At 50.5% G+C, this 264764-nt stretch overlaps 3 protein-coding genes and 2 long non-coding RNA genes across 60 annotated transcripts, besides 71 other annotated features; 2 read left to right on the top strand and 3 right to left on the bottom strand.

Annotated features, from left to right (window-relative positions):
* Positions 14240 to 14339: an enhancer, noted in NCBI's record as "active region_3288". NCBI's record gives its function as "activates an Ori minimal core promoter by ATAC-STARR-seq in GM12878 lymphoblastoid cells {active_cell/tissue: GM12878}" and the evidence as "EXISTENCE:reporter gene assay evidence [ECO:0000049][PMID:35858748]".
* Positions 14370 to 14419: an enhancer, noted in NCBI's record as "active region_3287". NCBI's record gives its function as "activates an Ori minimal core promoter by ATAC-STARR-seq in GM12878 lymphoblastoid cells {active_cell/tissue: GM12878}" and the evidence as "EXISTENCE:reporter gene assay evidence [ECO:0000049][PMID:35858748]".
* Positions 19360 to 19859: an enhancer, noted in NCBI's record as "H3K4me1 hESC enhancer chr10:43789647-43790146 (GRCh37/hg19 assembly coordinates)". NCBI's record gives its function as "activates a minimal SCP1, AML or CMV promoter by ChIP-STARR-seq in primed H9 embryonic stem cells {active_cell/tissue: H9 hESC(primed)}" and the evidence as "EXISTENCE:reporter gene assay evidence [ECO:0000049][PMID:30033119]".
* Positions 19860 to 20361: an enhancer, noted in NCBI's record as "H3K4me1 hESC enhancer chr10:43789145-43789646 (GRCh37/hg19 assembly coordinates)". NCBI's record gives its function as "activates a minimal SCP1, AML or CMV promoter by ChIP-STARR-seq in naive H9 embryonic stem cells {active_cell/tissue: H9 hESC(naive)}" and the evidence as "EXISTENCE:reporter gene assay evidence [ECO:0000049][PMID:30033119]".
* Positions 27716 to 28224: an enhancer, noted in NCBI's record as "H3K4me1 hESC enhancer chr10:43781282-43781790 (GRCh37/hg19 assembly coordinates)". NCBI's record gives its function as "activates a minimal SCP1, AML or CMV promoter by ChIP-STARR-seq in naive H9 embryonic stem cells {active_cell/tissue: H9 hESC(naive)}" and the evidence as "EXISTENCE:reporter gene assay evidence [ECO:0000049][PMID:30033119]".
* Positions 30758 to 31282: an enhancer, noted in NCBI's record as "H3K4me1 hESC enhancer chr10:43778224-43778748 (GRCh37/hg19 assembly coordinates)". NCBI's record gives its function as "activates a minimal SCP1, AML or CMV promoter by ChIP-STARR-seq in naive H9 embryonic stem cells {active_cell/tissue: H9 hESC(naive)}" and the evidence as "EXISTENCE:reporter gene assay evidence [ECO:0000049][PMID:30033119]".
* RASGEF1A (RasGEF domain family member 1A) lies at positions 46993 to 119523 on the top strand. 4 transcript variants are annotated; one of them, NM_145313.4, is made up of 13 exons: positions 46993 to 47213; positions 107936 to 108139; positions 110638 to 110760; positions 112113 to 112250; positions 113170 to 113391; positions 113802 to 113876; positions 114290 to 114382; positions 114864 to 114966; positions 115046 to 115125; positions 115863 to 116054; positions 116959 to 117082; positions 117510 to 117582; positions 117790 to 119523. In NM_145313.4, the coding sequence occupies exons 2-13, from the start codon at positions 107942 to 107944 to the stop codon at positions 117812 to 117814; spliced, it is 1446 nt and encodes a 481-aa protein (NP_660356.2). In that variant the 5' UTR covers positions 46993 to 47213; positions 107936 to 107941; the 3' UTR covers positions 117815 to 119523. The 4 variants fall into 4 exon arrangements, with proteins under 4 accessions (NP_660356.2, NP_001269791.1, XP_005271866.1 ...); NM_001282862.2 differs by lacking the exon at positions 46993 to 47213 and adding an exon at positions 84319 to 84421; XM_005271809.4 differs by lacking the exons at positions 46993 to 47213; positions 107936 to 108139 and adding an exon at positions 110191 to 110336.
* Positions 47488 to 48363: an enhancer, noted in NCBI's record as "H3K4me1 hESC enhancer chr10:43761143-43762018 (GRCh37/hg19 assembly coordinates)". NCBI's record gives its function as "activates a minimal SCP1, AML or CMV promoter by ChIP-STARR-seq in naive H9 embryonic stem cells {active_cell/tissue: H9 hESC(naive)}" and the evidence as "EXISTENCE:reporter gene assay evidence [ECO:0000049][PMID:30033119]".
* Positions 53908 to 54691: an enhancer, noted in NCBI's record as "H3K4me1 hESC enhancer chr10:43754815-43755598 (GRCh37/hg19 assembly coordinates)". NCBI's record gives its function as "activates a minimal SCP1, AML or CMV promoter by ChIP-STARR-seq in naive H9 embryonic stem cells {active_cell/tissue: H9 hESC(naive)}" and the evidence as "EXISTENCE:reporter gene assay evidence [ECO:0000049][PMID:30033119]".
* Positions 57921 to 58110: a silencer, noted in NCBI's record as "silent region_2324". NCBI's record gives its function as "represses an Ori minimal core promoter by ATAC-STARR-seq in GM12878 lymphoblastoid cells {active_cell/tissue: GM12878}" and the evidence as "EXISTENCE:reporter gene assay evidence [ECO:0000049][PMID:35858748]".
* Positions 63130 to 63921: an enhancer, noted in NCBI's record as "H3K4me1 hESC enhancer chr10:43745585-43746376 (GRCh37/hg19 assembly coordinates)". NCBI's record gives its function as "activates a minimal SCP1, AML or CMV promoter by ChIP-STARR-seq in naive H9 embryonic stem cells {active_cell/tissue: H9 hESC(naive)}" and the evidence as "EXISTENCE:reporter gene assay evidence [ECO:0000049][PMID:30033119]".
* Positions 63922 to 64714: an enhancer, noted in NCBI's record as "H3K4me1 hESC enhancer chr10:43744792-43745584 (GRCh37/hg19 assembly coordinates)". NCBI's record gives its function as "activates a minimal SCP1, AML or CMV promoter by ChIP-STARR-seq in naive H9 embryonic stem cells {active_cell/tissue: H9 hESC(naive)}" and the evidence as "EXISTENCE:reporter gene assay evidence [ECO:0000049][PMID:30033119]".
* Positions 64801 to 64970: an enhancer, noted in NCBI's record as "experimental_12309 CRE fragment used in MPRA reporter constructs". NCBI's record gives its function as "activates a minimal promoter by MPRAs in K562 erythroleukemia cells, with activity observed for both the introgressed and non-introgressed 10:43744621 variant alleles {active_cell/tissue: K562}" and the evidence as "EXISTENCE:reporter gene assay evidence [ECO:0000049][PMID:34662402]".
* On the bottom strand, positions 81586 to 83968 carry LOC107984225 (uncharacterized). 2 transcript variants are annotated; one of them, XR_007062127.1, is made up of 3 exons: positions 83508 to 83968; positions 82765 to 82884; positions 81586 to 82368 (listed from the first exon to the last, which is right to left on the bottom strand). It is a non-coding gene; the product is annotated as an uncharacterized LOC107984225 (long non-coding RNA). The 2 variants fall into 2 exon arrangements; XR_001747438.2 differs by lacking the exon at positions 83508 to 83968 and adding an exon at positions 83071 to 83194.
* Positions 82822 to 83376: an enhancer, noted in NCBI's record as "H3K4me1 hESC enhancer chr10:43726130-43726684 (GRCh37/hg19 assembly coordinates)". NCBI's record gives its function as "activates a minimal SCP1, AML or CMV promoter by ChIP-STARR-seq in naive H9 embryonic stem cells {active_cell/tissue: H9 hESC(naive)}" and the evidence as "EXISTENCE:reporter gene assay evidence [ECO:0000049][PMID:30033119]".
* Positions 85208 to 86018: an enhancer, noted in NCBI's record as "H3K4me1 hESC enhancer chr10:43723488-43724298 (GRCh37/hg19 assembly coordinates)". NCBI's record gives its function as "activates a minimal SCP1, AML or CMV promoter by ChIP-STARR-seq in naive H9 embryonic stem cells {active_cell/tissue: H9 hESC(naive)}" and the evidence as "EXISTENCE:reporter gene assay evidence [ECO:0000049][PMID:30033119]".
* Positions 96236 to 96991: an enhancer, noted in NCBI's record as "H3K4me1 hESC enhancer chr10:43712515-43713270 (GRCh37/hg19 assembly coordinates)". NCBI's record gives its function as "activates a minimal SCP1, AML or CMV promoter by ChIP-STARR-seq in naive H9 embryonic stem cells {active_cell/tissue: H9 hESC(naive)}" and the evidence as "EXISTENCE:reporter gene assay evidence [ECO:0000049][PMID:30033119]".
* Positions 96992 to 97747: an enhancer, noted in NCBI's record as "H3K4me1 hESC enhancer chr10:43711759-43712514 (GRCh37/hg19 assembly coordinates)". NCBI's record gives its function as "activates a minimal SCP1, AML or CMV promoter by ChIP-STARR-seq in naive H9 embryonic stem cells {active_cell/tissue: H9 hESC(naive)}" and the evidence as "EXISTENCE:reporter gene assay evidence [ECO:0000049][PMID:30033119]".
* Positions 101891 to 102493: an enhancer, noted in NCBI's record as "H3K4me1 hESC enhancer chr10:43707013-43707615 (GRCh37/hg19 assembly coordinates)". NCBI's record gives its function as "activates a minimal SCP1, AML or CMV promoter by ChIP-STARR-seq in primed H9 embryonic stem cells {active_cell/tissue: H9 hESC(primed)}" and the evidence as "EXISTENCE:reporter gene assay evidence [ECO:0000049][PMID:30033119]".
* Positions 108622 to 109455: an enhancer, noted in NCBI's record as "H3K4me1 hESC enhancer chr10:43700051-43700884 (GRCh37/hg19 assembly coordinates)". NCBI's record gives its function as "activates a minimal SCP1, AML or CMV promoter by ChIP-STARR-seq in naive H9 embryonic stem cells {active_cell/tissue: H9 hESC(naive)}" and the evidence as "EXISTENCE:reporter gene assay evidence [ECO:0000049][PMID:30033119]".
* Positions 110077 to 110246: a silencer, noted in NCBI's record as "silent region_2323". NCBI's record gives its function as "represses an Ori minimal core promoter by ATAC-STARR-seq in GM12878 lymphoblastoid cells {active_cell/tissue: GM12878}" and the evidence as "EXISTENCE:reporter gene assay evidence [ECO:0000049][PMID:35858748]".
* Positions 110797 to 110856: a silencer, noted in NCBI's record as "silent region_2322". NCBI's record gives its function as "represses an Ori minimal core promoter by ATAC-STARR-seq in GM12878 lymphoblastoid cells {active_cell/tissue: GM12878}" and the evidence as "EXISTENCE:reporter gene assay evidence [ECO:0000049][PMID:35858748]".
* Positions 110897 to 111136: a silencer, noted in NCBI's record as "silent region_2321". NCBI's record gives its function as "represses an Ori minimal core promoter by ATAC-STARR-seq in GM12878 lymphoblastoid cells {active_cell/tissue: GM12878}" and the evidence as "EXISTENCE:reporter gene assay evidence [ECO:0000049][PMID:35858748]".
* Positions 111267 to 111316: a silencer, noted in NCBI's record as "silent region_2320". NCBI's record gives its function as "represses an Ori minimal core promoter by ATAC-STARR-seq in GM12878 lymphoblastoid cells {active_cell/tissue: GM12878}" and the evidence as "EXISTENCE:reporter gene assay evidence [ECO:0000049][PMID:35858748]".
* Positions 111657 to 111846: a silencer, noted in NCBI's record as "silent region_2319". NCBI's record gives its function as "represses an Ori minimal core promoter by ATAC-STARR-seq in GM12878 lymphoblastoid cells {active_cell/tissue: GM12878}" and the evidence as "EXISTENCE:reporter gene assay evidence [ECO:0000049][PMID:35858748]".
* Positions 112110 to 112611: an enhancer, noted in NCBI's record as "H3K4me1 hESC enhancer chr10:43696895-43697396 (GRCh37/hg19 assembly coordinates)". NCBI's record gives its function as "activates a minimal SCP1, AML or CMV promoter by ChIP-STARR-seq in naive H9 embryonic stem cells {active_cell/tissue: H9 hESC(naive)}" and the evidence as "EXISTENCE:reporter gene assay evidence [ECO:0000049][PMID:30033119]".
* Positions 122614 to 122843: a silencer, noted in NCBI's record as "fragment chr10:43686663-43686892 (GRCh37/hg19 assembly coordinates)". NCBI's record gives its function as "represses an EF-1alpha promoter that drives an FKBP-Casp9 reporter gene in an ReSE screen in K562 erythroleukemia cells {active_cell/tissue: K562}" and the evidence as "EXISTENCE:reporter gene assay evidence [ECO:0000049][PMID:32094911]".
* Positions 128750 to 175613, bottom strand: CSGALNACT2 (chondroitin sulfate N-acetylgalactosaminyltransferase 2). 11 transcript variants are annotated; one of them, NR_135077.2, is made up of 9 exons: positions 175491 to 175613; positions 158248 to 159161; positions 155127 to 155343; positions 153463 to 153564; positions 151698 to 151858; positions 150014 to 150192; positions 146960 to 147054; positions 138026 to 138107; positions 128756 to 130808 (listed from the first exon to the last, which is right to left on the bottom strand). NR_135077.2 is itself a non-coding variant. In XM_047425439.1 (8 exons), the coding sequence occupies exons 2-8, from the start codon at positions 158906 to 158908 to the stop codon at positions 130516 to 130518; spliced, it is 1629 nt and encodes a 542-aa protein (XP_047281395.1). In that variant the 5' UTR covers positions 158909 to 159161; positions 174812 to 175485; the 3' UTR covers positions 128750 to 130515. The 11 variants fall into 11 exon arrangements, 10 of the variants coding, with proteins under 10 accessions (XP_047281395.1, XP_047281394.1, XP_016871877.1 ...); XM_047425439.1 differs by lacking the exons at positions 151698 to 151858; positions 175491 to 175613 and adding an exon at positions 174812 to 175485 and having other exon boundaries at positions 128750 to 130808; XM_047425438.1 differs by lacking the exons at positions 151698 to 151858; positions 175491 to 175613 and adding an exon at positions 163915 to 164271 and having other exon boundaries at positions 128750 to 130808.
* Positions 141024 to 141193: an enhancer, noted in NCBI's record as "experimental_12290 CRE fragment used in MPRA reporter constructs". NCBI's record gives its function as "activates a minimal promoter by MPRAs in K562 erythroleukemia cells, with activity observed for both the introgressed and non-introgressed 10:43668398 variant alleles {active_cell/tissue: K562}" and the evidence as "EXISTENCE:reporter gene assay evidence [ECO:0000049][PMID:34662402]".
* Positions 153078 to 154277: an enhancer, noted in NCBI's record as "P300/CBP strongly-dependent group 1 enhancer chr10:43655229-43656428 (GRCh37/hg19 assembly coordinates)". NCBI's record gives its function as "activates an origin of replication core promoter dependent on BRD2, BRD4, P300/CBP, MED14 and CDK7 cofactors, with strong dependence on P300/CBP, by STARR-seq in HCT116 cells {active_cell/tissue: HCT116}" and the evidence as "EXISTENCE:reporter gene assay evidence [ECO:0000049][PMID:35650434]".
* Positions 175077 to 175146: a silencer, noted in NCBI's record as "silent region_2318". NCBI's record gives its function as "represses an Ori minimal core promoter by ATAC-STARR-seq in GM12878 lymphoblastoid cells {active_cell/tissue: GM12878}" and the evidence as "EXISTENCE:reporter gene assay evidence [ECO:0000049][PMID:35858748]".
* Positions 175257 to 175756: a silencer, noted in NCBI's record as "silent region_2317". NCBI's record gives its function as "represses an Ori minimal core promoter by ATAC-STARR-seq in GM12878 lymphoblastoid cells {active_cell/tissue: GM12878}" and the evidence as "EXISTENCE:reporter gene assay evidence [ECO:0000049][PMID:35858748]".
* On the top strand, positions 175665 to 177234 carry CSGALNACT2-DT (CSGALNACT2 divergent transcript). 2 transcript variants are annotated; one of them, NR_186457.1, is made up of 2 exons: positions 175665 to 176549; positions 176634 to 177234. It is a non-coding gene; the product is annotated as a CSGALNACT2 divergent transcript (long non-coding RNA). The 2 variants fall into 2 exon arrangements; NR_186456.1 differs by having other exon boundaries at positions 175665 to 177234.
* Positions 175927 to 175986: a silencer, noted in NCBI's record as "silent region_2316". NCBI's record gives its function as "represses an Ori minimal core promoter by ATAC-STARR-seq in GM12878 lymphoblastoid cells {active_cell/tissue: GM12878}" and the evidence as "EXISTENCE:reporter gene assay evidence [ECO:0000049][PMID:35858748]".
* Positions 176117 to 176316: a silencer, noted in NCBI's record as "silent region_2315". NCBI's record gives its function as "represses an Ori minimal core promoter by ATAC-STARR-seq in GM12878 lymphoblastoid cells {active_cell/tissue: GM12878}" and the evidence as "EXISTENCE:reporter gene assay evidence [ECO:0000049][PMID:35858748]".
* Positions 179319 to 179388: a silencer, noted in NCBI's record as "silent region_2314". NCBI's record gives its function as "represses an Ori minimal core promoter by ATAC-STARR-seq in GM12878 lymphoblastoid cells {active_cell/tissue: GM12878}" and the evidence as "EXISTENCE:reporter gene assay evidence [ECO:0000049][PMID:35858748]".
* Positions 182523 to 183123: an enhancer, noted in NCBI's record as "H3K4me1 hESC enhancer chr10:43626383-43626983 (GRCh37/hg19 assembly coordinates)". NCBI's record gives its function as "activates a minimal SCP1, AML or CMV promoter by ChIP-STARR-seq in primed H9 embryonic stem cells {active_cell/tissue: H9 hESC(primed)}" and the evidence as "EXISTENCE:reporter gene assay evidence [ECO:0000049][PMID:30033119]".
* Positions 183124 to 183724: an enhancer, noted in NCBI's record as "NANOG-H3K4me1 hESC enhancer chr10:43625782-43626382 (GRCh37/hg19 assembly coordinates)". NCBI's record gives its function as "activates a minimal SCP1, AML or CMV promoter by ChIP-STARR-seq in naive H9 embryonic stem cells {active_cell/tissue: H9 hESC(naive)}" and the evidence as "EXISTENCE:reporter gene assay evidence [ECO:0000049][PMID:30033119]".
* On the bottom strand, positions 183707 to 236989 carry RET (ret proto-oncogene). Of its 41 annotated transcripts, none has more exons than NM_001406743.1 (21): positions 236727 to 236989; positions 213336 to 213599; positions 211429 to 211716; positions 208865 to 209106; positions 207487 to 207682; positions 204828 to 205027; positions 202593 to 202851; positions 201834 to 201959; positions 201095 to 201205; positions 200383 to 200502; positions 199322 to 199578; positions 197327 to 197474; positions 195578 to 195685; positions 194313 to 194527; positions 193855 to 193977; positions 192042 to 192112; positions 190250 to 190387; positions 189076 to 189175; positions 187336 to 187483; positions 185773 to 185946; positions 183707 to 184540 (listed from the first exon to the last, which is right to left on the bottom strand). In NM_001406743.1, exons 1-20 carry the CDS (start codon positions 236797 to 236799, stop codon positions 185789 to 185791), a joined length of 3345 nt encoding a protein of 1114 aa, NP_001393672.1. In that variant the 5' UTR covers positions 236800 to 236989; the 3' UTR covers positions 183707 to 184540; positions 185773 to 185788. The 41 variants fall into 41 exon arrangements, with proteins under 41 accessions (NP_001393672.1, NP_001393689.1, NP_001393690.1 ...); NM_001406760.1 differs by having other exon boundaries at positions 187396 to 187483; NM_001406761.1 differs by having other exon boundaries at positions 211429 to 211587.
* Positions 192003 to 192052: an enhancer, noted in NCBI's record as "active region_3286". NCBI's record gives its function as "activates an Ori minimal core promoter by ATAC-STARR-seq in GM12878 lymphoblastoid cells {active_cell/tissue: GM12878}" and the evidence as "EXISTENCE:reporter gene assay evidence [ECO:0000049][PMID:35858748]".
* Positions 192803 to 192922: an enhancer, noted in NCBI's record as "active region_3285". NCBI's record gives its function as "activates an Ori minimal core promoter by ATAC-STARR-seq in GM12878 lymphoblastoid cells {active_cell/tissue: GM12878}" and the evidence as "EXISTENCE:reporter gene assay evidence [ECO:0000049][PMID:35858748]".
* Positions 193033 to 193092: an enhancer, noted in NCBI's record as "active region_3284". NCBI's record gives its function as "activates an Ori minimal core promoter by ATAC-STARR-seq in GM12878 lymphoblastoid cells {active_cell/tissue: GM12878}" and the evidence as "EXISTENCE:reporter gene assay evidence [ECO:0000049][PMID:35858748]".
* Positions 193103 to 193362: an enhancer, noted in NCBI's record as "active region_3283". NCBI's record gives its function as "activates an Ori minimal core promoter by ATAC-STARR-seq in GM12878 lymphoblastoid cells {active_cell/tissue: GM12878}" and the evidence as "EXISTENCE:reporter gene assay evidence [ECO:0000049][PMID:35858748]".
* Positions 204833 to 204996: a silencer, noted in NCBI's record as "fragment chr10:43604510-43604673 (GRCh37/hg19 assembly coordinates)". NCBI's record gives its function as "represses an EF-1alpha promoter that drives an FKBP-Casp9 reporter gene in an ReSE screen in HepG2 liver carcinoma cells {active_cell/tissue: HepG2}" and the evidence as "EXISTENCE:reporter gene assay evidence [ECO:0000049][PMID:32094911]".
* Positions 207947 to 208046: an enhancer, noted in NCBI's record as "active region_3282". NCBI's record gives its function as "activates an Ori minimal core promoter by ATAC-STARR-seq in GM12878 lymphoblastoid cells {active_cell/tissue: GM12878}" and the evidence as "EXISTENCE:reporter gene assay evidence [ECO:0000049][PMID:35858748]".
* Positions 208307 to 208536: a silencer, noted in NCBI's record as "silent region_2313". NCBI's record gives its function as "represses an Ori minimal core promoter by ATAC-STARR-seq in GM12878 lymphoblastoid cells {active_cell/tissue: GM12878}" and the evidence as "EXISTENCE:reporter gene assay evidence [ECO:0000049][PMID:35858748]".
* Positions 208536 to 209287: an enhancer, noted in NCBI's record as "H3K4me1 hESC enhancer chr10:43600219-43600970 (GRCh37/hg19 assembly coordinates)". NCBI's record gives its function as "activates a minimal SCP1, AML or CMV promoter by ChIP-STARR-seq in naive H9 embryonic stem cells {active_cell/tissue: H9 hESC(naive)}" and the evidence as "EXISTENCE:reporter gene assay evidence [ECO:0000049][PMID:30033119]".
* Positions 212134 to 212633: an enhancer, noted in NCBI's record as "H3K4me1 hESC enhancer chr10:43596873-43597372 (GRCh37/hg19 assembly coordinates)". NCBI's record gives its function as "activates a minimal SCP1, AML or CMV promoter by ChIP-STARR-seq in naive H9 embryonic stem cells {active_cell/tissue: H9 hESC(naive)}" and the evidence as "EXISTENCE:reporter gene assay evidence [ECO:0000049][PMID:30033119]".
* Positions 226618 to 227694: an enhancer, noted in NCBI's record as "VISTA enhancer hs2326". NCBI's record gives its function as "enhancer in: midbrain (mesencephalon)[3/4] | dorsal root ganglion[3/4] | other[3/4]" and the evidence as "EXISTENCE:transgenic organism evidence [ECO:0001131][PMID:17130149]".
* Positions 226795 to 227694: an enhancer, noted in NCBI's record as "MCS+9.7 enhancer construct". NCBI's record gives its function as "enhancer in excretory system and central and peripheral nervous systems" and the evidence as "EXISTENCE:reporter gene assay evidence [ECO:0000049][PMID:15829955, PMID:16269442]" and "EXISTENCE:transgenic organism evidence [ECO:0001131][PMID:16269442, PMID:16556802]".
* Positions 226866 to 227335: an enhancer, noted in NCBI's record as "Enh2 amplicon". NCBI's record gives the evidence for it as "EXISTENCE:reporter gene assay evidence [ECO:0000049][PMID:20977903]".
* Positions 227218 to 227247: a protein binding site. NCBI's record gives its function as "promotes enhancer activity" and the evidence as "EXISTENCE:protein binding evidence [ECO:0000024][PMID:20977903]".
* Positions 227222 to 227472: a conserved region, noted in NCBI's record as "conserved region; MCS+9.7, 250 bp reported range in Supplemental Table 1, PMID:15829955". NCBI's record gives the evidence for it as "COORDINATES:sequence alignment evidence [ECO:0000200][PMID:15829955]".
* Positions 227308 to 227425: an enhancer, noted in NCBI's record as "IB3 construct". NCBI's record gives the evidence for it as "EXISTENCE:reporter gene assay evidence [ECO:0000049][PMID:24794774]".
* Positions 227340 to 227640: an enhancer, noted in NCBI's record as "Enh1 amplicon". NCBI's record gives the evidence for it as "EXISTENCE:reporter gene assay evidence [ECO:0000049][PMID:20977903]".
* Positions 227346 to 227399: a protein binding site, noted in NCBI's record as "IB3-1 probe". NCBI's record gives the evidence for it as "EXISTENCE:protein binding evidence [ECO:0000024][PMID:24794774]".
* Positions 227448 to 227453: a protein binding site, noted in NCBI's record as "SOX10-BS2; assayed by deletion in functional assay, binding inferred from ChIP analysis". NCBI's record gives its function as "promotes enhancer activity" and the evidence as "EXISTENCE:chromatin immunoprecipitation evidence [ECO:0000226][PMID:20598273]".
* Positions 228850 to 229350: an enhancer, noted in NCBI's record as "H3K4me1 hESC enhancer chr10:43580156-43580656 (GRCh37/hg19 assembly coordinates)". NCBI's record gives its function as "activates a minimal SCP1, AML or CMV promoter by ChIP-STARR-seq in naive H9 embryonic stem cells {active_cell/tissue: H9 hESC(naive)}" and the evidence as "EXISTENCE:reporter gene assay evidence [ECO:0000049][PMID:30033119]".
* Positions 235644 to 236634: an enhancer, noted in NCBI's record as "H3K27ac-H3K4me1 hESC enhancer chr10:43572872-43573862 (GRCh37/hg19 assembly coordinates)". NCBI's record gives its function as "activates a minimal SCP1, AML or CMV promoter by ChIP-STARR-seq in naive H9 embryonic stem cells {active_cell/tissue: H9 hESC(naive)}" and the evidence as "EXISTENCE:reporter gene assay evidence [ECO:0000049][PMID:30033119]".
* Positions 236767 to 237065: a promoter, noted in NCBI's record as "D8 fragment (-70 to +227)". NCBI's record gives its function as "core promoter" and the evidence as "EXISTENCE:reporter gene assay evidence [ECO:0000049][PMID:11054558]".
* Positions 236767 to 237450: a promoter, noted in NCBI's record as "D1 fragment (-453 to +227)". NCBI's record gives the evidence for it as "EXISTENCE:reporter gene assay evidence [ECO:0000049][PMID:11054558]".
* Positions 236767 to 241144: a biological region, named in NCBI's record as "RET 5' regulatory region". NCBI's record gives its function as "regulatory_interactions: MCS+9.7 | RET".
* Positions 236943 to 237800: an enhancer, noted in NCBI's record as "H3K4me1 hESC enhancer chr10:43571706-43572563 (GRCh37/hg19 assembly coordinates)". NCBI's record gives its function as "activates a minimal SCP1, AML or CMV promoter by ChIP-STARR-seq in primed H9 embryonic stem cells {active_cell/tissue: H9 hESC(primed)}" and the evidence as "EXISTENCE:reporter gene assay evidence [ECO:0000049][PMID:30033119]".
* Positions 236980 to 237007: a protein binding site. NCBI's record gives its function as "positively regulates promoter activity" and the evidence as "EXISTENCE:protein binding evidence [ECO:0000024][PMID:15548547]".
* Positions 237026 to 237054: a protein binding site, noted in NCBI's record as "-59 to -31". NCBI's record gives the evidence for it as "EXISTENCE:nuclease protection assay evidence [ECO:0001106][PMID:11054558]" and "EXISTENCE:protein binding evidence [ECO:0000024][PMID:11054558, PMID:12406571]".
* Positions 237028 to 237065: a protein binding site. NCBI's record gives its function as "blocks association of Sp1/Sp3 and represses promoter activity" and the evidence as "EXISTENCE:protein binding evidence [ECO:0000024][PMID:12406571]".
* Positions 237666 to 237932: an enhancer, noted in NCBI's record as "D2 fragment (-932 to -666)". NCBI's record gives the evidence for it as "EXISTENCE:reporter gene assay evidence [ECO:0000049][PMID:21677782]".
* Positions 237838 to 237892: a protein binding site, noted in NCBI's record as "D2A probe". NCBI's record gives its function as "promotes enhancer activity; synergizes with Nkx2-1" and the evidence as "EXISTENCE:protein binding evidence [ECO:0000024][PMID:21677782]".
* Positions 240015 to 240176: an enhancer, noted in NCBI's record as "RARE (retinoic acid response element)". NCBI's record gives the evidence for it as "EXISTENCE:reporter gene assay evidence [ECO:0000049][PMID:20952403]".
* Positions 240015 to 240176: a protein binding site, noted in NCBI's record as "RARE (retinoic acid response element); contains two GGGTCA half sites". NCBI's record gives its function as "regulates histone modifications" and the evidence as "EXISTENCE:chromatin immunoprecipitation evidence [ECO:0000226][PMID:20952403]".
* Positions 240387 to 240678: an enhancer, noted in NCBI's record as "280 bp fragment". NCBI's record gives the evidence for it as "EXISTENCE:reporter gene assay evidence [ECO:0000049][PMID:12668617]".
* Positions 240387 to 241144: an enhancer, noted in NCBI's record as "D15 750 bp fragment". NCBI's record gives the evidence for it as "EXISTENCE:reporter gene assay evidence [ECO:0000049][PMID:11032856]".
* Positions 240388 to 240427: a protein binding site, noted in NCBI's record as "Site A". NCBI's record gives its function as "promote enhancer activity" and the evidence as "EXISTENCE:protein binding evidence [ECO:0000024][PMID:11032856]".
* Positions 250886 to 251385: an enhancer, noted in NCBI's record as "H3K4me1 hESC enhancer chr10:43558121-43558620 (GRCh37/hg19 assembly coordinates)". NCBI's record gives its function as "activates a minimal SCP1, AML or CMV promoter by ChIP-STARR-seq in naive H9 embryonic stem cells {active_cell/tissue: H9 hESC(naive)}" and the evidence as "EXISTENCE:reporter gene assay evidence [ECO:0000049][PMID:30033119]".
* Positions 251386 to 251887: an enhancer, noted in NCBI's record as "H3K4me1 hESC enhancer chr10:43557619-43558120 (GRCh37/hg19 assembly coordinates)". NCBI's record gives its function as "activates a minimal SCP1, AML or CMV promoter by ChIP-STARR-seq in naive H9 embryonic stem cells {active_cell/tissue: H9 hESC(naive)}" and the evidence as "EXISTENCE:reporter gene assay evidence [ECO:0000049][PMID:30033119]".
* Positions 255617 to 257616: an enhancer, noted in NCBI's record as "VISTA enhancer hs2498". NCBI's record gives its function as "enhancer in: dorsal root ganglion[6/5] | other[5/5]" and the evidence as "EXISTENCE:transgenic organism evidence [ECO:0001131][PMID:17130149]".

Below are 264764 nucleotides of genomic sequence, written 5' to 3'. Positions count from 1 at the left end.
AACCACAACAGGCCAGGCATCTGAAATGGAAGCCTTTCTGTCTTGATGTTCCTAACAGTGCCGGGGCTCTGGCAGGAGCTGCTCTTTGCACTGGGCTGTCACTGAGCTAGAGCCTAGAAGGTGGCAGGGAGCTGGTGGAGCCCAGGTGCAGGCAGCCTCACTCTCACAGGCCTTACAGGACCCTATCGCTTTCTTTTGCTTTAGACCTACCTGATGACTGGGATGCTGCAGATGAGCTGGGGTGGTGGCATCCCTGTAGTCCAAGCTACTCAGGAGGCTGAGGTGGGAGGGTCACTTGAATCCAGGAGTTTGAGGTTGCAGTGAGCTAGAGTTGTGCATAAGTTTTTTGAAGAGACAGGTTCTTGCTGTGTTGCCCAGGCTGGTCTGGAACTTCTGGCCTCCAGCTCAGCCTCCCAAAGCACTGGGATTATAGGCGTGAGACACCATGCCCAGCCCAGTGTTTGATTTTTTTTTTTTTTTTTTTGAGAGAGAGTCTCGCTCTGTCATCCAGGCTGGAGTGCTGTGACTCAATCTCGGCTCACTGCAACCTCCACCTCCCAGGTTCAAGTGATTTTCATCTCGTGCCTCAGCCTCCTGAATAGCTGGGAGTATAGGTGTGCGTCACCATGCCTGGCTAATGTTTGTATTTTAGTAGAGGTGGACTTTCACCATGTTGGCCAGGCTGGTCTCGAACTCCTGACCTCAAGTGATCTGCCTGCCTCGACCTCCCAAAGTTCTGGGATTACAGGCGTAAGCCACCGCGCCTGGCTCAGTGTTTGAGTCAAAATGCTGCTGTGCAGGTGCTGCCCTGCAAATGATCCCAAAATGATCATCCAGCAAGGGAAGCAGGGGAACTGCACGGGGGCTGAAACACCCATCCTGGATGGCACTCAGCTGTGGGGAACTGCATGGATCGTCCCCTCACTGGCGGTGTCCTCTGACCACGGGGGGCGCCAAGGCCGAGCCCACGGCTTAGCATCCGCACCAGTGGCCATAGCTTTGGGGCTGCCTTCCCAGAACAGTCCTGCTTTCTAGGAGACAACTTCATCATTCATTCCAGCAACTTCCAGAAAGGCCCATCAACTCTTCGGTAGAAAGCAGAAACAAGTTTACTCCTAGGGCTCTCTGAACCCTCACCTTGCTGTGTTTGCCACTTCTAAATTGCTGTGTTGTGACCCTTACCCTAATCCTAACCAGCCCCACATTGAAAGACCCTAAACCAGACTTCATAGTCTCCCAGACATCTCGGCCCTGCCCTTCTGCCACCATGCGGCGGAGGAGCGTCTGCCCTCTCGGGTCCATCCTACAGAGAAAGAAGGAGAACAGGGGAGAGAGGGAGGGGCAATGAGAAAGAAAGAAGAAAAAGGGAATAAAAGGAAGAGAAAGAAGGAAACAAAAATAAACAGCAGTAGATCTTTCTTTCTTTCTTTCTTTTTTTGAGACAGTCTCGCTCTATCATCCAGGTTGGAGTGCAGTGGCACAATCTTGGCTCCCTGCAACCTCTGCCTCCCAGGTTCAAGCAATTCTTCTGCCTCAGCCTCCCCAGTAGCTGGGATTACAGGTGCCCACCACCATGCCCAGCTCATTTTTTTTTTTTTTTGAGACGTAGTCTTGCTTTGTCTCCCAGGCTGGAGTGCAGTGGCGCGATCTTGGCTCGCTGCAAGCTCCGCCTCCCGGGTTCACGCCTTTCTCCTGCCTCAGCCTCCCGAGTAGCTGGGACTACAGGCGCCCACAACCACGTCCGGCTAATTTTTTTTTGTATTTTTGGTAGAGACAGGGTTTCACTGTGTTAGCCAGGATGGTCTCAATCTCCTGACCTCATGATCCACACGCCTCGGCCTCCCAGAGTGCTGGGATTACAGGCGTGAGCCACTGCGCCAGGCCCATGCCCAGCCAAATTTTGTATTTAGAAACTTGGTTTCACAATGTTGGCCAGGCTGGTCTTGAACTCCTGAACTCAGGTGATTCTCCCACCTCAGCCTCCCAAAGTGCTGGGATTACAGGCTTGAGCCACCGCGCCCAGCCAATAGTGATATTTCTTTTTCCATTTTAGAGACAGAGTTTTGCTGTGTCACTCAGGCAGAAGTGCAGTGGCGGGATCATAGCTCACTGCAGCCTCGAACTCAAGTGATTCTCCCACCTCAGCTCCCAAGCAGGAGTAGCTGGGACCACAGGTGCAAGCCACCACACCTGGCAAATTTTTGTATTTTTTGTAGAGACCAGGTCTCACTATGTTGTCCAGGCTGGTCTCAAACCCCTGGCCTCAAGTGATCCTCCCACCTCTGCCTCCCAAAGTGCTGGGATTACAGGTATGAGCCACTGCGCCCCGTTGACAGTAGGTATTTCAGATGAGTTCTATGATTGTTTTTCTATGTATGATGTAAGCAAATTAAAGAAGTAAAAAATAATTGCCTAATATAAAACCGTTTGGAGGAATTAAAATTTATTTTTTCTTATCCTTTCCGGTGTCTGTTAACACAACAAATAATTTTAAATAATCTAAGAGCTCATAAGCAAATCTTTATGCTTCTCAAATATTAAAAAGAAATAAAGATGGGAAAATCCTGAAACTACATCCAGCAGAGGAGAATGGACTGTAGTCGTGTCTGTGCTGGTTTGGAAGGGATCATGTCATCCCTAAGGGTAATTTGAGAACAAAATCAAGATTTCAATGAAAGCTGTTCCTCTACTCTGAATGTCTCTTTCCATGTCAACATTGGAGCACTGGGGTTTATGTAAGGAGCATTTCCTAAAGTTAATACCTGAAGGAAATTTATGAGGTCATCTCAATGTCTGAACATGTAGCATCACCATTTACAGTGTGGCAATTTCCACATCAGGTCTATGTGGTGAACATCTGAGAGAAACCTGAAACGCCACAGAGTGAAACATGTAATGTGGCTCTATGTTGGGAATTTAGGCGACTGACACTTTTTTCTACCTTTTAGTTTCTTTGTTTTTTCTAATTTCTACAATCAACAAGTATTACGTAACAGACACTAAAAAGGAAAATGAGAAGGAATTGGCAAAGGCCATCAACAGACAGCTCAGAGCTAGAAATGTGCATTTAGGCCTGGCGAGGGCTCAGCCTGTGATCCCAGCACCTTGGGAGGCTGAGGCGAGAGGATTGCCTGAGCCCAGGAGTTCAAGATCAGCCTGGGCAATATAGTGAGACCCCATCTCTACAAAAATATTGAAAAATTAGCCAAGCATGGTGGTGCATGCCTCTGGTCCCGGCTACTTGGGAGGCTGAGGGACCTCAGCCTTGAGCCCCTCCTGGGCACTTGAGCCCAGGAGGGAGAGGTTACAGCGAGTTGAGATCGCACCACTGGACTCCAGCCTGGGCATCAGAGCGAGACCCATTCTCAAAAAAAAAGGCCAGGGGCGGTGGCAGGTGCCTATAATTCCAGCTACTCAGGAGGCTGAGGCAGGAGAATTGCTTGAACTTGGGAGATGGAGGTTGCAGTGAGCCAAGATCACGCCACTGCACTCCAGCGTGTGTGACAGAGTGAGACTCTGTCTCAAAAAAAAAAAGAAAAGAAAAAACCAAAATACTGAAATTCTCTTTCTTCATTCTCAGAGGAATGGGTGTCTCTTTACATAATACCCAGGCTAAGAGACAGCACTGTGAGCCTGCTCATCGTAAGTATACATGAAACCTTCCCAGTGAGGCAGAGCACATACAGGGGTGAGAGACAAAGGGAGGGGCTTGAGAATTTGTAAAATTCTTTTTGTGGCAGAAAAGAAATAGACAACTGTTAAATTTATGAAACAAATACAAGTAAATAAATGTAAGTGTGGATCTTAAGGACAACCGCCATAAAAATAAACATAGTGCATTGCTGCTGGGCGCAGTGGCTCACACCTGTAATCCCAGCACTTTGGGAGGCTGAGGCAGGCGGATCACTTGAGGTCAAGAGTTCGAGACCAGCCCGGCCAACATGGCAAAACCCTGTCTCTACTGAAAATATAAAAATTAGTGGGGTATGATGGCTCATGCCTGTAATCCCAGCTACTCAGGTGGCTGAGGCACGAGAATCGCTTGAACCCAGGAGGTGGAGGTGGCAGTGAGCCAAGATCGTGCCACTGCACTCCAGCCTGGGTGACAGAGCAAGGCTCTGTCTCAAAAAAACCTACAAAAAAACCCAAAAAACCAGAGTACAGTGCTTTTAAAGTACCACAAAAAAGCCCTCAAAGCATGATCTATCTGGTGGATGCATGAAAGAAAAACAAAGAGACAAAACCTCTTTGCAAACTACATTTATAAGGGAACTTCCTTTTCTTGTTAAAGGTTATCTACCAAGACCTGCAACTGCCACATTTAAGACTTTAGGAGCATTCCGTTTAAAATCAAGCACGGGATCAGATGTGCACATCACTGTGCCATAGTTAGCCGCAGTTTGCAGGTGTTGTAATCATGTATGGAGAACACCTACCAAATGAAACAGCTGTCTCCTGCGTTTTGCTCTGGCATACCATGAGGCTCCCCCTTCATCGGGGACCCCTGCCCCTGTGGGCATGCCCAGGCTGGCTTTAGGAAAGGAGGTGGGACAGACTCAACACCGTGGTTGTTCCCACAGCAGGAAAGTGTTTGTTTCCACCTCCGTACCCTAGGGGATTCCTAGAGGCAGCATGAGAGGCAGAAAGATGAGCTCCAAACATCAGCTTTTCTATAGTTAATATGTGTTTAATACCCTTGGTGTCAGTACCTAAATAGCATACGTGTGTGTATCACACATTCTCCCTCTTTCTATGCATGCGCAAACACACTCCTTGACCAAAACAGGGCAAAACAGAATTGGAAAAGTGTCCACTCAGGACACTGCATGTTGTGGGCCGTTCCCTCTCTCAGGTTTTGCGTCACAGAGATTACTGGGAAACCACGTGCGCTGCTTGGGTCGGGAGGATGGGACCTTTGGATTCCATCCCATCCATGCAGTGAGCACACAGCCATGTGAAAGAAGCCTATTGTCAGTGAGCATATTGCTAAGAAAGAAGTGTTAACAGGCTAATTTATCATCCAAGCACAATTATTTGAGTAAACAAAATGTTAATCCATCAGGCCAATTGTGAGACTGAGATGTACAATTGCCAAAGAATTATTAAATAAGCCACATGTGACACATAAATACGAAAAAAAGATTGGAGTAGAACTTGGGAATGTCATAATTTCTAAATCAAAGATTAGTTCTCAATTGAAAAAATAAGAGGGAATGTAAGAGTTAAGCAGAAAGCAGAGTTTCCATTGTCAACTCTGTCCACCATGGGCATTTTAAACACGCAGATGCCCAGGGCCACACCTGGAGATGTCAGTGCAGGACAAGGGACTGGGCTGGGGAGCAGATGTCTCATGGTCTTTCCATTGAAAATAGTGACACAGAGCTGATATTTCCTTTCCTCTCCAGAATCAGATCTGAAGAGTATGACGATCTCCAGGTGCACAAGGGGAGGTGTGCTGACCAGGGCAGGGGAGGGCAGGTTCAGAATGGGCTGCAGGAAGAGGGGCATTCTGCCCCCCAAATTAAAACACCTCTTTTGCAAGTTCAGGAATGGGTGCAGCTGCCTTCTCTGAGAGGAAGAAATCAGTTGCAATTAAAAAAATATGCCACAGCATGGACACCCCTTTAAAAGGTCATGCTAAGTGAGAGAAGCCAAACGCAAAAGGCCACATATGATCTGATTCCATTTGCCTCAAGTGCTGAGAGAAGGACATCCACAGAGACGGAAAGTGGTGTCGCGATGGGGTCAGGGGCTGATGGAAGTGTCTGAAAACTGGATTGTGGTGAGCGTTGCTCAACTGCATGCATTAGCTAAAAATTATTGATTTACACCTAAAATGGATGAATTTTTTTTTTTTGAGACAGAGTTTCACTCTTGTTGCCCAGGCTGGAGTGCAATGGTGCTATCTCGGCTCACTACAACCTCCGCCTCCTGGGTTCAAGTGATTCTCCTGCCTCAGCCTCCCGAGTAGCTGGGATTACAGGCATGTGTCACCACGCCCGGCTAATTTTGTATTTTTAGTAGAGATGAGGTTTCTCCATGTTGGACAGGCTGGTCTTGAACTCCCAACCTCAGGTGATCCACCCGCCTTGGCTTCCCAAAGTGCTGGGATTACAGGCATGAGCCACTGTGCCCGGCCCAGTTTCTTTTCTTTTCTTTTTGAGATGGAGTTTCACTCTCATTGCCCAGGCTGGAGTGCAATGGCATGATTATTTGCTCACTGCAACCTCCACCTCCCAGGTTCAAGCGATTCTCCTGCCTCAGTCTCCCAAGTGGCTGGGATTACAGGCATGTGCCACCACACCCAGCTAATTTTGTATTTTCAGTAGAGATGGGGTTTCACCATATTGGCCAGGCTGGTCTCGAACTCCTAACCTCAGGTAATCCACCCGCCTCGGCCTCCCAAAGTACTGGGATTACAGGCGTGAGCCACCATGCCTGGCCAAAACTGGCGGAATTTTATGCGGGAGGGAGGTGAAGAAGCCCCCTCCCAGGAGCAGGTCAGGCGCAGGTGAGAAGTCCCAGCATGGCTGGCAGGGCCAGTGGGGAGGCTCCGTGGCCCAGCAGCTGGGTCTGCGGGGGGTTCTGCTGCCCCTTGACAGACCTTTCAGGAGGCTCAGCCTCGTCATCACCATAAGCTAGGGTGATGGCACTGCAGGCTGGCAGGCTACACTAGAGATGCAGCCCTCCTGGTGAGGAATGGGGTGACACCCTGCCCTCAACCAGGAGCAGAGGGCCCTGTCTGGGGGCTCCTAGTGTGGCCCCAGAGTGCCTAGGGGCCACAGAGTCCAGCAGCGTGTGGAGCCCATATGCACACTCAGCTTTCCTAGTGACAGGTGAAGCCAGCTGGACTTTCTGGGTCCAGCAGGTACTTGGATAACTTTTCTGTCTAGCTAGGAGGATTGCAAACGCACCAATGAGCACTCTGTAAAAACGCACCAATCAGCGCTCTGTGTCTAGCTAAAAGATTGTAAATGCACTAATCAGCACTCTGTAAAATGGACCAATCAGCACTCTGTAAAATGGACCATCAGCAGGATGTGGGCGGGGACAAATAAGGGAATACAAGCTGGCCACCCCTCCCAAACCTCTGCCTCAGCCTCCAGAGTAGCTGGGATCACAGGCATGTGCCACCATACCTGGCTAATATTTTTGTTGCTGTTGTAGAAATGGACTCTCCCTTTGTTGCCCAGACTGGTCTCAAACCCCTGGTCTCAAGTGATCCTCCCACCTCAGCCTCCCAAAGTGCTGAGATTACAGGTGTGAGCCACTGCGCTCAGCCATATAACAGTTATTAACCAGAAATTTCACATCCTTTTTTTTCTTACAAAGCATTCAAAATGCAGTGTGTATTTTACCCTCCAGCACATTTCCATTTGGGCCAGCCACGTTTCAAATGTCCATCAGCTGCCTGTGTCTCTTGGTCATGGTAGTGGACAGTTGTGGTGGTTCAGTCAGGCTGGTGGGAAAAATTTTAGTTATAATAGCTACAAACCTTCTTGGAAGGCCTCAGAGTTCGCATAACTTCAGTAATAAATCTGACTGAAGGCAGCCTAGTCCCCTTACCTTTAGTTAAATAAATTAGGGTAGAAACAAAGGAGTGTAGGGAGTTTATCTAACAAACTTGTTTAATCATGTGGTCTTAAGACTAACCTTTGTTATACTGAGGGTGCTTAATTGCTTTCTACTTGGGAGGTCCGCAATGTCAATTACCCTCTAGTGGTGTTGACTCAAGCCTTTGTCAATTAATCTTTACTGAATAAATGCGAGTCTCACTAGCTGTTCTGGCCGCAGTGGCAACTGTTTGCGGCACTTTGCATGTAGTCTGTAAGCTGCCCAGACGCTCAGCTGGACTGGCAAAGCAGAGTATCTGTGTATCAGTGTACTTTATTCATCCATCCTTGGGTCAGGGTCTGCGGGACAGACCCCCACAGCCGGTGCCCCCACGTGATGAACACTGGGAAGGAAGCAGAACGGACCCGAGAAAGGAAGGTGAAAAAGGAAACACGTGGTCAGTGAGTAATCAGTAAGTCATTGGTGCCCACTTGGGATTTCCAAGTTCGGGGGAGATTGTTCATGCTGAGATTTCATCATGGGACAACAGTTATCAGCTCAACAGAAACAGTATATAAAAGTGTTGAAACAGTTGCTAAAGGCTAGCAGACCATCAGTTTTGCAGGCTCAATTAAAGGACTTAATGCAAACTGTTGAATCCCAAAGCCCATGGTTCCCTGAAAAAGGCACACTAAACATGAAGCTGTGGGAACAAGTGGGGAGAAATATTTATTTATTTATTTATTTATTTATTTGAGATGGAGTTTCACTCTTGTTGCCCAGGCTGAAGTGCAATGGCACAATCTCGGCTCACCACAACCTCCGCCTCCCACGTTCAAGCGATTCTCCTGCGTCAGCCTCCCGAGTAGCTGGGATTACAGGCATGTGCCACCACGCCCAGCTAATTTTGTATTTTTAGCAGAGACGGGGTTGCTCCACATTGGTCAGGCTGGTCTCGAACTCCCGACCTCAGGTGATCCGCCCACCTCAGCCTCCCAAGGTGCTGGGATTATAGGAGTGAGCCACCGCGCCCGGCCTGTGGGGAGAAATCTTAAACAACATTATGCACAAGGGAAACAGGTCCCAGTAACAGCTTTAACGCTATGGGCTTTAATTAGAGCAGCCCTGCTTCCATTATACATGCAAGAGCCTAAAAAGGGGAAAGAGGAGGAACTGTCACCCACCTTATCGCCTTGTGTTCCCTCAGCCCCAGTATCACCGGGGCAAAATAACAAAGAGGAAAGGGAGGTTTCACCTGAGCCCCCTCCTCCAATAAGTAGGAAAAAAGACAAGAAACATGCTCCAGCTATGGGACCTTGTCTTAGGCAAGCGGCATTAAGAGGGCCCTTAGTCTGCCCGTAATGCAAGATCGGCAAGGCAATCAGCTACATAAGGTGTTAAGAAAAGGCATTAGAGGCCCGATCCCGGGGGCGGGGGCGGGGGCGGGGGCGGGGGGCGGGGAGCGGTGCGGCCGAGCTAGCAAGCATTAAGTAGAAGGGAAAGCTCCGCGGCCAGGAAGTTCGCGAAACCGAAGCCAGCAAGTGCTCCCGGGAACTCTGCACCGAGGGCGGCAGCTGCAGCAAAGAGCCAGGCCCGGCGCGGAAAAGTTAGCCTGTTAGGGCGGGGCAGGAGGCACGCGGGAAAGTCTGACTAGCCAGCGGCGCCCGTGGGAGGAAGTCTCACAGGCGAAAATCAGCACAGAAAAAAGGGGCGCCTTTGCAAGCGGTAACGCTGCCGCTGCCCCAGGACCCGCCTCCTCAGCTCTCCAGCTCCGCAGGCGGCCCACGGCAAAATTTCGAGTGCTCCTTGTAGAGGAGCGACATCCCAAAGTATAATTCTATGCTAAGATTTAAGTAAAATTTAAGATTTGAAAAACCTCTTTCTGATAATGGCCACTGTTCTCTTTCTCTTACCCCTAGCGTGACTCTCCAAATCCAATTTAAGCAAAACTAACCTCTAAAGGGGGAGAAATTACAAAAGTCCCATGAGTTAGTTAAGGAGCAATTAAAATCAAGCTCTGCTCCCTAGTGAAAAAAAATTTCCTGATTGCAAGATTATTCATTTTATGGATAATATTCTAACAGCCCTTAAAATTCACCCATTTTCGTCATTCCCAAAAAGTCTAGTAAATATTTTACCTACAAAAATAGTTCATTCCCCCCTACCTGATGCTTTAACACTGTTTACTGATGGGTCTAGTAAACAGAAAAGTGGCAGTCTAGTACAGACCAAATTCAATCACTCAATCTGTTTGCTAGCAGAGAGCTGAGATTAGGGCTCTGATACTGGCCTTAGAAACTTTTTCAACTCAGCCCATCAATATAGTTAGTAATTCTGCTTACTCTGTGTATTTACTACAGAACCTTGAGACAGCACTAATTAAGTCTACTCTGGAGCCAGCCCTGTGTGCTCTTTTTCTTTGACTTCAGCAATTGCTAGATCAACATATACATACTATTTTTATTACACACATTCAAGCCCACAGCTCACTGCCTGGCCCATTGGCTTATGGCAATGAACAAGCAGACCTTCAGGTTATGACATCACTGCTTGACCAAGCCACCCAATCACATCAATTTTTCCACCAAAATTGGACAAACTTATCTAAACAATTTCAACTTACACAGAGACTGGCTAAACAAATTATCCTACAATGCCCAGATGGCCAGCTCACAGGCATGTCCCCTCCTTCAACAGGTGTTAACCCTAGAGAACTAGAACCTAATCAGTTATAGCAAACAGATGTTACCTACATCCCTAAATTTAAAAAACTAAGATATGTGCGTGTATCCATTGATACCAACACTCATTTAATTAGTGCACATGCTCTGCTTAGAGAGTCCACTCGATACGTCATTAAACATCTTTTAACTGTTACATTTATAAGACAACCCGCAAAAATTAAGACTGATAATGGTCCGGCTTATGCCACCTCACAATTTCAACAATTTTGTCACACGTGGAATATCCAACATTCCACAGGCATCCCATATAATCCCCAAAGACAAGCAATAGTAGAATGTGCCCACTCCACTGTTAAAAATATGCTCAAAAAACAAAAAAGGAGGAGTATGGGTAAAGACCCTGCAACACTATTGGCACAAGCCTTATTTACCCTTAATTTTAAAAATTTAGATGACAAATTTCATTCAATCAGCTGTAGAAAAGCACTTTGATAAAACCTCTCAAGGCATAAAACCAGCAGTTTTATGGAAAGATGTGAACTGTAATGAATGGTGTGGTCCAAATGAATTATTAACGTGGGGAAGAGGGTATGCTTGTGTCCACACCCCCTCAGGTCCTCTTTGGATTCCAGCATGATGCATCAAACCATACCATGGTGTAGCTAGGACCGAATCCGGTACCAGAAATAAAGGAGTTAACCCTGCAAGACCCACAGCCCTGGACAATGTGGCTTCCGCGGATGACGTGAGTCCTGGATGTTACCTGGGGGATGCTGAAGAGGACAATTCAGGAGGCTGAATGAATCCTGCTCCAGACACAAACACCATTTACTCCAGATAATTTATTTCTTGCTATGCTTTCTGTTGTACATTGCATCTCATATAGGGTATTAATCCTTTTTATGCTCTCACTTTGTCTGCAACCTGTACCTGCTACTACACTGTATTGGACTCATATCTTAGACCCACCTTTCTTTTGCCCTGTCACCTGGGCAGACGCTCCCTTCCCAGCCTATAATAACGTGACTGCTTAGTTAGGAGGAATAGATTTACCGCCAGTGAGGTCCCGCAATAATGGCACACATTGGACTAAGATGCCAGATAACATTACATATCACTCCACTATCCTCCCACTGTGTGTAAGTTATAAAGGCTCTAACCCTTACTGTGTACCTGCCCCAAAACAAGTATGGCTACATCACTGTGAAGGAAATGCCTTAGCATTCTTAGCTGCAGGAAGCCTCAAACTGGGCAATGCAATCAACACCGCTTTCCCAAACATTCCTTCCTGTGCTAAAGAACAAAGCCAGGAAAGTAATGGATTCCACTTTAGCTGGGAGGTCTGTCACAGGAGACAAGCCCATAGCCTCCAGTTAGGCAATTATAACATCTTAGACTGGTGCCCCCATGGCCGATTGTAGGGCAGCCTTACTAATGTCTTCATCCATCACAGCATCAATCACAGTTTCAAAGCCACGTCTCGTTCCCCTATAATTTGGGCTGATGGGGGGATGAGATATCCCAGACCCTAAGTAAAGTCCATGCCACCCCAGTGAAACTTATGGCACCTGGGACATCTTAGCACCTCCCTTAACACCTGGCATGGGACATGTCATAAATCCAGTCGCAACTATACCATAACCTTTATTCATAATCACACTGATCAGTGCCTGATTTGCTCTACCCATCCATATGTTTTCCTTATGGGAACTAACATTTCCATTACACCTCAAAACTCCACGTTTGTGACCCGGGTGCAGGGACAGGCTTGGTTTGCCTCATGTATCACCACAATATATCTAATTTAAAAATTACTAGTGTCGTGATATTAAGGAGACAATCTGAGGCATTCCTACCAGTCAATCTGACTCATGATTGGCAAGGTTCCTCTGTCCTTGTCACCTTAGAATGTAGAACGTACCCTATCCCACGTCAGACACAAAAGATTCATAGTTACACTTATGGCTTTTATAGTCTCAGCCATAGTCATCCTGGCAACTGCTCGCGTTGCTCTCGCATCTATTACTGAGTCAGTACAAACAGCTGCCTTTGTAGATAATCTGGCCAAAAATGTGTCTAATGAAGTCTTACAGCAAGGTATAGATCAAAAAATTCTTGCACGTCTGCAAGCCCACAAGGCAGCTTTAGAATACGTGGGGGAGCGACAAGATGCACTGGCATTCCGACAGCAATTAAACTGTGACTGGGAGCATAAACATATCTGTGTCACTTCTCTACCATAGAATCAATCTATACATAGTTGAGATGAGGTGAAACAACACCTCTGGGGAACCTTTCATGACAATTTAACAGCAGACATAAAGCAACTTAAAACAAAAATTTTAGAATCCCCTCACACCATAGATCTACACACCCAACAAACAGCCATATGGAAAGGTGTGCAAAATCATCTCTCCTGGTTAGACCCCCACTCCTGGAGGTCACTCTGACTGGAACTGAATGTTGCAAATTGTACTCATGATTGTTTTATGTTATTTGCTAATTCTAGGATGCAAAGCTGGAATAAGAGCAATGACTGCCATGCCCGACAAACCTGTTGCTGCACACATCTGCAGTCTCCAATGCAAAAGACCTGATGCAGAAAACAAAAAAGGGAGAGATGTGGGGGTTCAGTCAAGCTGGTGGGAAAAATTTTAGTTATAATAGCCACAAACCCTCTTGGAAGGCCTGAGAGTTTGCATAACTTCGGTAATAAATCTGGCTGAAGGCAGCCTAGTCCCTTTACCTTTAGTTAAATAAATTAGGGTAGAAACAAAGGAGTGTAGGGAGTTTATCTAACTAACTTGCTTAATCACGTGGTCTTAAGACTAACCTGTGTTCTACCGCTGGTGCTTAATTGCTTTCTACTTGGGAGGTCCACAATGTCAATTACACAATGTCAAGTGTAGAAAAATTGGATGTTTCAAAAAAGAACACCGCCAGACCTCTGGGCAGAAGGGATCTTAAAACACGGTTCCCCTCTCCACAGAAAAAACATGAGGACTTTGCCCTCGTTGCAATAAAGGAAATCATTGGGCTAATCAATGCCACTCAAAATTTCATCAAAATGGCACGGGAAGCGAAAAGGGGACCTGGACCCAGGCACTTCAAACTATGAGGGCATTCCCCGTCCAGGCCACAACTCCGTTTCAGGGGTGGGTTTCCAGAGGCACATTGATTCCCTCTCCTCAGGAACACCTGGAAATGCAGGATTAGCTCTCCTAGAGAAAAAATTATGTTAATTGAAAGAAACAAACTCACTAAGATTCCCGTTGGTATTTGGGGACCTTTGCCAACAATATACATGGGACTGATTTTGGTAAAAGCTATCTTAACTTAGAGGTCCAGGAGTTGTTGATTTTGATTGTGAAGGAGAAATTCAGGTAGTGGTAATGTCACAAGATCTTTGGGTTTTTGAACCAGGAGAGCGTATTGCTCAGTTGTTGCTTATTTCCTGTAAATTGTACCCTTCTCTAAGTAAGAAGTAAGGAGATCAGGGATTGGGGAGGTATAATTAGGAGATAAATTTATCTATCACAACCCATAGCATCTCATAGACCCAATTGTGCAGTGTACATTGAAGAAAATAAGTTTTGTGGGCTTATGGATACAGGAGCAAGAGACTGGTCTCTTGTGGTAATAGATCTTGAGGATTGTTTATGAGAAGGATAAGCCTCGATTTGCTTTTTCCGTGTCTTCTGTTAATCAGAAAGAGCCTGTCTTTCATTATCAGTGGAAAGTTTTACCCCATGGCAATTGACTAAAGAGGCAGAAGCTGAGTTACAATTGCTTCAGCAGTGGCATGCCTCCTGGCTACAGCCACAAAAACCTTTGCTTTTACAGATTTACTAATGTGGGGTCGAGGGTATGCTTGTGTTTTTGCAGGAGATGAACAAACCATGTGGGTGCCGTCAAGATGTGTGCAACCATGGAAAGGGAGACTGGAGGGACCCATGGATTCCAACTACAGGCCTGGTTCCCCCAGTATGAGCAATGAGCCAGTTGAATCTGAATGCGAAAACAGAACGAGGACCAACCAGAGTCACGCTGACACCAACCCCCGTGACATGGGGACAGATCAAGAAAACCACACAGGAAGCTGAGAAACTGCTGGAGTGCCAGGGTTTTACCTTGTGCTGGAACTCAGAGGTACAATCCATCGATTGTACCTTAATGGACCAATGCTTTCTGACTGAGCTCCTCTCTACCCTGAATACAAGAGAACCTAATAGGCAAGAATATTTTCGCCCCTGTTCAGCATGAAGAAGTTGCAGAAGAGAGACCTTCATCTTTCTGCAACCCTTAGGATTAAGGGTCCTCTTGTTAAAGGGAAGGGGGAAATATGTAAGAAGCATTCAAACCAGAGCAACTCCATTTTGAATAAGGGCTAAGAAAAATGAAGCTGGATCACCAACTCGCAATTAAGGGCTGCACAGCCTGCAATTGCCTTGCTCAATTAATTTAAAAACAAAAAGGAGGAGATGTTGGAAGCTGCACAAATGTTTCTTATGATTAGACATAATTGAAGCTTGTTAGTAACAATATGAACCTGTGATCAATTAAGCATCTGACCAATCATTACCTCCTCCTCCTTGCTGTTGTTACCCAATAAATACGAAGGGCTGTAGAAGCTCAGACGGCTGCCTTTGCTTAATACAAGCAGAGAGCCCTTTTCTTCTCTTCTCTCTTCTTCTTCCCCATGCTAGCCTTTCCTTAAAATAGTTACTTTTGTCTTTTATCATTTCTACGTTCGTCTTGTAATGACAGTCTCAAGCAGTAACAGTAGTAACTACTGTAATGACAGTCTTAGGCAGTAACAGTAGTAATTGTTGTAGTGACAGTCTCAAGTAGTAGCAGTGGCAGTCGGCCACAGATCATCACCCAAAGGTGGCTGGGATTCTGGTTCCAGCCAGCGAGGCCCAGGTTGGACGTATGAGTCTGGACCTGATAGCACCCACACTGTGTCTGCAGTGCCAGAGAGGGACAGATCACAGAGTAGGTAGATGCAGAGGGAGGCACGGAGCCGAGGACTGAGTCTTGGGCACGCCAGTGGGAGGTGGGGGAACCAGGAAAGGGGGTTGAGGGGAGGGAACAGGGCAGGGGTGTCCTGGGACAGGTTAGGAGGCCGAGGAGGGGCTGTGGAGGAGGAGGACATAGGGGAAGGAGGGGCTTAGGAAGGCAGGGGTGAGCCCATACAGATAGGTCATGATAGGCTACGTCATCATAGAAAACTAAGGATTAGTTTCTAGAATTGGCTGCTGTGGGCTGGGTAATCCCACAGGCTGTGGGATCACGCCTGTAATCCCAGCACTTTGGGAGGCCAAGGTGGGTGGATCACCTGAGGTCAGAAGTTCGAGACCAGCCTGGCCAACGTGGTGAATCCCTGTCTCTACTAAAAATACAAAAATTAGCCAGGTGTAGTGGCGCATGCCTGTAGCCCCAGCTACTCGGGAGGCTGAGGCAAGAGAATCACTCGAATATGGGAGGCAGAGGTTTCAGTGAGGCAAGATTGCAACACTGCACTCCAGCCTAGGTGAAAACAGCGAAACTCCGTCTCAAAAAAAAAAAAAAAAGAATTGGCTGTCATGGAGGCCACTGAAGCCTTACAAGACCAGTTTTGGTTGAGGAAATGATTTGGAATAGATTCAAGAGTGATGGGATGGGAGTGAGTATAGACCATGAAAGTAGATGAATTTTTGAGCATATTTTCCTGGAAATGGGAGCAAAAAGAGGCACAAGAAAAATAGAGTCGAGAGAGTATTTTAAAGGATTTTTTTGTTTGTTTTTAGAGACAGGGTCTTGATCACGGCGCACTGCAGCCTCCGTCTCTCAGGCTCAAGCGATCCTCCCATCTCAGCCTCCCCAGTAGCTGAGACTACAGGCGCATACCACCATGCCCAACTAATTTATTATTAGCAGAGATGAGGTTTCTCTATGTTACCCAGGCTGGTCTTGAACTTCTGGGTTCAAGTGATCCTCCCGCCTCAGAGGGTGTTTGCATCACTATCTCTGGCAGAGTCTCCATGTGGCCTCCCCAGCATGGTGGCCTCAGGGCAGCCAGGCTTCACACCTGCAGTTGATCCCAAGGCGCCTGCCCCAAGAGAGGCCCACGACAAAGCTGTGTGGCCTTGTGTCTCAGAAGCCATACGCTATGAGTTAAGGCAGTTATTGAGGGCCACCCAGGTCAAGGGGTGGGGACTTGGACTCCACCTCTCGATGGAGGTGTATCCAGGTCATACCGTGGAAAGAGCATACGTGACCACCTTTGGAAATGCAATCAAGAGCTCCTAGATCAATGTGCAGCCTAAATCACAGTCTATTCAAAACCATGTAGCCCATCCTGCTGACAAGTTCTTACTTATGTCCTCCCCAAATGCCTCTTTCCCTAACTCCCATCTTCAGTCCAATGTGGCTGTTGAGGAGGGGTGGAATTATTCCCACCTGCAAAGGCAGATTTCAACTTTTGGGGTCTGAGGGATCTGAATTCCCACTCCTGTTCTGCCACCTATGCACTGAATGGCCTTGGGCAAACATCCTACTCTCCCAAGCCTCAATTTCATCATTCTAAAAGTGTGGATGATCATGATATTCCTTTTTAAAACATAAACGTTTATTGAGCACCTACTATTATAGGTTTTTTTTGTTTGTTTGTTTGTTTTTGAGACAGGATTGCATTCTGTCGCCCAGGCTGGAGTGCAGTGGCGTGATCACAGCTCACTGTATGTAGCCTCAACCTCCTTGGCTCAAGTAATCCTCCTGCCTCAGTCTTCCGAGTGGCTGGGATTACAGGTGCGTGCCACCCACTCAACTAATTTTTTGTATTTTTTGCAGAAATAGGGTTTCACCATGTTGCCCAGGCTGGTCTTCTCCTGGGCCCAACCCATCTACCCACCTCAGCCTCCCAAAGTGCTGGAATTACAGGTGTGAGCCACCACACCCAGCCAGGAGAGGCAAAATAAACATGTTCCCACAATGATGCCCATGAATCTCTAAGACAGGGAACTTGAGTCAAAAGCAAGAGTTCAAATCTTTGGGACAAAGAAAGAGAAGGTTTGGCTGGGGAAGAAGAGTAAGAAGTGTTTCCAGTGCACTGTCACCAGTGCCACAATCACGTAAGGACGGTTAAGTCAAGCATGAAATTAACAGGAGCAGAAATCTGTGTTCCTTCCACTCAAATCTCTGTGGCTGGGCTTCACGTTTGTTGAGATAATTGTCCCCCATGAGATTACCCTGTGCCTCCAAGGAGACACTATTCTCATTAACGCTAGGTGGAGTGCAGGCTTCCCCAGCAGTACCAGCACAACAGTCTCTCACCAGCTGGTGGTCTCTCTCCTCCAGGGTAAGGCCACGAAGATGTCTCTACCTCTCCTCGTAAAAAGCCCAGCCTGACTCTTACCAACCTGCCCATTGCTGGGACACCTGTGGAGGAGCCTGGGGCAGGAGTGGGGACACAGGACTTCTCTATGTGGCTGCGCCCTCCCCCCCATAGGCTCTACCTACTTCACCCACTCCTGACCAGTGCACCCAGTCTATGATCCCTCGGCCATGCCGTCTACCTCTACATGCCTTAGGCTTGTACTAGCTGGCATGGCCTCTGCCTGCATATCTAAGATGGGATCCTTGACCTCATCAAATGAGGCACCTGCAAAAGTTCATCATTCTGGAGAGATTTGAAAGATATGTAATGATATTATTTTGCACTGAAACACAGGCCTGGCGTGGTGGCTCACACCTATAATCTTAGCACTTCGGGAGGCTGAGGTGGGAGGATTGTTTGACACCAGGAGATCTAGACCAGCCTGGGCAACACAGTGAGACCCAGCTGTACACAAAATACTAGTTAGCTGGGTGTATTGATGTGCTCCTGTAGTCCTAGCTATTTGAGAGGCTGAGGGCAAGAGGATTGCTTGAGGCCAGGGTTCAAGGCTGCAGTGAGCCATGTTCATATCACTGCACTCCAGCCTGGGTAACAGAGCAAGATCCTGTCTCAAAAAAACTCCAAAAACAAAATCCCCAAAACAGAAAATAAAAAAGAAACACAGCCAGGAATGCAATGTTACTTGGTTTCTCTGGGTCTCCGGATGTATGGATTAACACCTTCCTGTGAGGGGTGAGAGGAGGCGGAGGGGTGCGGCCTGCTGGACACTGGCACAGCTCCCAGCCTCATGACCGCCCCCTCCACTGCCCGCCCCTTTCCATTCGGTGGCTCCCAGCCACTGCCCTCGGCCCGGCCATCCCTTGCCCTTCCCTGCTCTCCTCTTGAGGGACTGCTCTTTCTTACTCACTTTGCTGGCACAAGGCCCTCTTCATCCCTGAAGGGGAGATGGTGAGGGGCCCACACTTACCGCCACTCGCTGTGTCTGACACCAGCCCACTCAGGCTAAGACGTGCTGCTGTAATGAAGGGGCCCAGATCTCAGAGACTGTGACCCAGAGGACTATTTCTTACCCACATGGACCGTCTACTGCGAGTCCCCTCAGCCGGGGCCTTAGGATGCAGAAGCCACAAATGGGACCTGCAAGGCTTGTGGGAGGTGAGGAGTGAAGGGAGCCCAAAATCCGGCCCCTCAGCTCTTCCTGGGGGTGCCCAGGCCATGGCCACTCAGACCTCCTTGCCAAAGCTCATCCCATCCCCAGCCTGCTGTCAACAGGGGAGGCAGGCCCCCAATAGCCGGGAGGGATGGCAGGGACTCCCAGCAAGTGGCACCCTCCATGGCTGGCTGTCCACTCGCCTTTTAGGTCCCTCCTCAGAGCCCTGTGAGGAGGAGAGGAGCGGCTCCACAGAGCTGTGGGGCCAGGCAAGCAGCAACTCAGGGTTGCTGCAGTCCTCCGGGGGGATCTCAGGGCTGAGCCCAGCAGGGGATGAAGCCAGAGTGCCCTGGAGTCCAGCTCTACCTATAGGTACAGGGATTCGGGGTGCTCAGGGGACCACACAGAGGCTGCGGGCTTGAGAGGTCAGTGAAAGTGGCAAGGAGGGCCAAAGGAGGGGGTGGGTGACCCCAGGAGGGGGTGAGGTGTTCAGAGGAGATGAGATGTTCCCAGGAGGGGGTGGGTGACCACAGGGGGGTGAAATGTTTCCAGGAGGGGGTGAGATGACCCTAGGAGGGGGTGGGGAGACCGTGACCCCAGGAGGGGGTGGGTGACCACAGGGGGTGAGATGTCCCCAGGAGGGGGTGAGATGACCCCAGGAGGGGGTGAGAGGATCCCAGGAGGGGGTAAGGTGTCCCCAGGAGCGGATGAGATGTCCCCAGGAGGATGTGGTGTGTCCACAGGAGGAGCTGGGTGGATGCAGGAAGGGGTGGAGTCACCACAGGAGGTAGGGGGACCACAGGTCGGGTGGGTGGGGTAACCACAGGACCTCAGGTGATCTATCCATTCTCACCTCACCGGAAGCAGTTTCTCGACCCTGGGAAGTCCCCTCTGTGCTCACCCCCTGAGCCTGTCTCCAGGATCAAGAAGGAGGTGCCTATCCTGGTTGCTGGACAGACCCAGACCTCCCCATTTCTGTCTCTCCCTCTAGGATCGGGGACTTTGGGGGAGTGGGCCAGCCGTCCACATGAGGGGCAGGATCGGCTGTCCAAGCCCAGAGGCTGTTGCTCACAGGTGTTCCCTGGATCCAGAGGACTGTAGGGCATGTCCCCGAATTGGGCAGTGTTATTTCAGGAAACCTCAGTGGCACAGCCTTTTGCCAGGCATGAAGTCCAGGGTCCTCAGGCTGGACGAGGCGCATCCTGAGTCCAGATGCAGAGAAGTGAAGCCGCACTTCACAGTTTTTTTCTGGAGTTTCTTAGTCATGGAGCCGTGGTGCTCGGGGGCTCTCAGATACCCTAGAGTACAGCATGATCTTTTCATAGATGGGGCTGCTCTGGTCCAGGGAGGGGAAGGCCCAGAGCAAGACCCTGGGGGGTCTCAGCTGTGGCAAGCCTTTTGCTCCTGGTCACCCTGCGATTCACAGGGGTTGACACACGCAACCTCAAGCCCTCCAGAAATGCCCTCTTGGTCATGTAGTGTAGACAGGGCACTATTCAGAACCACAGTCTCGACTTCAAGTCCTGTCTTTGCCGTTTATGGCTGTGTGCCCTGGGGAATTGATTTAACCTCTCGGAGCATCTAAAATTGGGTTGCAGCTGCCCCATCACATCGAAGGGTGACTAGAAGACTGGACTGCCCTTTTCTGTTATCACTGGGTGTGTGGAGTTGATGGGAGAGAAGCAGTGCCTTTCATCTGTTCTGAAGCTGTGTTCACTCTCAGCACTTCAGAGTCAGGAGCTGGGCGGGCGGCAGGTGATTCTGCACACTTTCACCTGGAACCTGACTGGACGACCCCAGCCCTCAGTGTTTCCAACAAACCACTGAAGGACCACGAGGAAGAAGCCAGCGTCTGGGATGGTGTCCAGAACATTCTGCTGACACCTGCTGGTATGATCAAGGAAGCACCAGCTTCGACCTCGCAGAAGGGCACAGAATGGAATCTGGAGAAAGACAGCAGACGTTCTATCAGAAGTGCCATGCCACCCAGTCCTGCTGGCAAAGTGGACAGCATGGTGTGCAAAACCTGGGCATTACTGTCTCAGAATCAGAAAGGGACTCCGGCGCCTCCCTCTTGCTCAGTCTCTCTCTCCCTGCTCCCCCCCACCCCGTGATATTATTAAGGAAGAGAAACATGTTTTTAGGGACAGAAGAGGGCAGCTCTTTCTTCTGCCCTAGGGACAAGTTACTCCCAATGATTGGCAGAGCATTTGAGTCCTCGCCTCTTCCTTATGTCTCCCTGGGATTCTGTGACCTGAGAAGACAGCACAGGAATCCGTTGTATGCACAATACACACACCTGTTCTGTCAATTAAAGCAGGGAGATCATTCAAATGCAGTAGCAGTCCTCGTGAGGCCACCTGCTCTCCGCTACCAAGCCTGGGGCCCTCCCTGGAGATGACAGGGCAACCCTCCAGTGTACGTCCCTCCTGAGGGCTTCTGCTTAATTCACTTTTGTGTAATTTGAGCTTCATCTGTGAGTTAACACAAATGGATGACATGAAAAGTGTCCCATGGATTCAAGCTTCTGTGACATGCTTTTTCCACTTAGCAATGTAATCCATATTAATGCATATAGGACGACCTCATTTCTAAACTGCCGAATAGGGATCATTTATTTACACTTTTCCATGTTGCTAGACACTGGGGACATTAGTAGCTATGGACGAATTGCCCTCCAGAAATGCTGCACCTATTTACACCCCACCAATCCTAAACATTTTCATAATTCACAGTTTTTGCCAAACTGACGAGTGAAAAATGTGTCTTGTGTCTTGAGATTACGCATGTTTTCATGGATCCCAGTTGCCTGTGCTTCCTCTTCTTTGATTTGCTTGTTTATGTCCTCTCCCTACTTAGTTGTTGAATTTTCCTTAATCGTGTATCAGGGATTGTTTTTCCTGGTATAGCTGTGGCCAATGTTTCCTCTACACTGTAACTTGCCTTTTAGGTTTGCAATTAGTGTCTTTGTATGTTTGTTTTTGAGACAGGGACTCTCTCTGTCATCCAGGCTGGAGTGCAGTGGTGCCATCATAGTTCGCTGCTGCCTCAACCTCCTGGGCTCAATCTATCTTCTCACCTTAGCCTCCTGAGTAGCTGGGACTATAGTCACATGCCACTATGCCCAGCTATTTTTTGCTAGTTTTTGTAGAGATGGTATATTGCCCAGGCTGATCTTGAACTCCTGGACTCAAACAATCTGCCTGCCTCAACTTCCCTAAATGCTGGGATTACAGGTGTGAGCTATCCTGCTTTGCCTAGTGTCTTTTATTCTATAGAACATTTTTGTTTTAAATTTGATGTGGTCAAATGTATTAATCTTTCATTTGTAGCTTTTATAATTCATGTCTTAAGAATGACTTTTCTGCTGGCCAGGTGTGGTGGTTCACGCCTGTAATTCCAGCAGTTTGGGAAACCAAGGTGGGTGGATCACTTGAGGTCAGGAGTTCGAGACCAGCCTGGCCAACGTAGTGAAACCCTGTCTCTACTAAAAATGCAAAAATTAGCCGGGGGTGGTGGCATACACCTGTAGTCCCAGCTACTCGAGAGGCTGAGGCAGGAGAATCGCTTGCACCCGGGAGCGGGAGGTTTCAGTGAGCTGAGATTGCGCCACTGGACTCCAGCTTGGGCGACAGAGCAAGACTCCATCTCAAAAAAGAAATGACTTTTCTACCTCAATATATATCCTTTTATATTTTCTTCACTTATATTTTTGCATATTTTCTTTAAGTTTTATAATTTTCTTTTTTTATGAGTTGAAGGTTTTATAATTTTCTTACAATGGTTTAGATTAATACATCATCTGGATTGTTTGAGTGTTGTGAGATAGCTCTCTATCTTATGTTACAAATATAGTGAGTCAACCCAGAACCATTTTTTGAATAGCCTATATTTTCACATTCTTTTAGTTTATAGGAAGTTACTAAATGCATGGGCCTATTTCAGGACACTGTTCTTTTTTAAAGTGAGTATTTTATATATTTATTCTTTTTTAAAATGTTATTTATTATTATTTTTTTAAATTTTTTTAGAGGTGGTCTCACTCTGTTGCCCAGGCTGGAGTGTGGTGGCGTGATCATAGCTTACTGTAGCCTCAAAATCCTGGGCTCAAACGATCCACCTGTCTCAGCCTCCTGAGTAGCTCAGACTACAGGTGTGCACACCACCACACCTAGATGATTTCTATTATTGTTATTATTTTAGGCTGAGATGGGGTCTTCCAATGTTGTCCAGGCTGGCTATATGTTTATTTTTATATATTGTTTCAATTAAAATCATTTATTGCATATTTTGTGTATCACAGAGAATCTCTGCTGCATTCTTCTCTTTTTCACACTTGTCTTTTTTTGTACATTTTCTATTTCTAATTGGCTTGTCAGTTTTATAGCGGAAATCCTGTTTGATTGTAATTGATGCCAAATTTAAATTCTACACTAATTTAGGGGAAAACTGACATTTGTACCATGTTCAATCTTCCATTGAGGAACACAGTATATCTCTATTCGTGCAATACATGCTACACTTTATAGTCTTCTCCACATTGGTACTGCTCATTTTTTGTTGGGCTTCCCCTCTATGTGCTGTAACAGTGTTGCTATCATGAATGACATTTTTCTTTTCTATGTTATAATTCATCATTGCTGATAGCTAGGAGGGCTTTGTGTAGATCTTGCCACATAGTTGAATTTGTCCTAATTATTCTTATAGTTTGTTAGTTCAATTTTCTAGACAGTGTAGAAAGTCACATTGCCTGAAAAAATGACACTGCATTTTACGATAAACCTTGTGTTCTCTTGTTCATTTCCTTCCCTGTAGTTCTTAAGTCTACTGGGGTTTTCTCACTCATTTTGATAATTTGTATTTTTTCCATACATTTTTCCATGATGCCTATGATTTCAAAGCTTTCCTCATACATATTGGGCCACGAAGACTAATTTCCTTCACCCACTTCATCTTTCCCCACATCATCTGTCTGTGTTTTCTCTCTTCTCCTGACCGTCTGCCCAAGTTGCACTACCCAGGTTGGGAACGCTCATGCAAACCCCTGAGCCTCACCTGCTTCCATCGAAACTCACAGCATCACTCCATTCTGAGGGTGAGTTTTTTTCCTATTGAATTTCTAATTTTCCCATTTATTTCTATTTCATGACTTTCTACTTTTTTCTCTGTTTTTTCATTTTTGTTTTTTTGTTTGTTTGTTTGTTTGTTTGTTTGTTTTTTGAGGTAGGGTCTTGGTCTGTTGCCCAAGCTGAAGTGCGGTGGCACGATCTTGGCTCACTGCAGCTTCTGCTTCCTAGGTTCAAGCCATTCTCCCACCTCAGCCTCCCAAATAGCGGGTATTAGAGGCGCCCGCCACCACGACTGGCTAATTTTTGTATTTTAGTAGAGACAGGGCTTCACTATGTTGTCCAGGTTGGTCTCAAACTCCTGGGCTCAAGTGATCCATCCACCTCCTCACAGGTGAGGGGTAGGGGGATTCCAGGCATAAGCCACCGCACTCAGCCTTGCTTTTTTCTCTATCAATCACTTTATTCAACTTTATTGGGTTATTTTAATGTTAGTGTTCCTGTTTTTGAACTAAGATAGTAGTTCATTTATTTTTAATCTTCCTTTTCTCTAATAAACGTATTAAGGCTTCTACATTTTCTGTGGATATTGCTTTGAAACATTTCACAAGTTTAAAAAGTGGAATATTCTGTTCTGTCACCCATTTCTAAGTGGTTGGTAATTTCTATTTGGGTTTTGTTTGTTTGTTTGTTTTAGACAAGGTCTCTCTGTGTTGTCTAGGCTGGAGTGCAGTGGCTATTGTCACACGTGTGATCATTGCATACGACTCCTCCAACTCCTGGGCTCAAGTGATCTTCCTGCCTCAGCCTGCTGTGTAGTTGGGACTATGGTCATGTACTACCAAGCCTGGCTTGTTTTGGTGTTCTTTTAAAAGTTATTTTATTTTATTTTATTTATTTTTTTGAGACAGGGTCTTGCTCTGTCACTCAGGCTGGAGTGCAGTGGCACTGGATTACAGCTCACTGCAGCTTCGACCTCCCTGGCTGAGGCGATCCTCCTTCTTCAGCCTACCAAGTGGCTGGGACCACAGGTGCACACCACCACACTTGGCTACTTTTTAAATTAGTTTTAGTGACAGGGTCTCCCTATGTTGACCAGGCTGGTCTTGAACTCCTGGACTCAAGTGATCCTCCTGCCTCGGCCTCCCAAAGTGCTGGGATTGTAGCTGTGAGCCACTACACCTGGTGATTATTGTAGCTTTGTAGTAAGTTTTCAAATCAGGAATTGTGAGTCATCCAACTTTGTTCTTCTTTTTGAAGATTTTTTTAACTATCCTGGGTTCCTTGAATTTTCATATGAATTTTCAGAACAGCTTGTAACTTTCTGCAGAGAATTCACCTGGGATTCTGATATGGATTCTGTGAACCCAGAGATCTTTAAGAAGTATTGCCGTCTTAACCATATTAAGTCTCCCAATCCATGAATGTGGATGTCTTTCCATTTATTTAAGTGTTCTTTAATTTCTCCCAACTGTGTTTATAGTTTTCAGTGTACAAGTTTTGCACTTCTTTTGTTAAATTTATTCATAAATTTTCAGTCTTTTAATTTTTTTGAGACAGGGTCTTTCTGTGTTGCCCAGGCTGGAGTGCAGTGGTGCCAACACGGATCACTGCAGCCTTAACCTCCTGGGCTTAAGTGAGCCTCCTGCTTCAGCCTCCTGAGAAGCTAATTATGTATATATTTTTTGTAGAGATAGAGTCTTGCTATATTGCCCAGGCTGGTCTCAAACTCCTGGCCTCAAGCCATCCTCCTGCCTTGGCCTCCCAAAGTGCTGGGAGTCACAGTGCCCGGTCAATATTTTATTCTTTCTGATGCCCTTGTGAACAGAATTTGTTATGGGTTGAACTATATCTCCCCAAAATTCATATGCTGAAGTCTCACTTCCTAGTACTTTAGAATGTGACCCTATTCGGAAATAGGGTAACTACAGATGCAAATAATTGACTTAGAATGAGGTCACCCTGGAACAAGGTGGGCCCTAATCCAATGTAACTGGTGTCCTTATTAAAAGGGAAATTTGGACACAGACACAGGCTCAGGCACACAGGGAGAACTGCATGTGGAGCCTGGGGTTTTGCTGCCGCAAGCCAAGGAGCTATCAGAAATAAGGATAGAGGCTTGGGACAGAGCTTTCCCCTACGGCCTTCTGTGAGGGAACCAACCCTGCATCACCTTGGTTTTGGACCTCTGGCCTCCAGAGCTATGAGACAATATATTTGTAAGCTACCCATAAGCTACCCAATTGGTGGCATTTTGTTATGGTGTCCCTCCAAATTATATTGTTTTCTTAATTTGATTTTCAGTTTGTTCATTGCTAGTGTATAGAATATGACCGATTTTTGCATATTCACCTTGCACCTTACAGCCTTGCTGAACTTGCTATTAGCTGTGAGTGTGTGTGTGTGTGTGTGTTCCTTAGTACTTTTTATATTCAAGATTTCATCATCTGCAAACAGAGAGTTTTACCTCTTCCTTTCCAATCTGGATGCTGTCAAGATTTGCAGTGGAATATGTTCTGGCTTCCTATTTACGCACATCTCTCTGTGGATATTAATTATACTTATTCTAAAGTCTTATTCTGTTTGTTGTATTAGCTCTGGGTCCCTGAATGTGTTTTCCATGAGATGTGTTGGTTTCCTCTTTTGTGCTACTTGTCTGCCTTGGGTGTTTAAATTACAGTGACTCACGACTGGGCTCCTCCTCGCCCTTCCACTTCCTGTTTACCGGTGTGACTGTTCTGTTTCTTCTGCCCAAGGCACATGGGGGCAGGGCAAGCCTTGTGGTCAGTTGTGGGCTCACCTGGAGGAGTTTCCTGGAGTGGGGCCACTCTGCTGCCTGGGGTTGCTCCAGACTCCGCCTGGCCTCTGAAGCCCAAATGCCTACACTTCCACCCTGTCCTGGAGCAAGTGAAGGAGGAGGACAGGTGTTGACTCCCAGGTCCTCTCCAGGGTCTCAAAGCCCTCGGAGCCCAGGCCCCTCTGCTGCTTCCTCCCAGAGCCTGCAGCACAGCCCAGGAGTCTCTTTTCGTTGTTACTGTTTTTGTTTGGAGACAGGGTCTCGCTCTGTCACCCAGGCTGAAGTGCAGTGGTGTGAACACAGCTCACTACAGCCTCGACTCCCCGAGCTCAAGTGATCCTCCTGTCTCAGTTTCCTGTGTAGCTGGGACTACAGGTATGCACCATCACACCAGGCTACTTTTTAATTTTTTGTAGAGACAGAGTCTCCCTATGTTGCCCAGGCTGGTTTCGAACCTCTGGGCTCAAGGGATCCTCCTGGCTCAGCCTCCCATTTGTGGCAATACGGGACTAGAAAACTGATCTCACTGGTCTCCCCCTGTCCTCTGTAAAATGGGTAGAACATTCCTCTCTGAAAGGCCAACATGGGAATGAACACAGGGCATGCTTGGGAGGCACCTGTGCACTGAGGTGCATTCAGGTGTCACAGGGTCTCATCAACTCCCTGTGGCCTGGTTGGTCAGTGCCTGTGCCACAGGCCTGTAGGGTCTGTGGGGACTCACCGGAGCAAAGAAGGCCAAGCACCTCCCCGCTCTGGGTTCCAGAGATTCCAACAAGCTCTGCTGTCTTGCAGGGGGTGCCCGAGTGCGCCTGAGTATGCCACCTTTGCACTCTGGGTACACACGCCAGACACCGACAGGTGCCCTCGCAGACACGTGCACAGACATGCACCCTGTGGAGCAGCCCATAGCACCCCACAGTCCTCGGTGGGGCGGGATTATTCTTTCTCCACATCCGCTTCTGTTTCCTCTTTCCCTGTCCCGCTCCCACTCCCTCTGAAAGAATCCTTTTCTGTCTCCTGTGCCCTCTCCCCAGCTTGACCAGGCCTCAGTTTGCGCTCTTGGCTTCATCACGCGGTGTCAGCTATGCTGCAAGTAGAGTTGGGAGTTCGCTTCAGCATCCACAGCCCCTTGGTGTGGTCCCCTCCACCAAACCAGCCCCAGAGCATGGGGGAGAGGCTCAGCTGCCCCACTGCCCTCAAGGAGGGCTGGCGAGGGTGGGGTCACACAAGGCGTGAAAATTAGGAGCAGTAGCCCAGCTGCAGGATGCTCCCTGAGCAAAGCCACCCTCTGCCCTGGGATGAGGCAGAAGCTTACTCTCCCATCCCTTAGCCCAGGCAGGGGTTTAGGGGCCACCCCCAGGGCCAGCTGTGGCTCCTTTCCTGGGGTCACCATAGGAAGCCTCCCCCAACCCCAGTTCTCTTGGCAGAATGGCTGGGGGCCTGACAATGACCCATCCAAGCCCAGGCAGAAGGCTGGGCTCTGGCCTGTCCCTGCCATGGGCTGCAGCCAGCCTCCCAACCCCTCAGGCTGTCTCTTCTGCGAAATGGCTGCCTGTCCTCCCCAGTGAGGAGCGTGTTCTGGGACCTGAGGGTCATCTTGCCTGGCTAAACTAATGTGAGTCTTCTCTGCATTTCCCATGTCCGCTCCTGCTTCCTCCCTCCATTCATTAATTCACCCCCCTCATTTGTTCAGCAAGTGTGTGCTGAGAGCCTGCCCTGTGCTGCACACCGCATGTGCATGGGGTATGGTAACACGGTCTGACCTGGCCCTGGAAACCCTCTTGCGGCTTCTCTAGGGGCCTTTGCTTTAAGCCTCCCCCGCAACCTGGCATCCACTGGCTGCTTCCGGGAAGCACTGGAAGTGTGGAGAACCCTTCCTGATCAGTTATGATCCGTTTAGTTGAAAAACAATGCCATTCACAGTGGCACCCATGCAGGAGCTTTCCATCCCAATTAGAAATGAGTGATTTAATCTGTGAGCAGGGACAGAAGTTGGATTCTGACAAACGCATCAACCTCTAGAAAGAAGAGAGTGCCCAAGCCTCCCCCTCCATTAGCAGGAAGGCAGTGCATCCTCTTCCCTCTGTCTTCTTTCTAGAAGAGAGAGGAGGAGGGAAAGAGGGGAGATGAGAAGGGAGTCCCCACAGACTCTCCTGACCAGTGCCAGTTTGGGCCCAGGAGATGAGGGAAGCAGATGGCAGGGTCCACAGGGCCCCATGTTCCTCTTCAGGGACTCACCATCCGCACTGTCTTAAGGAGGCTCAATGTGCCCCATACGAGAGGGACACAGACTGTACCTCCTGAGGAATGCCGTTAGCCTCCAGGGGCTCACCACTCTCAGACCACTATTTTTACCATTCAAAACCCAGTCTGTGAGGGCTCGCACTGCTGGGCTAATTAAGAGTATTTTTTTTGGGGGGGGGGGCTGTGCATGCACGTGTGTGCATGTGTTCGTGTGCTCTGTTGCCATTGCCAGGCACTTCCCTGGTGTTCCCTCCTCCTTTATCCAAAGAGGTGCCCTCAGTTTACTCCCCTGTTACTGACATGGAAACTGCTTCTGAGGTGCACAAGGGACTTGGCCCAGTTCACACAGACAGTTAAGTGGCAGTGCTAGGACTGAAGTTAGCTCACAGCACCCCCATCTCTCTCTGCCTCTGGTTCATGTGCCCCTGGACCCCCTCACCTTTTAGTTTGGGATGCCAGCCCCATGTGGCCAGGGAGGCCCCCATGCTCAACCTTCACAGCCCCTGGCTGGAGACCTGCTGGTGACTCAGTGTCCAAAAAACCAGGCTGAGTTCCTGGGTCTCCAACATGTAGCCAGAAAGGAGGTCATGTTTCTGAAGTATGTACCTTGGACCAGATACTTCTCAGTGGGATCCTTGCTCAGTACCCTGGACAGGGCTATGGGAGAGGCACGACTGTCAGTCATGCCCTTCACAGACCAGGTGAGACACTGGAGGCTAGGAGGGGCTGGCCTTGTGTGAGTATGTGAGCATTAATACGGGCCTTCCTCCAGGGACTCTCAGCTTCAGGGCACAGGAACCTTGTAAGCCTAGCACCGAGCATGGCCATTTGGGTCTGACCTCCAAATCTATTTTTTGTTTTGTTTTGTTTTGTTTTTGAGATGGAGTCTCACTCTGTCACCCAGGCTGGAGTGCAGTGGCGTGATCTTGGCTCACTGCAACCTCCACCTCCTGGGTTCAAGTGATTGTCCTGCCTCAGCCTCCCAAGTAGCTGGGACTACAGTCGCGCACCACCATGCCCGACTAATTTTTGTATTTTCTGTAGAGACGGGGTTTCACCATATTGGCCAGGCTGGTCTCAAACTCCTGACCTCAGGTGATCCACCCGCCTCGGCCTCCCAAAGTGCTGGGATTACAGGCGTGAGCCACTGTGCCCAGCTCCAAATCTAAATGGCCTCTGGCTACCTAGAAAGGAAGGCCCTGGAGCTCAGCTGTGGTGTGAACCTTACCACAGAACCCTTGGAGCCATGCAGCACAACACAAGGATGCTAGCAGCAAACAGAGCTGGGTTAGAGTCCCAGCTCCACCACTCACTGTCGCTTGTCCTCTCTGTCTTTCCTGCCTGCAAAATGGGAACAACAGTAGCACCCACCCCACAGGGTGCTGTGAGGATCAGAGAGGATGCAGGGAAAGGATTAGTGGGTGGGGGACAGGAAGTGGTCAGCAGAGGGCAGCCCTTCGAGGGGCAAAGAGGGAACAGTGTCCCACCACTCGATAACGCTGGGAACAGAGAGCTTCGCTTTGAATGGAGCTCTACCCCAGTGCAGCAGCCGTGCTGGCACCTGCGGCAGGACTGGGCAGCCTCATCCCAGTGGGGCCTTCTCTCTCTTGCATTGGCCCCTGCTGCTCTCACGATTTCTCCACTAAAGGTGGATGAGTAAAGGCATTTCCATTCCACACCAAGGGCCCTTGGAAAGCACAGCACCCCAAGGTCAAGAGTGTGAGCAGGCAGGCCAGAGAGAGAAGGTGTGTCCTGGGCCGGGAGGTAGAGCCACAGAGCTGGTCTGTGCTGGTTGGGCAGGGCTTGCCATTCTGGGGAACATATAGCATCTCTCTGTCCAGGGAGGTCATCTGGCCCCCCAACCCTCCCTTGGCTTCCACTCATGTCTTTGGCCTCTTAGCCCCTAGGGTGCAGTTAGATAATCCTAACCCTGGCTGATGACGAGAAGGGGCTCGTCAGCTGCCTATGACATTTGCAGGGTACCTGGGCACACTACTACCCGGGCACACTACTACCCTCAGCCTGATCCTTCCTGCTGTCGGGAAGAAGGTCCTTCTGTCCTGGTATTCGTCACCCAGGAATTCCCCGGAGCACCGCCCCCAAGTGCTGTCCTCGGTGCTGACCAACAGCGCACGTCTTTGTGGCCGGCAGCCAAGGACCCTCAGACAGAGAGAGGTTCCAACTTTCGCAGAAAGCTGGATTAGGCTGCAGAGTTGCAGGATCCTGAGCCTTAACGACAGCAGATGTCTGACACTGCCTGGCTGTCCTCAGCCTCAGAAGCGGGTGCTGAGAGCCCTATGTGGACTCGTTCCTTGCAGAGCTGCTGCTGGGGCGCATTCCGCACTTCAGAGGCGGAAGCTCTCCAGGGTGGAGAGACATCAGTCTTGCCCATAGCCCTAAATAAGTGTTGCTTTGATGTTGCTGTCTTTCACTTTCCATGTAATAGAAACATCCCCATTTCTTCTGTGAAATGAGAGACATTGGATCTCCTTAAGGAGGCAAAGTGTACCTTACCCTCAGGTACAGAGAGGACAGGACTCCCCACCACCTCTTGTGACAGGGTCCTTCCAGGTCTGATAGGACTTCCTGGCTCCTGGCTCAGGAATTCCTGACTTAGGTCGAGGACTGAAACCCAGGAGCCCCTGCTCCCTTCCCACTCTGGAATGGTGCCCCTGGCTCGGTCCTGCTTACATCATCTGTAAATGTCCAACCAGGATTTGGACCATGTTCCTAGCATAGATCTTCTCACGAAGCTGCTTGGGTGAAGTGGAAAAAATGGGGGATGCTGGAGTCTCATACTCAGTCTCTTCCCACTCCTCAGGGGCTCACAGAGCTCACACTGAAAACCTTAACCCTAGAAAGAGCCTTGTAAACAGCAGCCTTTGAATAGGTCCGGGTGGGGTGAACTGAAAAGTGCATCCTGGGAACATTTGAAGATCCTGCCTTCCTCTACCTTCCAGCTCCTCCTGCCTCCACTAATTTGACAGAAATACACTCTAGACAATAGTTTCAGGTACAAGCCATTAGCCCAGATGAGACAAATAATGCCTCAGTTCAGAAAATTTGCCCATGATCACATTCTAGAGGCAAAAAGAACATTTAGCTTTTGTACTTGATGCAAGAGACTTCCAGATAAAATGGCTACATTTGCATGCACCTCTAAGTTATTTCCAAATTTCCATTGAAATAGCCAAGAACAGAACACAGAAATAGAAAAAGCGTGCATCGATGCCAGAAATTGGAGGGGTGTGACATTGACAAATCAGAAACTTGGATATTCAAGATATTCTTCCAGAAAAGGATGGGACAACACCAAATAGAAAGAAATCCTGACCCAACTACTGGCAGAGCCCCATGACCATCGCTTATTGTGAAGATCCAAGAACTAGAGGCAAGACGGCTGGGGCATCTCTGGATTTTACCCTCCCTCTGAGAAGGGACTGGAGCCTTGGGTCACTGAGAAGGTGGGGCATAAGGTCGCACTTGATTTATGTCCAATAAGAAGAGTGACTGCACTAAGCAAAGAACGGGGATGCTGCCCCAGCTATGGCTGCCATGATATCTATATCTGCATATATCTATATATATATATATTTTTGAGATGGAGTCTTGCTCTGTTACCTAGGCTGGAGTGCAGTTGTGTAATCTCTGCTCACTGCAACCTGCACCTCCTCGGTTCAAGTGATTTCTTGCCTCAGCCTCCCGAGTAGCTGTGATTACAGGCTCCCGCTACCATGCCTGTGTTGTATTTTTAGTAGAGAGAGGGTTTCACCACGTTGGCCAGGTTGGTCTTGAACTCCTGACCTCAGTGATCTGCTCGCCTCGGCCTCCCAAAGTGCTGGGATTACAGGTATGACCCACCGCGCCCAGCCACCAGTTTCATTCATAAATGGGTGGTATCTTAGAATCCACTTCATATAGTTGTGATAATTAAATAAAGTAATTCATGTTACAAACTCAGCACTGGGCTGGTATTTGGTGACTATTTGTTCCCAAATATAGCAGCGGTTTCCAGTGTTGGGTAAGCAGGATGATCCATTTATATCTATTTATTTAAAATACAGAAATTCAGCTTTACTAATAACTAATTTGCAGACTGACCCCGGCACCTGCCTTGATCCAATGTCAGGTGGATTCTGTTTTTTTCTGGTAAAGGCCACCCACTGGATCAGAGCAGGAGACCCCACTGCAGAGAGAGAGCAGTGGTCCCCCACATGTTTCTTGCTTTCAGAATTTTGCACTTATTGTAGTTTCCATGAACCCAGCTAAGGGTATGTATAGATTATATTTTCTTAAATAGTTGAATCTTTTTTTTGTAATGTCTTTGTCTGATTTTGGTATTAGGGTAACTCTGGCCTCATAGAATGAGCTAGGAAATGTTCCTTCTGCTTCTATCTTGTGAAAGAGACTATATAATTTCTTGCTTAAATGTTTGGTAGAATTCACCAGGAAACCCATCTAAACCTGGTACTTTCTGATTTGGATGGTCGTTAATTACAGATTCAATTTCTGTAGTAAATATAGGCCTATTCAGATTGTTTATTTCTTCTTGTGTGGTTTTTGTTAAATTGCGTCTTTCAAGAAATTGGTCCATTTTGGCCGGGCAAGGTGGCTTGCGCCTGTAATCCCAGCACTTTGGGAGGCTGAGGCAGGTGGATCACGAGGCCAAGAGATCAAGACCATCATGGCCAACATAGTGAAACCCCATCTCTACTAAAAATACAAAAATTAGCGTGGTGTGGTGGCATGCGCCTGTAGTCCCAGCTACTTGGGAGGCTGATGCAGGAGAATTGCTTGAACCAGGGAGGCGGAGGTTGTAGTGAGCCAAGATCACGCCACTGCACTCCAGCCTGGCAACAGAGTGAGACTCTGTCTCAAAAAAAAAAATTAATTAATTTAGCGACTCCTTCTTTCTTTTGATGAGTGCCAGCATGGTATGTCTTTCTCCATCTCTTTTAATCTATATGTGTTTTTATATTTGAAGTAAATTTTTTATAGACAACATATAGTTGAGTATTGTTTTTTGATTTACTCCGACAGTCTCTTTTAGTTAGTATTTAGACCATTGACATTTCAAGTAACTATTGATATAGTTGGATTAATATCTACCATACTTGCTGCTGTTTTCTATACATTGTCCTTGTCCTTTTTTCCTACTTTTGCCTACTACACTTTTTCTGCCTTTTGTGGTTTTAATTGAGCAATGTATTTTCTCTCTTTTCTTAGTATATCAGTTATGCTGATAAGTATACTTAGTATATCAGTTATACTTCTTTTTTTAAACATTTTTTTAGTGGTTGCCCTAGAGTTTGCACTAAATATTTACAGCTAGTCCAAGACCACTTTCAAATAATACTGTATTAGCCAGGTGCAGTGGCTCATGCCTGTAATCCCAGCACTTTGGGAGGCCAAGGCAGGAGGATTTTTGAGCCCAGAAGTTTGAGACCAGTCTGGGCAACATAGTGAGATCTCATCTCTACAAAAAATAAAAAATTAGCCAGCTGGGCATGGTGGCTGAAGTGAGCCATGATTGTGCCACTGCCCTCCAGCCTGGGCAGCAGAGTGAGACCCTATCTCAAACAAAACAGAACAAAACAAAACAAAACAAAAATGCTACATCATTTCATGGGGAGTTCAAGTACCTTATAAAAATAAAATAGTCCTGGCTGGGCGCGGTGGCTTACGCCTGTAATCCCAGCACTTTGGGAGGCCGAGGTGGGCAGATCACGAGGTCAGGAGATCGAGACCATCCTGGCTAACACGGTGAAACCCTGTCTCTACTAAAAATACAAAAAATTAGTGGGACTTGGTGGCGGGCGCCTGTAGTCCCAGCTACTCGGGAGGCTGAGGCAGGAGAATGGTGTGAACCCGGGTGGCAGAGCTTGCAGTGAGCCGAGATCGTGCCACTGCACTCCAGCCTGGGCGACAGAGCGAGACTCCATCTCAAAATAAATAAAATAAAATAAAATAAAATAGTCCTAATTTTTCCCCCATCCCTTGTATCATTGCTGTCATTCGTTTCACTTTTTTTTTTTTTTTAACATTTTTTCATCCTTTTATTTTATGGATAAACACAAGCATGGAAACAGAAGTGGTAATTGAAGTTGCTACAAACACATACACAAAATAATAACACACATCGTTTCACTTTTTATTTTACCTTCATTTACCTCCAGTTTTTATTTTACCTTCATTTATTCATTTTCTGATGCTCTTCTTTTCTTTCTTTCTTCCTTTTTTTTTTTTTTTTTTTTTTTTGAGACAGGGTCTCACTCTGTCACCCAGGCTGGAATGCAGTGGTATGATCTCAGCTCACTGCAGCCTCCGCCTCTTGGGTTCAAGCGAGTCTCGTGCCTCAGCCTCCCAAGTAGCTGGGATTACAGTCACATGTCACCACAGCTGGTTAATTTTTGTATTTTTAGTAGAGATGGGGGTTTCACCATGTTGGCCAGGCTGGTCTCGAACTCCTGACCTCAGGTGATCCACCTGCCTCAGCCTCCAAAGTGTTGGGATTACAGGCATGAGCCACCATTCCTGGCTCTAAAGGGGTACTTTATATTCTGCTTTTAGAGCTTCTCTTGAGCTTGCTGTTTCTCAAGGTAATGAGCTCAAAGAAATCCTCATGCCAAAGAAGCATATTTTGGGGTGTGTGAAGTAAAATAATTCAAACTTAAAGCTGTTGGAACTTTAAATTATTCTGAGCCTTGAGAGGAATGTGGCTATGCAGCCTGAGTCACATAGCCTGCAGCTGCAACTTCTGCTTCTTCTTGTAAGTGATTAGGAAAGGCTTTGCTGCGCCAGAGATGAGACCCCTGCAGATCATCACCCCTCCTCACAGAATATTCAAGCAATCTTCCTTGGCATGCAGCAAGCTGTAACCAGTCAAATTGCTGTATGTATATATTGGCCTTTATGGAAAATGTCACAATCCTGGCCAGGTGTGGTGGATTACTCCTGTAATCTGAGCTACTCCGGAGGCTGAGATGGGAGAATCACTTGAACAGGGGAAGCAGAGGTTGCAGTGAACTGAGATCATGCCACTGAACTCCAGCCTGGGCAATAGAGCCAGACCATATCTCAATAAATAAATAAATAATAAAATAATTACCCCTTTATAAGGGACATTTATTTTTAAAAAGTGTCAATTTGTAAGGGTGTCTCTCTCTATACCAGTAAGAAAAGGATGGCTCTAAATCATAAGAGACTCTTATCAATGGAGGAGGCACTGAATTAAATTTGCATACCAAACCTTACGCTTGCTACTGTGCTTTTACTGGTCACATCCCTATAACTAGCCTCCCTGACACCCTTCTTCCTTTGTTTTAGCTGAAGATGGTATTTAAGCCCAAGTTCTAGCCACCTCTGTGAGTTTACTCATCCCTGAGTTTCTCCAATGTATATAAGTGTGTGTGTGTGTGTGTGTGTATATATATATACACAAACACACAATAAGTGTATATATCTATACAATGCATATATGTATATATATATCTCCAATGTATATATGAGATGTACATGTTAATCGGCCTCTGTCTGTTTTTCTCTTGTCAATCTGCCTTTTGTAATAGGGGCCCCAGCTGAGAACCTAAAAGGGTAGAGGAAAAATAGTTTTCCCTCTCCTAGAAAGATATATTTAATGGCACAATATTAAAGAGGATGGGGTGGTGGGGATGGTACCCAGGGCAGAGGGAGAGAGGGTGACCTATAGAGAAAAAAAGAGACCATGTGCAACTTTATGATGGGAAGGAAGAAGGGAGGTATGCAGGTAAGTGTATAAACTTGGGGGTAAGAGTTGAGACGGTTCCTAACAGTGGTTTCAAATTTCCCTAGGATGTAAAAGAGGGAGAGTCATTCTTTGACAGGCAGGGGAATAGAGAGAAGGCTGGGAGAAGGCTGGAGGATTTGAAATTGTTGGGAATGTTTTGAGAATTTAGAGAAGAGGAGGCTGACAAGCTCATGCCATAAAGGAAGAGAGTCGCACGGGGGACTTTATTACACAAGTTAAGACATTCTTGCATCGAAAGACAGCACAAAGAGAGTAAAACATAAGCTACAAAGGGGGAGAAGATATTTTTAACACATTTAACTCTCATTGTACTAGCACCTAGAATATATAGAAATCTTTCAAATCAATGAGAAGAATAAACAATAGAAAACTGAGCAAAGATCCAGCAATCCCACTACCTTGTATATATCCAAAGGGAATGAAATCAGTGTGCTGAGGAGGTGTCTGCACCCATGTTATTTTCAGCACTATTTACAGAGCCAAGATGTGGAAGCAAACTAAGTGTCCATCAACAGATGAATTGATAAAGAAAATGTGGCACCTATACACAACAGAATACTATTCAGCCTTAGAAAAGAAGGAAATCCTTCATTTGGACAATATGGATGAAAGTGGAAGACTTATAGTAAGTAAACTAAGCCAGTGACAGGCGGATGAAGCTGCATGATCTCACTCATATGTGGAATCTAAAAAGGTTGATCTCATAGGAGCAGGGAGTAGAACAGTGGTCGCCAGGGTCTGGGGGTGGGTGGGGCTGGGGAGATGTTGGTCAAAGGATGCAAAATTTCAGTTCGACAGGAGGAATAAGTTCAGGAGATCTATTGTATAACATGATGACTATAGTTGATAACCATGTATTGATTCTTGAAAGTTGCTAAGAGACTACTGGGGAGGCTGAGGGAGGAGGATCACTTGAACTCAGTCATTAGAGACCAGCCTTGGGCAACATAATAAGAAGGTGTCTGTAAAAATAAATAAATAGGCCAGGCGCAGTGGCTCATGCCTGTAATCCCAGCACTTTGGGAGGCCAAGGCGGGCGGATCACAAGGTCAGGAGATTGAGACCATCCTGGCTAAGACAGTGAAGCCCCGTCTCTACTAAAAATAAAAAAAAATTAGCCAGGCTTGGTGGTGGGTGCCTGTAATCCCAGCTACTCGGGAGGCTGAGGCAGGAGAATGGCGTGAACCCGGGAGGCCGAGTTTGCAGTGAGCCGAGATCGTGCCACTGCACTTCAGCCGGGGTAACAGAGCAAGACTCCATCTCAAAAAAAAATAAAAATAAAAATAAAAAATAAATATTAAACAAACAAAAAAGAAAATTGCTAAGACAGTAGATTTTAAGTGTTCTCATTACACAAAAATGACATGTATGTGAGGTAGTGCCTGTCAATTAGTTTCATTTAGCCATTCCACAATACACATATACTGCAAAACAATATGTTGTACACAATACATGTATACAACTTAAATTTGTCAGTTTAAAAACAGTGAAAATCATCATTATACAAGATGAAAGAAGCCAGACACAAAAGGCCACATGTTATATGGTTCTTATTTACATGAGCTGTCTAGAATAGGCAAATCTATAAAGACAAAGTAGATCAATGGTTGCAAAGGACTGGGAGGGGGTGGAAGGGTGGGAAAAGCAGCTAGATGGTTTGGGGTTTCCTCTTGGGGTGATAGAATTGTTCTAAAATTGACTGTTGTGATGGCTACACAATTCTGTATACATGCTAAAAACCATGGGGGAAAAAACCTGAGCAAAAATCTTGAGCAGGCACTTTGCTAAAGCGTAAACCCAAACGATTAATAGATATCTGCAAAGATGCTTAATATCATTCATCATCAGGAAAGTAAAAATGAAATCCACAATGAGACAACACAATTTAATCAACAGGCTGGCCAAAGTAGGGAAGTCATCACTTAGAGGGGTGGGCAAAGATTGTGTATTAGTTTCCTACCGCTGTAACGAATTACCACGATCTTGTGGCTTAAACAACAAAAACCCACAATCTTATGCTTCTAGAGGTCAGAAGTCCAAAATCAGTCTCACTGGGACAAAACCAAGGTGTCAGCAGGGCTGGTTGCTTCTGGAGGCTGGAGGGGAAGCTGTCTCTGTGGCTCTTCTACCTTCCACAGGCTGCAGGCATTCCTTGGCTTTAGTCCTTTCCTCCATCCTCAAAGCCAGCAGTGGAGCATCTTCAAACTTTTTCTCTCTTTCTTCTTTTATTTTTTGAGACAGGGTCTTGCTCTGTCACCCAGGCTGGAGTACAGTGATGCAATCATGGCTCACTAAAGCCTCAACCTCCCCAGCTCTAGTGATCCTCCCACCTCAGCCTCTGGAGTAGCTGGGACCACAGGGGCACACCACCAAGCCCAGCTAAGTTTTGTATTTTTTTGTAGAGACAGGGTCTCACTATGTTGCCCAGGCTGGTCTTGAACTTCCACAAGCGATATGCCCACCTTGGCCTCCCAAAGTGCTGGGATTACAGGTGTGAGCCACTGTGCCCAGTCTCACTCTTTCTGGCCTCTGCTTCTGTCATCACGTCTCCTTCCATGACTCAAACCCCTTTGTATCCCTCTCGTAAGGACCCTTGAGATGAGATGACCCATCTGAATAATCTCAAGATCCTCCACTAATCACATCTATAATGTCCCTGCTATCATGTAAAGAAACATACTCATAGATTCCAGGGATTCAGACACAGACATTTGGGGGGTCGTTATTCTATAGAAAACAATGGGACATTTCCCAAGAGTTGAACATGTGTATTGCGTACAACCCAGGAGTTGCAAATTCCAGCCTACGTTTGGGGAACTCTTGCACCTGGGCACCAGGAGACAGGTACCCAGTACTCCCTGGGTCTATTCCTCATAACCCTCTGATCTTGCCTCCTTTTATTCTTGGCCACACTTACTCTTCTCCAGCCACACAGGCTGCTCTGGAATGAGGAATTGGGACAGCTTTTGTCCTGGTTTCTGGAAGGGAGCCTCTAAATCCTTGGAATTTCCCCAGTGACAGGAATGTCTTTGTTATTCCTGGTGGGCACCTCAGACCACATCTGAATTTATGCCAAGATGGCTCAGAGTGGGGCTGGTCAGGCCTGAAAGACCAACCCCGTGATTAGAGGGTGGGCCTTGGAGCCACATGCTATCATCCCAACTTCTGGGAAGAGGAGCTGCAGCGCAAAGCACGTGGTGCTGGTGGCTCAGTCATGCCTGTGCAATGAAGCCCTGGACGCAGAAACCCAACTCTAGACACACAAGCTGAGGTGAACCTCTCTCATCGGCAATGCCTTTTGCATGTTTTTACCCACGGATGTGTCAGGATGGTGATGTCCTTGACTCCCTGGGAGAGGCCATGGAAGCTTTGCATCTGGGACCCTCCCAGACCTCGTCCTTCAAGACTTCTTCATTTTTTTGAGACTCTTCTTGTGGCTGGTCCTGACTCGGCCCTTTCTGCTATGGTGAAGCTGTCGTCATGAGCAGAGCGCTGCCTGAGTTCCGAGCGTGTTCCAGTGAATTCCACTTGAGGGGGACCCGCTAAATTTGTACCCAGTTGGTCAAAAGTGCAGGTGGCCTGGGGCCTCCAAATTTGTGGTGTGTCTTTCAGTGAGGGCACTCTTAACCTGTGAGGTCTGGCCTCGGCCTGGGGAGTCAGGCTGCCCTGCATTGCCCAGGCCCTTCTCCACTGGTCTCAGTGTGGACCCACCCACCGCCCCCTTGCACAGGCCCCTCCCTCTGCTGGAGCTATCACTGGACAGCTGCACAGCACTGTCCTCACCCCAAGTCTCCACCTACATATCAACTCAGGGCTGTGTAGCCTCTACCCTGGTACTTTTCACCTTCTCTGTTTTTCATTCCCAGTGAGTGCTTACCACCCTCTAACATAAAACACAATTTCCCTGTTTTTTCCTGCTCATTGTAGTCAGCCACCTCTAGAATACCCCTGTGGGAAGGAATTTTCGTCTGTCTTGATCACTGCTGTATCCCCATGCCTAAAATAGTGGCCAGTTCACAGTAGGTACTCAAGAAACATTTGTTCAGTGAATGGATGAATATTCATAACAGCTTTGTTCATAATAGCAAAAATATGTCAATGCCCCAAATGTCTATTAGCAGTAGATTGGATAAATGTATTACAGTGTGCCTTTAAAAGTTAATTAGTTGTTTAAATGGACAAATAAGCGTTGTATGTATTTATAGTGTACAATGTGTTATATTAAAATATGTATACATTGTGAAATGGTGAAATCAAGGTGGTTAACATATGCATTACCTCATATACAACTTTTTTGATGGTGGGATACTACAGAATACAGTAGTCTCTCCTTAGCTGTCCCCTCCAAGACCCCCAGCAGATGCATGAAATTGCAAATAGTACCAAAGCCTATATATACTATTTTTTCCTATACATATACATCTATGATAAATTTTAATTTATAAATGAGACATAGTAAGAGATTAACAACAATCACCAATAATAAACAGAACAATTATAACAATATACCATAATAGAAATTACGTGAATGTGGTCTCCCTCTCTCAAAATATCTTAACTGTATTATACTCACCTATCTTTAGGCTCCAGTTGACTGCCAGTGACTAAAACACGGAAAGTGAAACCCTGCATGTAGGGGCAGGGGGAGGTGCTGTATTTCCATTGAGTACCAAACAATAGTTGGCATAAATGAACAAGAGCTACACCCATCAACATGGGTGGATTTCACAAACATAATATTGATGACACAAACAAGTGACAGTAGAAAGAGTTTGAAACCATTCCCAAAAGTTCAAAACCCGGCATACCTATCTAGGGGTGGAAGTTTAAGGGGTTAGGGAAATAAACATCGGGATAGTGGTTACCTCTGGGAGGAGGTGGTGGGGAGGGCTTGTGCCCCACTGCTTCACCCCAGTCATGGGTTTGCTCCTGAGACTGCACATCTACATTTCACAGTTCTTCAGTATGTAGGACATATTTCACAATTAAAAAAAAAAAGAGAGAGACAGGAACATAGCAGGATGACAGAGTAGTGTTGAGTTCTCTGTTCCACAGAAGAATTTATCGTGAATTTGGCATAATAGCAGGACCCTATGATATCCTCTACAGCAGGAGTCCCCCCACCCCAAGGCCACAGACTGGCACTGGTCTGTGGTCTCTTAGGAATGGGGTCGCACAGTGGGAGGTGAGCGGGCAGGCAAGGGAGCATTCCCGCCTGAGCTCTGCCCCCTGGCAGATCAGTGGGGACATTAGATTCTCATAGGAGTGTAAGCCCTATTGTGAGTTTCACATGTGAGTGATCAAGGTTGTGTGCTTCTTATGAGAATCTCATGCCTGATGATCTGAGTTGGAAAGATTTCATCCTGAAACCACCCCCCAAACCAACTCCCCTGCCACACACTGCCCTGTCTGGAAAAATTGCCTTCCATGAAACTGGTCCTTGGTGCCAAAAAGTTGGGGACCACTGCTCTACAGTGCTGAAAACCTAATGGGAGACCTGGAGAAGGCAGAGTTGGATTCCTCTGTCACAGGAATTCTGCCAGGTGGGAGACATGAAGGTAAAAGGAACAGGGAAATGTAGGGTATTGGTATGGAATAACTGAAAATCCATTCTGTGGAAACAAAGCTGAATGAACTGGCATGTGGAATCAGGAGGGGGAAAGCTGAAATCCTGGGAAGAGCTGGTCTGTGGGGGCTCAGCGATCTAGAGGACCTGGTACAGTCAATGATCCATGCTGCCAACCAGTGCCATGTGGTGATGGGTCTACCTTGGAGAGATCTTGAAGGGGGAGCACATTTTGGGCAGGACAATATCTGTGTCACAGTAAACAGTGGGTGTCTGAAGTGTCATTGATGTACAGGTTTTAGCTTCCATAGCCAGCAGAAGTTCCTCTACCTCAAAGCCCCAAAGGAAGCAACACTCAAAGTACTGCTGCGTCCTGCTATGCAGATATCCTTGGAGATGTGCCTCCCATCCCCCCTTTCCCTGAATCTGGTGGCCAGAACACCATCCTGCAGAAGAGTGCCTGCCAGGTAAAAACAGAGGTGGTAAAAGGAGGTTGAAAACCAAAAACTCATAGGCAACACCTGAATGAAAAGCGATGAGAAAGTATTCACAAAAGCCCCCTAATTATATTGGAGGTTAAAAATTATTTTTTGGCTGGGCATGGTGGCTCACGCCTGTAATCCCAGCATTTTGGGAGGCCAAGGTGGGTGGATCACTTGAGGTCAGGAGTTTGAGACCAGCCTGGGCAACATGGTGAAACCCCATCTCTACTAAAAATACAAAAAATTAGCTGGGTGTGGTGGCTCGCACCTGTAATCCCAGCTGCTAGGGAGGTTGAGGCATGAGAATCACTTGAACCCAGGAGGCGGAGGTTGCAGTGAGCCGAGATTGCACCACTGCACCCCAGCCTGGGCAATAGAGCGAGACTCCATCTCAAAAAAAAAATTAGTTTTCAATTTACATACAGTAAAATTCACTCTTGTTGCTGTGCAGCTACTTTAAGTCTTGACAAATGCATAGTCATGTGACTGCCACTACAAATCAAGATACAGGGACACTCTTCATGGTGCCTAAACATTTCCCAAGGCTCTAGCCAACACTTTCCCCTACTACTTGTTCCTCGCAGCCACTGAGCTGTTCTCTATCTCCACAGTTTTGCCTTTCTAGAATGTCATATAAAAGTTCAGTGGGCTGGGGGTCGTGGCTCATGCCTGTAATCCCAGCACTTTGGGAGGCTGAGGCAGGTGAATCACGAGGTCAGGAGTTCAAGACCAGCCTGGTCAAGATAGTGAAACCCCATCTCTACTAGATATACAAAAAATTAGCCAGGTGTCGTGGCAGGAGCCTGCAATCCCAGCTACTCGGGAGGCTGAGGCAGGAGAATCACTTAAACCCGGGAGGTGGAGGTTGCAGTGAGCTAAGATTGCACCACTGTCCTCCAGCCTGGGAGACAGTGCAAGACTCTGTCTCAAAAAAAAAAAAAAAAAAAGTCCAATGGATCATTTGAAGTCTGACTTATTTCACTTAACGCATCTGAGAGTTATTCAAGTTGTTGTATTGAATAATGGCTTGCTCCTTTTTACTGCTGAGTAGTTGTCCATTGTATGGATACACCACACACAGTTAGTTTATCCAGTCAGCCACTTTTGGGTTGTTTCCAGTTTGGGACCATACTGGAGATTTTCAGACACCTCTCTCAGGAACTGATAGAATATGAGATCCAATTAATTAACAATATAGAAGATTTGGCTTTGATTAACCAACCTGACTTAACTGAAATATACAGAATATTCACTCTTTTTCAAGGGCATATGGGGCATTTATCAAAACAGAACATATTTTGGGCCATAAAGAATGTATCAACAGATTTCAGAAAATCTCTGCCTGATGTGTGATTAAATTGGAACTCAGCAGCAGGAGGGTAGCTAGAAAATCCCCTAATATTTGGAACTAAGCAATGTCCTTCCAAATAAGTCATGGGCCAAAAGAGAAGTCAAAATGGAAATTTAAAAGTCTCTTGAGCAAAATGATAGTGAGAAAAAAACACCAATTGTGAGAGAGAGAGTAAAGCAGTGCTTAACAAGCAGATATATAGCTTTAAGTCCATAGAGTAGGAACGAAAGCTGAAAACCAATGAACCTACCCTCCAACTTCAGAAACTAAAAAGGAAGAAGGAAGGAATGAGAGAAAGACAGTTAATACTCCCCCAAAGGAGAGCTACAAACACAATGAAACTAAGAGCAGAGATTCATGAAATAGAAAGTACAACAGAGAAAGCTGAACAAAGTCAAAAGTTGTTTCTTTAAAAAAAATTATAAAACTGACAAAACCCTAACAAGACTGATCAAAAAAAGAGAGTGAAAAACACAGAGGTCCCCAATATCAGAATCCAAGTGGGACATAGCTACAGATTCTACAAACATCTGCGGGATAATATAAAAGATGTTATAAACAACAATATGAGGATGTCAGAAAATCTGAAAATTTAGAGAAAATGGGCAAAATCCATAAAAAACACAATTTGCAAAAGTTACATAGGAAGAAGCAAATAATCTACATGGTCCTATATATTAAAGAAAATGAACCTGTCATTAAAAACCTTTCTACAGTGAAAATCCAGGTGCAGAGAGCTATTAATATTCTCACTGAATGGGTGTATTCTTATTGAAAATTCATGGAGCACAACTTTATGATTTTTGTCTATGCATGTTATACTTACAAAAAATTATCCTTGGGAGGCTGAGGCGGGAGGATTGCTTGAGCCCAGGAGTTCGAGGCTACAATGAGCTATGATTGTGCCACTGCACTCTAGCCTGGGGGACAGAATGAGACCCTGTCTCAAAAAAAAAAAAAAGCTATAAAAGTTTACTTAAAATGAGTAAACAAATAAATAATATGGGGAGTGGTAGGTGGGCATACAGATGAAACAGAATTGGCCATGTATTGATAATTGTTGAAGTTGGGCCATTGAGTTTATTGTATATACCTTTTTAGCCGTTACTATTATAAGCGTTTAAAATCTTACATAATAAAATATTGTTTGTAAAAAATAGTAAGATCATATTACTTTGTGCAAAACCCTCCACCTCCCTCTGAGTCAAAGCCACAGAGGGCTGATGGCTGGCCAGGCTCTTCGCGATATGGTCCACCTGGCAGCTCCTGCAGGCTCCTCTCTACCACACTCACTCATCTCCACTTGGCCTCCTTCTAAGGCATCCTCCACCTCAGGGCCTTTGCATGTACTGTTCTCTTTGCTGAAAATGTTCATTCCTCGGATTCAGCATAGCTTGCCTCAGTTAGGTCTTAGCTCAGATATGATCCTTTCAGCCAAGATTTCCCTGATCACCCAAAATAAAATCCCCAACCCAGCAGGGAAGGGTGGTGGTGAGAAACTACAGTTCTAGCTACTCAGGAGGCTGAGGCAGGAGGCTCACTAGAGTCAGGAAGTTCCAGGCTGTAGAGCATAGTGATTGCACCTGTGAATAGCCACTGCACTCCAGCCTGGGCCACACAGTGACACCTCCCCTTAAAAAATAAAAAAGAATCCCCCACCCTACAAGCTCCCCTCCCCCTCCCTTCGCTGGCTCCCTCTCCCTGCTGGGCCTCTCTGTGGGATCTGCAGCATCTGACACATGAACTATTTATGTGTATTTTTATTCACTGCCTACTTCCCACAAGAATGCAAACTCCAACCAGACAGAGACATTCACAGCCGAATCCCAGTGCCCCATCTTACACCTGGCATACAGGTGTTCAAGACACAAGGACTAAGTGAGTAAGCAAGGTCCTCAGCCTCTTCAAGGGGTGCTGTGGGGCTCCTCCCCATTTTTTCACACAGACCCCTCCACCTGGGGACATCGTCGCCCCAGACCTGTTTCTCACTGGCCCTCGTCTGACTGCCTGCAAGAGTCACTCTGGGCCACCCTGGGGTCAGGCCACAGGGTGTCCGTTCAAGAGAAGGTGACCCTTCAGAGCGACAGGAAGTTCCAGTGGACGCCAGAAGACCTGTGTCCTGCTTTAGTGGTTCTGAAATCTTTCAAGGTGGCTTTGGAGCCTTGCTCTGCCACTTATAGGCTCTGAGACCCTGCAGGGTAACCGCACTCCCTGTGCATCAGTTTACTAACCTGTCCAATGGGAACAAATCCACCACCGACCTTACAGGGCGATTAAGATGGTTAAGGGGAGTGACCCAAGGGGCCAGGACTTGCCCACAGAAGGGCTTTCACCGTCTGATTCCACTGACAAAAATTTTGCCAGCTCTGCGGGAGTCCCCAGAGGGCCTTTTAAATGCGGTGGCCGCATCGCCTCCTAGCTTGTCTGCTGCCTGATCCTTTTTTTTTTTTTTTTTTTTTTTTTTTTGAGACGGAGTCTCACTCTGTTACCCAGGCTGGAGTGCAGTGGCGCGATCTCGGCTCACTGCAAGCTCCACCTCCCGAGTTTACACCATTCTCCTCCCTCAGCCTCCCGAGTAGCTGGGACTACAGGCGCCCGCCACCACGCCCGGCTAATTTTTTTTTTTGTATTTTTAGTAGAGATGGGGTTTCACCGTGTTAGCCGGGATGGTCTCGATCTCCTGACCTCGTGATCCGCCCGTCTCGGCCTCCCAAAGTGCTGGGATTACAGGCGTGATGCCTTATCCTTTTTAAATGAAAGCCTGGCCGCCCTCTCCCGGCGCCCGCCCTGTCCCAGTGCCCTCTGCTCGAGCCCCGTCCCGCGCCCTACCTCCCCCTGCACCTTTGCCCCGCACCCTCCTCCCTCCGCGTCCCGCGCCCGCCCGCTCCCCCGCTCCCCGCGCTCTCGCGCCCGCTCCGTGCCCGCTCGGCGCTCGCTCCGCGCTCGCTCGTTCGCTCGCTCGCTCGCGCTCCCCGGCGCCGGCTGCGGAGGGAGCTGCTCTGCCCGCAGCTGGCGCAGCGCGGGGGCGGCCGCGGGTGGGCGGGTGCCGCGGGCCCGGGCGCCGAGCATGAGCCGCCGCCGGCGCCGGCCGCGCGCTGCTCGGGGCCCGACTGCGGCGCGAGGGCGGCGCGGGAGCGACGCTGGCCCGGACCGAGGTAGGCAGCGGCCGCGGACCCTCAGTGCCTCGGGGCCCCCGCCCGCGCCTGGGGCCGTGCCCTCCGGTCGCCGGCGCGGGCAGGGCGCGGCGTGCGCGGGCCCGGGGTCCCTCCCGGCGCGGCCGTCGTGGGGCCGGGGCGCGGGCTCCGGGCGCGGGGCGGGGGACGCGCGCGGGGAGGGCGGCCGGGATCCCGGCGCGCGGAGTTGCTGAGAACTCCGCCCCGGGCTGGACGGCGCCAGGACCCCCTGCACCCTCCGCCCCTTCAGGGCACCTGGCGGGCCGGGCCGGGCCGGGCCGGGCGTGGCAGGAGCGCACGCGGCGGGCGGGCGTGGGCACTGCGGGCAGGTTCGCTGCCCGGGGCCTGGCGTGGGGGTGGGGGCTGGGGAATCGGAGGAGCTCAGGGCTGCGCAGTTGGAAGTTTCCATTTGCTCTTCTGCATTCTGGGCCCCGCCGTGGTATCTCACGCCCTTGCTGTTTGGCGAGGAATTGGGGCTTGAGCTCTGCATTTGGGGGAGAGGTCCAGGGCCATGCCAGGTGTCTCCCTCTCCCTGCTGGGCAAGGGTCATTTGAAGGACCACGCTCTCTTTGCCCCAGGCCTTGCCGGCCCCAGGAACGGGGCAGGTGCAGCTGGTTCTGGTCCGAGGGTCGGTGAGTGAGAGGTGGGGGCGGGAGTCCCCTGCTGTGTGTGGAGGGACGCGCTGGCAGGTTCCTGTGCCCTGCATTTCTGGCTGCCTCTGGGTGCTGGACCTGGTGGATATTTACAGAGAGGCCGCTGCCTGCCTCTTGGGAGCCACCTGGGGGCAGAGACCTGGTGGTGGCCGGGGCTCCCTCCCTCCCTGCTCAGAGCAGTGAGCTTCTCCCTGGTTCACCCTCCCCACCACTGCCACTCTTCTCCCACTGTCCTGCGCAGGAAGGGCCCCGATGGCCGTCGGCCGCAGGATCCTGAAACACAGGAGTCAGGCTGGGTGCAGGGGAGCCTCCCAGAGGCCTTGGTTCCCTCTGTCCCCCCAGGGTTCTCCCGCCCCCTCCGGATGCAGTCTTGCCAGCCCAGCCTGTCCACCTCGGTGCCCTGGACTCTAAGCGGCTCTAGGGGGCCTCCAGCCGAAAGGCTACAGGTCTTGATTCGTGAACCACGGGCAGGCTGCAGGCTTCTGAGACTCAGTTTCCCCATCTGTAGACTGACACGGTTTTGATGACCTCTGAGGACATTTCCACCCTGATGTCCAGTGACACTTTGCTTTGGAACCTCAGGACCCCAGCCCAGGAAGGGGAGATCCGGAGCAGGGGGACATGGAGGACCTTGGCTGGATGGCCAGGGACACGTGGGTGGGTTCTCTGCCCCTCCAGCCAGTGTGTGTCCTTAGGGCTGTGGGTGGTAGTGACCCAGCGAGGCGGGTGCAGCAGGCCCACACTCCCTGCTCCTGAGAAGGGCATGAGCTGTGTGGATCCCCCAGGCTCTCTAGTGAAGTAGAGAAGCTGTGTCCTCCTGCACATGCCCCTGGGTTTGTGAACCAAGCAGGTATCCCAGGTGTGCCTTGGCCTGAAGGCCAGCCAGTGAGTTTGTTTTTCTCTGGGAGGCATCTTCGAGCTGCCAGCCGGATGGCTCCCTTCCACCTGGCAAATCGTGGAAATGGAACAGTTCACACAGAGCAGAGGGGTTTTTTGGTGTAACTTAGCAACTGCAGGCAGGGGAGGAGGAGGAGGAGGGAGAAATGGCATTTGTGCTGGACAGTGGCTGCGGTGGGGAGAGCCACGCACACAGTGGCCCCCAGCGGTGGGAGGGGCCAGCCAGGGAGGAGAGCGAGTGGGCACTGGGACACAGTGTGGCCAGGAGCCCCTGAGCACGCCGGTCCCCACCTGTAGAATGATGCCAGGGGCAGGATGGGACAGCTTTGGTTGGCCTTTGGTTTTTGGCAATAGAACCGTGGGTTTCACAGAAGCCCTATTTGTCAAATAGGTCAAGTGAAGGTGCTGTGCCAAGGCAGGGATGGGGGCAGGGGGTTTGGCCCCCCCACTGTCCTCAGGAGAGGGGCTGGTGGAGGGATGCTCTTCTCTGCATGGCCCACCCCAGGGGAGGGGCGCTGGGCTGCTGGGGGTAGGTGCCAGGGGCATAGCAGATAGCAGATGGGGAGGAGACTCAAGGCATTCTCCCCCACCCCTCCCTGCTGCCCCTTGACGGACCCTCCCTCCCCTTCCCCCTTTTTCTCCTGAGGCCATCTGCTTGGGTCCGGCACTCTGGCTGCTTTTCTGTTGGAGCTTCCAATCTGCCTCCTGTAACTCCCACCCACTCCAGCCTGCCTCCCGGCTCCTCTGCCCTCCCCTGCCCACTCCCTGCTGGGGAGGATGAGTGTTTACCTAGCAAGGGTGTGATGTGCGGAGGGAGGGGACTGAAGTGGCACTGGTGGGCTGACAGCCATAGAGGAGGGCCTCTGATACCCACTGGTGGATTGCTGGGGGTGTCAGAGGCCCTCCCCTATGGCTGTCAGCCTGACCTGCGGGGGTCCAGAGAGGGCTCACTGCCCACTTTTTGGGTGTATCCCTGTCGCCACTTTTTGGGCACAGAGCCTGGGGCTGTGGGTATGTGAGAGTGGGCTCTGGGCCGGCCCAGAGTGGCGAGCTGCCAGGAACCCATGCAGAATGTCCCTGCGCGCTGGGACACCAGGAATTCCCCAGCTAGCAGCCCGGGAGCAGGGTTTGGGAAGGTCAGCTGGTATGGCCAGCAGTGGCTTGGCGGGCACTGTGTGAAGGGAAGCCCGAAAGCCCCTCGGGGTCCTGGCCTGCTCAGAGTGGGAGAGGGGCTCTGGCCTCAGGGCTCACCACCTGGGACAGGCTGGTAGAGGCTGCTCCAGGCACCATGACAGAGGGCTGTGAGGGGTGACCGGCCAGGAGTGGACAGGTGTGAGGACTCAAGCGGGGCCTGTGCTGTGATGGACGGGGTGGGGGTGTGACTGCTGCTGTGGCCACCCCTGCCCGGTGGACCATGGAGAGGGAAGCCAGGCAGGGAGAGTAGTCCGGTTGTCCCGGCTCTGCTGCAGCACCTCCCAGGAAGCACATGGGTGCCTTTGGGCACAACTCAGGACGACACCCAGTGATCCTGTTCTGGGAAGCTTCTCCCCACCTGTGGTTGCCCGCCCTGCCCTGGGCACTGCCCGGGCTGGGGTAGGGGCTGAGCTGCCGGCCTGTGCTGCCCAGGGCAGCCAGCAGGGGCTCCGAGACCTGCTTGTCTCTTGTGAGCTGGCTGTGGGGTTCTTTGTGAATTCAGGGAGCAGAGGCCAGCACCAGCTTGAAGAAGAGAGGCCTGGGCTGGGACTCTAGACAGAACAGCCCAGGGTGGGCACTTCATACGTGGGATGCAAAGATGTGGCTGTCCGGTTGACAGGTGCTTTTCCTTTTTTAAAAACAACGAAACTTGCTCAGCCGTCCGCACCCTGGTCGCCTGTGCGGGCTGACTTTGAAGACATGTTCTCTGCTCACTCTGAATCCTCACTTCCCACTCACTCCCACCCACGCCAATCTGCACACACCTCCTTCAGTCCAGGGATGTCTTCTTGAGAGGCCGTGGATGTCCACTGCCTTGTTCCCAGACACCCATTTCCTGGGCTTGGCCGGCCCCTGGTTCTCCTCCTCCCATCCTGGGACACTCAAAGTCCCTGTTCCTCAAGACCTGGGCTCAAACCCTCTACCCAGCCACAGCATCTGTTCCCTCCTCCGTGCTGATCCGGTTCCAGCTCTCATCAGCCCCCACCTGTCCTCTGGGTTCTGTCAGTGTGTGAGCCTGCTGGACGCCTCCCGGGTGACGATGCACATCATCACGCCCCTGAACCTTGCCTGCCCCAGGTTCCCCATCTGAGCAGGTAGGCAGCTGGCTCTCCCTCACCCCCTCTGCCAGCTTCCCTTTGCCTGGAGTTGTCAGCCAGTCTAGCACACCCCACTCTAGACCTCTCTTCTGCCCCTTCTGCCTCTCCCTGCTCACTGCCACCTCTGTGGGCCGGGCCACCATCCCCTGGCCAGGACATTTGCAGTGGCCTCCTTACCCAGCAGTCTGTTCCCCTACTCAGGGCATGGCTTCTGCTGGGTCTCCCTCCTGCCAGGAGGCTCCCAGCCTTCCTTGGGTGCCTTCCTGAACTTTCCTGCTGTGCAGGGGGCCCGGGGCTGCTCTGCAGCAGCCGCCTTGGGTGTACTTGTCTATGATCCCCTGGGGTCTAGTCTGCACCAGGCCTGTTGGAGCCCAGCCACGAGACAGTGGCTATGCTGGCAGATTCAGCGAACATCCGTGGGAGGTGCATGGAAGTGCCTGAGCCACCGTGCATGGTGTGGCAGAGGTGCCTGGCCTGGGCCACGTTGCTGCACCCACGCCAGGGAGAGGAGAGGAGAGGGAAGCAGACCTGAGAGCTCTGGGACAGTCTGGGGGGCTGGTGTCTGGGGTCCTGGACCAGGAAGGAATCCTGGGGGGTGGGGCTGGGAGGCCAGCACCCTGTTTGTTGTCACCACCACTTCTGTTTCTCCAAGTGTCACCCTCAGACTCTACCTTGAAGAGAGAGTTCTCCCTGGATCTGGTTGCCATGGCAACGCTGTTAACAAAGAGTAGCTTCCGTGGAGGAGGCTGGCGGGAGCTGGGAGAGGAGAGGGGGCGCGTTCTGATGGTTTATCAGCAGGGCTTGTTTCCCCACCCCCACCAAGGCTGCCCAAATCTGGTGGACCCTCCCCCACTCTCTCTGCCCATGGGGCTCTCCAGGTCTCTGGTACCCAGACCCGCCAAATGTGAATGTCAGGCAGCCTTGAGTGCATCCGGGTGTGTCCTGGACCCCAGCCACAGCTGGGGCACTGGGGCAGGCCTCCTCCTTGGGGCCTGGGGAGACATGCCCAGCCACAGCACCAGGTACTTCCCAGGATGAGGATCTGCACTTTGTCCCTGTACAGACGCAGACTCCAAGGTCCAGATTTCTCCTGCCTGGACTTCTCTGTAGGCTAGTTCTGTGCCCAGCTTTTTCTGGCCGGTGCTCTGAGCATGCCCTGTGAGCCCTGCTTCTCCCAGGGCTGTGGTCTGGATGAAGGTAATGTGCAGCCCCGAGCCAGGCTCTGGGTGAGAGCTGGGCAGCCCCGGCTTTGCTGGCTGAGGAGAGGAGGGTTGGCCCCAGTTGCTAGGACCCAAGCCTCTGCCCTCAGAGCTGGGGGAGGAAGGGTGGGCTGGAGGCAGGGTGAGTGGACCAGCTGGGAGGATGGGGCTTGGATGAGGTTGGGAGTTCTGGGGGTGCCCTGATGCTTTCATGAGTTAATTACTCAGAGCAGGCAGGGGGCTGCATCAATTATTCATTTTATTATTGCTGTTAGCAGTGGGTGGCTGGATGAGGAGTGGAGTCCCCCACTGGCGAGGCCAGGCCAGGTGAGCATTGGTGGCACCTGGGAGAGCCCAAGTCCTGCCCACACTGTCCATTGCAGGCAGGGCCCTTCCTGCTCAGCCCCGCTACGGGGACAGGGCCTTCTATGCCCCGTGCCCCTTCCTCCTCTGGCCTAGGTGTTTCTGGGAGCTGGGCTTACCTTGACCAAGCTGGAGTGAGTTAGACCTGCTGTGAGGTGACCTGCAGGTACCTGGGCCAGATCAACTGCCCTGCGGGGAGTGGTGGTGGTGGAGAGGGCTGATAGTAAACTGTGCTGGCAAGTATGGCCAGGGGTCCCAGCTGTTCTTCATGGAAAGGCCACGGCAGCCAGAACCACTTCCCAGAGGGGGCGGGGCCGAGGGGGAGGGCGCTCCCACATGGGTGGGGCCTGGAGGGGAGACCCACAGCTGCGGTCACCAGGCACCCACCAAGCCTGGTGGGTGCGCACAGGCTGAGCAGTCAGTGCTGGCTCGGAGATGCCCGCACAAATGTCAAAGAAGCTGCTATTCGGGCCAAGTGTTCCGACTACAGTGCAATTAAGAGAGAAAGTGATAACAAAATAGATAACTCTAAAAGAGTTGTATATTTAGAAAATTTGAAACACATGTTTGAATGATGGGTCAAAGAAACAATGGAATAGAAAGTTTGGGGTTAAATGATAAAAATAGAATGCTGAGCGCTGTGGATCACGGCCGTCGAGGGCTACATGCCCTGCTGCCTGCTGACGTCTGGAGAGCCCAGTTGTACAGGAGAAGTCCACACCCAGGTGCCTTCCTTGGCTCCCGCAGTGGGAAAGGTGGGAGGGGGCGGGACAGTGGCCAGGCCTCCTATGGGCACGGGAGTCTGCCTGCTGGGGTCCTGAGAGGGGGGCGGACCCTAGCTTCTCCGTGGGGTCTGGGTCTGGGGAGCCACTTGGCCCTGCCCGTGGGGACCAGGGTTCCACAGTGGCTCTCTGGCCTGCCATAGCACCCAGGGTTGGACTCCAGGGCAGCACAGTGTTCTCAGCCCTGGGCAGGACGCCAGATGCATCCGGTGGTGCACCGAGTGCAGAGCTGTCTTATGTGAGGCAACCGGGGACGCTGTCAGGGGAAGACACAGGAGGGGATCTCCAGGACAGCACCAGTGCCAGGCAGGGCCCAGGTTGCAGAGTGGAGAGGAAGGAGCAGCAGGTGTGGGGAGGCTGGTGCCCTCGGTCCACCCTGCCGGTGCCCAGGCCTGGGTGTGGTGTACAGTCATGTGCCTGGGGGCTCTGGGTGTACACATTCATTCTGGGTGTGTGCATTTATACCCAGATGCTGGGAGGGCCCCTGACCAGCCTACTGTCCAAGGGCTCTGCTGGGCGTTTCACTGACATGTGACTTAATGTGCCTCTTTTTGATGCCAGCATCATTACACTGATTTTGCCAGTGAGCCTCTGGGGTCTGCAGAGAGGGGCAGAGGCAGAGGTTGAGGCCAGGTCGCTCCCGTGCTCTAGGGAGCATGTTAGCAGGTGGTGTGGTTCTCTGGTGCCTCCCTTCATCTCTCCGAGCCTTCCTGCCGTCCCCGCCCTGCCCCTCCGTCCAGCTCCTGAGCTGGCCATCCCCCTTCCTGCCTTTGTGAGTGGTTTCCCCTGCCTGTGTGCCTCCTGAATGCACACTCCCACCTTGGGGCTCAGCTGGATGGCCCCAGTGGGGAGCACCTCCACCTCCTGGAGGTGAGGACGCCCCCCTCCTCTGGCCTATTGAGCCCCTGAACGTGCAGCGGTGGCACCTGGCTTCTGAGTGCTTGTTCTGTGCCCTCTCATCTCGTTCCTGCCTGTGAGGGCTATGACTCAGTGCATGGGCTGGGGATTCTGATAGAAGGGGTTTAGAGAGGGTATGCTCTCAGGAGACATCTGTGTGGGAAGGACAAGCACCATGCAGGGAGAGGAGGAGGCTGGACAGAAGTGCAGTTGTAGCGGAAGTCTAGCCTGATTCCATGGGGACTCCGGAGTGTCAACTGACCCCACAGCTAGCCTCCCTCTGAGGCAGGGGAGTTGGAGTCAGGCCCCTGCACTGCTCGGCCCTTGGATGCTGGCACTCCAGTCTTCTGCAGAAGGCTGCAAGTGTGGATGACTGCTGCACAGCCCTGGGGGAGTCTGGGTAGGGCCCAGCTGCAAGTCCCAGGGGCCACTGCTACTACCCCCAGAAAAGAGGCTACCCGCTGTGCTTGCAGGCCCTCAGCTGGTCCCTGGGGTGCTCAGAATGCAACCTCAGGTCCAGCCTGCTCCTGCATCCCACAGCACTGCCACACTGCATGGATATCTGTCTTCCTGGGGTCACTGTGAGTGTCTGTGGGTTCTTCTCTGTGCTCCTGGCTGCCAGCCCTGGGACCAAGTGTTGTGCTGGCATGAGGAGCTTTGTCTGTTTGTCCAGGGAAGGACTGACTGATGGTCATGTTGTCAACTCTGGGCTCAGGCTGCATGGGCCAGAGATGGGGGAACCAGAGACCAGGGCCAGCCCCAGGCCAGTGAAGGCAGTGCAGGGTGGGGAGCACTGGCCGGGGAGTCTGGGGCCTGCACATCAGCCCCTGCTGCAGCCTTCTCTCCACTCTGGCCCCCAGCTGTCCTTCCCGGGCCTGGTGGTCAGGAGGCCCATGTGCCCAGTGAGCTCTTCCAGCTTGCCAGGAGGGCCAGCCCAGGTGGCAGCACATGAGCTGCCCTGAGAGCCCACCAGGCATGAAGAGGCTGTGCTGAGTGGGTGGATGGTGGGTGTGGGTGGCACAAAGAGGAGACAGAGGCAGTCCTGCTCCTAGGGGCTGGCCTGTGGGGCATCCATCCAGCAAGCCTGCAGCTCAGTAGCTCACCCAAGCCTGCTAGGCTCTCTGAGGCTCCCTGCTGGTGGTGCCCCTCGGCCCACCAAAACTGAGCTGCTCTCCTCGTCCCAAGGGGCCAGCCGCCTGCTGTGGCCTGCAGCTTTGCCCCAAGGAAATGCACTTGTCCTCTGGTGTCAAGCGCAGAGTGGCAGATGGCCCTGAGGTAGGTGGGGCACTGGGTTGGCCATGAAAGAGGAGGGCAGGTGGCATGGGGCAGGGGAAGTGGTGACCGAGGCTAGACTTCACCCTCCTGCTGCCATATTAGGAGGGGCGACTTCACCTTCCACAGCCCCCTCACCTCAGCCTCCTGAGAGGCCAGGCCAGCCATGGGGTCCTCCCGCTCACAGAATCCCTCACCTCAAGATGAGACACTCCATACCCACCCACTCAGATGATGGAGGCTGCAAAATTGAGTTAAACGAAACTGCGCCTCCCTATCTTTCAATGAAGAGTTGACTGGCGCAGGGTTCTGGGGGCTCCAGCAGGCAGACCTCCATGAGGGTACCCCTCCCCGAAGCTGTGAGCCACCTAGTATAGAGGCAGCTTTCGCCTGAGATCCTGAATGGGGAAGGAGTTCACCCCAGATGCCCACTGGAAACCTGCCCAGCCTAGTTGTTTTCTGAGCCTCCTGTAAATGTAACACTGGAGGCCCTCATGTCCTGGCCCAGGCAGCTGCCTTCCCCTGCCTCGCCCTGTCTGTCCTCTCCAGGCTGCAGCTGTCTGCCTCGGCCAGAGCACTGGCTGCCTGGATGGTGGGAGGAGTGTCTGTCAGTCCTAGGGGACACACCTTTCCCTGGCTAGTGGGGACAGCCATGCAGCCCTGTGGGAGCCCAGGGGAGAACCCCTGGCCTCAACCAGACATTATACAGCACATGTGAAAATGGTCAGTGCAGCATAATGCAGGGCCAGGGCTGGCTCTGGAGAATGTGAGTCCCAGGCCTGCTTTAGAATGGGGAGGGCACCGCTGACGGGACCCTGGACCCTGTTGTTGCCCATCGCTGTGTGCAGTCACTACCCCCTGGGGAGGCCCGGGGGAAGCGCAGGGCACTACGGGGTCTGAGAACATCCCCACCCTCCTAGGAAGGAGAATGTAGCTTGCTGGAACCTGCCTGCAGGCCAGATGGGACTGAGGTGTGGAGGAGAGGCCCCCAGGCGGCAGAGGCAGGCCCAGTCCCAGAATCCTGCCTCCTGGGCGGGACCTGTGCTCCTCCTTCCCCACCAAACACTGCATGGGTGGGACTCGCTGGGCAAGGCCCCATGTGGCTGATGAGCTGCCCACCTGGTGAGGGGTGTCTAGACACAAGTGGGCCCAGGGTGGGCATGCAAATCATCACCAGTGTGTCAGCGAGGCTTGGAGGGGTCAAGAGTCCTGCTGGTGCTGATAACGAGAAGTGGCCAGTCCAGGGTGTGAACCCAGGCCTCATGGCTCCTCCCTCTTGCTGTGACCTCTGGAGCCATGTGAGGGATTCTGCAAGGTGCTGCTCACCCTCACCCCCACCTGAGAGATGGACTCAGGCAGAACCATTGGAGAGTGGAAAGTTGACCTGGGGAGAGATGTCGGATCACAACCTCACCCACTGCAGGCCATGCACGCCAGGCATGGCCCAGACTCTGGGAGTGCAGACACAACCTAAAAATAGACAGAAATGAGCCTAATGATTCTGGAAGGAGGGAGAGGTGCCAGGAGGGAGCGATGAAGGCAGCCACCCTGGGAAGGCCAGGTTTGGGCAAAACCATGAAGGGAGGAAGGGGGTTTCCGGTTGTAGAGGAAACAGCTGGGCCCCAAGATGGACTCCTGCCGGCAACCAGGGAATGGCAAGAAAGTCGGGGAACAGAGGCCCGGGGTTTCATGCCACCTTCACGGCTCATCTGTGTCTGTGTGCAGATGGCGCGAGTGGGGGCACTGCTCTGTGGCTGTGGTGTGCGCTGGTCCACACCAGACACATCCTCAGCCCCAACGTGGAGAGAACCAGGGACGGGAGACTGTGTGGGGGAAGCGGCTGAGGTCCAGAGTCGCACTGAGTGTGCAGTGCCCTGGAAGCCGAGAGAGGTAGCCCATGCATTACAATGTGGGCAGGGATCCTGGAGAGGCCACTCTGGTCTGCGTATTTGACCTGCTGCACCTCACTTTCTTCACCCACCTCCCTTGGCTATTGATTCACCACCCCCTCCACCCCCAACCAGCCCTTTCTTTCCCTGAGGTTCCTGTTCCTGTTCTTCTTTCTGCCTGTGACAAGCCGCTCAGCCCTTGTCCCATCTCTGAGCACATGGTCCAGGGAGGACACAGCCAGTCACAGCCGGATCAAGAACCAAGCTCCGCACTGGCTGCCTGGATGCAGGCTGCTGTGTGTTCTGGGTAGGGGTTGGGGGACTCCAGCAGCACCTGCCGCACCTGCCCCCGCCTGGCTTGCCTTGTCCTGGCTCCAGGCCCCCTCAGCATCCTCACTCCACCTGTGGCTTGTGGGGCACAGTGTGGCCAGGACAGTCATTAGCATGGGCTCCCTAAAGTCAGTTCACTCTGGGTCCCCTGGGGGCCTCCTCCTGCACAGTGCTCCCCCTAGGCTGGGGATGGCCTCTGTCTAAACACTATGGTAGCTCTAGGGGGCAGGAGAGAGCAGTCAAGCTGAGAGGGCCTCCCTGATCACAGGCGTGCAGCTTTAGCATTGTTGGCAACCAGGGGAGGAAGGAGGGCATCGGAGAAGCCCAGACCACACTGCACCCCCACTCTAGACTGGTGCTCCTCTGGGGGAGTGGGGTGCCAGTGGGCAGACAGCGCCAGGAGCCAGCCCAGAGAAGCCAAGGGTGACAGGTGCCCAGGAATGGCCACACACCCACCACCTGGTGGTCCTGAGCCAACACTTGTGCCTACTCCCACCCCAGCACCCCCAGCCCTGGCTCCAGGGTTCCCCTGACATGGGAGTCTGGGTTTTGGTTTTAACTCTGGCCCTGACCAGTGTCCTGTGTCCTTGGACAGACACTTCCGGTTTCTGGCCTCAGTCTGTGCTGCTATGAAATGCCAGTGACACTCCTCACCTCCTCAGAGTGGTGGCTGCAGAGGGTACATGGCAGAGCTGTGATGTTCCTGTCCTGCTCCAGGTGCAGGCTCTGGGCAGGGCTGTGAGACAAGGAGTGAGGAGTGTGCCTGCCCCCAGAGCTTGCAGCCTAAGAGGAGGTGGGGGCAGCTGTCCCCAGCCTTTGGATGAGGGTGCAGCCCTGGGGCTGGGTCAGGACAGTGGTCAGCTCTCTCACCTCAGCCTGCCCCACTGTCCAGGATATCCTGGAGCCGTCCAGGCCCAGATGGCAGTGGGTGGGGCAGGAAGGAGCGATGCTGAGTGGGCAGCCTAGGCGGGCAGGGCTGGGCGGCTTGGCCTAGGTGGTGTGAGGGGCCTGGAGGGCGCTGGGGCCTGGGTGGGGCCGTGCAGCATAGTGACTTTGGGAGATTTCCTGGATCCTGCTGTCCTTCCTGCTGGGCATTCCCACTGCAGCCAAGCCCGACACCGGCTGGAGGGGCTGGGCTGGTGGGGCTGGACTCTGCCAGGCAGAGACCAGGTGGTGGCTGGGGCTTCCCGGAGGTGCTGGAAACCCCACACTTCCCGGTTTCCTCTCCAGATGCCTGGGAATGGGGAGCCTCTGCCCAGGAGGAAAGTCCCCAGTGTTCCCAGCCGAGTGTGTCAGGAGTGCGGGGATAGAGGGGCCTCCAGTGGGCCCTGGGGCTACCAGCTACACAAGGAGGTCCCAATGTCAGACCCAATGGAGTCACTGGTGTCATTGCTTGTGTGCCATAAAGGGACTGTCTCCTTTGTTCCCTCCCTTTAGTCAGGGATTATTCTGGGGACCCTAGGAGGAGCCCCTGCTTGGACCCCTGCTTGGAGCTCATCCCACAGAGACCCGTTTTACCTCTGAGCTACAGCAGCGGTTTCCATCCTTGCCTGTGACCACAGAGACTTGCTCAGGGAGCACAGCCTTATGGACTCCCAGCCCCCACCTAGCCCCCACCCAGCCTTCTGCCAGCAGCTGAGGCCCAGAGGCCGGGTGTCACTGCGCTGTGACCTGAGTGTGAAGGTGTCAGTTCCGGGCCCTGCAACAGTAGACCAGGTCCGGGGGCGGGGGTTAGCGGTGCAGCCGTGAGGCCCGAGGTGGAGAGGGCAGGCAGGACCAGCAGGAAGAGCACAGCCCACAGGGCTGGAAGGTCTGGGCCAGGCCCAAGGAGCTTGAAGGATAGGTGCCTGTTAGGAAACCCGTGCCCTCAGCAGGAGGGCCAGTGCCCCACCACACAGATCTAAGGGGGCAACAAGTGGAGGCCGCCAGCACTGGGGGGGTCTACCTACATGGCCCCTTGCAGCCCTCCATGGCCCCACAGCTGTCCTGGTGCCACTGGCACATTGCAGTTCCCAAGAGGACCCTGAAGGCCCCCTCTGTTTGTCTCCCGCCCTCCCTGAAGTGTCCTGGCTCCAGGGTTTCCTGCAGGGGATATTTTCCTGCAGCCCACTTCCTTGCACAGCTGGGGTCACAGAGCACAGCCCTGGTGGGAGGCCATCCACCGAGCACTGGGCCTGGCATGTGAGTCTCCGTCTGCCCTCTGTGGGCCTGAGGGTGGGGAGGATGGTGCCAGACCCCATGGGGAGGCAGGCCTGCCCCAGGCCCAGCTTAGGGGCACTGCCGGGTGAGCCCTAGAGGGGTCCTGCCCCTGTGGTCTGTGCCTGTGGCCAGCCGGCTGGTGCTCAAAGCAGGGTGGGCTGCCCCTGCCTCTTATTGCTGCTGCAAAAAAGTCCCACAGATGGAGCTGCTTCCGCACCACATGCTTCTTATCTCGGCCAGTAGGTCAGAGGCTGGGTCGGGTCTTAGGGGCTGAGGTCAAGGCGCTGGCCGGCCTGCCTCTTCGGAGGCTCCAGGCAGAATCGTGGTCACGCAGGTGTCTGTTGGTAGAATCTCATTCCTTGAGGTCCCCGTCCCCTGTGGGATGTTGGCCCCTGAGGGCCCCTAGAGCCCCCTCTGGGCCTTGTGTGAGGCTCCCTACAGCTCCGAGCCAGCCACAGGTGTTGGGTCCCCTGACGCCACCATCTCCCTGACCCTGTCTTGTCCTCACACTTTCTCTGACTGCAGCGGGGAAAGATTCTTCAACTTTAAGGACTTGTGAATACAATGGGCCCACCCAGGAGAATCTCCCAGCAGCCTTAAGAGCCTCTGCCTAATTACACCTACAGAGTCCCTTTTGCCGAATACGGGAACATTCCCAGGTTCTGGAGATCAGGCTGTGGGCATATTTGGGGGCCATACCCACTCTTGAGAGCCTAATCCCTCACATGAGGTGAGCAAGGCAGCCCTCCCCGGGGATTTGGGAGTTTACAGTCTGGGGAGCTACAAGGACCTCAAATCCACACACGGGGTAGTTTGGAGGTTGTGGCACCCGCTGAACACATCAGGATGAGGTGGTGGGGGGTGTGGGGTGGGTGTCAGGAAGGCTGGACCTGGCCAGGCCCCTCCTGCAGGTGGCCTTGCTACGGTGGGCGTGGAAGTGTGTGGGGGCACCCCCGCCTGTGGGCCCTCCCTGGGCTGGGTGTGCACAGCCCCTTTGTCTGGGGCATGGACAGAGGAGACCATGGGGGTTTGCCCACGATGGGCTCCTTTGAACTCGCTGGTCCTGAAGGCGTGGGGTGCGGTGCTCTGTGAGGAGAGCTGGGGTTGTTGGCAGCAGATTGTGGGTTCCAGTGGGGTGCGGACGATGAGTGCCAGGGTGCAGGGGAGCGGTTAGTCCCAGTGGGTCTGTGTCGAGGGTGAGCAGGAGGCACAGGGTCCTCTCTCGGGTGCTGCCTCCCGCCGCGAGCCAGTCACTGGGTGTGCAGCAGAGGGAGCCTGCAAGCCTCTGTGGAGGGGCTCTATTGCCAGTGGGAGTCAGGTGAGTTTGGCAGCCGAGCCCTGAAACCGGGTCCTCTGTCTGTGCTAAAAAGCCCCTGAGCTTAGGACATGTGAGGGGAAATCAGACCTTCAGAAAAGAAAGTGCACTGTGTCTGCCTCACAGTCACGTCCCCTCCCTTCCTGGGAGTCCATGGCTAAGCAGAAGTCAAGGGCCTGGCCAGGCAGTTGGGTTTGGAAGACAGAGTCACTGACTACCCATTAATGCCCTGCCCTTCCTTCCCAGGCAGGCCTGCCTACTAGAAAGAGCTGCTGGATGCCGAGCCCCGGCCTGTCCCGCAGCCCCGTAGCCCACCCCTTCCTCCCTGCCTTCCAACTCCAAGTGCCTGGCCAGGCCCTTGACTCCTGGCCTGGTTCCCCTGCCCACCTAGTCCTGGCTGTGGAGAGGTGGGTGTGCTGGTCTGTCTGCTCCTTCTGGGGTGCACTGCTCTGTGTCCCACCTGCTGACACCCTTGAAACTAAAGATGTGTCCACGATGTGGAGTGTGCCTGTGTATGCACACCCATGTGGGTGGGTGGCAGTACCGTGCACACACAGGAGTGCCTGGGTCAGCCCTCTATTCCCCCAAGCCCCCTCTGCTTCTGGGGGCCTGCCCCAGGCACTGTCCTTGGTCATCCCAGCATCAATGGCGACAGGTGCCCTCTGCGTCCTCACCCTCTGACAACACTCCTCATGGCCAGGGCCAGGTGGGAGCTCGACACCACCCTGTGTGTCCTCAGGGTGCCGCTACCATCCAGCAGGGCCTCCCTGTCTGCCTGCTCCTGCATCACCAGGGGTCCGTCTTGTTGGGGAGACTCCCTGTGGCACAGCACCTTCACCTGTCCCTTCCGAACCTGACAACAGCAAGGAGAGAACTGGTACTTGTGAGGGTCAGGGGTCTGGTCCACACCAGTGCTGGGCCAGACGAAGGCCTGGTCCCCCTCACAGTCCTGGAGGGGTGGCTGTGCACAGGGAGGCAGAAGCAGAGGTGTCCCGTGAGCCAGAGAGTGTGGATTCCCAACCGTCTGGACAGGGTGAGCTCCCCAGGTAGCGCTCAACAAGCACGTTTCGCAGTCTGCTCAGGGCTCGCAATTAACAGGACTGTGCCACCCCTGACTGCGTCTGGAGGTGAGGTGGTGTGGGCTGTGGGCTCTGGGCTGACATCTCAATTTTCACAGCGGCTGGCGTCCATCATGCACACTGACACCTTGTGCTCAGTGGCAAAGCAGAAGCAGTAAATCAATCTGTGTGGCTTTTTCTTTCCTGGGCATGCGTGAGTGTGTTCTGGAAGCCACACTGTTCCTGCTCCAGCCTTTGTGCCTCCTAGGGGACTCCAGCTGAGGTGCAAATCCTAGCACGGTGAGGGGCCCCACAAGACGCTTCAGGCAGCAGCGGGGTGCAGATGGGAAGCACACAGTCCTCATATTGGGGGGATATTAGGGACCTGGTGCCGAACCCACAGGGTGCTTTTCATGAGGGCCCCAGGCGGCTGCCGCTGGCTGATCAGTGCTGCATGCTGGGACTGCGGCAGGAAGGAAAACTGAGTCTCAGAGGTTGGGTTGCAGAAGAGTGCCATCAGGGCCCAGCCAGCAGAGCAGGCCTCTTCCTGCAGCCCTTCCTGTTGGATTTCTGGGTTTCTGGCACCTTCCCGGCCTCCATCAGGGAATAGGCACTTCCTTCCACGCCCTGCAGCCTCAGAGGTGCTCCCTAGAGCAAGGCCCAGGCCCCTCCTCACACATTCCCTTCAGCTGTGAGGCTCGCTGCTGGAGCCTCTGCCTGGCCCTGGGCAGCTCCTGCCTGCACGTCTCCACCTCCACCCAGGTGTCTCTGGCTTCAGCAGGGTTGCGGGTCAGTGCCTGGGTCCATTGAGCCTTGTTCCCCAGGACCACCACTCCCAAGCCTCCAGCCCTCTCTGCCCCTTCCAGCTGGGAAGCCGCCATTGACCAGGTGACAGGTGGGAAAACAGCGGAGCCACAATGCCCCTCATGTGCTTTTGACATTTGACCTGACCTTGGGGCTAGGTGAGGGGCAGATGTAAGCAAGGAGCCTCTGTGGAATGGAGCATGGAAGGAACCCTCTAGGGTGCCTGACCCCCCCCTTCCCCTTCGGCACACCCCACACTTGGGGCTTCTCAAGTCTGGCTGTGTGCTGGGGTCTCCCACTGAGCTGGCAGAAGATTCCAACCTCAGAGCCACACCCCCAGACTCTGATTCACTCGGCCTGGGGGCGGAGCCCAGGAATCTGTTTCTAGCAGTCGTCTTGGGTGGGGTGGGGCACTTTCTGAGAGTGACTTATGTCAAGCAACAGGCGGAATTGGCACTGTCCTGGGTCAGCTGGGACGACTGTGTCCTATGGCTGGTGATGGCATATGGACCTGGGAGGTGGTCTCTGCGTCCCCCGACAGGGAAACCGTCATAGCTGCTCAGGTGTGTCCATGACAGGTGCTCTCCCCATTCCCCCATTCCAGGTGGCCCTCCTCTCCCCAGCTGTAGTGAAACCAGTGTCCGGGCAGCTGGCTCCCAGGCAGCGCTCCTCCATAGCTCCGAGACTGCGCATTGGCCAAGGGTACACAGTGCCAGAGAAGGTGCCTCGCAGGGAGCTGCACCGGTCCTTCAGGTGCATGGCATTCACCACATTTTCTAGAAGTGGAAACTGAAGTTCAGAAAGGTGAAGGGCTTTTGCCAGCTCCCTCGGTGGGAGACACAGAGGTGGTGTGCTTGCCCTGGCCGCTGGACCCTGCTGTGAGCACTGTGCCCTCTCCCCAGGGGACTTTCCCCGAGGGAGAGCACTGAATAATCTTGCTTTTAAATCTTGCTTTTAAACACACGTGAAAGTCCCTGCAGGAGCACCTTCCCTGATTAGGCAGCATCAGACCCTGGTGGCTGCAGCAGCTTCCTGGCGTGGGGGCCGGTGGTGGGGGCAGGAACATCCTCTGTTTTGGACTCTGAGGATTGGGGGACACTCTGGGGCCCACCTCCTCCTGACCACAGGCCTTCCCAGCTGGCTCCTTCTGAGGGACACAGAGTTGGCCCTGCTTGGCAGGCAAGGGGAACAGGAAGCCCCAGGGCCAGCCAGGGTCCAGGATGCCTTGCTGGCCCGAGCTGTGTGCAGACACTGACATTTCAGTCCCATCTTGGCAGTGATGTCAGCTGGCCTGGGCAGGACCCTGCACCGCTGTGTGCCTGGGGGAGCAGAGCCAGCCAACAGCAATGGGGAGAGAGGGTGAGGCTGGGCCTTGCTGGCCAAATCACCAGCACTGTCTTCCTTCTTGGAGCCACGGAAGTGCTTTCAGAAGCTGAGGCCAACAGAACCCCCTTCCCCCAGGACCGTGACTCAGAAGAGCATGGTTAGCTGGGGTGGAGTGGGGGCCCTGCAACCCTGCATTGGAGAGTGGATGGCCACTTGGATGAGGGCTTACCAGGGAGGATGGACATACAGATGGTCAGACGTGGGAAGTGGGTAGCACAGCAGCAGGTGGGAGCTGGCAGTGGTGTGGGTGTGGGGCAGTGAGGAGATGGCTACAGGTCTTGGCTACTGTTCTTAGAGTCTGGTTGATTCTCAGCCATGGCGTCCTGCTCCTCAGATGGACACAGGTGACCAGGTCTCTCTCCCTTACAATTGCTTTTTATGCTTTCCTCTGTTGCCTGGAGTGTCTGTTTCCTCTGGGGTCAGTTCTTCCCTACGTGGATTGCTTCATGTGGGTGAGAAGTCACCTCATCTGAGGAGCCTTCTCCAGCTGGCCCATATTATCACCAACAGAGCCCCCATCCACTCCTGGCTCTCCCCACCTGCTCTAGTTTTTTCCACAGCACTTGTTGCCGGCTGGTGTGTGTTTCCCTGTTTAGTATTTGTGTCTCCCCTTGACCATTTATGCTTCATGAGGCCCAGGACTCTGTGGGTCATGTTTATGACCATATTCCACTGCCTAGAACAGGGCGAGGCAACCCTAAGCCCTCAAGATACAGTTATTGGATGAATGAATACCATTACCTAGCCTTAAACTCAGGCCAAAGAAAAATGAATAAGAAAAAAATCTACAGACTAGTTGAATAAAGGGGAAACCCCAAACACACCATTCAAGAAAAAAAAATGCCTTATTAGCTCACTGTCATTCATAATGAACAAAATACAAATTAAGCCTGCAGTGAGACCATTCTCACCTGTTAGATTGTGGTGCCTGTGAGGGTCATCGAGTGCTGTCCTGGTAGTGGGATGTTGGTCATCGTCATCTTTTCTTCTAAGAAATTGAAATATATAATTCACATAACTTAAATTTTACCCTTTTAAAGTGCATGATTTAGTGGGTTTTAGTGTATTCACAAATGGAACCATCATCTCTAATTCCAGAACCTCTTTTTTTTTTTTTTTTTTTTTTTAAAGACCGAGTCTCATAGTCTCATTCTGTTGCCCAGGCTGGAGCGCAGTAGTGCCATCTCGGCTCACTGCAACCTCTGTCACCCAGGTTCAAGCGAGTCTCTGGGCTCAGCCTCCCAAGTAGCTGGGATTACAGGCATGTGCCACCATGCCCAGCTAATTTTTGTATTTTTAGTAGAGACGGGGTTTCACCATGTTTGTCAGGCTGGTCTCGAACTCCTCACCTCAAGTGATCCACCCGCCTCAGCCTCCCAAAGTGCTGGGATTATAGGCATGAGCTACCACACTCGGCCATGTTTTTTTTTTTTTTTTAATCTTATTTTTTATAAATAGAAATGGGGGGTCTTACTATATTGCTCAGGCTGGTCTCAAACTCCTGAGCTCAAGTGATCCTCCCACCTCAGCCTCCCAAAGTGCTGGGATTACAGGTGTGTGCCACCATGGCTGGCTAATTTTTTTGTAGTTTTAGTAGAGACGGGGTTTCACCATGTTGGCCAGACTGGTCTTGAACTCCTGACCTCAGGTGATCTGTCTGCCTAGGCCTCCCAAAGTGCTGGGATTATAGGTGTGAGCCACCACGCCCAGCCCAGAACTTCTTAATTATCCCTCAAACTGCCCCTTCCCCAACCCACCAGCTTCTGGTAACCACTAATCTATTTTATGACTCTATGAATTTGCCTATTCTGGATATTTGAATAAGTGGAATCATGCAACATGGCCTTTTTTGTCAGATTTCCTTCTCTTAGCATACTGTTCTCAAGTTCTTCAGTGTTGTAGCATGTTGGTATTTCATTCCTTCTTATTGCTGTGTAATATTCCATCATATGGATAAACCACACTCATTAGTTAATGGATATTTGGGTTGTTTCCACTTTGTGGCTAATATGAAGAATGCTGCTGTGAACATTTGTGCACAAGTTTTTGTGTGGACAGAGGTTTTTAAATATTTTGTGGAATACAAGGAGCGGAATTGTTGGGTCCTATGATAACTCTGTTTAACAATTTAAGGAACTATACCGATCATTTTCTGAATAGATTGCACAATTTTACATCCTTACCAGCAAAGTATGAGAGTTTCAGTTTCTCAGCATCCTCAGTAACACTTGTTATTACTGTCTTTTCTATTATATCCACCCCAGTAGATAGTGTCTCCTTGTGGTTTTGATTTGCATTTGAAATCCTAATAACTAATAATTTTGAGAAATTTTAATGTGCCTATTGGCCATTTGTACATCTTCTTTAGAGAAATGTCCATGAGGGCCTTTGCCCGTTTTTAACTGGGCTATCTTTTTATCATTGAATTGTAAGAGTTCTTCATATATTCTGGATACTAGACCCTATAACATATATGGCATGCAAATATTTTCTCCCATTCTGAGGGTAGTGTTTCCCATTTCTTCTTGATAGTGTCCTTTGAAGCACAAGTTTTTCAAATTGGATCAAGTCCAATTTATCTCTTTTAAAATTTGACTGCACATGCTTTTGGTGTCATATTTACGAAACTATTGCCTAATGCAAGGTCACAAAGATTTACACTTGTTTTCTTCTAAGAGTTTTATAGTTTTAGGTCTTGCATTTATGTCTTTGATCCATTGGAATTCATTTTTATATGTGGTACGAGGTACAAATCCAAATGTGTTCCTTTGTTTGAGGCTATCTGCTTGTCCCAGCACTATTTGTTGAAGAGAGTATTCTTTCCCCATTAGATTATTATGACACTCTGGACAAAAATTGAGTGACCATGGAGGTGTGGGTTTATTTCTGGACTCTCACCTTTATTCTGTTGATTTATAGGTCTATTTTTATGCCATTACCACACAGTCTTAGTTACTGTAGCTTTGTAGTAAGTTTTGAAGTCAGGAAATGTGAGTCCTCCAACTTTGTACTTCTTTTTCAAGACTGTTTTGGTTGTTCCAGGTCCCTTTCATTTTCACACGAATTTTAGGAACAGCTTGTCAATTTGTGCAACAACAACAACAAAAGCCAGCTAGAATTTTGATAGGGATTGCATTGAATCTGTAGGTCAATTTGGGGAGTATTGCCATCTGAAGAATATTGTCTTACAATCCATGAACATGGGATGTCCTTCCACTTATTTAAGTCTACATTAATTTCTCCCAACTATGTTTTGTAGTTTTTAGTGTACAAGTCTTATACTTTTGTTAAATTTATAATTATTTTATTCTCTTTGATGCTATTACGAATTGAATTGTTTTCTTAATTTTATTTTCAGATTGTTCATTACTACCATATAGAATTACAATTGATTTTCATATATTGATCTTGTATCCTATAGCCTTGCTGAATTTATTTATTAGTTCTAATAGTGTGTGTGTCTGTGTGTGTATGTGTATTTCTTAGGACTTCCTATATATGAGATCATCTGCAAATAGAGATAGTTTTACTTCTTCTTTTCAATATGGGTGTCTTTTATATCTTTTTCTTATCCAATTGCCGAGGCCAGAACCTCCAGAGCAATGTTAAATAGAAGAGGCAAGAGCAGACATATTTGTTTTGTTTTTGATCTTAGGAGGAAAGCTTTTGGTCTTCTACAATTAACTGTGATGTTCTGGATTTTTCACAGATATCCTTTATTGGATTGATGAAGTTCCCTTCAGTTGCTTGTTTGTTGAGCATTTTTTTAAATCTTCAAAGGATGTTGGATTTTATTAAATGATTTTTCTGCATCTATTGTGATGATTATGTGGTCTATGGATATGGTATATTACATTGATCTTTGTATGTTGATCTAACCTTACATTCCTTGAATACGTATGGCTTAGTCATGATGAATACTTACAAAATATGCTGCTGGATCTGATTTGCTAATATTTTGTTGAGGAGTTTTGCATCTACATTTATGGATGGTTTATATTGGTTTATAGTTTTTTTCCTTGTGATTTTGTTTCCTAGTTTGAGTATTAAGGCAATAGTGACCTCATGGAATGAATTGGTTAGTGCTTTGTATTCTATTTTTTGAAGGACATTGTAAGGGATTGGTGTTAATTCTTTAAGTGTTTGGCAGAATTCACCAGTGACTTTGGCCCTGGGCTTTTCTTTGTGGGCAAGAAGTTTTTTGATTACTAATTCAATATCTTGTTATAGGTTTATTCTGACCTAAGTTTCAGTCTGAGAGTTTGTGTTTCTCTAGGAATTTTCCCATTTCATCTAGTTTATCTAATTTCTTGGCAAACAGCTGTTCATAGTATTCCCTTATAGTGCTTTTTATTTCTGTAAAGCTGGTGGTAATATCCTCTCTGATTTTACTAATTTGAGTCTTCTCTCTATTTTTTTCTTGTTCAGTGTAGTTAGAAGTTTGTCAGTTTTATTTTTCAAAGAACCCATTTTTGGTTTTTCATTAACTTTCTCAATTTTTTTTTACTCTCTATTTCATTTACTTTCACTCTAGTATTTTCTTCTTCTGTTATTTGTTAATTTAATTTGCTTCTCTTTTCCTAGTTTCTCAAGGTGGAATGTTAGGTTGTTGATTTGAGAACTTTCTGTTTTTTAATGTGGACATTTATAGTTTTATATATATATTTTTAAACTCAGCACTGCTTTTGCTGTATTCCGTAAGTTTGGCATGTTATGTTTTCATGTCCATTTATTTCATAGTATTTTTACTTAAGTAAATTTGAGAATTCCCTTGTGGTTTCTTCTTTTTCCATTGGTTATTTAAGAATATGTTGTGTAATTTCCACATATTTGTAAATTTCCCAGATTGTTTTTGCCGTTGACTTCTGTTATTTTATTGTGGTCACAGAACATACTTTGTATAATTTCAGTCCTTTTAAATTTATTGAGATTTGCTTTATGGCCTAACATAAGGTCTATTCTGGAGAATATTTCCTGTGCACTTGAGAAGAGTATGTGTTCTGTTGTTGTTAAGTGGAGTGTTCTGTCGATGTCTGTTAGGTCTAGTTGGCTTAAAGTGTTGTTCAAGTCTTCTGATTTTTTTTTTTAATTTTTTTATTTTTAGTATTTATTGATCATTCTTAGGTGTTTCTCAGAGAGGGGGATGTGGCAGGGTCATAGGATAATAGTGGAGAGAAGGTCAGCAGATAAACACGAGAACAAAGGTCTCTGGTTTTCCTAGGCAGAGGTCCCTGCGGCCTTCGGCCCTGTTTGTGTCCCTGGGTACTTGAGATTAGGGAACGGTGATGACTCTTAACGAGCATGCTGTCTTCAAGCATCTGTTTAACAAAGCACATCTTGCACCACCCTTAATCCATTTAACCCTGAGTTGACACAGCACATGTTTCAGAGAGCAGGGGGTTGGGGGTAAGGTTATAGATTAACAGCATCCCAAGGCAGAAGAACTTTTCTTAGTACAGAACAAAATGGAGTCTCCTATGTCTACTTCTTTCTACACAGACACAGTAACAATCTGATCTCTCTTTCTTTTCCCCACATTTCCCCCTTTTCTTTTCAACAAAACCACCATCGTCATCATGGCCCATTCTCGATGGTCGCTGTCTCTTCGGAGCTGTTGGGTACACTTCCCAGACGGGGCGGCCTGGCAGAGGCGCTCCTCACTTCCCAGGCTGGGTGGCCGGGCAGAGGTGCTCCTCACCTCCCAGACAGGGCGGCCAGGCAGAGACGCCCCTCACCTCCCAGATGGGGCGGCCGGGCAGAGGCGCCCACTTCCCAGATGGGGCGGCTGGGCAGAGGTGCTCCCCACCTCCCAGACGAAGAGCGGCCGGGCAGAGGCGCTCCTCACTTCCCAGGCGGGGCAGCCAGGCAGAGACGCCCCTCACCTCCCAGATGGGGCAGCGGCCAGGCAGAGGCGCCCCTCACCTCCCAGACGGGGCGGCCGGGCAGAGGCACCCACTTCCCAGGCGGGGCGGCCGGGCAGAGGCGCTCCTCACTTCCCAGATGGGGTGGCGGCCGGGTAAAGACGCCCCTCACTTCCCAGGCGGGGTGGCCGGGCAGAGACGCCCCTCACTTCCCAGGCGGGGTGGCCAGGCAGAGACTCCCCTCACCTCCCGGACGGGGCAGCTGGGCAGAGGCGCCCACTTCCCAGATGGGGCGGCCGGGCAGAGGCGCTCCTCACTTCCCAGACGGGGCGGCCAGGAAGAGGGGCTCCTCACATCCCAGACGATGGGCAGCCAGGCAGAGACACTTCTCACTTCCTAGACAGGGTGGCGGCCGGGCAGAAGCACTCCTCACTTCCCAGACGGGGGCGGCCAGGCAGAGGCGCTCCTCACTTCCTCCCAGACGGGGCGGCCAGGCCGAGGCGCTCCTCACATCCCAGACGATGGGCGGCCAGGCAGAGACGCTCCTCACTTTCTAGATGGGGTGGCGGCCGGGCAGAGGCACTTCTCACTTCCCAGATGGGTCGGGCGGGCAGAGGGGCTCCTCACATCCCAGACGATGGGCGGCCAGGCAGAGACGCTGCTCACTTCCTAGACGGGGTGGCGGGCGGGCAGAGGCTGTAATCTTAGCACTTTGGGAGGCCAAGGCAGGCGGCTGGGAGGTGGAGGTTGTAGTGAGCCGAGATCACGCCACTGCACTCCAGCCTGGGCAACATTGAGCAATGAGTGAGCGAGACTCCATCTGCAATCCCAGCACCTCGGGAGACCGAGGTGGGCAGATCACCCGAGGCCAGGAGCTGGAAACCAGCCCGGTCAACACAGCGAAACCCTGTCTGCACCAAAAATACAAAAACCAGTCAAGAGTGGCGGCGCGTGCCTGGAATCCCAGGCACTTGGCAGGCCGAGGCAGGAGAATCACCGGAGCCCAAGGCAGGGAGGTTGCAGCGAGCCGAGATCATGGCAGTACAGTCCAGGCTCTGCAAGAGAGGGAGACGGTAGAAAGAGGGAGACGGAGAGCGAGAGCGAGAGGGAGAGAGAGGGAGAGGGAGAGGGAGAGGGAGCGATTTTTTTTTAACTGACCTACTGTCTAGAGTTTTTGTTCATTATTGAAAGTGGGGCTATTGAATTCCCCAACTATTTTTGTTGAATTGTCTTATTTCTTCCTTCAATTCTATCAGTTTTTGCTTCTTGAATTTTGGGACTCTGTTGTTAGGTATATATTTGTTTGTAATTGTTATATCTTGTTGATTAGCCCTTTAATCATTATAAAATATCCTTCTTTGTCTCTAGTAACAATTTTTGTCCTAAAGTCTATTTTCTCTAATATTAATATAGCCATTCTGGCTCTCTTTTGATTACTTTTTGCTTGGAATGTCTTTTTTCATATTTTCACTTTCTTATTTATTTATTTTTTTGAGATGGAGTCTCGTTCTGTCGTCTAGGCTGGAGTGCAGTGGCGCAGTCTTGGCTCACTGCAAGCTCCACCTCCTGGGTTCACGCCATTCTCCTGCCTCAGCCTCCTGAGTAGCTGGGACTACAGGTGCCCACCACCATGCCTGGCTAATTTTTTTGTATTTTTAGTAGAGATGGGGTTTCACTGTGTTAGCCAGCATGGTCTCAATCTCCTGACCTCGTGATCCACCCACCTTAGCCTCCCAAAGTGCTGGGATTACAGGCGTGAGCCTCTGCATCCGGCCATATTTTCACTTTCAACTTATTTGTGTTCTTCTCTCTAAAGTGGGTCTATTTTAGAAAGCCATGTAGTTGGATCATGTTTTTTTTTTTAACTCTGATAATCTCTGACTCTTAACTGGAGTGTTTAATTCATTTACATTTAATGTAAATACTGATAAGGTAGGATTTGCTATTTGTTTTTTATGTCTTATGCCATTTTTGTTCCTTTATTCCTTCATTATTTTCTTCTTTTGTGTTAAATAGATATTTAGATATTATCTAGTGTACCATTTTAATTTCTGTCTTTTCCTTTATTGTATATTTTTGAGTTATTTTCTTACCTGTTGCCTGTAGGGTTATAATTAATATCTTAACAAATAACTATGTATATGTTATATGTACATGTCAATGTTCAGATTAATACAAACTCAATTGCAACAGTATTCAAAAACTTTGCTCCTCTGTAGTTCTGTTGCCTCTCCTCTCCTTTGTGCTGTTACTGCCATAAAATTTACATTTTTATACCTTGTGTGCTCATCAATCTATACTTATAATTATTGTTTCATGCAGTTGTCTTTTAATTCAGGCACATTCAGGGTAGTATGGTCATAGACCAGTTGTCTTTTAATTCAAATAGGAGAAAAATAGAGTTAAGTGCATAAAATGTGTTTATACTATCTTTTATATTTACTAATATATAGCAATAAATATAAAACCAGTAAAGTTACCTTTAATGGTCCTCTTTATTTTTTCACATGATTTCAAGTTGCTGCTTATTGTCCTACTATTTCAGCCTGAAGGACTCTCTTTAGTAGTTCTTATAAGGCAGGTCTTCTTCTGACGAGTTCTCTATTTTATTTGTCAGGTAATTTCCCTTTCATATTTGAATGACAATTTTGCTGCATAAAGAATTCATGGTTGACACCTCTTTTCTTTCAGTATTTTGAACGTGTCAGCTCAACTGCTTCCTGCCCTTCATGGTTCCTGATAAGAAATCTACCTGGAGTTTGTTGAACTTTTAGGATATGGAGATGAATATTTTCATCTAACTTAGAAAATTTTAGCCATTATTGCTTCTAATATTTTTTTTCTGCCTTATTTCTCACTCTCCTCTTTTTCTGAGACTCTTCTTATACATATGATAGTGTCCATTATGGTGTCTGTGGCTCTATTTATTTGTTCCTTTCTTTTTTCTTTCTGTGCCTCAGACTGGATAATCTCAATGGACGTTTTTTCAAGTCACTGATTCTTTCTTCTCTCTGTTCAAACCTGTTGTTGAGCCCCTCTTGCTATGTTTCATTTCATTTACTTAGTTTTCAACACCAGAATTTCTGCTTGGTTCTTTTTTATAATTTGTATTCCTTTATTGATATTCTCTGTTTGATATATTGCTTCCATACTTTCCTTTAGTTCTTTAAACATCAATTCCTTCAGTCTTTAAAAAATATACTTAAAGTAGCTGATTGAAAGTTTTTGTTTAGTAAGTCAATTCTGGAAATCAGATTCTCCCCACTCTTTGGGGTTTGTTGTTGCTGCTGTTTATTGTAGTAATGGTTGTTTGTTTTGTGACATTTCTGGATTACTTCTGCAAAGTCTGTATTCTTTTGTGTGTGGCACTGAAATCTCTGCTCAGTTATCTTAGCGGTCAAATAATGATTGGAAAGAAATTTTCATAAGTGCCTGGAGTCAATAAAGTTCTCAGTCTTCGCTAAGGGGCTCTGTGTCTTTGGGTATGCTTTCAGCTCTCAGCTAAGCAGCTGATAACTCTGCCTTAGTCTTCTCTTCCTGCTTGCACAGAGACTCAAAGTCAGCCAGAAGTGAGTGCTTAGGGTTTCCCAAGTACTTTTCTGAGCATGTGCACAGCCCTGAGCATGCACTTGACCTTCTAGATTCTCAGGAATGCACTGCAGTTTTTCAAAACCCCTATGATCATGTCATTACTGAAACTTTCCTTTTAAGCTTTCTGGTTAGTCTATTGCTTGCTTCACTGTTATCTACTGCTTCAGGCATTTGTGAAATTAAATACCAGTAATTGTTTTTGACAATGAACCTTGGGGAATATGATTTTTGTACTTGAGACCTCTGAGTCAGGTCAAATACAGACATCCTTGTAAGTGGGGTCTCCATGGGAACTACTGGACAGGTCAAATAATGACAGTTTTCTGAGAATGAAGCTTTGAAAGAGTTCCATTGCTGTTTTCCCTCCAGGGGCTGCTACGCCAGTGGTTTTCATGATGAATGTGGGGTCCTACTTTTCAAGGCACTTGGGATAGAGAGTCAGGGATGGGACTAGGGCAAGTTCAAGTGCTATAAAATTTGCAATTCTTACTGAGATTCAGTTATGTTTTTTGAATAAATCCTCCTAAGATTTCTGCAAGCGTTTAGTTAATTTTGGAAGTTCTAAAAATGTGGATTCTGACCTTTTTGTTTTTTGCTGGTTTTCTTGTTGCGTTTATGGAAGAGAGGGTTTTTGGAGGTCCTTACTCCACCATTTTCACTACCTGGCTATACTCTATTGAAAGCACTTCTGGGATGTCTCTTTAAACTTACAATGATCATAACCTTTGACCCAGCACATCAAGTATTAGGAGTTCATCTTTTATATGTGGTCACACATTTGAATAAAAACTTTTCATCAATAATGCCCATTGCAGGAGTGTTTTTCGTTGCCAAAGACTGTAAAGCACCTTGGTGTCTTTTGCTAGAGGACCTCTTACATGTGTGGCAGCCCACCTACCCAGTGGAATACCCTGCAGCTGCCACAGAACGTATGGAGTTGCCAGGAGCTGAGGGGCTCTCTCCAGGGAGCTGCAGGTGTCTGGGGCAAGTAAAGAAACTACAGGGCATCATTCCAGGCACCACTGATTAGAATGAATAATACCCCTTCTTCGAGAGCCTGTGATTCTGTGAATGACTAAGAAAGAAACTTCTGGAACATTTGTGTCTGCTCTAGGAACAGACACATGCACAGAAGCACGTGCAGACTTGTGTATTCGTGGGTTGCCTCATTTCCATTTGATATCAGGTCCCTTTCCACCAGCCTAGAGTGTCATCCTCTCTGGCTCATGGGGATGGCAGCTGTGGGCCCTTCCCATGGAAGAGGGGGCAGGACTCCCTGAGATGCATTGCTGCCCACATGCCCTACCAGCCTGACCCTGATATCTTTCAGGGTCCCTCAGTATCCCCACTTGCCCGAATGGCAGTCAGGGGCCCTGCCCATCACAGACAGCCTCTCCCCTGCCCTGCAACATGTTATAGGGACCTGCCAAAAGAGGACCTGGGGAAACCCACGGGACCCTCACAGCACCCTGGTGTCTTTGCAGAGTTGCAGGAGTGTATGTGGACATGGGGCTGGGGCAGTGAACAAGGAGGCTGGGGAACCCAGGCTTTCCCCCACTAAACTTAAATGAAATATAAGTAAACTGTCAAAAACGGTAGTAGTAGAGCTATCTAAAGTACTGCAGTTCGGTGAAGTACACTGAGCAGCTCAAGGGTAGGAAACCAGACAATCTGCGATGGCTAACCCTGCTGAAGGCAGGTCTGACTCTGCGATGGCTAACCCTCCTGAAGACAGGTCTCAATCTGCGATACAACACCCCCGAAGGCAGGTCTCAATCTGCGGCGGCTAACCCTCCTGTAGGCACACATAAACTAGCCACGGCTAACTCCCCTGAAGACCCCTTTAAGTCGACATGGCTAACCCTCCTGAGGGGCAGGTGTTACTCTGTGATGGCAAACCCTCCTGAAGGCAGGTCTCAATCTGCAGCACCCCCCCTCCCTCCGCCCCCCAAAGGCGGGTCTCAATCTATGATGGCTAATCCTCCTGAAGGCGGGTCTCAGGCACACCTGCGTCAGGCCTGGCCGCCTTGGCCTGTGTGGCCCACTCCCCTGATGGGCAGGTGGGCTGTGCTGAGCCCAGATCCCCGCCCACAGGTACAATGGCTGGGTCTCTGTTTGCCTGTGCCTGAGTGTCTGCAGGACAGGGCTCTATTCCCTGTGGGAGAGGAGACATCACATGGCGGTCCTGGGACATTCAGGCAGAGAAGCTCTGTGGTCTATGTGCTGGGGCCATGCTGGGATGGTCCCTGGGACTTCTATGGGGCTGGGTGTCGTGGGATCCCTGAGGAGTAGCAGCTGAGTTTGGGGAGAGCGGAGCCAGCTAGGCATCCTGGCATGAGTGCGTTCAGGCCTGGGCTTGGTTGGAACCCACGCCGTGCGTTAGCCTGGTGCCTCTGATGAGCACAGCAGGGACTGGAGGGAGGAGGCAGAATTGGCTGCAAAATAGCAGATGCAGCTGCTCTTTCTAGAAATGTAGGTAAGAAGAAAAGAGAGGTTGGGAGGCAGCTCAGGAGGAGCCGGGGTCAGGAGGACTGTGTCTGTGGTCTGGAGAGGGCAGAGGCTGAGGGGAAATGGAGGTGGGGGGGAGGGGAGGGGAGGAGGGGGAGAGTGGGAGTTAGGGGCACAACAGTGGGGTCAGGGATCAGCTCCGGGGCCTGGGCCCATGATGGCCAGGGGCTCCATTGGAGGGCAGGTGAAGCAGGAGAACAGACTAGGAGCCTCCGGGGTCGGGGAGGAGTGAAGGTACTGGCCAAGGATGGGTGGAAACCAAGGACCCAGGGAGACAGAAGCCTCTCTCCTTGACTGGTGCCTCCAATTTCCATAGAGCAGGCTGGCCCCAAGACCCCCTCACAAGGCCACACTGGCCCTGAGATCCTCTATAAGGCTAGGCTGGTTATGAGACCCCCAACAAGGCTAGGCTTGTCACAAGATTCCCTGCAAGGTTAGCCTGGTCCCAAGACCCTCTATAAGGCCAGGCTGGTCCTGAGATACCCTACAATGTTAGACTGGTCCTGAGACTCCCCACAAGGCCACGCTGGTCCTAAGACCCCCTACAAGGCCAGCCTGGTCTTAAGACCCTCACAAGGTTAGGCTGGCCCTGAGACCCTCCCACAAGGCCAGGCTGGCCCTGAGACCCCCCTATGGTCCTAAGCATCCCCCCCTTGTCCCCTACACACCAGGTGATCTCAGGTGTGAGCTCTCAGGCAGGGTCTCCTCTGAGTCTCTCTTCTCCAGGAGCCTGTGAAGGGCTCCGAGGGAGGGGCGAGCCCTGAGTGGGCCACTGCTGCTCCAGCCTTAACTTTGCACAGTCTTAGTGGGAGCAGGGATGCCTCATGTCCTGGTTTTAGAAGATGAGCACGTACTGTGTTATGCTGTGATGAAGCCATTCATAGTAATTGGAGAGAACTTGGGAAGCACTTGATAAGGCTAAATGGAGAGAAGAGGAGGAGGGAGGGCGCGAGAGACGGAGAGAAGGTGTATGCTGGCCAGTGGAGGAAGGCACCCTGATTAGACTTTTGGTATGTGGATGCTTGTCTGTTTTATAGGCGCAGGTGCAGACATGCACACATGCATAGGCCTGCATACTCGTAATGCATGCATGCAACTATGTACACACACCCATGCCTATGCACACATGCAGAAAGCACACATGTGCATACGCACACCTGCTCAGGCACACATGTACACTCAAGCACATGTATACATGCGCACACAAGGTCACACAAACACACATGGATGCGCGGTGCCCTAGACGATGCCTGCTGCCATGTCTTTGCTCCAGGGAGGTGCTTGGGGATACCTGCTGTCCATTTCTCTCCTTTTCCTGCCAGTGACCCTGGCTTTTCCCTGACGCTTAAGCTCACACTCTATATTACCTTTAACATTATTTTTGCAGATTTCACAGGTGCCAAGTGATGACTCAAGGCTTTAACTTGCAAGCTTTTTGTCACCATGAAGTAGTTTGCTTCTGGCTGGGTCTGCCCTATTTCCATGTGCTGTCCCTCTTCTCTCTTTCTCATTGGGGTGTCAGGGGTATTATCTGTGTCTCACTTTGTGCAGGTCTCTGCTCAGGTGATGGGGTGGGTATCCAGAGCCTTGTGATGGGAGGGGTCCCTGTTGGTCATCATCTGCTTCATCTCGGGGAAGTGACTTCCCGGGCCCTGTCTTGGCCCTCAACCCGTCCTGCCTGTGTGGCTGCAGCCTCCTCCCTTGTTGGGTCCCATTGTGCTGGGCATGATGCTGTGTCCCCATCCCATGCCTTGTGTCCCCCCGATCCCTGGATGCGTTCTCCACTGTCCCCTGTGCATGTGGCAGGCTGGCACTCAGTGTGGTGGGCTCTCTTCCCCTGGACCAGAGGCCCTGCATCCCAAGCCGAGTTTTAACTGGTGCCGCCTCCCTGAGCACTGAGTCCCACACACCAATGGGGGCAGGAAGGATCTCTGAGGATGGCGCCTTGGCACTGCCTTTTTAGCAAGCTCCTGGGCAGTGTGGTCAGGTTTGAGAGCCCCATCTGGAGGAAGCCTCCCAGCCTGGCATTCCTGCCTTCCCCACACTGCTGCATTGTTGAAACCCTGGATTCTCTGAGTGTGGCTGAGGAGGGGTGGCCAAGGCGCATGGACACAGGACCCCAGGAAGAGCCTCAGGAAAGACTCATGGACCCCAGGAGGCAGAATAGGATGTGGAAGGGCTAAATACACCATGGTATCTTGATGAGCTTCTCAAAGATGTGGAGGCTCTGACTCAGACGACTGGGGAGAGGTGTGCCTGACGCTGTGGCCGGTGGGCTCCTGCCCAGGTATGCTGGTGCCTGGAAGGATGTTGCCTTGCGCATCAGAAAGCTCAGCTGACTCCCATTCACCCCCTCCTTCACGCTTTATGCCTAAAGCCATGAGTGATTCAGTGCATGGAATATTATTCTCCAAAAGGGAGCACTAATGGTATGGCCTGAGGGAAATTCTGGAAGGCTTAGGGGTTCCCCACTGACCCAAGGGACAGGGTTGGCTGCCAGACAACCTTCCCTGGAGCCTGTGGGTGTGTTTAGGTGTGGTTTTGATTAGGGCCATCAGTGGCCTCTGCCCAGGGGTACTGACCAGCCTTGGAGGAGCCTGGAGGGGCCTCTCTGCAGACCGTGGCTGTGTGTGCAGGAGGCTTGAGTCTGGCAGACAGCGTGAGCCCTCGGACCCCTGAGGAGGCAGGGGCTGTCTGAGGAGCCTCTGGAGCTCACTGAGGGCTTGGTTCATTTTGCTTCGTGTTTTGCCAGCACCCTTGTGAATTGGCATCTCGGGCCCCACTTCATGCCCTGGAGAGGATAGAGAGGTATGCGCCATCACCTTCAGGGTTTGGACCCGAAACTCTTGGACTGTGTGGTGTGGCCCAGTAATGAGGTGGCATCAGCAGGGCAGGGTGGGGGGCCAGGGCCTTTCTGTCCCTTGACCCTCCTCCTGGAACCCAAGGCCTTGTGGGCTGAGCCTCATCAGGGCCTCTGTAGCACCGGCGTGGTCCTCATCAGCCCCCTGTGGGGCACTGGGCTCCTGCTTCTCTGTTCTGCAAGGTCTGTCACCTGCCTCAGGCCACCTTCCATCCTCCAAAACCAGTGGATGCCTCTCACTTGCCATTGCTTGACCCTGTAGGCTGTGCCTTTTAGAAGAGGGAGCAGGGTTTGCCCCAACTCTGCCTTTGTTCTTGGGGGGATGAGCGGAGGGAGGCTCAGGTCCCTTCCTCCACATCCCTTCTTCCCTCAGGCGTGGCCACAGCAGACCTAGATAGGCCCTGAGGTGCCGACAGCTTCTACCTGTCCTGGCCCAGATGTTCTCTCTTATTTTTCTCTCCTTCAGTTTTCTTCATGTGATTGAAGTGTAACACACACAGAAACATGCCTGAGCCAGAGCCACAGTGTACACTTGGTGATTTTTCATGGGGTGACTCCGCAGGGACACCCAGATCCAGCCCCTTCCAGCCCCTTCCCCAGGGCAGCACCCCAGACCTCTGGGGGTGAGGGTGCCCTCCCCGGCCCTGAGCTGGCTCCACGTGGGGCCAACCTTAGATGCTCTTTGTGCCTGGTGTCCTTGACTCCCTGCCCTTGCCTGTGGTTGTCTGGGTGGGTTATCCTCGGCCTGGAGCGTTCCATTGAGTGACACATGCCACAGCTCGGTGGAAACCCAGTCCCCTGTGGGGGATGCTTGGTTCATTTTCAGTTCGAAGCCCTTGTGAGTAGGGCTGCTGCAGACACTCCTGCGTGTGTCCTTTGGTGTGAGTCTCTAGTGTTTCTGCACAGCCTCCATCCAGGATGGAATTTCTGGGCCTGGTGTGGTCGGTGTTCATAGGCATGATCGGGCTGTTTTCCCGCCTGGCTGCACCAGCTGACCCTGCCGCGCCGCCAGCAGCTGAGAATTTGGGTTGTGCTATCTCGTCAGCACGTGGCATTTTCTGCCTTTTGATGGTAGCCTTGCTGCTGGGTGTGCAGGGTGCCACACCGCAGTTTAGTGCCTTTCCCAGATGAGTCATGGAGCTGGGTGCTCTCTTAGGCCTATCACCCCTTGGATAGCCTTCTTTCAGTGAAATATGTCTTCAAGTCTTTTGCCCATTTGTAAAAAATTGAGTCTTCTGACTTTTTTATTTACATGAGTTCTTTATATATTTTGGATATGAGTCCTGTGCTGGATATATACAACCATATCCTTATTCACACTTGTGTCTCTGTATCTGTCTACACACACACACACACGCACACACACACGTGCACACACATAGGTTCTGAGTGCCTCTGTGCATAGACATGTTACAGTCATTGGGATGTAGCAGTCAACAAAACAAAGATCCTGCCCTCATGGAGCTCACATTCTCAGGAGAGCAGACGAATGAACCAGAAGGTGGAAAGGCTCTGCTGGACCCAGTAACCTTAAGGAAAACCATTCCATGGCAGGACAATGCTGGGGCAGAGGATGGCATTGCAGCTGTGTTAGTGAGAAGGTGGCCTGTCGGGGTGGGGGGCCACAGACACTGCAGAGCACATTGCACGCAGGGGGAGGGTGGGCAGGGCCTGTCGAGGCTGAGCAGGGAGCATTGAGGTCCCTGATGGGGCTATTCGTTAGGACTCTGCCTTCATCGAGATTGAGGTGGGAGTCACGGAGCTTCTGACTCAGGTTCTAAGAGATCCCCCCCGGCTGCTGTGTGGAGACAGCAAGGGTGGACTCTGAGAGGGAGCCTTTGCGAGTGTAGTAGTCTGTTCTCACACTGCTATAAAGAAGGGCCTTGGCCGGGCACGGTGGCTCATGCCTGTAATCCCAGCACTTTGGGAAGCTGAAGTGGGCAGATCACTTGGGTCAGGAAGTTTGAGATCAGCCTGGCCAACACGGTGAAACCCTGTCTCTACTAAAAATACAAAAATTAGCTGGGCATGGTGGCGTGCACCTGTAATCCCAGCTACTTGAGAGGCTGAGGCAAGAGAATCGCTTAAACCCAGAAGGTGGAGGTTGCAGTGAGCTGAGATCATGTCACTGCACTCCAGCCTGGGTGATAGAGGGAGACTCCATCTCCAAAAAAAAAAAAAAAAAAGCCGGAGACTGGGTAATTTATAAAGAAAAGAGGTTTAATTAGATCATGGCTCTGCAAACTTTACAGGAATCATGGCAGCATTTGCTTCTGGGAAGGCCTCAGGGAGCTTTCACTCATAGTGGAAGGCAGAGTTGGAGCAGGTGTCTCACATGGCAGGAGCAAGAGAGAGAAGGGGGAGGTGCCCCACACTTTCAAACAGTCAGATCCCTCCAGAACTCACTCACTCACTAACAGGAGAATAGCACCGAGGGGATGGTGCTAACCCATTCATGAGAACTCCGCCCCCATGATCCAATCGCCTCCAACCTCCAACACTGGGGATTACAATTGAACATGAGATTTGGGTGGGGACACAAACCCAAATCATATCAGCGGGAGTCCAGCCTCCTGTCCTGTGACCCTCAACCCAGAATCTTGACAGCTTGCCTGCTCTAGGCTCTGCCATCCTCAGAGCAGGCTCTGTTGCTCTGGTCAGAGGCAGCCTTGTTCCAGGCCTTGTGCCCTGCCCCTAAAGGAGGTGTCTGGAGAAAGTGCCTCTTCCTGTGTGTCTGGTCTCCCTGAAGTCCCGGCAGATGGCCACTGGCCCCACCACACCTGGCTTCTTCTCTACTTTCTGAAGTGGCAGTGGGATTCTGCCTCAGGGCCCACCAGCCCTCCCTGCAGGACAGCCTCAGCCCCAGCTGCAGGGATGCAAGCAGGACGCCTGGCAGGGCTCAGCCCCAGCATAGCAGCCTCCTCGCATCCTCAGGCACCAGGAAGGATGTGGGTCAGGTCACACATGAATGCTGAGATCACACTGGTGGGTAAAGGAGACAGCACCATCTGTGTCAGCCAGAGATGGGGGCAAGGGCCCCATTCCTCCCGGGGAAGCGTCTGCCTTATCAAGGTCCTTGGGTGACACTGGTGCAATCTGGGATGAGCGTGATAGGAAGTGACCCTGTGACTGCATAAGAAGGCTTGTGGGGCTGCCCACCCATCCACCACCTCCTCTAGAGTGTCACATTCAGGGAGGCAGAGGGGATGCTTGCTCTGGGGTCAGGAGGCAGCAGGGCCAACTGCTCACATGGACTTCCTGAGACAACACTGGGGCCACCCCAGGGCCCAGATGTTCTGCAGGGCTACGGTACAGGGCTGAGGAAGGCAGGGGCAGGTGCCTCGAAGGCTTCCCCAGGGGCAAGACACCAGGTTTCACCTTCTTGGTGCTCTCCATGAAGCCACCTGAAGGGACAGGGTGGCCCTGCAGGCCCAGACCATCCTGATGCCACCTGTCTGCCTGCCAAGGTCACCATGAGCTTCGCATCTTCTGGCTGGCCTGAAACAAGATGCAGAAGCAAAAGTGGGGGAGGACATTGTGAAAGCTGGAGGGCCACTGTGCCATTTCTGCCTGGTTGCCTCGTACTCCCCGCACTGCCCACCCACAGGCGCTGCATACCACGCAGTAATGTATAGTGCATGCTCTGAGCAGTGGGAAGCGGTTCCAGGCCAGGCCAACACTCACTGGTAGAGAAGAGCTGGTGAGAGGGCAGCACTCCAGGAGAAGGACTCCTGTCTCCAGGCCCTTGAGCTGGCTTGAGGGAGGCCAGTGAATGAACCCAGCACAGCCCCTACTTTCCCAAGACAGAGACAACTGCCCATCGAGCCAGCCTAGTAGGTACTCTTGCTGCTAGTAAGTGAGCAGGCAAACAAGCTGGGAGGCAGAGGGCCTCTGGCAAGGCCTGGGCAAGAGCCGTGGGGGTGGAGGTGGGGTGAGGGTATGGGCATCCTGGGGCGGCCAGATGTTGTCAGGGTCACGATTGTCCATCAGCCCGTGGCTTGAGAGCTCTCCAGAGTTGTCAGAGCCTCTCTGTGAGGTTCAAGCTGAGCATACCCTGCTCCTCCCTAGCGGCCGCCCCGCCGGCCAACTCGGACTCCCCCAGAGCCCAAGGGGTCTCTCACCCAGCTCAGGTGCTGGGTGCTCCAATCCAGACCCCCAGAGAGGGCGCTCTTCGGCTCCGCGCATCTTTCCCGTCCGCATCATCTGAGGGAGTGGGGTCCACCACAGGAATGCGCAGAGGGGTAGCCCCATCACCTGGCAGATTCCTTCTGAGGCTGGGGCTCTGGGGGCGGGAGGAGCCTCACTGTGCCATGTGCCCAGCCCACCCCTCGCTGCGGCTCGGATCAGCCCTCCCACAAAAGCAGCTGCCGTGTCCCCCGAGTTCCAATGAAATGGAAGGACAGGGAGTTCTGTGCGACGCCTGTCTCAGGCCAGAGCTGTGTGGAGTGAGCGCCCTGTCAGGGAAGGCATTCAAGTCGAATGCTGGCAGAACACCTGCTGTAGTTCCGTAGTGGACGTCTACGATCAGGTGAGGCCGGGGCCGGGTAAGAGGCATCCCCTTCCCGCGCCGAGCCCCGACCCACGCTGCGCCCCCTCGCCGGCCCCGCGCGCCAGCACCGACCCCCGGCACGGCCGATCCCGGACGCCCCGTCCAGCCTCACACCCCGGCACCTACGGCGCCCCCACACCTAGCGCCAGGCGCGCGCCCGGCCCAGGCAGCTCCTCCTGACAGCGCTCCAGGCCGCCCCGGGTCCCTGCCCCACCTCCGCGCCATGCTCCTAGCCTCGGCCCCGCCCCGCGTTCCTGGCCGGCCTCGCGGCCCCTCTGCCCCGCCCGGACCCCGCGGTCCCCAGCCCAGCCCCTCGGTTCCCTGCTTCCGGGGTCCCACCCCTCCAGCGGAGGCGTCCAGCGGCAGGGGCCGGCGCAGGAGTGGGTGCTTGCTTGGCTCGCGGGCAGAGGAGCCGCCGCTCGCTGGACGCCGGACCGGGCAGGACGGCGCGGGGAGCCGGCGGCCAGAATGTTCCTGGAGCCCCAGGTAGGGCTGCGGCGGGCCCAGGCGCAAGGCCGCGGGGCAGGGTTCTTGCGCTGTCGGGCTCGGGAGGGGTGCGACGGTCCCCTGCATCCCGACCCGTGCGGGAGGGTGCCCGCCCTGAGGACCCGCGCGCCGCCCTCTGTGCGTCCCCGCTGGAGCACCTACTGCCCGGTGGGCGGCGCCCAGCCTGCCTCTGCTCCTGCCCTGCCCTTCGCGGCGCGGCCCGCGGACGCCGAGAGCACAGTGGCTCCTGCGAGCCTGGAAGGGGTGGGGACGGGCGTGTAGGAGCCCGGACGACTTGAGGGGCGCAGAACCACCTGTTGCTCTGAGGAGGATGTGCCGGGCGAGGGGTGGTCCGCGGTGTGTGGTCTGTGTGAGGTGCAGGCGGGGGAGGGCTGCGGAAGCGCGGGCGCGCTTATTCACGGCACATGGGAGGGAGCGCAGCCGTGCCTGTGCCTTGTGAGCCCCACGCGCGCCTGTGCGTTTAGGGAGAGTGGAGCCCACCGTGGGGCTTCGAGGAGTGTGCGCTCCAGGGCGAGGGCGCTGTAGGGTGCAGGCGGAGAACTGGTCCTGGAGAGGACCTGAGCATGGAGCACTGGCATTTCCCACGCTGTTTATGGAGACCCATCCCCAGAGGCGTAAGGCGGTGTGATTCGGGTGCGGCAGCCCCCTGGGTTCTGAGTGCCCACAGCGTGGAGCTGAGCCCCGGCCAGCCCTGGCCACGTGAAAGATGCAGGACTCATCTGTCCCTTCCTTCTTTCACTTACTCAGCATGCATTTATCGGGCCCCTGCTGTGTGCAGGCACTGCGGTTCAGCAGGGAACCAAACACCACAGCACGGAGAGTGTTGTCCTCACGGTGCCCACACAGCAGAGGAACAAGCACAATGTGTAGGTAAAATGGGTGGAGTGCTACCTGGTGCTGAGGGCTAGAGAAGAAGCAATGTAGGAGAGCTAGCAGGGCCTGTGAGGAGTTCATCGGTGAGGGTAGTTCAGGTCATTCTGCAGCGATAGAGCAGCCCCCAAGTCCCTCAGCTCACAACATGGTGCAGTTTCCACTCACTGGTGTCAGCCCTGGTCCAGGCCACCCTCATTCAGGGACCCAGGCTGACGGGGTCACATAGTAGGGGAGTGGGGAGGGCCCTGCACTGGCATTTAAATGCCCCAGCCCAGTACTCCAGTCACTGCTGTGAGACAGGTGGACCCCACGGCCCCACCCCGTTTCATTCGGACCTCCAATGACAGTCCTGCTCCCCCAGCAACCAGGGGTCTGACACACTTGGTGCCCAGCGTGCTGACCACCAGTGAAGGAGGGGGCTGTCTGTGCCTTAGGTATGGTGGCCAGAGGAGACGTGTGCACAGGACCTGCTGAAGGAGGGGAGGGAGGGAGCTATGCGGGGGGCATACCAGGAAAAGGCCAGGGCAGAGCTTTGAAGTGGAAGCTGCCTGCATGTTGGGGCCAGATTGGAGACTGGGGCATCAGGAGCAGAGCCCAAGAGGAGGTGGGACAGTGAGGCCAGCGAGGTGGCGTGGCTGGGGGAGCCAGTGGGGGTGACGGGGCTGCAGTGGGAGGTGGTGGAGCAGGATGTGCTCCCCGTGGGGCTGCCATGGCATTGCTGGCTGCTGCTGGGAGGGGTGAAGCTAGCAGAGTGCCACCCCAGTGGTCCGGGGACAGATGAGAATCCCAGCCTTGGGAGATGGCAGAGAAGGAGGAGGAGGGAAGGACTGATTCTGGGGGTATTCTGAAGGCAACACCTGGAGGCCGTGCTGGTGGGTAGGCTGTTTTCATTGAGATGGGGAAGGTCAGGCTGGCGCAGGAAGGAGGGTGTTGCCCTTAGAGGTGGGCAAGATGGCAGGCACAGCAGGTGGGAGCAGGGACAGTTCAACACTTCCCACCCCAGAGGTGTTGCCTGGCAGTGGTGTGGGCAGTCTAGAGTCCAGGGAGAGGTCTAGGCTGCATGTGCTCATGCAGAGCCTGGCTTGCTCCACCCTGCAGGCTCCTTGCTGCCCTGCCTCCTGGCCACCCTACCCACACCTGCACCTGCTGGCTCAGGACAGTACAGCCCTGGGCCCCAGCCTTCCCAGGCCCAAAGCCCATCTTGCTGGGCCTGCTAGCTTGAGCCACCTTCTTTCAGCTTCCCCAGGAGAGGTGGGATGAGGACTCTAGCCCTCAGCGGGGCACAGGCCAGGGGAAGGAGAGCAGAGCCATGGCCTCTCATGTTAGCCCACCACCTCTGTGCATTGGGGGTCCAGGCCTGGCCAGGATGCAGGGGGCACTGGGGACAGCACAACCCAGGGTCACATACTCACAGACACATGGGCTGCAGCAGTGCCATCTGTCGGGGGGGCAGGCAGTCAGGAAGGGCTGCCTGGGGGAGAGAGTCTCACACTGGCATTGGTGGGATGCATGAGGATTGACTTAGTGCAGGGGAAGCTGCCTGCATCTCCCACACCTTTGGGCTCTTGGACCTCGCCCTCCAGGGAACTGCTGGTGAGTGACCAGAGGAAGGAGACCAAACTGTCATGTCAACCTCCCTTTTCCCCCTTAACCCACTGGAAAACCCCTGGTTATCCTTGGAAGCTGATCTCAGAATCACCTCCTTCATGAAGCCCTCCCTGACTACTCCCTACAGAGTTAGTTCCCCACCTCCGTGCCTCCACGACACCCGGCACAGACCCCCAATCCTGAAGAGATCATGCCATGCCATGGAGTTGTGTCTGTCTTCCCACAGACACTAAGGTCCATGGGCTGTTCCGTTCTGAGTGTGTGGCATAGGCCACAAAGGCCTCAAGGGATGCTGACTTGACTGAACAAGTTCTGGAAGGAAGGAGGAAGGAAGAAAGGAAGGAACAAAGATGAGGGCGGGAAGTGGCCTGTACAGGCTCTCTACTTCTTGTTTTACATCTGGGGAAATTGAGGTCCAGAGGGGCTGTGTCTTGCCTGAGGTCAGCCAGGAGGTCAGGGGTCAGAGCTGGTTCCTGGGTCATGAGGGCTCCACTGTGTGGGTTCTGGGCTGCCTGGGTCCCTGTGGGTTCCAGGACAATGGGAGTTCAGAGGCAGATGGGACACGAGGCGTGGGGGCTCCTGAGGGAACCCGGGGACAGTCAGGTGGGAGCCCATGGATGGCGTGGATCTCGGAGGAGGATGGCAGCCAAGATCCCCTCAGCTTCTCTGTTTCTTTTTTTCTTTTCTTTTCTTTTTTTGAGACAGAGTTTTGCTCCTGTTGCCCAGACTGGAGTGCAATGGCATGATCTCACTGCAACCTCCACCTCTGGGGTTCAAGCAATTCTCCTGCCTCAGCCTCCTGAGTAGCTGGGATTACAGGCATGTGCCACCATGCCTGGCTAATTTTGTATTTTTAGTAGAGACGGGGTTTCTCTATGTTGGTCAGGCTGGTTTCGAACTCCTGACCTCAGATGATCTGCCCGCTTTGGCTTCCCAAAGTGCTGGGATTACAGGCATTAGCCACTGAACCTGGCCCTCTGTTTCTTCTTCTGGCCCCTGCTGCTGGCTGGGCCCTGGCCCTGCGGCCCCTGGCACCACTGGCCAAGTGGAGTTTTGTTGGCAAAGCTGGTGTCTTGTGGTCTCAGCCTCGGGGAATAACCCAGCCCCCACCCCTGTCACCGCCCACACCCGCCTTCCGGGCTGGGACCCAGCCCCTGGCATTTCCCAAATGTCACTGTGACTGCCGCCAGCCACCCCTGCCCAGCCTTGGGCCGGTAAGTATGCGTCAGAGCGCCGCCCTCCTCTCTCTCCCCCTCCCCGTGGGTGAGGAGGCTCAGCCTTCAACTCTGGCCCCAACCTGAGTATGACTTCTCTGGGGACCTCCCTGGGGCCACATACAACAGATGTCCTTAAAACAGGGACTGGCATGTTCCTAGAGTGCCCAGCCTGAGGGGGCAGTGGTGTGGTGTTTTGGGTGGGTGACCAGGAAAAGTGGCTTCAGGGTAGCTGAGCTGGTTGGCAGAGCAGGCCCACTGTGGACATCGTGTTCCTGGGGGATGGTAGTGGAGCTTAGAGAGCTGAGAGATCCGTGGACACACACACACACACACACACACACCCATACACAGACACCCACACACAGAGACACACATAGGTGCACACAGACACAGAGACACACAGACACACAGAGACATGCAGAGACACAGACACAGAGACACGCAGGCACACAGACACAGAGACACACAAACACAGACACATACAGAGACACAGACACAGAGACACATGCAGGCACACACACAGACACAGACACATGCAGAGACACAGACGTAGAGAGACACACAGACACATGCAGAGACACAGACACAGAGACACAGACACACAGACACACACAAAGACACAGACACACAGAAACACACAGACACAGAGACCCCCCCCCCACAGACCCCCACACACAGACATGCACACACACACAGACACATGCAGGCACATGCACACACACAGACACAGAGACACACACAGACACAGAGACACAAAGACACACACACAGACACATACAGAGACACAGACACACATAGACACATGCAGGCACACACACGCAGAAACAGAGACACACTAACACAGAGAAACACAGACACACAGACATATGCAGAGACACACAGACACATACAGAGACACACAGACACACCTCCCCTACTGCCACTGGTGTGAGCATCTCTGTAACAGCTCCACACAGACTTATGGGCAGACACATATGCCCAGGGGAGGTAGATAAGTAAGCTATTGATTTTTTAAAAGTTTATGTTAGGTAATTGATTATTGATACCTTACTAGTTTGAACAGATTTTTAGTTTGGCTTCCTGGAAAATCCAAGAAATTAATTATATTACTTACACATAAGGAACAGCCAACTTCTTTATTTCTAATGTATCTTTAGTTTTCTTATCTTATTATGTTTTCTAAAAGGTGCAAAGTAACATTAAATAATAGCAGTTGTCTTTGGCTTGATCTTCATTTTAATGAGGAGGCTTTTCATGTTTTACTAAGTCTGAAACTGGCCCATATTTCCAATAGGTATTCGTCATCAAGGACAGTGTGCTGGAATCCTACATTAATTGCCAAGAGTGCACACCAGGAATGGATATTCAGTTTCATCAAAGGCTTTCCTATATCTAGCAAAATCATCAAATGCCTTTCCTCCTTGGACCTATTAATGTGTTGACTTATTAACTCTTCTGAGCTAAATCATCCTCTTGTTCCTGGAATAAAGCCCACTGGGTCAGGCTCTATTGTGCTTAAAAATGCTGCTGAGTTCATTTTACTGATGTGTTGCTATGTTGCTGAGGGTATTTTTCACTATTTTCAGAGGTAAGAATTTATGCATACTTTTCTACTAGGAGACATATTTGTCACATTTATAAATCATGCTATTTTAGCTTTATAAAATGAATAGGAAGGCTTTTCAATATGAATTGTGTAGTTGAAATAGTTTATATATCATATAAAATTATCTTATCCTCAAAGGCTTGAAATAATTCATTTTAGAAACTATTTCAGCCAGGGCTTTCTTTTATTTTTTCCAGAGGCTTAGTTGGCTCTCAACTTAATTTGTACTATGGTTATTGGTCTTTTTGGGTTCTAAACAGTTTTACTCTATTTTTGGTTACTTATATTTTCTAGATAATATAAGTAACCATTAAAAGTTCTTGCAGATCATTTACCACAGATTTAGGTAGTTGTTTGTTTTAAACTTTCTTCTACATATCTGGAGTTAGATTCCCTTTTTTCATGCCCAATGTATTTTTCATGTCCTTCCTTTCTTCCTTCTTCTCTCCCTCCCTTTCTTTTTTAAAATAAATTTTTATAATTTTTTTAAAGAAATAGAGACAGGTTCTCACTAGAGCCCCCCAAAGTGCTGGGATTACAGGCATGATCCAGGGTGCCTGGCCCTCCCTCCCTTTCTTCTTTCCTTTTGTTGATTAGAATTGCAAGAGGGTTATCCTTGAAATCTGTGTTTTCAAAGAATCAGCTCTTGAAGTTTATAAGGAGTTCTACTCTATTCTTTGATTAAGTCATCTAATTTGCTTTTTAGTAGTTTCTTCTTCCAGTTTGTTTCACTGTTTTGTTGAGAAGCTCTTTTTTAAGCTTTTTGAATCAAGTGCTTAGTGTTTACTTCAATACATTATTGAAGTCTATGAACTTTTCTGTGAGTACAGCTTTGGCCATATCAAATTCGATACAGAGTTTTCCTATAAAGGTTATTTTTCTGACATCTGTAATTGGAATTTGAATCTTTAACACAGGTGTGATTTAGGGATTTTTTTTATGAAGTGGGTATTTTGTTTATCAGTTATATATTAATATCCAACTATAGTACATTGTGCTTATGTCATTCTCTCACCTGCACACTTCTATTTGGGGACTTTACTGGGTTTCATTGGTGGTATAACATACGACCATGTGGCAGAGACTCTGGACAGTAGAATGTGCCTTTCTGTTTCTAGACACAGTTTTTCACATATCTTGGTCCCCTGTCCAGAGAGCATGCACTGCAATATTTTCATCCCTTGGGCATCTACCACTTGCTGGGCAATTTCTGGTTGTGAATCTAGCATGAAGAGGTGCTCACTGTGTTTCCTGGGCATAGCTTTGTGTTCTTGGGAGTTTACCTCTAATAGGGTTATAAAAAAAAAACCAATAAAGTGTTTTTCTTACTCTCCACTCTCAGCCATTTAGCACAACATTCTAATACCAGATTCTCTAACATTAAGACAGCAGCTGGGTGCCCTGTAATTCAATTTGGACAATATTGGAGGCGAAGTCAGATCTCACAGGTTGAGAGCTTGGTCCCACAAGGCTGTCCCCCTCCCTCGACTTCAGATGCCATTTGCAAGTCTCAGGTTGTGGCCTGTGCTTCTGACCCACCCAGCAAATCACCACTCCTGGGACTCCTTTCTCAGATTCAATTAATTTGCTAGAGCAGCTCACATAATTCAGGGAAGCACTTGCTTCCATTTACCCACTTACTATGCAGGTTTTTACAGTGGTCACAGATGAACAGTAAGAGGAAGGGATGCTCAGGGCAAGGCATGTGAGAAGGGGCGTGGAGCTTCCCTGTCCTCCCAGGCACTGCACTCCAGGGCCCTCCACCTGCTTGCCTACGCAGAAGCTCTGAAGCCGCTCCTTTTGGGATTTTGTGGAGGCTTCATTATGTGGGTGTGACTGACTGAATCATTGGCCATTGGTGATGGACCCAACCTTCAGCCTCTCTCTTGTCCCTAGAGCTGGGGGTGGGAGTGAAAGTCCCCACCCTTTCATCACATGGTTGGTTCCCCTGACAACCAGCCCCCAGCCAGGCTGTCCAGAAGTCCATCAGCACACAGAAGACACTTACCACTTTGGAGATTCTGAGAGTGTTAGGAGGGTGTGCTGGGAAAAAAGACAGCGTCATGCACCACATAGTGGTCCCCTGAGATTCATAATATGATATTGTCACTGTGCTTTTTCTATGTTTAGCTGTAGAAATCCTTACCGTTGTGTTACAGTTGCCTCCAGTATATTCAGTGCAGTCACACACTGTGCAGGTTGGGATCCCGGGAGCAATAGGCTGTACCACGGAGCCTGGGTGTGTAGTGGGCTGTGCCATCCTGGTCTGTGTAAGTCACTCTGGGGTTTGCACAACGACGAAATCGCCTAAGATGCATTTCTCAGGAGGTATCCCCGTCGCGAATGGACGCATGACTGTATGTGCCCGGGCCACACGGACAGGAAGGGCCAACTTGCAGGCAGGAGGCCTGGGCGGCTTCCAGCTGTGCCCTGTCCTCAGCCCCACACCTGTATCTCATCTGGGAAGTGGAGAGCAGGGCCTCAGAGGCCCCCAGATGGTGTCACAGGGCCCAGCAGGTGGGAGGCCCTCTGCCTACGCCACTCATTGGTGGTGAGGCTTGTGGGCAGTTTTGCAGGGGCTAGAATGCAGCACGGGCCCCTTGGACCCTGGCCTGATTTCCCCCACCCCACCTCGCTGCCCTGCGCTTGCAGCCTAACCTGCAAATGCAGCAGGGGCAGCTCCTCCTGGGTCAGGCCCTGTCCATCCCACAGGCCTGGCTGGCTCCCCCTGCTGTCACCTCACACCATTCTCCTTCTCCGGAGCCCTGTGCTGGTTGCCCTGGGTAGCACATCAGACAGGGTTCCAATCCCAGCTCCACCAGTTTCCCAGACTGGCGCTGGTGACTGAGGCCCTTTGGGCCTCTGTTCCTTCATCTGGAGAAGGGGGGAGCAGCAGGAGGGCCACCCTGGGGAGGCATGGAGACGGCTGTGTCTGGCTTAGGTTCGAATCAGCCTGGTGGCACTAACTGATGTGGGGAGGTTTCAGGATGACTCAGCAGCCAATTAAATGCTTACAAATTCATGGTTTATTGGGACGTTTTCACACCCCAACAATCATGCAAATATATTCCACACACCCAGGCAGTCATAAGAGAGGCGGGAGCGAACCACAGTGTCGGGGGATGGGGAGACCAGCTGCTGATTGCCCAGGGTCCAAGTTCCTTCAGAGCAGAGGGACCGCAGACCCCCGGGTGGAGGGATGGGATCACTCCTCTTCTCCCAGCAGGGCGTCTGGTGGCCTCCAATGGAAAAGAGGCTTCGGAGTTCTCGAGGGCAGTGCTTCTGCAGGTGTCTTGGTCATGAGCAGCTTCTTTGTATTTATGGCCCTCCGCAGGAGTGTCCCTGGCCATCATCTTCAGGTGCCTTTTGACATCACTTTCTTGTTGGGTCTCAGGGATGCCTGGCCACAGCAGATATCATCTGATCATTGCAGTCCACCACACCTATGCTAATCACTCTGAGGGCTCAGCAACTTCACTCTAAGCTGAGTTACTTGTCATAAGTACTCCCCCCCCTTTTTTTTTTTTAAGACAGAGTCTTGTTCTGTCACACAGGCTGGAGTGCAGTGGCGTGATCTCAGCTCACTGCAACGTCCACCTCCCAGGTTCAAGCAATTCTCATGCCTCAGCCTCTGGAGTAGCTGAGATTACAGGTGTGCACCACCGTGCCTGGCTAATTTTTTGTACTTTTAATAGAGATGGGGTTTCACCATGTTGGTCGGGCTGGTCTTGAACTCCTGACCTCAAGTGATCTGCCTGCCTTGGCCTCCCATCGTGTTGAGATTACAGGAGTGAGCCACCACACCCGGTGAGATAGGGTCTTGCTCTGTTGCCCAGGCTCTGTCACCCAGGGATGCAGTGGTATGATCTTGGCACACTGCATCCTTTACCTCCTGGGCTCAAGCAATCCCCCTACCTCAGCCTCCTGAGTAGCTGGGATTACAGGTGTATGCCACTGCCCCTGGCTAATTTTTCTGTAGAGACAGGGATCTCCCTATGTTGCCCAGGCTGGTCTTGAACTCCTGGGCTCAAGCGATCCTCCACCTCGGCTTCCTAAAGTGCCAGGATTACAGGTGTGAGCCATTGTGCCTGGCCGTTTATTTTGAGACCCTAAGGACCACAACACATTATTACACATTCCTGTGCACTGGTACTCTTGGGGCTGGTCAGTGTCTAACCACCGGTTACCAGCCCCCAGGGCCAGGGGACAGACGCACAGCATGTGACAGAAGAGCTGCCTGTGTCCACGGCATGGGGGTGGCAGTCAGGACGTGTGTCTGGGTGCTGTTTCCCAGAGGCTGCCAGACTGAGCATGCCCATGGCTCTGTGACCCAGCAGGGGGCTGGGTGCCCCCTTCCCCTACCCCCATGACTGGCCCAGAGAGAGCTCCCTGCTCCCACAGCCATCTGCCAGGAGGACAATTCAAGTGAGGGAAATGGATTTTTATTTGTTTTGGAACACAAAGGAAAAATCTTTGCTCAGCGTAATTAGTTATCATTTAAAAGTAAAAGAACCATATGTCTTTTATTCCATATCCCAGCACCCTAGGTGGCTGTAGAGGGCGGAGGTGCAGCTCACCCGGGACAGGTCTGTGTGTGGCCTACGCGGCTGGCCATCCCTTCCTGCCTCTGGAGGCCCTCAGCCCTGACCCTGCCCGCTCACTGTCCCTCTCTCTTGGTCATGGGCTGCTGCTTCGGGGCTGACTCCAGGGCTGGCTGGATGTGGGCAGTGTGCCCGGGTGGGCCTGGGCAGGACAGATTGCTGGTGCCTTCCTACTGGAGCCAGCAGGCGCCCTGGCCACTGCCCAGAACTGATGAGCAGCAGGACACCCTGCTCTGTCCTGTCATCATCAGTGGACAACCCATCTAGGACAGGGACCCCAGAGGGGTGATTTCACTTGGGGTGGAATCTGCACACTGCTTCCCAGCCCCCTCCTCCGTGGCACCCTAGGGGTCTCCCTGGAAAGGACAGAACTGGCTACCAAGGTTGCGTGAGTTTGCACATGACCCCATCCAAGCCTGTGCCCAGCTCTGTCCCTGGGAGGCACAGGGCTGCCCACCCATCTACAGGAGGCTCTCGTTACCCCTGCAGAATCTGATGGCGTTGGCCGAAGAGGGAGCGAGGCCAAGGGGAGGGGGGAGCAGGGCTCCCCAGGCGGCTGGAGTGGGAGGCCAGGCTGCCAGCGCCTGCCGGGAAAGGGCAGGGATTCTCTGAAGTCCCACCTGCTGCATCCTTGGGCCTCTTGAGTCTCAAGAATGGAATGGTTCTTGGTGGACAATGATGTTCTATGCCCTGAGCAGGCCCAGAAGAAGCTGACTGGACAGAAAGGGAAAAGGGAGAGGCAGAAACCCAGACTGGGCAGAATCTGAGGAGCGTGAAGAGGAGACGACCAGATTCCTTCAGTCAATTCAAATTGTATTGGGTAATAGAAGGGAATTCAGAAGGAAAAAATGAATCATGTGTCTGTAACAAAGCTTTAATTATCCGCGTCGCGCCTGTGGCCAGGCCTCTGGAGCGGGCGCCCTGTGAGGCGCTGTCGTGCTGGTTCCCATGGCAGCCGCCTCCTTGTTGGAGTCCGGCCTGAGGCCCTTGGCCAGGCCCTGAGACTGCCCTGGCCAGCCCGGAAGGTTCACAAAGGTAAATCCGGCCCTTCTTCGCAGTACTTGAAGTTTGGCTTATGTGAAACAGCGTGGCCCCTGCCCTCTGATGCCTGCCTGGCCTGGAGGATGGAGAGGCAGGGGCTGCAGGGAGTTCCCTGCCCTGCTGCAGGAATGGGGCCAGCATGTGCTCCCAAGGACTGTGCTGCTGCAGAGGGAACAAGGGTTGAGAGAGAGGAGGGTGAGGACTGGAGAGCCTGACCTGCAGGGGAGTGTCACCCCCAACGCCCCCCATCCCTAGACCAGAGCCAGCTCTGAGTCCCCCATGCCTGGGACAGGACAGTGCAACCAGGTCAACGGGTCCACCTGCCTAGAAGCAGGAGGCAGCTTCTCCTCACTTGTTGCTGTCTGCAGCAGGTGCACTGGCTGTCCCTTGCATGGGAGGTGAGAAGGACCCAGAAGTGGGATGAGGGAGGGGGCAGCACCAGCTCCCAAGAGCTGTGTGTCTAGGGAGGCAGCTGGGAAACCTATAGGACCGCTAGTGCTCTGCAGTGCCGATGCCATCAGAACCCACCAGGCATTGAGCCTGTCCTGAGCTTTGTGGCTTCACTTAGTGCTCACGGTCGCCTGGGAAGCAGGTGCTGGAGGTGGCATCTCACAGAGGAGGGTGCCGGCTCCCAGCTGGGGTGGGGCCCACTCCCTTCCCATTGGACGCCCAGCCCATGCCTAGATCCAGCCTGGGCCTGCAGCTGCCCCCTGCCCATCTGCTGTGCATGGCCTCAGCAGATGGGACAAGGGCTCCCTGGAGTTAAGGGAGACACGTTTCAGCTCAGTCAGGACAGTCTGAGAGCTGGGATTTGGGGATGGGGAGGACATCTGAGTGTTGGCTGGGTGGTTGGGGGAGAACCCTTCCTGCCCTGGGTCAGGGAGTAGGAGGTGGATGCAGCCCGGTTGTGGGAAGGGGCTCTGATGTGGCGCACCTGCTGTTGAGGGCAGGCCTGGGGCCAACCTGGGCAGAGTCAGAGTCCTGGCTCTAGTCCCTCTAGCAGGCACTAGAATCTCAGAAATGGTGGAGACTAAGCCCCAGACTCTCCCAGGCAGGTGTCACTTGCCTGCACATTGTGGATAGATGACGTCCAGAGGGGTTGGGCAATGGCCGGTCACCCGGCCTTCTTCCACAGAGCTGGGAGGACCTAGGTGTGGTAGAGGGGCTGGGCAGTGGCTGGTCACCCAGCCTTCTTCCACAGAGCTGGGAGGGCCTAGGTGCAGTGGGGATGGAGGCGCTGAGGCGGGTCGTCCAGCGCCTGGGACTGCAGCACCAGCTTGGAGAGAGCACTGTAGCCCTGGCGTGGGAAGAGGGAGCATGAGCGAGGGACACATGTCACCAGGACAGGGGTGTTAGAGAAATGGGAGCCAAAGGGGGATGGAAGGACTGGGGGCTGCCTGGGGCAGGCACTCCTCCTCTCAGCTCCATACAGGTCCCCCAGCCCCATGCTGGGGTGGTGCCCTCAGGGTCGGGTCCCAGCACGCTCCACCAGCTGAGGGTGCAGTGGCCCCATTGTCTTCTGCAGGCCATCGGCTCCCCTCGCTTGTGCTCCCCTGCCAGTGAGTGACATCCAGTAGGTGGGGGTGGCCCCTACCTCATTTCTCCCCCTCCACGATGCCTCTCAGTGCAGGTGGGATCCCGGAGGGCTCTTTTTACTGGTCTGAGAATGCAGCTCTGGACTGGCAGGGTCAGAAGATGGGGAAGGGTGTGTAAGATGGGAAGGGTGAGCGGCAAAGGAGGCGCAGCTGCCTCCACTATCTGACCGGTCCTGATGGAGCTCAGGAGGGAGATGGGGTGAAGTCTGTCCTTGCTGCATGCTGGGTGGAAGGGAGGAGGCCCCTAACCTCCTTCCCCCTCCTCTGCCACCCCATGCAGGTTCTTATCCCATCAGGAGCAGTGCCCCTCCTTCTTTCCTCCCTGAGGGTGGCTGAGTCTTCAAGCCAAGTGGGCACACTCAGCCCTCTACCCTCCCCAAGGCGGGCAGTTTCTTCCCTGTGACGTGGCCCACTGCCACATCCCAACGGCCTTCTCTGGGTGGGGCAGCCCCTGGGCGGGCTACCTAGCACTGTCTACTATCCAGGAGGGGGGCAAAATCCTCACTAAGGCAAAGGGCCCACTGAAGGTTTAGCAAAAGATGTGCATTTGCATGGGGAATCTTGTAATCATGGTGCCTGCCTCCCATACACTCAAACAAGCACTTCACTTACAAATTGCGCCTGACTCCCTGCTGAGCCCTCCCCGCAGGGTAAGGTGAGGACCCCCACAAGATGGTCCCCCAAGGAAACCAGGAATCACCTGCTGCATCCTGGGGGAGCCTCCTGGGGAGGGGAGCCTCATTCCCGATGTCCTGGTGGGAGGAGCCCAGACCCTCACAGAGTGGGGCAGGCGGCCCACCCACTGTAGGCATAGACCCTGAGTACCGATGGCAATGGCGGTGGTGGTGGGATGTGCCCGGGGTGCTGGTGGCTCCAGCGCCCCCGCTCCTGGCAGGGTGGGGACCAGGCCAGGTTGGGGGGCAGCCTGGCACTGCTGGGGACCCTGATCCTGGCACATCACAGGTCCAGGTTTAGCAAGGCCGACACACACATCATCAGTCAGTGCATGTTTTGGAGTAAGTGAGGCAGCCAGGAGGTGCCCCAGGGAGGGTTTGCCAGAGATCTAATGGGCCAAAAGCTCCCAGGCTTTGGCGCCAGCGCTTCTGTCCACTCACTCTGCTCGTCCTTTCCCAGAAGCTCCTTCCAGTCGGCTGAGGCCTCACCTCCACAGGGAGGCCAACCTCACCGCCCAGGCAGAGGTTACCGCTTTCCCACTCACATTCCTGACCTTCCATCTCCTCTGTCGGAGCACTGATTCTCTCCTAACCCAGAATATCATGTCGCCATCTGTGGCCGTTGTGCGTGGCACCACACAGGCTCTGTGGGGTGCTCTCTGGGGCCAGAGAACCCTGTTTTTTTCCCCTGGTGTATCTCCAGTATCTAGGCAGGGATCATTACCACTTGTGAATGAATGAATGGGCAAAGAATAGGGCTCCGGGAACACCCACCTCCTTCCCCACCCCAGTGCCGGTAATTTCAGAGAACTGGCCGGTTATCCCTTGAAGGGCGAAGAGCCCATTCTGTCGGGTCCGTGGCATGCATCCAGCCCAGCACAGGTAGGTGCGCAGGTCTCTCCCCTCCTGAGGCCCACCAGGATCATGGCACAGGGCTGCCCCCAGCTCCCTCCAGGAGCACGCTCTCCCTGCCAGCCAAGAGAGGGGAGACAGGCGAGATGTGTAATTTTCAGTTGCTAATTGTGATGCCCTGCAGCTTGCTGAGCTAAAAATAGTCTCCGTTTTTGTTGAGTAGGTTAAAAAATAGAAGCCCACGTGCTGCCTCAGAAAGAAGCCCCCTGCCAAGGCTGGCAGAGGCAGGGGGCTGGCTCGAACCCCTCCTCCACCTCCTGGCAGATCCCTGGGACTCATGCATGATGGGCCCTGAGGGCTGTTTTTGTCCCAGTTTTCCAGGAAGCTGGGTTTCTTAATTTGAAGTCCACAGATGAGCTTCTGGGAGCTCATCGGTCCCCCGAATCATCTGCAGGTCGTGGGAATGTGTGCTTGTCCACATGTCCAGGCCAGGGCTTCAGCCTGCACTTGATGCTCAGGGGGCCATGCCCCTGCCAGGTGCTCTCAGGGGCAATGCTGAGGTCCGAGGAACAGCAGGGCAGACCTGGGCAGTCCTGCACATTACGGCCTCTTGGGTCCTGTGAGCTGAGCCTCAGTGTCCCCATCTGAGAAACGGGCCTCTCCGGGCTGTCTCCCTGGGTGAGGGAGAATTGCATTGAGATGAGTCATGGAATGGCCAGCACACAGCTCACTCTAACTCCTAACGATGCACACTTAAAGCAAAGCAAGGTTAGTCAAGTGAAGGTTAATCCCTGCTTTGGAAGTTTCCAGAACTGCAGACTCCAGGATCCAGAAGGGGTCCTAGAATTCCGACAGTGTGCTAGGAGCCTGCCTTATACTGCTCTTCCCTTTGGAGTTGAACGGAGGCCTGACCCTGTTCCTGACCAGCTGTGCAGGAGACTCTGTCCCCTCCTGGCCTGTTGTTCCTACTCTCTGCTGTGGTGGGGCTGGTGGTGTTGGAGGATGGCCAGTTACCCCATAGGGCCACCTTCTGATGCTCCTCCCATAGCCCCTTTTGGGGAGCTGGACAGTTGTGCTCTGTGCACACACCTACGAAGGGGGGCGGGGTGGGTGAATGCTCACTGACCCCTGCGTCCCCCTTCCCTGGGGATCTTTTATGAGGCCACGGTGGTGTCAAGCCTCCTGTGGCTCTGTTGGGTCTCCTCATCACTGGGCATCCTCAGTGCAGGACACAGAAAGAACATTCGGGAGTGGAAAGTGACCCAGCTGCTGCCCAGGCCTGGACACATGAGTGGGTGCACGGGAAGACGACACGCACAGCAGGCTCTGGCTGCAGTGAGGCCACAGGCTTGGGCTCAGAGCTGCTGGGCCTCCATCGTAGCTGCAGCTCTCAGGAGCTCATGGGTGATAGGGCAGGGTGCAAGGTCTCAGAGTCCATGGCTGCAGTTTGAATGGAGGGAAGGACTGTGCACCAGCTCAGGAAAGGTGTACACACTGTGTGGCTGCCCCTCCCGAGGAGCGCATCCAGCTTTTGCACACATGAGGCCAGAGGCAGATGGCCTCTCTCTGTGTGCTGCCTGGGGGACGGGCATGGGTCACATTAGATAGCTGGGTAGCAGGTGGGTGCAGTGGCTAAACCCTGTAATCCCAGCACTTTGGGAGGTTGAGGCGGGCAGATCACTTGAGGCTGGCCAGGAGTTCGAGACCAGCCTGGCCAACATCATGAAACTCCGTCTCTACTAAAAAATACAAACATTAGCTGGGCATGGTGGTGTACACCTGCAATCCCAGCTACTCGGGAGCCTGAGGCAGGAGAATCGCTTGAACCTGTGAGGCAGAGGTTGCAGTGAGCCAAGATCGTGCCACTGCACTCCAGCCTGGGCCACAGAGCAAGACTCTGTCTCAAAACAAAAAACAATAAAAAACTCTCCAACGTCCTTGAAGAGGCTGCAAAAAGGAATGTCATTCGTACTCTTTCACAAAAACTTCCCTTTTCCTCTCTCTCCCAGGATCTCTCATAGCACTGGGGCTACATAGGGTCCCTCCTCTTACTTTCTTAAAAGGCTGGAAAGTTTCTCAGATCCTGGCTGCCCCCTCCCCTCTTCTCACCCTGGACCCTCAGTCTAGCCACTTCCATTCTTGCTCTCTATGCTTTTTTCCTCTCCTCAAGCTATTCTTTTCTTTTATTCATATGTAGTATTTTACATATTTATGGGGTACATGTATTTTTTACATGCATGGGTTATGTGCTGATCAAGGCAGGGTATTTGGGGTATCCATCATCTTGAGCATTTGTAATTTCTATGTGTCGGAAACATTTCTTCTATCTCTTTTGAAGTATACAATACATTGCTGCAAACTATAGCCACCTGAGTCTGTTATGGAACATTAGAAGTTATTTCTTCTATCTAAATGTGAGTCTGTACCGGTTGCCCAAGCTATCTTTGTTTCCCGCTCCTGCCCTCTGGTAGCCATTATTCTACTGTCTACCTCCATGAGAGCAAGGTTTTCAGCTCCCACCTGAGTGGGAACATGCAGCGTTGGTCTTGCTGTGCCTGGCTTGCTCCACTTAACATAGTGACCTCCACTCTCAGTGCTGTGTGATTGGCACAGTGTATTCCTTGGTGCGAAGGGGTCTGTGCACCTGTGTGTGCATGTGTGCACCTGTGTGAACCTGTGTGTGTGAGTGTTGTGGGGGGAGCTGTGAATATTCAGAAGCTAAAGTTTTAGGCTGTGTCCCCTAAAAGTGCCTCTCCCCTGAGGTGTATTGAGGCTGAGCTCCAGAACGTACCCACTGGAAAAGGTCCTGGAGATCCAGGGCTGTGTTCCCACAGTCCCTCACCCAGGCTGAGCAGAGCCCCAGGAGCAGTGTTCACTTGCACTGAAGCACGCCCTGCGTGTGAGCACTTGTGCTGGGCTGGAAGCCACACTCCATGTGTCTCCCTGCCACCCCGCACTCCCCACAGCCACCATGAGGTTCAGGTGCCAGTGCCACTAAGGCTCACACAGACAGAGGAACTGCCCCAGGCCGACCACCAATGGGAGGCCTGGCCCACATGTGGATGCAGGCTCCTGGCCTCTCCCCTCCTGGCACTTTGGCGCCATCAGCACGTGGCTGTTCTAGAGTCAGAGGGGGTTGAGAAACCAGATGACAGCCCCTCCTCTACCCTACTCACTCCATGGGGCGGGGTGCAAGGTCTCAGAGCCCATCTTAAACCTGAGATCAGAGCTCACGGAAATGTTGGCTGTGCTCGCTTTATTGGGAAGCACAGTCCCGGGCAGCAGGAGGCTGGGAGCGAGTGGAGAGATGCCGGGATGTGTTCCAACAACAGCTGGCATCCCAGGCATCTCTGGGGAGGCTCTGTGAAACTTCTGTGTCTCAAAACAGTGCCTCTGGGGTGAGGATTCCTACAGGGTGTTAACCTGCCCCAGCCCCAACCTCTCCCAGGGCTGGCGGTGTGGTGTGTGCCCATGGCCCTAAGGGCCTAGGTCAGAGGCCACAGGTCAGAAGCAGTGGCACCCAGCACTGGGCCACTGGGCACCATTGAGGCAAGGCCTAGATGTGGGTGGCACAGAACCACATACCTGGTTCTGCTCCAGGCACACAACCGCACTAGCTTCCGTCTCTCCCTTCAACCTCACTGCAACCCTGCAGGGAGGTGGGACAAGACATTCCACACCCAGTGTCCAGCCGAGGAAGCAGGCTTAGGGCCACCCAGAGGCTTCCCGTGGGTGTGGGGACAGAGCCTGTTCTCTGGCATGCAGTCCCAGGCCCAGGATCTGCAACTGCAGGAAAGGACTCAGGTGTGCGGGGGTGTGGACAAGGGCATGAGAGACTGGGGGTGCAGCTGTGGGGGGCCTCTCAGGATGGTATCACCTGTGGCAGACCAAGGAGGGACAGCAGCAGGACCCCACGAGTCACTTCATCCTCTGGGGGACAGCAGCATATGTGCCAGGTGGGGCACCTTGGGCCAAGCCTGAAAAGGCTGGGATAGCCACAATGAGGCAGAGTAGTGGAGGCCTGGGGAGAGCCCTGTGCCTGGTTGTCTGCCGCCTGCCCTCTGTCCTGCTGCAGCGCATCCTGGCAGGCAGGTGGCAAGGGGCCTCTAGGTTCAGCCTCTCCCAGGCAGCCTCCACTCCAGGCCTCCTACAGTGCTGCTGAGGCTGTGCAGGTCAGGGGTGTGACCCTGGAGGCCCAGCCAGGAAGACTTAGGCTCAGATACAGGGAGGACCCCCTTCTCGAATGGTGCCCCCAGAGAGCCAAGTAAAGCCAGGTATGGAAATCTGCTCTCTTCCAAGATGGAAGAGGGCACCCCTCTCACCAGCAGGCTGGGCCCCTGGGACTGCCCTTGTGTCCACCGGCCCTGCGTGGGAGGTGAGAAGGGAGTGAGGCGCGTCCTCCAGGAGACAGTGAGTCACTCTTCTCTGCTTTGCTATAAGCACGTTTCTTCTGCATTGATTAGCTCTATAATTAGGAGGTGCTTTCCTTCCTGCCTGAACAGAGGAGGGGCTGCAAGGAACCAGAGGGGCTGCTGCGTGCAAGCCTGTCCCCCACTCCCTGCAAGGAGCTGCTGCTCCAAGGAGTCAGAGGGGCTACTGCGTGCAAGCCTGTCCCCAACTCCCTGCAAGGGGCTGCTGCTCCAAGGAGTCAGAGGGGCTACTGGGTGCAAGCCTGTCCCCCACTCCCTGCAAGGGGCTGCTGCTCTTCCAGGCCAGCCCCAGCTGGACCTGGGGTGGAGGTGAGGGTTCCCACAGAGACTGGTCTGGCACACTGGCTGGCCCCGGCCCCGTCTGTGCCTACATCCTGGGTGGGAGGAGGGTGCTTCCTGAGCCCTTCACAGGGTCTGCTGCCTCGAGATGGGTCTGGTGCAGCCAGGAGCAGCTGAGGCAGGAGAGAGGCTCCCCGTGCTTCCTGGAAGTCTGTGGAAGATGCCAGTGCCTCTCCTGCCCCTGAGACCAGTTAAATCAGTTGTCCAGGCAGGGGTCAGGCACGGTGTCTTTGAAAAATCCCCACATGGTGCTGGTGTGCACATACTACAGCTGAGGGCCTGCCCTGGTTTGTTTATTGATTGATTGAGGCAGGGTCTGGCTCCATTGCCCAGGCTGGAGTGCAGTGGTGTGATCAGGGCTCACTGCAGCCTCAACCTCCTGGGCTCAAGTGATCCTCCTGCCTCAGCTCCCCAAGTAGCTGGAACCACAGGCCTGTGCCACCACACCTGGCTAATTTTTTTTTGAATGTTAGTAGAGACAGGGGTCTCTATGTTACCCAGGCTTGTCTCCAACTCCTGAGTTCAAGCGATCCATCCACCTCGGCCTCTCAAAGTGCTGGGATTACAGGCATGAGCCTCCGTACCAGGCCCCTGCTCTGAGTTAGCCGGTGCAGCTTACCTGGAGGCTGAGGTTCTCACACAGGTGGGCTTCCCGGGCCTTCCATTCACCTGCACATGATTCACCTGGTGTCTTGCTCAGCAGCAGATGTGACCCAGCAGGCCTGGCCTGGAACTTGAGATCTGCTCTTTGACAATCGACAGGTCATGCTTTAGCTGCAGGTCCAGCGGCCACACTTGGAACTGAGAGGCTGTAGGGGAAGGGTCTAGAACGCCAGTGTGCAGCTGAGCTACCTGAAAGGGGAGCACTGGGCCCACTCCCACCAGTTTCTGGCTCAGGAGAAGGTACTGCTCCTGCTCTGGGGACCACACCTGGCCTTAGAGCATCCATGCAGGGTCTGGCTCTCTGGGGTCAGGGTGGCCTGCTCTGTCCAGGCCAGCCCCAGCTGGACTTGGGGTGGAGGTGATGGTTCCCACAAATGCTGGTTGAGCAAGCTGGCCCGCCACAGCCCTATCTCTGCCTAGCCCTGGTGGGGGGGCTTCCTGAGCTCTCCACAGTGCCCAAACACAAAGGGCCAGTGTGTCTAGAATAAGCAGTGCCTCCTGTGTGGTCTGTAGGGGTGCTGAGCAATCATGCTGGTGGGAATCAGCTCCTGGGGGTGAGGAGGCACCTGGTGCCCAGCACCTTACACAGGGGCTCCTCTGATCTTCCCTGCAAACCTCTGAAGTAGTGCTCCCTGTGCCCATTTTACAGACAAAGAAGTTAAGGCTCCAAGGGTTTGAGGATCTTGACATAGCCAAGACAGGTGGTGGAGCCAGGCTCGGACTTGGGCTCCCTGCCTACCCCTGCTGCTTGCTCGGCATGAATCCTGGCACTGTTGCCCTCTGGCTGTGACCTGGGGCAGGTACTCACCCCTCGTCTGCGTAAGGGAATAACGGGTTCTCTGGGAGCATAGGGGGTGACTGGGAAGAGTAACTGGGATTCTTCAACTGTAGCCTTGCGGTTTTCAGTGTTCAGCACCCTGGCCATCGGTGTATCATGATGGCTATTGCTGTGACTGGAGCCAAGAGCCCAGTGTGCAATTCTTCCTTGGGAAGGGGCTGCCTGGTGGTGGACACAGCTGTTCAGATACACAGGTTTGCAGCTGCCTGTCGAAGTGCCTGCCCCTGCTGTTGGGGCAAGGAGGAAGCAGGTGCAAGAACAAGCGACCTCAGGGCTGGGTGGGGGTGGCCGGCAGGGGACCCCGCAGTGGAAGTGCTGTCATCATCACCATTTCACAGCTGGGAAGGTGGAGGGCTGGCCAGATGCACCCAGGAACAAGGAGTGGGCCTGCTGCAGGGCCGGCATTCCTGCCCGGGAAAAGCCATGTAGGGAACCTGCCTCTCCACTTGGCACTGAGCCCTGGAGACCCTCCTCGAAGTGCTCCGTGGCTGGGCAGGGTGGGCCCTGCTAGGTTTGAGCTTTCGGGGGTAGGGGCTCATGGGGCATCCCCCAGACCTGCAGGGTCTTGGTTTGTTGGATGCAGGAGACCTAGCCCTGGGCCGTGTCCCCAGGTGGGTCTCCAGGTAGGCAGGACAGAAGGAACCCAGAGCACCCCACCTCTCAGGTCAGTGCGGCTCCACACGGTCCCCCTCAGGCTCTGCTGACTCCCCAAAGGGATTCTGAGCATGTGCAGAACCTCTGCTTGCCTGGGACACCCCTGCATGCTCCTCCTCCAGGCCCCCACCCTCGAAGGCGTGGCCTTCCCAGCCCCTCTCTGGCTGCTGACCAGTGGGCTGGGTCCCCAGGATGGCTCCTCAACTCCTAGGCAGGCCTCCTAGCACTGAGGCAGGTCTCTCTGCAGGCTGGACATGGAGTGGCCTTGCCCTGTGGGGGATCGGCTGGGGCTGAGTTTGTGGGGTGTCAGAGTGCATCCCCCACATACTACCTCCTGACCAGAGCAGCCTGCAGTGGGAGAGGCCAGTGGCTCGGCAAATGCCCTCTCTGATGACCCCAAGAGCTTGGGGTGAGGAGGCCCAACTGACCAAGGTTACCACCTGCTGGTCGCCTTTTGAACCCAGAACTGTGTGATCTTGGGGAGGTTGTCCCACAGTGCATTGGCCTCAGATGCCTGAGACAGTGCTGAGCAGCTGTGGGCAACAAGGGGTTTGTGAGCCCGCCTTCGTGACTTCATTGCACAAATGGTCACTGAGTGCCACCCTGGGCCAGCGATAGGATACACAGGTGAATGATACAGCCACTTCTGGCTTTGTGGGTCAACAGTCTAGGTTAAACCCAGGGAGGCTTCCTGGAGGTGGTGACACCTAGGCTGGACTTGGAACTCCTGGGGTTTCCTTAGTTGAGTTCCTTCCCACTGGGCCTCAGTTTCACCATCTGAAAAATGAAGGATTGGCTCACATCAGTGGTTCCTGGGCTGGAGTGGAGAGCGCGTTGGGGTACAGAAGCAGTCCACCCCAGAGTTTCTGACCAGCAGGTCTGGGGCTAGGCCTGAGAATGTGCATTCTAACTTGTGTGAGGCACCGCTGCTGGCCTGAGTTTGAAGGGAGCATTGTATGAGTCTGAGCCATGACCTCCCTGTCCTGGAGTGGGGGCAGCACTGAGCCTGGGGGCCTGGACATTCCACCCAGCGTCATCGTGGGGCCTTTGGTTGCGTTCTTGCTCTCCTTGCCAAAGACTTTCTAAGAATTCCAAGGAAACCTTTAGGTGTTTGGTGGGAAAACCAGTGACGTCTGGGCCAGATGCTCTTTTTTCCCTGGTGGGAGGGACAGGGACGTGCTGTGTGTGTGTGTGTGTGTGTGTGTGTGTGTGTGTGTGTGTGTGTGTGTGTGTTGACGTGGGGGGTGTGGGCAGGTGGTCCGCTCTCTCCTTGTAAGGCCCCTACAGGGCAGAGGCCCACGGTCCTGTCATGGCACTGAAGTAATCATGGCAACAATTTGCTCTGTGCAGTGGGGAAACTAAGGCCAAAATGGCAGGAGGGTCTCGCTTCTCCACCTGACCTCAGCCGCTGGCACCTGTGCTGCCTTCCCTTGAGGGCCAGGAGGTTGAGGCTGGCTCTGTGTGCAGGCAAGGCCACAGGCAGGCCACCTCTGGCCCTCAGGCTGGCAGTTGCTGCATCGTCCAGTCCCCACTTGGCTCCTCCCAGGCATGGCTGGCTGTCTGGGGCACTGGGGAAACAGGCCCAGAGGGCTTCAGACTCCCCTAGGCTTCACAAGAACTCCCAGCTGCAGGGTGTGGTGAGACCCTGAGCCCCATCACAGCGGGCCATGCTGTGGAGGACAGTCCCAGTGTGGGCACCGAGGCCTCCAGGAGGCCCAGCTGCTCAGACATCTGCAGCTCAGGGGCACTCAGACTCACAGGCCCCAAAGCCAGTTCCAGATCTCTCTCTAGCCCTGCCCACAGCCCTGCCTCATACTGGTCAGCCACTTGGCCCAAGACCTTCACCATGTGGAGTGGCCCTGCTCGCCACTCCTGCTACCGCCTGCCTGAGCAAGCTCTCCTTGGGCTGTGGCAAGACCCACCATCCACGTGGCAGCCACCGTAAGTCAGACCACTGTGCTCAGAGCCCCAGGCTCCCACCTCAGTGAAGCAGCACATGCAGCCTGTGTGTCCGGCCCTGAGTCCTCAGACTGTCCTCCCAGCTCCCCGCTGCACACATCTCTGGGTCAGGACCTTGGCACTCACTGTACCTCATGCCTAGGGTGTTCCTTTCTTATCCTGGGAGCTGCGCGGCCAGCCCCATCAGTTGTTCACAGCCCTCTCACCCCAGGCAGCCCTGACTGCCCACCGCAGGCTCCCTGTCCCTTCTTGGACATTTTTCCCAGAGTTTCTCTTCTCTGCCGGCTTTGAGTGTCCAGGGCCCTGGAATGAGGTCTGGCCCACAGGGAGCTGAAGACACAGTGATCAGATGTGCAGCGGCTGGGGGACCACCAAGGAGCCCGCCTGCCCTGCCCTGGAATGGGGGTGCCCTCTGCCAGTGCCGCTGCGCCCCTGCCACGCACCCCTGCACACATGCATGCACGCTGCAGGCTGCCTGGGAGGAGGGTCTGTGGAGCTGTGGAGGCGCCTTTGATGCCTCATGTCCTTGCTCTTTTCTCCCAGGAAACTATGCCCCAGACGTCCGTTGTCTTCTCCAGCATCCTTGGGCCCAGCTGTAGCGGACAGGTGCAGCCTGGCATGGGGGAGCGTGGAGGCGGGGCCGGTGGCGGCTCCGGGGACCTCATCTTCCAAGATGGACACCTCATCTCTGGGTCCCTGGAGGCCCTGATGGAGCACCTTGTTCCCACGGTGGACTATTACCCCGATGTGAGTACGTGGGGCCTTGTGGAGTGAGACTAATGGGGTGACCTGGGCTCCAGGAGATGTCGGGTGTGGGAGGGAGGCCCCCACAGAGTGGTAGAGCTGGACAGGGCTGCAGGAGGGGCAGGGCAGTGGGGGGCCCAGGCCCACCTCTAGGGCCTTCTCTGCCTTCTGCTCTGCATACACCACCAGCTAGCAGGTGGCCTGGGGGAACCTGCTGTGACTTCCCTGCTGCTGCCCCAGGTAGGAGGAGATGATCCTAGGGACACGGGAAGCAGAAACACACAAGGGCCGAGCAGGGCCCTGAGTTCTGAGCAGGGCCTCCAAGGAGGAAGAGGAGTTTTAAAGGGCAAAGCCAGCACTTGGGGTCCTGGCGAGGGCACGCCCAGCCGAGGTCCTGGAGCCCAGGGCTGAGCTGGGAAGCTGGTTTGTACATAAACCCTGGTGGTCCAGAATGAAGAGGAGATGGCCCGGCCTGCCCTGCCCTGTCAGCAGAGCACTGTTCAGGCTGACTCGGGGACTGTTCTTAGGCAACAACCCTAATCCTCCCTTTTCACCTCAAGGTGGCATGATACAGTCTTGGAACAGAGAAAGTGTTCCCTTGTCAAGTGTGCCTTCCCTCCCCCTGGAGGGTGATGTCTCTTAGCAGCAGTGGCACTGGGCCTGCCAGCTCCCTCTTGTGAGCTGAGCATCTACCCTCTGGGAGGGCCAGTCCTGCCCGCATCATGCTATCCCCTCTCCCTCCCTGCCCTGCTTGTCAGCCTGGGAGTCAGACAGCTTGCAGGGAGGTGGGCGGGAGGGATGCTGCCCTCTAGCTTCCACTGAACGGGGCTGCAGTCAGCCTGGCTTCACCACCTGCCAGACCTCCACTGCCTTCCTGGGCTTTGGGTGAGGGGGCCTTGCCTTTCTGTTGCCCACTCCTCCTCCTCCTCCATCTGTCCTTCTGTCTGTCCCGTAAGCCCTGTCAGGGTTTGGCTGGGGCTGGAGATGGCAGTGCAGACAGGCTGGTGAGTGCCCACAGGGCAGAGCCAGGGGAGGGGCCCAAGGCCCTGAGGTAGTCCAGGGCAGGGCCGTCTGTGGGGCAGAGGCCTCATGCCACAGCTGGAGAAGCCACCCTTCTCAGAGGCCTACCCCAGAGGAGCCACCTTGGCGGTCACCCAGTGTGGTCCCTGTGCCCTGAGATCTGACCAGCTTCCCACGAGACTCCAGTTGGGCATTGGCTCCTCTGCCGAGCACCTACCCCTCCCCCGCCACCCCACCCTTCCCCATGTGCACCGGTAGCTGAACACACTCACACATGCACACAAACATGCACACATGGTCTCCATGCTCCTCCTTGGAGATGCACAGGCTCTCCCCTTGGGTGCCCTGCCCTTGGCCAAGAGCTCCATGGTGGGCCTTTCCTCCACGTCTTAGTTGTCTCCTTAGAAGGGGGACCCTGAGAGATGTGCTGGTTCTGACCCCTCAATTCGCCATGCTGCATAGCCTGGGGCAGGGTGTGGGAAGTTTGCAGGATGTTAGAGGAGTCCCTGATGCTCCAGGGAGGGCTGCGGTGGGCAGTGTCAGCCCAGGCCCCTGAGTCCTGCTCCAGGAGGCCTGTACTCCCAGCAAGCACAACCTGGCTTGCTTCTGGCTGGGGCAAGAAAAACCGGGTTATATGGGCTGGGAGTGGAGGCAGAGGCTTCTGGGCAGCCCAGCCTGCAGCAGCCACGTGGGGCAGAGTCCCTCTAGGAAGCCCTAGGCAGTCTCCTCAACCTGCAAGTCTACCCTGTCCACAAGCAGGAGCTAGAGTGAAGTTCCCACAGACATTGACCCTCATTAGACAAAAGGCCCAAGAACCCAGCCCACGAGGATCTCGATGGAAGGCACGTGGATGTGGTATGGAGGGGCCCTGCTCTGGCAGTCAGGGTCTAGGCCCAGAGCTGGTCAGAGAGTGCAGGGGCCCCCACCAGCATTGCCCCTGAGGCCCCGCCCCTGCTGATGGGGCCCCGCCCCTGCTGATGGGGCCCCGCCCCTGCTGATGAGGCCCCGCCCCATGGATCAGCCCTGCTCCCGACAGGCCCCGCTCCTGTGCCAACCTCCCTGCATCCCCCACCCTCCCCACCGCTGACCTCCAGCTCGGCCCACGAGGATCTGAAACAGCAGCTGGCTTGCATCCTGGCGCAGCGAGCACCATGGAGCCCTACCAACGTCCCAGGCTGGGGTTAGCCCTATGGTGGCGTGGGGCAGAGAGGGGGAGAATCCCAGCGGAGGAAGACTGCTAGGAGGCCTGGGAGAGCTGCTGGGAGGCGGGGCTCGAGCCGTGCCTCCTAGGTAGGCAGGGCCGGGGTAGCAGTAAGAGGAGGAAGGGCCTGCAAGGCGAAGGGAACCGGGCAGGTGAAGGCATGGCCTCGGGACCGGCGGTGCTGGGCCTGGGAGGCAGCCGGGCCAGGTGAAGCAGCGCGGTGAGCCCCCGGGGGCCTGCCTCACCCTCCCTCCGCCCTCTCTCCGTCTCCTGCCTTCAGAGGACGTACATCTTCACCTTTCTCCTGAGCTCCCGGGTCTTTATGCCCCCTCATGACCTGCTGGCCCGCGTGGGGCAGATCTGCGTGGAGCAGAAGCAGCAGCTGGAAGCCGGGCCTGAAAAGGTGAGGCGGGGCCTGGCTGGGGCACGGGCGGGGGCAGGGGGCAGGAGGCGAGGTCAAGGCTAGGGGCTGGAGGCATGGGGCGGGGTTCACGGTAGAGCTGGGGGATGGGGTCAGGGCTAGAGTTGGGGCTTGGCCTGGCTGGGACTGTGGGATGGGGTCCAGGGTGGGGCCAGGGGGTGGGGTCAGGGCTAGGGTTGAGGCGTGGCCTGGCTGGGGCAGGGTCGGGGTCAAGGCTAGGGTTGGGCGTGGCCTAGCTGGGGCTGCAGGGTGGGGTCCAGGGTGGGACCAGGGGGCGGGGTCATGGCTAGGGTTGGGGCGTGGCCTGGCTGGGGCTGTGGGGTCTCGGGGCAGGGTCAGTGCTAGGGTTAGGCATGGCCTGGCTGGGCTGGTGGGGCCTGGGGGCGGGGTCAGGGCTAGGGTTGGGGCGTGGCCTGGCTGGGGCTGTGGGGCGGGTCTGAGTTGGGGCGTGACGCCACACCAGGCTGGGGTGAGGTCTGGGCTGGAGCTGTGGGTTGGGTCCGGGTTAGGGGCGTGGTGGGAGCGGGTGGTGGGGGGCCTAGGCTGGCAACGTGGGCGGAATCCGCTGGTTTGGAGGCTGTGCGGCGTGGGCGAAGAAAGCTGCAGAGTTGCGGGCTGGGTGGTGCGGGGGCCGGGGGCGGGGTCCAGCGGTCTGAGTGGGGCTGGTGTGGGCTGGCGCGGAGTCTTGGCTGGCGCAGGAGGGGCTTGGCCTGTGGTGCGTTCTGGGGGATTGGAGGATGGGGGCGCGGCGCCTGAGCATCGGGCACAGTCCCCTCTCCCCGGGGGCAGAGGCCGCGCGGGCATCTTCCGAGAGGGTCGGAGTCGTTTCAGCCAAGAGGGCCAGTCCCCATGCCCTAGGCCCTGTGCTGGGTGGGGTCGTGCATGCCTGTGGACTAGGGCGCGGGAGCGCGTCGCCTCCCCTCGGGGTCACACCCCTTTCAGCGCTGTCGCCCTTTCAACCACAGGGGGCAGACGGGAGCTCTCCTCTAACTGGATGGCTTGGCTTGGGTTATTTTACTGTATTGCTTTTATGGGTAACTTCTAATTATAGCAAATGGAATTAGTTTTTTGTCACCTTAGAGATGGGGTGGGTTTTTTTAATATAAGTTTATTTAAGTGAAAAAGAAAGTCAACTTAAGGGGAAGGAAGAAGGAACCAAACAGGAGTCATGTGGCGGTTCAGGTTTGGCCAAACCGCAGGTGGCACGCAGTTGGGGGCTGTGCCCAGCACAGGGCCTGGGGTGTGGCTTGGGGATGTGGGAAGCTTGCACCATTTGCCATCTAGTACCCTACTCTGCCCTGTGGGGCCTTACTCTGTATCCCCTGCTGCCCCAGGCCAAGCTGAAGTCTTTCTCAGCCAAGATCGTGCAGCTCCTGAAGGAGTGGACCGAGGCCTTCCCCTATGACTTCCAGGATGAGAAGGCCATGGCCGAGCTGAAAGCCATCACACACCGTGTCACCCAGTGTGATGAGGTGAGTGCTCCCTGGGCTCTGGCCAGGGTCTTTGGGTGTGTGCCAGGGTCTGCCCTCGGGAGGGTGGGGGCTTCGGGGACAACTCTGTATGTGGTCCCCTTCCATGTTACTCCCCCAGGAGGGTTGCTGGCTGGCCCCATTCAACCTCCCTTCCCCCAGATGACAGCTCAGCTGGCCAGCAGTGGGCCAGGGTCACCCATGATACTGCAAGCAGGGACCTTGCAGCCCGGTTGCGGGCCTGGCAATCATTGTCTCAACCCTCTCCTGGCCCTTGCTGTCCTTGTCCCTGGAGTGGGAGCCTATTGAGAGTTTGTAAGGCTCTGCCTGTCTTGGATTAGTGAGAGGAGGTGGGGGTAAGGCTTTAAACCGGTCTCCCATTTTTCAAATGTCTTCACCTTTGCCTTTGGTGGAGAGAGAACTGGAGATGCCTGGGCCAACTGGGCCTCCACAGTGGAAGCATTCCCTGTGCTTAGCAGCTCCTGTTCACCCCGAGTACTCCAGGAGGAGCCAGGGACCCCAGGCTGCTCCCAACTAGGGGGCAGAGACTCCTGGCTTTGGCAGAAGCCTTTCCCATGCCTTAAACTGTTCTATGGGCTGCTCCTGCTTCAGGAAGCAGCTCAGTGGGCCGCCTCTGAAAAAGCCATGCTTTTCAGACCCAGAAGCTCAGTCTTGAGCCTGTCTCTGCCCTTAGCCTCGTCCTGCAGCAGGACAGCCCACTGAGACCCCTCCTCAGCAGTCCTCAGAGGAGCCCATGCTGTGCCCCACTTTGTCCTTGAAGGCCTGAAGGCTGCGGTTTAGATAGGGGCTGTGGGCTCACGTTGGTTAGGCACATCCCTGGAGGTGAGATGGATCCTACCCACAGTGGTGGTGGCCTTGCTGCCAGCCCATGCTGGCACCCTTATTGCCCTTGACCCCACAGGAGAATGGCACAGTGAAGAAGGCCATTGCCCAGATGACACAGAGCCTGTTGCTGTCCTTGGCTGCCCGGAGCCAGCTCCAGGAACTGCGAGAGAAGCTCCGGCCACCGGCTGTAGACAAGGGGCCCATCCTCAAGACCAAGCCACCAGCCGCCCAGAAGGACATCCTGGGCGTGTGCTGCGACCCCCTGGTGCTGGCCCAGCAGCTGACTCACATTGAGCTGGTCAGTGCTGCCTTATGCCCTGACTGGGGGTGGGGGCTGTGGGACCACAGTGCCTCTTTCAGCACAGCACTTCAGGCCCCTGCTAGTCACACTGAGCCATCAGGGAAGTGCGCTTGCCAGCCCTGACTGCCACACTTCATGCCAGATGTGTGTCCGTCTGAGTGGCGGGCACCTCTGTGCCTGGCACTCACGTCCTCAGGAACACAGCAGTGCTGTGTCAGTGGGAGGAGCTGGAGCAGTGTCGTCCTGCAGTGGGGACTGCAGTGGCCCTAGGATGGAGGACTGGCCTGGGAGGAGGTGAAGGTCCTGTGCCCTGGGCAGCTCCTCCTCTCCCTGTCCGCATGCCTATGCAGTGCTGTCCCTTCTCCAGGGGAAGCTTGTCACCTTCCCTTTGCTATCTTCCACCCCAGGACAGGGTCAGCAGCATTTACCCTGAGGACTTGATGCAGATCGTCAGCCACATGGACTCCTTGGACAACCACAGGGTAAGTGGGCCAAGGCCTGTGGCACCCCTGCCAGCCCTGTCTGCCCAGCACTTGCGCTCCATGCAGGGTGGGTGTGGGCCTCACTCAGCACGCCCCGAGCGTCTCCGGAGTGCTGGGCCATGAGCCCCGATGGATGTGGCACTGGACCTCCTAGCACCTGCTTCAAGAGGCAGCACCTGCTCCAAGATGGCTGTGCTGGTCATGGATGATGAATGCTGGGAGAGGTCACAGATTTGGGCCAGGGAGCCAGCCTGGCCTGCCAGCCCTGCACTGGGCAGCAAGGAGCACGCAGGCATGATTGAGGCTGCTGCGGTGCAGGCTGAGCCATAGCTGGGGACCAGGGCCAGCTGTGGGGACTAAGTTGTCCAGCCATGGTCCTCCAGGCCCCCTATGACCTGCTGTGTCCTTTCCAGTGCCGAGGGGACCTGACCAAGACCTACAGCCTGGAGGCCTATGACAACTGGTTCAACTGCCTGAGCATGCTGGTGGCCACTGAGGTGTGCCGGGTAAGTGCCCATGGCAGACATGGTGGGGTGGCTGCCATGCCCACACCCAGTGAGACCCTGATCTTGCCCCAGGAATTAGATGATGGAACTTTAAGAGTGAATGCACAAAGTCCCTGTTGCATTGTCAGGGCCTTGGTGGTCCCCCAACCCCGACATACAGCGATTCCTTCAATGACAACAGACACCCCATCCGTGGAGTGCTCCCCTTGTGCCCAGCACCATTTTTCTTGCCTGTGTGAGGCTTTGCCAGCCCTCACAGCCCTCTGGGGCAGATGGTGCCTTCCCTTTGATGACTGAGGAGCCTGAGCATAGGCCGTGCACATGTCTGGACCTCCCAGACGCAGCCATGGACCTGGATCAGCCCGCTGTGGCCAGAAGCTAAGTCCCGAGGTCCTCCCTGCCCCTCTGTTCCTCTGCCCGGCGGCCCCAGCTCCTGCTGTCCCCCGGCAGCGCCATGCTGAGGTCACCTGCCACCTTCCAGGTGGTGAAGAAGAAACACCGGACCCGCATGTTGGAGTTCTTCATTGATGTGGCCCGGGAGTGCTTCAACATCGGGAACTTCAACTCCATGATGGCCATCATCTGTGAGTGACTGGGCACCCAGGGTGGGGCTGCTGCATGGCCCACCCCCCCGGCCCTGACCCTACCTGCTGTCCTCTGCAGCTGGCATGAACCTCAGTCCTGTGGCAAGGCTGAAGAAAACTTGGTCCAAGGTCAAGACAGCCAAGTTTGATGTCTTGGAGGTAGGCACCTGAGCCCCGTCACAGCTGCGAGCTGCACCCATTTCGTCCCGCAATGGCCCGAAGGGGGCCCTGACAGTGGGGGTGGGGGGCTGCCCTCCTCTCCCTGGGGCTAGCACCTACAGTGCTGGCTGAGCTGGCCTGGCATGTTCGTCCTCCAGCAGTGGGGACTTAAGTTGTCCTCGGTTACTTCAGGCAGACCCGGCATCACCTAAGGCGAGTTCCAGAGTGGAATGCGGTTAAGCAAGAGTTTGACAAGAGTGGGGTTGTGTTGGAAGACACTGCCTTTTCCTTGGTCAGTGTCTCCAGGTCCTGGCTGGTCTAGATGGCCCAGAGGCTGGCAGACAGGGTCACCTGCAGCCTTCCTCAGATGTGTTTGACCACAGAGTCCATTTTTGCAAAGCATGTGTCTTGTGGAGCTGGTCAGGTCTGGGAGGTGTTGATCTAAGTAGAGGAGCAAAGGGAAGTCTTGAAGGAAGGAGGGCGAGGGTCAGGCCTGGCAGGCAGGGCAGTGACACTTCTGTGGCTTTCCAGAGGATGCCAGGACCTGAACTCAGAAGCCCTGGCCCCAGGGCTCAGCCAGGCACCCTTGGGCGTCCCCTCCCCCGTGCTAACTCCCAGGCTGCCCAGGGGCCAGGTGCCTTCTCTGTCTGCTGCCTCCTGCTCTGCAGAGGGGCATCTGGAGCAGGTCGGAGGGGCATGGGGCTGTGATGCTCACCAGGTCCTCCCTGTGCCCACAGCATCACATGGACCCGTCCAGCAACTTCTGCAACTACCGTACAGCCCTGCAGGGGGCCACGCAGAGGTCCCAGATGGCCAACAGCAGCCGTGAAAAGATCGTCATCCCTGTGTTCAACCTCTTCGTTAAGGACATCTACTTCCTGCACAAAATCCATACCAACCACCTGCCCAACGGGCACATTAACTTTAAGGTGAGCTCATCCCAGCACAGGGCAGGCCAGGCGGAAACTGTCTGAGCTACTGGAGCCGCCAGGCATTAGCCCTGGGTCGGGATCTGTGGGTTTCCTGAGCCCTGCCTGAGGTTCACAAGGGCCTTCAAGACTGAAAGCCTCATAGTGGGTCACGGGGTGCTGTTTGACTGCAAGGTATGAGGTGCGCCTGCCGGTACTTCTGGGTGGATGGCCTAGTTGCAGAGCTTGGAGTCACAGGGAATTGTATTTATCCAGGACCGTGGTTCCAGCCTGGCCCTACCAGGGAGAGAGCCCTGTCCACCCCTGTGGGATTGGAGGTCAGGAGGGGTTTAGATAGGAAGGGACTTGAGCAGGGAGGAGGCGGCAGAGAATTCTAGATGGAAGTGAAGAGCCTGCCTCGTGGGCCTGAGGGCACCTGGTGAGGATGGGAGGGTGGGACATAGGTGGCAGGGCAGGTGTAGGTGGCTGTGGGCTGCCGGATGCCTACCTCACACAGGTGAGGTGTGGGCAGGAGCTGGGATCCTTCCGAAGGTCCCAGAGAAGGGACATCATGACACGTTCTGGTTGGCGCCGCTGGGCTGGGTTTGGATGGGGTGCCTGCCTCAGGCTGGAGTTATCAGTGGGGCCTTCTTTGGGTCCCTGCACAGACAGGCAGAGACCCTGCTGCCGGCCTGATGGCCCAGGTGGAGGGCCAGACAGAGTGGCCTTGGGGGACACCTGCTGGCTCTGAGGCTGCATGGCGTGCCACCATGGCCACGGGGTCAGCGTGCAGGGCCACTGTCCCATCTTGCTGGGACCAGTGAAGTGAGCAGGAGGCTGAGGCCAAAACCTACGTCCCCTGCCCTGACCGAGGGTTTGGTGCTTAAGGTGACAGATGAACATCAGTTGGTTTTGCTCCCTTCAGAAATTCTGGGAGATCTCCAGACAGATCCATGAGTTCATGACATGGACACAGGTAGAGTGTCCTTTCGAGAAGGACAAGAAGATTCAGAGTTACCTGCTCACGGCGCCCATCTACAGCGAGGAAGGTGAGGGCTGCCTCCCAACGCAGCATGCCTCCCACCCCACCTGACTCCTTGTCCAGGCCCGGTGCTCTTTGGGGTTGCCCTGGGAGATGGCCTGCTGGCTGCTCCATGCCACACAGGGCTGGCTCTGCTCGCAGGGGCGAGTGTGCATGAGGGTGGGTCATGGGATGGATGGAAGAGAAGGACAAGAGACTCAGTTTCCAGCAGCCACTGGAGAGGGTCACATGGGCTTAGGTCAGGTGCTGCAACACGAGGAACCTTCCTAGAGTCCCCAACAGGCAGCCTGAGAGCCCCGCACAGCAGAGAACTGTGTTCAGCCCAGCCAGAGGTCACTGTCCCCTTGTGCTGGGCTGTACTCCTGAAGGGACAGCTGGGTTCAGGCAGACACTGCATGGGGACACAGGCTCTGAGGGACTTTCCCATCTCTCAGCTCTCTTCGTCGCCTCCTTTGAAAGTGAGGGTCCCGAGAACCACATGGAAAAAGACAGCTGGAAGACCCTCAGGTAGGAGGGCGTCAGGAACATGGGAGTCTGTAAGGAAGAGGGAGGACTCAGGGTGGGCACGAGGGTTACCCTCCTGGAAAGGGAGCCTGGGCACTGCCGCGTCCCTGGTCCAGGGTCCCTGGTGCATGTTTGGTGGGAGGCTGAGGATGGCTTGGACCCAAGCCGCCCTGCTCGGGCCTGAGCACTGCTTGTCCTGTCCCCCTCTAGGACCACCCTTCTGAACAGAGCCTGAGGCGGATGCAGCCCGCGACGCCAGAGGAAGCACGTGCACTAACTGGGTTTAAATTTTGACTGATGTGGGTTGAGATGAGGAGGCCTCACTGGTTGGGGTCCATTTTGTATATAACTTTTATGAGAAAAAAATGGTAATTATTTCACGCATCAACCTTTGGCACTTACAAAGTTTTTTTTGTTTATTTTAAATAACAGGGCAGGGCCCTGCTTTGGGGAGGGGGAGGGGAGAGTATCATGGGAGATGGTATCCATGATAACATCTTATTCTAATGAAATGTAGATTTTTATTTTCTACTTTTGATTATTAACATCTTATGAAAAAAATATTTTAAAAAACCCAGCCAAAACCAACGTGAGCCCTGCCTGCTCGGACGCCTTTCCAGCCAGTGTCTCTGACGTCGGGGTTAGTGCCTTAGAGGGTACTGGGGTCTGGTCTTCCTGCTCTGTGGTTTGGGCTGCGGTGAGTCCCACTCCACCTGGGCGCCTGCCCTCAGGAGCCTGGGCTGCGAGGCTCCATAGGAGGGCTGGTGGCTGGGAGGTCGCGTCCGCACACTTCTGGAAGTGAGCCTTTGAGTACGGGCTGTCCAAAGTTTACATTTTCATTTTCCTTTCAGGGATTTGTGGGGTCAGGGAGGGGCAGGGGGCACCTGGCAGCATATTTTCTGTGACAATGTGTCCAGCAAATCATTCTTCAACTACATTTTAGAAAGGAGGAAATCTAAAATAAGGTAAGGGAGGGAAGCATGGAGTTGTCAGTTTTCTGGGCTGTGACTGAAAGACACACTGAGCTGTGATGAAGAAAAATACATGGCCGACTCCAGGGTGGTGACATTTAGAGCTAGTCTTGAAACCTATCATCTACAGAGGGGAGGGCAGCCAACAGCCCTCTTCCCACCTGGGTAGGCAGCGCCCTAATTGGAATTGGAAACAGAAAATTCGCCAGGCCATACTGCTGGAGCCCATTCAGATAAAACTGCCCAATACTGAGAGGTGTTTTCTACACCCAGCTAGAGGAGCACACTCCATTTTCCCATGTCTGACTTCGTGGTGTGAGCCCTGGGCCCTACTGACCATGGCGCAGGACAGCTGTCCTTCAGAAAGCACACGGTCAATCCACGTGGACCGTCTCCCTCGCAGGAACTCCGCATCCTTGTCCCTCTGCATTCCCAGTTTCCGCAGGAGCCTTGATCAATGGGGAAGCCTGGGTGAGGATGGGCCAGGTCCCAATTCCCAAAGCTCCTGGAAGAGCCTGAAGACATTGGGAAAGGCTGGGCCTGGGGAGGAGGCAGCCCTGGGCCCGCTGCCCATGCCTCTGGTCCTGGGTGGAGCAGGAATAGTTCCACTGTATTGTCACAGTGTGTTTGCACTTTCTGAGGTTCTAGCTAGTACAGATTGTATATTGATAGTACATATTGCTTTGTTTATGTCTTTGAGATGAGAAAGGCTTAAAACTTGAGAATATATATTTGGAATACAGCCTTAGAACGGTTTCTGTACACACCCACGTGCACTTCACGGGTGATCAGTTCTAGTACCTACTTGAAACAGTGTCTGTCTGCTACTTTATTTTCCCAATTTGATACATACCCTGATTTGATGTTTTGGTATTTGAGATGAACTCTGAGTATGAAGCTGTACCATAATGCAGGACGTCAGTTTTGGTGTGACTGGACATACTTGCTTCAATAAAAGAATACATCACTCCCCTCCCTTGCCTGCTGTGTGTGTACAGTGAGGGGGTGGCCTTGCTGCTGGCCGGAGACATGGGTCCCCTGGGGCAGGGAGGAGGGTGAGGCTGCCAGGCCTGCTGTGGCCTTCCCAGGAGGGACTGGGCAAGAGACTTTTGTCTCCAGCTGGCAACACTTTGTGTGACAAAGGGCTTTCCACTGAATAAGGTGAGACTCGAAAGAAGCTATAGGAGGCACGTTCAGTCCTGCTTTCCTCATTGTGAGCTCCAAAAAGATGTCACTGGCTGCTGTATTGCATGGTCACATAAGTAAGTAAGTTCAGGATACCTAGTTAAGCCAGGCTGTATGGACTGTGTTACTGCAGAGGAGTCAGATGGCCTCTCTGGGGGCAGGGGAGGTTGGAGAGCCCCTGGACGCGATCCTGCAGGGCAGCCTGCAGAATGCAGGTCTGGAGGGGCCACTCCTGGTGTCATGAGTTTTATACTCAAGCGCAACAGAGAAGAGGGGTTCACTGGGGGAGCACATGAGAGCTCGGGAATTGAAGGAAAAAAACTAAGGCTCCAGAACAGGACATGGTACTCCCCTCTGCTCCTCCAACCTGCCCATTCCCACGGTTCTCAGGCCTGGACAGGGTGGGGACTGCACCCCAGGGATAACTCAGCTCATCTTTCACTATGTGCTCAGTGTCATCATTCCCACGAGGTGAGCGCCACCCAACAGAAACCTTTCTGGGGTAAGGGAATGTCCTGTATCTGTGCTGTCCAGTACAGCAGCTGCCAACCATATGTGGGTCCTGTCTGCTGGGATGTGGCTAGTGTGACCCAGGGGCTGAATTTGGGATGTGAATTTGGACAGCCAGGGGCCCGTGTTGGACAGAAGCTGGGCCTCGGGGCCTTGCCACCCCATGCAGTGGGCAGTGCAGGACAGGTGCTCGGGTGTCTGTGGAGCAAATGGGGACATGGAGATGATGCTTGAGCTTTTAGTGAATGACATTTTTTAGGTCTTTAAATCCAATGGCATCCCTAATTTCCTGGTGAAGAAGTTATTTTTGGAAGTGTTCATCTGCCTCAGCTGAAGAAGGGGGAGTGCATAATTTGCTCTGGCCTTGGATACAACCTCGAGCTGGGAGGGCCATCCCCTGCCATGGGCAGTTCCTCCAGGGCAGTGGCTTTCAAGTGTGGGTCCTTGGGAACCTGTTTGAATGTCCATTCTTAGGCCTCTCCACACACCTCCTGAATTGGCAATACGGTGGGGGCCTAGTCCAATCCCTGGGCCACACAGTACGTGTGAGAAGCACTCGGTGGGTGATAGTCTGTGTGCCTTGTGACCAGTACATCCCTGTGTGATGGCTGAGTGTCACCCTTCACAAACGTTGCAGGAACAAATGGATGTCAGAGTGTCAGATGTAGCAGAATGATAAGCTAAGGATCTGTAGTAAGCCATGGAGACTTCTGTGACACACACTGCTTGTGACACACACCGACCACGCCCATACGAGAACATAGACCCTGCTCCTCAGGGAGGCACAAGGCAGCAGGGAGGGAGCAAGGAGCCGGGGAAACTGGAGTGAGAGCTGGTTTCAGCCCCCAGCTGGAGAAGCTTGGACAAGCTGTTTACCTTATAGCCTCCATGTTTTTCATCTGATCACGGCTCTCTTGCAGGGCCGTGGTAGCAGACAGAGCAGGCACCTGGTTCATTGTCAGCACAGTCAGTGCTCGCTGTAGACTGGCCTTGGTGCCGAGGACGCCAAGCAGCACTTCTGCAAAAGGCCACAGCACCTTTTGGGAAAAGTGAAGCAAAGGCTTCTAAGAAGCAAAGGCAGACAGAGCAGGCACCTGGTTCATTGTCAGCACAGTCGGTGCTTGCTATGGACTGGCCCTGGTGCTGCGGACGCCAAGCAGCACTTCTGCAAAAGGCCACAGCACCTTTTGGGAAAAGTGAAGCAAAGGCCCCCTTCTCAAAGGAACACCTGGGGTCCTGGTCAATACGAAGCATGTTAGCATTCACCTAACATGTCACTGTTCACCTAACAGTCACTGTTCAATCCAACCAGCATAAAAATATAAATGGGAAAGAATTCCCACAAATTTGCATTCAAAACTTCAAGAAGCAAAACTTACAATCCATCTGCAGGCCAGTTTAGACCACGTTAACACAATTTCAATCTTTATTCCCAACAAGGAAGTCAGGATACTGTGAGGAAGGTGAGGGGCTGCTGAACACCCCACAAGTATCTACCCACAGCACCAGGATGCTCAGGTGCAGATGCTCAGGCGCGCTCAGCAGGGCTGAGTGGTTCAGCAACAGTGCAGGGAAGAGTGTAAGAAAGTAAACTGCGCCACTTGTGCATTTCTGGCAGTGTGAGAGATGAAGTGCGTGCCCACTGAAAACAACAGATAAAGTTGTACAAAATTTAAAAATCCAAGTGAAGGCAGGGAGCCAGAGAAGTCAGGGAAGCTCTGCAGCCTGCTTTGCCCTGAGGGTAAGGACCATGAGCTGCTGTTTTCAAGTCCACAGGGGTAGAGAAAAAAGTCCAGGGCCCACCTCAAGATGAAGAATCAAATAGGAGACCCCAGCCCATAAAGCTGGCATCCCAAAGAGCCACCCCTCGGTGCAGCAGTGAGCTTGAAATAAGGCGCTCCACCCAAACCCCACCGAGGGACCTAGGAAAAGCTCCCTGATTTGAATCTCAGCACTGAATGGAGGCAGGGAAATTTTACCTTCATAATTGATAATGATGAGTCAGTGAGCTTCACAAAATTTTGCAGCACAAATCAACACTGGTCCAACAAACTTCAAGCTAAGAATTCTTTGAACTGGCCCTGAACTGGTACTGCCCCTAAACATCCAGTAGAAACAAACATTCTGACTTATATTCCAGTTTTTAAAAAAATACCTCCTTAGGGCCTGGCGCGGTGGCTCACGCCTGTAATCCTTTGGGAGGATTTGGGAGGCCGAGGCGGGCGGATCATGAGTTCAGGAGATCAAGACCATCCTGGCTAACATGGTGAAACCCCGTCTCTACTAAAAATACAAAAAATTAGCCGGACGTGGTGGCGGGTGCCTGTAGTCCCAGCTATTCGGGAGGCTGAGGCAGGAGAATGGCGTGAACTCGGGAGGCGGAGCTTGCAGTGAGCAGAGATGGCGCCACTGCACTCCAGCCTGGGCGACAGAGCGAGACTCCTCCTCAAAAAAAAAAAAAAAAAACCTCCTTAGCTGTGTCTAATTTTGTTCAACCCATCTGCTGGATTTAAAAAATTCAATTATTGTAGTTTTCATTTCTAGATGCTCTATTTGGTTATTTTCCAAATCTGATCATAATTCTGAAGAAATTAACAGAATCTAACACAGAATAAAGCATTGGAAAACAAGAAACAGGTTGAGGCATGGAGGACACAACGGTTTTAACATGTTATCAGAGTTAGAGAAGCAAAGAGACAATGAGGCAGGAATCATTTTTGAAAATAAAACAGCTGAGAATTTTTCAGAGTAACAATCCAAGGAACCCGAAGAATCTCAAGCAGGACCAGAAAAAAAACAAACCCACATGCAGATGTATCATAGTGACACAGAACAGAAAAGAAGAGAGTGGACTGCTTTCAATGGATGATGGCTGTTACGCTGATGATTCACAGCAGAAATAACTGAAGCCAAGAGACAGTGGAATAGTAACTTCATTGTGCTAAAAAGAAGAATGATAGCCAATTTAGAATTCTCTACTTTTTAAAACTATTTATTAAATGAGAGATAATAAAGATATTTACAGACAAACTAAATGGCGTTTGCTATCCACAGACCTTCCCTAAAAGAAAAACTAAAGGATGGATCTTGACTCTTCCTGTAACCCATATACAAAACGATTTCCAGATGGATCACAGACCTAAATATGAAAGGCAATGCAATGAGGTGTCAAAAAAAGAATTAAAAAAAATTCTGGAGTAGGAAAGGTTCTTAAATTGGACACCAAAATCACTAACCATAAAAGAAAATTGGTTTTTATTGAAATTAAGAACTTTTGTTTACTGACAGATACCATTAACATAGTGAAAGAGAGGCTGTTGCTAGGAGAAGGTATGTGTAATATGTAAATCTGACAAAGGACTCAAATTCAGAATACAGAAGTAACCCCCACAAATCAACTAAAAAAAAAATCAAACTAATTTTTTTTAAAAAAGGCAGAAAAACTTCAACAGGCATTTCACAAAAGAAGATATCTAAATGGCCAATAAGCATATGATAAGGTACTTGACATCATTCCCTGATTATAAACTAAGATGAAAATAAGAACTGTACACACCCACTAGAAATTATAATTAAAGAGTTTAAATTAAAAACACTGGAAATACTGTGTCGGGGAGGAGGTAAAGCAACTGATCTCTCATACATGGCTGGTAAGGGTTATTTAAAAGGATTGAAAAAAATCTGCCTGCTCCTGGCAAAGCTGATCAAGAAAAAATAGAAGGCATAAGTATATCAGGAATGAGAAAAAAAGGATATCACTATAAATCGTATACATATCACACAGATAATAGGAGGATATTGATTTCATCTGAATTTTCAAATTTATCAGTATAAATTCCTAGAAAATTATGATTTACCCAAAATAACTCAATGAAAGCTTATTCTACAAACAATAGAAAGTCTGAATAGTTCTATAATTATTAAATAAATTGAACAACTGATCAAAAATCTTCCTAGATAGAAAAGTTCATGCCCAAGTGGCTTTCAGGCCGTTCTTCCAGGCAGTTCAATATTCAAGGAAGAAATTAATTCTAATTTTACAAAACTTTTCTAGAAACAGAGTAAGAAGGAACACTTGTAACTTAAGTTTATAAGCTAGTATAACCTCAACAGAAAAGCCTAATGAGGGCCAGGCATGGTGGCTCACACCTGTAATCTCTGCACTTTGGGAGGCCAAGGTGGGAAGATCACTTGAAACCAGGAGCTTGAGACCAGCCTGGACAACAAACCAAGACCCCGTCTCTACACACAAACAAACAAAAACAACAACAACAAAAATGAGTCAGGTGCAGGGGTGTGTGCCTGTGGTCCCAGCTACTTGGGAGGCTGAGGTAGGGGGATCACTTAAGCCCAGGAGGTTGAGGCTGCAGTGAGCCATGATCGCCCCCACTGCACTCCAGCCTTGGAGACAGAGCAAGATCCCGTCAATTAAAACAACAAATAAATAAACAAAAATGCCCAACAAGGAAGAGAACGGGAAGTCATAGGCAATCTCATTCATGAACATAGATTAAAAACACCTGAAGTATATACATACCCACACCCCCGACATGAATACATATGAGATGTGTAAATGTGAATACTTACATGTATGTATATGAAAGCAAACCAAATCAAACAATGTAAAATAAAAATAACACATCATGACTGACTGGCATTTGTCCCAAGAATGCAAAGCTACTTGAGAAAATCTATTAATTCATCAATTTAATACTTTAAAAGAGGGGAAAAAGTATATGAACATCTCAACAGATGTAGTAAAAGTATCTGATAAATGCTCTTAGGTAGGATAAAAACTCACTAAGTAATAACAGAAGGGAAGTTTCTTAAGTTGACAGGGTTGTCTACGAAAACACCTCCAGCAAACATCACACTTACTGATGAAACCCTGAAAGCACTGCTTGAAATCAGAAACAGGGCAGGGAGCCCACTATTACCACTTCCATCAGCATTGCACAACAAATCCTACCAAGCATAGGAGGACAAGAAAAAGAACTAAAGACCTAAAAATGGAAAGGAAACAAAACTCACTATTCATATGTATGATATGATGTAAAACAAGAAAAATGCAAAAGAATTCTAATTACTAGAATTAACAGTTTTTGGCAAAGTTTCTGAACACAAAAATTAACATGCAAAATCAATGATTTCTAAACACCAGTAACACAATAAAAGATAAGGTACAATGGTATCAAAAATGCAGAGTAACTATGAAGAATCTGAAAAACAGCATGTGTAAGTCCACAGTGTGAAAAATTATAAAATGTAATTGAAAAACAATAAAGCCAAATAGAATAGATTGGGAGACTTCATATCATAAAGACTCCCCAAAGTGATCTTACAGATTCAATGATATTCTAATCAAATTCATACATTTTTATGAAACCTAATAAGCGTATTCTAAAATTTATATGAAAGTACAAAGCCTATGATAGCCATAACGATCTTTAAGAACAAGGTGAGTGGAAAATGTGTCCCAGATATTCACTAGCATAAAATTACAGTAACTGATACCATGCAATGCTAATGGTGCAGTGATAGAGTGGTAGCCTAACGGAACAGAAGAGAGCATAGAATCAGACTCATGCACACAGGGACATCTGATGGATATAAGAATGGTTTTGCAGATCAGTAGGTAAAGTATGGATGTAGTGCTGGAAGTAAGTGAAATGCAATCCTTACCTACATCATACACAAAAATCTCTTCCACTTAGGTTAAAGACCTGAGAAAAGTGAAATTACATGGGAGATATTGAGAATATACAACAGTATTTTTAAAGAAATCCTTCCCTATTATGAGGTCATAAATCAATAAAAAGTAGAAACCAATTCCTCATTAAAGAAAATACACATCACTTGAGAAGAAGATACACATTGCTTGAGCCTAGGAGTTTGAGATCAGCCTGGGTAAATAGGGGGACCTCTGTTTCTATTAAAAAAAACAAAAAAAAACTAGCCAGGGCAGGTGGTGCATGCCTGTGGTCTCAGCTACTCAGGAGGTGAGGCAGGAGGATCACCTGAGCCCAGGAGGTCGAGGCTGCAGTGAGCCATGATAGCGCCACTGCATTCCAGCCTCTAGCCTCCTGGGCAACAGTGTGAGACCTTGTCTCAAAAAAAAAAAAAGAAGATATACAGATGGAAAATAAGCACATGAAGAGATGCTCCACATCATATGTCATTAGGTAAATGTAAAGTAAAACAACGAGATACTACTATGCACCTACAGAATGGCCAGAATTGAAACACTGACAACACCAAATGGTTGCAAGGATGTGGAGCAACAGGAACTCTCATTCACTGCTGGTGGGAATGCAAAATGGTACAGCCACATTGGAAGACAGTTTGGCACGCTCCTACAAAGCTAATAAGCTAAACATACTCTTATCATATGATCCAGCAACTGTGTTCCTTGTTATTTGTTCAAAGGTTGAAAACATGTCCACACAAAAACCTGCACGTAGATGTTTATTGCAGTTTTATTAATAATTGCCAACATTTGGAAGCAACCAAGATACCCTTCAGTAGGTGAATGGGTAAACTGTGGTTACATCCAGACAATGAAATATTATTCATTACTAAAAAGAAATGAGCTCTCAAGCCATAAAAAGGCATGGAAGAAACTTAAATGCATACTACTAAGATAAGAAGGCAATCTGAAAAGGCTACATACTGTACGATTCCAACTATATGACATTCTGGAAAAAGCAAAACTATGGAGACAGTGAAAACATCAGTGGTTGCTAGAGGTTAGAGGGTAGGGAGAGATGAATAGTCAGCCTAGAGGATTTTTGGGGCAGTGAGACTGTTCTGTATCATACTGTAACACTGGATGTCATTATACATTTGTCTAAACCCATAGAATGTACAACAAGAATGAACCCTAACATAAACTATGGACTTTAGGTGATTATTTTGTGTCAATGTGGGTTCACTGGTTGTAACAAATGTACCACTGTGGTGACAGATGTAGGTAACAGAAAAAACTGTGCATGTGTGTGGGCAGGGGGATCTAAGGAAACTCCACGTACCTTCTGTTCAATTTTTCTGTGAACCTAAAATTGCTCTAAAAAATAAATTCTATTGAAAAAAGTAGAAATCATAAAGAAAAAAGATAGTCACAATAAAGTTAGTTTTTTATTTATCAAAAAGTACCACCAAAAATGGGAAAAGACAAACCACATTGGTCTTGATGGGAGAAGATATCTGCAAACATTAAACCAACAAGAACTGGTATCCGGAATATGTGAAGAATCCCTGTGAACTGGTAAAAATGAACAAAAAGACTGGAGATAAATCATAACTACAGTTCATGCCTAAAGCCCACTAAATTGGCAAGAATTAATAAGCCTGACAAAATTAAGTACTGTCAAGGATGCAAAATGAACTCACCCAGTGGTGGAAGGTGGTCCACTTTGGAAAGTTAAACATGTGCACAACCGATGGCTCAGCATTTTTACTCCTGGAGAAATTCTGGCACACTTACAGGAGATGTTCACGACAACACGCATGCAACAGCAAAAGCAAACCACAAAAATCTACACAACCCAAATAGTTACCAACAAGAGAATATAAAAACAACTTGGAAACAACCCAAGTATCTAGTAACAGTAGAAGAAGTATAGTAGTACATTCATACTGAAGGGGTTAAAATATGCCATTCCGGCATACTATTTAAATTAAAGACACATGAAAAACAGCAGGTGCAAAAAGGTGATTGACCTTTGTGCTGTTTCTTAAGAGCAGGAGATGGATTCCAGTGTGAAAGACACTCTCTATACTGGAAGAAAAGGCAACAAACATCTTTATCTTCAATGACGAGAAGTTTGAGACCAGGAGAATATTGTACAGACCTTGTTAGAATAACTATTTTTTAAGGCTCCCGCAAAATACAGTCACATTTTCACAGTTTACTAGTCTTTGTCCAATTCAGTATGTAAGTAACTGACTCTACTTCTTTTGGTTTTATTTCTTTATGAGGGCTCCTGCACCACATAAAATTTGTATTACATCAATTTATATGCTTTTCTCTTGTTAATCTATCCTATGCCAATTTAATCTTCAAGGCCAGCTGGGACCCTGAGAAGATGGGAGGGAGTTTTTCCCCTCCCTACAGTACAATGAAATACTACTCAATAATAAAAATGAACTAATTTTGAGAATAATATGAGTGAACCTCAAAAACACTGAATGAAAGAGAATATATAATGAAATAATAATGTATATAAATTCAAAACCAGGCAAAACAGTCTATTGGGAGATACGTAACTGGGAAAACTAAGAAGAAAAACAAGTAAAAACGATCATAAAAATCAGAGTGTGACTGTTATGGAGAGGGTGAGCACAGGTGATCAAGAAGGGGCACAAGGGGCCTGTCCCCTGGTAATGCCCCATATTTTAACGTGAACAGCTGCGGCACTCGTGTTTCATTTTTAAAGTACACAATTACATGTTATACGTAATGTTCTGTCTTTATGATACTTTACAATAGAAATAAATTTATCACATTTTCATTTAACTTTTGGTAATAAAATACTTTATTGGTACCATTTAATAAATGTCAAAAACGTATAGCATTTCCATTGCTTAGCTTCCATCTTTAAACTTAAAGCTAGTTAAAAACAACAGGAACAAAAGTAAACTCATTTGATTCTCTCAAAAAACAAGCTGTAACTTACCTTTGCAAATAATTAAGTTCTCTCACTTTAAATATCGTAATTCACTGGTCTTCATAATAAATAATTATAATAATATATAAAAGGAGACAGTGGCCTGAATTATTTTGCAGAGAACATTTCACACATCTTTTAAAAAAATCACTAAACTACCACAACTTAAAACTTGTAAGAATAATTAGGTAAGAGTTATTGTAATATTGAATTAATATAGCACCTAGAAATTTGAAATTTGTAATATTTCAGATGATATGATTTACTGAGAAAAAGAGTAATGATTTTTCTTCAGTGAATTTTCAGGGGTTTTCAACATAGGTCTCTTTTAAAAGGGTTAAAAAATTTATGCATACTAGGAATTGACCTGATGGTAACAGATCCATGTGTGACAAATAATGTAGTGCAGTCCTATCTGAATATAATTTCTTTTTCACTTTGTCTCATTAATTTATACCTCAATTAAAACATTCTATATGCAAGTGACATATTTCTCTAAAACATTCCGTATTTCAGATTTCCATTCAGACTATCTTCCCCTCCTCCCTTTTCTCAAATCAGAGTGATCTTGTGGCATACCATTTGCTTTTTCTCTCCACAATGAAACTCTTTTTCAACTCAAAGTATTATAGTAATGCAAATACAAATGTAGCATATATTAATATATTAGAAAAAGGATAGTAAATACATATGGATCCATGCCAAATTAGAAAATTGAAAGCAAAAACAAACAAAACCATGCTATGCTCATCTATTCTGAACCACCATGGGAAGACCCTGATAGAGCTGGCTCAAATAAACTAATGTTCCCAGACAGAGCTAGGATCCTGTATTCCAACATAATTAAATGCTCTGTTAAAAATGTTTCCGTGTTCTTTTCTGTTTGTTCAAAATAGTTTACAGCAACTGACTACTAATCCTAATCCTGAACATGATAATGTAATAACATATTTTTAATCAAGCCATAGATTCTAACCTATTTTCTACTATTACCCATTTGCTTAAAAACAGACTTTCAGGGGTGTAAGCAACAGTAAGTTAAGGAGTTTTTAGTTCTACCTTTCTCTTGATTGATTGATTGGGGATTTCAGATGTGTCAATTAATTATCCTCTATTTCAGTGGAAAAGGATTCTTCAAGCTATCAAGTCAAGGAGGCTGACTCAGGGGCGGGCAGGTGAAGATACCTATCCACATACTATGCTCATAACGCTCCATCTCCTCTGTAAGAATGTGCTGCTCTCCACCCAACAGTGGCCCAGCACATTCCATCCGCTCCACCTAGATGCAATCAGGACACCATGCAATCCCACACACAATCAGAACATGGGCACCAGGTAGAACTAACTCAAAACAACTTTTGGGACAAATATGAGATTTCAATTTGTCAATTATTCCATAGTGCAGTATTCTCACAAAACAGAGATTTTGTGTTGAAACATTTGTTTTTTCTTCTCACATCAAGTTGAATTGCTAAAGTAATGTCAGAAAGAACATGAAAAATAAACATGTCTTCTCCAAAAGAGGCACTGCATCTGGAAGTAGAAGTAAGGCTAAATAAATAGTGCTGTTTTGTGGTTCATACAGTAACGCATTAATTATGATTTCAACCAACAGCTTCACTGTTTGTCCTGTATGCCTGTTTATGAAGATGCGTCTCTATTTCCTCCCTGAAGACCAGCATTCCCAGGTGGGAGTGAGAGGCCTCATTCATGGCTTTAGACTGGATGCACATGCGGTACTGCTCGGGGGTCAGCTCATCAGCACAGCGCTTTTCATGCCAGAGGTGGAAAAGACCAGGAACCGGAGTCCGAATCACAATGAGGTCACCATGTAAGTATTTTCGATAAAGATGAACATCTTCTCCACCCCAACCTTTCACTTCCATGTCAAATCCACCTGTAAGATCAAAATTGACACTATAAATAACTGCCTATTATTAGCCAGAGCACAGGGATATATATAAAATTTTAAATGTTCTGCTTCAAAAGGGATGGGATGGTTCAGCAAAAAGGTAGCACGAGACACCTGGCATGGAGGAGTGACTCCCAGTCACCGGAAGTCCAGTTTTGAGCTGACACTTGGACTCAAGGAGCTCAAGGTTGGTTGTTGACAGTATCAAAATGGGGTTAAATATTTAAGAACACTTTGTAAATTTCAAAGTCCTGTAGAAAATCTACAAAAAGTCAAATAAAGGAGAAGAAAATACAAGTCACCTATAATCTCACCACCATTAACTTTTTATGTTTTCTTTTTTTTTTTGTTTTTTTTTTTGAGACAGGGTCTCACTCTGTCACCCAGGCTGGAGTGCAGTGGTGTGATCATGGCTCACTGCAGCATCGACCTCCGTGGCTCAGGCGATCCTCCCATCTCAGCCCCGAGTAGCTGGGACCACAGGCGCATGTCACCATACTCAGCTTTTTTTTTTTTTTTGGTGGAGATGGGGTATCACCATGTTGCCCAGGCTGGTCTCGAACTTTGGGTTCAAGTGTTCCGCCCACTTGGCTTCCCAAAGTGCTGGATTGCAGGCATTAGCCACTGCGACCAGCCACATTTTCTGTCCTTTGAGACACACGCTTTTCTGGGCTATAGAAAAACTCCCCAGAGTGGAAAAAGAAGAAAGGGCCAAGCTGGAGATATAAATTTGAGAATGGGTCCATAGATTATTTAAAGCTACAGGAATGAATGAAATTACTGAAGGAATTTGGAAGGAAAACAGGGCCTAGGTCTAAACACTAAGAAATGCCAATTTCTAGAGGTTAAATAGAGGTAAAGAAAGTTAAGTCAGGAAATGAGATTGAGAAGTGGCCCCAGGTGAGGGAGAAAATTCTGGAAAAGGTGCCATTGTAGTAGCCACGTGAAGAAAGTGTCTTGAGGAAGAAGTTGTCAAGTGTGTGCTATTCAGTGAAGAATTTAAGAAGAACTGACTGGACCTGGCAGCATAAATGTTACTTATAAACTTCCCCAGAACAATTCTGATAGAGTGATGGGGCAGAAGGCTAACTGGAGTGGGCTGCTGCAGGAAGTCAGGGACCCCGAATGGAGGGACTGGCTGAAGCCATGGCAGAAGAACATAAATTGTGAAGATTTCATGGACATTTATTAGTTCCCCAAATTAATACTTTTATAATTTCTTACTCCTGTCTTTACTGCAATCTCTGAACATAAATTGTGAAGATTTCATGGACATTTATCACTTCCCCAATCAATACCCTTGTGATTGCCTGTCTTTACTTTAATCTCTTAATCCCGTCATCTTCGTAAGCTTGAACTCCTGACCTCAGATGATCCACTCACTTCGGCCTCCCAAAGTGCTGGGATTACAGGCGTGAGCCACCGTGCCTGGCCTGTCAAATAATTTTTATTTTTCAGAGATGTGTTCTCACTCTGTTGCCCAGGCTGGAGTGCAGAGGTGCAATCATAGCTCACTGCAGCCTCCATCTCCTGGGCTCAAGTGATCCTTCTGCCTTAGCCTCCTTAGTAAGTGGGACCACAAGTTCGAGCCACCATGCCCGGCTCCTGTCAAATAATTCTATCCCACTTAATTTCACATTAACAGGATGGACAATAATCTGGGGATCTCTGAAAAGTATTAAACAATCAGAGCTTTACTAAATGCTATGTCTGATACATATCAGCTTTTCTTCCTTGTAGATATAAGCTCTTAGAATATTAGAGATGGTACATATACTTAAAACAAATGGGGCATTCTCAGTTTCTGGTCTGGCATGCCTGGAGCTAGAAGTCATCACTCCATCCTAACAAGTCAAAAGCTGAACACTGAAAAAGCAACAACTCCTCTTAGGTCTCTCACAGAGAAGTGAGGTCACAGGGTAAACCACTGCCCTCAAAACTGGTGAGACAGATAGGCAGATACAAAGAATTCCAACTTACTGGAGCAGAAATCTCTGTGGGGACCAGTACCCAGGTAGGAAAACCCTAACTGTAATCGACAAATTGCTGGAGGCTCAGGGGAGGTAAGTCTGAGTGTTAAAAACTCCAGGGGGACCTGGTCATATTGGGACCCCCATACTCATGTGAGTTTTACCTCTAGGAGCTCTATTAGGTCCTCAGTGGTGAAGATCAGAGAAAAATCTCTTAATGCGTCCAGCAGTGGGGAAGGGGAAAAGGTAATCATTTTAAAGTATGCCACAGCATGTTGTCATTATTAACAAAGCCTGTCCTTAGGAGAAGTTATTTAACCAGAGCCTAACCTGCTGGGGTTTTATCAGTGCCTAACTGACTTGGAGGAAGAAATCTACCCAACTAGAGCCCCTTCTAGTCATCCTGTCCAGGAGAGGAGGGGAGACTGAGAAGCATGTGTGAAATTCAGAGTCTGGGATACAGGATCACTAAGAGATTGAGACTTACTTATGGGACTACAGAACACTTCCGCTCCCTCCACACTTCACCACCACATCATCAAAGGCCTATTTATTGCAGTTCCTTTTACGCAGTATATCAAGTCCAACTTTCAACAGAAAACATGACAAGGTATACTAAAAGTTAAGAAAAACACAGTATGAACAGACAGAGCATGTACCAGATCCAGATTCAGATACAGCAGGGATGTTGGAATTATCAGGCTGGGAATTTAAAACAACTATGTATAATACTCTAAGGGCTCTAATGGAAAGAGCAGATAACACACAAGATGCGGAACATAAGCAGTGAGATGGATCTAAGGAATTTAAAAAAATGCTAGAGATCAAAAACACTGCGAAATAAATGAATGCCTTAGATGGGTTCATTAGTAGACCGGACTTAGCTTAAGAAACAATCTCTGAGCTTGAGGATATGACAATAAAAATTTCCAAAACAGAAAATCAAAGAAAAAAAAAGACTGAAAATAAAATGAACAAAATATCTAAGAACGGTGGGACAACTACAAAAGATGTAACATATGTATAATGGGAATACCAGGAAGAAAGGAAACAAGGGAACAGAAGCTCCAAATAAAGAGTCTAAGTTCTAAACAGGTGCAGCTCTTTTTCACCCAGCCCACAGCAACAGGGTGGAGGCTCCACTTCCAGGTGTGGCCAGCTGAGAATACTGGGGGTCCTCCTGCCCCTACCCAGTGTCCTGCTCATAGGGCAGAGGTGGTCACTCTGCTTAATAAGTGTGTCACTGTCCCCATCCTCAGGGCAAAACCTCATGGATTTTTTCCCCCGGGGGAGAGGAAGTCCATAAGAACAAAGTGCTCCAAAGTTCTTCCCTAAGGAACTGACTTTATTTAAAATAGAATGTAGAGAAGTTCAGAGTTTAGAGAAGTTCCAGCCTCTTGAAAATAATGGAGATTTTGGTAGTAAGCAATTAAGAGGAGGCTGGTAACTCCAGGAGGGCAACAGCTAAACTGTAGGCCAGCTAATTTACTAGAGAGAACCACAGAGAGAGATAGTAAGAATATACCTCCTGGGGTCTGAACAAATCTCAAAGACTTGCTGCAAAAACTATCCCTGCAAAAGGGCCCAATTTAGTAGGGACAGATTATGGAGCAATTTATGCCCCAGAGCATTGTCAAAAACAAGACAGCAATTAGTGAACAGTCAGTGGAGTCTAATAGGAGTGATACCAATGGAGGCATGGAAAGAGATAAAGAGAGCCCTGCTAAATCCAATGCCATCCTAGGATAACTGCACAGGCCCTGAGGAGCAACAGCAGAGGCTTCATATTGCCAAAAGGTCGGGGAAGGAGGAAGAAATAATTTGTTAAAATAGTCCAGCCATGTCAATAAATAAATAAACAAGGAAAAAAAAAAACCAAGCCGTGGTGGTAGAGGGAAATCAGTATCCAGAGTTGCCACAGTGTATTACCTAAAATGTCTAGTTTTCGAAAAAGAAATAATGAGGAATGCAAAGAAACAAGAAGATGTGACATACGCTTAAAAAAAAAAAAAAAACCGGCAAGCAACAAAAACTGCCTGTGTTAGGGCCCAGACATTAGCTTTAATACACAAAAATTCCAAAGCAGCCATTGTAAGTATGTTCAAAGAATTAAAAGAAGTCACACTTAAGGAAGTAACAGAAGATGACAATGTTTCATCACATAGAGTATTAATAAAGAAATTATATATATATCAAAAGAACCACATAGAAATTCTGAAGTTAAAAACTATAGTAACTGAAATAAAAATTCATTAGAGTAGCTCAACAGTAGATCTAACAGAAAAAACAATCAGAGAACTTGGATAGATCAATAGAAATTATGCAATCTGAAGAACAGAGGGAGAAAAGAATGAAGAGAAATAAACAGAGCCTAAGAAAAATGTGGGATACCATTAAATGTACCAACATACATACAGTGAGTGTCAAAGGAGAAAACTATGAGAATGGAGCAGAAAAAGTATTCAAAGAAATACAGTCAGCCCTCCATATGCATGAGTTCCACATCCCATAGAATCAACCAACATGGTTCAAAAATATTAGGGAAAAAAACGATAAAAAATAACAATAAATATAAAAATTTAAATACAATATAACAACTATTTACATAGTATTTACATTGTATTAGGGTTTTTTTTTTTTTTTTTTGATGGAGTCTCACTCTGTTGCCCAGGCTGGAGTGCAGTGGTGCAATCTCGGCTCACTGCAAACTCCGCCTCCCAGGTTCATGCCATTCTCCTGCCTCAGCCTCCCAAGTAGCTGGGACTACAGGCGCCTGCCACCACGCCTGGCTAATTTTTGTATTTTTAGTAGAGACAGGGTTTTACCTTGTTAGCCAGGATGATCTTGATCTCCTGACCTCGTGATCTGCCCGCCTCGGCCTCCCAAAGTGCTGGGATTACAGGCGTGAGCCACCGTGCCTGGCCTGTATTAGGTATTATAAGCAATCTAGAGATGGTTTAAAGTATATGGGCAGATATGCACAGGTAATATGAAAATATGTATATTTACATAAGGGACTTGATCGACCATGGATTTTGGTTCCACATGGTATCCTGGATCCAATCCCATGCAGGTACTGAGAGATGACTATAATGGCTGAAACTTCCCAAATTTGATGAAAAACATTAATGTACATATTCAAGAAGCCCAAGAAACTCCATAACCCAATTAAAATGGGCAAAGGATCTGAACAGACATTTCACTAAAGATATACAAATGGCCAATAAACACATCAAGAGATGCTCAACAACATTAATCATAAGAAAAATTATAATCAGAGTCACAATCAATACCACATCCACTATCATGGGTGATACTAGAAACAAAAAGATAATAACATGTATTAATGAGGATGTGGGGAAACTGGAACTCCTAAACACTGCTGGTGGGAATGTAAAATGATGCAGCCACTTTGGAAAACGGTGTGGCAATTTCTCAAAAGGTCAAACACAGGATTACCATATGACCCAGCCAGAGTCCTGGGCATATGTCCAAGAGAATTGAAAATCTATGTCCACCCAAAAAGTTAAACACAAATGTTCACAGCAGCAGTATTTATAATAGCCAAAAAGTAGAAACAACTCAAATGCATATAAACTGACAAATGGAGAAACAAAATGTGGTATAACCACACAATAGAACATTTTTTGGCTATAAAAAGGAATGAAGTACCTAACATGTCACAACATGGATGAACTTTGAAAACATTATGTGAGTGAAAGAAGCCAGTCATAAAAGGCCACATATTGTACAATTTGCTTTCTATTAAATTCCCAGAAGAGGCAAATCTATAGGAAGTAGACCAGTAGATGCCTAAGTTTGGGGGGAAAGAGGGTTGGTAGGATGTGAGGAGTGATTGTTAATGGGTATGGGATTTCTTTTTGGGGTGAAATGCTCTAAATTTGATGGTGGTGATAGCTACATGACCTGGTTAACCGTACACTTTAAATTAATAAATTTTATGATATGTAAACTATATCTCAATAAAATTGTCATAAAAAAGAGATAAGGAACTCAAAGCATTCAAGATACTGAAAAAATGTACACAAATCTATTTTTGAGGAATAGTGAAATGCTGCTTGCTTAACTAAGCAAGAAATCAAGGAAAAGAGCATCAGTTTAATTTAACGCCCCTTTTATTGTTATTTCCTGATTTTCCATTATTCAAGTGTTACAATGATAAGGAGACAAGGTGGGGGGATTTCCAAAACAAAAGGCTGGTTATAAAAACGAATGTGATATGGACCTAGAATGTATATAAAATATATTCTATGACTTCTATGCTGTAGAAAGGTAGCTAGCCCTAAATGAATCAGAAGACATGGAATCAGGTTTCAGCCTGCTTTATTAAACTATTCTTTGACACTTTATATTTTGCTGGGTAAGACTGAAGCTAGGGGCTGGGCATGGTGGCTCACGCCTGCAATCCCAGCACTTTGGGAGGCCAAGGTGGGCAGATTGCTTGAACCCAGGAGTTCAAGACCAGCCTAGGCAATATAATGAAGCTCCGCCTCTACAAAACAAACAAAAAAATTAACTGGGTGTGGTGGTGCACGCCTGTGGTCACAGCTACTTGGGGATTGAGGTAGGAGGATCGCTTGAGCCTGGGAGGCAGAGGCTGCAGTGAGCCAAGATTGTGCCACTGCTCTTCAGCCTGGACAACAGAGCATGCAGGATAGTTAGAACAAATTATTCATGGGCCATCTTTAGGCTTAGGGGAATGCATGACTAAGGTGTGATTCCAAGACGCGCTAGAAAGAGCAGGTCTTCTTTCATTTGTATTAAATACTGGGATTTTGTGTAACAGTTCACTAGACAAGTAAAGGAGGTTTCATCTCAAAAAAATGTGAAAGTCCTTGGTCTAGATAACCAAGATTACTCCCAGCTGTAACAACCCATGGGCACAACAGTAAAGTTATAGAGAAAGCTTTTGTAAGACTACTCTAAACACCTGCAACTATGGGTAACAAGTTAAACAGATATTTTTAAAAACAGGTGTTTTGATTTTAAAGGAACAAGTAAATATTATACTTTATTTTTATGACCATTTTTTTCCTATTCAAAACATTAATTATAAACTTATTTTGCCTTTTGTATATCCAGTTTCTCTTTTTAGCTAACCTTAGACACTCATACTTTAGTAGGAAAACACTCAAATCTGAGACCTTTTAGCAAAATACCATTAAGTCTGGAGTAAATAAAGTCCTATCCTTAAATGTAAAGTATACTTACCAATGGTCAGGAAATCTGAACGATACTGACAAGTCATTCCAAAGCCAAAATCTCGCCAAAAGCCAGAATCCTTTTTGTGAACCTTAGTTAAAAAAAAAAAAACAGAAAACAATTTAATTCCATAAGAAGCAGAAGTTTTAATCAACGATGAAACAAATTATTTTCTAATGTATACTTTTTTCCTGTCATTTATGTGACTGATTAAGGATCACATGCACTTATGTTATTAAATCCTTACAAAACAAATAAAAATAGAACTCAAAGCCTGTACAAGGTGCAAGCTGAGGTTACTAATTATCATTGTGGTGCCTGACTTCAAGGGGCTTACATTCTAGGACAACAGTTGCATAAACAAATTGTAACACACAGGATCAACCTTACACAGTAGACTTTATCTGGTGCCTACCCAGTATCCATTCCCCCAACCCCCTTCCTGATTGGTACAGTTTTGTTCTGGTAATTACCTGGCCCTGGGCAGCCCATGAATTCAGGGAAGCTGCTGTCACCAGTAGATTCGGAGTGGGCCATGAGTCTCTATACTAGTGAGACAGTCTCACCCCACTTACCATAGTGGCTCACTTACTTACTGGCTCACTAATAGGTATTTAAAAAAAAATCAGGCCAAGTAGGTAAACCAGGGTGGTTGTTGGGAACTTTGGAAAACAAAGCTCCTTCGTTCTTCTAAGAGACTCACTAGAAAGGACATTTGGTCGTAGGGCAGGGTCAGCAAACGATGGCCTCTGGCTAAATCTGGCCTGCTGCCTGCTTTAGTAAATAATTTTAGTGGAACGTAGTTGTGTTGATCTGTTTACAAATTGTCTATGGGTGCTTTCACAGTGCAGTGGCAGAGTTGAGTAGTTGCAGCAGAACTGTATGGCCTATAAAGATTAAAACATTTCTTATCTGGCTCTCTACAGAAAACATTTGTTGACCTCTAGTGCACGATGCAGCTATGAAGCTTGGAACTGCCAAAGTCCTTTTCTACCATGCGAGAAACCAGCTTTAATATGAGGCTGTCACCACTTAAGTCTAAGTAGAGAAAGAAATATAAAACCAGGGCATTGATGACACTGAGTCCTTGGAATCACTTCTGCTTACAAGTTGAAGCCTGATAAACCTTTTATTTTATTCATACTTTCAACAAGTGTTTAATCTTTTGGATATGGTTCTAGTAACTGAGGCTTAGCAATAAACAGAGGTGACAAAGTCCCTGCCATCAAAGCGCCTTTGTTTGGGTGGGAAAATAGTAAATAAATAAATATACATTTTAGGTGGTGATACATGCTACAAAGAAAAGAGGCAACAGCTATAACTAGGGATGGGAAGCTGCTAGTCTAGTGTGTGCTACTGTGGTATGTACCAAAAGCAAAAGAGTGTATGGATGTGGAATGTGGAAAAGATTTAGGTCAGAGACTTCACAGAAGTCAGCAAGTGATTGAATGGGCAGGAGTGGGGAGTGAAGGAGAAGGATCAACCAAGATGACAGCAGGCTTCCGTCCTGAACAGTGGGTATGTAATGGTGCTATCCCTAAGATGAAGCCCAGGGGAAGGGCCAGCCCAGAGAGGAACAACATGGAGTTGGTTCTGGCCATAATGAATCTGAGTGATCTGTAAGGCACCTACACAGAAATTCCTGCAGATAGCAGGAATATCAAGGTCTGCAGAGGTGACAAATTTTGAGAAGAGTGGGCACAGTCTGAAATTGCTGCTGTACAGAATAGGAGAATCAACAGGAAAACACATAATGAACCAGGCAGCCCTGAGGGCTCAGCTCAGATTGGAGCTGATGGATGAGTTTGGCATTTTTCTTTTCAATTTTTTTTTTTTTGAGCTGAGGGGGAGAACTTCTTCCCCTTCTAGAATGTAAAGCTCCCTGAGGGGAGGACTTGTGGATTCTGTTCACTGCTATATTCCTAGCACCTAGAACAATGCCAGGCACATGACAAGCTTTCAATAAATACGTGTTGAATAAATAAATATATAGAGAGACATAATTTTAGTGGCAAAATGAAGACTAGACTCTATTATTATTATTATTTTGAGACAGAGTCTCACTGTGTTGCCCAGACTGGACGGCAGTGGCACAATCTTGGCTCACTGCAACCTCCAGCTCCCAGGTTCAAGCGATTTCCGTGCCTCAGTCCGCTGAACAGCTGGGATTACAGGTGTGCGCCACCACACCTGGCTAATTTTGGTATTTATAGTAGAGACAGGGTTTCACCATGTTGGCCAGGCTGGTATCGAACTCTTGACCTCTGGTGATCCACCCACCTCGGCATCCCAAAGTGCTCGGATTACACGTGTGAGCCACCACTCCTGTCTCTAATATTCTTATCTCTTTGTTAAAATATAACCCTGATACAAAGTATTAAAAAGCAAAACACCCACTTTGACATCTCTACACCATGCCAATTCTGATTATATAAGTACTATAACTTTGTAACTTAGTTTCTCTAAAAATTCTTCAAATATTATCAGACTTGGAAAAAGGAATCATTGGTTTGATTTTTAAAGCAACACATTTTCACAAAGGAAAGTAGAAGGAAACTCAAATTGTCCATAATCCTTATTGTTAATATTTTCTTGCACTGTTTTATCTGGCCTCCTAAGCATGTGGGAGATGCAGTTATCCACACATAACCTATATACCCAAGCCTTGGCCTCTCACAGAATGCCAGATCCCTGTAGCCAACTAGCAATTTGGCACCTCCCCTTGGATGTCTGATAAACAACACATGGCTACTATGGCTCCAGTTGAATCCCAATCTCTGCTCTCCCATTCCTTTCCTTTGCTAATTTCCTACATCTAATCCAACAGCAAGCTCTGTCAGCCCTATCTCTGAATCATATCCAAACCTTTCTCCGTAATTATAATACACTGTCACCCAAGCCACAATCATCTCCCCTTGTCTACTGTGAAAGCCTAACTGGCTGCTGCCAGCCAGAGCCACACACAATCCATTCTCCCTCCAAAGGCTTTCCAACATACTTAGCATAAAATCCCAATGCCTTCCAGAGGCTGAACAAGCTCTACATGCCCTGGCCCAGCTATGTGCCCCTCACCGGCTGTGCTCCAAACACCCTAGGAAACCCAGTAGCTGTTCTTTCTGCCTGAAACCACTATCCCCCAATCACAGCCTAGCTGGTTCTTTCCTGTTCTTTGGACAGCTCTGCTCAGCTTCATCTCAGAAACACCTTTCTGACCAAACAAGCCACAGAAACCACGGAGTCACTCTTTGCAACTCAGTCTGTTTTAATGATCCACGTGGCATGCATTATCTGATTTTACTTTCTGTCACCTCCTAATAAATAAAGATCCTCACGAGCAACAGCCATATCTGTTAGGGTCTAAGTGTCAGGGTGCCAGTGGTGGATAGTGCGTGGCATCAAAGGGACCCTCAATATTTGATGAATTAATATAACAGAGGCAGTGTGCACAGTGGACAGGAGTGGAGGCTGCGGAGCCACATCACCCAGCCTCCTGGGCCTACTCAGGCCAGTGTGTACTTGGACAGGCACTCGACTGCAGCACAGCTGTGAAAAATGGGGCAGTAATACTACATACCTCAGAGGTTGTTAGGAGGATTAAATGAATTAATGTGTAGGCAAAACAGAACAAGTACCCTGCACATAGTAAGGGGTTCATAAAAATATTAGCTATTATCATCATTTAAATGTTACCTAAAATATAGATACGCTATTTCCCGCTTTTTAGCTTTACATTTTCCTCTTCATTTACACGGCTGTATTTACATTTTTCACATTTTCCTTGATATGCAATATTCACCAGAGAATGTACCATAATTCAATTTATCCTTTTATTATTAGAGTTTTGCTTGCTTTTAATGTTATCAATTTATGCATATTACCATCATGTAGCTCGATTACTTCCCCAGGAAAGACTGTTGGGGGTGGAAATTACTGGATCAGAGGGATGAATCTGTTTAGAACTCGACTCAGAGAACTGGCCTGAATCCCCAACAGAAGCGACGGAGGAGCTCCCATCCCCCAGTCTTGCTCACATGGCTTTGCTTTTTAAAAGCAGTGACCTAACAGCAGAAACAAAGCATTATACTGCTGTTCTAAATTATTCCTAGTAAGGCTGACTATTTAAATATGTGAATTATCAACTGTCTTACCCATTTTTTTCCTTCTTATTTACTTCTAATATAGCTTTAAACATCAAGGAAAACAAGTTTTTGTCTTTTAAGTGAGGAGACTGAAGCTTAGAAAAGTTAAGCAACTTGCAAAGGTTACAAGTGGTGAAACTAGAACTTGAAGTGCTTAAACTTAAGTTGCTATGCAACACCTAGAATGAATCAGCATTCAAATCATTCTTCCCCTACAACCCTCCAAACCAGGCAAGAATATTAGCATGCTTTGGCCGGGTGCGGTGGCTCATGCCTATAATCCCAACACTTTGGGAGGCTGAGGCCAGCAGATCACAAGGTCAGGAGTTCGAGACCAGTCTGGCCAACATGGTGAAACCCCATCTCTACTAAAAATACAAAAATTAGCTGGGCGTGGTGGTGTGTGCCTGTAATCCCAGCTACTTGGGAGGCTGAGGCAGGAGAATCGCTTGAAACGGGAAGGTGGAGTTTCCAGTGAGCCAAGATCATGCCACTGCACTCCAGGCTGGGCAACAAGAGCGAAACTCCATCTCAAAAAAAAAAAAAAAGAGTATTAGCATGCTTTTACATTCCCTTCACGCTTCTATGTTGACTTTATTTGCCTCTTTTTGTTTTAATTAATTTTAATATACAACCTTTTATTTTGGAATAATTTTAGATTTACAAAGAAGTTGCAAAACAGTAAAGAGAGTTCCTGTATACCCCTCATCCAGTTTTAGCTTCCCCTAATGTTATCATCTTACATTGTTGTGGTACATTTGTCAAAACTAAGGAACCATCATTGCTATATTACTATTTAACTCAACTCCAGATTTCATTTGGATTTCACCAGCTTTCCCTTTACTGTCTTTTTTTTCTATTCTAGGACCTAGTCCAGGGCACCACATTGCATTTGGTTGTCATGTCTCCTTAGTCTCCTCTTGGCTATGATGGTTTCTCAGTCTTGTTTTTGGTGACCCTGACAGTTTTGAGGAAGAATGGTCAGGTATTTTGTACAATGCTCCTCAATGTGGGCTTGCTGCAGCTTTCCCTGTGACTTTCCTGGGGAAGTTATCTACGTTTTTGGAAGAGGACTGTGAGCTAAAGTGTCCTTCTCATTATGTCATGTCATGGGTACATGGTATCCCTTGGTTAAGGTGTCTGCTGGGTTTCTCCCGTGAAAAGTTTGTTTTTTCTTTCCATACTATGTTCTTTGAAAGTGAGTCCCCTAGTTCCACCTACTGGAAGAGGGAGTATCTACATAAGTTATTTGGAATTCTGTAAGGAAGACTTAACTTTTCTTTCCTATCTAGTCTAGTCACTCAATATTTATCTGCTCATTCACTCACTCATTTGTATCAGTATAGACTCATGGCTATTTACTTGATGCTTTGGGTTATAATCCAGGTTTAAGTTATTTATTTCATTGCTCAGGTTGTTCCAGCTTGGGCACTGGGAGCTCTTTCTGTTGGCTCCTGTGCCCCTTCGACATATTCCCCCTATCTTTTTATTGAGTGCTTTCTTACTTTCTGGCACTGTAAGATGCTCCAGGGTCTTCTTGTATATTTTTTGCCCCTGCCCTGGAATCAACCATTTCTCCGTGGACCTCTGGCTCGTTTGATTGGAGAATAGTATTAGAAACTAAGATTTGGAAGCTGAGTGTACTTGTTACTGTTAGGGTGTCACTGGTTCTAGGCCCTCTCAGCTGACAGCTAGGTAATACACATAAGTATACCATGTACATAACCCGCTGACATCTTAATCCCAAATTGGTATTAATTGCCTTTTTATTATGTCAACATAACTATTTACACTATTACATCAACAAATGTTTAGACTTAATTTTTTTGGTTGTTCACCACTATTTACTCTCAGGTCCTCCTCTCTCAATGTATACATTTATCATTTTGCTGGACTCGATTACAAAGGTCTGTTGAGAAATAAATTCTGAGTCCTTGAAAGCTCAAAAATGTCTATTTTGTCCTAAAATAGTAGGTTGAATATGAATTCTAGAATCAAAGTTACTTTTCTTCAGAATTTTCATAGTATTGCTTTATTGTTTTCTAACACCAGTGTTTTCAAAAAGAAGACGAATGCCAATCTGATTGTCACTCCTTTGTGAACAAACTGGGTTTTGCTATTTTTAGTGTCTCTGGAAGCTATTAGAATTGTCCTTTTACTGTTGTTCTCCAAACACCAGAAGATTTGTTTCTGCTTAGCTCTGGAAACTTTCTTCCATTTCCTCCACTCAATATTCTCTCTTTTCTGAACTCCTATTAATAATTTGGGAGCTTCTGGCTTGATCTTCCTTGTCTTAATTTTTCTCTCATGTTATCTCGTGAACTTTACGTGTCCAGTTGGGTTGTCTTCCAGTTTACAAATTTGATTCAACTGTAACCATTCTGCTATTCAGACCATTTACTGATTTTAAAAATATTTTCACAATTTCCAAGTTCTGATTTTTTAAAGCAACAAATCCTGTTTTATGAATTTAACATTTTCTCTAATCTCCTCAAAGATATATTTTAAAATTACTTTCTATCTGTATTCATATACTCATGTGTTAATTTTTCTGTGTATTAACACTTGGTGCCTCTTTCATAGTATTGTTTTTCCTCAAATGTTTGGTTAGTCTTGGTTAATTGCTACTCACTTTTGTTTCAAGTATTGTTCAGAAGTCCATGGCTGTTAGCTTTGATTACAATGGCCTATCTCCAGTCACAGTCAAGGAGATTAGAACAGGGTCTCAGGGGGAATGCGCTAACAGTAGTTCACTTTTGTAGTCTAGGGGCTCCCTAGCCACCCCGACCAGCCTCTCCAGCTCCAGGGACCACATGCACTGCCTTAGACTGAGGGTCAATCCCTGTGATGCCTGCTTCTCAGCACACCTAGAGAAGCATGTTTATTCCAGGCTCCCTCCATTCTGTCTGCTATGAGCTCAGAGGATGCAAAGCAGCCCCATCTTCACTCACTGTTCTCTTGAACACATTCTAGTCTGTTCTCTCCTCCAGAAATCTTACGCTAACTGCTATCGTCTTACAGAAAGTTCTCAAGACTTACGGCTGCTAACACCTTCTCTCATTTTCCAGTACTAATGTACCCTTTTCTTCAGAATAATTCACCGTCAGATATGGCAGACGTGGGTGCTCAGTTTGCCATTTTGAACCTATTTGTATTTATATTCATAATACTGGCCTATAGATAAGGTAGAGGCGTGTGTGTGTGTGTGTGTGTGTGTGTGTGTGTGTGTCTGTGTGTACTATGCCAAGTGTTGATATGAAGATAATGGTGGCCTCATAAAATATGTTAAGTACATCATATGGTGCTAATATTACCTGCTCTTTGAGAGTCTGGAAAAGCTTATAAATTAAAACATTGTATTTATATACCTACAGGGTAACTTTTTGATAACTGTTTTTTAAATGGCTCTTAATTTCTTCAGAGCTTCCACCTTTTTTTTGTTTTGTTTTTTTGAGATGGAGTCTCACTCTGTCACCCAGGCTGGAGTGCAGTGGCGTGATATTGGCTCATTGCAACCTCCGCCTCCCAGGTTCAAGTGATTCTTTTGCCTCAGCCTCCTGAGTAGGTGGGACTACAGGCTCGTGCCACCACGCCTGGCTAATTTTTTTATTTTTAATACAGACGGGGTTTCACCATATTGGCCATGCTGGTCTCGAACTCCTGACCTTGTGATCCACCCGTCTTGACCTCCCAAAGTGCTGGGATTACAGGCGTGAGCCACCATGCCCGGCCCACTTGCACCTCTTTTATTCATAAAATACTAACATGAACTTAGCCTGTGTTCATATTTTATAAATTCTCAAATCTTTCATTTATTTATAATTTAGAAAACTTACCCTATAAAATTGATTTATCTCAATGTTTTCATATTCTAATTTCCAATGTTTTCCTTTTTACCTGAAATCTGTCTACTTTATGATTAAATTTTTTGTACATAAACATAAGCTTCTATATTTCTCAATCTATTTTTGTTTTATTAACTTCTGCCTTTATTACTTTCCTTGAAGTTATTTTTCATTTTTTTAAACATCTTAAAGTGACTTCTTAATCATTTCTACTTTTTCTTAGTATTAATAATAAAAGATTATGTTAAAAGCAATTTGGTATTCTCGACTCGATTCTGAAACAGAAAAAGGACATTAGTAGAAAAACTGGTGTAATCCTAGTGTACTTAGCAGTAACTTACCAATATTAATTTCTTCACTTTGACAAATGTACCATGGTTACATAAGATGTTAGCATTAGAGGAAACTGGGTGAAGTATGGAACTCTTTGTACTATCTTTGCAACTTCTCTAAATCTAAATTATTATAAAATAATGTTTATTTAAAAATTTTAAAAAACTTACATAAAATTAGCTTTGGCAATAACTGTAAGTTTTGATATATGGCATTTATATTCTATGACTTTCCAGGTAATTTACCAGAGTATACTATTCCCTCTTATTTAGCAGAGTAGATTTAATTTCTAGTTAGTAGGGTTTTTAAAATCAAATTTTTAGTATTAGTAAAAATAAGCTGGTAGAAATGACTGTACAATTTCCACATTCTGGGACATGAGGTTTTCCTTTATGACCTAAACTCTGCTCCCCCTACACTTAATTCTGAAGCAATAAATGTGAAAAGCATCTTATTGGGGGTATAAAGAGGAACTATGGAAATGTGCTTACAATAACTATAGTTTTTCTTTAACACTTTGCTCATGGAAATACAGTTTTTTATTGAAACTTTGTTTTCTACTTACACAACAAACATCTAGAAAAGATCTTTAGAGTCTTTCATAACTGAAAATGTGAAAGTCTCACCAGCTGCTGCTCCACAGGTGGTGGCACTTCCTGGTTGGCATAAACAATGGCAGGATTGTAAAGACTGAACACCACAGGGTAAAACACCTTCTTACCTACAAATTAAAATATAGGTTTGTAACATAAAAAGAAGTTATGAAGAACTGTTCTTTATTGCAATATCTATTAAGTTTTATCAAAGTCTTATTATACATGATTTTATCTATTTTTTAATATTCAGGCTACAGAACATCATGTTAATTTGATGAATATGATGATTTTGTAACATATCAGTAGGTTAACTATAACCTTGCAAAAGAACAGAGGAAAAAACAAACTAAAGGGTGCTTCACGTTTATTCCCTTTGACTTTGGGGAGATGTGTATTCATTACGTGAGTCATTTATTACTCATTGTTTCATCTAATCAGTAGTAATAAACGTAGATTAACCTCTGATAATCACTATGAAACTTAGAAACGTCTGTTAAATCCACCTGTCAAAAATGAATCATTAGAAAGAGTAAATTCAAAGAATACTGTACAATGAATAGATATGCAGAGAATAATGAAAATATAGAATAAATCTGAACCAAAATCTGGAAAAGTCGGGAAGACAAGGGTTAAAATTACTTGATATAATAGCCCTTGGAGAAGACCTTGTCATCAGCATTCAAACTGACTGATCTAAAAGGACCATAAAGGCTAACTAGCCCATCTTCCCTCAGGAGACGCAACCCTTGCTATGGCTGGCTTCAATCAGATATGATCACATGAAGTGTTCAGTGATTGTCAGGAAGTGTGGGAGTAACATGGCAACCTTTTTATTACAAGATCCCTAGCAGATGCTCATTCTACCTTTGTTCAAATACATTTAGGGATGGGGAGTTCAATTTTCCAGAGGCAAATCTATTTCTGGATATAAAATATTTCTTTTAAACTAAGCAAATACGTCTCCTTCAACTTTCACATTTTGCATTTCATGCTGTAAAATAAACCTAACCTTCATTTATTCATTAGGTTCTCAAAGAGTTCCTGAAAACTATCTCTAACCTAATTAATAAGAAGGCAATCATTTGCATATGAATAGTTCTACATTAAAAAAACCCCATTTGCTATTAGATTCTTTAAAACATTTTTATTTTTATTTTTTAAGACGGAGTCTTGCTCTGTCACCCAGGCTGGCGATCTCAGCTCATTGCAACCTCCGTCTCCCAGGTTCAAGCAATTCTTCTGCCTCAGCCTCGCAAGTAGCTGGGATTACAGGAACAAGCCACCACGCCTGGCTAATTTTTAGTAGAGATGGGGTTTCACCATGTTGGCCAGGCTGGTATCGAACTCCCGACTGAGGTGATCCGCCTGCCTCGGCCTCCCAAAGTGCTGGGATTACAGGCATGAACCACCACGCCCAGCCTCTTTAATACTTTTAATTCTTTTAAATGAGCTAAAAAGCATTCAGCCACCATGCCTGGCCAAAAATTTTATTTTTAAAGACTAGGACTCACTATGTTGCCCAGGCTGGTCTTGAACTCCTGCACTCAAGTGCTCCTCCTGTCTCAGACTCCCAAGGTGCTGGGATTAAGGTGTGAGCTACTGTGCTCAGCAGCACCCCCCCACCCCAATGTTTTTCTAATTGACTAATAAAAATGGTGTACAACATTATGTTTTGCTACATTCATACACTACGAAATGACTAAATCAAGCTAATAAACATATATCATCACCTCACATAATTAACCTTTTTTTTTTTTGGTGGTAAGAACATTTTTTAATGCTACTACTGGCTTAGCAATTTGTAAGTATACAATACATTGTTATTAACTATAGTCACCATGTTTGTATAACAGATTTCCTCAACTTACTCATCCTGTTGAGATTCTTTAATACTTTTTTTTTTTGAGACAGAATGTCGCCCTGTCGCCCAGGCTGCAGTGCAGTGGCGCAATCTCAGCTCACTGCAAGCTCCGCCTCCTGGGCTCACGCCATTCTCCTGCCTCAGTCTCCTGAGGAGCTAGGACTACAGGCACCCACCACCACGACCGGATAATTTTTTTTGTATTTTTAGTAGAGACGGGGTTTCACTGTGTTAGCCAGGATGGTCTCCATCTCTTGACCTCGTGATCCGCCCGCCTCGGCCTCCCAAAGTGCTGGGATTACAGGCATGAGCCACCACCCCCAGCCTCTTTAATACTTTTAATTCTTTTAAATGAACTAAAAAGCATTTAAAATTTGATTTCAAAAAATGTCATCTTCTCATTAATTTTTTTTTTTTTTTTTGAGATGGAGTCTCACTCTGTCACCAGGCTGGAGTGCAGTGGCATGATCTTGGCTTACTGCAACCTTTGCCTCCCAGGTTCAAGCAATTCTTCTGCCTCAGCCACCCGAGTAGCTAGGACTACAGGCGTACGCCACCATGCCCAGCTAATTTTTGTATTTTTAGTAGAGACGGGATTTCACCATGTTGGCCAGGATGGTCTCAATCTCTTGACCTCATGATCCACCCGCCTAAGCCTCCCGAAGTACTGAGATTATAGGCGTGAGCCCCTGCACCTGGCTATCTCATTAATTTTCAAAAAATATCTACAACTTAAAGCAAAGTATAGTAAATCATCCCAAAATGCACAGTCTGGAGACCAAGCACTATCTGCATCTAGACTTCCATGTGAGTGTGTGTGCACACATGCATGGGGGTATTTTTGCATGTGTGGACGCTATATGCCCAAAGCTGAGTGCTTCAGACTCTCACACACATCTCCATACCATCTGCTTAGCTCTTTTTCTGACCTGCACTGCTCCCACCTCATCAATTTGTAGATACCCTGTTCCTCTGCATTTCCATATTTGGCTTCAAATGTAGTCACTGGAAGTTGGACCCAAGAGAACAAAGGATATGAATTTCAAAGGGTCAAATTTTCAATTTCCTATTTAGTATTCCAGTTAAATTATGCCTAATATAACTTAAAAAAATACTGGGGTTTAACTAAAACTTCTCCCTCAAAATCACTTGATTCAAACTATAGGACATGCTGACAACGTTCTAAATTCTATAGTCAGCTCATCTACCAACATTTTACGCACCTGGCTCAGCATTTAACCGGCAGCTGTTAAGGAATTCGGCTGAGAAATAGATATCAACATCACAGAAAAACATCAAGACCTCTCCCTTGTCCCAAGCTCGGGCACCCACATTTAGTCCTCGTCCACGATTAAATTCTTCATTCAATGAGACCAAGGTGTAATTGTGAAAATTAGACTCACTATGAGGAAAGCACACACAACAAATGATAAGTCCCACTTAAAGTTACCAATTTTCTTCCTTCAACACAGCTTACAAAATATGTTTTACACTTCAAATATTTGATTATATTGGTTCTACATTCACAAAGGGAAAGAAAATCCCAGCTTCATGTGTATGATTATCATCAGGGAGAGATATTCACCAAATGCCCAATTTGAGGCACATGTTGGTGGTATGAGGCTCCAAAAGTGTTAAAGTGGCCACTGACCTTTGGAATCTTAAACACCTTTTGGGGAGTTGAAAAATACACAAATGGAAAAATAGCTGTAATGTCTGTTAATAATGCATTCTAAATGGATAACACACACAAAGATCACTCTCCTCTTGCATCCGTTAGGTCTTTGCACACATGTCGCCTTATCAGAGGGATCCTCCCTAATACTACTTGAGAAGCAGCTGCCACCTCCCACTCCTTCATCTCCATCCTCTTCCTCAGCTGTTTTCCTTCATATTGCTAGACATATTTGTTCCAGTGTCTCTCCCACTCTGTGGGAGCAGGGATTTTGTTTTGTTCATTACTATGGATGCAGTGTCCCCTGATAGAGTAGGAGTTCAATAAATATTTGCTGAATGAATGAATGAACAGCAGTTCTGAAAAATACATCGCTCATGTCTGGAGTAGTTAGAGAAGATGTTAGAAGTGGAACGTGAGTTATGCCTTGGTTAAAATGTTGAATTCAGTGGTGAGTGTAAAGGTCATTCAAAATAATTATTCTCAAAGGCAAAGAGGTAAGAATGTAGAAAGCATTTTAGAGAAAAGGGATCAGACAAATCAGATTGGTAGAAAAGGACCCTAAAATGGGAACAGTGAGATAAGGGTCAACGGAATCTTAAAATGGGAACAATGAGAGAAGGGTCAGAGTGAAGAGTACCTCCCATGCAAGGTTAAAGAAATTGGTCAGTATCCTAAAGGCAAAGAGAATCAGCAGGACTTTTCTGCTAGGGCAGTGGTTCTCACAGTGAGGCCCCCAAACCCACAGCATCAGCTTCCTGTGTTAACATGTTAGAGAAGCAAACTCTCAGACTACAGCCAGACCCACTGAATCAGATGCTAGGGCTGGAGAGAAGCCTCTACATTTTCACAAGTCCTCCTGGTGACTCTGGCACTGAAGCTGGAGAATCACTCACTGCACTAGGGTGCAGCCTAATCAAAAAAGTAACATTTTAGGAGGATTACACTTACAACAGTACAGAATGGGTAATGGAGAGATGGAACAAAGGCTCAAATAGTGCATGGAGTGGACTCCAAGTGCTCTGAATGCCTAGGACTCTTCTCCCCGTCTTAAGGAATATAAATCTCTCCTCTGTTGGGGGAAAACTGCCCATTGCCACCCCACATACTCAGCATCAAGTGGAGGCACTGATCACAGAATACCCCTCACTCTCTGCCCACCCCAACCACAGTAATTTCCTAGGGGTGGAGACCAGGCTTAAGCTGGGCCAGTCCCAATACCCCCACCCAACCTGGCCATAGTGATTGGCTCAAGAGTGGGCAAAATGTCCTTCCCTGGGATTTTCTCAACTGGAGCTGGGAGAAAGCTCTTTCCTCTCTGATGGCAAAGCTGAGAAGATGTGAGCCCAGAGCCGCCAACAGTCATATCCCTCACCATGTGGAAGAAGCCAATCTGCAACAGGAGAATGAAGTCAACATGCAGAGAAAAACAGACAAGGAGACGAGAATTTTGATGGTATTCAAGTCTCTGGTTCCAATCCCTGAGAAACAAGAGTTGTTTTGATTTTCTTCCCCAAATTTGGTTGTAACAATCCCTTTATTTCTGGGAGGTATCCGAGATTCTTCAATACTGCTCCTATTTTCCTCAAGCAAGCTCAAGGTAGGTTTACACCATTTGCCACAGAAGTGTCTTGACAATACTTCAGTATTACCAGTGTGAGCTTGTGGCACTTAGTAGGTGATCTAAAAACACTAAGGAGGGACAGGAAGGGAAGAAATGGAGGGAGGGGGAACCAGGGTTAGGGTGGTGGCAGTAGCAAGGAAGAGATAGAGAAGAGGTCCTGTGAATTAAGTAGGAACTAACTAATTAGAGGTAACTGGAGGCAAAGAATAAGTAAAAGACTGTGGCTCTCAGAAGTCATGCCCAGATGGTGAAAATGGTTTTACTCTGAACTGAAAGAGGGCCATCAGGAGGAGGAGCTGGTGTAGGGAAGGGGAAGACAGTGAATTGTGTCTATATACATCAAGGCTCTGAGAATCCCTGCAGGTCAGGGACTCAGATTCACTCATCTACGCCCACTCTTCTTCCAACTACCCCAGTCAAACTCCCAAGCAGTGTACCTGGAACACAGTAGGCAGGACTCAATGAATGTGAGTTGAATGATTTGAGAAGAATGGCTGATCAAATCTGGGCTCTTGGCAAATGGCCACAACTGGCAGAAAGGTAAAGAAGCAAGTAAAGGATATAGAGCTGGTGTGGTTAGAGATGATAATCAACCTAATAGTTTACATTACATCATACTTACATTTACAAAATAGTTACATTTTACAAACACAAGAAGAACATTTTAAGACAGAAATACTGGTTAGGTTGTCAAAGGTAAAAAAGCAATGAAAAAGAATAACAGAAAAGAATTTGGCAGTTAAGTCGTTATCTTTGGGCCCATGATTTAGAAAGAAAAAGGCTGAGAGGCTAAAGAATTAATAATTAAGTACTAAGGGATTACTAATTCATCCATTCAAACCTCTGAGCATCTACTATGTGCCAGGTACTATATGACTTGCTTAGCTATGAACTACTGTCTCGTGATGTTGAGCTGTGAAAGGACAGAAACATAACAGTAGTGGCTGGGCACTTCAGAGTTGAGTGGGAGTTTCTTAAGGATATGGGAGACCTCAACATTGTTAGCAGGGGGAGAAGAAGGAGCCTGAGGAAATGGAAGGAAAGAAAGGTGACAAAAAAGAGACAAATTCAGAAGATGATTATGTCAAAGTGAAGGAATTAGATTTTAAAAAAAGGAAAGCAGCAGCAAATACACAGAAGGTGAGTGGGCCACAGAGAAAGCATCATGCCAGGCTGCTTGCTAAGCAGTGAAGGGAAGTTGAGTCATGTAGGGTTGCATGTGAAATGAGGAACTTATCATCACCACCACCGCCCACATGCTCAGCCAATTTTTAAATAATAGTTACTAAAAATTATTAACTCATTACATATCTGAAATTCTCTTTTAGCAATGTTATATATCAAGGCCTTCACTGCAGATGTGGTTCACCAACCTGGTGACAGATTCTAGGATAGACTTGACTTTAGACAGTCCTTCTTTACCAAAATACACCACTGTGAGATGAATCTTCTTGTCTTGATGAATACAAACATCCCTAACAGAAGTGAAAAATAAAAGTTTATTCAAGAAAACATGAGGCACTATTCATTAAGAAAGCAACCACATGAAGCTTTAACAAGAAAATGAGGCATTACTGACACAGTAGTAAACATAAATGTGGCAATACTGATGAATTATGGAAGGCACAAGGTCTATGCCTGAATGAGTGCACCCCTTGGAGGGCCATGGAAGCAGTCTGACATTGCTGCCATTATTTCAAAACATTTTTTGAACTTTTGCTTTTGGATTGCTTTCAGAAGCAAATCACAAGCTATTCAAGGAAATAAACTCAACTGGTTCAGAACCACATAAATAAATACTGACCTTTTGGATTAAGAGTTATTTTGTCTTCAGACTGGCTAATTCCAAAAATTGTAACTATCATTAAGGAATAAATATTTGCCATGACTGAGATTACTTACTGTAAATAATAATGTGGCCTTTGAAAGTAATTCCAAGAAAGGCAATAAAAAAATGCTTTAGGAAATCGGATCTCAAGTGAGCTATTTGGAACAGTAAATCTCACTTGGAAGTATGACTGCCAGACATTCAGCTGCAGACCAGTTTTAATTAACCTTTTAAATCCAACAATTTCAATATGAGAATAAAGACTAGGATCACAAAGCATTAAACCAGTATATCAAAGTATCTAAAACATTAAAAATATTAAAGTATTAGAAACATGGAAACTGTTAAATCAAAAAGCATTTTCCACAAATAGTTTTCATAATGTGTAGATAATTATTTAACACTTCAGCATTTTAAAATATACAAATTTGATAACATAAAAAAACTTTACAAATTCTCTGCTTTGCAAGCTGAAATAACTTTCTCCAATTTTTAGTTTAATGTTTGTATGTCTAAATGTATTTCAATTAAAAAACTCAAATCATTCTCAAGGGGATTTTCTTGTGAGACACAAGTATTCTGTATCTTAATTGGGGTGGTGGTTCGTGAGTGTATACGTTTGTCAAAAGACATTAAATTCCAGCCTGGACAACATGGCAAGACCTTCTCTCTACAAAGAATAAAAAAGATGGCATGCACCTGTGGTCCCAGCTACTTGGGAGGTTGAGGCAGGAGGATCACTTGAGCCCAGGAGGTTGAGGCTGCAGTGAACTGTGCTCACTCCACTGCATTCTAGCCTGGGTGATAGAGTGAGACCCTGTCTCAAAAAAAAAAATAAAAATAAAAAAAGAGTCATGATACCTATATCCTTAAAATATGTGGATTTTACTGCATGTAAATTATTCCTTAGTAAAGTTGATTTTTTAAAAATTCAACTTGTCTTAAAATGAATTCAAAACAATTATCAAGGCCATCAAATTTAGTTTCTAATAGGTGTCACTCTTAATTTATTTCATAGTTCAAATTGTCTATAACACAATATACTACACATGCTTTAAAAAAAGAGAGAATATAAAAAAATAAAGTTCCCCTAAAGCCTGTAAAATTATTCTAAGTAATTATAATCGGTGAAGATAAATTAAGGAAATCTGAGTAAAACGTGATTTTTTTTAGGAGAATGTAGCTTAATCATTAAGCCCTGACAGTTACCTGAAGTTCTGCATAAATTGTACAAATGCTTCAGTTCTTTCAGCAAGTGGCACAATGATATTAATAATTGATCTAGTGATGTCAATCATCTCACTCTTCACTTTCATGAGAGGTCCAAAAGGGCGGAAGAGGGTCACATGTCTATATTCCGTAAGGTCTGCTTTCTTAAAAAAGAGTTCATACTGTGTGCCCTTATCTCTCTCAGTGCGATAATAACCTAAAGGAAAGAGTTAGGAACAAAGACGTCTCCATGTCAAAGTTTACAAATTCAATGGGAAGACAGATTTTACTCACTTAAACATAAAGGGTATTAAACTAGACCTGCAGGATTTTTACCTATTTGTGAAAATACTTATCCCCACTGCACAGTAACAATTACTCGCTTAAAAGAAAAGGTTAAAAAAAAAGTTCACTGTTCTGTTATTTTATTCAATCTATAAAATATACTACAAATGACAATTGTTCCTTTTTACATACGACTTTTTAAAAATACTAGAGCCTATCAATATGGTAATCATGATAAATAAAGAAATTACTTCTAGCAATATTAAAATCTAGACCCAAGAGCCAAAATTTCTATTGGTTTAGGTCAACTAAAAGAAATCGAGTGCCTTCGTGTCAGTTATGTGATACAAAGAGTGCCACATGGTCTCAATTTTGAGGACAGGGCCAGTCTAGTGAAGGAGACAGAAAAATAGACAAATAATAACAATATAGTGCTATGTGATATATATATATATCTGTATATATATATGTGTGTATACATACATACATATAAAATCACTGACTAGAGTGAAGTCAAAGAAAAATTGGTACAGATTTAAACACAGTGATTTGAGATGCCTTTGAGAGAAAAGCATGCGCATCTACGAGGCAATCTGATTTTTTTTTTTTTTTTTTTTTTTAGACGGAGTCTCACTCTGTCACCAGGCTGGAGTGCAGTGGTGCAATCTTGGCTCACTGCAACCTCCATCTCCCGGGTTCAAGCAATTCTTCTGCCTCAGCCTCCCAAGTAGCTGGGACTACAGGCGTGTGTCACCACGCCCAGCTAATTTTTGTATTTTTAGTAGAGACGGGGTTTCACTATGTTGGCCAGGATGGTCTTGATCTCTTGACCTCATAATCTGCCCACCTCGGCCTCCCAAAGTGCTGGGATTACAGGAGTGAGCCACTGCGCCCAGTGGCAATCTGATTTTTAAGTATGGCGCTCAGGAGAGAGAAGAAGGTTAGACCTACAGATGTGTGAGTCACTCAGTAAATATCTGGGTATAAAATGGTGAATAAAATAGACTTGGTCCCAACCCTCCTGAGGCTTACACTTTAGTAGGAAGCACAAACCAGGAAATGGGCAATGCCACATACTGTGACAAGCAGTATGAATGTACAGGTGACAAGAGCACACAGAAGTACTGCTGTCTTAGACCTGAGGTTGCAGATGACTTCTCAGAAGAAGTGATATCTGAGCTAAAGTTTAGAAGAGGGATAGGAATTAGTTGTCATTACTAATTATTAGTAATTATTCTCCCTGCAGTGGGCAGACAGTGGCACAGTAGAGGAAAAGTGAGGAACAGAATATGTTCCATTTAGAGAAAAATCCTGAAGTATCAGAATCCAAGGAGAGTTATAAGACAAAAGCAGGAGCTGCAGAATATAAAACTGGCACAGCTCCCTTTCTTTTTAGGTAGAGCTGATGTGAGGACATTTTACACATGTTACTTAGTTATCTTATTTCCTCCGCAGCTTCCAATTCTGCCATAAGCTACAAACATACAGTGAGAAGACAAAAAGCTGAGCTTGCAGAAAAATCAGAAGAGTTTTGAGAAAAATAATCCATCAAAAATGGCAGGAAGTGACAGCAGAAAAAAGAGGAGGCCACAAGGAAAGGCAGCTGCAATGCCACTGCAAAGCATAATGCCCTCCCTGATGGCCTCCAAGGGCCTCAGTGTATTATAATAATGCTACAGTGCAGCAAGTGATGGCCATGATGATTTGGAGTCAAAAAGTCTACATGTGCTATACGAGGGGTCCCTAACCCCCAGGCCACAGACCGCTACTGGTCCGTGGCCTGTTTGTTGGGAACTAGGCGGCACAGCAAGAGGTGAGTGATGGGAGCCTGGCAAGCATTACCGCCTGAGCTCCGCCTCCTGTCGGATCAGTGGCTGCACTGGATTCTCAAAGTAGAGCAAACTCTGTTGTGAACTGCACATGCAAGGAATCTACACTGCACGCTCTTTATGAGAATCTAACTAATGCCAGATGATCTGAGGTGGAACAGTTTCATCCCAAAACCATCCTCACCATCCCATGGAAAAATTGTCACCCATGAAACCAGTCCCTGGTGCCAAAAAGGCTGGGGACCACTGTGATAACACAGTTTATAGAATCAAGCAAAGAGAACTTTCAAGAAACATTTATTTTTAAAATGGTTTAAGTCAGCAATTAAATGTCTAGCAGTGAGTGTAAAGGAGATGGGTAGGGATCTAGAATTATTACTGTTAATATCAATCAATATCTTAAATTTTATAGCAGTGTTCTTCAACCTCTGAGTCACATCCCATCTTGATACATAAAAATTCCATACCCTTTCTGAAATATGTATTAGGAAAACAGGTATTTCCTTACTTTTCCAAATGCCAAATGTGCTTTTTAAACTATGTATAACCCCTTGTTCAGACATGAGCTTCTCCTTCCTCCAATACGAAAAATAGCTAAGAGTCTACTAATTTTTTCTTTCCTTTATCAAATGGTTTTCAAGTTTTGAGTTTTAGTTTACACATTTTTTAAAAACATAAAAAAGAACACCAAGATCAGGTAAGTGAGGAATATAAATCATACACATGCAACAAGAGCTGTTTTATTCTATTTCCCTAGTCCTTATTCTCCATTTTTATTATGATCTCATACCTTTTTCCAGAAGGCCACTTAAAATTCTTGGTGCAATGAAGTGCAAAAACTTTCAGTGTTTTAATACTGTGGATAATGACTGACTTATATTACTAACATTTGTCTACAATACAATACTAGCATTTGTCTACAGTACAATACTACAATACAATACCAGCATACAATACTAGCATTTGTCTTACTAACATAATATTGACCAACATATTTTTCACATTACCTTCTACGAAGTCATTTTCATTAAATATCAGTTTCTCTCCAAGGGGACCCTCCTCATCTTCTTGTTCATCATCTTCATCAGGATTATTAATGACCTCCAAGCCCGCTTCAATAACTTCCACCAATTCATCTCGTTTGTCTTTTCTAACTGGCTTTTCTTCAGGATGGCGAGTGAGACCCATTTCCAATTGAAATACTTTCATTAAGGTAAAACTTTCAAAGGGAATGACCCCATACTCACTGGGTAGTTTGGCCCCTATGCTAACTTCAGCTTTGTCAATTTGGGAATGAAGAAACTCTAAAAGATCACTAGGTGCTTGCTCTTTGTTGCTCTGATAGCCTATGCCATTAGCCCCTACATTCCTTCTTTCTTGCAGTGACCGCATCTTCTCACTCATTTCTTGTAATTCTTGTTTTAGTTGGGCAATTTGGCGTTTCAGACTGGTTGCCCTGGTCTGATAATGTTCTTCTTGTTCCTGTAGGAGGGCTTGATAATACTCTTTACCATAATTTTCCCCAACAACACCAGGAAGAGATGCATTTCCATCAGTCTGGGGGGCACATTCCAGGAGGTACATAAATAATACCAAACTGCAGAGCAAAGCAAGGCCCAACAGCAACCAGTGGGTCCGGGTGTGAAGAATCAGTCCTCTTCTAGGCATTCTTATTAATGTGTATTTGCCTAACAAAATAAGCTCTTTGTGTGTTCATACCTTTAGTAAAAAGTTATCAAAAATTAAAAACAAAATCAGAATTTCCATAAAATAATTCTGCCGTAGCTTTAAGTTTTTCTTTCTTCAGCAGTCATGACTACTTGCAGAAATGGGAAATTATGTATACTTTCTGTATTGTTACCATGATATCCAGAATAAAGCAATCTGATATATAAAATCCATTATATTGGTAGTGATTTTTCTGAAAGACACAGATCAGAATCAATCAGAATTTTGTTCCCTTAAGGATATCAAATTTGTTTGTGGCTTCAGTAAACTTAGCTACGTGACTACTACATGCAGAGAACTATGAGAGGTACTAATATAATTTAGAATATTCAGTAAATACTAGGAGAATTTTTTTTTTTTTTTGAGATGGAGTCTCACTCCGTCACCCAGGCTGGAATGCAGTGGCACAATCTTGGCTTACTGCAACCTCTGCCTCCTGGGTTCAAGTGATCCTTCCATCTCAGCTTCCTGAGTAGCTGGGACTACAGGCATCTGCCTACCACTCCCAGCTAATTTTTGTATTTTTAGTAGAGACAAGGTTTCACCATGTTAGCCAGGCTGGTCCTGACCTCAGGTGATCTGCCTGTCTTGGCCTCCCAAAGTGCTGGGATTACAGGTGTGAGCCACTGAGCCTGGCCTGGGAGAATTTTTTAAAATACCTTAAAAAACAATAAACTATGTATAATACTTTTAACTATTATGTCTACACAGCTATAACTTGAATCAAAGAAACATTAAAATTACGTCAGCATAGTCTGTATTACATATATTCTACTGTTCTCTAATTATTTGAAAATTATATTGCCTATAACTCTTTATTAACATAGTATTTCAATTACCGCACCATTTCCCAACTAAAGCTTATGACCATTTGGGAACTGAGTTTATAGAAACTGTTTCTGTTACAGTAATAACGGTTTACTGGAGAGAGAGATTTTCTCCCAGTTTATTCAACTCAAGCATTCTACCTCATTAATTTCTACTGCTCAGCTCAGCCAATCTAGGAGACTTAAAATTAAGTGGGGGAAAGAACAACTTCAAAAGCTCACAGACATCTGAAAAACACATTAAGAAAACATTTTTATATCCAATGTCCTCCAGTAGATTATTTGCACATTAGATCACATAATTCTTTCCACTGTATTATGCATCAACAGATTTCCTACAAGTCTAGAAAGGTTTGGAGTCTATATAAAGAAAAAACATGAAGAATTTAATCATCCTTATCAGCAGAGAAAAAAATTCAAAAACCATTTATACATTTATAAAATTACATGCTATCGTTCATGCCACAACCAGTTGTGCGAACTCTTCCATGTCTTTAATGATTCTTAACTCTAAAAATAGAGGTTTAACTTAGGACAAGGGAGGCAAGGAGGACTCCACTGCAAAGAGAACTTCCATTGTAACAAAGTGCTTGTTGAGAAGGATAATGTGATATGACAGCAGGTTTTTAACAGTAATGGTTTTCTCACTGCAGCAAAACCTGGAAGATCACTACAGGTTATCAGTCCTAGCCACTTTTTTAATGAGTAGAAAAACCTGGATGCTTTCTGTGGCAAATGCTGCAATGCGTATTTTTTTTTTTTTGGTAACATGTCTGTATAAAACATAGGACAGAAGAAAACTTCTTATGGCCAATATACCACAAATAATGGTCTTAACTCTCCTTAGTCATTTATTATTTTAGTAAACGAAATGATAACCAAGTATCTTGAAAAATTTAACTCACTACAAGGGAGTCCTTTTTTTTTTGAGACAGAGTCTTGCTCTGTCGCCCAGGCTGCAGTGCAGTGGCGCGATCTTGGCTCGCTGCAAGCTCCGCCTCCTGGGTTCGCGCTATTCTCCTGCCTCAGCCTCCCGAGTAGCTGGGACTACAAGCGCCGGCCACCACGCCCGGCTAATTTTTGTATTTTTAGTAGAGACGGGGTTTCATCGTGGTCTCATCTCCTGACCTCGTGATCCGCCCGCCTCGGCCTCCCAAAGTGCTGGGATTAGCCACCGCGCCTGGCCAAGGGAGTCTTTTACTATTACAGCATCTCTCTTACTGATTATAAATCTTGTTTGAGTGATGTAGAAAAAAACAGAAAAAAAATAGTTGGCTTTAAGAAATACCATCTAATCAAAAAATAACTAGTATTATTTCCAGGACTTAACCATACCTCAAAACCATAATCCCTAGCATAAGAAAACACTTGAATTTCATTATTTAAAAGATAAACCTAGCGGTATCTGTTTTAACTATTACTAGCCCATTTATTAGGAAAAAGAACTGAAAATGTGGAGACATAATCTTGTATAATAAAGATATACATACTTTAATTAATAAAGATATACATACTTAAGCATGTTATACTCAAAACTGAAGTGAAACTGGGTAACAGAACTACCACTATCTTTTATTAATATGGTACCTCATATGTTTTCTTTATATACACAATGTATTTTAGACTATGAGCTATAACTCAGACAATAGGTCACTACTGAAGGTTTACTTTTCAATAAAATAGAATGGAAATTATCAGTGGCAGTGTTAAAAAGCTAAGGTCATTTTTCTTCCTCTTCCCTTTAAGGGAAATACAGGTTTTGAGATATCCTACTTAATATTACAGTTGAATATTTTCCAATAAAATGAAAGGATACTGTAATTACTTCAGAATGTAAAAGTTGCATAATTCTGTGGTTATTAAAAATGAAAGATTTCAATTAAAATCTTATTTGCCTAGTTCCCGAAAGAAACTCTTTGGCCATAATCTAGAAGATTACATTATAGCTGTTCTATCATATAAATATATTAAGAATATTATAGAAAACATTTTTCTGTTGTTACATCTTGATTGTCATCATTCTATGAAATGTGTTTGTATCATGAATACGGTTCATTCACAGCCCAGAGTTAATCCCAACAAGCCTTCTAAGCACAAATGCAGATAGTTAAGTGTTTTGAGGAGAGAAAAGGATAATGTGAAGATGGGAAAATAAGCTGTTAAAGGTATGTAATATGAAGCCAAAGATCTCAGGATTGAAAGAAACCTTACAAGCCATCAATTCTAACTCTCTAAAACTGCTTAAAAAACTGACTTCCTTTTACGACCAAGATGAAGTAACGGGCCAGATTTACTCTCAGATTTGCTCTCTTTGGTTGTCTTGAAACAACCAAAAACAAACAAACAACTTTTCCTGCCAACAAACCCAAAATATGAAACAATGATTTTCAAGATATTTAACATCAGGTAACAAAGGACAGTGATCCCCAGAGAAACAAGAAACAAGTGGTTGCCAGCTTACTGCCTTAGTTTCTGAGCCACACAAGGAGGGGAACCTAAGCAGAGCCCAGCAGATTCCCTGAGTTCATGGGATGCAGCTCATAGTCTGAAGAGACCAAGGTATCTAGGATTAAAGCATATAGTACCAGAGTGGATACAGCTGCACACAGAGAGAACTCCAGAAATCTGAATAGGATATCCCATGGGTATTTGGCAGAGCACTGATAAGTAAAGGCTTATGAGGCAACTAACGGGCTAAGGAAAGGACCACACACAAAATTAGAGGACACAGAACCCAGCATTCATACAGGGCCAGGATTAGTGCATGTTCCCAACAGACAGACTGGAAAACCTCAGAATTCCCAGGGCACTCGGTAGAGCACTCAAAAAAATCTTGTCTCAGTAGTGGGAAATAATTAGCTCTAGACTAAACATGGCACTAATCCTGCCAATACATCTTAAAAGCAAGACTTGAAAGGATCACATTATTTCCAAGTAATAGCACAACAAGCCTTAAGAATATTTATAAGAATACAGAAATATCCAGTACTCAACAAAATAAAATTCACAATATCTGGCATCTCAACAAAAATTACCAGGTATAAAAAAATATGATCCATAATGAAAAAAATCAACAATTAAAACTGACCAATGATTAGAACTGACAGATGTGGGAATCTGCAGAAAAAGGACACCAAAACAGCTATCATAACTGTATTTTTAAAATGATGTTTATGTTCAAAAATTTAAGTAGAGGTATGAATGACATAAAAGAGATCCAAGTTAAACTTCAGGAGATGAAAATTTCAGTGTCTGAGATGAAAAATACACTGAATGGGATTAATGGCAGATTAGATATTTTAGAAGAAAATATTAGTAAACTAGAGATGTAGCAAAAGAAACTATGCAACATACAGAAAGAAAAAAGAATCAAAAATATAAACAAAGCATTGATAAGCTCTGTGACAACTTCAAACAGCCTAATATACATGTAACTGGAGTCCCCAAAGAAGGGGGAAGGAGTCAGGAGAAATACTTAAACAAATAAGGCTGAAAATTTCCCAAATTTGATGGAAACTATAAACACACATAAGAAGCTCAACCAATCCCAAATAGCCATAAAGAAAATTATAGCAAGGTACATGATAATCAAATTGCTCAAATCCAATGTAAAGAGAAAATCTTTAAACTGGCCACATGAAAAATGCACATCACATACAAGGAACAAAAGATAATAATGACAGATTACTCTTTGAAAACTGAAAGTAATTAGACAGTGGAACAATGATCTTTAAAGAACTAAAAAGAAAAATATGCCAGCCTACAATTCTATACCCAGAGAAATTATCTTTGAAAAAGGCAAAATACTTTCTCTACATAAAAAGCTAAAGGAATTCATCACCATCATACCTGTACTGTAAGTCTTTTAGGCAGAGGAACATAATACCAGAAAGGAATATGGATTTATACAAAGCAATGAAAAACATCATTAATGTTAACGACATTGGTAACTAAGATTTTTGCTCATTATTATCTAAATCTCTTCAAAAGATAACTGAATAAAATGGACAAAATCCTAGAAAGATAGAAACTAACAAAACTGATTTAAGAAGAAATACCAGATATGAATAGACTTATATGACAAAAGATTGAATTAATAATAATAAAAAAACTACTCACAATGAAAAGTCCAGGCCAAGAGGCTTCACTGGTGGAATGTACCAAACATTTATTTATTATTACTATTATTTTTTTTGAGACAGAGTTTCGCTCTTGTTGCCCAGGCTGGAGTGCAATGGCGCGATCTCAGCTCACCGCAACCTCCGCCTCCCACGTTCAAGGGATTCTCCTGCCTCAGCCTGCCGAGTAGCTAGGATTACAGGCATGCACCACCACGCCTGGCTAATTCTGTATTTTTAGTAGAGATGGGGTTTCTCCATGTTGGTCAGGCTGGTCTTGAACTCTCGACCTCAGGTGATCCACCCGCCTCAGCCTCGAAAAGTGCTGGGATCACAGGCGTGAGCCACCACACCCAGCCTAGCAAACATTTAAATAAGAATTATTATTATTAAATAAGAATTATCTTCACAGACTCTTCCAAAAAATAGAAGAGGAAGCATTCTATAAGGTCAGTATCATCCTGCTACCAAATCCAGACATTAAAAGAAAACCATAGGCCAATATCCTATATGAATATAAATACAAAAATCCTCAACAAAATACTAGCAAAACGAACCCAGCAATATATAAGAGGAATCATACATCATGGCCAAATAAGATTTATCCCAGGACTGCAAGGTTGGTTTAACATCTGAAAATCAATTAATGCAATATACCATATCAATAGAAGACAAAATTCACTTGATCATCTCAACAGACATGGAAAAAGCATTTGACAAAATCCAACACCATTTCCTAATAAAAACCATTCAATAGGGGCTGGGTGCGGTGGCTCACACCTGTAATTCCAGCACTTTGGAAGGCCGAGGTGGGCAGATCCCACGAGGTCAGGAGATAGAGACCATCCTGGCTAGCACAATGAAACCCCGCCTCTACTAAAAATACAAAAAATTAGCCGGGTGTGGTGGTGGCATGCACCTGCAGTCCCAGCTACTCAGGAGGCTGAGTTAGGAGAATCACATGGACCTGGGAGGCGGAGGTTGCAGTGAGCCGAGATCACGCCACTGCACTGCAGCCTGGGCGACAAAGCGAGACTCCATCTCAAAAAACCAAACCAAACCAAACCAAACACCATTCAATAAACTAGAAGACACCTTCCTAATCTAAGAAAAGGGACCTACAAAAAACCCATAGCTAACATTGTATTTAATGATGAAAGACTGTATGCCTTCCCCCAAGATCAGGAATAAGACAAGGATGTCTGTTCTTGTCACTTCTATTTATATTGTACTAGAGGAGGTTGTAGCCAAGGCAATTAGGCAAGAAAATGAAATAAAAGGCATCCAGATTGAAAAGGAAGAAGTAAAACTATCCTTATTTGCAGATGATATGATCTGTATGCAGAAAATCCTAAGGAATTCACTAAAAATCTATTATAACTAATAAATGAGTTCAGCCAGTTGTAGGATACAATATCGATATACAAAAATCAATTGTATTTCTCTACATTAGCAACAAGCAATCTGAAAATGAAATTAAAAAAACAATCCTGTATACAATATGGCATCAAAAAGAATAAAATAGGAATAATGTTAACAAAAGAACTGCAAGACTTGTATTCATAGAAACTACAAAACATTGTTGGAAGAAAGTTAAGATTTAAATAAACAGAAAGACACCACACTCATGATTGGAAGGCTTAATATTGCTAAAATGGTAATATTCCCCAATTAATGTACAGATTAAACACAATCCTCTTCAAGAATCCCAGTGGACTTCTTGCAGAAATTGGCAAGCTGATCTTAAAATTTATACAAATTCAAGAAACCCAGAATAACCCAAATAATATTGAACAAGAAAAATGAAATTGAAGGAAAACACTTCCCAATTCCAAAAATTACTACAGAGCCCCAGGTAATTAAGACAATGTGGTATGGCATAGAAATAGACATATAGTCAATGGAATGGAACTTAAAGCCCAAAAATAAATCATCACATTTATGGTTAGTTGATTTTCAACAAGAATAGCAAGGCAGTTCAATGGGAGAAAGAATAGTTTTTTCAATAAATAGTACTGGGACAACTGGATATTTACAGGCAAAAGAATGAAACTAGACTCCTACTTCACACCACATTCAAAAATTATCTCAAAATGGGTCAAATATCTGAATATAAGAGTCAAAACTAGAAAACTCTTAGAACAAAACCTATGTGTAAATATTTGTGACCTTGGATCAGGCAACAGCTTCTTAGATATGACACCAAAGACAAAACAAATATTAACTGGACCTCATCAAAATAAAAAAACTTGTGTTGCAAAGGACATCAACAAGAAAGTGAAGAAATAACCCATACAATTAGAGAACATTTGTAAATCATTTGTCTGTCTTACTTTAAAAAGCAAAAAAAAAAAAAAAAAAAGATAACTCGACAAGCAAAAGATCTGAACAGACATTTCTCTAAAGAAGATATATAAATGGCCTATATAAATACATGAAAAGATGCTCAACACCATTAGCCAAAAAGGAAATGCAAATCAAAAGCACAATTAGATACCACTCCACATCCACTAGCATGTAATTCAAGGTGAATCATAGACCTAAATGGAAAAAAACCAAAAGCAAGCATAGGATAAAATCTTTGTCACTCTGAGTTAGGCAAAGATTTCTTAGATATGATATTCAATAGCATAAATGATAAATTGAATTTCATCAAAATTAGCAATCTGTGCTCTTTCAAAGACATTGTTAAGAGAATGAGAAGACAAGTGATGGACCTGGAGAAAATATGGGCAAAGCATGCGTCTTATAAAGGACTTGTACCAAGAATATATTTTAAAATGATCAAAATGAAATAATAACAAACACAACTCAATTAAAATGTGGGAAAAGGCCTGAACCCTTCAAATAAACACTTGAAAAAGATGCTCGGCCGGGCGCGGTGGCTCACGCCTGTAATCCCAGCACTTTGGGAGGCCGAGGCGGGCGGATCACGAGGTCAGGAGATCGAGACCATCCCGGCTAAAACGGTGAAACCCCGTCTCTACTAAAAATACAAAAAATTAGCCGGGCGTAGTGGCGGGCGCCTGTAGTCCCAGCTACTTGGGAGGCTGAGGCAGGAGAATGGCGTGAACCCGGGAGGCGGAGCTTGCAGTGAGCCGAGATCCCGCCACTGCACTCCAGCCTGGGCGACAGAGCGAGACTCCCGTCTCCACAAAAAAAAAAAAAAAAAAAAAAAAAAGATGCTCAACATTGTTAGTCATTAGGGAAATGCAAATCAAACCATAATAAGACACCACTACACAGAAGGGCTAAAAATAGAATGGCTAACATTAAAAAGAATGACCATACCAAGTGTTGTTAACGTGGAAGGACTAGAACTTTCATACACTGCTGATGGGAATATAAAATAGTTTTGTTAATAAGTTATGAACTTAACAAGTTAGATTATTTTCTTATTAAAAAAAAAAAAAAGACAGCATCTTGCTCTGTTACCAGAGCTGTAGCGCAGTGCCTCTATCATATTATAGCTCAATGTAGCCTAACTCCTGGGCTCAAGTGATCCTCCTGCCTCAGCTTCCCGAGTATCTGGGGCTACAAGTGGGAGCCACTACACCTGGTGGGATGGCTAATATTGAGTGTCAACTTGACTGAACTGAAGGATACAAAGTATTGTTCATGGGTGTGTCTGTGAGGGTGTTGCCAAAGGAAATTAACATTTGAGTCAGTGGACTGGGAGGGGTAGACCCACACTCAATCTGGTTGGGCACCATCTACTCAGCTGCCAGCGGGGGTAGAATAAAGCAGGCAGGAGAAGATGGAAGGGCTGACTTGCTGAGTCTTATGGACTTCATCTTTCTCCCATGCTGGATGCTTCCTGACCTAGAACATCAGACTCCAAGTTCTTTAGCTTTTGGACTCTTGGACTTACACCAGTGGTTTTCCAGGGGCTCTTGGGCCTTTGGCTGCACAGACTGAAGGCTGCACTGTTAGCTTCCCTACTTTTGGGACTCGTACTGATCCACCACTGGCTTCCTTGCTCCTCAACTTGCTGATGACCTATCATGGGACTTCACCTTGTGATGGTGTGAGTCAATTCTCCTTAATAAACTCCCTTTCATATATACATATATCCTCTTAGTTCTGTCCCTCTAGAGAACCCAGACTAATACACTTGGCTAATTAAAAAAAAATCTTTTTTTAGAGAGAGAGTCTTGCTATGTAGTCCAGGCCAAGTTTCTTAATAAGTGAGTAAGCCTACTCATATGATCCAGCCATTCCATTCCTAGATATTTACCTAAAAGAAATGAAAGCACATATTCATACTATTAAAATAAGATGGAGACCAGGTCTGTAAATCCCCTGGACAAAGCCAGTTAAGCCATTAAAACAACCTTGACCTTGCAAATATAAGCAATAGAAGCAAAACTTAATTTGGGCTGTTTGCAAATGTAAACTTTGGTTATTTTTTGTCTGTGCCTATATTAAAGAAAAATCAGGCTGGGCATGGTGGCTCATGCCTGTAAGCACCTTGGGAGGTTGAAGCAGGAGGATCACTTGAGGCCAGAATTTGAGATCAGCCTGGGCAATATAGCTAGCGAGACCTTGCCTCTATAAGAAATTAAAAAATTAGCCAGGCGTGGCGATGCATGTCTGTAGTTCATGTTGCCCTGGTTACTTGAGAGGCTGAGGTGGGAGGATCACTTGAGCCCAGGAGTTCAAAGCTGCAGTGAGCTACGATCGCACCAAAGCACTCTAGCCCTGTCTCTTAAAAAAAAAAAAAAAAAAAAAAAAGAAACAAACAAACTTAGGCTACGCCAATTAGAAGCCATCAACTAACTTACATAACTAGGGACTTTCCAATAGGATGGACTAAACAAGGCAACTATATAAATATAATTAATCAAATATTTTCTTTGCCTTGTTTCCTTGTTCATCCTATAGAAGTCTTCCACTTGCATTCCTTTGGTGGAGTCCCAAATCACTTTTGATTTGTTGCTGTCTGATTCATGAATTGCTGTTTGCTCAGACAAAACTCTTTAAAATTTTATTCTGCCTCAGTTTATACTTTAACAATACCAAAACTTGTACACAAATGTTCATAGCAGCTTCTAGGTGTAGAGCCCAAAACCAGAAACAACCCAGGGTCCACCAACAGGTGAATGGACAAACTGTAGTAAAACAGATACACAATGGAACACTGCTTAGCAATAAAAAGGAATAAACTCTGACACATGCTTCACCATGGATAAATATCAACAATTACTCTGAGTAATAGGAGCCAGGCAACAGAAGTACTTACTATATGATTCTATTTATATAAAATTTTAGAAAATGCAAGGTAATTTGTAGTTAACTGAAAGTAAATCAGTCAATGATTGCCTGTGGGAGGTGGTACCAGGAAGGAATTATAAAAAGGGGTGAAAAAACTTTTGGGAGTAATGGATTTGCTCATTACTTTGGTTGCAGTGATGATTTCACAGGTGTATACATATGTTAAAACTTATCAAATTGCACACTTTAAATATGTGGTTTATTTTATGTCAATTATACCTCAATGAAGCTGTTTAAAAAATAAAGCCAAGTCAGATTCAGTAGCAGTGCCAAAAAGGCATTTGTAAAACAACAACAAAAAAAAACCCCTCCAGTTTGTTTACTGAAGTATAAAGATTTGTTGATTATGAATTTGCATTTAAAAAACAAAACTAAGCCCCTCATCTCCCCAAAAATAGAGTACTACATATTTACATATTCCTTTAAAGGTCTTACCATATCTTTTCTCCTTGCCTTGTGACTTGGAGACAACAGAAGTGTTAAAGATAGTTAATGCTACAGCACTGGTCCCTTACATAATAATAAGACCCTTAAGGAGTTTTTACTCAATCTTGATTATACACAATTTTTGGTACTATGAACACAAATGTTATGCATCATTTCCAGGACATGTACATTGCATGCAGTATGTCAAGCTAACTTGGAAGACTAATCTACTGCCCTCTGAAAGATATAATCCATTTGAGTGTATTATAAAACATATTCTGTATAATCTTCCTAAATTTTCTGCACAGAACAATTTCTCATTAAGGTTTTCAAAAACTAAATTTATAATTTTGAGTTCATTTTTTACAAAGCAAAAACAAAGCCACACAATTATTTGGAAAACATAACCAGTCAGAAAACTAAAGCATTATGAAGTGTAAATATCTAGGAAGGAGGAGATCAGAATGTTTCATTTCTTGATAAGTTCTTGATTACTTGATAAGTATTACAGTGATGCATGGGTTGTCAACATGTTATTGAATAAGTGGTCTGTAAGTACTGATCATCTGAAAGCAGCACTTTTTCAACAAATACTTGATTACCTACTGTGTGTCAGGCACTGTGCTGAGTACCAAGGACAAGTAATATCAAATGGATCCTTTTAACAGCGTGTTTCTGGAGAAAACTATAATCATGGTACCTGGATTTCAGCAAGACAAAGGAGAAAAATGTGCCAAACTGTGGCACAGCAAAAACCAGTTAAAGAGTCAAGTGTAACAGCTACTTAATAGCTATGTAATCTTGGGCATAACACTTCACCTCTCAGGGCCTCCTCTCAAAAATGAGGCAGTTTTGCCTGAACAGTCAATGTTCCTTCCAAGATATTATGATTCCTTTATTATGATTCCACACACACACACACACACACACACACACACACACACACACACATTTTTGGAGAGCAAACTTGATTTAAATGCACAGGCCGTTTAATCCAGCAATTCACAATTCCACTTTCCTGATTCTATACTACAGAAGTATCCATACTACTATATAAAGTCACATACATAGGATGTTTATCAGTGTTACACGTAACAGCAAAATAAAATTATAAGCAACTTAATGTTCATCAATAGAGGAAAGGTTAAATTAACTGAAGACATTTATACAACAGAATATTTTAAAGGAATTAGGTACATCTTTATGTGCTGATGTAGATAGTACCTACAAAATGGTGTTACCATGTTGCAAATATTTTTTCTCAGTTTGTCTTGTCCACAATAGGCTTGGGAGCCAGATGGCCTGAATTCAAAGATCTGCATCATGGTTTTCTACTCTTCATTACAGACAAATTCCATAATATATGTAAACTTCAGTTTCCTCCTCTGTTAAGTGGGAATAATTACAGAACCTACCTTAGAGTATAATTATAACACTTATTCAAGTAAAACATGACAAGCATAAGTGCTCAGTAACTGTTAGATATTATTTCCTATTAAGCAAAGTTTTGTTGGTGGTGGTGGTGGTGGTAATAGACTCAAATCTATCAATCTTTTCCTATTTCTTGATTTTAGCTTCCCTACCTGAAGTAATCCTAATAAAAGTAATTTTTCCCTCAAATAGATAGCTAATTCTTGCCATTTACCATGCAATCCATGCTCTTGTCACTAGTTTGAAATGCCATCTTTATCATTAGCAAAATTCCTATATATGCATAAGTCCATTTCTGACCTCTAAACCAGGAATCAGCAAATATTTTAGGTCAGACAGTAAATGTCACAACCAGTTGATTCTGCCTTTGCAGCACAAAAGCAGTCACAGATGATATGTAAGTGAATGAGTATAGTTGTGTTCCAAGGGACACTGAAATTTGAACTTCATATAATTTTCATGGGTCATGAAGCATTATTTTCTTTTTCTCCCCAAAGCATTAGAAAGTATAGGGCTGGGCACGGTGGCTCATGCGTGTAATCCCAGCACTTTGGGAGGCTGAGGCAGGCAGATCACGAGGTCAGGAGTTCAAGACCAGCCTGAGGAACACGGTGAAACCCCGTCTCTACTAAAAATTAGCCGGGCATGGTGGCATGCACCTGTAATCCCAGCTACTCAGGAAGCCGAGGCAGGAGAATCACTTGAACCCAGGAAACAGAGGTTGCAGTGAGCCAAGATCACGCCACTGCACTCCAGCCTGGGCAACAGAGTGAGACTCTGTCTCAAAAATAAATAAATAAATAAATAAACAAATAAATAAATACAAAATAAAAAAAATAAAAAGTGTAAAAGCCAGTCTTAGATCACAGGCTATACTAAAACAGGCAGCCAGCCATACTGGCAACCCCTGCTTTAACTTCTAAAAAATTTTTACACTTTAAAAATTTCACAAAATAAATACATGTGATAAAAAGGTTAAACAACATATAAGGGCACACAACCCCAATCCCTTCTGTGAGCTGGTAGGGAAGAAGAGTGGGGAACAGTCAGCAAACCTAACACATCTTTCCATAAGCTCTCAGAAAAGGCATACTTCTTGTTCGTCCCCACTGTACAGACAAAGAAACAGACCAGAGAGGGAAGGGTTGATCTATATTTGCCAGTCCTTTGTCCTCTGATACTTATTTCTCCCTGGCTCAGGATGCCCAAGACTGTGCCTGGACACTCCTACCTTCGCGATCTCTGTTATCTCTGTGGTTATTTCTTCTTTTCCTATTTCTAATGCCTCCTGGAACTCCTATTAGATGTATATTGACTCTTCTAGATCTACTTTGCATGTCATGGGTAGTCTTTCCCACTTTCTTTTTTTTTTTTTTTTTTTTTTTTTTTGAGACAGTTTCACTGTCAGCCAGGCTGAAGTGCAGTGGCAGCCTCCACTGCCTGAACAGCTGGGACGACAGGTGTGCACTACCATACTGCTAATTTTAAAAATGATTTGTGGCCAGGTGCGGTGGCTCACGCCTGTAATCCCAACACTTTGGGAGGCTGAGGCAGGTGGATCATGAGGTCAGGAGATCAAGACTATCCTGGCTAACATGGTGAAACCCGTCTCTACTAAAAATACAAAAATTAGCCGGGCATGGTGGCGGGCGCCTGTAGTCCCAGCTACTCGGGAGGCTGAGGCAGGAGAATGGCGTGAACCTGGGAGGTGGAGCTCGCAGTAAGCCGAGATGGCGCCACTGCACTCCAGCCTGGGCAACAGAGCCAGACTCCGTCTCAAAAAAAAAAAAAATTATTTGTAGAGACAGGGTCTCATTATGTTGCCTAGGCTGCTCTCAAACTCCTGGAATCCAGAGATCCTCCTGCCTCGGCCTTCCAAAGTGTTGGAATTACAGGCATGAGCCACCACACCTGGCCCTTTCCTACTTTCCATGTTTAAATATTCAAGAATCAATTGCTTTTTTTCATGGCAGCCTGTATGTGTTCAGTAGGCATAATACCTTAACAAATTTGAAGATACTAATACTTACTTTAAAGCTTTCTTTTGTCTTACATTAGCTCCACTGCTTCAGTGCCTAGTTCTGTATTTGTTTGGTCTGAAGCTTCTCTTAGATGCTACCGATTTCCCACAAATGTTTAGTGATTTTTGTTGTGTGTTCACATTATAAATGTGCTAGTAGTATCTCAGTCCATATGAAAATCACTGTACTCCTGCTGTGAATTCACATTTGTAACTAGCCCTATAATTCAATTTTACACTTATACCTAGTGCTTGTGTAGCATGACAATAACAATGTAAGTTCTTTGACTTGCAGTCCCGTGATTCTTCAATCCACTTTCAGTCATATCCTTTTGGTATTTCATTTCCTCTAAAAAACCACTAACTTGAGTAATACAGTTCTTAAGTAAATGTTATGCTAAACTTCAGAGTCAGATCCTCACCAGCTCTAACAGACTTGTCTAACAGTTAAACAAACAATGACAGTCCGACAGAAGACAGTCATAAATGTGCAATTCAAAGGGTAAATAATAACATGGTAATGAATGAATCACTTACGTCTTGAACTCATAATAGTTATGCTTTTTTAAAACCAACCTTGAATGTTATATTAGTTAAAATAACAAATTCTATTACATTAAAAAAAAGATGACTCCATGTTGGTTAAATTTTCTGCCTTTGGTTGGTAATGGTATGGTTGGTAATGACTCCATGTTGGTAATTTTCTGCTTATGCCATGACTCAGTCATTCTATAGCTGACAGAAATGCATACAGATGCTCACCAAGACATTTAATTTACAAGAATGTCCACAGTACTCTTTTTTTTTTCTTTTCTTTTTGAGACCGAGTCAGGCTCTGTCGTCCAGGCTGGAGTGCAGTGGCACGATCTCGGCTCACTGCAACCTCCACCTCCCGCCTCAGCCTCCCAAGTAGCTGGGCTTACAGGCGCCCGCCACCACGCCTGGCTAATTTTTGTATTTTTAGTAGAGATGCGGTTTCACCATGTTTGCCAGGCTGGTCTCGAACTCCTGACCAAGTGATCCACCTGCCTCGGCCTCCCCAAGCGCTGGGATAAAAGGCCTGAGCCACCACGCCAGGCCCACAGTATTCTTAATATCCAAAACACATCATATACAAAAATTGGGAACATAAATGTCCATCAACTGAAGAGTAGTCACATATTATTCAATAGACTATTACACAGTAATAATACAATACCATGAAATAGCATGGGTGTGTCCCACAAACAATATGCTGAGAATACTACGTGATTCCATTAACATGAAGCTCAAAACAGAGAAAACTAAAAGCAGATAAGAGAAGTTAGAATACAGATGGGAAAACAAGGATATAACTGACTTGGAAGAAGCACAGGAAAATAGGATGATGGAAATGTTCTATGGTTATAATTTGATATATCTGGTGGTTCCACAGGGTAATAAGTATGTAAAAATTCATTGAGCTGTACAATTAAGATTCGTGCTCTTATTGATTTCATATGTATTTTATGCCTCGACAAAAACAAAGAGAAAAATGCAGCTTCTAAACTGGTTGGAACTGTGTTTATTTAGGCCAAAATCCTCTGAGCCACAAATACTGGAAATCCATCTTTTTTCATTCTTTTAGTTACATGACAACTTTAAACAAATGGTACAAGAACAATAATACAAAATGAACGCTAACACTCAGTCCTAAAATACTTGGCTTCTTACTTCCAAGATCGAAGCTACTATTTTAATACAACATTCAAAAAACAACATTAATTACCAGACATGAAGGCCCTGCTCCCGCGAGCCTTGAATGACGGTGAAACGTCACGACATCCCATATCTATCTCAAAAGCACGCTAGAAAATACCTCCAAGTTTAACAAGCCAAGGACTCAGGAAGAGAAGCTTCAGATGTATAATCAAACTATCATACCGCCAATACCATCATCACAAACAGAAGTATCACTGTCGTGCTTCCTGCGTTGCTCAAGGGTAGAGTCATTTTTAAGGTGCATTCTCCGACAACGCCAGAGGCTCCCCATCTCCTCCGCCCCACTGAGCCCTCCACGACAGAGCATCTTTACCGGCGCTCGCTCTGCCATCTACAGATAAAGAGGGGCTGAGGGCAGAACTATTTTAACGCGATGACGAGGTCACCACTGATTAAAAAGTTTATCCACTGAGAGGAGCAGAGATGGTGATGAATAGGTAAAAACAAAACGAAACAAAACAAAACCCAACACTGACAAGCGAACCAATCGTCTCTGGCCGCGCTTTCCCTAAAACCGGTGCCGACTCCGGCAGGCTCATCCCTGAGAGACAGGGCCCCCCGCAGGACCGGTCCGCTAGGCGACCCCACCCGACCACACAGGAGCCCGCAGCCCCGGCGCCCGCACCGCCCGGGCCGGAGCCGGCGGGAGTCGCGGACCGGCGGGCGAGGCCGGGCCAGGTACTCACCGCGCTCGCCCGCTCTGCGCTCCACCGCCTCCTGCGCCGCGGGGACACCCGGGCGGCGCCTCACGCCTTGGGCCCGCCGCCGCCTCAGCCACCCACCCCCGGGCGCGCCGCCGCGCCTGAGAGGCCACTTCCGGCGCGCGCGAGGAAATGAAGCCGCCGCGCGCCCGCGGCCCCGCCCAGGAAGCTCCGCCACTGGCAGCTGGGTACCGATTCATCACCGACGTGTTTAAAGTATCCGTGTGTGTGCCTCCAAAAACCGTTTGTGGAGACAGCAGAGTGCCCGAGGCAGGAAACCGCTCCGGCCTGGAGGCGCCCCTGCCCGGACTCGTGGACTGCAGCGCTGTCCCGCTCGGAAGCCGATCCTGGGAGTCCGAGCGGGGCCGCGGGGCCTGCGTGGCAGCCGAGTCGAGGGCTTCGGGCCGCGGGGCTGTGGAGCGCCCCTTGGCGCTGGGCCGCCGGCAGCCGTGAGCGCATCACTGCATTTCCCTGGAGGAATTCCTCATCTGTTGAATGAGGGAGTTGAGGCGGACACGCTGGGAAATGGCTTCGAGCTCACACACTGATTTTCGTGAGTGGAAAGAGAAGCCCTTTCTTAGGCGTCTTCCATACCACTGCATGTTCCAGGGTCCTCCCTGGGCTCTCTGTCTCCCACGCCACCGCGAGCACGGCCTAAGCGGGCGAGCGAAGGCGCGACGGCGCCGAGAGCCGGCTGTGGTGGGTGCCGGGCGCGTCACCGCGGGCTGGCGGGGGAGGGGACGCTGGGAAGCTCTCCAGAAAGAGGAGCCGCCACCGAGCAAATTCCCATCTGCCACGCACCGCAGAGCCTCGCCCTCCGCCGCCAGCATTTTCTTTCTTTGTTCTCCTAGCCCTACAAACGCTGGGTTTCCTTTCTCATTCGTGGACTTTTTTCCCTGGATCCTTCTTACTGCTCCTACCCTGTGGCCGCACGTCTGGCAGATGCGCGGCGGGCGCTGCCTGAACCCCCGAATCCTCACAAGCCTCTGTGCAGCGGCCACGGCCCTCAGCTAGCGGCGGGGAGACTGAAGCCGCAGGGTCAGGGTTAGTTGCCACATGTTTTAAATTCCTATCCAAACTTCCATTATAATTGTTTTTATTTATTTATTCATCTATTTTTTGAGACAGGGTCCCGCTCTGTCGCCCAGGCTGGAGTGCAGTGGAGCGATCACGGTTCACTGCAGCCTCCCCACCTCCGACTCCAGCGATCCTCTCGCCTCAGCCTCCCGAGTAGCTGGGACCACAGGTGCATGCCACCATGCCCGGCTAATTGTTAATATTTTTTTTGGTAGAGATGGGGCCTCCCTCTGTTGCCTAGGCTGGCCTTGAACTCCTGGGCTCAAGCGATCTTCCAGCTTCGGCCTCCCAAAGTGCTGGCATTACAGGCGTGAGTCACCCCGCCTGGCAAGAATTGTTGTTTTGAAACTAACTGAGGTTCTCCCATCAATGGATTTAAATTGTTACTTTTTAATGATTTTTTTTTAAGTAGCCAAATACTAAATGTATGTAATTTGAATGTGGAGAGAAGATAATGCATGATTCAAATTATGTGGCTGATCATGGGTGATACACTGGGATATAGTTGTAAAATAAGTAGTTCTCCTAGGGAAAATATTAAAGTACAACTGTGTTGGGTTTAATATCAGAAAAATGTAATTAAAAACATTTCCTGCCAATAATTTCCAATCTGATACTTAAACAAAACAAAACAATAAAAGTTTCCCATCTCTTTCGGGCCTTTTAAATTTCTACCAAAAGTAAGTGATGCTGGCTGATTCCCCTGCTATAGCAAGTTGTGAATAAATAGCCTTTGCTGGTTTCCACAGTTTTCCTGGTGATCCCATGGTAAGTCTGTACTGCTTGTCCCTGAGGTCCCCAGGCTTCCACCCATTGTGCCACCCAGAGGCCCCTCATGCCTCCATGTTCTCGGCCTATCAGGTGCGCCGATGTGGTCAGCACTAGGGCTCACCTCACTCTGCGTGGAGGTCTCTGGCTATTTATTCTCAGTTTGGTACTCTGGTTTTGTTATTGATTCTCATTTGTCTGGCATCTCTAGTGGAATCAGGCCATTCTTTTTATCCCTTTTCACTGTATTTTGTGTTAGTGTTTAGTGTTGTGCTGTCAAAAAGTGCTGCTTGTCATAAGAAGGAAAACCGTAGGAAAGGACACAGGCATGGGGCTCATAAGCCTCTTGTTTGAGCCAGCCTCGCAGCTCATGATTTAGCAGTTCTCATCACACCGGCCTCTACTTGGAGAAACTTTGCTGTGGGTTTCCAGTAAAACTGAATGAGGTTCTCCTTCCGTCTCGCTTTCATGTCCTGAGAGACACAAACATTCCATTTCTCGCCAGCCTCACCAGCCAGCATTCATGGTGTTGTCTAAGTTTAAATCTCCTCCTCCAGAAAAAACTCCTGCTTCTTACATATACTCTCTAACAATTCTAATCCTTACGCCCATCTCTGAAAAGCATTAACTTCACCAAGGTTGATTTGGTGAAGATCTTATTTGGAGAACATCTAACTTGAACAAAATTGCTCATTTGAGAGATGCCTTAGAAACGAAAGAGAATAAGATTTCTTAGGCCCAATGAGCAGCCTTTTTTGATTGGTAGTCAGAGGTCTCCAAATGATATTCTGATTCAAAAAGTGCTTCCCTGAAAGACTCTGGCTAAAGCTGATGAGCGATTTGGCAAACTTAAGCAGCAACAACCTAGACTCATTTTCCTAGTAAATCCTTCTGCTTATCATCCATTTGCTTCCCTAATACAGCTCTCCCTCTTCTCCCCCTTATCCTTCTGATCTCTTCCCTTCCACACATCTGTCCACACTTCTCTTCCTCTTGTCCAGATCCCTGCCCTTTCACAACAACCCTCCTATGACCCCAGGATGCCAGCTGCCTCTCTGAAGGCCTATTCCTCCATGAGCCCCATATACAGACAACTGTGGAATTTAAACCTTAGACCCAAGCTAAATTAATAACCATAATTAAGGATTTCCCCAAACCCAGGCAAGATCAGCAACTATGCATAAAATAATTAAGAATACTTTGGTCAGGCACTATGGCTCACACCTGTAATCCCATCATTTTGGAAGGTGAATCAGTGAGGACTGCCTGAGCCTACAAGTTAGACCAGCATGAGCAACATAGTGAGATCTCCATCTCTATGGAAAAAAAAACCCAGGCATGGTGGTGTGTGCCTGTAGTCCTAGCTACTCAAGAGGCTAGATGGGAGGATCACTTGCGCCCAGGAGGTTGAGGCTGCAGTGAGCCATGATTGCACCACGGGCACTCTAGCCTTGGTGGCAGAGCAAGACCCTATCGCAAAGCGGCGGGGGGAAGCATGTGACCCAGTGTTACCTAACCCATATCAACTTGTACACATTGACCAGAACCTTGCATGCTAAATCCTGAATGGCAAAAGTTGACTAGACTCCCCCAAAAGGGATCCTAGGATCCCACTGTCCACAATAAAACTGAAGAGTTAACAAAGAGGCTCAAAACATAGGGCAAAGTCTTCTAAAAGCCATATCTCAAACATTCCCCCCACCAAAAAGATTAGACCATAATCCCTTGTCATGCAAAAACAAACAAACAAACAAAAGGACCTGCAGGAGTTTTTTTTGGGATAGGCTAGAAAATACATTGTATCATTTGGGAGTCTAGAAAGTGGCCCTTTCATTGCTTGTTGTCAAGGAGCTAAATCTGAAATCGGAGACCTAATCAAAAACAGAAATGAGAATGGGAAATAGCCCCTTAACCTGAACTACAACACCTGGCAGACATTTTAAAAGTGCTTTAGAACAAAAATAAGACAGGACCTAAAATTAACTTGTGGCCCTGCTGATCAAACAGCTGGGTAGCCCCTCCCCAACCAGTCAGCTACTGACAAGGGCACTTATAGATACTGTATACAGAAAGGACACTGAGAAAAAAAGATTGTTCAACTTAGAAAACAAAAATCAAGACAAAAAGAAAAATCCCTCACTTGAGATCAATGAGGTGCACTGGGGAAAGGAAAAGCACCAATATCCTGCAATACCTTTAAACACCTGCCATGCATTAACCATACATAGAAATGGTGCGTTGGTTTTCCTAGGGTTGCTGTAACGATTTACCACAAACCGGTTGGTGTAAAACTGCAAAAACCGTAACATCACCCTTGGTTATTCAGCACTCTAACTGGGGAGTTACTGACTCATTGTTTATGCAAACAATCAGAGCAATGTTCTCATCTGTGGGAATCCTGTTGTCATAAACTTATCATTAACCCTGGCAGAAGTCATTAGCAATGCCCCTTCTTCCCTAGATGGGGCACCTATCAGTCTCAACTCATTGGCATGAGTAGTGATGGACAGTCTCATTGCTGTAGATTTCTTGTTGGTTGGTGATGGCCTCTGCCACTGCTAATACTGCATCTGGATCAGTGAAACAAGAGAAGGTAGAACAGGTCACACATCACCTTGAGGCAAAAGCTATTTGGCTTTCTAAGGTTGATCCTCATGGCCTATATGGGATTTGCTCTTGGCCTGCATTGGTCAGCTGAGGTTTGCGTTCAAAGCGTCTCACAGGGACAGTTGCTCTTGTTTCTGTCATAGTGGTCCTGATGTTGTTCCACTGCATCCCATTCTTGTCAAATGAGCACTGTGATGCTATAACAACAGAAGGATCAAGATCTCACAATACGGTTGACCAGAGAGACAACTGAATAATCTCTGAGCAGTGAAGAGCTGGATCTCTAGACTTCCTTGAGTTGGCCAACCTTTTACAAACAAGAAAATGACCGACAAGGGGGACTAAGAGACTGAACATGCAAACAGACAATGGCCAGACCACATACGGCCAGAGGATTTGAATCAGATTCTCTGCAGAACTAGCCAGGAAGCCAAACCACAGCCTCTGTAACAATTATCCCAGAATGGTTAGGACTTGGTCAGGAACTGCAAGCTTCCCTATTTTTTGCCCACTGAACTAAACAGAGAAAGCCACCTGTGTCCCCCAAACCAATCACATAAGAGGCCCTCCTCCTGGTTAGCTGCCTCCAGCTTCCCCAGGCCAACAAGCCCCAATCACAGCATCCCTGAAGGCTTCTCCTCACCCTCCCCACCTTTTATTTTTTACTATAAGGCTTTCCCACTCCTCTGCCTGCTTTTGAGTGTCTGCCAAAAGTAAGTGATCCTGGCTGACTCTCTTGCTATAGCAAGTTCAGAACCAGTGGCTCCTGTGGGTTCTCATATGGGTAGCCTTTGCTTATTTCTACAAAGTTAAAGATTAGAGGTAATTGTGTGAATATCTCTTTAAAAATAGTGTCCAACCACACTTCCTCTACTTTTTCCAGTGACTGTCTTGTGAGACACTACAGCTCTTCCATCCTTGGTGTCATTCTTATTTTTAGAAATCATTTGCTATGATCTTACTTTTCTTCCCAGACACTGAAGTCCCCCAAACCCTCAGTGTGCTCCTTTACCATGGGGTTCTGAGCAATCTAAGAGCTTCAGGCCCTGTGGCCAGAGTCTCCAGGAAAATTCTCAAGCTCTTGAAAACTCCCAGAAGAAAGGCACAAAATATGGAGCAAGGCACACGCCCTAGGGAGAGGGGAGGCTCCAAGACATGGGTGCTGCCTGGCTCCCTGCAGTCCTCTGACCAAAGTCTCTTGCCCCTGGAGACCCCTTCTTCCATGGGAGAGTATAGAAAAGGATTGATGTGCAGGTGAGACAATCGAGCAGCCAAGAAACAGGTTGCTCTTCTGTTAATACATTGAGAAAAATACACAAAAACTTGAATGTTTTAAATGAATTTCATATTTTTATTCAAGAAATTGACAGTCTGCATGGTAAATATTGTCTGTGTATGAAATATCAAACTTGTTTCCTTCTCAGAAAATGAAAAATGATTTTTTTTAGCTTTAGAATTCACTTACCTTGCTTACCAGCACATTTTTAGCTTGAACTGCTCAGTGTCATCTGAGAGGATGCAGGTCTATGATCTCTCCCAGTGTGGTAGTCACAGTGGCTGGGGTAGTTTCAGACCGCAAGCTCCCTCCATGATGACCTTCACATTTCTGCAGCCCCCACAGTGAGATGTGCCCCCATAAAGGATCCCCTGCCCGGGGTCCAGCTGAGAGATCTTGCTTGGCCAGGTCCTGTGATTTAACACCTCAGAGACATCTGCAAAAATACCTGGTCACTTGACACAGCACTCAAATTTGTAGTTGCAAAGATAAACTGTGATTTCTCCAGGGTGTTCAGAGTGTTTGCCTCCTTAACTCCTGGGAGCAGCCTGCCCTTGCAGCCCTCAGACGGCCACTACCTGGCCTCAGCAGCAGGACACAGTAGTGGCCCCACGCTGAAAAGTTCTCTACATGCAGGTTCTTATGACCTCAGCTAAGATGATCCTTCCTGAGTCCCAGCTCCCTGAAGAGGTGGGAGACTCTACACAGTTTCGGTCAAGGCTGCTGCCATGGAGAAGGGACAGGGCCACAGCAGGAGCCCTGGCAGAGAGGGTGCTTTCCCTGCAGGCGCACAAGCCTAGGACTTGCACCTGGAGCATCTTCATGTGGAAGACGTGTGGGGCCACGCACACTGCTGCATGCACCCTGAAGACCCACCTTTCTGCTTTTTCAGGGCCACAGAGGTTAGGATTCCCTAGGACTTCCTAGAACCACCCCCCAGTTGTGAGGACCACTAAACACAGGCGAACCTCAGAGATACTGTTCCAGACCACTCCGGTAAAGCAAAGAAGATTGAAGATCCCAAATAAGTGAGCCACACAAGTCTCTTGGTTTCCCAGTGCATATAAAAGTTACACTTTACACTGTACTGGAGTCTGTTAAGTGTGTGACAGAACTATGTCTAAAAAACAATGTACATACCTTGGTTTAAAGATTCTTTACTGCTTAACAGTACTGATAGAGAGACATGAAGTGAGTGTGGGCTGTTGGAAGAATGGCCCTGATAGACTTTCTCGACGACTCAGCGTTGCCACAAAACTTCAATTTGTGAAAAACGCAATAAAGCAAAGAGCAATAAAACAAGGTGTGCCAGACACTATGCGTGAACGCACCCGAGGCAGAGAGAGGCACCGCTAACTGCTCCACCTGCCTGCGGGAGAGGCTTTCTTTATATGTTAGAAATTATGCTTTCCCTTCAAAATTTCTTTTGTGTATGAAGTATTTGTTCAAGCCCTGTTCTCAGGCACATTCAACTAGATTTCTGCCCACATAAGCTGGCCTCGTGGTGGGAAGAAATCCTTCGTGAAGGTTGGCAGAAAATGTGTTTTTAGGGGAAAATAAAACAGCAAACATACACACACAAATAGTCCTAATGTAGAGTCTACATTAGGGGTGGCTTTTAGCATTAACTTTTCTTGGCGTAGATTTCTACTTTCAGAGGTAAAGGCTACAGCAAACAGCTGGCTCTGGAGATTACGTTCACTTCCAGCCCGTGGTCCAGGCTGAAGGAGGAAGCCGTGAGCAGACACAGACACCCACGGCTGGGAAGCGGGGCCTCATGGGCCTGGGGCGGGCACTGGGCGAGGCGTGCCAAGGCCTGCATGTACACCACCTGGCGAGGCGTGCAAAGGCCCACGTATACACACGTGTATGTGTGTGACACAGGCCGTTGGCATCTGACACAATGCAATCGCAGATGAGACTGATGTTGACAACAACTCCCGTTTGCCCACTGACCCATCAGCTCCACGCCCGGCATGAGAAGCTCAGAGAATTCCTCGGGGAAGACATAAACAGAAGTAGTGAGTATGTCAGGCTTCATGGTGGTTCAGGACAGCATTTTCCCTCACACTTCTAATGGCCTTCCTCAGGACTTGGCATTTTGTATTCTGTCTCCCACAGCTCTAAGGCCAACTTCAAAAGATCAGCAACAAGCAAATTGCTAGAGAACTGTGAAGACCTAAACTTGACACTGGCTGCTGCTTTGTTCTAGGGATGGACACTTTTAAGGAAGGGATTCCTTGAACAGTGGAGTTAGCTGAGTTTTTCAGTTTCTATCAATGTGCCTATTCACACGCAAATGTACCAGATAAGCCAGCGATATCTCCAGAGCCCCTAGTCCTCGACCACTATTGATGCCTCAGTGGTTATCATGATAGAATTCTTTGTGATGTTTTAAATATTGTATGGAAACTACAAAATCAGAAATCTGTTGTTTCCAACTAGAATGTTAAAAAGAAAAAAAGTTTACACATTTTATGATACATGATTTTATTTACACAACTGATTTTCTTAGTCACCTTGATTACAAAAAAAGGAACATGATCTGGTTTAATGACCTTTCATAAATAGATTTTACAAATTTTAATAACTGACAGATTACTACTTAATACTCAGTAATACTTAATACTTAGTAACTTCTGCATTTACGTGTATGAAAATTCCAGTAGAGCTAATAAGGATGGGGACTTTTATAACTCAGGAATAGACAATTAGGTTATTGGTCAAGGATAAATTGGTCAAGGATAAATTCCCCATCACTGGGTCAGCTGTTTAGACCTGGAGTTCTTACCCTCCTGAGAACAAACCTGTTGCAGCAATTCACACTTACTGTGTAGGCATTTTTAATAATTTGAGAAAGTTTATTCTTATTTCTGCATTTAGTAAGACTATCATTAAGCATATCTGAAAACCAAAAGTTTACCATGTCTATAGATATTTGTAAAAGAACTTATCACAGTGTATCTGAAAAACAGCCCAAATTAGAGCCAGGTTACGTGTCCAATAAGCATTTTTCAAACTCTCCCTCTGGGTGTGTGCGCACACACCACAAGGCTCTATTACACACGCATCCAAGCCTTGGCCTCACAAAATGCCACAATTTTGCTGTTTTTGTGAAATGCCTATATAAAATACAGTATTTGAATGAGACTATTTTAAGTCCTATCAGTGCTTTAAGTCTGAAGAGCAGGCAGTGTTTTGGTAATCCGACTCTTTTCTGCGAAGTTACAGTGCTGACAACACAGCCAGAAGAGCTGCTGAGACTTCCCAAAAGCTGCCCCCACAAGACTGGAGGAGTGTTGTGCATCTGTGACCACAAACAAGCAATGAAGAATGACAAGAAGCTTATGAGTCATGGTCAGAATCTAAGAAACAGAAACATCTTGTAGCAGCATTAAATTACAAACACAGGAAGAGCTGATCCATGGGCCTTTCACACAGGCTCTATAAGAGCCAAACACCATCTTTTTCACATCAGAATTGTAATCAGAGGTGTAGCAGTCCTTGGTCATTGTCATTGCTACTTCTAACACAGCTAGCTAGCCTGTCCCTTTATGAGTAAGTTGATAAGATTCAAATTAAAGTGAGTACAAGCCCTACCTGCTCCTAACAGGTAGGATGAGCCACTGCTTTCGCCTCTACTTGGCTGTGGGGTGTGCTGCAGGCTGGTGGCAGGTGGGATTCACAGCAGCAAAGCCTCTGCTGTCAGCAATTCTGGGACTCCAACAGCCCCCTTTCTTCATACTGTTCTCATCAGGGGTAGTGGCTGCTCAGTACCGAACACGTGAGGATGATGTGGTGGGCCCGGGGGACAAATGTGTCTTGTGAGCCCTCTTCCCTGATACCACCATCCACATAGTAAAGATGGCATGGAATCTCTCCATTGTGCTAAATCTAGGAATCATCTTAATCATGATGAAAACCAAATGTCTTCCTAAGGAAAGGTTGCATGATTTAAAAAAAATCATTCTCAAGATCTCGAATGCTGAGCCCAGGCCCATCCTCGGGGCCCCTCTTCCCCTCCAGCCCTGGAGGGGCATTGACACTACCCCCAGGCCCCCCCCGCAGTCTCTCATTCTGAATAAGGACAGGTCATCAGGGCCAGCATTTTTCCTACTGCCTTTTTTGTGTGTGTGCTTCATGTTTAAATTTTTTTGCCTTGTTTGGCGGCAACTAGAAAAATCCAACAGTTCAGGTCCAATTTCATACACCAGGTAGTAAGTGTTGGACCCACACATGTGAACACAGAATGTTGGTGGTCACTGATGGACACAGACCAACACTGGGTGCTGCTGGGCACTGAAGAGAAAGGAATGCTTAACCACTAAGACTCAGAGCTCTTACCCGGTGTGGCATGTCTGCTAGGAGGGAAAATCACCGGCTATCAGAAGTAAAACCACCTTGGAAGTTAAAACAAACTACCAAAAACGAGTCTGCCACCTGGGAACTGAACACGGCTCGGCCAATGTGACGTTCACAAAGAAAGGGCCGGTAGACTTTCCATTCTCAGCATGTTTCTTCCCCTTGTGAGTCCATTACCTTTCACAAAGAAATGTTAACTATCAAACGTGTCCATTAATTTTGCCGCTGAGGGTGAAAGCATCCAGTTAGCATATACACTATCATTTGGATATCTTGGAAACCCAGTGTTAGTGCCATCAGCTCTCGTGAGTGGTACAGGACTCTCTCCAGGCCAGTTCGGGTCTGACATGCCTAAAAATGAAAACAGATCATTTGTTCTGCACTGAAGAACCAAAACTTCAAGTGCAGACAGTAAGGCCTTGGCAAAACTCCCTTTGATGTTCAAACCAAACTCGTGGTTTCTGTGCCAATTATATTAATGGTTTTGTGTTCCAGGTTTCCAAAAACACTGTTATAGTTAGGGGAAATATCATGTGCTCTCTTGGTAAATGTAACTTAACAGACACTACCAATTTTGACTTTTATGAACTTGAGACTCTCTAATCTGATGTATATTTGTCGAACTGCTTAACTCTTTTTCTAAGGCAGTGTAGGGCAACAGCACACTGCTGCACTCAATGGCTTACTGCAGCGGAAACGTTCTATAAAACATTCTCTAACGTAAAGGAGGCACTCGTCTGTTGTCTGAGCCTACAACGGAGAAGAGGACCTTCCAAATCGAGGGTGCACACGGGCCAGCCTCATAGCATCGTCAGCACAAATGGAGTGTGGCACTAGACACAAAGCCAGTGAGGAGTCAGTGAGTCAGGAGGCATGCAAAAGGAACCGTCTCAGCTTGAAAAAAATGCTTGAAACTCCAAGATTTCAAACAATCAATGATGAAGTTAGGAAACAGAAAAAATTTCTAGTATTTAATCAAAGACAAAAGAAGGAGTTTTGGCAAGAACCATATTTACTGTCCATTGTAAGACCACAGCACCACAGACCATGTTCTTTCAAAAAGCAACTGCTCCAGCTTTAGCACTGACTTCATAAGTGACAACCGTCCTGAAGGTGGGTAAGGGAAAGGATGTGAAAACAGCAGTGGGGGTGCGTCCTCCCAGGGCCAGCCAGCTCCTGCAACCTCGCTACCCCTGATGGAGGACATGTGGCTGGGACTGGGGCTGAGGCTTGGCCAGTGGCTGCTCGCCAGTGCCGGGTGGCCTCTGAGAGGCACCTGCCTGCCCAGGAGGGGTCTGGGGGAACCTGGCTGTGCTCCCAGTGCAGGCTGAGTGGTGCTGGTGGCTCCTTTCTCAACTGAATACCTCCCCAGATTTGTATATTTATCCACTTAGTTAAAGTAGAAGTACTATGACTTGATTCCCACCCCAGAAGCGCCTTATTCAACCTGTTCTTGGTCTCCCCTGAGAGTTCCGCCCTGATCTGTTTTTTCCTCTACCATCCTAAGTTGCTGGGCAATGTGGTAATTACACTTATTTTCACATCCTTTTAGAAAAACATAGTTGCAATAATGCCTAAATGTAAACTGGATGCAAAGTCAGACATTTACAAATAAAAAGGTTCAGAGCAGACTTTGGTTTTGTTCAGACCAGAAACATTTTTAAAAAGCATCACAGAGAGGAAGGATAGTGCAAAGGGGACAGCGGTGCTAGAATCTAGTAAATGCATGGGAAATTCTACCATAGAGTTTGTTTTCAATCCATGTGGAAGGGAGGGCTCGAGGGAGGGGGGCATTATTACAGTCCACCAGCGGTGTCTCCTCCTCTGAGAGGCCGTCGTCATAAATCAGGGAGTCAGATGGAGTGGACGCCGCAAGGTCCAAGTAGTCCTGGAAGACAGAGATGGCCGGTCACTCCAAGCCATGTGCCACAACTAGATACAACTCAGTATACAACAAGCCATCCTCAGGGCAGAGGCTCTGGCTGTGTCTCCACCTCGCACCAATCTCCTGACCTCTCCAAGAGACCAGGGCCAGGCTGCATAGAGCTCCCAGGACTCCTGGCTGGCCTGGTCCTGCTCTGAGGTCCCCATCACTCCCCTGGGTGTTGTCTATTCTGTCTCTTCCCCTGGAAAGTCACCTCCCTGGGGAAAGAAATGTGCTCCCTCAGCGTCTTATCTCCAGGGCCTGGAGGGCAGCCTTGGGGGACGCCTCATCTAGCTGCCCCTGGCCCAACCCGGAGATGGGCAGCACGGAACCAGCCCGCTGACAAACCCTTGGGCTCTGGGGGAGCCCACTGCAGCCACATGCCAGGACGCAGCCCCAGCCTGCAGGATGTTTTCCAGCTTTCCCCAAGGACCCCTGCCATCTAGAACGTCACGTCAGGGCTGAGTTCTGAAATCTGACAGCGCTGTCAGGGTGCACAGGACCCTGCTACAGGCACGGGCTCCCCAGCACGAGGGGCCACTGGCGTCTGCTCCTTTCAATGCCCAGCTTGAATGTGCACAGAGGGGCCCAGCGTTTTCCCGGCTGTTTCTCAGCACTGTTCTAGGAAGGCCAGCACCAGTGATCGCTTCTGTTTTGAACAACGCTGCATTCTCAGGACTTGAAGTTTTCATCCAAGCGAGACAGTGATGTGAAGTTTTCCTATGGGGTCCTAGGTCCTGCATCCCGCTATCCAAGTCGGAAGAAGTGACAACTCAGTAAATGTGCCAATGTTAAGACAAGGCCTGTGTGTAAACCCCGTGAGGGCAGGGCTGTGCTGGTCTTGTTTATCTGCATTCCCAGCCTCTGAGACATAGTATGGGTCCTAGCAGCTGCCTGATGAATATTGGTTGAAAATGTGTAGACCTCACAAACTGTACTTCCAGGCACACAGGCTGACTCTGGCCACCCCCCGATATGCTTTGTTTGGCCTGCGTTCGGCTCTGGGAAATTTAAATGAATTGTTAACAATAAAAACTGGGAGACAACATAAACCTCATAAAATTCAGAAGACCCAGCCCATTCCTGGCTCCTTTTTCTGCAGGCCACAGGTACTCCAGCAAGGAACCCTTTGGAGGGGGCTGGCTGTTTGCCACAGTCTCCACTGCTCCTTACTCACTGCCCTCCTCCAGCCGGACCCCCCTCTGGGCATCTGAATTTTGGGCACTTGCTTTAACTCAACTTTCTCATTTTCCATTATGGAAAACTATTTCTTTTTGGCTTTGGAATATTTTCCTCCCATGCCTGTCTGTAGAGAGCTTTTCCTAAATGTCAAGAATCTTGGTTTCTTCATGACTTGAAAAGAAGCCCAAGCGGCCTGGCCTGAGAAGGGTTCAATCTGCTGTCTGCATGCAGGGGAGAGCATGACTCTCTCTCTCTGCACAATCCCACTGTGGCCCCACACTGGGAACTCTGAGGGCTAAAACTACTGCCCTGGGGTGAGGCTGGAGTCTCCCCAAGCCACTTTCAGCTTGTGGGAATTGGACCCAGGCACTCACTCTCCTCTTAACCATCATCTTCTCCAGGTCTTTGCTGATGTCCGCAAACACCGGCCTTTTGTCCGGCTCCTGCTTCCAGCATTGCAGCATCAGGCGGTACCTGGTGGGAAGAGCAGACAGGCCAATATGATCCAAGCAGGGCCAGGTCTCAGAAGGACAGCCCACCACAGCCATCGCACCCTGCCCTGTACCCTGGGCCCAGTGTGCTCTGTCTCCAACTCCAAAGCTATTTCTGCATCGCTGACATCTCTGAGCCTCGTGGGACTGGGGCATGGCCTGTTGCAGGATCCCAGCCCGTGGGCCACTGTGCTCAGGTCTCTCAGAGCTGTGGTCCAGAATCCTACAAGCTTCCCTTCCCTCCAAGGGAGATTCATTTTTACTTCCCTTGCAAAGACACTGGTAAACAGCTCACTGGATACTATGCTTGCTCTGGCAGCTAAGTGAGAAGTGCCAGTCCTTAAAACTCTCAAGAAGAATGAATTGATTGAGGGCTTTTAGGTGTGGAGACAGACAAACAAGAACCTTTGGCAATCACACGTCTGTCCTGCACCGTCCTTGCTTGCCTGGGTGCCCAGGCAGACCACAGCGCTCCAGCTGGCCACCAGCTGGGGGCCCAGGGAGGTGGTACCTGGCTTCTCGGCCCAGCATGCCCCCTCCACGCCCCAGCAGTGTGCACACTCTGTGGAATGCATGTACCATGCATCTCTGCCTCTGGGCAGCCCTTTCTCATCTGTTCTCAGCCTGGTTTCTAAGACCATCTCCCCTGAGAGTGTAAAGGTTTCAACCTCTCAGGTTGCAGCCCAGGCTGCCCCTGCCTGGCTCTGCACCTCCACTCAGGCACCCCTTAACACGTGCCCCCTGGGCCATCTGGAATTACCTTCTCCTCCCTAAGTGTCCTGCTGGGACAGCTCTCAGCCCTTGAGCTTGCATTGCACCAGTCTCTGCTCTCACTCATTTTTATAAGACCCCCTAGGAAGCCCACCAGCCCTCAGTGGGGTAGGACCCCCAGCATCTACTGCCACACCCAAGGATGGCTCTCTAACCTCTGCCCTGCCCACTCCCCACCCCCCACTTCTCCTGGTTTCTCCTGGGGCTGCTCTGGATGGGGAGGGAATGCACACAGATGTCCCCTCCCTTCCCAAGTGAGGCTGGGCCAAAGCCAGTCCCCGCTCACATCTCCTCGCTGCAGTTGTCTGGCCTCTCCATCCGGTGGCCGGTCTTCAGAAGGTTGAAGAGCCGCTCAGGAGGAATCCCAGGATAGGGGTTTCCCCCTAGGGTCACGATCTCCCACAGCAGGACACCAAAAGACCATCTGCAGAGAGTGAAAGGACCAGTGAGTGGCTCCACCTGGCCCTCACAGAGCCCTCCGGGGGGCCCAGATATCCACCCCCACCACCAAGCACCTGCTGACCCTGTCGGCTTCAAGCACAGATGCTCACAGATGTCAGCCTGGGTCTGGCTGCTCAGATGGATGTAGCATGAAGGTGGGGAAGGGCTGCCTGCCTGCCTGGCCCCTACTCCATGAAGCTGAAGTCCTTGCCCAAGCCACTCCCATCAGAGCAGCCACACGCACAAGGGACACATGAGGCTTAAGATGAATTCATGATTAATGAATTAATGATACATTAATTAATATCATGAATTAATCTTAATAATTCTTAAGATTCTCACACTTAAAGCGGTGAGAATGCAGGCCACCAGACTCAGAGTGCCTTGTATAGTTCTTTTGCCATTTCTATGTGCTTGGAAAATTTCATAAAATCTTAGAAGGAAAAAAAGCTATAGAAAAACATTTTAACTGTGAAGGAAAACTCGCTTTGCAATGGGAACAAAATCATATCACAAAACAGCATCGCATGAGCCCATTTAGGGCAATAAAAAGCATACATGTGCACACCACGGAGCACACCAGAGGGCAGCCAGAGGTCACTGGGCGGTGTGGTCCAATGACATTCAGTCTCTTCTTTATGCTTTTCTCTGCCTTTTCCAACTAGCCTACAGTCAGCTTATATAATCGGAAAGCTGTTGTCCAATTGCTTATTCACAGCCCACAGTATTTAAGATGCACATGTTGGCCAGGCGTGGTGGCTCTCGCCTGTAATCCCAGCACTTTGGGAGGCTGAGGTGGGTGGATCATTTGAGGTCAGGATTCAAGACCAGTGTGACCAACATGGTGAAACCCTGTCCCTACCAAAAAATACAAAAAAATGAGCCAGGCGAAGTAGCACGTGCCTGTAATCCCAGCTACTCAGGAGGCTGAGGCACAGGAATCGCTTGAACCCAGGAGGTGGAGGTTGCAGTGAGCCAGGATTGCGCCACTGCACTCCAACCTGGGTGACAGAGTGAGACCCTATCCCCTCCCCCCACAAAAAAAGAGAGGCACATCACACCTCTGCTGACTGTAGAACACTTTAGAGGCAAGAATCCTGTGTTTTAAAAGTGATCAGCTCTTGTCATTGGACCTGGAAGAATGAGATTTTGGCTTCCACCTTTGAGCAGTTTGGGGCACACCAATCTATAAACTCACACAAGGCCATCTTCAGGTGGAGTCCCCAAGCTCCACTTGTGGGTGGGGGCAAGTCACTGGGTGCTCTGCCTGAGCCCAAAGCCCTACTCAGGACCACAGGAGGGTAACTGCTGGGCTGGGCCTGAGTCACCAAGGGACCCAGAGGGAGGCATGGGACTAGCAAGGGTGGGGGAGGCTGGGTTACTGGCCACCTGCTCGGCTCTCATGCTCTACCGGAGCTTTCAGAACTGCAGCCCGGCCTGGCCCAGCCATTTGCCTCACGAACACATCATGAAGGCCCCTCAGTGAGGGGGTCATTGCAGAGGGCTAGCACTGCAGACAGGTGCTCAGGGCCAGTGCAATTCCCTGGCCAAGCTGCACAGACGGGCGTCGTGGCCCCACTACATGTATAAGGGTGTTTCTGTAACCTCCACCCCAAGAGAGCAACACCCACACTTACACATCACTTTGCGTGGTGTAGATATGATCAAAAAGGGATTCAATTGCCATCCATTTAACTGGAATCCGACCCTAAAGAGAAGATGGAATAAAGACATTGAAGTTACTCTAACTCTCTAGGAAGGAGGGGTAAAGGAGAAGGCCAGGCCCTATCCCTGAGCTTTCAGTAACCAGAGGAGTGCTGTAGACACTCCTGGGCACAGAACTGGCCACACACATCTTTGAAGGGGCTGGAGCTCCAGCCTGAACCTCCTGTGGATTGCTGAGATGCTGGCGGGAGTCAGCTGCCCACCCACAGGCACACAGGGCCAGCTTGTCACATGCCACAGGCCTGCTGGTAGTGCAGAGCAGTGCTTCCCTATGCATGGGCCTGGAACTCCCCCTGCAAGATCTCCCCTGGGGTTCTGAGGGCCAATGTGTTTGGGAAACCAACATCTAGCATTTCCATGTTGGGCACTTTGCCAGCAGCTACCACACTGAAGGAGCCTTGAGGGAAGGGATTTGTCTGTGTGCCTTGGGGGAGGCTGTTTTTTCTCTCTTATTGTATTGCAGGGTGCTTTTAGCATCTCTGAATGAGTGCCCCCAGCCCCCTACATCCCTCATCAGTGCTGGGGTCTGACCTAACAAATCCTTTCCAGGGTGACTTGAGAAACAGCTTCTCCACAGACAAGCCTGAAGGTGCAAGTCCATTTTTAAAATGTGTGCCTTGGGTTGGAACACAATCTTACTGTCACTTCTTTTACTTAAACACATGAGGGATTTATGTCCTTAGTGCAGTGTGGCTGTCTTGGCAGCAGTGTGTGACAGTGTAGCCTGCACGTCTTGTATAAGAATGCCTTCAGCTTCTCTCCCTGGAGGACCAGTGCATCAACAGGAAGGCTCTGTCCACACCCTCCACAGGGCAGGGGCCAGCCCCTACCACTTCCCCCCACAGCAGTTCTGAGATCTGCTGTCACAAGGGAAACCCCAGAAGAAACGGAACAGCTCACAACCCCTGGCAACACAAATGGCTTCTCCAGACCCCTCAGAGCAAAGCTGAATCATAGGAAGTCGCCTTTTGTGGTTTTTTTTTTTCTTCTTCTTCTTTTTTGAGCAGGGTCTGCTCTGAACGTCTGGGCGGCATGGCCTTTGAGCAGCCCCTTGAACTTGCCCTGCCTGGGCTGCCACTGGGAGGCTGCAGGAGAGGGGCTGACATGGGCAGAAAAACTAAGAGGGCCAAGGCAGTTGTCCCGGGACTAGGACCATGGTAGGGAACCAGGTGTCCCCAAGGGTGCCCACTGCCTGTTTCATAGACTTGGACAAAGCTGGGCTGCGTTTCTGGATCCTGTCCAGGGGGTTCCTATGCCTCTAAACTCACCCAGCCCAGTGTCCAAGGCCCCTGTGCGGGAGAAGCCTCACTTGTAAAGCAGTTCATTCCTTTTTGCAAAGAATGACGATCCTGCTAATTTCATCCCACCCTTCTTTGAGAAAAGAGCTAAGGTCATATCAGAACGGTGACCTTTATTCTGCAGAAGAGGACTGTTAGTTCCGCAGCATGAGGTGGCCTCTGAAAAGTGCGGCAAGGGCCTCGGGTCAGTATGCTGCCAGGGAGGGGTGCCCTGGAGGCCCTGGAGGAGAAGGACATGGCAGAGGCTGAGCGGAGTTCTAATTGGGTCCTTGGGGACCCAGGGTCAGAAAGATTTGGGGTGAGGGCTATAAAAAGCTTAGAGCTCCACTAATCTTCGGTATCTTTCCTAGGCTTCCCAAGGGCACTGCCTGCCCCATGGTGCACCTGGGATCCCTGGGAGCCCCGCCTCATCCCCGGGACTGGGCACCTGGCTCCTCTTCACGTAGGAATCCTCTTCATAAACATCTCGGGACAAGCCGAAATCCGAAATCTTCATCTTCCGCCCCTCAGCTACCAGGATGTTTCTGGCTGCCAAGTCCCGATGAACGAGCTGTGAGGAAAAATAGCACGAGTCGTCAGGCCATGGCCAGGCAGCAGCGGTCACTGGCTCAGCCTGGTGTGACCAGCAGAGGGGTGGTGTGTGGCCCGGGTAGCGGCCTGGTGAGACCTGGGCCGGGGGTGTGGCATGGCAGGGGCGTGGTGGAGTCAGGGTGTGACATGGCAGGGGCGTGGTGAGCCATAGCATGGCATGCCATGGCAGGGGCATGGTGGGCTAGAGTGTGGCATGGTGGGGGAGTGGCAGGCCAGGGTGTGGGTGGCAGGGGCGTGGTGGGTCAGGGTGTGGCCTGGCCGGGGCTGGCTGGGTGCAGAGCCATATGCACGCACCTTCATCTCGGCCAGATACTGCATCCCCTGTGAGATCTGCCAGGCAAATGAGATGAGGTCGCCCATGGTGAGGGCCCGCTCATCCGGGTGGTCCAGGGAGCTGGAGTTGCGGCTGCCTCCACTGCCCAGGTAGCCAGGCCCCACTTTGCGGCTCTCGCGGAGGAAGCCCCGCAGGGAGCCGTATTTGGCGTACTCCACGATGAGGAGGAGCGGGCCTGGGGGCGGAGAGAGGGGGCCCTGGGCGTGCGGGTCAGGCAGCTTGGGTCTTCCAGGAGCCAGGGGTGGGAGGCCGCAGGGTCCCCAGGCCCGGCCACCCAATGAGTAAGGGGGTGGACACAGCCCTGCCTCAGGCAGCACTGCTGCAGCTCTGTGGAGAGCGCAGACCTTGAAGCCTCAGCTTTCTCTTGAACCACTTGCTCTCTGCCTCCTGCTGCTCGTGTGGGTGCCTCCTTCTCGAGGTGCCTGAGGCAGGCGACACTGCCCTGGGAGGCACCCCTCCCTGATGCTAGGACGCCAAGCCTTTTTGCCTCCTGGGTCCTGCCCCAGTGCAGGCTGGGGATGCTGATGGAGGCAGAGGCCTGCGCAGATGCAAGGGTTCCTGCCTGGCGCTGGGCTCTGCACACAGCCTGCTCCCTGTTCCCACCTGTCCTGTCCCAGGCCCAGCCTCCAACTCTACTGGTGCCGACCACAGTGCCTGCTGCGCACTCCCGGTGTTTGGGTTCCCTATCCCTCTCGCACACACCCACACACGCATGCTGGGAAGCCCCTGAGCAGCATGGTGGTTTGGAAAACCAACAAACCAGGCTGGTCTCCTGGGTCTTTATCTGAGAAATGGTGACAATGTTCCTGCCATGCAGGGCGGGGCTGGGGTCACCTGAGGTCACAGCACACCTGGTGCCCTGTGGTACCCAGGGTACCCTAGTACCCAGGATGCACTGTCCATTCCTAGAGCTCCCTGCCCCACGGGCCCAGCCCCGAACTGGGTGAGGACACATGGCAGTGTCACACCAGAGACCTCTGAGTAGCCCTGTGGGCCCAGGGAGTGCCGCTAGCGCGGGGCCCCTCTGATGGAAAGTGACCACTCAGCCCGTGGACTCAGCTAGACACAAGCTCCAGGCTGGGGCCTGAGCCAGGCTTCCAGAAAGAGGGAGAACAGGAAACAGGGCAGGAGCAGTAGGGAAAGGGAGAAAGAGGGAGAACAGGGCTGTATGGAGCCCCCAGCCTGGGTGCAGTGGCTGCCCACCTCACCCTGCAGCTGGCCTTACCATCCTGGCTGCAGGCCCCATACAATTTGATGACATGTGGGTGGTTGACCTGCTTCAGGACGTTGAACTCTGACAGCAGGTCTCGCAGCTCACTCGGGGAGGCGTTCTCTGAAATGCAGCACAGAGCAGGTTGCAAACGATCGCTCCTGGAAGCCCCTTCCATGACCATACCAGGTCAGGATGGACCTGCATCGCCTTGCCCAAGTTCAGACAGAGAGGCCTGCAAAGACGATGCTGCTTGAGGCTTCTCCCAGCCTTTGGGATCAGTGGACAGGGGCCTCATCCACCCTGAGGAAGAAGCACCCTGAGGAGCCAGCAACCACACATGCCGGATCTTTCCCCAGAGTGTCCCAGGGCTGGGCCACCTGTGTATGTGGCATTATGTTCCTGTAGTCATTGTCTTTAGAAGACAGTCGTCCACAGAAATTCCCCGCATTAATCATTCTGGAAAGGTGAGGGGTACCCACACACCCACTTGTCGGGAGAGGCCCTGGAGAAGGTGGAGAGCCATAAAGGAGGTCCACACACCGCGACCAGGCTCCCCATTTCCCGCTCCTGTCTGAGATGGCCAGCCTGGAGCCCAGGCATCTCCTGTGCTGCTGATGTATCCGTCACACACACGTCAGCAGCTCACACTCCGTTAGTTACCAAGAAGACCCACATTAGCACCTGAGATAAAGCAGTGTTACCAGTGCACTGCACACCTGACATTCTGGCTTATTCTTAATGAATAGCATGATTCCCCAGAGAGTCTAACTGTAGAGGCATGATGGAAACAGGACGAGGCACCACAGGGATCACCTGCCCAGCACATGCGTCCCGATGGTGGCCAGAGCTGTGCTGGAATGCCCAGCAGGTGCCTGGGCCTGAAGGTATTCCAAGAGTCAGAACACATGGCTAAGCCATCCCTCCCAGGTCAGCTGTCCCACTGCCCAGCTGTGCCGTGCCACCTCCTCTGTCCTGAAAGGTTGTCTGGAAGGGAGAGGACAGTTGGGAGTTGGGGCCCCAGGACCCCTTGGACCAGGTGTGGGCAGCCTGGGGCTGTGCATGGCTGCAATGGAAATCCAAGGGTCTCCCTGTGCCCCTGGAGAGTCCGGGGTTTTACTGGCTTGGAGGTGAACCCAGTCTGGGGCTGGGTAGGCATCTGGAAGCACCCTGTGCTGTGCAGCCCCCGACTACTGCAGATAATTGTTATGTACACCAACCACTCTCCCTCACCGCCATTCAGCCTGGCTGTTCACAGGGCTGGGGCCTGGCCACAGAAGAGGGGGCTACTCAGTGCAGTCGCATGCCTGTGTGGGTAGGTGCATGTGCCCATCGAGAGCCAAACTTGTGGCATGACTGGGCATGCAGGCCAGACAGGCCCATGGGGGTCTCTTGAGATTGAGGGCCAGTCCTTACTGGTGGTCTCTTCACCAAGACCCCAGGAGACACTGGGCTGAGAGGAATGAATGGGGCAGACTGGAGTGAAGACAGCTGTCAGCTCAAAATCAAAGGGCTTTTTAAATGTTTAAAGCTTAGATCTTCAGTGGCACTGGCACAGCAACACCTCTAGAGCCTTCCAGGGAGAGCAAAGTCCTCGCTCTGCTTCTCTAGGCCCAAGTGGCCCATGGTAGGGGTCCCCCAACTGCAGCCGCTCTAGAACAGCATTGGGGGCTCTTCAGGGTCCCATGCTGGGCAGGAGGGGCCTCACCCGCCCCCCGCCCCGGAGACTCCCCCAGGGGCACTGTGCCTGTGCCTGGCAGGTACCTTTCAGCATCTTCACGGCCACCGTGGTGTACCCTGCTCTGCCTTTCAGATGGAAGGCCGTTGCCTTGACCACTTTTCCAAATTCGCCTTCTCCTAGAGTTTTTCCAAGAACCAAGTTCTTCCGAGGGAATTCCCACTTTGGATCCTCCTATGTTGGAAATGAGGGAAGGGGGAGAAGAGGGGGGAAAAGTGTGAGGATGACAGGGGAGGAAGAAGGCAAGACCCTTAAAGGAGGCCCCATGGACAAGTTCCAATGTGCAGAGAACCGGCTGTCATCTGAGCCAGCGGCAACGCTGCCTGTCTCTGCCCTGGGCAGGACCCCACAGCCAGGCCCCTGAAAGCTGCTACATGACAGGTGTGGTCACAGCATGGCTTGGACTCAGTACTTCGACCCTCTCTGGTTCCTGGTCTACTGTCTCCCCTGACCCCTGCCCCAGGACTAAATGAGCACCAGGCCCAGCCCAGGACCTCTGACTACAGTGGAAGTGTCCAGGACAACTTCTCTACATAGCCACCCCTGCAAAGAAAGGCGCCACCATGTTCCGCCTCAGAGTGTGGAAGCACTGCTCCTCAAGGGCTGCCACTGGCCCTCACGCACCCGCTCACCCTGCCTGCTGGCACTACCACCCTGCCCTCCCACCAAAGTTCTATCCACACATTGGGCCCACTTGGGACTGCTCCGGATGCCTTCCCAGACCCCCACCCTGGCCCCCAGTACTTGAACTCTGACCAGGGAGGCCAAAGCCTGCCATGATCCAGGAACCCTCCCTTGATGTGCCAGCTCTGGGCATCCGTCACCCCAGGTCTCCTGCTCCTGGGCTGTCCTGGTCTGGCCCCACATTCCCTGGGAACCCACAGTCAAGGTCAGTGTCGACACTGCCATGGCTTCCCTGCCGCTGTCACCTCCACAGCTGGCACTGGAAACCTGTTTACCACACTCTAGAGACTGCAATAAGCACATGAGGGCGACATCAACCTGATCCTCTCAAATACTGAGGTTGAGTCATGGGTCCAAGACCTGGTGCTGATGAGTGTGACTCTGGAGCTGACTGGGGTTAGGGTGGTGGTCTCTGCCAGCAGCAGCCCAGACCAGTGCGGCCTTCCTGGGCAGCCTCACACAAACCCACTGGGTTTATGAAGGACTCTGGTGGCTCATCCTAGAGCCCTGCCATGAGGCTAAGCTGCAGCCAGGCCAGGATGGGGACCACCAATTAGGAAAGCTGGTGGGGAAGCGGCAGTGGCCACATCTGGGAAGGCCTCCTTGGCTCACACCCTTACCGAGGGCTGGGTGTTGCCTGAACGGAGGCTCCAGGGCCGAGGCCTCAGGCTGAGCTGCACTGTGGGATATGGCCCCTCCCAGGAATCCCAGGCCACCTCCCAGCCTGAGATGGGAACTGCCAGGGCCCTGTGGCCACTGGGTGCTCAGCTTCCTCCCTGGAGGCTCCTGCCGAGGAGCTATTCACGCCACCATAAGCTGCGTGGCTCACCGTTCACTCACACCCTTGGCTCTGAGCCTCTGTTACTTCCAGAACTGGGCTTGGCTTCCAGCGCCCTGGACAGTGCTAGTAGGAACACTGAAGGGGCAGGCCACCACCAGGAGAGGGCAGAGGCCTGCCTGGCCGGGACAAGGAGGCTCCAGGATACTCGGCACAGCCTGGAGGCTCTGAGTAGCACATGCAGACCTGCAGGCCAGGCTCCCCAGAAAGGCACCCCCTTCTGACTTCAGTGCCCCTCCATCCACACTGCTGCTCCCCTGCCCGATGCTGTGACCCTGACCACTGCCTCTCACCTAGATGGGAACGGCACCTCATCACAGTCCCACCCCACAGACTGTCCCCACACAGCGCCCTATGGAAATGGGGGCAGAACACAGGCCTCGTCTGCCCAGCGTTGGCAGCCCCTCACAGGATGGCCTCTGTCTCCCCAGCTGGCCTCCCTCCCTGGAAGGCAGCTGGGGAGGGCAGGGGATCTTCCCTGCCCCGCAGGGACCCTCACCAGGATCTTGAAGGCATCCACGGAGACCTGGTTCTCCATGGAGTCCAGCGAGGGCCGGCGGGCACCGGAAGAGGAGTAGCTGACCGGGAAGGCCTGGGCGGGCCTCCGGAAGGTCATCTCAGCTGAGGAGATGGGTGGCTTGTGGGCAAACTTGTGGTAGCAGTGGATGCAGAAGGCAGACAGCAGCACCGAGACGATGAAGGAGAAGAGGACAGCGGCTGCGATCACCGTGCGGCACAGCTCGTCGCACAGTGGATCTGTGGGTGGGGGTGGTGTGAGGCTTGGCACCGCCAGAGGCTCGGCACCACTGGGTACAGGCTGCGTATGCTCTGCCTCATGGCTCTCCAGCCTGCCGTGTCCGCGCCAGCTGGGAAGTGGCCATGGAGGTGTGGGAAGGCCTGAGAACACCCCATCGAGCATGGGTACTGCCATTTACTGCCCCCTCCTAGACCACTATTGCCCTCTTACAGATGGAGACAGAGGCTCAGAGAGGCTGAGCAGCCTGCCAAGGTCACACAGCAGAGGCTGTGCTCATTACACCAGCTGGCACTGGAGGGCTGGCAGGGGAGGTCAAAATTTTCCTCTGTTCCAAATGTCTTTGGCATTTTCTTTATGAAAATGCTAAGTGGCTAGGGACGTAGGGCTATATAATACCAGAAAACTCAATGACAGAAACGTGTCCCTATGCTCAGGCAGAACAGCACCCCTGAGTGTAGTCAGTGTGGCTGTGCAACCCACCATACCTGCTGACCTTGAAATGTGTTCCTGGGTGGGTCCCAGCTGCATGGTCACAGGGACAGTGACTTGTCAGGCTGACAAGTTGTTTGGTGGAAGAACTGCTTTTCTGGCCTGTCCATCATAGAACTTATGGCCAGAAGACACTTTACAGGGGCCCTGGCCCCTCTCCTGGGTGGAGTAACAGAGGCCCAGAGGGAGGGAGGGAAGTTTCATGGGGCCCACTCGCCTCCCAGCAATTTCCTCCCTTGTTGGGACCTCAGATGTGCTGTTGAGACCTCTGTGGGGCTGGGAGGTGGTGGTGGTCCCGGCCGCCACCCACTCACCCTGGATGTCTTCGGGCTCGCAGAAGCACTTCTCCTCCTCAGGGAAGCAGTTGCAGGTGCCATAGCCAGCTTTAATCCCCCGGGGCTCCCCAGGCTCGTGTCCCCCAACAATGCTGCCCCCTGAGGGCAGACGTAGCCCACTCAGCCTCCTGGGGCGCCTGACCACCCCAGGCGCCCATATTTCCAGGGCAGTGTCCCAAGGAGCCCCCTCCCCAACTGGTGTCGCAAGCATAGGCCCAGTGAGGCCAGGGGCCCAGCAGCTTGGCTTAGCCGGGCAGGGCTTGGTCACAGTGCCTTTCTGAAGCCATGGGTGAAGCCAGGCCCCCTCCTAACATTTCATCTGAACAAAGGACTCTGCCTCCAAAACTGGAGCCTGGTGGCCTGACCCGCACATTGCAGTGTCCCTCGTCTGGCTCAGGGCCGCACTTTCCCTGTCAGTGTCCCTACTGACCATTCTCTGCTTCTGAAATCTGTGTGTGCCGACTTCTGGGACCTCAGCAGGGGCCTGGACAGTCTGTGGGTCCCTGCCTTCCCCCTGTCCCTGACCCTGCCTGCTCCCTCCCCATGGCTAGGGTGATGCTGAAATGCACAGGAGGCTCAGCTTGATGCATAGAACTGACAGCCCTGGCAACTCTGGCTGAAGTGCCTGTGGGATCCAGGTTTCCCCTACTATCTCCTACCTGTTCCCATGCCCTGATTAAACCCTGCTTACGGAGGCAGTCCTGAGGGCAAATGTTGATGTCTTGGGTCTCCACAACATCGCAGTGGCCGTCGGGGCAGGTCTTGGTGCTGGGAGAGCAGGTGGAGAAGTTCCTGGTGATCCCTGCACAGGACACACAGCAGGCTGTCACCCATGTGGGAGCCCCGCCACACGCCCCCACCACCTCCTAGGCAGATCCTGCCCCTCTAGGGAGGAGCAACTGGAGGCCTGAGTAGGGAAACACCATATACAGAGCCTTGCCAGCGGAAGCATCCTGGGGAGCCATGGCTTATGGGAGAGGAGGTATGGGGGGTTCCTCACACAGGTGGCCCTTACAGCAAAGAGGCCGGGACCCTCTCAGGGCTGCATGGTGAGGGCCCCTCATGGTGGTGGGCACACCCAGGCTGGCCTCTGGCTGATGCAGACAATGAGTCCCCTGCCCACACCACATCCCCTGGCCGAGGACCTCCCAGAAAAACGCCATTCTGTCCCCAGCACATCCCAACTTTGGTTCAGACCTTCCCAAGTCCAGAGTGAATCCGGCCTGGGGACCATTCACTGTACTCACAAGCCCTCTCCCAAGCCCTGCACTGCTGCCCGCTATGCTGGCATCGAGAGCCACATGGGGGATGAGGTGCCAGAAGCAGACCTGGAGCAGGGAGAGCCACCCCAGGCTGGCAGGGCCCCAGGACCCCGTTTCCACCGGTGCCATCGCCCCTGCAGGCCTCCCTTGGGCGTTTCCAGGGCTTACCTTTGCCATCTCCTTGCCTCCACTCACACCTGCCTGTTGGGGAGCCCAGGCCGCCACACTCCTCACACTCCAGCCGTCTCTTGCTGACTGCACAGGACAGGGGGCAGCCCGCCTCCTCGGCCACATCTGCAGGTGGCAGACAAGCAGGGTCACAGGGGGCTGGCCTGGGCCCAGCGTCCAGCTAGTGCCCAAGGACAGGGAACAGCACCAGCTGAGCTGCCCACGGATGGAGCCCAAGGGGACCGGAGTGACAGACCCAGGGCAGCAAAGACAGTGCCAGGAGCACAGGGCGCAGGGCAGGGTACAGGACATCATGGTCACAAAGCAGGGGTCACCTGGGCTGGGGTAAGTACAGGAGGAAGGATGTGAGTGCAGCCAGATTCAGCCAACGACGCCCTGTGGGACCTACATTTCAGATACACAATGAATGGCATGAATGGCAGCTGTGTCAGCATGTTCCTAAGAGGGCATGGATGGACCTAGAGGTGTGTCTTTCGAGAAGCTGCAAAAGTTGCATGGAACACACCTATACCAAAAAACTGCTTGTTGTTTACCCAAAATTCAAATTTACCCAAGGTCCTGTATGTTATCTGGAAGGAGCAACCATTTACTGCTGGGTCACTCAGGGTGAAGCTGGTCCATGCCTTCCCCACTCCCCAGCTAAGCCTTGCAGCTGTACTGCTTTTCTCAAAGGGCAGGAGGCCCAGGCTCCAGAAGCCCCCAGGACCCCGACCCTCCCTCCCTGGAGCAGGCACTCACATGACCCCTCCACTGTTACAAGCAGCTGGGCCTGGGCCTGCCTAGAGGTCTGCTGGTCGGTGGCCACCACCATGTAGTGAAGTTCGGCACACTTGGGCCGCCGCAGGGCCTTGGTGTCATTCACAAACAGGATCCCCGAGGTGTCCTCGGCTGAGGTGACCACCCCTAGCGTGCTGCAGTTGGCACCAGAGGAATGCAGCTTGTACTGGACGTTGATGCCACTGAATGCCTGGCAGTTTTCCACACAGACTTTCCCGATCTAGGGGGGCACAGGGGAACACCTTAGCCAGGCAGCTGGACCGGCCTGTAATGGCCTGAGGGTAGAGATTCCCACACAGCCTAAGTCCTGGAACAGCCCCCAACTGGGCCTGGAGACAGCAGCCCCCCCGAGCACCCTGTCCTCCACCCCTCAGAGCCTTCATACCCACCCACCTGCCCCAGCCCTGCCCTGCCCCGTTCCACTCAGGCCACATGTTACCAGCTGCCCCTGTTCCTGGGAGCTGGAGGTCAAGGCAACCCAGGGCCTCGAGGTTCAGTTTGGTGGCAGGAAAAGCCCCAGGCAGGCCCTGACTCAACCCTTTACTCCCCTTTCCTCCCTCACTCAGACAACAAAGCCGCCGGAATGTCTCCCAGGCTCCTCCCTGGCTGCTCCCAGCTGCCCCAGCAGTGCTCTGGGGACCCCTCACTCCTCCCTCAGTGCACAGGGTTTAGAGGTCCACCCTGCCCTGGTGTCCCCTGGTCAGAGCACTGAACCCCAGCCACAAGACTCGGGAGCATGGTTGCCCCAGCCCATGCAGGACCAGGGGGCCTCCCTGGGACTTTGAGCAGAGCCTCTGGGAAAGAGGAGCCTCTTCTCCTGGGGATGCCAGGCTCTGGGACTTTGACCAGAGCCCCTGGGAAAGAGGGGCCTCTCCTGGGGATGCCAGGACCTGGAGTCAGGCAGCTGAATTCTTTCAACCTCTTGGCAACTCTTGCAGCTGCTTGAAACCAAAAGTTCCACAGATGGCGAGATGGGGGCGGGCCAGAGCAGGGCTGGGCTCTCCCAGGCCCACAAGTGACCACAGCAAAAACCAGCCTCCTGGGCCTCCTCACTTTCCCCTACAAAGCCCACTTCCAAATGCTCATGTGACTCTCAAAATTGTTCAGGGTTCCTGTCCCTAATTCACAGCTTTACAAACTGGGGAGAAAGGTGAGACCACAGTGAGGCTGAGGCTGGACTGGGATTCAGGCCCCCGTTGCTCCTGACAGAGGGCAGGTGACCCAACTTCAGCAATGCCTGCTCTTGCCCCGCCCCCCATGAGACCCCCCGGGGCCCTCTGTCTTGTCGCCCCTCTGTCTCTGATCCCACTCCCATTAAAGGCCAAGGAGGTGGTCGGGGAGCTTAGATATGTCCAAGGGTGGGCTCCCTCGTGGGCTGGACACGGGTGGCTGCCAGGAGCTGATGCGGGCACAGAACCACCCGAAAGAACTGGCAGATGGCCCCTGAAGAGGAGGCGCCACGGGCTGCTCTGCAAGGGAGAGCGGCATGCGAGAACATGCGTGCTGCAGTTTCAAGTCAACTTAATAAGTGCTTACGAGAAACATCCCAGAAAGAACACCACGATGTGCAACACTGGCGCCTATGGGTAGAAGGGATCACGCCTCATGCCTCATGCCTCATCTTCTTTAATGAATATTTATTACTTTTATGCCTTCTATTTCTAATCATTATTTTCCAAAGACAAATATAAATATACGCTTTCTAGCAAACCTAGTTACAAAAAGTAAAAAGTGGAAGCGTTTCCTGCCTCCCCCTGAGGGCACCACTGTGGACAGCACTGTGATCTCTGCACACTTGCAGATCCCTGTCAGGGAAGATCTGCTTTTGCACAAAGGGAGTCACGTGGGACCAACATCTCTGCAAGCCACTCTCACCAATCCACCAGGAAGATTCTTCCGAGTCACCATATGCAGATTTACCCAGTATTGCTCTTGCATTTTTGAAAATACATTTTAAAGATACCAAGAATGGAAAGGGGAAAAAAAGAGAGGCCCAAGGAGCCCCCAGCCCTGCCCACTGTGAGCTCTCCCAGGCCTCTTCTGTGCACACAGCTGTACCTCCTGGCCCTGGGCTCAGGACTCCACCCAGTCTACTCTGTGCTGGTTGGGCCAAGAGGCAGTGTCACCTGCCTCCCTGTGCCCCCATGTCCCTTGGCCTTTCAATCTTCCCCAGACAGGCAATAGGTATGGGCTCACCTGGGCAAATCGGCGAGCCCTCCTGCTCACGGAGAGGGAGTAGGTACTGGGCAGGTGCAGGCTGACCGGCAGCACCGACACGTTGAAGTGGAGCAAGAGGACGCCCGCTCCTGGGCCCTGGAAGTCTGAGTCATTGACCAGCACCGCCAGCTGCATGGTGCGGTTCTCCGAGATGGAGAGGTTCCGGTTGAGAACCAGCCCTGCAGGTAGGGGCACAACAATGACCACCAAGCTGCTCTGGCTGCTTCCTCATGTGTAGCACACCTCTTCCCAGACACAGCCCTGCACTCACACTGGTGCAAACACGCACTTTCACACATACAGTGCCATGCAACAGGCCTGGGGCTGGTCCTAAGTTAGCACCAATGTTCAAACGTTGGGATTTACTGAACTGAAAGTCCAAGGAACCCTTCTCAATTTGAGGCAGCCTGTGTGTGTGTGCATGTGTACGCATTGTATGGGGTGTCTGTGTGTATGATATGCTTGCATGGTATGCGTGTGTGTGGTATGTGTAAGTGTGTAGTATGCATTTGTGTGGTGTCTGTGCATAGGGTATTGGTGCCTGTGTGTATGGGGTGTTTGTGTATAGAGTTGTAAACTGAAACTAAAATCTTGAGTCCCCGGACCAACTGAATAGATCCCCTCTTGGCCAAGGGACACCAGAAAAACCTTAAAAACAGAATTCTGGGCCATGACAGGAAGGCAGGGTGGACTTGCCTTATTAGGCCCTCTTCCTGCTGGAGTTTGGACACAACTGACCGGCATTAACATTAAAACAGAGATCATAAGACTGACAGATCGGACTCTTTGTGGCAGTAAGATACCAAATTATAAACAGGACCTAAGGCCATGCCAGGCAAGGGTTAAGAAACACCCTACAAACCATAACATTGGTTTTCTTTTTTGAGACAGAGTCTTGCTCTGTTGCATCTCATTGCAGCCTTGACCTCCCAGGCTCCAGCCATCCTCCCACCTCAGCCTCCCAGGTTCCTGGAATCCAGGCATGTGCCACCACGCCTGGCTAATTTTTTGTATTTTTTTTTTTTTTGTAGAGACAGGGTTTCACCATGTTGCCTAGGCTGGTCTCGAACTCCTGGACTCAAACAATCCACCCGCCTCGGTCTCCCTAAAGTGCTGGGATTACAGGCGTGAGCCACTATGCCTGGTCCATAAAATCTTGTTAAAAACCTTTTTTTTTTAAGTTACCCAGGTATAACGTGGTTTACTTTCCCTCCTGACCCTGTATAGCATCAGGCGACACATAGCAGGCCTCCTTAACATTCCTTTGTACTGACCTGAAGTCTTTAGGCAAAGCTTAACTCTTTCAACCAACTGTAAATTAAAGAATCTCTGCATCTACCTCTAACCTGTAAGCCCCTGTTTTAAGATACCCTGCATTTTGGGGCCAAACCAATGTATACCTTCTGTGTGTTGATTTATGTCCTTGCTTGTAACTCCTGTCTCCCTAAAATGTATAAAAGCAAACTGTAACTCCACCACCTTGGACCTGGGGACCACTTACTCAAGGCTTCTTGGGTTTGTGTTTTCTCCAGGCTGTGGTCACTCATCCTGGCTCAGAATAAACCTCTTTAAAATGTTTTACAGAGTTTCGTTTTTTGGGTAACAGGGTGTGTGTGTGTGTGTGTGTGTGTGTGTGTGTGTGTGTGTGTGAGGCATGGGGGGTTAAAGGTCTACATTACCAAGGCCCTGGGAAGGACACACTAGAGCCCTCCAGACAGCTCCCCCAGAGCATGGCAGAACTACCCTCCACTGCAGGAACCTCCAGCAGACCCAATGACCCCGCAGGCCAAGCCCTGGAAGTCATGCCATCGGTGTACCTGCCGCGTGCTGCCACTGTGGATCTCATGTGGTGGAAACAATGATGGGAGGGGCACTCTGGCACACAGGGTGTTCAGTGCCAGGGCAAGGAGGCTGTCTCCCCTCTGACAAGTGGGGCCTCCATAGGCTTGGTGAGGTGGGGAGGACTGAGGAATGAACAGGACCAGGCCAGGCAGAAAGGGGTGAAGGACTCATGGCCTGGGGTTCCACCAGACACAGACCCCAAATGCAGGTGGTTTATTTGGAAGGCGATCCCAGGAGAAATCTGCAGGAGGTGGCGGAGGGAGGCAGGAAGCAAGGCCGCTGCTGAAAGGTGCCCTGCAAGCAGGTGAGCATGGTGGCATGTCAGCAGTCAGGCAGGATAATGGGCTCAGAAGCCCTGACCTGGCTCGGGGCTGCTTCTGTACACCAGCCTGTTTAGCAGAGAGCTGCTGAGGCTGGAGCAATAATCCGTAAGCACTTGGGACGCCTTAGGGGCAACGATGGAGTGCCAGGGGCTGGAGGAAAGCCTCAGGTGACATGTGTGTTTGCAGTCGGTGGTGAGCCCTGGTGAGGTCAGCAGGGGGGTGTGGTGGGGCCCTGCCAGGGTCGGCCATGGATCAGCTCAGGGAGAGAGGTCCCATGGTGAAAGCCCTGCTGGTGGCTGGAGGGCAGGCCTGGCAGAGACACAGGAAGTGCTGGGCAGAGGGTGGAGGGGAAGTGGCTTGGGCCACAGAGGGCCATGCCAGGTGTGCATGTGTGTAGGGTGCTGCTTGCCCATGAAGAGCGAGCACCTCATTTCCTGGGGGCCTAGCCAGGCCGTGCCACCAGCCCCTCTTACTATAGTCATGTACGGTCGCCCGCACGAAGCTGCCGTTGGCCTGGACCGAGGTCTCGTTGGGCCAGTGTTCCACCCGGAAGGTCTGCTGGGCCCAGGTGTCCCCGGGGAGCAGCGTGCTTGTGTACCGCCTCACCAGCTCCCCTGATGCAGGTACCACGTCTGCATCGAAGACACGCAGCGTGGCCACCACGGTGTCCTGCAGGATGCAGAGGGCGTTGGTCAGTGCAGGCGAGATGGGCCCCTCAGACCCCCCAAAACCAGAGACCTTAGAATGCTGCACGTCCCACACAGCCCATAGGTGGACCAGATGTGTGTTGTCAGAGCCAGGTCTGGGGACAGTCTGACCTGGGTTCAAGTTCCCACGGGGTCACTGGCCAGCCTGGCCGTCACCTTCCCTGAGCCACTGAGCCTCGCCTGTGTAACAGGTACAATGCAGACCTCTTATAAGGAGAATTACAGCCGATGCCCAGGCACCCTGCTGGCAGGTCCCATCCAGGTCCCCAGAGAGCAGGATGAGCACCTCCACTCTCCCCTGAGGAAGCTGGGCCCCACAGGGTGAAGGTCAGGTCAAGGTCACACAGGAACAGCCGGCAGAGCCGAGCTCCGAGGCCAGGTGTACATCAGAGCGCTCTGTTCCAAGCATCCTCCTACCCCAGGCTGGAGGGGGTTGTGAGGAAAGCCGCTGGGCACCTGGATGGCTCTGCCCACCAGGCCTCTGCTGTCACCCCAGGGAGGCCCACATAGCCTTTACTCACAAATTGTGCTTTCGACCAGACCCCCTTTCCCTGCCAAACCTGCACGTGGTGTGCCCAGAGAAGCGGAACAAGGCAACGTACTACCTACCTCAGTCCCCACGCCCACTCTCCCACGGCCCCTGCTGGGTGGGCCGGCTGCAGGAAGGCCGAGGCCCAGCAGGTGGCGGTCGCGCTCCACCAGCGCGAGCCGGAGAAGGGCGGGGCGGGCGGCGCCGGAGGTGATCCGCCTTCCCGTCCTTCTCCAATCCCCGGCTCTGCTCGTGGTCACTCAAGGGCCCTCCCGTTGGGGGCTAACTGCTGGTGGGAGGGAGTGCCCTCCCGGCAGATGCTCCCCGCCCGGGCAGCGCGCCGCGCCCGCCTGCAGCGGCACAAGTATGCCCCAGACGCGAGCCCTCGGGCCTCGTCCTGGTCCTTGCCTCCCGAGGCAAGGCCCAGCTGGGTGCTGGCAGGACTCCCCCTTCCCCTCCCCCTAGGACAGACGGCGCAGACGGAGGCGAAGGACAAATGAAAGCGCGAATGGTCGGCCACACGGTTGGGTGGCTACACGGACACTAAACCGACCGAGAAACGAACTGTGGCCGGAGACAGACACTGGGTAGACCACAGCACGCGCGGACAAGCACCTCCTTCCGCTTGAACTCCACCACGGCGCTGGCGGTGTCGACGCCCGCGGGGAAGGTGGGCGCCGAGTCGTCCTCGTCGTACACGGTCACCGGGAAGGGCACCATCACCACCTCCTCGCGCGCGCCGGCGTGCACGGTGCACACGGCCACCAGCTCGTACTTCTCCCGCTGCTCGCGGTCCAGGGCCCAGCGCGTGCTCACCTCCAGGCTGTCCGGGGCGCAGCGGAAGGGCAGACCCTCACCTGCGCACCAAGCAGACAGGGGCCCCGCGTGATCACCAGCCGGGACCGGGCCAGCCGCTTTCCTCGGGAAGGGGGCTCTGCGGTCAGAGCGGGGCGCACACCGCCGCGGCCCCAGGCCTCCCCTCCTCCGCTCCACAGGGGAGGGCAGCGCTCGGAGCACGAGTTTGCAGTTTGCAGCGATGACTGTGCTTACGAGTTTGCAGTTTGCAGCGATGACTGTGCTTACGTCCTGCTGCAGCTGCGTCCTCACTCGTGCTGGTTGGGAAGAGCCAGGACCAGGCACCCTGATCAACCAGTAGGGACTGGGACACCCCTCCGCCCACCTGGCCTTGATCAGGAGTGGCCTTGTGTGGGGAAGGGTGGCTTTGCCTCAGCCCAAGCTGCACTGCAGCCCTAGAGAGCCAGCTACTGGCCTTGGCTGCTTTTTTTTTGTTTTTGATGGAGTCTCGCTGTGTTGCCCAGGCTGGAGTGCAGTGGCGCGATCTTGGCTCACTGCAACCTCCAACTCCCGGGTTCAGGCGATTCTCCTGCCTCAGCCTCCCGAGTAGCTGGGACTACAGGCGCCCGCCACCATGCCCGGCTAATTTTTGTATTTTTAGTAGGGACGGCCTTTCACCATATTGGTGACCTTGGCTGCTTTTTAAAAACTGTTAGGTTTTTTTTTTTTTCAATTATGGAAGCAATATGTGTTCATTTTAGAGAACGTGAGAAAGCCACGATTCTACCACTTGAAAACAAACACAGTGGACATCTGGGGTATGATGTGACATTAACGCATAATGATTTCCGACCGCCTAGTGTGCATCCCCACTCTACACCTCCTTGTCCAGTGCGTCGCCAGGCTGGTCATCCTCTGAAGGCCGGATGTCGAGACAAAAGCGAATGCTCCGTGCCCTGCATGGCAGCTCGCGCTAGACTACATCGCCCCTGAAGCAGGGCCAGGAACCACAACACAGTCTTCAACGAGCCTGACCTCGGATTTGTCCTCCAGAAATAATCCAGAAAAGGGGGCATGCTGAAGGCGGAAGGTCACCGCTGAAGACCCCACAACCCACCCCAAGGAGGCGGGGGCAACTCCACAAGCCTCCCAGGCAGAACCATGCCTTGCGCATGAATTACGTATGTGGGAAATGCTTATCATATAATGCTTTCCTCTGTTGAGTGTGATTACAAAAAACCCCCCACTAAACTAAATTTAATCACATAATTTTTAGTGAAAAAGGGCAGCATGCAAAAAACCAAGTGCTCCATCAACCCTGCCCCAGAGAATGAAAGGAATCTGGGGAAGCATAAGTGATGGCTTGTCTTCCTTTACTGAGATTTTAATATTCTTGCCATGTTTGTGTGATAAAGTTAGTGTGAATTTAGGACACACTTGCCAGCGGTGCAGCCTCTGTGACCTGGTTGAGCCCCACTTCCTGACTTTCTGATGGTCAAATGGGGCCTCCCTGCACCTAGTCAGCTGCCTTCTCCCCTCTCCACTGGGATCCAGCTCATCCCACCCTCTGACTGGCTGCAGCTGCCTGCTTCTCGCCATGCCTCGGCTTCCACCCGTATCCCGGCATCACACCCCACATCCTCCTGTTCAGAGGTTTCTCCTGTAGCCTTCTGATTGTCTCCCAGCTTCGCCCCTGAACCTTCCCACCCCAAACCATTCCTAACACAGTAGTCTGACTAATCCTTTTAAAACTAAGTCAGGTCCTGCCAGCACTCCCTCCCTCCAAAGTCTTCCATAGCTCCCCATGTTCCTCCGGAGAAAGCCCTGCAAGCCACTCCCAGACCTGCCCCCTGCCCCAGGAACTATTCTGCCCCATCAGCCTCAGCTCTTCCCTGTCGCTCAGTGCACTCCAGGCACACGAGGGTCACACTGTGGTGCCCTCCAAGGGGCTAGGCCTGCCTACCCGGCACCCTCCCACCTTTGCTCTGCTAGCCCCCACCCTGACCACCCAATTTACGATAGAGGAATGGAGGTCTCCTCGTCTGTTCCCCTCCTCTTCAGCGTTTCCCTCTTCCCAGTTTCCTCCCCAGCTAGCTCCTTCCAGAAGCCACCTGATTTCCTTGGCATGCTCAGACGCTCTGTCTGCCCCACAAGAATGAAAGCTGCAGGCAGGCAAGATTCCAACCCGTTGTGTTCATTGTTATATCCTTAGCTCCTAGAACAGTACCTGGCCCCTGGCAGGCATGCAAGAGGTACTTCTGGAATATTGAATGAACTGATGGCATGAAGGTGAAGAATAAACCAGATGGCTTGTGTCAAGGGCTCGCAGAGCAAGACCAGCAGTAGCAGGCACTGTGGGGCGGCCCCACAAGGTCGGCACTCACCCTCCAGGAGCCTGTAGGCCACGCTGATGTTGGGGCACAAGAACTGCACAGGCAGCAGGCGGAACTGGTGGAAGGTGCCTGGGGGTCGGTTCTCCCGAATGCGGAAGGAGGGCCTTGTCTCTGGGAAGCAGAGCTCCCGGGGCTTGAGGGAGCTGCAGGCTGGAAAGGAGGTGTTGAAGAAGGAGAAGTATACGCGGGCACAGCCTGGCCACTGGCACTCGCCCTCACGAAGGGATGTGGGTGACAGGAAGACCTTGAGGTAGACGGTGAGCAGGGGAAAGCCGCGGTCTGCAGAGAGAAGTCAGGTCTGTGGGGGCATCGGCCACATCTGCCAGGCAGTCGGGAATGGGGAGGAGGCAGGAGCTCCAGGGCTGGTGTAAACCCTGGTCCCCACCAAGGTCCACAAGGCTCAGACTGGTGTTCCAGCTCTGCCTGCCACCTCCTTACCTCTGCTGCACAGCCCTGCTGCCCAGCACCAATGCCCCACAGGCCTAGCTCTCATCATTCAGTTCTTGGCTTAGAGGCCCCTTCCTCAGGGAGGTGTGTTGAGCACTGGGTCTAAGGCTCCCCAACTCTGATGGTGGCAACTTCTCCAGTAAGGGGTGACCAGCACCCCCCCTGCCACACCCTCCTCAGGAGGTTTGGAGTGGCCGCAGACATACTTCCCCAATGCCTAGAGGGGGCATTTCCGGCAAGTTCCATCACCGAAGCGCCATAGCCATTTCAGCTGGGCTGCGAGGGCTTTCCCAGCCTCCATCTCAGCCCTAGGTGGGCGGCTGCTCCTCAGAGCTGCTCTTCCCATATTCTCTGGCATTCTCTTTGCTTTTTGCTAGCCTGTCCCTCATTGCTCCAATCCCCTGTTGTAATTAATTCTTTACACAAACTCTCCCTGTTAAATTACCCTGTGGTTTCTTCCTCCACAGGAACTGGCTGTGCATGAAGCCTCTCCCCACCTTGGAGGGCTTAGGCCTCCTACGAAATGCAGGCCCAGGGCAAATTCCACACTGGCCCCCACCCAGGGACTCCCATTCCTCAAGCTCCACCCTGGAGGCTCAGGATGAAGAGGGCAGCAACTAAGTGCGTAGAACCACGACCAACCTCAGATGCTGCCTCCTCCAGGAACTGCCTGGGCTGCGCCGGAGGGAGTTGCCCACCCAAGTCTCCTCCCTCCCCTGCACCCTGGCTGTCCCTGGCAGATAGGCCTGGGTAGGGCAGGGATGCCTGCTCTGCATTCATAGCCTGAGGCTTGCCTCTCACCAGCAGACAGGGCTCAGGGTGGTTGTGAGGGCTGTGCAAGCTGTGGCCCTGGAGGGGTGCTAGGGATGGGAGCTACCAGGTGCAGCATCACCGTTTCCTGTCACAGGGGCTCTGCTTCCCCCCCACCCCTCCCATTACCAATGTCACATGTGGCCGTGACTCTGGCTCTGACTGCTCCTCTTTCCTCCCTGGACACCTGGGACAGGCCCAAGTCCCTGCCAGGTACAAGGGCAGCCAGCTGCTGATAAGAAGTCAGGCTTTCCTTGGGAACTGCCGCTTCTCCAGAGAGTTGCAGGTCATTTGCTAAATCAAAACCTTGGGATTTTTCCAGCCCCACTTACTCCCTCTCTCGAAACCTCCTAATCCTTTTTAGCCCCACTGGAAGAGGGATTCGGGTCTGGCAGAAGAGTGTACCCGGATGATTCCCGTGTGTCTCCAAACTCCTACAGCCTCACGCAGCCCTGAAGCTTGTCCTGGCTTCTCTCCAGGCTGGACACAGAGGCAGGCCAGCCTCACTTAACCCCTGACGCCTTCCACACCAGCGGTGGGGGGGAAGCCATGCCAAGCTTCAGTGTCAGCGGCTGTGATAAGGGCGGCTTGAGGAAGGGGTGGGGTGGGGCACGGGGTGGGTGTTGGGGCGGCTCCCTTACTGCGGACACTGAGCTTCTCCCAGGAGCTATGGTCCAGGCTCCGGTTAAGGTAGAGGAGGCCGGTGTCCTCCTGGATGCAGATCCAGTTGTTCTCATGCAGCCGTGTGCGGTACGTGCCGTAGAGATGCTGGCCCAGGCGGAAGCTGGGCACCTCCTCAGGGGCGTCCCGCAGGGCATGGACGTACAGCAAGGGCGTGCCGGCTGCCTGGTCCACATACAGCTTCTCCCAGTAAGCATCCCTCGAGAAGTAGAGGCCCAATGCCACTGTGGGAAGTAGGGAAGTGAGTGAGGGATGGTGAGAATAAGGCTTCTTCAAGGACAAAAAAAAAAAAAATCATTAATTTAAAATTCCGATCTTAGCAGGAGTTTTTCATCTCTGTTCCTGAGAACATGAACACTCAATTATTTGTATAGTTACACACGGGCTAGAAAAGAACTGCTTTAAAACAGAAAAAGAAAAGGAAACAGGGGAAGCAGTATCCTCAGTGACAAGCCTATTCTCAATCATCCAAGCCGGAAGGGCACCTGAACCATACAGACTTCTCAACAGGTCACCCAGAGCCAGAGTGTTCAAGGGCAGGAGACACTGCCACCCATGTGGGGCAGGCAACAGTTGCCAAAAAATGAAGAAAGCACTTTACAGGAAAGTCATAAATCTTTATCTAAACATACGCCTACCATATGACCCTGCAATTCCACTCCATTCATCCAAGAAAAGTGAAAACATACGTCTATCAAATGCCATAGTTGGAAATGGAAGGATGATTCACAGAAGTCAAGAGCCTAGAGGCCCTTCAGCAGGTGGATGGACAGGCACACCGTGGTCCAGCCATGCCACAGAATCCTGCCCAGCAATGGAAAAGGATGAACTATGGATACACGCAAACACCTGGATGGGTCACACACACAAACCATGCCAAGGTGAGGAAGCCAGGCAGAGAAGAGCGCACATGGCATGATTCTGGACGGATGTTAGGCAATGGATCAGACTGGCTGCCTGTGGCAGGCGGGGGTGTGGGGGAGGTGGACAGATTGGGAAGGGCCACAGGGCACTTTCTGGGGAATGTGAAGGTCCCATATCCTGAGAAGGGTGCAGATCACGTGGGCATATTCGTTTGTCAGTATTGTGCAGCTAAGGTCCGTGCATCTTATCTATGTAATTTTTATTTATTTATTTATTTATTTATTTATTTATTTATTTATTTATTTTTGAGATGGAGTTTTGCTCTTGTTGCCTAGGCTGGAATGCAATGGTGCAATCTTGGCTCACCACAACTTCCACCTCCCGGGTTCAAGCGATTCTCCTGCCTCAGCCTCCCCAGTAGCTGGGATTACAGGCATGCACCACCATGCCCAGCTAATTTTGTATTTTCTTAGTAGAGATGGGGTTTCTCCATGTTGGTCAGGCTGGTCTCGAACTCTCAACCTCCGGCGATCCGCCCGCCTCTGCCTCCCAAAGTGCTGGGATTACAGGTATGAGCCACCGTGCCCGGCCTATCTATGTAATTTTTACCTAAATAACTGAAAAATGAATCACTGAAGGCGCTGTGGACAGAGGCGTAGCTTCCTTGAAGAAGGCAGGATGCTAGCCTCGGCTGTGGCTGAGTGAGCCCAAGCAGGGGCACGGTGCACTATGCTGCTGACTGTGTGTGGCCAACATTTCCCACAGTGGAAAGCTTTTAAAATAGTTTTTGGAACTCATGTACATTGTCGGTGAAAATGGAAAATAATATACAGTTATCATGAAAAACAAGAAGGTAGTTCCCAAAAACTTAAAAATTGAATTACCATATGATCTACCAATCCCACTTCTGGGTACATACGCAAAAGAATTGAAAGCCAAGTCTCAAATAGATATTTACACACCCATGTTCACAACAGCACTATTCACGATAGACAAAAGGTGGAAGCAACCTCAGTGGCCATCAATGGATGAATGGATGAACAAAACATGGTCTATACATACAATGGAATATTCAGTCTTAGAAAGGAGGGAAATCTGGCCGGGCGCAGTGGCTCACGCCTGTAATCCTAATACTTTCGGAGGCCTAGGTGGGCAGATCACTTAAGGTCGGGAGTTTAAGATCAGCCTAGCCAACATGGTGAAACCCCGTCTCTACTAAAAATACAAAAATTAGCTGGGCATGAAGGCGGGCGCCTATAATCTCAGCTACTTGAGAGGCTAAGCCAGGAGAATGGCTTGAACCCACGAGGCGGAGGTTGTAGTGAGCCGAGATTGTGCCATTGCACTCCAGCCTGGACAACAGAACAAGACCTGTCTCAAAAAAAAAAAAAAAAAAAGGAGGAAAATCCTGACACAGGCTATAACACTGATAACCCTTGAGCACATTATGCTAAGTGAAATAAGCCCATTGCAAAAGGATGAACACTGCACGATTCCACTTATGTGAGATCCCTAGAGTAGTCAAATTCACAGACACAACATAGGATGGTGATTGCTAGGGCTTGGGGGAGACAGGATGGGGAGTTAGTGTTTGATAGGGACAGAGTTTAAGTTTGGGAAGATGAAAAGTTCAGGGACGGAGGTGGTGATGGCTGTACAACAATGTGAATGTACTTAATGTCCCTGAAATGTATACTTAAAAATAGTTACATTGTAAATCATTTTTGTGTATATTTTTCCACAATAAAAAATCGTATGAATTTTTAAAAAGATGGATAAATAGGCAAAAAATGCTTAAAATCCATTAAGAACCTGCAAATAGACTCTAGAATGCCCAAACAATACCAACATCCAAAGGACACATTAGGAATACTGCACTTGTATGTAATCGATCTCTCTTTTTGATCAGTTTGCTCCCACCCAGACGGTTGCTGCTTGAGGTCGCTGAGGGGTCTGGAGGGCGGGGCCTGCAGCAGCAGTTGAGAACGCCCCCAGGGCCGCTGGGCTCCTCCAGGACACACCTGGGGGAAACAATCAAGTGCCAAGGGGAGCCTGGAAGAGAACAGGTGAGACGTCTGGAGTCCCACAGTGGGAAAATAGAACAGGAGAAAGCTTCTCTTGAAGTGCTCACTGTACATCAGGAACACTGCTCCCATGACAGTGCCCTCGGGGTGGGAGGGGGTGCTGCATTTCTGGCGACAGAGGGTGAGAGATTGTAACTCATAGTGGCCTCACAGGGCGAGGAGGGTCCAGATGCCCTGGCCCCGATGAGCCCCCTCCCAATCCCATGTGGCATCCTATGTCTGGGCTATCCATGCAGGCAGTGGGGTCCATGTTCTTACCCCAGAGAGGATGCTAGGGGTTGGCTGAGCTCAGGTGGGGAGAGGCAATGCAGCTCAGCTGGGTCTAGTTTTCTCTGGGACACACACCTCTGGCCCTGGTCTTCCCAATAAGAACCATTTGCCCTTGGGTGGCCGTGGGGTGGCTCTGGTGATGCCCAGGCTGCAGAAGAGTGGGTAGGGCCCTGGCACCCCATCTGTCGCAGGAGCAGATCCAGTCTGGGAATCCCACAGGTGCTCCTCTGGGGCCTCCATGATGTGCAAGCACCTTTAGTGGTCCAGGGACTAGAGGTAGGACAGGCCTGGGCTTCCCAAAGCCCCCACCACAAAGCCCACATGTGCAGGGGAGAACGGGCCTTCCTGCTCCCATCTGGCAGAGCCCACCCCTACAGGATCGTGGGGGGCCCAATCCCAATTGGTCTCCCTGCTGCCAAAAGGGATTTGTGGGTCAGGCAATGATTGCGAGCAGAAACAGACTTAAATGCACTTAAAATGCCTCCCAGGTGGTCTCTGCAGCTGGGCACAGCTGTCTTAAGGTTCCCGCTTGTCACAGACACTTCTAGATGGAAAAACACATGGTCCAAGGTGGGAGAATGAAGGAGGTGGGTGCAGGACCTGCCTCAGCGGACTGCAGCCTGGGCAGTCCCAGTGGGCCCTGCTCAGAGGTCTCACGCTTGGTTTAATGCTCTTTGCTACAGTCTTGAAATTCTTCATAATTCTAGATCAAGGGGCCCACAAATGATGCAGCCAATCGTGGTGGGTCAGCCACAGGGGAGAGCTGGGGAACAGCTGCTGGCATCAGGAACCACCGGACTGTGCAGACTCTGCAGAACACTGGCCTCCTCTGGGCCTCAGTTTCCCCAGCTTCGAAGTGGGGGAGGCATGCTAAGGAGAGGAGGAACGGCCAGTGCAGGTGCAGCCAGGCGTGCACCTCTGCACAGGGGTGTATCATCATGAGGCTCTCACTGCAGACTCAGCCACTGGGTGCAGATCCCTTCACTGCCCATTTCACATATAAGAACAGCAAGGCTGGGTGGCGAGAAGCCTGACCAAGTGAAATAGCTGGACATGCTGTGAGGCTTTGTGTCTCGGGGGTTAGGATAACAGCTAAGAAAGTGATGGTGGAAGCCAGGCGCCAGCAGGTGCTGAGCCTGCCAGGAGGCCCAGTGCCCTGCTGGTTGGCTTCCCATCCTGCTGCCGCCTTTCTGCCTAGAAGGGCCGCCTGGCCTGTGGACCAAGGCCAGGCCCGTGGGTCGAGACCCACGTCTGGTGACAGACACTCCCACTCCTGGCACCATGGGAAGGTCACCAGCAGGACTTACAAAGCTTTTCCCACCCCATGCCTTCAAAGCCCAAATGCCACGTGGTGACAGAATCCTCCCTCAAACCTAGCACACAGGTGTCTGCCTGGACAGCTTTGGTTGCCAGGGCTGGGCCCACCCTGTACTTCTGCAGCACAGCGGTGGCCTGGCACACACCACACCCACCGACGGTGCAAATGGCAGTGTCGCTTGTCTGAGAAACTAAGAGGATTCCCACATCAACCCTCAATGACCCCCGCCACCGTGGTTCTGGTTCCTCAGGCTGGCTGTGCCCAGGCACCATGCAGGATGGGGTGGGGGAAGGTCCTGCTTGCTCACAGCACACTTGCCAAAGACCCAAGTTGCTGCTCACATTCAGAGAGACCTCAGAAACCTTCAAGGCCTATGTAGTGTGTGTCATGAGTGTGTGTATATGTATGCACGCACAGGGCATGCAGGAGACAGAAAAAGAGATGGAGGCATGCCCACCTAAGACCCCATCTGCTCCCACCCTGCCCAGCTCAGCAGGAAAGAGTCTGCCCTAGTGTTTGACAGAGTGAAGTGCTAGACTGTTTCCAATGTTCCACACGTGGCTGGGCTGTTTAAATTATTCATCTTTGGATGCAGAGGGGACCAGTCCTGAGCCCCCTCGTCCCACATGTGCGCGTGCACACACCTTGTCAATCCACACACTCCGTCCAGGTGTGCATGTTCTCATGCCCAGGCGGGCCTGGAGCAGGTTACTTTGCAGGCAGCACAAGGCCAAGCTTCATCGGTGGAGGGCTTTGGAGAGATGCTGGGACAGGCCAGGGGTTGCTCCTGTCTCCGGTTGTTACACCTGCCTTTTCTAGGTCCTGCTGCCCGGGCAGTCCACGAGACAGGGTGTGCTATGTGCTCCACCCTAGCACATACCCAAAGCATGCAATCCCTCGGCACTGATGCAGCCCATACCTGAGCCTAGCCATCAGCTTCCTGCAGCCCCCAGCCTCAGCTCCCGTGCCCTAAGGATAGTTCCTGCCAGACCTGAGCCTGCACAGCAGCCCCAGCCTAGCATCCAGCTCCTCCCTCAGGCTCTGACCCCAGCTGGGAAGGGGTTCCTTCCCTGGTGCCCACCTGCAGCTGAGGGTGCCCCACAGAGCTCTCCCCACCCCCATTCATCCCTCTTTCATCACAGCTTAGTGCCTCTGATGTTACTGCTCCTGTCTCAGGGACCACGTGGGGCTGTCTCCTGGTCAGACTCAGGCGGACACATTGCACACATGCATTCCTTCTCTCACACACACTCATTCTCTCAGACGCATACCATTACACACCACGGGGGCACACACTGTTATACACTTGTTCTCCCATATGCTCACACATTCTCACACTGCCAATAGGGCTCTAACAAGCACATGTATTTGCTCATACTGGTATATACCCGCTTTCACACACAAGCACACACATTTTCCTGCACCCTCGGTGCACACATACTAAGCGTGGCCTGGCCCTGTCTGTGGAGGCAGGGGCTCACCAGCTCTCCACTGGCTCCTGGCTGTGGCCCTTGGTCTCTCACTCCCCCACTGCCGACCACCCGGCAGCTCTGATGGGGCACTGTGAGGTCACCCTTGCCATGGCATGGTGACCCTGCCACAGAAACACAAATGGAGCTCCAGACCATGAAAAACTTCCCTAGGATGGCAGCACAAGGGCCGAAATTTGGGACTTCCAAAAAAGAAAACAATAACAACGATATGATCCAAAAACTGCATGAATTAGAAGCAGCGTAGGGCATGTGTGTAGAGCAGGCCCTTCCTGCAGAACCCCTCATGCGACACCAGCCCCACGCCTGCCCTTGATGGGTGGCAGACGATGCAGATGACAGCTTTATTATGGCCCAGCAGAATCTCCTTAAGAGACGATTTCCTAATGCAATCATCTTCCTGGGAATGGGAAACAGGCCCCAGGGCTCCTCCCTGGGGGCTGGGGGTGGAAAGAGGCGGTCCCCGCCTCCCCAGGCCAGCTGTCCCTATGGGGGTCCCTCCAGCCCCATGCTGAGCACTGTTATCCTCTCAGGATGTGACCTGTTACCCCACCCCCACCCCCCCACCGCTTCCCTCCCACTTCCCACTCACGTTTTCTCTTACTATAGTCAAATATTTGACATGTACAACGAATACATTTCACAGAACATTTATGCTGAACAAACACCCTGGAGCCCGTGGCCCTGCTGAACTGGATGCTTGGCCACACTGCTGCTCCTCCCGCCTCCCCACCTGCCACTGTGTCCCACCCCCACCAGCAGGAGCCTGCGCCTGGCCTTCTTCTTGCCTCATTTTTTGACGTCATTCATGGAAGGCCCATTTTTGCTGGGTGGAGAATTCCATGTGGACAGCTATTTTCCTCCACTCTACATAAGGTCTGGCTCCCGTCTTTCAGCCTCACTGCTGCTGCTGAGGGCCCATGCTCAGGCCGGCCCCTCCTGGGTAACCCACTTTCTCCCAGCTGCTCCCAGGACCTCCTCTGTCTTTGGTGCTGTCCAGCGTCGCTGGGATGCTACCGAGGCTGCTCACCCCCTCGGCTGGTTTCCTCCTCTGCACCCTGTCCTCCAGATGGTGGCAGTGGCTCACTCACCAGCCATATCCAGGCCCTGGGCTGTTAATCCTGTCTCTATGCTGGTGTGCAGCATGCTGATCAGCAGCCTGGGCATCTCCATGCCTTGCTCTCTCTACTCCTTTGCCTCAGTTTGGCCCCTCCTCACCCCAAATTGTCCCCAACTCTTCCCCATCTCATCACGGTATGGCCCCACCTCACTGCTCAGGTCACACACCTCAGTCCCCAGATCCCTTTCTCTTTCACCCCTCACCCCACCTCCCAAGTCCCCTCTGCCACCCCTGTCCAACCCTGGACCACATGCTGGGCAGGACAGGCAATCTCGCACAGAGGAGCCAGGGTCCACTGAATCATGGCACCCTCTGTGGAGCCCTGTGTTAACTGTCCGCTGCTTGCAGAATAAAACATAGCTCCTCATCAGGGCTCCCAGGGCCCCCTCTGCCCTCCAACTCACTTCCTCCTCACTCTTACAGGGTGCCTACCTTCCTGCCACATCTGCCAACTCACTTTCTGTGAGCTGAATGAATAAATTTATGAACCAATGAATGAATCAATGAATCAACGAGCCAGTACAATGGTTTCATAAACAGGAGTGTGAAAGGGCTGGGCACATTTGGGAAATGGTCAGAATTTGGGAAGGGGAAGGGAGTAAGAGGACGGGGAGATACTGTGACATGGTCTCACGGGCACTGGAGCCACGGGCAGGCTGTCAGTGGCAGGATAGAGCTGTGTGGATGCGCCCTGTGCACACGTGCAGTGCCCACTAGTGCACCAGCAACCTTGTGGGGCCAGCCACTGTGCTGAGCAAACAAGCCTGAGGCTGAGGACAAAACCACTCCTTTTCAGCTCAGGAAATGATCTATCAGTGCCTGAGGAGCCCTGGGCACCGGAGCTGCCAGCCAGACTCACTCGGGTAGGACCACCTGCAGCATGCTGCACAAACCTGGGTCCTCGGCTCTGTCCCAGCTGGAGGCTGCTTTTGCCTGGGACTATAATCTAACTTTGCATTTAGGGAAAAAACACGGATCAAGGGAGGCTCTACTGTAAATAACAAATTTGGAGGTGTATATAAAGAGAGATTCTAGTTTTAAAAAGTTATTTTAAATTGTGGTAAAATACACATGAACTTTATCATCTTAAAATTTTTAAGTGTACAATTCAGTGGCATTAAGTGCATTCACACTGCCATGCAAACCATCCTTCCACAGCACTCTTTTTATCCTGTAAAACTGAAATTCTGTACCCATGAGACAATTACTCCCCCTCCTCTCCTCTCCCAGTTCCTGGAATCCTCCATTCTACTGTCTCCACGAATTTGACGACTGCAGGGACCTCATGTAAGTGGAATCATACAGTGCTTGTCCTTCTGTGACATAATGCCCTCGAGGTTCAACCATGGCATAGGATGTGGCAAATTTTTTTTCCTTTTTAAAGCCAAGTAATATTCCATTGTATGTCTGTATTATATTTTGCTTATCCATTCATTGGTCAATGGACACTTGGGTAACTTCCTCTTTGTGGTTACTATGAATAATGCTGCTGAAAATGGGGACATACAAATATATCCTGACTGCTTCCTGCTTCCTTTCCTGTATGTATCCAGAGTGGAGGTGCTGGAGCCGAAGTCAGCTCTAGGTTTAACCTTTGAGGAGCCTTCCTGCTGTTCTCCACAGCAGCTACACTATTTACCTTCCAGCAGTGCGCAAGGGTTCAGTTTCTTCACATCCTTACCAACACTGGTTCTTTTTTTTTTTTTTTTTTTTTGATAGTAGACATCCAAATGGGTGTGAGATGGTATCACATGGTGATTTTGATTTGTATTTCTCTAATGAGTGGCAATGCTGAGAATCTTTTCATGTGCTTCTTGGGGCCATCTGTAAATCTTATTCGGAGAAATGTCCATCCAGGCCCTGTGCTCATTTTTTTTGTTGTTGTTGTTGGGTTTTTTTTTTTTTTTGTATGGAGTCTCACTCTGTCACCCAGGCTGGAGTGCAGTGGCACGATCTCGGCTAACTGCAACCTCTGTCTCCTGAGTTCAAGCGATTCTCCTGCCTCAGCCTCCCAAGTAGCTGGGATTACAGCCACCTGCCACCACGCCTGGCTAATTTTTTTGTATTTTTAGTAGAGACAAGGTTTCACCATGTTGGCTAGGCTGCTTTCGAACTCCTGACCTCAAGTGATCTGCCTGCGTGAGCCTCCCCAAGTGCTAGGATTACAGGAGTGAGCCACCGCACCTGGCCCCCTGTGCTCATTTTGGAATCAGGTTTTTTTGTTGCTGTTGTTGAGTGTGAGGAGTTCTCTACAGATTCTGGATTAACACTGATCAGATCTATGAATTACAAGTTTTTCTCCCATTCCATGGGCTGTGTTTTCACTCTTCTGATTGTGGCCTTGGTTCACAGAAGTTTTACATTTTGATGTAGCCCAATTCATCCATTCTTTCTTCGGCTGCCTGTGCATCTGGTTTTTATAGGGGGATCCCAGTTTTAAAGATGTGTACACAGCTAAATCTTCAGCTAGAACCAAGGTCAAACAGAAGCATGAAATTTTTGGCCCCATCTGGCATCACCCTGCTGCCCTGGTCACCTGCCTGGGGCAGGTACACACCTGGGCACGGCCAGTATCTGCTGCAGTTCCCACTTCAGCTGCTGTCCACTCATGAGACCACAGCATCCAGGCACGAGAGCGCCCTGACTGGCTAGGGAGCGCGCCATCTCTAGGCAGGTGTGAGGGCTCACAAGGGCTGGGCCGCTAGGGCCAGCCCTCGGTGCCAGGGTCCCAGGGGGCCAGGAGCCTGCAGAGGAGGAACCTCTGCTCCTGACCGGCACCACTGCTGCATGCGCCTGGGTGCGCAAAAAAGGTTTTTGTTTTAATTCATTTTAAAATCAAAAGGATGAAATAAATATAATAAGAAATAAATAATAATAAAGTGGCCTGGATTGTGTTTGTCTTATACCAACACAGTTGCAGAATATAATTTTGCTTTTGGATGTGGGAGGGGCCCATGGTGCACGCATGTGGCCCTGGCTTGAGAGTCACCTGGTTGTGCCTGAGCCCCCAGGAGGACAAGGCTTAGCATGGAGCACACAGCCCTGAGCAAGGCAGGGACCCATCTGAGGCCTCAGCAGAGGAGGCAGCGCCCAGAAGCGGCCCAGTCTCAACTGCCTTCTGTCACAGAGCCCTTCCCTTTGCCACGCCTCCTCCTCACACGAGCCCAGTGCCAACCCAAGAGGCTCCCGGGCAGCCACTACTGGACACTGGTTTCCAAGTGACGATTAAGTGCACCCTGCCTGGCGTCCTGCTCTCTTCCTAAATTCCCTGTGTCTTCCCTGCACCTGGGGGTGGCTCTCATCACCTCTGACTCAGGAGGTTCAGTGGGCTCTCAGCCTCACCCCTGCCCAGGGCAGCCACCAAACACAGCTGTTCACAGGTGTCTCTCTGAGCCATTTGCCAGGCCTGGGCCTACTCACACATGTCCAGTTTCCCTTTCATACACAGAGCCTGGTATGTGCAGCTGCCTGCATGCCCCTGCCATCAGCCCCTCACTCCGGGCCCTGGTGCTCGCTCGCTCAGCCTGGCCCAGGGCTCCCAGGTGCATGGCCATCCCTGTCCTCTCCACCTGTGGGAGTCCTGCCCACTGTCCTGAACAAGCTCCTGTCCCAGCCCCGATCTCTGCCCCAAGTCCTGACCTTGCTGGCCTTTGCCTCCCTTAACTCTCAGGGTTCTTGTCTGATGATAACAAGAGTATGAGGCTGACAGACAGTGCCCATACACTCAACCTGCTCTTGGCAGGGACGGCTTCCTCCAGATGCCCTGCCTATGAGCCAGAGGAGGGCCCCGATGGCCGGCCTGTTAGCAGGTGGGACAGGCCACATGTGCTCCACGCCTCCCTGTGTGTGGTGTGTCCTTGCATGTGGGGGCGGGCTCCCCGACACAATGCTGTCGGCCCTGGTACACAGCAGGAGCACCCTGGTTCTGCCTCTTGACAATGTCCCCTGGGGTCCTGAGGTGTGTCCTACAGAAAGAACGGACATGCACTTCCTACGCCACCTGCACGCCTTGGGAGAGGTGACAGTAACTGGGTCCTGAGTACTTCCTTGGGCAGCAAAAGGAACGGCTATCCTGGCAGCCCACCAGCCAGGCAGGACAGATGGACACGCATATGCTAATGGCTTGCTGGTCACCCATAGCCCTGGGCTCATGGGGAGGATGCCTGCTGGCCAAGAAAACAGGCAGCTTGTTAGCCCTTTCCCTGGCAAGGAATCCTTACTTTTGGAGAGATGAATGTGTTAGACCCTAAGGCTGGAGACCCTGGGACACCTGACCCCGGCAGGGACGTCAGGAGAGCTGACTGGGGGCACCCATGTGCACCCTCCCTGAGGTCAGCCGGCTGGGGAAGTCATCACACGCTTCTGCTGAGCGGACGCTGCCTGACCTGTTTAAAGGGCCCAGCACTGGATGGAGGAGAGTGCCTAGCCCAGGCTGAGGGGCCAAGGGGGCTGCCCCACGCTGCCCGTTCTGAAAAAATGCCTGACCAAGAGACAGCCACAGACAGGCAAGTGGAGGCTAAAGGGAAGGGACTGCTCTGGGCTGCAGCCACAAGCAGGAGCCAGTGCCCGGCAGGACGGGAGGGCTGGGGGCAGAGCCAGAGTGAAAGGAGGGGAAAAGCAGCAGGAGGTAGAGGCAGTTCAGATGAGCAGCAACAGCACAGGGCCGGAGGTGAATGCTGGTTGGAGACAGGAGGCCAGCTCCTCGGGCCATGAGGGCATGAACTTAGGAAGAAGAAGAAGGTTGGGCAAGCTTGTGGATTCCAGGCAAGGCTGTGGACTCCATCTGGGTGATGGAGAGAAAGTGTGTGTTGCAGTGGTAATGAGCCTGGAGCAAGGGACATATATTTGTATCTCAGTTTCTCCTCTGTACCCACTGAGACTCAGAGCTCCCACCACACAGGAGTGTTGGGAGCTAGAAGGAATTAATGCACATGAAGTTCACAGATCAGTGGCTGGCACCAAGCAAATGCTCACAGAAGATGGCTGCATCACGACCATCAACATCACCGTCACCTCTACCACTACCATTACCTCCACCTTCCCCGCCACTGCCTCACCACTACCACCAGCACCATCACCTCCACTACTACCACTGCCTCCACCACCACCATCCCCACCTTCACCATCATGACTTCCACCACCACCATCACCATCACCTCCACTAACACCACCGCCTCCATCACCACCATCACAACCACTGCCTCTACCACCACCATCCCCACCTTCACCATCATGACCTCCACCACCACCTTCACCATCACCTTCACTAATACCATGGCCTCCACCACCACCATCACCACCACCATTGCCTCCACCACCACCATTCCCACCACCGTCTTCACCATCACCACCACCATCACCGTTGCCTCCACCAGCACCATCACCACCACAACTGCCTCCACCACCATCACCACCTTCACCATTATGAGCTCCACCATCAATATCCCTATCACGTCCACCACCACCGTCTTCACCATCACCACCACCACCACCACAACCACCACTCACTATCATGACTTCCACCATCAACATTACCATCACCTCCACCACAACCATCATCACGACCTCCACTATCACCATCACCAATACCACCACTACCAACACCAACACCAACACCATGACCATCACTATCACCAGCACCACCCCCATCTCACCTCTATCCCTACCACTCTCATCACTTTGCTGGCATCCTGAGACTTCCAAATGAAAGCAGCTTTTTGCCAGGTTTAACCTACACTAACCATGGAAGGAAATTTGGGCTGTGAAGACCCACAGGGCCACCACTGGCTCATCCTGCCCGCTGTTGTATTTATAACCCTGCTTGATCCCTGGCATAAAGAGCAGGTGTGAAGGAAAATCCTGGGGCAGGCTCTGGTAACTGGAGTCCATAGAAGCCCCTCTTCGGGAGCACACTGCATCAGCCCCTGGTTCCTCGGCCTAATTGTACCCGCTAACAAGTCAATACCTCCTTTGAGAAAAATCTGACAGCCTGTCCCATTCTTAGTTCACTGGGTTTAAGCATCTCTCTGTAAAACCATCAAGAAAACACTGGTCTCTGCAGATGATGGACAGCTCAGTGCATATACCGGGCGCTCAGTAAACACCAAGGGCAGCTCCTTCCCTGGTGTCCTGGTGACACCAGTTATCATCATGGCAGTGCGGCCTCAGTACCAGACTTAAGAATTGGTTCTTCCAAAATGCTGGGCAGGAGACCCGGTGTGGAGTGCAGGATCTCCTCAGATACCTCTCCTCTTGGACCTCCAGCCAGGCAGGGTGGCCAGTAGCTGGAAGAGCAGCTGAGGAGGAGGAGAGATGGGGCCCGGCCCTGGCCTGGGAGGCACCACGATCCCTGCACGCACGAACATGGCCCTCCTTAACTGAGGCTCTTCTCACACATCCAGTCTGAGCCCCTGCTGTAGAACAGAGATATCATTCACCCCATCCCATGCCAGAAAACAGAAGCCCAGAATTCCCGCTGCACACCCATGGTAGAACTGCAACCAGGACATGAGCCTCCTGACACCCCTAAAAGCCATGCAGCCTTCTGCCGTGAGTGGGGAAGGGGTCCAGGCATGGCTGAGGTTTGGGAGAAGGAGGTCCGCAACTGGGCACTGGGGGACCTGGCAGCCCAAGGCTACCTTCTGCACACAGACCCAGCCTTCTGCTCTGAGGGGCCCAGGCCCTAAGCTGCACGATGGCCACCACCCACACTTCCATACCCAGACCAGCTGCAGCGGCCTGGCCAGGATGATGGGCGCTCCTGCCCAACTGCAATTTCCCAGCTGCTGCAGAGTTAATCACCAGCCTCACTGGCAGTTGCTTCCGGCTTCTATGCAAAGGAAACTGCCAATTAGGTTATAATTAATTTCTTTCCTAGGGCAAGGCCTGGCTGAACAGGACTGGCCACCCAAGTGGCCTGTGGATGACCATGTAAGGGTCACTGGCCCCCTTGGCTGCAGGGCTGTAGAGTCTGCCCCAGCTGATTACATTGTTCACTGGCCCTGGCCTGGGGCAACGGGGCCAGGGCATCACCACTGGCTTTGACCCTGGTGCCTCTGGCCTGGGCAACTGTCCCCATGCACTCAGCAAGGCAGTGACTCAGATCATGTCCATGTGCAAATTTAAGTCAATCTGTCAGCTCATGTTCCTCAAGCTGAGATGGTCTTGCCCATTTTCGCCCTACCCCAGCCCCTTCTCATCCCTGTTCAACATTAACCAGTAGGAATCCACGGTGTGCTCCTCATGAGCAGGTCTGCTCCGGGCGCTTCATCTGCATCACCCACTGCATCAAAACAACTGTCAGAGGTAGGGACCATGAGGATTCCCATCTCACACAGGAGGAAAATGAGGCAGCACTAGCTTAGGTACCCTGCTGGAGGCCACACAGAGGCTAGGAATTAAGCTGCAGTCTGGCCTGGGCTTCTCTGTTCAGTGACAGGCATGCAGAGAAGCCGAGGCACCGTGAGCTACCACCCCTTCTGCATTGGGCTGCAGAGTAGAAGCTGGGCTCTCCCTGGAGAGAGGACACAAAAAAGGCTTGAGGGTCTGCTCTTAAGAGCAGTGGAGAGCAGAGGGAGAGAGCCAGGAGCCTCTGAGACAGTAGGTTTCAGCCCAGCACAGACCTGGGGCCAGACAAGCTGACAATCCTGATGCCCCAGGTCACAGCCAGGCAGCCCGATGCGGGGGCACCACCTGCATCTGGATGCTGTTATCCAGGTCCTGGGAGCAAAGACCTCAACATCAAGGGTGAAGAAGAATCCAAACCCAAGGCTGGGGATGCCATGCAGGGAAGGGGATGCCCAGGGAAGTGGTGCCAAGTCTTCATCTGACACTACCCCCATGTGTGACAACTCACGCCTCCCTCAGGGCCTCGATTTCTCCCTGTGTAAAATGAGAGGTTTGCACTGATGTGTAAGCTCCTCTCAGCCGAGGTCCTCATGCCCTTTGAGTCCACGTGATGTCTATGCAGGAGTATCCACAGAATGAGCTCCTGACCAGGGGCCGAGGGGCAGACGGTGGCCGAGATGGAAATCAGGACAGGCTCTGGCCTAGGTGGCCCCTGGGGGGTGAGGGACATGGGGCCAAAACAGGATTAAGACTGCAAGTGTCCTCCCAGGCCACTGACGATGAGGCAAGAAGACAAAGGCCTAGTCCAAAGGAGAGAGTTCAGCAGCAGAAAGGAGAGAGTTCAGCAGCAGGAAGGAGCAGAAACGCAGGGCAGAGCGGCCCAGCCCATGCCCCTGTGCTTCCCCGCTGTTTGCCAGGGCTGGGCACTTGGCTTCCCTGGCTCTGTCCCTAGCTGCGAATGGGGACAGGAACTCCTCCTTGGGAGCACAGAGTGCCTGCCTATGGATGCCAGTGTTCCACCCCCACCAAGCAGATTTGCAGGAGCCCACAGAGGCTGCCTGCCACCCTCGGTTCAGGGCCCCCCAGCTCCATGCTGGCCTCCAGAGCTGCCTAGGTGCATCCACCGCTGTCCTGAGAAAACTGCCCCAGGGCCTGGCAGCATGACATCACACCACGGCAATGATGATAATCAACTTACAGCGGATCCGATTATCAGCCTGGTTATTTTTAGAGTCAGGGTTCAGGATGAGCGAGAGAGGGCGGCCCTGGTTCCCCTGCTGCTGAGTCTCGTCTTGTCAGTGGGGTGGGGGTCTGCTGGCTCCTTGCACCTTCCCCTTCCTCCATCCTTCACAGGGCGGTTCCTGAGAGGCCCCTTCTTATGCACAAGCAGTGACACCATGGTTTCCAGATGTTGGTGCTCAACGTGGCCTCAGAGTCCAGGTCTTCCGAGAATGTCCTCAAGGTCCTCGAGGGCAGTGGTGATTCAATGCCCATGTGAGGAATCAGACGAATCCACACTCTCCTCACAAGGGACCTGGGGCTCAATCACTGACAGTGACGGCCCTGGATAAAGCTGCTTCTCTGCAGCTCTTGATGCAGATGCAACAGCAAAGTCAGCTGTATGGCAAGACAGCCATCTAGTTAGACAACAGGCAGAGGGCTCGAAGAGATGCTTCTCCAAAGAGACATGCAACTGGCCAGCATGCACAGGAAAAGATGCCCAGCACGCCATCACCGGGGAAAGGCAAACCAAAGCCACAACGAGCTAGCACTGTGCACTGGCTGCACGGCCAGAGTGAGACATGAACCAGAGAATAACAGAGAATAATGCGTGGTGGTGAGAATGTGGATAGATTGTAACCCTTGGGAATGTAACACAATTCAACCACTGTGGAAAACAGTTTGGCGGCTCCACAAAATATAAAACAGAATTACCTAGCGATTTCATGTCCAGGTATGTACCCAAAAGAACTGAAAGCACGAACTCAGGTATTTATAACAGGAATGTCCCTGGCAGCATTTTTCATAACTGCCAAAAGGTGGAAAGCACCCACGTGTCCATCCCCAGATGAATGGGTGACGGCACACTATTTACCCCTCACAGGAAGGGGCTGATGTGTGCCACAGCCTAGAGGAACCCTGAAGACCTTATGCTGAGTGAAGCCAGACAACAGTCCATGCAGATGAAATGTTCCAGGACAGGCCAAGCCGCAGAGACAGAACGCAGGCTGGGGGTTGCCCGGGGACAGGAAGCAGCTGTTTAATGGGTATGGGGTTTCCTTTTGGGGTGATGCAAATTTTTTGGAACTAAGGCAATGCCTGTTCAATGCTGTAAATGTGCTAAATGCCACCAAATGGTTCACTTATAAATGGTTAAACTTATGTTACACAAATTTCACAATTAAAAAAGAGTAAACCATAATTATTTGCTACCCTGTTTCCCCCTCTGTCCCCCTCAGCTGCTGGGCCCGCCAGGAGCCCCTGCTATGTGGACCAGGACAAGGGATGGAGAGCTGGTAGGCAGAAGTGTGTGCAGGTACACCCCTGCGTGCCCCCATCCCCGCGTCCTCTGTACTTGAAGCCTCCTGGGGTGAGAACGACCATGTGACAGGATCCCACGGAACACAGGGAAAGTGACGGTGGCCCCCTCCCAGGCCTCAAAGCTCCTTAAGCCTCAGGCTTCTTGAAGCTCTGTGCCCTCCTGTGCACATAGCCAGGCACAAGGGCTGGGAGGTGTGGCCACCCAGTGGGTAAGGGCCATGCCAGGCTATGCCACAAGAAGGACATAGTAGATGGCGTTAAGCCCCTGAGACTGGGGGGCATTCCTGTCACCAAGTACAGTCTCACATGCCCCTGCATATACAGGTGGTGGGGAGGCTAGGGGAGCAAAGACAATTTGAGGCTTTCCCGGGTCACGAGTTTTCAAGGTGCTGTGGGGCATCCTGTATGTGACCTGCCAGAGGAGTCTCCTGCAGAGACAACCTGTGGGCTGCCCACCGGTGCTGGGTCCCATAGCCAGGCTGGCCCCTTACGATGGCAGAGCAATGTGCCCATGTCACCAAGCGCCCATGAGCCCCGTTGTTTCCCTGGGTGAGGAGGGCCAGGCCCAGAGCCCCACTTGGGCTAAGTGTTAGGCTTCCTGGGGCTGGCAGACGCCCTACAGGCAATGGTGGTGGAGCAGGAAGGGGAACAGAGCAAGAGGAAGCCCCTGGCCCCTAGCCCAGCAACAGCTGCCGGGTCTGTGCCAGTTGCACTGCCAAGTAGTATGAGGAAGAAACCCAATGAGCCCTCTCCCTCCCTCCAGAACTGCACCAGCTCATGCTGCACCTCCAGCTCACCCACCCTCGTCCCGGCACCCAGAGCACACATCTCCCCAGTCATTACTTAAATTCTAGGAAATACATGTTTCCTTTTTCCCTCTCAGGAACACAAGGGCGAGAATCCTCTGGAGTCACAGGCACACAAGGGAACTGGAAACAGCTTGGTGGCCACTGTCCTGCTCCTGCCCTGGGGCCACACTGCCCCTCAGGTGCTTCCTTGGAACCCTGGCTCCTGCAGGGCATGGAGAGCAGCAGCACAGAGGAGCAAGGGCCAGGAGTGGAAGCGCAGCTGCAGCACCCGAATCTGGGAGGGGGTCTAGAACCTGGGGCTGTAGGGCCACAGGTTCTCCCCTGAGCACAGAGCCCCAGCACCAGGCCCTCCAGGTATCCCTGATATCAGGGAGGAAAGCCTATGCCCGCTGGTCCACCAGGTAGGCGCACACCTGTCCAGGTGCAGCGGTGACCTTTCTGTGGTGGTGCCTGGGCTGCTACACTTTGTGGAGCCACTCCTTGAGGCAAAAGCAAACAGAGGTGTTTGCTTGGAGCTGGCCACCTGCTCCCTCCAGGGCCAGGTGCGACCTGAACTGCTGTCCTTAAGGTCCTGCTGGCACCATCTCCCTGCCCCAGGCTTTTCAGGGGCCAAGAGCCCAGCCAGGAGGAGCTGTGGGAACAAGGACAGCTTGCTGCCTGCTCTTGCCCAGCCCTGCCCTGCCTGCAGTCTCAGGGTGGACAGTTCAGGGACCCACAGGCTTCATGGCCTCTAGGCTTGGGGAATGGAGGGGAGCGGGGTCCCTGAGGCCCCCATGATCACACAGCTGCGGGACCAGAGCTCCATGGAGGTTCAGGCCTCATTGTCTCAGCGCCAATCCAAGTGCCCAGGCCTGGCCCCAGAGCTCAGAGAAGGGGGGAGAAAGCAGAGAGGTAAAGCAGGACCTCAGGGGCTGCCAAGTGTCCCAGAGCCTTGGTCAGGAGAAGGCCCGTCCTCCAAAGTTCTCCTATGAGAGGTACAGCCTGCCTCAGGGGACAAAGAATCAAGCACCAAGGCTTCGCCTCAATCCCTGAGCCGGCCCTGGCTGCTGTTCTAGTGGGGGAGCCAGAGGGGCTCTGGTGGGCCTGGGGCCTTCTCCCCTTCCAGCCCCAAGGGGTGCAGTGCCTGGGTCATGGACCCCAAGGGACCTCCCCATTTGACCTCATAGTCCCACTGACTGGCAGCCTCCCAGGGGCCATGGGGTGCTCCCCTACCCCATGGGGCACAGAAGACGGCTCTGGCAGGCCCAGGTGCAGACGGGCACGGAGAGACAGCCCTGGTGCCATCATCACCTTCTCTGTGACCATGACTGAGGTGTGCTCCCTGCCTGGTGGTCACTGCCCAGTCCCCGCCCCTTGCCACACACGCATGCGGAAGTCCCTACACAGGGTCTCCTTGACTACGGTCTCTCCCTGCCATGAGACAGCTCTGGAGAGTCCCCAGCCCTAGAGCAGCAGGGCAGGAGCCGAGGCTCCCTCAGGAGTGCTCCCAGCCTGCTGTTGTTACTATTATTGTTACTGTTATTGTTACTATTAAGTCACTCTGCTGAAAAATAATTGCAGAGGAGTGGGGAGATAGAGGGCACAGCAGAGAACGGGGAGGGAGCATAACCTGGCACCAGGAAGCAGCCTCCAAAGAAGGAAGGGGGGATGGGGGGGGCCCACTTCTGGGGGAGGGGCTCCTGAAGTGGAAAGGAAGTGCCTCTGCAGGAGGGGAGGAGGGCAGCAGGGAGCATGGGGGGCTGCACCCTGCTTTGCCCCTATTCCCTGGCTTTCTTCTCCCAGGCTGTCCTGGAGGATGGGAAAAATGAGGAGGAAGGCCCTGTCCTGCATGAGGAAACACAGCTGTACCCCCATCCCTGATGCCCAAACCCCATCCCTGCACCCTTGTCTTCAGAGCAGTAGCTTCCATCCGATGCCAGGGCCTCAGGCATATGTTGGCTGCAAGGGCCACAGCCTGGTGTCCCAGCCGAACATCTGCACCGCCACTGGCAGCAAGATGCCTTCCTGCCATCCACAGAGCACACACAGTCGGCCCTTCTGCTGGCACAGCCATGCCTGGTGCTCCTCCCCAGACCCATAGGACTCCCAGACATCAACTAAAGCTGACGAGACCCAGAGAGTATCTCAGCGTCTGTGCATGGTGCCACACATTACTCTGGGATCTGGGCTGGGATGTCCTGAGGGCACCTGGAGCCCGAGGTGGGGGGACTCACCAGTGGGTGGGCAGGCTCAGGGCAACCTCCCTGGAAGCCCTCCTTAGCCCCACCCTGGACCCACACCACTGGCCCAGAGAACGGGCTGGAGCAAGCCAGAGGGCCAGGGCTGGGGAGCTCCCGCATCCTCTCTACCGGTTCGAGTCCATAGGCTATGAGAACCTGTTTCCTCACCTGTGAAATGGGCCAAGACCATGACCCTTGCAGACTTGTTGGAAAAGATGAAGTGAGTAGGCACAGCACAGGGGCAGTGCACTGTGAGCCCCCATGGGGTGCTACTGCTGGTATTAGCCTTATCCAGTTAAGACGAGGGGACCTAGAGGGTCTTCGGCCAGGCTGCAGAGGGGGAAGGTCTCAGGGGAGATGGCAGCTTCCGGGCCTTCCCTTCCCCTTGGCACCCCAGGTTCCATTTTAACAGATATCATAATTTTTAATTGGTTTTCTCCTCCACTGGCTAAAAGGCTATTAGCTCCCCGCTAGGTGATCGCATCCCATTTTCTTCACACCACCAAGGAAACAGTGATTTCCTCAGCCTGTCCCTAAAGTGATTCTGCAGAAGAAAGGCAATTTAGTGAATCAGCTCAATGCACTTCCCCATTTGCTCTCTGCTTGCAGGCCCCCAGCAGGCACAGCCCACCAGTGAGGGCTGCAGGCAGCTTCTGGAGGCCAGACAGGGTTAGTGAGCTGGAGTGGAGGAGGAAGCAAGCCAGGCCCAGGTGAACCTGGTGAAGCCTCTGGCCAGAGAAAGGGGAGAAGGAAAAGGATGAAGCAGGGGGAGCTGTACCCCTGGCCTGAGCTGCCCGCGCTGATACCTGGTGCTTCAGGCAGGGGTGGGCTGCCTAGGCCCTCTGCAGAGGGTGGTCTGGCAGCTTGGATCCGGGCCCTGCCAAGTCACAGTGCCCAGCTCTTCCATGCTGGGAACAGAAGGCCCCGGGGCCCAGGGGCAGAGAGGGAATGTCCTTCCTTGCTGCAAAACAGGACCCAAGAAGTCAGGCCAGGAAGACAAGAGACAAGAGGCTTGCTGAGGAGCTGTGGGAGGTTGAGGTGCAGGGTCAGCCTGGGACCTGGGGGGAACCCCAGAAGCTGAGACTCAGTTTCCTCATCCAAGCAACGGGGACAGCTGTATCTGTGTTGAGCAATGAAATGCCAGAAACCTTTAAGAGCAACTTTTAAATGAATGTAACTTTTAGATGGAGGTTCTCTCACTCTGGTTCCAGCATACCTGGGGCTGACAGGCTATGCCCTGCAGGTATGAGGAGTGTGTGTCCCTATATACACACGTGGCGTCCCTGTGTGTATGAGTGATGAGAGGGGCTGGGGTCCCTGTGTGGACGTGGGTGAGGCAGGGTGTGAAGGAACCACGCTGTGCATGTCCACAGCCTTGGCAGCAAGTGCTGTGAGAAGGGGCAGGAGTGTGTCTTGGTGATCCAGTGTGAGTGTGCATGTGTGAGCTGTGGAAGAACCCTCATCCTCTAGAGACCCAGTCTGTGCCTGTCATCAGGCCCAGCCACTAAAGTGCAGCGTCCGCAAGAGGGCGCTTGAGGCCGAGCTGTCCCCTTGGGGTGGTTGGGGAGCACCGAGGGGCTCACTGGGGCGGTCCTTGGCAGCTCCAAGAGTGCGGCTCGAACCTCCGGAGCTGTGGCTCCTGGGAAAGAGCTCTGCAGCCTCTTCAAAGGCCCCAGCTGTCTACTCCAGGGAGTGGGGCTGCCTCTTCACTCCCAGTGCCTCCAACTGTGGTGTCCGGGTTATCCCAGGGGCTAGGGGCTCACCATCTCTGGATTCGGGAAGCTGTCTGTGGGCCAGGGGTCTGGGCACGGAAAGCTACCTGCATGCCTGCTGAGTGCCACAAGCCGGCCCCCAGAGCCTGGCCCCCACAGCCTCACTGGCCACCCCAACTGAACGCAAGGCTGTGGAAGGGTGTGGGGAAGTCCTCTGCCCAGCACACCAGCAGCAGTTCACACCTGGCCCCCTGCCCACAACCTCAAAGCCAAAGCCACAGCCCAGAATCCCAAGACAGCGTCAGAGCGCCTTGTTTGCTTCTGCCCCGTGTCTTCCCCCTGCAGCACTGGGACCCCAAAGTCCTAACACTCAGAAAAGATAGAAAGGCAAGGGCTTCTCCCCTGTCCCTCGCTAGGTGGACTGGGGACCCGCTCTGGCCTCAGCATATGCTGAGCTGAGGCGCAGGTCACACAAATGAAGTCTCAGGCAGGCCTGGAAACTCAGTTTGTGCAGGGCCTGGGGCCAGAGACAGGGTGACTGACCATGGCTTCTTCTGTTCCCAAAGGCTGTGGGGAGAGAAAGCCCTTTGTAAGGAGTGAGGGAGGATGGCCAGGGCTCCTTCCCTCTTAGAGGGAAACTTGGTTCATACACAAGCGCTTGGAGGGGATCAAGTCAGGGCCAGTTTGAGGGACACTTAAACGCGTGCCAAGGGGTCAAAGATTCCACAGCCTTGCGGCTCACTCTGCCAGAGTTTGGGTGGGGTCGATGACCATCTTTGCAAGGCCACACCTAATGCTGGGATCCTAAGGCACCTGAGGTTTCACCAGGCCCAGCACCAACGCTGGCTGGCGGCGCAAACCCCTGCCCCACCCCAAGCCCTGGGCCTCCTATGGCCGCATCTTCAGCATCTCTGCCAGGCAGCGCCACACGACTCCAGGGCTGCCGGGTGGGACGCCTATCACGGCGGCCCCTCGGGGGGAGCCACCCCAGAAACCACGGTTTTTAGGTGTTTAAAGACAGGGCGGCAAAAACGCACGAGGGAAAAGCAATCTTTTCAAAAGAGCCTCCGAATCCCTCGGCTGGCCAGGACGGCAGAGCTGGGGGAGGAACGCACGGACGCTGAGCGGGAAAAGGAAACCAGGACGGAGCCGTCTCCTGCCGAAACAGAACTCTCCGCACGAATCGCGGGCTTTCGGGGCTCCCTGACCCGTCCGCCAGGTCGGCCCCGAAACGGCTGTCCCGTTTGCTCCAGGACGCGGCTTTGGCGCAGGGCGCGGCCAGATTGAGACCTGCGGCTATGGCTAGGGTTCTGAGCACCGACCCCCGCGGCCCGGCCCGCGCTCCGCTCCCGCCCGAGACCCGCCCAGCCCCGGCCCGAGGCGCCCGGCCCGAGGCGTCCTGCCCTTCGCCCGCCGCCCGCCGCAGCCACTGCGCTCCCAGCCGAGGCCGGGTGGCCGGCGACCGCACAGCCCGCTGCCCACGGCAAACAGAAAGGCGCTTCTGAACGCGCCCGCTCCGCTGCTCGGCGCCAACTTCGCCCTGGCCCCTGCGGGAGCCGGCGGCCGGCAGAACTCACCTTTGCCTAGCAGCGGCAGCAGCAGCAGCAACAGCAGACGCAGCCCCGCGGCACCGGACGTCGCCTTCGCCATCGCCCGTGCGCGCTGGGGCCACGGCTGGAGGGACTGCGGCTAGGGCCGGCGGGTCTGGATGGCGGGTGCGGCGCTCAGTCTGGCCGCCCCATCCCCGCCCGGGGCGCGGCGGACGCGACGGACACTGGGGGCGCGACGCACGTTCCGGGGCACTCAGCGCTGCTGCGCGCCCTGCTTCGGTCGCGGGACTGAAGCGAGGTAAGCGCCGGCTGCGCCGGAGGAGCGGGTAGGGGCGGGGCGGGGCGGGGGCGGTCCAGGGGTGGGCCAGGCGGGGCCGGAGGCGGGTGGGGTGCGGGAAGGGGCGGGGCTCCAGTGCTTGCTCTGGCTGCGCGGGGTGCGGCCGGGGCGCGGCGCGTGTAGGAGCTCAGTGCGGGACGCGCGGCTTGGGCCGGGTGGGGCTTGGGGAGGAGCGGGGTGCGGGAGCGGGGTGCGGCCGAAAAGGGCCCGGCAGGAGCCGGGTGCGGACCCCGAGGTGCGCGGCGGGGATGGAACCCAGGAGCCCGGGTCCGCGCACCTACGCAGAGCCGCTCTTCCTACCCGGTGCGCGCCCGCTTGCAGTCCCTGCCTTTTGCCCTTTCCGCTGCACAGAGAGGGCAGGGATGCTACGCGGGATGCAGGTCTGGCCGACTGGCTCGGGGTGCGACCCCGCGGACTCAGAGAAGGGCGCCCCGCCTCCAGGCTCTCCGCGGAGCGCTTGCTGCGCCATTTCTCAGAGGCGAGAGGCGCAGTGGGAGCGCGGCCTCTGCTGGGGCCGGAGGCAGGAGGCGGGGAAGAGCTGAGCAGGGGAAGAGAGGCAGAATAGCCTTTTTCAGCATCCTGGGGTAGTAGAGAGGGTAGGGTCCTGGAAGGGCAGTTTGTGATTCCCCCCTCCAGCACTGGTCCAACCCTTGGAAACCGGAAACTGGCTCCGGCGTCCTTTCAGAGACCTGGTGCTGGTGGCCCTTGCATCCCTTACACAGGAGAACTCTCAGGAGATGGGCTGGCAGAGTCGGAGAGCGAGTAGCGAGGAGGAGGAAAGAATCCAATTTTCCCCCAAAGAAATGATGGAAATGATGCGCATAAACACATTTACCCCTAATAGGGAGCAGCAACTGGACCTGAGAAGGGGTTCTGGGTGAGGTTGGATGTGGGCTCAGTGGGGAAGTCCTCTGTTCTCGCCCCATCCCCGGCTGCTTTTTGAGGTCTGGCCTGCACTTAGGCGCAGAGGGATGGAAGAAGGGAAGCCCATGGGCCCTTGAGGAGGAAAAGCCAGGGAACCTGGGCCCAGGGCACCCTTGAGCCAGCCGCTCCCTTGCTTGCTGTGTGCAGAACCCCGCCCTCTTGCCTGGCTGAGCTCAGGGCTGAATAAGTGATCTGCACATCACTGCAGATATGAAGTCAAAGTGAAGTCACCCTCACAGGCAGGAGGGGGAGCTGCCAAGACAGAGGCTGGCTTGCACTCAGCCAACCGTGATGTCCAGACCTGGCTTGCTGAGGGGCAGGTGGCCGGGGCACAGGCCTGCCAGCCCAGGAGAGACACTGTGGGCCACTGGACTCCGGCTGCCTGCCACACCCTTCCAGTTTATGGAGCTAGAGTTGGCCACAAGGGGCTCCCTTGGGTTCAGACAGGTTCCATCTCTGGTGCCAGTGGCTACCTAGGCTACACACTCAGGCCTGTGCCCAGGGAAGGGACCTGATAGGTAGGGAGGGGCTGGGGGCATCTTTTGGCTACAGACAAGCTCCTGTGATTGCCTCCTAGGTGAATGAAGAGAGAAGTGGGTAGGCTTAAATAGCCCCACCCCTGCACCTCCCGGGGACCACCCTGGCCAGCCCTTGGCTGACATTGATGTCTGGCTGGGCTCTGTGTGGCCATCTTAAGGGGCCATCTGGGGCTGTGCTCCTGCCTAGCCTACCTTAGGCCTTTCCACGCTCTCGCTCCACCCTCACCCTTGGGGGTCCTGAGTGAACACCTGACACTATGAGAGGGTGTCATTTACTCCTTGGAAAAAGGTCTGGGGGGCCCTCACATGGGTGTACCCTGTACACATGCATACATGCATACACCTGTGTTCCCATACGTGGACACACACGCACACAGATGCATACCTCCCTGCTACGTGCACGCCCAGGGATCTGACCAAAGGGTCGCTCAGCAGAGGACAGTTGTGAGGCCCAGAGCCTGCTGGCCTCAGGGACTGCGGGGAAAGGAGATTCAGCCCTGCCTGGGTGTAGGCTCAGTATCCAGAACATCAGGCAGCAGGAAGGAGCTCCTTGCCCAGCAGAGGGGAAGCGAGGCCACCCCCTGAGGTCTCACAAGGGGAGGTGGGGGCCAGGTGAAGTGCAAAGCAGACGTGCCGGTCTTTGGCTGCCCAGGAGTCCTGGCCCTGGCTTCTCTCAGTCCATGGGGTGGGGAGGGCCTGCAGGGGGCTCTGCCTCTCTTTCTTGACTCCCCTTAGTCATCTCTCTGAGCCTCAGTTTCCCCAGCTATAAACATCTCCCTTTCAGAAGAAGGGGTGAAACTAGAAAGAGGGGTGCATGTGAGGGTAGAGCCCAGTGCCCGACAAACAGGAAGCCCTTAATAAGTTGTAGCCATTGGGCCTTCCTGGGCCTGGGCTCGGGCACCCTGGCCACACTGCCCTGCTGAGGGTCGCGGGCTCTCTGGGAGCTGGAGGAGGGCACATCACAGTGTGGTCAGTGCTTCCTGTCCCTGCCCGCAGGTCCCCTTGGAGAATCTTCAGGGCAGCTTTTATGAAGACACACATCCTGGGTCCCCCACTCCCTAAAAATCCATGTTAAAAAAAAAGTTCAGGGGCCAGGCTAAGGGCTCACACCTGTAATCCCAGTACTTTGGGAGGCCAAGGCAAGAAGATCACTTGAGGCCAGGAGTTCGAGACCAGCCTGGGCAGCACAGTGAGACGCTATCTCTAAGAAAAAAAAAAAAATTCCCCAAGAGGTTCTGGTGCAGGCATCTGCTTGGAGTGATTAGACCTGAGTTTGAATTTTGCCATTCATAGTTGTGTGACATTGCATACATTACTCCTCAGCTTCAGTTTTGTCATCTCTCAAATGGGGACTGAAACAGTGTCCTTCCCTGGTGACTGTGAGGAGATGGTATTTTCAAGGCTCTGCCCCAGTGCAGGGTAAGATGCTCAGTGGGCAGGCGGCTCACACCATCTTCCTGTAGCATGTGAGAACTTGGAGGTCATTCATTGCTTCTGAGCAGGTGAAGATTACCTGGAGCACCTCAGGTCTGACCCCAAAGCACCAAAACGCAGCACAGGGAAGGGAGGGAGGAGGGAAACCCATCATGGACAGAGATCTGGGCCATGCCTGTGCAGGTTTGCCTGGCGGGAGGCGGGCGGGATGCTCTGTGTCCTCTGACCCAGGTGACATGGGGGTCTCTGCCTGCACTGAGAAGCATGGTTGGAGTGAGGCTGAGTGCAGTGACAGGAAACTCTGGCTCTGGGGGTGCCTCGTGACTTGCAGGTAGGGGGAAACACATTCAAGAGCGCAGCTCGGTCCTGGTGATACTGGAAGGCTGGGTGGCATTCCTGGAACTGCTGACCGAGGCCTCTCAGAGTGGGCGTGGGCAGGGGTCCAGGTCCCTCCCATGGGCAGTGTGACATGGTGGTTGGAAGCACAGACTCTGAGGCTGGCTGTGTGCACTGTTAGCAAAGTGGTCGGTGCCTCAGTTTCCCATCTGTCTGCCACTGCCCTCTGCTCCCCCATCGGGCTATTGAGGTGAGGGGCAGGTCTACTGCTCCCCACGGTTTGCCTCCCTGGCCTTGCTGTTGGTGCCCTCCAGGGCAGCTGCGAGGAGGAAGCCAGTGACCACCAGCTAGCTCTCAGGGCACTCAGAGGGGCTGCTCAGCCAGCCCACCCTATGCCAAATATGCTGCTTCCATGAGCATGCTCACAGAACACCTGGCCTGGGCCTGCAGGGTGTGGCTGTGCAGGACAGGCTTTACCTAACTGTGCAGGTCCTGCCTGCCTGTGGGCCTCAGGTGCCCTCAGGGGTGTTTGCAGAAGAGCCCTCAACCTGGCCTGGGAGAAGACCCCTTTTGCATCCTCCCTGGGGCCTGATTAGGAGCCGGGTGCCCGAACAAAAGCAACAGGGGCCTACATATCCATCAGAGACCCTGGGGGGTTCAGAGAAAGCCCACCTCCTCCCACCAGCCTGCCCACCTACTCCCACTAACCTATCATTATCACTTTGCCCACTTCAGTTTTCCATGTCCCCACACTTTGTTCTCTTGTGAATTTCCTTCCCTCGCCCTCCTTTCTTCTTTCCCCTCTGCCCGTCTTCTCCTCCCCTTCCCTTGGAGGAATCTCCATCCTTTTCGCTCAGCACCAGAGCCAGGCTAGCCACACCACTCAGCAGCTTCTGTGGTCCTCTCTGGGCCTCGGTGTCATCCTCTGTGACATGAGAGCAATAACATGGGCACTGCCTTGAGGGTAAAGCCCAATGATGCATCAGTGGGCTCAGCAGACAGTGGCAGTGTTTCCTGCCCCTCTGCCAGGGTTTTCTCTCCTACAGGGGGCTGTCTAGGTGTGGCCTGGGGCAGTAGCATGGTGGGAAGGCTGCAGGGGGCTCTGAGTGTGTCTGCGCTCTGTCTCTTGTCCCCATGTCCTTGGCGGGTTACCCAGAGTCTCCGTGCCTCAGTGGGAAGGCAGAGCTCCTTCTCCCCAAGTTCCCCGGGGATGCAGACAGTCAGTCTGCACAGAGTCCTTAGCCCAGGGACGCTGGCCATCAGCACGAGCTGCCGCTGTCATCAGCCTCTGTCCTGTCAGCTGTAGGAGCTGAGGCCATGAGGCCCAAGCAGTCACTGGATGGTGCTAGGGTGGCATAGAAAGCCAGGGGGCCCTGGACCCAAACAGTCCGGGCTTCCCACCTGCACAGGTGACAGCACGCACCTGTGTGCTGTGTGGGGCTGGTGGTCAACGAGACTGGCTTGCTAGAGCACACACCTGTCTTCTGCATCCTGGCTTGGCCACAGGCTTTGAGCCCTCCCCATGCAACCAGAAGCCTTCTCAGTGCTGGAGGGACCTGGGTCCCCAGAGTCCTATTTGCCGCAGAGGACCACTTATCTGACCTTGAATTACACATTCGGGAGTGGTGGGTTGATTAATGTCTGCGGCCACCCAGGCTCCTGGGGGATTGGCTCACATAAGGCAGCCCCAGCCCGAGGGGCTCAGAGGCCGGCTGGTCTGTGGACAGGACCTCAGGCCTGCCGGTGCCTTGCTTGGTGCATCCTCTGGAGAAGGCATCCTGGCTCCAAGCAACGTGGAGAGTGGAAGCTCGAGTCAGCTGTCCAGCAGATACAGGCTGAATGCTTTTTAGACAAAACATCTCCCAAGGCAGTTTCATAATCTGCCTTGTAATGCAGATTTAGACAACTTTTTACGAATGCGCTTTTTAAAATAGGCCTTAATGGATCTTTGCAGTAGTTACAGTCCATTGTGTAAATGCAAGCAGAAGGCTTTTTGAAAACATGTATTATTGATCAGAAAGGCAGCAGCAATTAGAAGCCAGTGTGTCGTATTGTTCAATACACACTTCCTATACAGCCCTGCCGTGCCCACTCATAACTTTCTGACAAATTATCTCGTCACTAGGAAGCCCTTTCTTTTCCTTTTTGCTTCTGTGAGTGAAAGAGCGCCCCCCGATTCGTTATTAGCTGGAGGTAAGGTCAATGAAAAATTAAGCTCACCATTGCCATTGCAAAACCTATTTACAACTTCTCCTTGGGCTTCTCAACTACAACCAGGTCTGAGCTGGAGGGGCTACAGAAGGGCCACAGAGGAGCCACTTCGAAGGAGGAACCCTGGCATCCAAGGCCACCATGAGCTGCCATTCAGCGGGGTTCCAGGGAGGAAGTGTGCCCCCGCCTGCTCCCAGTGTTCTCAGCATTTCTCCTCTTCAGTCGCCAAACCCAAAATGACCACTGAGGATTTGTTTTTTGCTCCAACACTGGTAGGAGAATCTCTCTTTCCCCCAGTCTGCACAATTGCCCTTCGTCCTTCTTGAAAAGCCCACTTATTTATTTGACAGATATCTCCTGGGCCCTTGCTATATTCCAGGCACCATTTTTGGAAACAGAGACGTTGCAGTGGAGAAAACCAAGTCCCTCCATTCCCCGTACATCTAGGGGACAGTCTCCCAAACTCAAGGCATGTGTGCAGGGGTCCAAGGCAGAAGAGATGTAGGTGATGGTTGTCAGGCCTGGGCGGCCCCGGGAGCTGACCTTGGGCAAAGAAGATGGTGCTGGGGGACAGTGCTGCCCTGGAGACACCGGGAGGTGGTGGGAGGCCAGCCAACCTTGGCTTCCCCGCAGTGCCCCAGCAGGAACAGGCAGGCATTCACCCTTCCCGGAGAGCATCCTCTCAGCAGCCTCTGGCTGGCCTCCCTGGAAGTTGCAGTGCGCCCTCCGTCCTCTGAGAGGTGTCCTGCCCGCAGGACCTTCAGAGGCTCACTTTGGCCCAGGAGGTCTTTTGGAGCCAAAAAACCCTGTGGTGCTTTGGGATGCTGACAAACAGGAAGCCAGTGACTGAATGCCCCAGTGGTGTCTGCAGGCTGCCATGGGCCCAGGATGGAGGTGGCTGTGGCTCTGGCAAGGTGTGTATCTGCCAGGGCCCTCCAGGCCTGTGGGTGCACAGGGGAGCCTGCCTTGCTCCACACTCGGGAGCTGCTGTGAGCTGCAGGGACAGGAGGGAACTGTAAGCTGCCTGCCGGCCACCTTCCTTTCCTCCCTCCTGCTTGCCCTTGGGTGTGGGGTGCAGGGTGCAGGTCGTGCGTGGTTTCCAGCCCCTGTGTCTACAGAGGGTCCAGGCACTTGGTACTTGCTCAGGTACTGCACTGGGCCCAGGCACTTGGTACCCCTTCCGGCTCTCCCGCAGGCCTTTGTTGCTTTGGAAGCCCTGGGGCTGGTTGCAGGCAGAGCCCTCAGGACTTCCCCTCCAGCCCCTGCACTACCCTGTGCTGCTACCTGAGCTGAGGCCTGCCCAGGGCTTCCCGCCATGCCTGGACCCCTCATACAAACCAGAGAGGCCCCTCCCTGCTTGCTCTGTCTGTCCAGGGGAAGGTTCTGCGACGATGACCATGTTGAACTTTGTGCTGCCTGAGCACTTAAAATGTGGCTAGTGTGACTGAGGAACTGAATGTTTAATTTTATTGAATTTAAGATAATGTAAAATTAAATATTCACATGTGGCCAGGATACTTATTGAGCAATGCAGCTCTAAAAAACATCTCCGTAGCCTCTCCTTGGGGGTGCCTGGGGAAGATGGGCTCCTGCCACCCACCTCCCTGCTGGAAGGAGAGCAGAGAAGCAGCCGGTTGAATTGTTCCAGGGAACTCTGCTCTTGCAGCATTCCCTCTGGGCCCTGGCTTCCAGGCAGCTTGAAAATGCACAGCCCTGAGGAGACGGGCGGCACTGCAGGGGTACACCCTGGGCACCCCCTATCTGGAGAGTCTTCTGCTTCCCTCCAGGCCCAGCCCCAGGACTTCCTTCCTACAGCAGGCATGGCTAGGAGCACAGACACAGCTCAGCCTTGGCAGAGCCCTGCCCTCAGGGGCCTCTTTGGAAAGGGGCTGATGAGCTACTGCGTATTAAGAGGCTGATGAAGAGCTGTCAGGGGACTCTGTATGCAGCCAGAGGCCCAGGCCTGATCACTAATGCTGGGACCTCAGCATCCAGCCCTCTCTCCTCTGCCCCAGACTCCCCATCCCTCAGACTCCCAGGTGTTCCCTGTCCTGGACCCCCACCTGCCTGGGAGGATCTTCCTGGCTCCTCCCAGCCCCTCTGTTGTCCAACTCCTACTCATCACTCAGAAGTCACCTCTTCCCACCCTGCTTAGATGCTTGGCACTGGCGCTGCATGGAGCCTAGCGCCCTAGCTGTGCTGCATTTCCCTGTGGCCTGAGGAAGGCCTTGCAATGTCTGTGGCCCCAGACTCCCTGCATCACTCTTCATTGTTGTCTGTTCCTGGTCTGTCTCATGTTCCCCGTCTGCCTGCGTGGGTTCAGGTGCGTTGACTGCTGAACTCCCAGCATCTAGGGCAGCTGGGGACCTGGTGAGGATTCCTAGCTGCTGTTCAAATGTCTGCCAGGAGAATGCCCTCTGGGCAGGGAGGACAGCCAGGAGTGTGCTCAGCCAGCAGGTGGGGAGTGCAGGGGTCTGCTGGGAGCATCTGTCCGCTGCCCCACTCTCTGCAGCCCCTTGATGCACGCTCACCTGCTCCTCCAAGCCCCTTCTTCCTGGCCGGCCTGGCTCTGAGCGGATGGAAGCCATCTATAAACATCAGGGGAAGGAGCGACGCAACCAGGGGCTTGAGCTGAAAACAACTCGCAGGGAGAGAACAAGGCGCCCAAATAAATCACCCGGGGCCCGACATTTGGAGCGTTTGCGTTGGAGACCAAACACAGATGCCCTTTAGATAAATACATTTTTGAGAAGCGTTCTGCAGGAGAACTTTATGACTTTAATAGATTTTTGGTGTCAGACAAGCATCAGGAAGTGTTTTGTGGAGAGAGTTTCTCTAAAAAGCACAGAAACATTCTTCTCCCTCTGGCCCTTTAAGCATAAGGGTACGATAATCCCAGCAAGGGGAGGGGCTTCCTTTTCCAGGTTCCCTTGGGATTTGCCCAGGGCTGGGAGTGCTCAGCTGAGAATGTTCTGGAAGGTTTGGAAGACCTCAGTGCTCCAGGCCAGCAGGGGGTGGGGGATCAGGGGTGGGGGTCTCTCTGGAACCTGATTTAGAAGCTTAGAAGCATCTTACTTACCCAGAGCAACTCCCCTTCCCTCCTAGCTGTGCCCCGCCCTGACCCCCAGAGGAGCCTGGGCCTGCGGTCCTAGGGGATAAGAAGGGCTCTGCATGGAGGACATTGGTCCTGCTGAGGCTTCCAGAGGTTGGCAATTTTCTGTAGATTGGATACTTTACAAAGTTCCCCAGGATGAAACCCAGGAGTGCGGAGCTGAGCTCACAGTGGGCCCTGAGCCAGAGAGAGGAGACGCTAGGAGAAGGTCAGATGCAATCATGTCTGGAAGCTTCTCCTTCCGGCTTAGAGATGGGCCCCCACCCTCCTGCCCACCCATCCGTCCTGGGCCCTGCCCAGGGTCCTGCAGCCGCCCTTTGCCCAGTTTAGGCCTGGATACCAAGCAGCCGCTGGTGGGGCTGGCTCCATCCTGCCTGAGTTGCTCTAGTCTCAGCCCAAGATGGGGCTGAGCTGTGAAGGTGTGGGTGCCCTCCTGGAATTGCAGCCCCAGTTGCAACTCATCTTCGAGTGAGGCTGGCATCTAAGCACTACACACCAGATCGTCCGTGCTGTGGCTTGGGGCCAGTTTGGGTGGGTGGTTCTAGGGCCAGGCTGAGCTGATTGCTCGCTTGTTTTCCAGGCCCGGCGGGACGGGTGTCTGCACTGTTTTCCAGGACCCCTCCTGAGGGCTGCAAAAAGCTTCCAGGCCTCCATGTTGATGGCAGAGCAGGCAAGGCAGCTCACCCTTCACCCTGCTGACTTCTGTGCACATTTGGGGCCACGTTTTCAACAGCTCCGGCACTGGAGCCAAGATAAAGTCAGCCTAAGGTTTCCACCTCTGTGGGTATCCTGCCTCCCTGGGCCTGGCCCTCAGGGCCTGCCTCAAACCCTCACCCACCCAGCCCTGCACTCATGGGGACCTAGGCACCCTCCTGGGTGGGAGGTGGTGCGCACGGGGTTGGGACGGGGTCAGGACAGGGTTGTGTGTGAACAGCCGCCCTGGTGGATTCATCCCAGGCTGTAAATGAGGGGTAGGTGTAGAAAGGCCCACACTGGGAAGGGAAATGTTTCCCCCCTCCTTCTTCTCCTAGGGGCCTGAACTCACCTCCTCAGCCCCTGAGACTCACCCAGAACCTCATCAGGAGACCAGCTAACAGAACGATGAGAACAGTTGGAGGATCTTCTAAAGCCTTTCTCTTGCCTCATAGTTTATTTCCTTGCAGAATCCAGCCCCTCAGATGCAGCTGATGTCTTAGCCACCACACACAGCAACCTTTTTTGTCTTCACAGTTGTCTCTGAAGCAGCTTCCAACTAAATAAAAGCAGCTTTGTAAAGGACACATCATTGAGGCTCTCGTGACCTGTGCCAGGTGGGAGGAAGTGACCTCTGCTCTATTTCCCAGCCCTGATACCCAGCCTGGCATCAGGCGGGGGGGGCTGTTGCCTGGTTACCCATTTGCATTTGTAATTTATCAGCGTTCTCCAAATCATAAAGGTTTGGGTTTTAGTTATGCATGTCTGGCCCCTGGAAGAAAGGCTGAATGAGATCCCTCAGGGAGGTAAAGCTTTGGTCCCTGAATCATCTCTTCTGGACAAAGAGGCAGCCCTCTTTTTTGGGGGGTGAGAACAGCTGGTGGAGATCCTCCCTACCATGTGGGCAAGTAGGCAGCCCAGGACTGGCCCCTCCAATTCACTCAGCTCACAGCATCCCCAGGTGGCAGCAACATCCCTATCTTACAGGTGAGCTAACTGAGGCTCCAGCTCAGGTGTTTCTTCTCTGGGGCCCTTGAGCCACCCTGCTCATGGTTCCCAAGCGCCAGTGGAGGCTGGTCACCAGGCCCCAGGGTGGGATGTGGGGTGTGGGCCGGGGTGTACACTTGCCATGAGCTCCCAGTGGCTGGGTTGCTGCTGGCTCCACATTTGGGCCTACACTTGGGATCCACTCCTCTCAACCCTGTAGGATGGGAGAGGGACAGGTGAGGGTCTCAGAGTGGAGGCACTCCCCCACCTACTGGCAGCATGTCCAGCTTGGCCAGGCATCCCCGGAGCTGCCGAGCCCCCCTTCCATCCTCCTCCCCATGTTCCTCTCTGTTCCCAGCCTCAGTGCCCTGGACTTATGCCCCTGGCCCTGGCCTTACTGGTCAGCGGGGAAGGACGCTCCTAGAACACACCACACCACACTCTGCAGAGACTTGGGTTTGCAGACAGCTCTCGGCCTTCTGACACCCGTTTTTTCAGCTGGACTCCTCATGCAAGGCCCGGAGCCCTTGGAAGCCACCCATCCAGTGCCTCTGCCACCCCATCAAAAAGGGTGGTCATTTCTGTGATCTAGGCCTGGATCCCACCCAAGATAATCCATGACCCTGTACAGTACTGAGTGTCAGGGAATCTATAGCAAGTGCATTGCCTTCACCTGCAAAATGGCTGCAGTGACAGTCCCACCTCACTCCGAGTCGGGGCACGGATTCTGTGAGATGTGGGAGGGGAGGCCCCAGCACAGAGCAAGGGCTGAGGAGCTGGGGGTGGTCACTTGCTGAAGGCTCACTCAGAGCCTGTGTGAGGCCAAAGCTGGGCCTGGGAGGCTGGGAGGAGAGGGAGGATGAGGGACGGCTAGGGGGCCCTGCCCCTTTAGTTGAGGCTCCCAGGCAGCTGCAGACCCCACTCCCAGGTGACGGCAGCACTGGCAGTGACACCAGCTGGCCTGCGCATTATTTCCAGACTGAGTCTTTGGAGCAAAGGAATTTTCCTTCTTTAATGAAAACCTTGCAGCCAGGGAAGCCCCCCACTAAATGACTGATACTCAACACATATGCACTTCTCAGAAATGTCTCCTAGTCAATGAAGAAGAGATAATAGTCAGTGGAATAAAAATTAATCTGGCCACTATAGGAATTAATATAAAAACATCAGATGCAGGACTTATAAGGGATGCCACCTCCACCTAACCCTTCCTAGGTTAAATACCCCAGGGATGCTGATTTACATTCTGTGCTGCAGGTCTCTGCCACCATAATCAATAGTAATGAGAAATGGGGCCAGCTGGGCCTGCCCGGCTAGGTGGGGTGGAGGGGAGTGTTCAGGGGGTGGGGAGGCTGCTGGGAGCAGGGGCCCATCTGGGCTATCCCATCCCCTCCCTCTTCCACCCTGGTGAGCTCTAGGCCTGCAGCAGAAGGATTTCCAGAGGCCTGGCCCAGGGCCCCTCTCATCAAGCTTCTCCAGGGAAGGAGAGGGCAGGTAAGGGTGGGGCAGGGTGGGGCTGGCTGGTCAGAAGCTGTCTGAGGCCCATGCAGTGGGGCCCCCTCCCGGGGCCTGGGCTTGGAGATGCTCATGGCATTGATAGTCCGGGATCAAGGCCTCTGAGGGCTGCCCACCTACTGAAGGTGCTAGGGAAGAGTGTGTTCCAGCCTCTCTTTGCTTGTAGACAGCTGTCCCCTCCCCATGTCTCTCCTCATGGTCTCCCCTTTGTGTGATCCACCACCACTGTGGCTCTGTGAGAATGATGGGCCCGCACTCCCCACTTCGGGGAAGCTCGCCTGAGCCACTGTTCACTCTGCCATCCCCAGTCTAGGTGCTGCTGATGCCCTCAAGGAGTTGTAAGTCTAAGCCCTTGCTGGCCATGCCTGAGCTGCCTCTCTGCTTTCCCCTGCTGGGAGCATCAAGCCTCCCCGCGGCTGCAGGGCTGTAAGAGCAGCAAGTTTCCTGCCCTCCTCTTTAGGAGCTGTGCTTGCTCAGCTCTGCCCCATCCTGTGCATACACCACATGGGGCAGAAGGGGGATGGCGGAGGGGTGGGGGCGGTTGAACTGTGCCACCCGTCCCTCCACCTGGAGGCCCTGGGGGAGACCAGCAAGGGGAGGACAGTGTGTTTATCCCCTGCCCCCTCCTGGCAAGGCCCCGGTGACCCCCACCCCCACACCCAAGTCCCTCTTTCTCAGCCAGGTTTGGAGGTCCAGTACCATCCCCTGAGCTCCTGCTGGGTCAGCCTCTCTCCAGGCCTGGGGGTTCCCCATACTGCCCACACCTCTGCCCCTACAGGAAACCCCAGTCCCTGCCCCCTTCGTGTGCCCTCTGCTTCTGCTGGACCCTGGTCTTACAGCTCCCAGCAAAATCCCCGCAGGGCTAGCTGGTGTTGGGGGGCTCAGTCCTTTGTCCCTGATGATGGGAGAACCAGCCCTTCCCAGTGCTTCTTTGCTGCTGCCTCCTTTGTGTGCCCTGCTCTGAGCAGCCTGGGCAACTCCCATACCCACTGCCCACCCTGGGCTGACTCAGGACAGGCCCCACTTCCCATGCTGGAGTGCTAAGCCCCAGGACCTTAAAATGCGACTGTATTTGGAGCTAAGGTTATTAAAGAGGTAATCAAGGTCAGATGAGGTCGTTAGGGTGGGCCCTGATCCAGTATGACTGGTATCCTTATAAAAGGGAAATTTGGACACCAATAGACACACAGAGGGGAGACCATGAGGAGAGACGTGGGGAGACACAGCTGTCTATGAGTAAGGAGAGGCTGGAATAGACCCTTCCCTAGCACCCTAAGGGGGCGGGTGGCCCTTGGAGGCCTTGATCCCAGACTTCCAGCCCTGGAACTGGGGGGCAGTAAACTTAACCACCTAGTCTATGGCCCTTCCTTACAGCAGCCCCAGCAACTCATGTACATTGCAAAGGAATTCACTTTAGGGAATGCAGAGCACCATTTGTTTTTTGTTTGTTTGTTTGGTTTGTTTGTTTTTCAGGGATGTTGGTGTCTTAGATAGGTTTTTTTGTTGTTTAGTTTGTTTTGTTATGGCTTCATGAATCAGAATTTATTTACTAACGAATAGAGGTTGAGAGGAAGCTGCTGACTGGTGGGAAGGTGGCCTGGTGCTGTCTTGGTGGTGGCCTTGGTAGAGGCTGGTCCAGTGGTTGCTGGGATAGAGGGGCATGGGCTGTGACCTAGGTGGGGAGCTGCAGCCCTCATCTCCAACTGAGGACCCCAAGGACCACGGCGTGGTGGGAGCTGCACTCTGCCTTCCCCCTGTTGCTGTCCTGGTGATGTTTTCTGTGCCCATGGATGGCAGGGTGGTTGATCAGGAAGCCTGTGGAGGCCCAGGGGGCAACACCCTCCAGCCAGAGACTGGGGCATGGGCTTGTCCTCCCACATGGTCACAGGTCAATACTGCCTTAATAAAAAGGGCATACATATTTTAATAAAACCAAAGACAACTCATCTAATGAAACCCATTGCAGAGGATCCTTAATGCCTGGGGACCCACGCTGCTTGGGGCCAGGCTCTGCTCTCGCATCGTCCTGTTATTGCTGCTTTTAGAGTGGAGATCTAGAAAGGGCCATTTCTCTACAGGACAGTGCACAGCTTGCCACAGATCTGCAGGAGGGATTCAGAGACCTCACAGCCTTTGGAAAAATGAGCAAATATCTAATTCTGAAGACTAATACTTTTTAGTACTATGAAAACTTTATCTCCCATTAAATAGATAACCCCAGACAGGGCTTCCAGCCTGTAGCGCTTTCCCTGTCACAGACCCTGGTGGCCACGGATCCATGACTCCTGCAGCCGTGAATGTGGCTCTGAGTCCTGCCCCCAGGCCCAAGGAGCTGTTCTCGACCCATCGGAGCCCGCCCAGTATGCAGAACCATCACTGCAGATGGGCTCTGGCCCTCTGCCTGCCTGGGATCTGCACCAGGGATCTGCAGACACAGAAGTCCCAGGGAAGGCCGGGGAATCACCTAGGGTGTGTTCTCCCTGTCTAGCGCTGAATGAGAAGCCACCCCCAAGCTGAGTGTCCTAAAGCAACACCATCATTTGCCTTGCTCCTGAGTCTGCAATCCGGGCAGCGCTCCGTGCAGTAGCTTGTCTCTGCTCAGCTCTGTCTCATTTAGGGCAGGCGGCTTGCGGGCTGGGGCTGGCAACACTGAGCTCCCCTCATGCAACTGGTGGCTGGTGGCTGTTGTTGACTGTCGGTTGACTAACAGCTCCCTTGCTGGAGCTGTGGGCCGGGACCGCTGGGCTTCCTTACAATGTGGTGGCCAGAGTCACGTTACTGTCTGTGACCCATCATCGGAAGTCACCTAAAACCCTCTCTCCTCTTCATCTCAGCAGTTGTGAAGGCACCCCTGGTTTCAAGGAGAGGAGAAATAGACTCTGCCTCTCAATGAGTGGTGGCCAGATCCTGGAGGAACACAGAAATATTGCTGTGGCTGTTTCTGGACAATGAGATCTGCAACCTGCTGTGCTGTGGGCTAGAGGTCAGACCCACCAGGGAGTCTGGGCCCAGGGATCAGGTTCCAAAGATGGTTCACCACCAGGAGTTAGGGACAAAGTCCAGAATGCCTCTTCACTACATGGATGTGATCATGTGGCACTGCCCCACAGGGACGTCAGTGTCCACTCTGGCCCTGGGGCCTCATTAGCACAGCGAGACTAGACCCAGACACATCTCAGGGGCCTCGGCTTCCACTGCCTGCAATGCCAGGATACGCTGATCTGTGAATCCTTGGAATCTCCTTCGGGAAATGACCCACTCAAAGGGAGGATTTGTCATCCTGGTGCATTGTATACATCTCATCCAACTTCCAGACAAGCCGTAATTCTGTGAGTAATGGCTTGGCGGTGTGAGGTGATGTCATCAGGGCAGACGCTTTGGTGGAGAGGGATGTGTGGCCTGGACACAGCCACCTCCCTCATGGAGCCCCCAGAGCTCACCTACCTCAGAGGAAAGTCAGGGCGGTCAGCCCCTTTCAGCCAGGATGTTCAGCTGGGAGCTGGAGGCAAGGGCATCCATTGAGTTTGGACTTCTATGCCTGTGACACCTGTGCAAGTGATGGACTCCCCGAGCCAGGGTCCCCTGTGCCCCCACGAGGAGGAGCCTGAGGGTGAAGGATGGCTGCTCAGCACACAGGGTGTGATGGAGAATTGCAGGCGCTGGGCCCTGGCCTTGTCCTCCCACTGCCTATTGTGGGCCACCCGAGGCCTCCACACTCCCCGTCACATGACAGCGCCCACCTTGCAGCAATGTACATGAAGGGCCCAGGGCCCCCTTTCCTCCTGTGAGGCCCAGCATGCTGCCAGACACATGCGAGGTCCTTGGTCAGCACCTCGGGGTCACAGGACCTGAGGCCTCTCTCTGGATTCTGACCATTCTCAGAATGGGGTCTGACCTGTGGCCAGGGCTCAGGAGCACCTGGTACCTGGAGCTGTCTGCACTGGGGCAGAGTAGGCCATCCGTGTCCAAGTGCTGGGCTGGGTTGCCAAGTGGACCCCAGTGAGGACGGAGATGGGGGGCTACTTTCCTGTGTCTGGGTGGAGGTCTACTCCAAATGCCCATGTCCTGTATCCGAGCCAGTAGATTTGAGTCTTGGAAGGGACTTCGGCAATCTCAAAGGTCTATGAAAGAAAAAGGCCAGGCATGGTGGCTCACTCCGGTAATCCCAGCACTCTGGGAGGCCGAGGCAGGTGGATCACCTGAGGTTGAGTTCCAGACCAGCCTGGCCAACAAGGTGAAACCCTGTCTCTACTAAAAATACAAAAATTAGCTGGGTGTGGTGGCACACACCTGTAATCCTAGCTACTCAGGAGGCTGAGGCAGGAGAATTGCTTGAACCTGGGAGGTGGAGGTTCCACTGAGCCAAGATCATGCCACTACACTCTAGCCTGGGTGACAGAGCGAGGCTCCAACTCAAAAAAAAAAAAAAAAAAAAGAAGGGAAAGACCAGATGATGGTTCATTCCACATAACATTTCCAGAAGCTGTGTGCGGAGCGTCTCAGAACGTGGAGGTCCTGGGCCCCTCAGAATATCTGTCTCCCCGACCTGCCCCACTCTGCTTCTCTAGGTCGGCCTCCCCACCCTGGGTCATGCAGCCTCCTCCCGGCCCCTGCCCTTGCCCTCACCCCTGCTGATCTGCTCCAGAGTGACACTGGCAGGCAGCAACGCCCTATCACACCAGGTGCATGGGGGCTGGTGTCTTATCAGCACCAGTTAGCCTGACCCTTGTCTGCAGCTGGCAACGAGTGGCCCAGGCTGCTCTGATAGGTGGGTGCCTGTGTTGTAACACAGATCAGTATGGAATGCCAGTGTGGCTGCCAGGTGCCACAGGATCCTCCTCACCCTGGCTCACCCCCACCTGCCCTGCCTGGCCATTCCTCCTGCCTGGGAGGGGCCGGCCCCAGCTTGCTGCAGCCTCTCCCTCACTGTGCCCTGGCATCTGCGCAGCCACCCGGATTGCTGTGTGAAACATGTTCCCAATCTCCCTGTCCTGCTCTGCCTTCCTTACACCCCTGTGATAGCTGCATTTGTCTGTGTGTTTGCATTCTTATTTGCATGTTGGCATTAACCCTGACATAAAGTTCCTGAAGGCAGCGATGCGGTTCCCTGCCTCCAGTGCTCGGAAGGTGCAGGCCCTATAGCTGTCTGCTGGTTACATAAAGAGGTAGATGGTGATGCACCCAGATGCGGCTCTGCCTGGGACTCCAGTGGCTGTGCAGTGTTCCACCGTGGGGCTGTGCTGTAATAATTCATCCACTCCTACTCGAGGACATCTAGCTTTTCTATTTGTTTGCTCCTATAGACAAAGCTGCACTGCACATCTCTGCATTCATGTGTGACTATAGAAAAAAATCAGTAATTCCAGGATCTGGACATACTGGTCAAGGAGTGTGTACCAAACGACTTCCCCAAAAGTATGTCTAACAATTTATGATTTTTTAAAGAGACAGGGTCTGTGTCACCTAAGCTGGAGCACAGTGGTGCAATCACAGCTCACTGTAGCCTCGAATTCCTGGACTCGAGATCCTCTCACCTGAGCCTCCCAGAGTGCTGGGACCATAAGCCTGAGCCACTATGCCTGGCCCAATTTATGACTTTTAGCAATATTTGAAAACATATGTAAAAGAATGAACCTAGCCCCACCCCCTTATGGGACCCCTGAGACCTCGAGGCCAGGCTCTGCGATGTGTCTCTCCTCTCAGATGTGGGGACAAGTCTGGGGAGGGTGTGATTTCCAGGCCGCTGGGCCGAGATAACCAGTATGGCCCCAGCTTCAGGGGCTCACACCCAGGCTTCCTCACTCCTGCAGAAACCAGCCTTCAGTGGGTCCTAGGATCAGGCTGTAACATAGGAAAATGCCAGCGAAGTCTCTGGGGAGGATGGCCATTTCTCCTCCTGTGCTGTGAGGGGCTTTCTGAAGTTCACGAGTGTTTATTCAGCACCTGCTGTGAGCTGTGCTGATGCTGTGACAGGGCAGGTGGTGGGGATGAAGCTTGGGACGACAGGGAGTGCCCTGCCCTCAAGAGCCTGCATTCTCCTTGAAGGAGACAGACAAAGAGCTGGGCACTGGAGCCGCCTACGTGGGGAGTGAGAAGCTCGCAGTGGGGAGGAGAGCTTCACGCCCACTGCTGGGGCCATACTCTTGAGCTGCCCTTCCCCAGAGGCTGCTTGGGCCAGGACTTACTTCTAATGGATGGAAAAGGCAGAAGGGATGGCTGCCACCCCCAAGGCCCCCGTCTGACAGAGGCCTGTGGGTTGTCTCACTGGTGCCTGCTCCCTCTCTTGCCTTGCTTGCTTCGATGTCCTCAGCAGCGCTCTGGGGGACCGTGTGCCAGGGACTTGGGGCAGCCCTTGCTACAATTTGAGAGGGAGCCCATTCCTGCCTTGTAAGGGAGCCTGAGGTGGACCCGGCCCTGAGATGACCCGATCCAGTGGACCCTGAGTGCAGCCTATGGGAGACCCTGGGCTGGGGGTGGGGGACGTGGCAGTGAGCCATGCCCAGGCTCCTGACCCGCAGAAGCTAAGACTGTAATGTTCTCAGAAGCCCCTAAGGTTTGGGCTGATTTGTTCCTCAGCACTGGCTAACCAACACCAGGGTGGGTGCGGTTTAAGATGGGATAGCAGGGCAGGAGTTATTTGAGAAATGAGTTGTAGAAGGAAGAGAGGGAATCATGGGACCTGGGGGCGGAATTGGATTTGGGGACATGTGTTTGAGGGTGCTCAGGAGACCAGGGCACTGGAGTACAGTGAGGGGGTGAGAGGAGGTGGGGACCAGGGCAGAGAGGAGAAGGGGCTGTGCTGGCATCTGGGCTTCAGCTTACCTTAGGGAAAGGGCGCCTTTAAGACCTCCAGCAGCTGCCATGTTCCCAGGTCCAGGTGGCTGTTGAGTGGTTTGGGTGGGGAGTGGGGTGGCAGTAGAGATGACCAGAGGTGTGAGGTTTATTTCCAAGGTAGACCACAGGTTGGGCGGTGGGGGTGTGAGGGAAGAGGGCTGTTTTTGTACCTGAGAAGGTGATGGTGAGCAGGTTTTGGGTAGACCTGGAGGCTGGGGTTCACGGGTACAGCCCGGAAGGTGTATCCATCCTTGAGGTGGAGGGTGCAGAGGTGGGGCCTGGTGTCACGCGGAGTCTGTAGAGTGTGAATAGAGACGAGCACTGGGTCCCCCCACGGGAAGATGGGGGGAGGTGTGGGGGATGGAGAAGGAGGGAGGGGCCTGGCAGAGGGGTCCTGGAACTCGGGAGGATGGTGTTTCAAGAGGAGGGCTGAGCCACTGAGTCACCACTGTTGCCAAGCTCTGCCTCAGTTTAGCGAGGTGAGGTTAGTGGTCAGGTGTCACAAAGTCTCTGTGGAGGGCTTCAGTGGGGCAACCCCAGATGGGGCCACATCTCTGGAGCAGTTTTACCATCAAGAGGAGCAAACAAACAAGCAAAGCAGTCAAACACACTGTCTTAAGGACAGGGAAGTAACAGTATTTTTGGATACAGACGGGGAGGATCTGGCTAGAGAGGAAACCCGCATGAGGCAGGAGCAAGGGATGGTGGCTTGGATAGTCCCCAGGGAGGCAGGAGCAAGGGATGGCGGCTGGGACAGTCCCCAGGGAGGCAGAGGGAAATGACTGGGCTGGTGCTGGTTGGAAAATCAGAGCGTCTGGTCTTCAGGAAGTTCTAGAGGATGCAGGTGCCCCTGCAGCCTGCAATGGTCCCCTGCACACCCCGCTGCGACCTGGGGGCAGCATACGGGAGCCAGAGCTGAGCTGGGAGACTGCGCTTGGAATTTCCTGACCTGGGTGAGGTTCAGCTCCTAATCTCATATTGCATCTATCACATTATTTCATGTGGTCTGTGAGAAGCTGAAAGAGTGTGGGCTGAGAGGATTTGCAGAGGGGAGGAGAAGCCAACCCAGGACACTCTTCACTGACCCTCTGAGGTCTGGGTCGGGACCAACAATTTTGGTCACTGCCAGGGGTGCAGCCAGGTGGCAAGAGCTCTGGGCTGCAAGACCAGGCTCAGATCCAGGCAAGGGACAGCTTTTCTGAGCCTCAGTTTCCTCATCTGGAAAGTGGAGCAAGTGAGAGCCCAGCATCACAGGCTGCATGAGGCCACCATGGGCAGTGACTTCATCCAGATGAGGAGCAAGATGGGTGTGCACAGAGGGGCAACCAGGACCCACAATCACAGGTTGTACACAGAGATGGCAACCAGGACCCACAATCACAGGTTGTACACAGAGATGGCAACCAGGACCCACAGCCACTGGGTGTGCTCAGAGTGGGGCAACCAGGACCCACAGCCACTGGGTGTGCACAGAGTGGGGCAACCAGGACCCATGACCACTGAGTGTGCACAGAATGGGGCAACCAGGACACGTGACCACTGAGTGTGCACAGAGTGGGGCAACCAGGACCCATGGCCATCAGGTGTGCACGGAGTGGGGAACCAGGACCCACAGTCACCAGGTGTGCACAGAGGGGCAATGAGGACCCACATCAGGGGGTGTGCACGGAGAGGGCAACCAGGACCCACAGCTACCGGGTGTGCACAGAGGGGGTGACTAGAACCCACACCCACTGGGCTTGCACAGAGGGGGCAGCCAGGACTCACAACCACAGAGTGTGCACAGAGGGGCAACCAGGACCCACAGCCACCAGTTGTGCACAGAGGGGGCAGCCAGGAAGCATCCTACCCACCCTCTCGATTTCACCAGGAGGAACTGGGGCCCAGAGAAGGCAGTAAGTGGCTGTGGGCACCAGGCCCACTCTCTTCTCCACTGACCATGTCAGACCAGGCTGTTTCTGGGAAGCAGCAAGGGGTTTTCAGCCAGGACTTGGTATCCAGCCAGGAGTCTGGGTTTCAGCCAGGAGTTGGTATTTGTTAAAAGAGATGAAAAAGGTGAAGCTGTTATCAAGGGAAAGTATCTGGGATCTGAGTTCACTGCAGGGTCTCAGGAACTAGATACCATCAGCCAGGCCTGCATTGCGGATGTGAAGGGAAGCTGGGAGCTGTGTCTGTCACACATGGGAGCTCCCAAGCCCCCACCCCACTGCACTGCCCAGTGCTCCTGAGAGCCTGGAAGATGGAAACAGGTTGAACAATCCAGGAGGCACTGACCAGAGATGCCCTTGCTGTCAAAGCCTGGAGCTAGCAAACTGGCAGCCTCCAGCTTCCTCCAGCAACCTGGAGCTGGCAGTGGTGGCCATTTCGGCAGGGAGGTGGCTGGGGTTGGAAGCCCTGCATCCTGGTCTGCACAGGCTGTCAGGTTTGCTAAGTCCTGGAGCTCCCAGCTGCCCCCACAGATGAATTTCCCCTGCTGCTGCTTCATAATAGGTGGGACTCCATTTAATTGGACCCCTAGAGTAGGAGCGGGATAGAGACACTGGGATGGTCCCTCTGCTGAGAAAACATTTGGTGTATGCCACCAACCATTCCTCACTCAAACACATGTCACTCAAACATGGGCCATACGGATCTTCTTAATGGGATAAAGAAAATAGTGGCAAGCTCCATGAGGCTGTTTCCAACCGCCTTTCCCTTGAGATCTGCACTATTGAGGCTAAAAGTCTAAATATATTCCCAGCCTCTCTTGAACTAAGTGTGGTCAAATGACACAGTTCTGGTAAATGAGACCTAAGTGGCAGTCAGCTGGGATATTTTGAGAAGGTTTGTTTTCTTGTCAAAAGAGCCAAATGCAGCTCTTTTCTTTCCATTTCCTTTCTTCCTACATTGAAGATAGATGTGATGCCAGGCACTGGGGCAACCATATTGCAACCCTGAGGCAGAATGCATGAAAGATAGACAAAGCTCTGACGGGGTTGAACTGCTGAACCCAGGCCAGCAGCTGCCTACTGGCAGGCCTCTTGTAAATGGAGGCAAAACAAAACATTATTTGTTTAAGCTGCTATGTTTGGAACTGTTGCAGTTGAAAGCATTCCTAGCGAATACACACCACTATGGCAAACGATCAGGAATATCACACCTAAGAGTAAAACCCTGGCCTCATTCCTGTTACATTCTGAAAAAAGAGAAGGGTGTGCCCACTGTGACTTCTAGGAATAATATCACAAACAATCGTTTTGGAGAGTCTACTACATCCTAGCTACTGTCCTAGGCACTTGGCATATTTACTAATTTGACCTTTCCAACAACTGTATGGGGACATTTTACAGATGTTGAAACTGAGGCACAGAGAGGCACAGAGAGGTTGGGTAGGGGGGAAATTGCCATGTTCCAAGTTCCAAGTCAGTGAGCGGTGAGCCAGGGTGTGAATTCAGAAAGTCTGACTCCAGAATCCATCCTCCTGACCACGTGCGGATCCATCTATATGATCAGAAGTTGAGGAAGAGCAGTACAGCCCAGGTCAGGGACCTCTGGTCCTATGGCTGGTGCCACTACATCCTCTCCCCCTGTGGACCACTCAGGGGAAGCCAGTGGTGGGTAGGATCAGAGCTGGGGAGCTGGATGTTCCCAAGAGCCTGGGGATGTCCCCAAGAGCCTGCAGGGCCACTTCACAGAGAACCAAGATGGGCCAGGGCCCCACCTCTGCTCCAGGGCAGGTACAATAAACACTGCCAAGGTTTCCTCTTCCTTCTCTTCTTCCTCTGCTTCCAAGGCCGATTGATCCCACTTCTGGTGAGTACCTTTCTCTTTATTTTTAAAACTACTTTAGTATATTTCAACAGTGCTGGCCAGTTTTGTAGGCTAGAGAGCCGGCTGTCGTTTTTGGCCTATTGTCTTTTAACACTTTTAAAAAATATTACAGATAGAGGAACTATATGGCTGCTATAAAGTCTTCAAATAGTTCAGAAGTTTATGAAATAAAAACTATAATTTTCTGCTTGTATTACCAGCCTCCATACCTCTGCTCACTACCCTCTCTGAGCGATAACATTACTTGGGAGCTTGGACTTCGTCCTTCCAGAGTATTTCCTATACAAACACACTCATGTATATAAGATACATGCGCGCGCACACACACACACATTTTATTTTAAATGTATTTAAAAATCAGATTACATGTGCCACTCTATTAGTTGCTTCTTCTCCTTTAGTAATTCTTGAACTTGAACAAATCAGTCTTATTATTTTCAATGTACGCTGAGTGTCGTTTAGAAAGGGAGGGAGCTCAGTGTTTTTTTTTTTTTTTTAGCTGACCTTGATGGACACTCTGGTTGCTTCCACGGGTTGTTGTTATGCACTTGTGTGCTCCTCTTTGTCGAACAGATTCCTGCAAATGGTGTGTCTGTGTGCAGATGGGCACATGGCCACGTTTGACAAGGATGGCCAAATGCCCCTTAAACTGTTGCATCAGCTCTCTCCCCGAAGTGAGAATGAGAGCGCTCCATCCCCAGGCCTTCAGGAATTCTAGAGTAACGATGAGCACACCCAGCACTCACATCTTGGTTTCTAAATTCTGTCTCCACTAAAAGGAACCAGGGCTCCCTGGAGAAAAGTTTCCAGGGCTGGAGCAGAAAAAAAATGAGGTTAGAACATCTCACTGAAAGTAAGGAAGGACTCAGAGAACAAGGAAAGCATATTACAGGGCACAGGAACCAAGCAAAGGGGCTCCCATTGGCCCAGCTGGGACATTCTGGGCATCAGAATGAATGATAGGAATGAATTATGGCCCCTGAATAAAATAAGACTCCATGAGCTCATCATCCAATAACGATATGAAATAAAAAGATAAGGAAAAGCTTGTCCTTATAGTATAATAAAGCATCAGCTAGTAAAAGTAGGTGGAATTTAGAAAGATAATCATTTGACAATTAGAATAACTGATTCAGACAACAACCATCAGCAGATGCTAAATTTGAGGGTGAAAGTTTGTGCAGGAACACGGAATCACATAGACTCAAAGTATCTGCCCATAAAAGTCCTGGTTTGTTACAAAAGGAAAAATAATAACCTTTTAATTGAGAAGCCCAGTGAATACTGACTTCACCAAATAGTGAAAGTTGATATCATCATCAGTGATGGAATAAACTTCCACATTCATCCTGGTGTGGTGCGTCAAGGAGGGCATGGAAGTAGGTCTGCAGCATTCCTGCCAAAAATGCGTGACCTGAATCTAATCCTGAGGAGACAGTGGAAAAACCCAAATGGAGGCACAGTCTACAGCCTAAGTGGAAATCTCCCTTCCAAAATGTGAATGCTAGAGGAGAGGAAGGTGGAGGGTGTCCCAGTTTAAAGAGACCACTGGGACAGGATGATTGGATGCAAAGCGTGATCCTGGATGGAAAAAAATTATTGTCAAAGACAACATTGGGACAGCTGACAAAACTGGAATATGAATTTTGGTTAGATAACAGTATTGTATCAATGCTAACTTTCCTATTCAGTACTTGACAGATGTACCATGGCTAAGTAGGAACATGTCCTTGTCTACGGAAGATAAAGATTTAATATTTGGGAGCAAGGAGGCATGGTGAATAGAAGTAACATCGCCAAATGGTTCAAGAGAGAAATTGCATATACATGTGGAGAGAGTGGGGGAGGGACAGGGAAAAAAAAGAGAACACAGGAAGAAAAATGTGAACAGTGGTGAATCTGGGGAGATGAGGTATAGGAGTTCTTTGCACTATTCTTTAACTTTTCTCTAAGTTTGGAATTGTTTCAAACACAAGGTTTAAGGAGAAAAATAATTTTGCCAATGTGTTAGGAGCAAAAAAGGCAACTCACAGGTACTCGAATTTGCATTGGTCTCATCACTAGTGATGTTGAGCTTATTTTCACGTATTCGCAGCTTCCTGTTATTTTTTAAATGATCTGTAATCTTTGCTCATTTTTCTATTAGATCATTTTTGTTTTTACTAAATGAAATGCTTTTTGAATTTGTATTAAATTTCTTTTCTATTTTGTGTGTCTTGTAGTGAATTTTCACTACAAATGAATATTGACTTCACCAAATAGTGAAAGCTGATATCATCATCAGTGATGGAATAAACTTCCAAATTCATCCTGGTGTGGTGCATCAAGGAGGGCACGGAAGTAGGTCTGCAGCATTCCTGCCAAAAATGCGTGACCTGAATCTAATATCGAGGAGACAGTGGACAAACCCAAATAATAATAAACCATTCTGTGGTTTGTCTTTTGAAGTCTATAGGGCCTTTAGTCATGCAAACGTTTTGCATTTTTATCTAGTCAAATCCATCATCTTTTTCTCTAGGCATCTCAGTGTCTTATTTTCCGGAGGAATAACTCCCCATCCCCCACCACTGCAAGATTATTTTTACATAGTAAAATCTCTAGTACTTAATATTTTTATATAGCAAAATCTCTAGTAATTAAACAATATAGTCAGGACACAAGTCTGTTTCTAATCTTATCATCATATTTTTAAAATGAAAAATTCTATTTTGAGATAATTGTAGTTTGATATGCAGTTGTAATAAATAATACAGAAGATCCCTGAACTTTTTGCCTAGTTTCCCCCAGTGGTAACATCTTACAAAACTGTAATACAGTATCACAACCAGGATTTGACACTGATACAGTGGAGATACAGAATATCCCATCACCACAAGAATCACTAGTTGCCCTTTTATAGCCACATCCATTTCCCTCCCACCCCTTAATCCCTAGCAACCACTAATCAGTTATCCATTTCTATAATTTTGGCATTTCAATTAGAATTATATAATATGTAACCTTTTGGGGCTGGCTTTTATCATTCAGAGTAATTCTGGGGATTCATGCAGGTTTCTGATTGTATCAATAGTTTCTTCCAGCCGGGCACAGTGGCTCAGGACTGTAGTCCCAGCACTTTGGGAGGCTGAGGAGGAATGATCATTTGCGCCCAGGAGACCAGCCTGGGCAACATAGTGACATCTTGTCTCTACATAAAAATTTTTAAAAATTAGCCAGGTTTGGTGGTACCTGCCTGTGGTCCCAGTGACTTGGGAGGCTGAGGTGGAAGGATCATCTGAGCCTGGGAGGTTGAGGCTGCAGTGAGCCATGATTGTGTCACTGTATTCCACCTTATTGGACAGAGGAAGACCCTGTCTCAAACAACAAAAAAAAAGAAGTTTGTTCCTACTTGCTGCTGAGCAGTATTTCATGGTGTGGCTATTCCAGAGTGTGTTTCACCATTCATTTCATAAAGAACAGCTGGTTCTCTCCAGTTTTTGGATATTACAAATAAAGCTGCTATAAATTTTTGTGCACAGGTTTTTGTGTGAACATGTCTTCATTTCTCTGGGATAACAAAACCCTATTTTTATTTATCCATACTTTTGCTTGCTGCATTTTTTCTTCCTTACTGATGTTCCATGGTTCTTTCATTTATTACTTGCTTTCTGTCTGGACAGATTCTTCAGGCATTCTTTTAGCATAGGTCTGCTGGTGACAAATTTTCTTAGTTTCCCTTCATCTGAGAATGCGAATGAGAAGGATGACTTAACTAGGTAAAAGGGTCTGGGTTGACAGTTCTTTTCTTTCAGCTCTTGAAAAATATTATACCACTGCCTGCTAACCTCTGTGATTCTGATGACAAATCCACTGTCATCTGAACTGTCTTCCAAGATAGCTGTCTCTTGCTGTTTTCAAGACTTTTTTTTATGTTTCAGAAATTTAATTATGATGTGTTTTGGCATGGATTTGTCTGGTTTTATTCTGCTTGGGGTTTATGAAGCTTCTTGAACCTGCAGGCTTACATCTCTTGCCAAATTCAAGGAGTTTCCAGTCTTCGAGTATTTTTTCAGCCAATCCTCTTTCTCCTTTGCTCTGGGACTTGAATGACATGAAAGTTAGGTCTTGTATTATAGTCTCCTGGATTCCTCTTTTATTTTTTTCAGTCTATTTTTCTCTCTGTTATTTGACCAGGTGATTTCTATGCATTTTCCTATTCACTGATTCTTCCCTTTGTCCTCATTCTGTTAAGCCCATCCACTGATTTTTGTTACTGTAATTTTCAACTCTAAAATTCCCCTTTGGTTCTTCTTTGTACTGTATCTTCTCTTTCTTTGCCTAGACTTTCTATTTTACAATTTGTTTCAAGCATGTTCATATTTGCTTGTTGAGTCACTTTTTTGATGACTGCTTTAAGATCTTTGTCAGGTAATTCTAACATCTCTTTCATGTAGATGTCAGCATTTATTGACTGTTTCATTTAGTTTGAGATTCCCTGGGTTTTGGTATGACTAGAAATTCTCTTTAGAAACCTAGATATTCTCATATTTTGTTATGAGACCCTAGGTCTTTTTTTTTTTCTTTTGAGACAGAGTCTCACTCTGTTGCCCAGGCTGGAGTGCAGTGATGTGATCTCAGCTCACTGCAACCTCTGCCTCCCAGGTTCAAGCGATTCTCCTGCCTCAGCCTCCCAAGTAGCTGGGACTATAGGCGTGCGCCACCACGCCTGGCTAATTTTTGTATTTTTAGTAGAGATGGGGTTTCACCATATTGGCCAGGCTGGTCTCAAACTCCTGACCTTGTGATCCGTTTGCCTTGGCCTCCTAAATTGCTGGGATCACAGGCGTGAGCCACCACGCCCGGCTTCTGGGTCTTATTTAAGCCTCTGTTTCAGCTGGTACTTTCTGTCAGCCTCTGTCAGGGAAAGGGAGGCAGTACCTTCTCACTGCCAGGTAGAAGTAGAAGCTTGGGATTCTCACTCAGCCTCTGCTGACACCTGAGGTGCAGGTGGGGACTCCTCATTACAGCTGGGTGGGAATGGGAGTTCTGGCTTTCTGTGTGGTCTTCTCTGACACTGCTGCAGGTGGGGGAATCAGTACCAGCTAGTGAGGATCAAAGCTCCAACTCCCTTCTTGGTTTTCTCAGCAGGGATGTGGCTGGCAGTGGGCGGGGGAAACGGCAGGGTCACTCAGCTCCCAGGGTTTCCAATTGAGCAGGACAAAACTGCCTCCTGCTGTGGTGGGGAGGGCATCTAGGGGCAGGTTGCATGTTGGGGACAGATCAGGACACCTCGAGGTGCCTTTCAGAGGCTTGCAGCAATTGGCGTGGTGGCATCGGCTCCCAGCGGGTGCAAG

This window comes from Homo sapiens, chromosome 10, assembly GCF_000001405.40.
Source record: "Homo sapiens chromosome 10, GRCh38.p14 Primary Assembly".
Lineage (NCBI taxonomy): Eukaryota > Metazoa > Chordata > Mammalia > Primates > Hominidae > Homo > Homo sapiens.
Note: the sequence above shows the minus strand (reverse complement) of the source record. Positions and strands in the feature narration are given on the sequence as shown.

Excerpts from the sequence above, each read along its gene's own strand:
- RASGEF1A (NM_001282862.2), top strand. Across the intron at positions 113,392-113,801 it reads AGCTGACTCACATTGAGCTG|GACAGGGTCAGCAGCATTTA; the intron begins GTCAGTGCTGCC and ends CTTCCACCCCAG. Across the intron at positions 116,055-116,958 it reads ACGGGCACATTAACTTTAAG|AAATTCTGGGAGATCTCCAG; the intron begins GTGAGCTCATCC and ends TGCTCCCTTCAG.
- CSGALNACT2 (NM_018590.5), bottom strand. The coding sequence starts at position 158,908 with ATGCCTAGAAGAGGACTGATTCTTCACACCCGGACCCACTGGTTGCTG. Across the intron at positions 153,565-155,126 it reads CAATTTATGCAGAACTTCAG|GGATGTTTGTATTCATCAAG; the intron begins GTAACTGTCAGG and ends CACTTCTGTTAG. Across the intron at positions 130,809-138,025 it reads TTCAGATTTCCTGACCATTG|GTGGATTTGACATGGAAGTG; the intron begins GTAAGTATACTT and ends TTGATCTTACAG.
- RET (NM_020975.6), bottom strand. The coding sequence starts at position 236,799 with ATGGCGAAGGCGACGTCCGGTGCCGCGGGGCTGCGTCTGCTGTTGCTG. Across the intron at positions 192,113-193,854 it reads CCTACGTGAAGAGGAGCCAG|GGTCGGATTCCAGTTAAATG; the intron begins GTGCCCAGTCCC and ends TCTTCTCTTTAG. Across the intron at positions 185,947-187,335 it reads GATTGAAAACAAACTCTATG|GCATGTCAGACCCGAACTGG; the intron begins GTAGAATTTCCC and ends TTTCATTTTTAG.